Source organism: Phyllostomus discolor, chromosome 6 (genome assembly GCF_004126475.2).
Source record: "Phyllostomus discolor isolate MPI-MPIP mPhyDis1 chromosome 6, mPhyDis1.pri.v3, whole genome shotgun sequence".
NCBI classification, from domain to species: Eukaryota; Metazoa; Chordata; class Mammalia; order Chiroptera; family Phyllostomidae; genus Phyllostomus; species Phyllostomus discolor.
The window spans coordinates 36426111-36714468 of NC_040908.2; the positions used below are offsets into that span (position 1 = coordinate 36426111).

At 39.6% G+C, this 288358-nt stretch overlaps 1 protein-coding gene and 2 pseudogenes across 6 annotated transcripts; 2 read left to right on the plus strand and 1 right to left on the minus strand.

Moving 5' to 3' along the window:
• The first annotated feature begins 25114 nt into the window (after positions 1-25114).
• LOC114498705 lies at positions 25115-50640 on the plus strand (annotated as a pseudogene).
• LOC114501062 lies at positions 30481-30654 on the minus strand (annotated as a pseudogene).
• Positions 50160-217322, plus strand: CCDC85A (coiled-coil domain containing 85A). Of its 6 annotated transcripts, XM_028517644.2 has the most exons (7): positions 50160-51174; positions 60819-61776; positions 177642-177718; positions 204304-204438; positions 207471-207590; positions 211110-211208; positions 215534-217322. In XM_028517644.2, exons 1-7 carry the CDS (start codon positions 50920-50922, stop codon positions 215621-215623), a joined length of 1734 nt encoding a protein of 577 aa, XP_028373445.1. In that variant the 5' UTR covers positions 50160-50919; the 3' UTR covers positions 215624-217322. The 6 variants fall into 6 exon arrangements, with proteins under 6 accessions (XP_028373445.1, XP_028373446.1, XP_028373448.1 ...); XM_028517645.2 differs by lacking the exon at positions 211110-211208; XM_028517647.2 differs by lacking the exon at positions 204304-204438.
• The last annotated feature ends 71036 nt before the right edge of the window (positions 217323-288358 follow it).

Consider the following 288358-nt stretch of genomic DNA (forward strand, 5'->3'; position numbering starts at 1 on the left):
GGTCCTTGAGCATCGAGGAAGAACTCAGTACACATTTTTTTTGGCTGGTTGGTTTCACAATGTGCTTTAGGTATTCCTTCTTTTGGGTCTAGGTGACATAAGAAGAAAGAAAGTTTTTATTCTACTTAAAGTTCGTATATCTTCTATTAGAATGTAGAAAAGGCATTGATTAAAAATACTTGTAGTTCATTTTGCCTCATGTTTTATTACTTGCGAAGAGTGTATTGAAGCATTGAAGAACATGTGTTTAGGAGTGAGATCTAGGCTGGATCAGGCCTTATTTAGTAAAATGGGCAATAACACCTGCCTTAGAAGATAAACACTTACTTGCACACTGTTGCTACTCCAAGTAGCCATCAATAATAGTAATAATAATGATTAATATTGTATAACTTGTTATGCAACATGTATTATGCTGGGGTGTATGTGGGTAAGTGTGATTATTGAGATAGAAAGAAGACCGTGGAAAGTGTATTTTAGAACAGCAGTTCTCACACAGTGGTCCTAAGACCACCCGCAGCAGCACCATCTTGGACTTGTCAGAAAAGCACATTCTGGGCTCCACCCAGCTCTACTGAAATAGCCCTCCAGGTGATTCTGACACACGCTCGATTTTGGGAACCCTGCTTTAAGATCAATCATACATGCCCACCCACCCCCACCTCTCTTTGCGGAGAAGCAATCCCTTACCATAACAGATGAAAGGACCAGGGTAGCCAATAACTAGAGAATTCCTGCTGGGGGCAAGTCAATGGGGGCCTGGTCATTCGAATTTGGGAAACAGACCCACTTCTTGGTTTCTGCATCAAACCCATTCAGCGGACTAGCTTTCTGACAGGCCTTTGAAAAATGAGGTGCCCAGTCACAGCCCTCTCTCCCACATGTTTTCTTGGCCTGCAGCAATTAAACTACTGAGCAGGAAACTGGACCTGATGTCCTGTTAACCCTTTGGTAGCCAAGGCACAGATGCAGTTTGTCTTGCTGGAGAGATTTTCTTCTCAACTCCTCTCCCTTCCACCACACTGCGAAGAAAAACTGTCTCCTCAAACATCTTGCTGAGCTTTTGAGCTTCAGAGTCTGTGTGATCGTAACAGCCCGGTCAGAGATCAACAGAGGTGAAAAGTCACTGCAAACTAAATGCAGCCGCTGAATCTCCTTGTGCTTCTCCTTGGTGTCATGAAGACAAATAGCATTAAAAAAATTTTTCCCCAATGAAGCAGTTCTCATTTTCTCCTTTCTCATCACCCTGCAAATGTCTTGCAGAGCTTAATGTCTTAATGAACTACAGCTCCATCATCTATGGCCTGATGGTTTAAAATCCAAGCGTAGCCTGGCTAGGAACAATCAGAACTGAGTCAATGAAGCCAGCTTTCTGAGTGCTTTTGTCCTTGTGTTATTAAGTTTGGGCTTTTCCCACAGTCCAGGTTGTCACTGGTACTCGCCATTGATGACAGCGTCAAACAAGCACAGTGATGTCCAGCCAGCCCTTCAGTGCTAGGCAGGACAGTGGCGCTGGGCAACCACTTCTTGGTTATCAATAATTGTGGAGCCATTTTCTTTGTTTTCTATATATATATTCAGTGCTTTTATTGTCCATATGTGCTTTATGGATTTTCTCTGTGAATCTGGAATTGGAGACAGTATCTCCCACTGTCTTCTCAGGGATTTCCCAGCAAACCCAAGAGAATTTGAATGTGAGCATAAGCAAAAGGCAATTGGGGCCATAATCTTATTTAAGCTACATCTGTTAGAACCAGTAATTTTTTATTAAGGAAAGACAATCCTGCCTTCCTAGTGTCTCAGTTTCTAAACTTGGTAAGAATTTTGAATTTTGCAAACAGAATAGGCACCAAACAAAAATATCCAAATGATTACCTCTTTAATGATGAGAACCCCTGTATTCAAACCGAGCTTGTTTTTAATGAGGTGTTTATGGTGCTGTGCTCAGCAGAGTTTTGTTCACAGGAGATGCCCAGCACCTTTCTGTGGTTCATTATCATTTGCAAGTATGAGTTTTAGCCACATAAAGCATAAAAACTAGAATGGACATATAAGAGATGGAGGTATTTGATTTTATAGTAAAGTAAGAATTTGTTATTCAAATTTGTGTTTCTCCTCTGTTGGTGCAGATAATGGAAGAAGGAATTGGACTTTTCCTTTTAAATGAAAATATGTGTGTAAAGCTGCCAACATGGATCCACTTCTGTCACCATAAGTCCCAGATGGGTGTGACTTTTCTTCTCCCCTCCCACTCAGGTGAGTGATAGCCTATCTACATGCCAGGTGACAACTGTCCTAAAGAGGAAGCAGGGATCAAAACTGTAGTCGGTGGTTGCCCGCCTTGGCCTGTGGGCCTTGTTTGGCACATGGGCAGGCATGATTGCCAGGTGGGGGGTGGATGAAAGGATTGCAGAGCTTTCTGTCAAAGACTTTAAATCTCTATGGACACTGAGCACCGCACATGGATGAATTAAACATTATCTCTTACACAGAGTTCCTCCCCATTTTCAACTACTTATGTACACATTATTGTGGTAAAGAAAACACATTTATCTATATTCACTACAAAATAAATTACAGGTTTGTTGTTGTTGTCATCCTGCATTTTCTCAACTGCCATTGAGTGGTGTCTGAGAAATAATTTGAGTAGAAATGGTTTCCTTACGTTGAAAAAACAGGGAACTGCTGTTCCATAGCAGTGCTTCAGGCAGGGCTTCCGGTACGGTCCTTAGGCCTCGTGGTACCTGTTTAAAGTGCGGATTGCCCGACTCCAAACCCGGCAATCTGGATAAGGCAGGGAACTGGAAATCTACTTCTTAAACAAACTTCCTCGTGTCAATTTTCCCATGCATTGATGGTTTGAGAACCATGGGCTTAAGGGAAGTGGAAAATACCCTCACACAATCAGGAGTCACCTTCAGAAAGTGAAAGCTTTTTTCCCAAGTTTTACCTGAAGATGGAGTATCTCTCTCCTCTTTAAACCCTTGTGTACTATCCAGACACTTGCTAGAGTATCTATCAATCATGTCAGATAGTCTATTGACAATTTTAAAGCACTGTATCCCTGCTGGAACTCTAAAAGCATCTAGTGATGTGGCTTAGTCACACAAGTATTTGCCTTCATTGGTGTGTACTGAAATACCATTCGAATTAAATTGTAGTGAGCAAGGGAACTGGACTACAGATCTGAAATCATTAGCAGCTCCTGGGAGCCTCATCTGATTTGTGTGTATTTAAATATAATCTTCAATAAAATTGGGAAAGCTTTACCACCATCTGTGTTGTCATAGCAAAGTACAGGGGCAGCAGATATCGGACCTAGGTTTTGACATGCCCTCCCTCTCTAGCATGCATGGCAGCTGGACATTTCTAACCAATTCCAGCAGTCCTTCTTCTTGAGTCAGGATAGTTGTGCCTCAAAATCGTGTGCCCTAGGCAGCTGTTAGCACATGGGATGAATGGATGATGAAATTTTGCTATTTGCTATACCTGGGGTGGCGAAGGGCACAGGCTCTGCAGACAGATAGGCTTATGAGGTTCAAACCCAGTTTTTCCACTTAGCGCTTGCAAGATGTAAGGCAAGACATTTAAGATATCTAGGTTCTCTTGCAGCCTCATTCACCTTACCTACAAAAGCGGGATGATAGTCCTGTCATACAGGATTGTTGTGAAGGTGGCAGGAATGAGGCATGGTAAACGCTTCATATTCTTAGCACATAGTGGGTACCCAATAACTTTTAGGTATTATTTGTAATACAGCTTGAAAGGATGTGTTGATGAGAGCACGGAGGAGAAAAGAACCCATTTGCAGAGACCACCCGAGTTCTATGAAGGAAGTGTGGACATTTTTATAGCATGAATAGCAGAGAGTATCCTTATTGCAGGCCACTCTCTGGATTATGGCTTATTCTGCCCACATTTATTGAGGACTTAATAAATTCCAGAAAGTGTTCCAAGCATTTTATGAGGAGTAGCTAATTTAATCCTCACAAGAAGCCTATCAAGTAGGTTTTCTTATTCCCAACTGACAGATGAGGCACCTGAGGCACAGAGAGGTTAGTGCCACGTAAGGGGATGAAGTTAAGCAGATGCTATTCAAAATGAGGACGCAGCAGCCCGGCCACTGGAAATCTGTGACACATGCAAATTCTCAGGCTCCACTCCGACCCCTGAAACAGAAACTCTGTGGGTGGACCCAGAAATCGCTGTTTTAACAAGCCCTCCAGGTGATTCTGAGGTGGTTTAAACTTTCAGAACCACAAGCCAGGAGGCAAAGGAGAGGGGCAGGACGAGGAGGAGCGCCAGAGGGAGACTGGGACCCAGTGGAGAGCAGACCTGCGGAAACAAGAGGAGGCGTGTCCCCTTTAAGGAAGTGTGCGTGTTCGGAGCCTTGTTTTGATTCCTTAGCTGTATTTCTTAACAGTATTCATCCCTTAATTCTGTATGTATTTGTCCTGTTTATTAGGAAAATTGGTGGATTTCTAATATTCTTTGTTTTTACTCTGTGTTACAGGTTCCAATAGAACAAATAAGAAACTCCTTCTCTCTGTGAATTGTGTATAAACTAGTGTGAAAGGCGTTCAAGTTTCTTGTAAACCCATGCTCTTCTTAACCTGCCCTGCAAATGTGAGTTCCTCCCACAGGCTCTTCCTCTTCTTGCAGTCCTTCAGTTCAGGAACGGCCGACCGTCTAGGAGGCCTGGGAGCTCTATCTGCTACATGAGTTTGAATGGGTCTTGCTGGAGGCCTGCAGCATGTAACAAAAATTACAGGAAAAATCTAAATCACATGAAGCTCAGTGTTCAGGCCTGCTCAGTCATTTCTTCATTGGATCTCTGTAACGATCTGGCTGCAGCAGGCACTGTCATCATTATCCCCCATACAAATGGAAACACTTGTAAACCCTTAGTGTTAAAAGGGACCTAACGGGCCCAGTGTGTGAGCAGCGGGGCCAGGATTCAGGCCCAGGTCTGTCGGACACCACAGCCCCCTCTCTTAGCCACGTGCTTTATGTGACAGAGGAGGGAGGAGTGACAGGGTTCCATCCAACTGCTGTTTAGCTTTGAAGGAGAAACTCCATTTCCTTTTAAGATGCTCTGCTGTTTCAAGTGCTACGGGAGGAGACAGTGCTCGCAGACTTGGGAAGCAGCCTGCAGGTCCTCGAGGGTGCTCCCGTGTGGTGTTCCGAGCGCTGTCCTCCTCCTGAGCCTGTAGCGCAGCTTGAGGATGAGGGAGGAACTATCCCAAAGTATCCCAACTTGAATACTTTTCCAGTGACCTGCGGTGTGACTTGTATTTTGGAGGTGGGGGGAAAGGAGAAAGCAATTCTTTCTACCTGTGTCTGTTGCTATCCTCTCATCTCTCCAGCAGGTTCCCTCTGCTCCTGCAAACATAAGTTGGTCATACATAAATACCCTGTTGGAGCAGGTTAAAACAGACAAAACAAAACCTGGCCCGGCATTGCCCTGCATCTCTGGAATTCAGCCAGACTTTTTCTAGTTTGGGCCACAAAGCCCTTTCATAGCTTGCTTTTTGCTTCTTCAGCTCCAACCTCCTTTATGACAGCACTTTGGCTTCCTATATTCATTCCAGACTTCTCTTTTCTAACAACCGACTTTAAACCTGCATCTGTAGGCCTCGCTCTCGGTGTCCTCTGGGCATGTGTATGATATTCGCCCCCGCCCATGCACCACATAGGTGGTAGGGAGGCCACTGAGTCCTCACACTGAGCCAGGGGAGGGAGGGGACAAAGTGCCTAGTGTGGTGGCCCTTTCCTAGCCCTGAGATCCGGGCAGGGGACCTGAAACTTCTGAGTTCCTGAGAGTCACCCAGGGCCTTTGTTAAAATGGAGACTCTCAGGTCCCACTGTCCCCCAGTTCGGATTCAATAGGTCTGAGCTGGAGCCCAGGAGTCTGCATCTGAACAAGCACCTGGGCCGTCCATGCAGCTCCCTTTGAGAAGTAGGAATTTGTTGGTGGTGATGTTGGGGGTCAGACAATGTCACATCCTGCCTTTGGGTGGCAGGGAAGTTGGGGGGCACTAAACTAATGCCCAGCCTGGGAGTCAGACAGCAGCGCCTGAGTTGGGGGAACAAGACAACACTCTACATTCCCACACTCTTCCTAATGTCTTCTATCCACCCAGCCTCGGTAAAGCGTCCAAGGATGATGTTTGGTTAAGCTAGGCCAATCAGAGCCCACCTAGGATTTTTATTGAAATTATTGGGACCATTAGGTGTAAGGGTAGGGTAAATCTAAAGCTATTGGTGGTTCCCTCGGCCAAAGGAAGGAAGCACCTTAAAATGAAGCCCAGACCAATGGTGCAAAGCTTGGAGATAGCAATAGATTTCAGAAGCGATTGTCTGAATCCCTGAATCCATCTCTTCTTGCAGTTAGCTGGCCCTTGAACTTCCCATCTCTGTAAATTCCCTCCTTCATGGTTTAAGTGTAGGTTGAGTTTCTACCTCTTGTAGCTGAGGGCCCCAGCTGGATCACTGAACGACTCTTGAAGATGGATGTTCTGAGCACAGTAGTTGGGGAAGGAGAAAAGAAGGGGGTCTTTTTCACAGGGAAACAAGCAGTGTTGGGAGGAGCTGCAGAGCTGCGGAGGCAGCTGGAAGGCATGGACATCTGATGGGGGACAGGGTGGTGGAGCCTAAATAGGAGGAAGGCGAGATGAAAACTATATTTCCCTCTCTTGCCCTGAGAAGCAAATACCTGTCCTTTGAATCCCCCACTCCTAGGTATTTAAACCCTTGGAGGCCTTTTGCTTCTATTTCCATGTACATCTCCAAAGACCCAGCTAACATGCTATCAGAAAACCGTGTAGGAGCCAGTGTTTGCAGCTCTGAGCAACATCTGTGGTGAGTAGGTGGAGGTATGTCCTCAGGACCCATCTGAGGAGCTGAGGGGTGGTCCGGCGAGAGGGTGCTCTGTCAGTGCTGCCTGGACAGGATTGGTGGCGGAAGAGCAATAGAGCTTGGAGGAGATTGCAGATGGGAAGACAGTGATACTAATCCTGTGTCTATGGGAGAAAACTCCCAGGGGCGGCAGAAGATCCAATGAAGCAATGTTGCAAAAAGTCAGGAGTCTCTTAGCATTGTGATCCATGTCAGTCTTTCAGATCCAGCGAGGTGATGAAATTATCACTGTGATAAAACAGGCAAGTATATTGTCACCAGAATTTAGCCTTTAAATGTTATCAGTATTTCTAAAGCTTACAGGCTGATGTGTTTTGTTCGGACCGTGCACCCTGTGCATATTAAAACAGTTAAAAATCATTTCCATCTCCCCTCTCCACTAACCCTCCCCCCTTTTTCCCACGAGGGCAGTGTTATAAAACCAGTTTACAGTCCCACGTGGGAGAATGGTAATCAGATTACAGGCAGGAAATGAGTTTCCTCTGTGGGTGACCGGAAAATTTCTGAGTTGCCGTTTCTGAGAGAGGGGCCAGGATGGAGCAGCTGGTCCTTTACTGAGGCTATCGCTTATCTCCATGGTTCCCAGTGGCAGCTTCAATAAGATCTCAGGGAGGGATAACTGGGGATGGGATAAATGTTGCAGCTGAAATAAATGCAAATAAAAATCTGCAGGATCATCTACCCAGTAGCAGAGGGTGAAAGCAAAGATGGATACATTCAGTTAATAGTTGTAGGAGGGCAGCTCCATTGTTACACGGTGCCGACTGTCACAATCTTGATACAGTAATGACTTCTTTTATTCCCTCTGAGGCTGGATATATCAGAGATCAAAAACATCTTTAGCATAAATCATTCCTTTTCCAGCATTTGACAGTCACTGTCTCAAACTCAGTTAGTCATCGGGCACAAGGAGAACTGAGATCATCACAGATTCGCACGTGTTAAATGGATAAAGCAACAGTGGGGAGAGATTTCTCCTGTTTAACCTCTGCTGTTCAGCATTGGTGGATCACATGGCTATTAAAAGAAATAGGGTAGTGGAAGTTTCTTTGGGGCAGGGTTAAGCAGATGTATTTTATTTTAAAAAGATTGAGTGAATTTTGTCCCAGACAGATAGATATAGGGAGGCAGAACAAATGTCAAGGCACCAGAGGATGTAAAGCACGTTTAATCAGAAAGCTTGTTTTATTGCATGCATGAGGACACTTCCCACCAAGAAGCATATGTGTGTCTGAACCTGGGAATCACGAGAAGGAGTGCAGAACAGGCCCCCAGGGTACCAAAGGGCTGACTCAGGTCCTCTGGAGAAAGTGCTGAGCAGAGGCCTGGCTTCATTGATGCTAGAAATCTGGATTGCCTGGATCATTTTTATTAATCCTGTTTAGCGATTTTCTGGAGGCAGTGATGTTTAGACTGTGTGCGTCTTCTGTCTCAGAGTAACAATGACGATCACCATTTTATTACATCTCATGGGGTTCATTGGATGCTTCCCAATGCTGTGCTGCTAACTGGTTCTAGGCTAGAGACGTGAATACAACAAATTGAGTCTGAGAATCAGTTCTAGAGAGCACCTTTCTTTTTAACAGTTCGAAGTATTTACTGTATTTTTCAGACCATAAGACACACCTCGGTTTTAGAGGAGGAAGGAAGATAGGAAAAAAAATTTGAAGCAAAAAATGTGGTAAAATATTTAATAACATAAATAACATAATATTTCACCATTGTAAATATAAACACAACTCAACAGCAGCATTGACAACCATTATTCCTCCCAGATTTGGTCGGGGGGGCGGGGAGTACGTTTTATAGTCTAAAAAACACGGTACTTACATCCTTCCAATTGCTTTGCTTGTCTGGCTCAGCACTGTCTTTTTTTTTTTAAGTTGGAAATCTGGGGCCTATTTTTAAACACAGTCAAGGGCAATGTTGTGTAAAAAGAAGCTCTTAGGATCATAACAGCCTTCCTCAAGCGTTTATGAATTTGTTCTAAGAAGTCCAAATACCCTTAGAGGCAATATTCTAGAGATATTGGAAATATTGAGGCCTGTGGGTTGCACAGTGACCAGATTCTAGGTCACCTGAATTTCAGGCCTGGCTCTGTAGGAGAGGTGGATATTACCCAGCTAAGTAACCAGGTAGTGGATCAGGTTTTGGGGGGGTCAAGGCTAAGGCTGTGGTTTCCTATCAGATCCCATGGAAGACCCCAGGAACCCAAAGGACAAGCAAAACAAAGTGTGTAGCTAAACTCTTGATGATTGAAGGTGTTTGAACATAACGTCTACAGGGCCTAAAGGCAGAGATTGAATTGAGAGTTCAGAAGCAAAAGTCAAGAGTTAAGAAAAGATGGATTTAGGCATGGCAAGCTGGAAATGCTCCGGGTTCAGGACGATGCACTGAAGCTGTAGCTAGCTGGGTGGGACTTGGTGGCAGGGCTTACTAAACAGCCAGGGATGGCTCCCCAGGAAGCACGTCCTTGGCAGGTCCCATGTTCAACAGGATTTTCTGTGCCCACCCACTCAGGAAGCCTTGTCCTCTGAAGTGTAACAAGTGAAAGTAGAAGGAGATTAGAAATTAGAGACTGGCAATTATCTTCTTGATTCTTCTGAGTGTTTTATATTTGGCAAAATGGAAGAAAGGGTAAATAAAATCACTTTCCTCTATCAAGCTGGTTTGCTTTTTAAACAATTCTTTCCACTATATATTTATTTTGGTCACGGTTATGTGTTCACAGCTCCTGCGACGGACCTGCCTGGGCCACTGCCGTAGCCTGATGCCTCTTTCTGCACTCGGCAGCTCATCTGAATCACAGACGTGTGGGGGTGGGTCTGAGAGATGCATATATGTTGTTCTCTCTGGCTTGTGGCACAGAAGATGGTGTTCAGTAATCTCTTCTCAGAAATGAAGATAACAATCATACCAACCTTGCAGGGTTGATTTAAAGATTCAGTAAATTAATATAAGAAAAGTGCTTTGAACAGAGACCAGCACATACTGATACTCAAAAAAAATTAGGAAAAATAAAAACTTCGATAGTATTATAGAATTATAGACTGTTGATAAAAGTGTTGTCACCCTTATTTGCAAATTCCCATGGCAGGAGATTTTCAGGCTCTGGAGAAAGCATATTGAAGGTTAAAATGAAAGTTATTCAGAGTCAGTGAGGGTTTTCCCAAGGGACTCTACACTGACAGACAGCCAGATGGCATCGTTTCTCCACCACTTAACTGAAACCTGTGTCATCATGTCTCTAGGATGCCCCCGAACTGACGGTAAACCATCAAAGCTTCAGAGCTGCTAATTTGTGCGGTGAGGTGTGTGTGAAGCTTTGACCACCAGAGGGAGCTCCTTAGCAAGTCATAGAAAATCCTATTCAAACGATTAAGCAACTAGAAAACTTAACGATTATGTAACTAGAAGTCTACAAGATCATGCAACTAATCTCCGGGACTAACTCAGCTCCATGGTTTTAGAACTCGGCTCTCTTCCGACAAGAGACGAAGAATGTATGCAGGTAAGGATTGGAAGTGCTTCTAGCTCCAAGGGTACCAGGTGCCAGTCCTGTCGCAGGCTGCGTCTGGGACTAAGGGCAGCAAGACCAATCCTGGTAAGATCTATATGGGTAGGACTGGGGTTCCTAGTCCATTTCCAGGCTTGAAACAGGGCTGGTTCTTCATGAGCTGAGGCTGATGAGATCTTTGCTCACCTCGCCTTTCTCAGAAGGTAAATTCAAACTTGTAAAGGCTCGAGTTTCCCAATACTGGAGGCCTTTCCTATCTTATTTGTTACCGGCCCCTTTGCTTGCCAGTGTACCAGAATAAGGTTCCCTACAATATGGGCCATGCTCTACCCACCACAGCAACAGCAGCCATTTGGGAGACAGAACATATGGGCTGAAAATATGTGTAATGCATCACTTGGAGCTCTGTTCTTTCCAAAATAATTAAAAGTAGATGGTCAAATTTAATTGAGTGTGGTATATTTGGAAATAACCTTTCCAAATGCAAAAAGAAACAAACAAACAACCCCCCCAAAACCCCCATACAACTCTTGAATGTGAGGATTATCCGGGAAGATGCTGCTATCGGGGAGGGATTGTCTAAGAGGAAGCTCTGAAATAGTTGTTCCCTTGTAGGCAAGAAATCAATCCTGGGAGTATTTTCCAGAAAATGATTTTCCAGTGTTTTTAAGACAGCAGTATGGCAGCTGTTTTAAATCCCCGATAATCTCAAATTTTCATCATTTTGAAGGTTAGCGCTCAATTCTAACATACATGTCTATATCAAAACATTCCAATTACTTTATGACACTTTATATGTAGAATCTCATTGTTTAAAATTTAGAAAAATTAATGAATTTGAGGTGTATAATGAACACGGTTTCTCTTATTTGTCTATATTTGCTAAACAAATGTTTCCACACTGTTTTTGTATTTTCTGGGTTGTATTTTGTAGGCAGATGGTAGTAATGGAAAGTTGTGATGGAGCGCCACCTACTGGGGAAATGAGAATAACAGATAAAAAAATATTTCATGGGAGTCTCACTACAAAGGAATGAATGCTTAGAAAAAGAGAACTTGAAGAATACGTAAGAGATAAAAACATGAAGAAAGATAAAAAGTTTATATTTTGTGTAATACTTGAAAAATATAGTTCAGTTCTAATATGTTCTTTGATATAATACTTAGTTTTGATGTTAGTTCAAACATTAGATACCTGGAGAAACCCTCACTCTATACTAAAAATCCCAGAAATGTTCGTACATATGAGACCTTTGAAATCACCCTCACATTGCAGGTATTCATTTTGTGTGCAACGAGGGAGGAGGCAGGCATACACACAACAGAGATAAGCTGTGGCCTCACCCCTTTTCCGTTTTGGAGAGGGATGGCTTTGCTATCTCTTTTAATAAATGGGATGACCTTCACCCAACAGGCAACAGGCACTGGAACAGACTCGTTTATGCATATGATATGTTTTGTTAGTATGAACTAAACATGGTCTTAGGAGACGGTTACTGTATCCCAGGTGTGGCACTTCCTGATGGTCGACATGAGGGTAGACTCTCCTGTCACTGAATTATCCCTGACCGTGAGTTGGCTGTCTTCAGAGGCATGGTCTTAGGCTCCTCCGGTTTCACACAAAGTCATCAATCCCATCGCCGGTTCCATGTAACTGAAATACAGAGTGAGGGTAATTGTCAGTACTCATTTGTACTCAGTTACTTTCAAAACTGCAACTGAGAGAAAGAATGTTAATGGAAAACAACAAACAACCCGACTGCTGTGTGGTCCATCCACCTGTCCACACTCCAACATCTGTCTCTGAACTAAGCCTTCCAGAGAATGAGACTGGGAATGCATCATAGCCTGGCTCACATAGAATTGCTTTCATTGTGTTGTAATTTGGTATGAGGGTATCACACTATATAAAAGTTTGTTTTAGGAAACATTCTTATGAAGTGTATCCTTGGTTTTTACATTATTCAAACTTTTTCATTATAACACAGTTTCCTAGAATAATTGTGTGAATTAAGTCTGGAAGAGAAAGGTTTTCCTAGGGAAAAAATAATAGAGGACGTAGTGTTAGGGAGAGATAAGAAAGTACTAGAAGTGAAAAAGTGCAGTGTGCATACCGGAAATGATGATTACCTCAGTTTACCTGCAATGAGGCATATGGCCAGGACTGGACAATAGAATAGAGCCAGATTGGACCGGAGTGGACCTGGAGCAGAAGTGCTTGGCACGTGAAGGAAATGAGGAGAGCCGGTGCGGCTGGAGTGTGGCGAACAAGGAGGAGGAGGCAGTGAAAGGAGATGGACAGGTAAGTCATGCCCAATCAAAGAATTCTGTGGTTTGGATTTTATGGGCGGGTTTGGCAAATTGGGGGCAATTGTCCTGTGTTTGTCACTGCAGCCTTAGGACTATAAAACTGGAGTTGAGCAGAAGAAGGATGTGGTTCGGCTAACGTCAGGCCTCTTGCACAGCTTGGGGATCTCCTGGCACAGTGAGAACTGGCACAGGAGCTCCGTTCACAAACTCTCCATCCTCTTGTCCTCAATAGTCTCTCATGAGTGCTCCTTGTGCTGTACATTCTGATTGGGGGGTGGGGGGCTGGCCACAACAATTTCCTGTAGTGGCCACATTTGGGCCAAGTCACATTTTCCTCTTTTTGCCCCTTTCTTTTGGGGGAACTGCTTTTCTTCCCCTAGCCCTAGTCACGAGGTCTAAATGTCATCATTTTAGATGCCCCCAGTTCCCTGGCTGTGGTGATGGGTCCAAAGATGGCTCATGAGTTATTAAATGGGAGCTGCTTCTTCTGGTGACAGAAGCATGAGGGGGGCGAGTTTGCAGCTGTGGTACCGTGTCCACAGCTGCATGACCGAGCTTGTCTGCAGAAAGGTGATGAAGAGCCCTCCAAGGAGATGAGCACAAAAAGGGGGAGGTGGTGGTGAGGAGAGCCCCGATGAGATTAAAGATCTTTGATGCTGCCTTGCCTTCCCGGTCCTGCTCGTAGGTTAGGAGGTAGCTTTCTCTTTGATTCTGAGCTATCCCAGGCTGCTACTAACAAATCCCCTGTTTGCTTCAGCTATTTAGAGTCGGGGTTCTTCCATGTACCATTTTATAAGGTTTTGGCCTAGGGATCCAGACAGGGCCTCATGAAGGACTGCTCTTCGGAAATCACACCATCGACCAGCAGCCTACTGCTCTTCCCTTTGAGAAGAGGCGTGGAGATACCACCTTCATGTCGTTCATTGGAATTAGCCTCAAGGCCTACAGACCTGTAGACAGGGGCTGATTCTGAGGGCACAGATCATTAAACATTTGGGGAGGGTCTTGTGATGAGAAATCACTTTTTATAGCTTTAACAGTAGCTAGCTAAAGAGGAATAAGTGGGGAAAAGACCCGAAGTTCGTCTCCCCAGAAAGAGTCTTCAGCTGTGACTTTGTGCAAGGAGGGAGACCCGCTTGACCCTCCTGGTTCTTCTTCATGTGGCCCAGCCCATCGGTCCAACTTCATTGTGCACTACAGAGACAGCCTGACTGATGAACCTCCCCTGAACACGGCCTCTGCTTTCTCGCCTCTCTCAGGACCGAGCACCTCTCCCGACCTTGTTTTTTCACCTGCCGAAAACCTTCATATACTTCAAGACATTTTGAAGGAAGATGCCACATGCTCCATGAAGCCTACCATATTGGCCTCAGCTAAAAAATTAATCTCTGTCCCTTTCATTTACAATAGGGGTTTTATAGTTCCCTTCACATTTACACATTACTTCTCCCAGTAGTCATAGGTACACTCATCTTATTTTTGTGCTAGCTTTTAAAAACAATATTAGCTCAAGAGGTTTGTCTATATCATTTCTAAACTCTCTTATATTCTTTAATTCTATGACTTCTATAATTCTATAACTAATATGAACTGTCCACAAACTTCGGATAAATAAAGTATTTATTTTTTATGTATATATATATTTTTACATGTATTTATTTTATATATTATTTATATTTATTTTTACATATATTTATTTTTAAATGACTGTATCGATATCTCTTATCCCTGATTTTTTCCAGCTTTTTTGAGACCTAACTGACATATAAGGTTGTGTCGGTTTGAGCTGTGGAACCTGTTGATTTGATACACTTACATGTTACAAAATGACTGCCCCCCCCCCCCCCGTGTTATCTAATACCTGCAGCACCTCACATAATGACCATGCTTTTCTAGTGGTGAGAACATTGTTACCCTCTTAGCAGCCTTCCAGTATAGAACACCACATTGTTAACTATAATCATGATGCTGCACACCAGATCCCTTATAGTCAAGAGTTCATTTAGTATGTCTTTCTTCCTTGAGACGTCCCGTCTTCCCGAGCTGCCCTGTGACTCTGCAGAGGCATCGTCCGATAGAACTTGCTGCCATGATCTATGTATTATGTGCTTATTGAGCACTTGACATGAGGCTAGGGTAATGAAGAACTAAACTTTAATTTTATTTAATTCTAATTAATTTAGATTGAGATTTAACAGCCACGTGTAGCTAGTGGGTACTGTACTGGATAGCACAGCTCTGGGGGCTTCCACGGTCCAGAAAGTTCCTTGCTACAACTTCTGTACCCAAGTAGAATGCCACTAGGGCCCAAAGCCCCAGTAGCTGATGCTTCCCATCACCAAATAATGTTGCTTATCAAAGTTCATTGCAGTGCTGCCTGTCACAGTTGCTGGTCCCTTGCTGTTGCAAATCTTGGGGGGTATGACCCCACTTCTCTGGGCTAACTTTGGCCACACTGCCCATGGTTGGGCTCCAAGGCCAGAAGTCTTTTCATTCAGGTTTCCATGCAAAACTACCACCCAGGACTTCTGCCGCAACCAAGAGTAAGAATCAGAGGTGGTTTTGTTGTTCGTCATCTCACGGACCCAGAGTCACTGACCCTTTCTCTGTGTAGGCGACCATCACTAGGAGTCAGATGGTTTTTTCTTTTGAATTGTCAAAAACACAAAGGATTGCCTTTGGATTCCTCAAAAAATAGAGTCTTAGACAAGGATTCAACTGTAGTTTATGTAAGAGGTGATTTAGGAATATCAAAGGGAGTTGAGACATAAAATGGAAGGAATAGAAAAAGCAAAATAAACAATCAAATGAAACAGAAACAGATTCATTCAGAGAACAAACTGATGGTTGCCAGGTGGGAGGGGCATCAGGGGTGGGGGCTAGGTGAAAAGGTGAAGGGATTAAGAAGTACGAATTGGCAGTTACAAAACAGTCACAGGGATGTGAACTACAGTGTAGGGAATGCAGTCAGTAATATTGTGATCACTGTGTACAGTGCCAGGTGGGTGCTAAACTTGCTGGGCAGATCACTTCATAAATTATATGCATGTCTAACCACGTGAAACTAATATAATATTGAATGTTAACTGTAACTGATATAGTTTTAAAAAAGAAAAACATGTCAAACAGTTACCACTGGTCAACCAAAGCTCAGTCCTCCTGGGAAGACCTAGGAGGTGGTGTAGAACATGCTTCAGGGTATCCCAGCTGAGAGGCAGGAGAGATGGCATCTACCCGCCAAACCCCCACCGAGCATGGGTCGAGGGCTTCTCCTGGAGGCATTAGCTCCCCAGCACTCTCAGAGTGCTCTGACAGAGGCCAGGTGTGCTCCCATGAGTCACTGCCATTTGTCATAAGAAGTCATTGGAGTGTAGAGGTGACAATGCCTATTCGAGGTTCCCGAACAGCTGGGCACTCACACTTATAATACTGGCTGCTTTAACTGGTTCTGGGGTGCTCACACCTCCCCTTCTCAGGTTAGTGCCCCAGAAGCTTCTCACTAGAGAAGACGACTCTGCTAGGATTGCAAAATCTGGGGCAGGGAGCATCATCTCTGATAACCTGCCCACCTCAAGTTGGTTTGTCTGTTAGGTAGTGTACTGACTATCCAATGCACTAAAAGCATCAAATAAAACTTTCATGTGGTCTGAAAAGCACAATAAACATTAAATTGAAACCACCTTCACAAGTTCTAACAGCACCAACCTTACGTAAAAGAAAGGGGTTTATAATTTGAAGATCTCTCAAAGTTGCAGGTATTAAATGTACACATTTTCATAACCTCTTGCCTTTCCCAGTTTCAGTAAGAGTGAGCAGCATTACATTGGCAGAATGGAATGGGATGTATGAGGTCCCATATGCACAAAGTGAAAACACAGTTTTCGAAAGGTAACAGAATTAAACTATGGAATCTATCCTTAAATACAGCCATGTGGGGCTTAGTGGTGTGGGAGTCACTCTGGAGATGAACTCAGTGTTCCTTCATGGTAAAAGCATTTGGCTTCATTTAAAAGAAAGCTCATTGGTCATGGGCCTGTGAACCAAAGGGTCGCTGGTTCAATTCCCAGTCAGGGCACATGCTTGGGTTGTGGGCCAGGTCCCTAGTATGGGGCACATGAGAGGCAACCACACATTGATGTTTCTCTCCTTCTCTTTCTCCTTCCCTCCTCTTCTCTCTAAAACTAAATAAATAAAATCTTTAAAAAAAATAAAAGAACGCTTATTGGTAACAATAGCTCCTCTCACTACTTTCTGAGGCCTGAAATACAAGGATTTTTTAAATTTTACATTTAATTGCAGACTTAATTGGGTTTAAATTTACAGTCTCTCCAGATATGTAGAATATGAATAATAGAGGAGCTACCAGCAGTCGCTGCTTCTCATTGAATATTCAGTGTGATATGAAGATTTATCTTGTAAATATCACTGGTCATAGTCTTGTAAAGTCAGAGATACATCATCTACAGTTTGGCTTTGAATATTAGGCAAATGGAGGAAGAATGGATTTTTAAAATGAAAATATCAAGAAGGATAATTAATATTTCATAGTCTTAATTAACTTTTTCACTGCACATTGATTTTCAGTGTTATTTGGGGCGTGAGGTATGATGATTGCTTTCATAGTCAAATCAGATGATCTGGTCACAAACTTAAATGTTAAAAGCTAATATGAACACATCTTGTTTGGCTTGAGAAATTAGTCATTAAGTTCCTCAATTAGCTCTGTGCTCATTATGTAGAAGTTCTATAAGTGACTCAGATTGTAAACTTTTAGATTATGAAGCAAGTGATTAAGCATGTTGGGTGGGGGCCCACTGGAGAGAGATGCATGAATTGCTGGATTTGCGGGGAGAAGAGGAACCCTGCACTGAAGGGCATGGAATAAGGAAAGCTCCCCAGCGTGTTTACAAGCATTACTGGATTTAACAGATCACCAAGCACAGTAGGTTGGTCAGTGCTTCTGTACTAATAGACACTTGATCCTTGAAGCCATCCAAAATGACCTCTGCAGACTCACCTGCTGACCCAGGAGAGGTGAGCCACGTACACCAAATGTGTAGAGGGAATAATTGCCAGGACCATCCAACCTTTGGTGATGACTCACTCTCCCTTTGGCCTCATCTTTTCATCTTGAAGCAGTTCATTCCGACACTGAACACTTTCCCCTGCTCTCTGGGATGCCAACTCCCCTTTTCTCACCTGCCTTGTTCCATTAGCTACCCCACTTTACAGATAGAAATACTGACTTTCAGAGATGTTAAAGTCATATAGCTAGTAAGTGGCAGAGTTGGAATTCAATTCTAGGTCTAAATCCAGGGTTTCATGTCTGATTACTAGAATTAAATAGAATATTGTCACAGACACCGGCCTATAGTGTCCACAGCGTTATGGGTCAGATATGAGACAAATTCACATGGGCTATGGAGTCCTGTGGAGGAATAGGATGGCATGGCTACCCTCTCAAGGGGAGGGTACCTCGGAGTGGCCTGTCCACTCTCTCAAAGGAGAGTGCCCCAACCCTTCCCTTCACAGGTTTTTATTGGCTTTTAAATTGCACAGGAATACAGGTAAAGCTCATTAATCATTGTCTGGCAGTAAGGATCAAACAATATATAGCATACAAAGAACTACAAAGCTTATTCTGAGTCAGGGTCTATCAGCTAAAAGGCTACAGAACTTTGGGAAACAAACTCATTTCCTGCTTGGACTTTTATCATTTAATTAAGAGCATTCTTAGCAAAGCAGGTTTCACAGAATTTTACATATCCTTTCTCAGGCCTGATCACCTGGGAAACCTGCCCTTTCCAACACAGGGCTGCACTGCCCTCTGTCATTGTTTCAGGATTAAGTCAGGCAGAGGAGGAAAGATAGCCAAGAAATTAGAAGACATTTTGCAAGCAGAATGAGGACTCAGGCTTTGTCAAAGCTGAAGGGTGAGGGTCCATCACCCCTTTTTGCTGTAGCCCCCAAATCCTTCCCTGAGGCCTCCACATGATCATGCCTGTCTTAGGTTGTTCCCCCCTTGGGGAATCTTACCCATCATTGGCTAACTGATCAAGCATTGGAGGCCAGTTATAGAAAAAGGAGCAGAAGTGGTGTTCCTGCCAGGAAGATAAGCTTTGTCTCCTTAGTGGCTTATGGTCCAAAGGTCGTTCACTCAGCCTTAGCCTTGGGGTGGGGCGGGAGTGGGGGGTTACAGCTCCTGAAACCAGGCAGGGTGGCACGCAACAGAATATAGCATGTCTGGCATTTACTAGGAGCTCAATAATGTTGATTTTCTTATTCTTCTTTCCTTTTCCTTCCTTCCTCTCATCCCTGGGACTCCAGCCAAATAACTCTTCACCTGCTGTGGGTTCCTTTAGAGATTTCTCTCTAGAGAAGAGCCAGAAAACCATGTACACAGTGATTTCTCCAACTGAGCAGGCGATGGGAGAGAGCTGGTGGTGTGGAGGCTGGAACACACTCTTGCCGCCCGCTGCTGCCCTTCTGCCCACTGTGGGGCTGGGAGGGTTCAGTGAAGGAGCAGACAAGAAAGGGTCCTGGGCTTATTTACCTGCTCAAAAATAAGATAAGAGGAGTGGCTCTTACCCTCTTTCTTCCCTTTTGCAATATTTCTGGCTTTAGTGCTGTTTTAGTAGTTTGTTTACACCTGGAGAAAGTGATTAACTTGGTAATATTAACATCTCTCCTCTTTAAGCCTGAAAAGCTCTACCAATTCCCAGCTCTTCTCAAAAATAAAGTCATTTAAACACTAATTCTTAAAACTATGTGGCTTCATCAAGCAGACTCTGGTTTCCTCCTGTCCTGAGTGCCAGGTGTCCTGCCTGGGACAATGTGTGAAGGTGGGAGGATGTGGTTCTACATCTTGAAAATGACTGTGTTTTTTTTTAATTTAGAGGAAAATGGATGATGCCTCTTCATGGTACCCAGCATGGAGCCTGGGTAATTTCTCTTCTTTCATTTCATTCTATAAAATGACTGGATGATTGCCAGGGAAAAGTATTGTGGGACACAGTTCTCAGTGTCTACTGTATTGAACTACTCTGGCAAACCCAGATTGCCACTTGGTATGAGTTTTAGGTTCTTAAAGCACATTTTGAGTCTTCATGCGTGGGTAGCTTGATACTTTGTCTTCTTCATCTAGTTTCCACTTAAAAAATTTCTAGCAGACTCCCAGAATGATTTGGAAACTTTCTGTAATCAAATGCTAATAAATGTCTGCATCAGCTAAATGTCCTGCTGATTTTCTAATTGCTTATCATGTGATGGGTGATAGGTTATTTTCTTAGTAAATTTAAGGATCATGATTCACTACCATTAGCCCAGGAAGGCCAAATTCTTCTTTTTAGTTAAAAGTTTAAATTCTGCTCTCTTGACATAACTTGTTAAGTTAGGTATAACCTAATTAGTGCCTGTGTGAGGGTTGGAAGGCAATTGATTTGTTAGTTTTTAGGATTTCGGCCTTAAAGGCAGTTGTGGAGCCTCACGTCTTTTCTGTTGCTGTGAAATGCTGTTGGGGTTGAGAGCGTCTTGAATCCGGAAGGCCAGACTTTGACCATGGGCAGCTGAGTCACCAAAGGGAGACATGTTGCATCCCCCAGGGAGCTCAGGCATTTAGGAAATATTTCTCCTCTGCCTGCTTTGCATATGATGAGGCAGCATCGTGTAGAGAGCTTGCAGCTCTTTGGGAATGTGCAGCTGTCCTGAGCAGCTAATCTGATCAACCAACACCAGGCCTACAGGGAGCTTGTCGTGAGAAAATAGAGGAGGAATAATTGGACTCCATAGGAATTGCTTCACCTATGTCATTTTCTTTTAACTTTAAAGAAAATTGTTTCCCTCCTTTCTCTGAACACTTCTACTCCTACTGTCAAAACCATTTACTTGGCAGGGGCACTTGTCACATTCTGTTCCTCTTGTGAGTGAAATGATCATGTTTAGGAGTCTCATATCTCAAGAAGATAGGGAGTTCCTCAAGACAAAGGGCTGAGTGTCTACACTCCTTTCTGTCCTTCATACATAGTGATGCATAATACACCATTCATTATTGTGAATTATGCACTACTGTATTGAATTATTATTTTGATCATTATGATTCATTATTCATACTTGATGAACATTCTGTCAACGTTAAAGTACACATGATACTGTCTTCCCAATGCATTTGTGTAGAGTCAGGACAAGTTTATCTTGACTCAAGACTCAAAGCTTTTGTGTAGGGAACTTACTTTATAGAAGGTTTATACTCAGAAGTTTATTTAATTCAGTGAATATTTGGATCCTCTATCATGGGAAAAGTTATAGGCTTTTAAAAAGAAAATAGTATCCAACCACTTGGTGAGTTTGTAATGTAATGCATGAATGATGAATAGATTTCAATTTAAATGGCTACTTCTGTTAATTGATGGTGGCATCTTAGATTGCTGATAAGGATTATGAAGCTTAATCTAGATCTAATAGGACAGAATGCTGTAACCAGTTAACGATGTATACCATTTATTTAAGGAATGGAGAATGGCAGCATGGGGGCCAGGTGTTCATGCAGCATAAATTCAAAGTCTAACAGTAGAAGGAGTTTCTATTTAGCAAAAATTCAATCAATACCTTAATCAAATTTGTTTGGTACAAAATATATACCAAATAGATAAATTATAAGAAATAATTATGTATTAGCCTGCTTGTGCTGCCATAACAAAATATCATAGACTGGGTGGCTTAAACAACAGACATTCATTTTCTTACACTGGAGGCTAGAAGTTCAAGATCAAGGTTCCAGCCAGTTCAGTTTTTGTGAAGGCTCTTTTTCTGGCTTATAGACAACTGCTTTTTGTATGCACCTGAACTCTTTTTGTGTATTCTCGATGAGAGAAAAGAGAGAATGCTAGGGCCTGATGGAATTAGGGTCCCAGCCTTATAACCTCCTTCAACCTTTATTACTCCCTTGGAGGCCCCATCTCCAAATACAGCCACATTGGTGGTTAGGGCTTCAACATACAAATTCCAGGAGGTTGCATTCAGCCCATACATAGCAATATGTGGTATAGAGTGCTGGTTTATGTTTTCTTTTTGGAGGAGGGCATATCATGGGAGTTATAGTTCTAGACAGGTTTATCATTTTAAAAAGAACAAAATATCAAAATCAATTTCTTTTTAAAAAAGATTTTATTTATTTATTTTTAGAGAGAGGGGGAGGGAGGGAGAAAGAAAGGGAGAAAAACATTCATGAGAGATATATCAACTGGTTGCCTTTTGTGTGCCCCCAACCAGGGACCCGGCCCACAACCCAGGCATGTGCCCTGACTGGGAATCAAACTAGTGATCTTTTGGTTCACAGGCCAGTGCTCAATCTACTGAGCCACAGCAGCCAGGGCTCAAAATCAGTTTCTTAATTAATTATTTTTTACATTAGCTGCATTTATTAGTGTTGAAGACATTTGATCTTGTAGATTATTCATTGTAAGTCAAGTAATCTACATGATTCATTTTTTACATAATTCATGTTTTTACATAATTCAGTTTTAAAAATTATATCAAGCCAATATAGTTCAAAGTAACAGATGGTAGATAGGTTTATAAATGCACATTTAACAAAAAATTATGTACTTTTCTAAATCTTAGTGACACCTTAAAATAATAACTAACCATCAAAAAGTGCTATCTTCCAAATGATGTTAACTGCAAACTTTTGCCTTGGAATATGCCTCCACTCCTCTACTGACCAACAGGCCTTATTTTCATATTGGTGTGTACTTAATAGACTAAAAACATCACATTTGTTTTTATGACTAGATCCATTACACTGAAATTTTAAATGTGATTTCTTAAGGTAACACTTTCTATCAGTAAAATTTAAATCTGGATCCAGGTTTGTTTTTGTTGTGGTGTTTTTGTGTGGAGGTTTTTATTTTTCTTCCAAGAAGATTTGATTATTGAAGTAATAAGATACTAGAAATAGCTATTATTACCCATAGAAAAACAGAAACTATATCAGTGTTTTGAGTTCAACCCCATCCAGTTCTTGCTTATCTCACTACCCCTCCAGGGGTTTATATTTCAGAATAAAAGATATTTAAATAACATTTGTTCTTTATTATTAAAGTAAAAGCTGAGTTTTCCTGTAACTCTTAGCTTCAAATGGATCGCCTTGCCTTGTTACCTCTCACTTGTCCTGACGTGACTGAACTGTGGGACACCCACATGGATGACACAGTGGATTCTCTTGATTTTAATTGCAAACAGAACCTTCATAAAATGTTTGATGAGTTATTGGTTCAGGTCTAGAAAATTATAGAGGAAATTTTGTTTATTCACATTTCTACCTCAAAATGACTTTCTTTTTAATTATTATTAACATGGGAATGATACAGCCGCTCAAGGTGACGGTGAAGTACAATGGAGTGATGACTGAAAGGAGAAAAGTATCTGAGGATTCGGTAAACAAGGAAGCATATCGTTTGGAGAATTTAGCATGTGAATAATCTTCTTTTCATGCCTTCAGGATATGATGCAGTGTAGTAGGTGCAATTATAATCTAATACAGTTACCGATGTTTGTCATTACAGTAGTTTTCCAGTTACCATACATATCCATTATTATTAGAAAAAAGAAAATAAAAATTATACATAATTCTACCACACAGTAAGTATTCACTGAACTCCTATATTAATACAGATAACTACTATTAACATTTTAATGTACAGCCTTCTTGTTTTTAAAATTGGAATTACTAACATATTTTGGAATGCTATATTTGCTTAATAATTATTATAAACATTTTCTTATATCATTAAACATTAATTAAATATAATTCTATCATATAGATATATCACAATTTATTTAATCAACCTGCTATTGCTAAATATTATTTACAATTTTCTGTTATTTGAAGTCATACTGCCTGAAACATCATATTATATAAATATGGTTATACATAAATTATTTTTGTTATGATAAATTTCTAAAAGTGAATATTAGGTTAAAAGTGAGTCTTGGGTTAAAGGCTGTGAATATTTTTATGGATCTCAGTAAGTATTGCTTTTTGGGAAGAGATATCATTTTATGTTCCTATCAATAATTTGAAAGTGCCCCTTGCTCCATATCTTTGGCAATACAGAGTGTTATGATTTTTTTATGCTTATCAATTTAGTAGACAAGAAATAAGATATAACGTAGTTACTCACTTGTAGACTTGACTCTGGGCTTAGATCAGAACATAGAAATGTAGAAGGAAGCCGAAGCCTTGTCAGTCTCTCTTACTGCTCTAAAGACTAATTTTAGATCAAAACCTCTTTGTTAACTCATTCTACAAATGTTTTCTGAGTGCCTCTTCAGAAAGGAAAAAAAATTAGAATATAAATTTAATATTCGGTAAGTTAACAATACTGCTTAGTTGATGGCACATTAGCACTGTCACACCAGGGTGCTCTCCTGTTTTATCCTATTATTTCCTCTCCCTTTAGCCTGATGCCCACTCCTTTTCCCTTTTCGTCCATAAACAGCCTTTCTAGTGTGTTTATCGTGTATTGGATATGCATGCTTCCTTGAAGAACATATAGTGTTGTGTGGTTATGAGTTTTTGTTTTTAAGTTACATAAATTTTATTCACAAATCTTTCATTATGTTACATTACTACTAAACACTACATTAAAAAAATTAAACTCTATCCTTAAAGTGAACAAGTTTAGATTTTTGCCTCTAATTGCTGCAAAAATTCCACAGTGTACACTTGAGGTCCAAATAAGGGGGAAAATGTTTGTGCTCAATTCATGGCACGATTAAGTGAACATTTATGTATTGCTTTTTGAATAAAGGAGATTATGATTAGTTATATGGTTACATATGTCTACAATGAGTTTATAAATTTCTGAAAGGGTTGCAAGAACTTTAGGAATGCCAAATTAGTAGCACCTTTTTAGAGCTTTGGTAATCCTGAGGCGGGGGTAAGACTGTCATTCCATCCTGCATGTACGTCCAGTGGGGCATGTGCACCACACCATTGACTTTGGGTAGGGGCGCTGGTGTCGGGTACTGTGCTGTGCCTCTCCCATCCTGCCATGCGGTACTGCAGCCAGGAATACAATACTACCTTGTGCCTGGTATCTTGAGTTTCATTCACGATGTCTGACATCTAGGAGCCACTCAAAAAATATGTTGAATAGCCCAATGAAAAGGAATCAAAGATTACCCTTACAGCAATAGAATAGGGAGACAAGGATCCCTAGTGCCTAAGCAGTGAGGGATTTCAAAACAAACAAACAAACAAACAAACAGATAAACAAACTTGTAATTCCACATGAAGAATTCCCACATGTATTTTTGCCCTTTGTGAGTTTTACAGAATATACTTCCAGGGCAGAGCATCCAGGTCAGTGCACCACAGCCTCCAACTCTTTGCTTTTGGAGCAATGGAAAGATGTGGTTCTCTCTCTGTGCCTAGCGCTGCATTGGCTTGTGGTACCAAGAAGATCTGAAGTGTGTAGGAGCTCCAAAGCATTGGGTGCTGGATAAACTGACCAGTGTGTTTGCTCCTCGGCCGTCCATGGTCCCCACAAGCTGGAAGACTTCAACATTCCCTAACAGGAGATGAAGTAAAGAAGATCTGTAGGCAGCGCTTTATTAAGACTGATGGCAAGGTCCCAAAGGAGGTAACCTACCCCGCTGGTTTTATGGATGTCATCAGCATTGACAGGACCGAAGAGAATTTCAGTCAGATCTGTGACACCAATGGTCACTTTGCTGTTCATCATATCACACCTGAGGAGGCCAAGTACAAATTGTGCAAAGTGAGGAAGATCTTGGTGAGCACCAAAGGAATCTCTCATCTGAAACCCATGGTGCATGCACCACCTGCTCCCTGGTCCTGTTGTCAAGGTGAACACCACCATTCAGACTGATTTGGAGGCTGGCTAAATTACTGCTTTCATCAAGTTTGACACTGGTAACCTGTGTAAGGTGATCAGAGGTGCTAACCTGGGGTCACCAACAGTGGGAAACTCTGGTTCTTTTGATGTAGTTCATGTGAAAGATGCCCATGGCAACAGCTTTGCCACCCAGCTCCAACATGTTCGTTATTGGCCAAGGCAGAAACCATGGATTTGCCTTCCCCATGGAAAGGGAATCCACTTCCCCATTGCTGAAGAGAGAGACAGGGTGATGAGTGAACTGAGTTCTAGGTGACATCATGGGAAGAGCCATTGTGCTTAAAGATAATACAGCATAAAAAAAAAAAAGAATCCTACTCTCCCTAGTCCCTTTTCAATGAGGTGAAACTGACAAGTTGAAGCTAATGAAATATGCATGAAGTTGATACATACCATTTATATGTCCAGACATGTAAGGCCAGTGTGCCACCTCCAAGCTCTCCTTTCCCTTCCCTGGCAACCCAGGTCATATGTTCCAGATTGTGCAGCCACATGATGGCAAAGCATTAGATAATCTTGGGACTGTTTGGAGAGACACCCCCTCCCACTCCTGCCAGTCCACACTGGGAGGAAGTTTGGAAGTGTTGGAGAGGGGAGTACATGTTCAGTAACGTGGCCAGGACCTTATGAGATGTTTCAGTTGAGAGCGGAAAGCCTGAGGAAAGTGAGGGAATTCAGACACTCAGGATAGGTGTATTTTCAAGAGACAGAGCAGCAAGTGCAAAGGCCCTAAGGTGGGACTGAGTTTGGTGTGTTAAAGGAAGCAGGGCAAAGTGAGGGTGGTTGAAGCAGAGTGAACGAATGAGACAGTGATAGAGATAAGGCCACACCAATGTCTGGAGGTGGGGGAGAAAAAGTTGTGTCAGTGTGAAGACTTTGGCTTTTACTTTGAGTGACCTGGGGGACATGGGAGAGTGTTTCATATTGGAGTGACATGATCTCATTTATACTTAACCAACACTGAGAATAGACCAAGGCTAGCAAAGGGAAGAGGCAGGGTGTGCCGTCAGAAGGCGACAGCCATAATCCAGGCAGGGGATGGCGGTGGCCTGGATTAGGATGATAACAGTAGAAATGGTACGAGGCAGTCAAATTCTGGGTGTATTTTGAAGGCAGAGCCAATAGAATTATGGATCGTTAGATGAGGGGTATGAGAGAAGAAGTACAGGATGACTCCATGGTTTTTGACCTGTGTAACTGGGAGAGTGGAGTTGCTGTTTGTTGAGATGGGGAAGACTGTAGGAGGAGCAAGTTTGGGAGGCTGTCAGGAATTCAGGTTTGGGTGGGTTTGGTTCCAGATGCCTATGCAACATGCAAGTTCTGATAAAGGGAGATGTCGCCAGGGTGCATTGGCAAGGAGACTAGTCTGGTGAGAAGGACAGAGATGATGCCACTCTTTACCTGGGACATGGAGGTCCAGGTTCTCTAAGAAAAGACTCAAATATTTAGCGCATTGGGGAGGCTGTTCTGTGGTTTTCACTGGGCAGGCTGGCCTGGAATTCGGTTTCCCAATTAACTCTGATTAAGCTGAGTTTCTCTAAAACTAGCTGTTGTTCTGGCAGCGAATATATTTCCACATGAGCACCATCTATTGGGCAATGAAAATGTCAGAATTTCATAGTGTTTGTGTGAAAAATCATCTAAAACCACCATTCTCAAAGCTTCTGCCTCCTTGAGTTTGGGATTCAGATCTCAGGGATGAATACCAAAAGTAATTTTAAGGCAAGACACTTTATATTTATTCCTCCAGCATAAAAAATTGCATTTCCACATCAGAGTTATGTTTCATTTCTAAATCTGTTACCATAGCAAGAGCTATATTCCCCAGCTTTCCCTGGTTGCATTGTTTATGCTTCTTAGCCAATAATGTCTAAACCTTTTTTTTATCTCACTCGGAACTTCTGCCTATTTCAACCCTTAGCTTCATGAAACATTTATACATGGTGTGCATGAACTTTATATGGGGGAATCTTAGATGCCACCTGTCTTCTTTTTGAAGTGACTAATGTCAGCCCTACACCAGGTGCCACACATTCCACTCCTAATTGTCACACATGTGTTGAACTTGACAGCACCCTGTCCATGGCTGGTAAACAATGATTCATTCCGTATGCTCCAGTTTTGCACAAGTGTTATTTTTGAGACTCAGAACTCACTGATTTTTTTTTTTTGCTTTGTCAGTTGTTATTCCTGTTTATCTCCCTGTTTGTCTACATGAGTCCTTATTTTGTGGACTAATTTTTGTAAAGATTTTTAAAATTAATTAATCAATTAATTAATTTTACAGAACAGAAGGGAGGGAGAATGAGACAGAAACATCATTGTGTGGTTGCCTCTTGAGCACCTGCACTGGGGACCTGGCCTGCAACCCAGGCCTGTGCCCTGAGTGGGAATCAAACCAGCAACTCTTTGGTTCGCAGTCCGGCGTTCAATCCACTGAGCCACATCAGCCAAGGCTCATTTTGGTTTTTGACTTCTTCCTGGTCTCCTGTTTTTGATTTCCTCTATTCTCTCATTCTCTCATTCGTCAGCGAGGGGAAGTTGAATGAACTGCACAGGCCTGCCACGCTAGCTCTTGGGAACCGCTCTGTCTGGTTTCAGAAGCTGTAACCCCCACCAAGGCTAAGGCTGAGGGAGTGACCTTGGACCATAAGCCACCAAGGAGACAAAAGCTTATCTCCCTGGCAGGAGCACCGCTTCTGCTCCTTTTACTTCACCCTGCCTGGCCCCCAATACTTGGTCGGTTAGCCAATGACGGGTAAGATTCCCTAAGGGGGTAATGATCTAAGACAGGCATGATCACGTGGGAGGCCCCCAAGGGAGGACTTTGGGGGCTACAGCAAAAGGGGGTGATGGACCCTTGCCCCTTGGCTTTGACAAAGCCTGAGACCTCATTGTCTGCGAGAAATCTCCTAACCTCTTGGCTGCCTTACTTCCCTTGCTCCACCAAGGCCTGAAACAATGACACAGGGTGGTGCAGCCCTGTGCTGGAAATGGCGGGTTCCCCAGGCGATCAGGCCTAAGAAAGAATATGTAAACTCCTGTGAAACCTTTGTTTAGAATGCTCTCAATTAAATGATAAGGGTCCAAGCAAGAAGTAAGTTTGTTCCTCAAAGTTTTATAGCTCTTTAGCTATCTGACCCTGACTCAAAATGGGCCCTCAGAGTTCTTTGTTATCTATTGTTTGATCCTTACCACCTGGCAATGATCAATGAGCTTTATCTGTATTCCTGTGCAAATGAACCCAATAGAAGGCCATTGAGGAAAAGGCTCTTGGCCCTCCTCCTTTGAGAGATTGGCCGCCTTTCCTCCCCAAGCAGATCATGTTCTGGTAGACTTATTCTCATCTGTGGTGGCCAGGGGGGCCCTGCGGGTGGAGCCCCCCCCCCCCCCCTCAGCCAGTTCAGCTCCTTTCTTCCACTGAAAGGAAGGGCTCCGAATTTCTCCCTTGGTCTCTGCAAGTCACACAACACGGGGGCTTGTCTGGGTGGCCCCAGGTAAAAAAATTAGGAGGAGGCTTCATTTGAACAAACTGTGAAATACTCTGTGTTGTAGTAGTACATGGAGTGCAAAACCACAATCAGTCCAGAATTGACAATGAAATCGAGGGAGCCAAACACAAGTCTCCAAGGTCCTTGATTCTAGAGGAGAGAAGGGGCTGTTTCTTAGATCAGCATTAACTGATCTAAGTGGTGGGTTGGGCCACTGTGTGTGCTGTGTGTACCATATTCTGCGCTGGGGCACCCAGCTAAGGGGCAGACAGGAGCTGGAATGCAGCTGGTGGGCTACCATGTACCTACTTTTGATGGTTAATTTCATGTGTCCACTTGACTGGGCCATGGGGTGCCCAGATATTTGGCCACACATTATTTTGTGAGGGAGTTTCTGGATGAAATTAACATTTGAATCATTAGAGTGAGGAAAGCCGATTGCCCTCCCAAATGTGGGTGGGCTTCACCTAATCAATCGAAGACCTGAATAAACAAAAAAACCAAGTAATGGAGAATTTGCTCTCCGCCTGACCAGCCCCCAGTGGGGACATTAGTCTTCTCCTGCCTCTGGAGTTAGACTGGAACTTACATCACCAGCTGCCCTGGTTCTCAGCCCAGGGACTCAGTCTGGAGTATACCATTGGCTCTTCTGGGTCTCCAGCTTCTGGACTACAGAACTTGGGACTGCTCAGCCTCCCTAACAATGTGAGCTAATTCCTCCTAAAGGGATACATTAATACATTACTCGAGACACTGCCCAAGGAAGGGGTGCCTTCTGCTAATTCACACAGAGTTTCCCCCTGGAATAAGCAAGGCTCTGGCAATGGGTGTAGAGTTGAGTGTGAAGAGGTAGGGAAGGGGCTGATATATGTAATTTGAAAAATTATAAGGGGGGACCTCAAAAAACTGGAATTATCTTCTGGAAGGCGGGCCTCTTATAGCACATACAGGTTTCCTTCACTCGGTGAGTGTTCTAGGGACCCATCTGTGTCAGTGTACCAGCTGGCATTGCTGTGAGAAGCTGCGTTTGGCTTCTGTGAATTTATTTTGAAGACTCTTTCAATGTGTTTGTCCATTTCATGATGGGTGACTTATGAGTTCACCTGCCTACACCATGCTGAGTGTTTACCAGTTTTTGACCAAAAATGGCATAACTCCCATGCTCCATGCCCCCACCCCATTCACCCAATATCACCCTGAGCAATTTTCTTTTTGTTTCCCTGGTTGAAAAAAGTTCTCAGAGGGAAATGTATTGCCCATATGGAAGAGGTGAAACAAAAAACAGCAGAAGCACTAAAAGGCATCAAAATTGATGTGTTCACAAACCGTTTTGTGCAGTGGAAAAAAATGTCTCAATAGGTGTATTAAATCAAATGGAGAGCACTTTGAAGGTGACTGAAGTTTTAACATGTAAGAATAAATACACAATTTTTTCAGTTAGCAATAATCGCACCTCAGATAAACCTCATTGGCTATGATACTGCCACTGAGCAAAGCTAAAATAAATACACATTTTTTTAATAAATAAATTTCAGGTTTATTTGGGTCCCCCCTCATATGTCCTCCTCCACTCCCATGTAGCTTAGAGTTTGGTGGTTGTTTACAGCTCCTATCTCAGCATGAATCATAATACTGGTGATTTTGCAACTCCAGAGGGATGGGAACAATTAAGGGTGTTACGGTTTCTCTGCTACATTCCTGATGTAGTTGAGAATACCTTTACTAGTCAGAGAGAGAGACAGTAAAATAGCAATGAGTGATATCCAGGAAAAATACTCACACTTTGTGTTTGGGTGGAGCAATGTGTGCATTTTAAAACATGTTTCCTTCACTGTTTTGCTCTGTTTACTCGGTTTCACAAAGAGGTGTGGCTGATGCTTATCATTCTTATTACAAAGGCCCAGACACAGAGCTACAGAGGGAGGGACACTGGGATAGCCCTGCGGCTGGGTGGTGGCTGGACGTGCTTGTTCTCTAGCTGAGCTTTGGTCTGGGCTCCGGGGCTCTTTCCAGCCGTCCTCACAGGCCTGGCAGAACACTTAGAACATGAGTACCTTCTCTGTAAACATTTCATTTCTTAGAAAAAGTAGAATAGTATAATCAAGAGCATGATTTTCTTAAAGAATGGACACTGGAGAGCCTGGCTGGTACAGATTTCTTTATTTTATTTTTATTTTAATCATTGTTCAAGTACAGTTTTCTCCCCCTACTCCCATTCCAGCCCACCCACCCATCCCTCCCCCTTCCCCCCATTACCCCCCACCCCTAGTTTTTGTCCATGTGTCCTCCAAATTTGTTCCTGTAATCCCTACCCATTCCCCCCTGAAATTCCCTCTTCTCTCCCCTCTGGCCACTGTCAGACTATCCCCTATTTCAGTGTCTTTGGTTATATTTTGCTAGTTTTTTGTTTTGTTTTGTTTTGTTGTTTAGATTCCTGTTAAAGGTGATATCATGTGGTATTTGTCTTTCACTGCCTGGCTTGTTTCACTTAGCATAATGCTTTCCAGCTCCATCCATGCTGTTGCAAAGGGTATGAGCTCCTTCTTTCTTTCTGCTGCATAGAATTCCATTGTGTAAATGTACCATAGTTTTTTGATCCATTCATTTACTGATGGGCATCTAGGTTGCTTCCAGCACCTAGCTATTGTAAATTGTGCTGCTATGAACATCGGGGTGCAAAGGTTCTTTTGTATTGGTGTTTTAGTGTTCTTAGGATAGAGTCCCAGCAATGGAATTGCTGGGTCAAAAGGCAGATCCATTTTTAGTTTTCTGAGGAAGTTCCAAACTGCTTTCCATAGTGGTTGTACCAGTCTGCAGTCCCATCAACAGTGCACTAGGGACCCCCTTTCTCCACATCCTCTCCAACACTTGTTGTTTGTTGCTTTGTTTATGATGGCCATTCTGACTGGTGTGAAGTGGTATCTCATTGTGGTTTTAATCTGCATCTCTCTGATGGCTAGCGATATTGAGCATTGCTTCACGTGTCTTTGGATTTTCTGTATGTCCTCCTTGGAGAAGTGTCTGTTCAAGTCCTTTGCCCATTTTTTAATTGGGTTACTTGTCTTCTTAGAGTGGAGTCGTGTAAGTTCTTTATATATTTTGGAGATTAAACCCTTGTCTGAGGTATCATTGGCAAATATGTTTTCCCATACAGTTGGTTCTCTTTTTATTTTGATACTGTTTTCCTTAGCTGTGCAAAAGCTTTTAATTTTGATGAGGTCCCATTTGTTTATTCTTTCCTTTATGTCCCTTGCTCTAGGAGACAAGTCGGTAAAAAAGTTTCTGCGTGAAATATCTGAGATTTTCCTACCTACGTTCTCTTCTAGGACTTTAATGGTGTCACGCTTTATATTTAAGTCTTTTATCCACCTTGAATCTATTTTTGTATAAGGTGTAAGTTGGTGCTCGAGTTTCATTTTTTTGCACGTAGCTGTCCAGTTCTCCCAACACCATTTGTTGAAGAGGCTATTTTTATTCCATTTTATGTTGCTGCTTCCTTTGTCAAATATTAATTGACCATAGAGGCTTGAGTTTATTTCTGGGCTCTCTGTTCTGTTCCATTGGTCTATGTGCCTGTTTTTATGCCAGTACCAGGCTGTTTTGATTACAGTGGCCTTGTAGTATAGTTTAGTGTCAGGTATTGTGATCCCTCCTACTTTACTCTTCTTTCTCAAAATTGCAGCAGCTATTCGGGGTCATTTATGGTTCCATATAAATTGTTGAAGTGTTTGTTCTATGTCTGTGAAATATGCCATTGGTACTTTAATAGGTATTGCATTGTATGTGTAAATTGCTTTTGGTAGTATGCTTTTTAATGATATTAATTCTTCCAATCCATGAACACGGTATATGTTTCCATTTGTTTGTGTCTTCCTTGATTTCTCTCCTCAGTGTTATGTAGTTTTCTGAATACAGGTCTTTTACCTCTTTGGTTAGGTTTATTCCTAGGTATTTTATTTTCCTTTTTGCTATTTCAAATGGGATTTTTTTCTTGATTTCTGCTTCTGCTGTTTCATTGTTGGTGTACAGAAATGCCTTTGATTTCTGGATATTGACTTTGTATCCCGCTGTTTTACCAAATTCATTTATTAGGTCAAGCAGTTTTTTGGTGAAGTCTATAGGATTTTCTATGTACACTATCATGTCATCTGCAAACAGTGACAGTTTTGTTTCCTCCTTTCCGATTTGGATTCCTTTTATTTCTTTTTCTTGTCTGATTGCTGTGGCTAGAACTTCCAGTACTATATTGAATAGAAGTGGTGAAAGTGGACATCCTTGTCTTGTTCCTGTTCTTAGTGGAAAAGATTTTAATTTTTGCCCATTGAGTATAATGTTGGCTGTAGGTTTCTCATATATGGCCTTTATTATGTTGAGGAATGCTCCCTCTATTCCCACTTTACTGAGTGTTTTTATCATAAATGGGTGCTGTACCTTATCAAATGCTTTTTCTGCATCTATTGATATGATCATGTGGTTTTTGTCTTTGCTTTTGTTTATGTGATGTATTACATTTACTGATTTGTGAATATTGTACCATCCTTGCATACCTGGAATGAATCCCACTTGGTCATGGTGTATGATCTTCTTAATGTACTGTTGGATGCGGTTTGCCAGTATCTTGTTGAGGATTTTAGCGTCAATGTTCATCAGTGATATTGGCCTGTAGTTTTCTTTCTTTGTTGTGTCTTTATCTGGTTTTGGGATTAAGATGATGTTGGCCTCATAAAAAGAGTTTGGGAGTCTTCCATCTTTTTGGATTTTTTGAAATAGTCTGTGAAGGATAGGTGTTAGTTCTTCCTTAAATGCTTTGTAGAATTCTCCTGTGAAACCATCTGGTCCAGGGCTTTTGTGTGTTGGGAGTTTTTTGATTACTGCTTCAATTTCTTTTGCTGTTATTGGTTTGTTCAGGCTTTCTGCTTCCATTTTATTGAGTTTTGGAAGGTTATATTTTTTAGAAATTTGTCCATTTCATCTAGGTTTTCAAATTTCTTGGCATACAGCTCTTTGTAGTAATTTCTTACAATCCTTTGTATTTCTGTGGTATCTGTTGTAATCTCTCCTCTTTCATTTCTGATTGTGTTTATTTGGGTTTTCTCTCTTTTTTTCTTGATGAGTCTGCTTAAAGGCTTGTCGATTTTGTTTATCTTTTCAAAGAACCAACTCTTGGATTCATTGATCTTTAGAATTGTGCTTTTAGTCTCTATGTCATTTAATTCTGCTCTGATCTTGGTTATTTCCTTCCTTCTGCTTGCTCTGGGCTGTCTTTGTTGTTGTTCAAGTTCTTGTAGACGTAGGGTTAGGTTGTTTGTTTGAAATGTTTCTAACTTTTTTAGGTGGGCCTGTATCGCTATGATCTTCCCTCACAGGACTGCCTTGGCTGTGTCCCATAAGTTTTGGGTTGTTGTGAGTTCATTTTCATTTGTTTCAAAAACCGTTTGATTTCTTCCCTAATATCATTCTTGACCCATTCATTGTTTAATAGCATGCTGTTTAATCTCCATGAATTTGAGTGTTTTGGGTTTTTTTCCTTGGGGTTGGTTTCTAGTTTCAGTCCCTTGTGATCCGAGAAATTGCTTGGTATGATTTCAATTTTTTTGAAATTGTTGAGGCTTGTTTTGTGTCCTATCATGTGGTCAATCTTTGAAAATGTTCCATGTACATTTGAAAAAAATGTGTATTTAGCTTCTTTGGGATGGAGGGTTCTGTAAATATCAGTAAAGCCCAGTTCATCTAGTGTATTGTTCAATGCCTCAATATCTTTGTTGATATTTTGTTTGGAAGATCTGTCCATTTTTGATAGAGGGGTGTTAAAATCCCCCACAATAATTGTGTTGCTGTCCATATCTTTCTTGAAGTCCTCTAAGATTTTCTTTATGTATTTGGGTGCTCCTATGTTGGGTGCATATATATTTACAATATTTATGTCTTCTTGGTGAATTCTTCCCTTGAGTATTATGAAATGACCTTCTGGGTCTCTCTTTATGGACCTTCTTTGGAAGTCTATTTTGTCAGATATGAGTATTGTTACCCCGGCTTTTTTTTCCTGTCCATTTGCTTGGAAAATTTGTTTCCAGCCCTTCACTTTCAACCTGTGCAGATCTTTTATCCTGAGGTGGGTCTCTTGTAGACAGCATATGTGTGGGTCATGTTTTCTTATCCAATCAGCTATTCTATGTCTTTTGATTGGAGCGTTTAATCCATTTATGTTTAAGGTTATTATTGATAGGTACTTATTCATTGCCTTTTATGTACGTGTGATCCTCTCTCACTCTCTCTTTTCCTTTCTTTCCTTAAAGCAGTCCCTTCAGCATCTCTTGCAGAGCTGGTTTAGTGGAGGTGTATTCTTTTAGACTTCTTTTGTCTGAGAAGCTTCTTAGTTGGCCTTCTATCTTAATTGAGAGCCTTGCTGGGTAAAGTAGTCGTGGTTGCAGGCCTCTGGTTCTCATTACTTGGATTATTTCTTGCCATTCTCTTCTGGCTTGGAGTGTTTCCATTGAGAAGTCAGCTGTTAGCCTTATTGGGGCCCCCTTGTATGTTACTTCCTTTTTCTCCCTTGCTGCCTTTAAGATTCTCTCTTTGTCTTGAAATTTTGCCATTTTAATTATGATGTGTCTTGAGGTGGGCCTCTTTGGGTTCCTCTTGATTGGGACTCTCTGTGTTTCCTGTATTTGTGTGACTTTTTGTCTCATCAAATTAGGGAAGTTTTCCATCGTCACTTGTTCAACTAGGTTTTCTATCCCTTGTTCTTCTTCTTCTTCTGGTATCCCTATCATGCGGATATTATTACGTTTCATATTGTCTTGCATTACTCTTAATCCCTCTTCATTTTTTCTGAGCCTCTTTTCCTTTTCTTGCTCTTTCTGGGTGTTTTCTTCTATTTTGTCCTCTAGCTCGCTGATCCGATCTTCTGCTTCATCGATCCTGCTTTTCATTCCTTCTACTGTGTTCTTCAGTTCAGATATTGTATTCTTCATTTCCTCTTGGCCCTTGTTGAGAGTTTCTATTTCCTTTTTTATGCTGATGTAGTTTTCAGTGAGTTCATTGTAGCTTCCCTGTAGATTCTCATAGCTCATTGTGAGCTCATTGAGCTTCCTGACAATCACTGCTTTGAATTCAATATCTGATAGTTGAATTGCCTCTGTTTCATTTAGCATTCTTTTTGAGGCTTCCTCCTTTCCTTTCATTTGGGGAGTATTTCTTTGTCTTCCCATTGTTTGTGAGACTCTTCTTGTTCGCCTCAGCTTCTTATATTGATCTGTTCTGGCTCCCTGGGTTTATGATGTGAACTTCTTTAGTAGAGTAGCAGTGAGTTTCAGTGGTGCTGTTTCCTTGACCCCCCAAGCTCGCTGGTCTTGGGCTGTCGTTTAAGTTGGCTTTATGTTTGCCTTTGGGTTTTGATTGTTGTTGAGTCTTTCTTTGGTGGTTCCCGCCAGCTGGTTAAATGTGGGTCACTCTGTCCACCCCCTTCTGTATTTTGCTGTGCTGGTGAGGGCAGGTTGTGTTGAAGCTGGTTCTTCTGTGTGTACAAGGTTTAAAGAAATCTTGTTCAGTTGTTTGTATTGGGTACTGTCTCTACTGTTTAGTTGTATTCCCAGATAAATCCTGGATTGAGGTTTGTGTGGTTACTACTCCCTCCTTCACCTTCTTCTGCTGTTATCTGTTAGTGGTTCCTTTGTTGTTGGGTTTCTCTTCCAGTGGGTATCCTGGTGTTCACCTCCTCCACCTATTCTTTTTTGTCATCAGTTGGAGGGGAAGGCAAAATGGTTTAAGACAGCAACAGAGAATTCTATGCTATTTACAGTAGTAGCAAGTAGGGAAGATATAGGAGATCCTTTCACTATGTATAGTGTTAACTGTGGTCTTCCACCCAGCTAGCTGATTTTTAGAAAGGATGGAAAGAAGATAAGACTCTTGTTGGGGGAGGAAGGATTGTGAGTTGGATCTATAAAGCAGAGAGGTTGTGGGCGATCAGATTCTGGGGTAAGGTGAGAGTAAAGGATAGTAAATAGGTGTAGTGTGTGAGAGAATAGAGTTAACCACTACAGTAATAGAGTTCAGGAAACTTTGAAATGGGCTAAGATCTGGGGGGAGGGTGTTGTGAAGTAAGTACAATTGCATGGAACAGCAGTTATTTACAATAATATTATGGCAACATTCATATGGCAGAGTCTATGAGATCTAGGTAACAAGGATAGGGAGTACAGAACATCGAGTAATGTGCTAATGGGACACAGGTGAGTTAATGGACAGTAGATTAGTAATACAGTATAGAAAGAGATATCAGGGGAAAGCTGTCAGGTCATACAATAAAACCAGCCTAGCAAAGCAGGCTATACAAAAATAAGAGGGATATAAAAATACTGTTAAAAAAAAGATGTAGGAACACTGGAAAAATAATAATAATACAAATATGCAATAACTTGCAGGTTCTCTGTAATAGCAGAGTGACATTTATCTCACTGTCCCAGCTGTTGTGATGCCCCTTCTTTGGGTTCAACTTTGGTCTTTTCACCGATCCAGGATTTTGTCTCACTTGTAGGTATTTAGGAAAAAATTTAAAAAAGTAAAAAAATAGAAAAGGCAGGTGAAGGCAGGAAGAAGAGATAAAATTGGAGGACAGGAAGGAGGAAGGAATAAAACAAGAAATCAGGTAAGAGAGGAAAAAGAAATCAAAAGAGAATAAAAACAATAAAACTTAAAAAATTAAAAATTGTTAAAAAAATAGAATCAAATTAAAAAGTCTCTTGATTTCAAAGTGGCCAAACCAGTTTTTCTGCTCTTGCTGGTGAGGCAGGCTGAAGGATGATTTGTTTGGTTTTTCTTCCTTGGCCCGTGGAGTTCGCACTGGCTCCTCAGCTTTGGGCCCTGGGTGTGGGAATCAGGTCTTTCCCCAGGGTTACTGCTGTGGGTTGGTGTGTGGGGATGCTCTCCTTGCAGGCACCTCCCCTACGCTGGTGCTCCCGCGAGTGGGCGCGGCCCGTCCGCCGCCTGCGCTCTCACAGCTGGGGAGCAGACAGGCTAGAGCCACTAATCACTTTAGGAGAATTCCCCAAACAGTGTCTGTGTCTATTCACTCCTTCCTCTTGAGAAATTCCTCCCGATTGAGCCCGCCGCTCCCCACAGTGGCCCGGCTTCTCTCACCGCCAAAGCTCCAGCCAGAACGGTGACCGCGGGAGTCCAGGTCCACTGTGTGACTCGGCTCTGGTGTCCACCGCCTCCAAGGCTGCTCACCACCCCGGTGTGTTTGCCAGCACCTGGATTCCTCCCAGAGCCACTCAGACCTTGCTTGGCTGGGGAGGGAGCAGTTGATCTGGCTCTTTCCCACTAACCCTATGGTAAACCCAGCGGCGGCCCCCGGGCCTGGGGCTGCAGCCCCAGGACCACACGCTTGTCCTGGGACCCTACCTTGTTGCAGCACTCCCCTTAGGATCCGTTCTTTGTTCTTTCGGTTCTGCCACAATCCTTGGTCCTCTGTTTTCAAAAATGCTGAAATATGTTGGTTGCTTGCCTTTCTACTCCATAGATCGGTCAGGATTTTCTCCCCTGAGCAGAGGAAAGCCAAATCTGCTCCTTCCTACTCCGACGCCATCTTACTGCCGATCATCAGATTTCTCTTTTTTCCCCTGAGAAAACGACCGTGTTTATTTAGGTTGTAATTATATGTTTTAATTCAGCTCTCTGCTCACTGTCCAAAGTCTCTTCTCACCGATGTGAAGGCAGGAGTCCTTCGCAAATGCACATGCGCGCACGTGCACACACGTGCGCATGTCAGGACCACCTTGTTCATAGTTTTTCTGAAACAGTACTCAGACCACACCTACTCCGGACACCATCGTATTACACAGGTCACTGTAGTAGAGGGTAACTGAGAGATAATATTTGCCTGACATGTTGTCCTCAAAATACGAATTACTGTTGCTGCTCATTCACCGCAGGGTAGTGAACGAGGAGCAGTGATGTTATGATGCACTTGCGAGTTCTTTGTGCCCCAGGGAGGAGATGAAAGCCAATGAGCCAGAGAACCAAGGTTTTGTTGTCTTGTTTTCAGCTGCTACCCAAACCGGTTTCACAATTTCTTTTACTTTTATGTAATCTTTCCCCGGGGTCATTTAATGCAGCTTACGGCAACAGCATCATCCTCAGCTCCAGCTCTGGAAAGACCACCTCGGAGGAAGGCTGTGTGTGTGATTATTCCTAACAGATTCCTCAACCATTTTCTAAAGTTTTGTGATATCCACACATCCTCCCAGGAGGGTGGGTTGAAGTTCTAGGCCAAGAATGTTTAGGAGAAAACCGTAGAAGCAGGTCATCAGTTAACCCTTCAGAGTTTTCTTTACCTGGCATCATTGCTTACCTAAAATCCAGTTCTAGGTCTCAAGGCTGCACCCTGTGAGGAACAGAAAGGAGAGTAAGACTCTTGGACTCCAGTGACCTTGCATCCTCCTTAAGGAGACGAGACATTCAGGAATAAAGGAGTGGTGAGCGCTGTTTACCTAGTCACACTCTCCCTTGGTACGATTGAGGCTTGACAAAGTCCACAGTGGAATTCTCTGCAAGCTGAGGAATTCCTGAATTTTAAGGAATTTCCTCTCTTGACCAGACCCCTATTTGCCTTTGGTTTAGGTCAGTGCTTTTCAAACTTGGATGTTTGTATTAATCACCTGGATATCTTGCCAAAAGGTAGATTCCCATTCAGTAGTTCTGGAGTGGGGACAGAGATCCTGAATTTCCAACGAGTCTTTGGTGAAGCTCAGGCCACTGGTCCACAAACCATGCTATAAATAGTAAATGCCCAGAGCAAAGTTAATCTCTCAGGACCTCAACTTCTTTCCTGTCCTTTCTCTTGATGCCACCACTGTGTGACTGTGGCCTGTTCTTACTCCCCATTGCTACCATTTCCAGTCTCATTTCCCATGTATTCCTGAAAGTGTATGTAAGATTGGTCTTCTATCACTCAAACCTGCTTTGAGTTTATTTGGCCAACTTTAAGTGGCCTAGCTTCTGGTTCTTTATCAAGTCCCCCAAAGATGTCACTTTCAGGTTCCAAGGAACTTGGAATGAGTGTCCTAAAAAGTAGAATTCCTCAGCTATGCTGAATATTTCTCCAAAGACTGTGGTGGTCTTGTAACAGGGTGCAGCCAAGAGGAGGGCCCCAAATAGGGATTTATAATGGGGTCCAGAACTCAAGGTGTCCAGCAAATATTAGAAAAATATATAGGATGTCTTCAACCCCCTCCCACCCCACCCCCAACAGGTTTGAGCTGGGGGAAGGGACACAGGAAGCAGGACCATGCAAAGCTATTTTGTACAGCAACAGCTTTGTGGCTAACCTCTGGCATGGTCATTTAACATATCTATAACCTTTAATTGGTTTCATAGATATGCTAAATAGCTGTGGTCATGCTTTGAGCCAGGGGGATGGGAGTGACTTCCACCCAAGATGTAACTGGGAGGCAGCTCCCCCTGGTTACAGTGCCTGCCTGCGTGAGAGCTTGGAGAAGATTGGCTCCATGCCATGGGGCCACACCTGCCCAGACTTACGATGACAGCCCAAGTAAAGCTAGAAGAATGCAGGAATGCTGGCAGGTGTAACTGATTATAGGAGGGGTCAGAAATGGGGCTGCAGAGGAAGATTGGCTGGAGGATTTAAACCCAGATGCGGCAGCCATGGGGGTGAAGAACCACATAGCTTTGGCAGAGTGGGGACCCCGTGGCTTTGGGGTGCTTCCTTTTGCCATGTGACTTAGGAAGCAGAGAGACTTTGCCTGGGAGAAAAGGGGTGATAGGACTCTTGCTGGTGGGCCATGAGAAGGTGCCACATGGCTTTGGATTAACTGGAGATCATGGCGGTGACACAGCTGATGGTGCTGGGAGCCCGAATCACGGACTTCTACTTCTCCTGAGATATGGTACCCCACACTAGGGCAGAGGGAGAAGGAAGGACTGTGTGTGTCTGTGGGTATCCTAAAGGACTTTAATATTTTAATGAAGACATTAAGTCACTACTCTAAGTCTGTATAGCTTTAAGTGAATAATTCCTTTCCTTTTCACAAATCTGGCATTGAGAGACGTCTTTCCTCTGGTGGCAGGCATAGCGAACCTAGTGGGGGGTCCTTTTGGTAATAGTATATCGTACAACCTCCCCTTGGATCTGTTCTGTAACAGTCTTTGTCTCTCCTTCTTCTTGCTGGGGAATGTCACCTCAGTATATCAGAGGTAGCATTAGCCCTAGAATCTTATTCATGGTTCCTCATGGCTAGGCAAATAGGATTCATGTTATACTCTCAGGCTTTCCAAAGACCCAGAAATTAATGCATAACTAAGGTTGTTGCCATGACTTTCACTGCAAAGAGAACAAATAAAAATTATGTGAGGCAGGCAGGCAGGCACAGAAATCCTGTATGATGTTCTACTGACCGATTACATCAGAATCAGCTGAGAAGCAGCCTTCAAATACACATTTCCAGGGGCCTCACCCCAAGCCAATTGGATCAGCATTCCTGGTGTTTGTGTGGGGGGGGATGTGCAGGATTTGTGTTGTTATAAAGCACAGAGTGCCTAGGGGCATGCTATGCTAATGAGCAAATATGAACACCTTCTATTTATCCAGGCACTGAAAGAGTGACTGAGTACCTACTATGGGTCAGACATAACACAAACACAGCTCTTCCCTTCTCACCTTTCCCAGCTGCAAGTGGAAAGTAAACAAAATAGAAAAAAATTGCAAATGATGAGTGTTAGGAAAGAAAAAAAACAAGATGATGAACTCTCAGTGAAGCAGTCGGGCCTTTAGATGACCTGATTAGTGGCGTTGAGCCAGTGACCTGGAGGGGTGGGGACTACCCAGCAGCACAGTGGTGCTGAGGCCGAGACTGTCACATGTGACTTTCCCTGGGGGGAGAGCATGCTCTAGCAACTTCTGTAGATGTTACCAGAAAAACCAAAGGAACAGTTTACAGCTCCCTTCCCTGCAAATTAATCGGAAATTATAGATTCTTTTCCAGGTGGCAAAGGCAAAAGATTCCCTTTCTGTCATCTTCAGAGCCTGTTTGCTCTACTGCTAAAGCCAAAAGCTGGGGTGTCACTGAGTGCACTACTGAAGACCCCTATGCTACTCCTTGAAGGCTGTCTGGATGGCTGGGGGCCTGAGAGCCGCCTGCAGAAGCCCCACACTCCACCTGTTTCTTCTGGTGAAGGCGATCGTCAGGATGGCAGCCCGTGTTCACTGTGTGACCCTGGCCTGAGCCTTGGACTCCTTGTCTGCACAATGGCTGAGAACGCCTGTCCCATAGTTGGTTCAGTAAGACCACGTGCCTCATCCGTGGCAGTTCCTGTCCAGTCACATGTGACTGTGGTACTTTGAAAGGGTCCATTCTGAAAGACAATGATTGTACCTCAACTTTTGCTCTGTCACTTATCATTTTTAATTATATGGTGGCTTATTATAACCCCAAATCCCAGGTGATATTAATGCTGCTAGGAGATTGTTTGTTGCAGAGAAGTCTTCCTAATCAAACTGGCACACCCTCGGGGCAGCTGATTTCTGTGTTAGGCAAAAAGCAATCTTAATGAACAAATGTGTGAAGAGGCATTTTCACTTGTGAGATTCTTAACCGTGTCTGTGTCAGACGGCCTAGCAAGGGGACTGAACACTCCCAGCTGCTGTTGGGGCGGGTCTGCAGAGGGAGGAGGGTAGGGGGTTGTGGAGGCGCCTGCCCCTGGAGTTGCCTGGCAGTTCAGTCCTGTCAGGTGGTTCCATTTTCAGCACTTCCTCTCTTTTCTTACTTAACTCCTGGGGTTACAGCTTCTCAAAGACACTTCCAGGGACCAGGGCAGGCAGGCAAGACAGTAGACTTCCGGGATGTTTGTGATCTGTCGCTTTCCCATTTAACCATCTCTGCAGGAGGTGGCTTTCACGCTTTTCCTGAGTTCACACCAGAATCTGGGCACCCCAGAGTCTGAGCTCCAGAGGCACCCACACAACCTTTGCTGCGCTCCCACAACACTTGCCAGGTGTGGGGGAGGGTTCATGGGTGAATAAGACAGGTCCCTGCCCTCCAGAAAGAAAACTCAATCGGTATCCAACTGGCTATAATAAAAGAAAGACTATGATAACGACGACAATACAGATGAAAAAGAAGCACTTTGTTATGAATTGTGCTGTAGTAGTTTCCTATTGTGGCCACAAATTGAGTGGTTTAAAACAAAAGAAATTTATTATCTCACAGGAGGCTGGAAACCTGACACGGGTCCTATGGGACTAAAATCAAGGTGCTGGAAGCGCTGTGTTTCCTGCAAATGTTCTAAGGGCTGTCTGTTCCTCCACTCTTCCAGTTGCTGGTGGCTGCCAGCATTCCTGTACTCGTGGCCTCATCGCTCCAGTCCCTGCCTCTGTGGTTGCAGTGCCTTCTCCTCAGCCTGTGAAACCTCCCTGTGCCTCTCCTGGAAGAATCAATGTGATGGCACTTGGTGCTCACTGGGATAAGGTGGGGTGATTGTTCTGTCTCATGATCCTTCAGGTGACCACATCTGCAAAGCCCCTCTTTGTCATTTGAGGTAACACTCACAGATTGCAGGTGTTAGCACACGGATATCTTCTGGGAGGTCCTTCTTCAGGTGCTACCATCATTCTTCCTCTCCCTTCCCCGATCACATAGAGCCGTGACGTCCAGTGTGGTAGCCACTAGTCACATGTGGCCACTGAGCACTTAAAATGTGACTTCTCTGAACCGAGATGTGCTGTAAGTGTAACATACATGCTAGATTTTGAAATCTTACTACCAAAAAATGGAAAGCATCTCATTAATTTTTTTATATTGATTACCTATTGACATAACATTTTCAACATATTAGGTTATATAAAATATATGATTAAAATTAGCCCTGGCTGGTGTGGTTCAGTGGCTTGAGCATGGGCCTGTGAACTAAAGTGTTGCTGGTCCGATTTCCAGTCAGGGCACATGCCTGGGTTGCAGGTCGGGTCCCCATAGGGAGCATGCGAGAGGCAACCACACATGAATGTTTCTCTCCCTCTTCCTCCCTCCATTCCCCTCTTTCTAAAAATGAATAAATAAAATCTTAAAATTAGTTCCACCTGTTTCTTTTTACTTTTTAAATGCAACTCCTGGAAAAATTCTAACTACCCCCATGCCTTACATTTGTGGCTTGTGCTGCATTTCTATTGGACAGTGCTCTACACCATCTACAACAGTAATACTCAAACTACTGCACGACAGAATTGCAAGGGGAGTTTTTACCAGCCCTGATGAGCATGATGCACTCCAGACTTGTTAAATCCAAACCTCTAGGGAGAGGCCCAGGCATCAGCGTGTTTCAAACCCTGCAAGTGATTCCAATATGCAGCCAAAGTTGAGAATCCAGGGAGTAGAGACCTGAAGGATGGTTAATAGTCAAAACAGTACTGCCTACACAGTCATGGGTACTGCTGTTTCCACAGCAGCTGCCGCCATGAGCCAGAAAACATCTGGGATCTCAACATTCTGAGGGGCAGTCTGGCAGTTAGCTCAACCCTTCCCTGGCAATTTCTGTCATAGTACTTGGCAGGACAAAATACAACAAAAGCCAGCAAGCTCTTAAATGGTCCATCTGGGGGGGCTGGATCAAGGCAAAGTACTTCTACAGCGGCTTACAGCGGAAGTGTGTTTTAGAGGCTTCCCACGGGGAGACGTACCCCCACCAGGGGTTCCTGCTACTCTAGGAATTCCCGGCTATTCTCAGCTCCACACCATGGCTGTGTTCTCTGGATTTGGACTCAGCATTAGGCAACAAAGCTAAAGTCCAATGTGCTTCTGCTGAGTTTTGAAGTATTGCCCAGAAAATTGGTCCTTGGTGGGCAAGATAGGGTGTTTCAGTCACTGCTTGTGCTACTTGCCACAATACAGATATTACAATGAGATGAACCTCAGCCTTTTCCCTGCAGTATGATTGCTTATGTCTGGCTTCATCAGTGAATAAATCCATCACTTGAGTGTATTTTGAGCTGAGCTCATTAAAACACCATATTACCTTCCTTTTAAACAGTTTTGAAAATTTTTCTAAATTATGCAGCACTCCTCTTACTTCCAAACTAGCAGATACTAAACGTTAATTAATATTTTCAAAAGAAAGAGGTCTTGAATATGTGTCGTGGGTGGTGAGACATTCCAAACAAGGAGGATAAAAACATCTCAACAAAAGCCTCTAGCAGGCTTGCTCCCTGCCCCTTCCCCCCTTTCTTTACTGAGTGTTAACTCGAGGTTAGGAAGTGGTCACTGCCTTCAGGGAGTTTAGGGGCCAGCGGAGGGAGGAAACATTACAGGGTTTATGATCGGCCTCAAGACCTTCCTCCCCCTTTGGCCCCTTCCCTTCTTCTTTTGTCTTGTGCTGTGTGTGTGTGTGTGTGTGTGTGTGTGTGTGCTACATACATATGCACTGTTGGTCCCTGCACACCGTAGGCTTGGATGTGTGGGCCTGCTTTTATGTGGATCTTTTCCCAATAAACATGTCCAGTACCATAAATGTATCTTCTCTTCCTTATGATTTTCTTAATAACATTTTCTTTTCTCTAGCTTGCTTTATGGTAAGAGTACAGTATATAATACATACAACATGCAAAGTATGTGCTAATTGACTGTTCATGTCATCAGTAAGGCTTCCAGGCAGCAGTAGGCTCTTAGTCAAGTTTGTGAGGAGTCAGAAGTTACACAGGACTTTTGACTGTGTTGGGGTGGAGGAGGGTTGGGAGCTCTAACCTCCATATTGTTCCAAGGGTCAATTGTGTATACATACATATGCATACATATATGTATATGTATGTATGTATTAGGTAACTTACAAAGATACATACAGAACAAGGTAAAAAAAGAAATTTGGAGGGAGAAATTTGAAAGTAAGAAAATTATGGAAGTCAGATTAGTCAACAAATTATATTCCTTAAGTCTTATCTAAGTAGCTGAGTGTGGCCACACGTTTGGATCTGACTTCCCAGCAGCCAGTGCAGAGAGAATACGAAACCAATTGCATAATTCATAATATCCGTAAAATTAAAACCTGAGTTGCCAAGAAACCCCATGGATTAGGCTGCAGTATCATAATAAGGCATTGTGGGATAAACTCAGTAATGTCCTCAATAGCATCTCTTATTGCACCAAAAAGTTCAGTATGGCACGACAGAGATCTCTTGAGTTGGAGAAAATACAAAAGGAAGAATACTACTTTCTAGCTGGAGCTAAAGTTTCTGCTGGGATTGGGCTGGTTAGTCTGAGCTTCCACCTATAATTTTGTTTCAACATTCTGTTTTAAGTGCCAAGCTAGAGGTATGCCTGGGAGGTCGTGGGAGTGGAGAAGGATGCTCACTGTTGCCTGCATGGGAGAAGTGCGGGCTGATGCCAGGGACCCAGAGGAGAGGGTGCCCGTGGGCAGATCCAGTGGAAAAGACAGGGAAGGCATTCTGTGCATGAGACAATAGCATCAACGGGGCACAGAGGTGTGGAGAGTGCCAACAGGGAGCTATGGGCAGTTTGGCAGTGGAAAAATATGTAAGGCAAGGTGGAGCTGGAGAAGCAGGCAAGGGCCAGACTATGCTCACATTATATGCTTCACTAAGGACATCTGCAGAAAGATACTGACATGTCACTGACGGGTTATACAGGGGAGCTGTGTATGCTGACGTCTGCATTAATGGACAATAAATCTCCCCCAAGCTCAGTGGCTTAAACAACAATCACATATTCTCAAATACAGATCTGTGAGTCTGAGAGAATGTGGTTGCACTTCAGGGTGCAGGTCTTCAGGTTGCCTGGGGTGACCCTGTGTGGGGCCCAGGCTGAAGGAACCACAGCTACTCAAAGTTAGCTCTTCTCCCAGGGAAGTGTGGAAGGACAGGAGGGTGAGGAGACGAACAGAGGTCTCTGGAGGCCTTATCAGAGAAGGGATACACCCTGAGATACACCCACACTCCTAGGGGAGCAAGTCCTGTGGGCAAGCACAATGTCTTCAGGGAAGGGAGATGCACACTGCCCCTCACTGGGAGCTGCTGCAAAGGCATGAGCCAGAGTGGTAGGAATCACACAGGGAGGGGTGTGAAGAATTATGAGCAATGTTTCTACCTTACGGGTGAAGCAGCTGGACTTGACTTTTTAGATAGTTCACTTGGGTAGTTGCATGGAAAGCAGATTTGAAAGAGGTGATGCTGAAGTAGAAGGCCCTCTGCTAAGTGACTGTTTATTTTTTGTCTGATTTTAATAGCCAAGTGAAGTTCCGGGCACCACATGTGACCTTAGCAACATAAAGAAACATTATTCATTTAATAATTATCCCGATCAATGACCAAAATTAGAAACTCTGGAGACTAAAATAAATTAATATTTTTTCTCCCACCTTCTAAGTTCTTCTAGCTGAACTAATAATTAACAGACAGATTAACAGGAGAAAATAAAATTTTAATATATGCTCATTGGAAATTAACATGTGCATAAAAATTCCAAAGGCAGTGAGGCAACACTGAGTATACATGGCATTTTGGACAAGGGAGAAAAGGAGGAAATGGGTTTTTAGAAGTGTGGATGGGTGACTCACAGGTAGATGAGAAAGATGCGAACACACATGCCAGACAAATTTTTGCCTGGTGACTCAGAAACAATAGGACGTGAGGGTATCTAGCTAACAAGAATTATCAGCCTCCTGTAATTCAAATTAGGCTAAGAGAACATCCTCATTTTTCTATGTAAGTTTCTTGGGCAGGAAAAGAGGGTCAAAGGTTATTGAAGTGGTTTTCTTCCCCCAATGAGTCTTTTGTTTCTTAATGATAGCTTAAAATCAATATCCCGAAAAGGCAAAACTTTTGGTCCCTTCCAAAACATTAAATCCTCATCAGGGTGATGTAGACCAGCAGTGAGCGGCTGCTAGTGTACGTACATTTGTGGAGAAATTTGCCTTGGGGTTTTTTCTCCCTTGTCCTCCCCACACAAGTCCAATTCCTCCTGTCAGCCATCCATCTACCGTATAATATCTACTTAGGTGTTAACTCAACCAAGAGAGTTAGCAGAGAAGGGAGCGGATTGTTTTGTTTTAGAATAGGACTCTTGAAGAACAAACCTGTGATGGAGAAAAAAAAAAGATGTAGAGATTGCTATTTCCAAATAAGAGGCTGCCCAACTGTAGTATCAGTAACGATAAAGTTGCATTTCTGCAGGTAATTTGATAAAGCACTCCATGTGCATTATCTCATTAGCTGCTGGAGGTTAGATGATTTGTTCAAAGAGAAGAACTACCAAGTGGCAGAGATGGGACTCAGATTTTCCTGACTTGTATTTTCCCTTCCTGTGCCAAAAGTGGTCTTAGGAATTGTACTGAGGAGAACCTTCTGTGTGCATGAGATGGGAGGTGTCAAAGGAATACTGCACTGGACATGGTTAAACAGGGACGGAAGACTTTATTCAACACTATTGCAATGGGAGGGAGGGAGGGAGGGAGGGAGGGAAGGGGAGAGGAAAAGGGAAAGAGAGAGACTGAATTTAACTCCAATGACATAAAAAGGCAGGAGGGTGCTGAAGCCCTGAGATGAGCTATTGGGAAAGTATAGGAGGACTTTGGGAGTGGGAGGAGGAGTTGGTCAGTGTGTTCAGGCGCCCAGTGTCTGCTAATCAGCACACATTGTGGTTAGGCTTCTACCCTCCCCGACTGGGATAGAGTGGCCCTGTCTTCCTTGATGGTTCCATCTCCAAGGGATGGCTTCCCCATCCTTAAGAAACATGCCTGGGTGGTAAAACTGGTGAAAAGCTGGGAGATTTACATCTGAAGTGCAGAGAAATAATTTACAATGGAAAGTTTTCTAAAGTAAATGCTCTAAGTAAAGGGCGGTCAAGGACCTATAGGCACCAAGAAACCTGTCTCAAGTTTAGTCAAGCTGAGGGGAACTTTAAGGTCAGAGGGCAGCACCACTTTTCCTTGCTCTGCAGGAAGCCAGGTCTCAGAGGTTTCCAACTGACCATCTCTGACCAGGGGGCAGTTTAATCAGCGGACACACAGGGAGGAGCCGGTGGATGATTGCTGCTGCACCCTGGTTTCATGAAGCTCCACAGGGGTAAATCCTTGCAGTTTTCTGACTCTGTCTCCATCCTGGAGAGGACAGCACTCACCTAAATGACATGCCCAGGACCAAATGCATCCAGTTCTTCAGGATTCCATGCGACTTCACAAGAGGGTGAAATGGGGAGGGTGGAAGGGACTATTGCAGCCCAAAGATAGAACCCAGAGGCACAGGACAGCTCCCTTCCCTTCAGAAATTACCATCATAAAAAGCAGGACCAGTAAGTCCAGCAGCCTGCAGCACAGAGAAAAATGGAAATCTTGGCTGGCATTTCAGCTTGCCTGAGGGGCAGCGCTGTGCTCGGAGGGGAGGTGACCTGACCTTAAAATCCAAGCCTCAGGAAGTAGAAGGTATTCTGTTTTTCCTTTAAGGCTTTGATGGTTTTCATCTAAAAATTTAAAAGATCCAGTTCCTCCCCCTGAAGCTTCTTAGCAAAGTAGTGGATTTTTAGAAAAGACAAAGATGGGGGGAGGGGGACTGGTCCCCAAAGATCAGTGCCTTGAAGCCTCCCTCCCCCCTTTGCAGAGCATTAGAATTTTTTCAACATTCTTTCCCTAACATCACCCCACACCCTTTTTCCCCCACCGACCTTTTCTTTCATTCTCCAAAGTACAAACTGACGGTTACTCTCAGGTCCTGCTACCCATCTCTCCTGAATCCCAATGCCTCCAAATACCAAGCTTCTCTCATTTTGGTCGGCAGTTGTTTCCCCTGCCTGGTGAGCAACCTGGTGTGCGGAGGAGGGAGCTTCTTTGGCCACACGGTGGCGCACTCGAGCCTCCCAAAGCCCGACACGCTTCTCCCGCAACTCGCCCCACCCGCGTCCCAGCGCCAGAGCTAGCCGCGCCCCCGACCTTCCCCGGCGGGATAGCGGGGAGCGCGCCTCCGGAGCTCGGGAGGCGGTAGAGCGGCTGCCTCGTCCAGCCGGCGCGGGAGGTACGGCTGGCTGCCGGCGGCCCGGCTCCAGGCTCCTCCTCTTGCCGGTCCAGCCTCTACCTTCCCCCTCCCCGCCCATTTTCCCCTGGCTGGGCTCTGAAAATCCAAGGCTTCCCCAAGCCCCTTAAGGAGCGGCAGCGGGCGCAGCGAAGGACAGAGGAGGAGCGCAGCCTGACCCCCGGCGGCGCCAAGCCTTCGGGCAGCAGCTGCGGCGTTGCTAGAGCAGCCCCGGAGGCGCCGCGGCGCGCCCTAGCTCGACTAAGAGAGGGGAGAAGCCGCGGGCTGAAACTGGGCAGGGGGGAGGAAAGCGCGCGCGCGTGTGTGCCAGAGTGTAGAGGACGGCAGTCTCGAAAAAGGGCAGAGGAGAGAGCAAAGGAACCGGGGTGCGGCCCCTTCAGCACTCCCCTCTGCGTCTCCGCCTGTCTCCGAGCTTCTCCCGTCGCGGCGCCAGCTTCTTAGCGCCCCTCGCCATGGACTTGCGGGGAGTTGAGATGCGCCTCGGCTGCAGCGCGCGGGTGGCTACCCGGCCTGGGGGGTACGCGGGCGCGCGCGCCGGGATGGCGAGGTAGGATGGCCGCCCAGCGCGACCCTTGTCGCCCTAACCCAGAGGCCCCCGGGCGGTGCCGCTGACTCGCCGGAGCGCACGGGGGTGTGGGCGGAGGCGGCCCCGCCGAGCCCGCGCCTTTGGGTGTCGCTTTGCCTCTTCCACCCACTTGCACCTGCCACCCCACGGATATCATGTCGAAGGCTGCCGGAAGCGGAGCGGCGGCAGCGGAAAGTTGTCCCCCAGCCCCTGCCGGCGCGTCCGCGGCCGTGGAGGACCTGTCCAAAGTGTCGGATGAGGAACTGCTGCAGTGGAGCAAGGAGGAGCTGATCCGTAGCCTGCGGCGCGCGGAGGCCGAGAAGGTGAGCGCGATGCTGGACCACAGCAACCTCATCCGCGAGGTGAACCGCCGCCTGCAGCTACACCTCGGCGAGATCCGTGGGCTCAAGGTGAGCGCGGGGCGGGTCGGGGACTGGAGGCTGGGCTCCACTGGTCGGGAGCCGGGTGCCCCAGGGAGGTGGGGCCAGGCTAACTTTCCCTTCCTCCATCAACAGGTGATCCTCCCCATTTTCCAGGTCAGCACCCCCTGTTCCCCATCCCCTGCCCTTTGGAAACTTTTCCAAACTTTGGAGGCTTTTGCTTCCCTTCTCTTTCCCTTGAAGGACGCCCAGCGTCGAACACTCTCGCGGAGTCCTCTGTGGCGCGGGGAACGGACGCCTAGGATGCTGAAAGGCTGGGAGGAGGTGATGGGTACGCAGAAGCTTTAATTTCTCAGGAATCCAGGGAAATCTGTGTTTGGGGTTACAGTGCTGGGATACATGTCAGCAGGGAAAGGGCAAGCGAGGGAGGGAGTCCAGGGCATCTCCAGAGCCAGTCCAGAGCGAGTCGGGGATCGGGGATCCGAAAAGGCTGCTCTGGCTCCACAACTTCTTCGGCGGGCTGGGCAGATGCGAGGACAGGTGCCAGTTCCCGAGAGAGGGGCAGTCGGGGCGGCCAGGGAGACGCCACGGGCGCCACCTGCAGAGTTGGCATATATCACCCGGTGCAGAAGAGCTTCAGCTCTGTTACATTTTCTACTTTCTCTTGTGCTTTCCTTCTCCTTGAATTCGGATGGCGTAATCTGGGTTACCTGCCCCCCCTCCCCCCAGCAGTAACCCCCGGTTTGATTTTAATTTCATCTAGAAAAGGGGGGTAACTAAAGGACTCAGTATGGGGAGCACAGGGTTTTGAAGGGTACCCCAAGTGTCAGTTCCTAGTGCTTGTTTTTTGAGCCAGCCCTCCTGCTTTGCTACTAGGAAAAAGAAAAGAAAATACCTTCTCTTCCCCAGCCCCCCCCCCCAACTTTCTTTCCCCCCTGGAGAGCTGTGCGGGTGCCTGCAGCGTGTCTGCCCAGCCGGCTGCTCTGCTACTCTCACCGGTGGCGGGGAACCGCCCTGCGGGCGTGCACCACAAACTTCCTCTCCTCACTGCGCGCGCTGGTGCCTCCTGGTATTCCTTCCTCTCATTGTTCTGCTTTTGTTTATAGGAAGCCAGACACAAACGAAATCACTACAGGGACCTTAGGGAGCAAATTCCTACAGGCACATGGTGTTCTTGTCCCCTTTCCACTCCCACCCACTTCGCCGCTGTGGACTCTTTCTTCATTGCCTCAGCTCTCCAGCTCTGTTGTTCTGGGGCTGAGAGGAGTGGGCGGAGCAGAATGTCAGATGCTCACCTGGGTGGAGATGGCAGCAATGGACTGTCATATAGCCCCTAGAGTGGGTGCAATTAGGGAGATCGCACGTCGGAAAAATCCCAAGGCTTACTCTTTCCTTTGGCTTAATTCATTGCTAATAGAAAATTTATTAAGGACCAGACTCTTGTGGGATTAGACAGATTGCTGAAGTGGGAAGATCATCTCAGAGGTGAGTTTGTATCTAGAATACTCATTTGCCAGGAGGATGAGCTTGGGTAATTAATTTCTCAGAGCCTCATTTTACTTATCAGTACAATGCAATGATAATAACCATCTCCAGACATCAAAAATACAACTAAACTACAGAACAACTGTAATTCAGAGCAGCCTGAATTCTAGCTGAATGGAAGTCCTACAACTAAGGATATGAAAGACAAGTCACATTGGGACAGGTAGAAGGGATATAGACTAGGAACCGGCTGGTCCCATACCTACACATGAAGGAGGAAAATCGGGAATGATATCTCCACTGCAGATGTCCACCCTGAGGAGCAAGGGTTCCCAGTTTCCCACACCAGGCTCCTGAGCCTAGGGTTCCAGTGTCAGAAAGAGAAGCCCCTGTAACTTCTGACTGCAAAACCCAGCAGGGATTGTGGCTGAGTGATACTGAATGCCAGGCATTCCTGTTAAAGGGCCTGCACATGGACTACGATTCACTCCCTCTGAGTTCCAGCGCTGCGACAGCAGCTTGCAAGGCACCAGAGGCATATGGGGAGGAACAGAAATGTTTGGCATCAGGGTGAGGAACACCCAGGTTAGAGGAACAGCTTTTTCCCAGACAGAAGTGATGGCAGAGGCCATTGTTCCTTTTCTGAGCCCTTCTACCACAGAATTGGCAGGCTGGTGCCATATCTGAGTCTCCCTCAACCTGTTTATCACTGTTCGCTGCCTTTTTGATTCCTGGAGACCCTGCTCCAACAACTTTTGGTTCCACCCAAGCTTTTTCCAATGACTTTTGCAAAATAATGGCCTGTCTTCTCTCATCCTTCATACTTTCCTGAGATTTTGCAAACAAGCAGCATTTGGCTTTGGTGTGTCCTTTACTACTTGCTAAGTGGCTTTAGGCTTGGCCCTAGTGGCAGCTGGCATTGATTCACAGCTTGGCCTCTCCTGGGCACCACCAAATCTAGCACAAATGTCAGCCATCTGTGGATCACTCTGTAGTTCATGCCTGTGGCTCCAGGAAGAACACAGGCAGAGACCTTGGCCTGCACTTCCTTGGGGGCCTCAGAGTCAGTGCACCCAGTGGGCAGCTTCAAACCATATCAAAGCACCACCCAACCACCTCCACAAGCAACACACTCAGGGGGCAGACTCAGTGGGCACCAGAGCCCCACTGAAGTCCTGCTCTGTGGGATGGGTCCCTACACAGCTAACTGTGGTCACAGCCAGTCCTTGTAGCCAAATGGCCTGAAGGTAAATCCCTCCCATTGAAGTGCCAATAGCAATCAAGGTTCTACAACTGGAGGGGAGTGCACCTGGAATGCTCAGCTGGGATGAATGGGGGGGCTGTGCCACTGGACCCTATTGGATACCTGCTACATTACGCTACTTTACCAAGCCTTGGAGACATAGAAGCTCTACCTAATACATAGAAACAAATACAGGGAGGCTGCCAAAATGAGGGGGCAAAGAAACATGGCCCAAATTAAAGAATAAAACAGAACTCCAGGAAAAAAAACAAACAAACCCTAAACAAAATGGAAACAAGCAATCTACTAGATGCAGAGTTCAAAACACTGATTATAAGGATGCTTACTGAACTTAGGGGAAGAGTAGATGAAGTTAGAGAGGACTTCAACAGCATAAAATAGGACGTGGAAACCATAAAAAAGAACCAGTTTGAAATGAAGAATACACTAACTGAAATGAACAATAATATACAGGGAACCAACAGCAGAATAGATGAAGATGAGAATCAAATCAGTAGTTTGGAATATAAGGAAGCAAAAAACCCCAAAACAAAACAAAACACCTAAGCAGAACAGCAAAAATAAAAAAGAATCTAAAAAAATGAGCATTGTGCAAAAAAACCTCAGGGACGACTGACTTCAAGTGCACCAACATTCACATCATGGGATTGCCCAAAGGAGAAGAGAAAAAGCAAGAAGTTGAAATTCTTTTTTAAAAAATTATGATGGGAAACTTTCCTAACCTGATGAAGGAAATAGATATACTAGTCCAGGAAGTGCAGAGAGTCCCAAACAAGATGAATCCAAAGAGGCCCACACCAAGACACATAACTAAAAATGCAAAAGGTTAAAGGCAGAGAGAGAATCTTAAAAGCAGCAAGAGAAAAGCAGTTAGTTACCTACAAGGGAGCTCCCACAAGATTGTCAGTTGATTTCTCAACAGAAACTTTGTAGGCCAGAAGGGATTGGCAAGAAATATTCAAAGTGATGAAAAGCAAGGACCTACAACCAAGATTATCCAGCAAAACTATCATTGAGAATTAAAGAACATATACAGATCTTCCCAGACAAGAAAAAGCTAAAGGAGGTCATCACCACCAAACCCTTTAACCTACAATATTAAAGGGTCTTCTTTAAGAAGAAGACTATAAAAAAAGATAAAAAATATGAACAATAAAGTGGCAATAAGTACATATTTATCAACAATTCAATCTAAAAAACAAAATAAATGAATAAGCAGAAGAGAAAGACTCAGATACAGAGAATGTTTTGATGGTTGCCAGATGGGAGGGGGGTGTGGAGGATGGGTGAAAAAGGTGAAGGGATTAATAACTACAAATTGGTCATTACAGAATAGTCATGGGGATGTAGGGTACAACATAGGGAATATAGTCATAAATATTCTAATACCTATGTATGGTGTCAAATGGGTGTGAGGTTTAGCGGGATGATCACTTAGTAAATTATATAATGTCTAATCACTGGGCTGTACCCTGAAACTAATATAATATTGTATGTCAAGTGTAACTGGAAAATCAAAAATGATTTTAAAAAATAACTGTCTCTCTGGGGGTTGTGAAAATAAGTTATGATAATGTAGGGGAAGGTTTAACATTGAACTTGATTTCAAAAAATGGTAATTTTTCTCACCAGGAGGGGACACATCTCCAGGATCTGGGTTTAATAGGCAAAGTTGAAATAAAAGTATAGTTTGTAACCCTCCCATTTAATCTTCTATGTTTTGAACTGTAAGGTGGCTTGGAAGAGTTCAATCAATTACTTAATAGTACGGAGCATTGATATAATAGTTCAGAAATACTTGGAAGTACTTTTAGCTTTTTGGATTGGCTGTGTGTGTGAGTCAGGTTGTGAGCAGTGGGGGCCTGGTCTTCATTCCACTAGCCTCATTTAGAGAAATACCTATTAGGCCAGTTAAATAAAGGTGGTCACACCCCAAGCAGGGGAGTCTCCTGGTGGTCTAGCTTTGTGATCTGGCATAAAAAGACTTTGCAGCCCACCTCCTTATCAAGTTCAGAAATGATGGGGTCTGATTATTTTCTGAAACAGCCTCTACTTTTCCTTCGTATCATCCCTGGACAGCTGCAAGGTGGTATCTCCAAGACCTCTAACCCACCTCCCAGGGGGCTGTACCAAGTCCCTGCTGAGAGGCCAATCTTCTCCCTCCTCTTCAGCATCCCCACTCAGAGCCCCCTGGACACCACAGTGATCTGTAGATCTGTAAATGTGGCTGGCTGAATAATTCTGGAAGGAAGGGATTCTTCTTTTTCCTGATGATTTGGGATTCTCAGTTGAGGACTGTAAATTTAGGGTAATTAAGGCCATAACACTTTTTTCTCTTTTATGCCCTTTGTCTTTGAAATTGGACCTAAATATTTTCAAGATTACTGGGTGGTACTGTAGCCATAGACGTGGGGAGATGGGAGCATCAGTTCTTTTCCTTTGAGGGGTCTGTGGCTCTGTGCAGCCACTGGCTGATTTGTGTTTAAACATTTAGGAGGTAGTGCATTGTGGGGCGGTGGAAAGACAAAGGATTGGGCAAACTGTTAACCTCTTTGAACCTCAGTTTTCTCATCTGCTAACTGGGAACATTAATTCCACATGAAGATTGATGAGGATTAAATGATATGTAGCTGAAGTAACGTCACTGCGCTTAAATGGCTCTCTGAAGGTCATACAGATGTAAACGGTCAAAACAGGCTGACTTTCCTCCCCTTTGGCTAGCTCACATTTTCTGGATGGAATGTCGTTCTGAAAGGGATGGAGAAAGGAGATTAGACTTTTGATGTTGTAAGGAACTGGATTCCTGAGAGCCACGTCAGTGCATTGCTGACCACATACCAATGCTCCGGCTTCTCTGACCTGGATTTTTAGGAGGTGGGGGTAGGTTTGGGGCAACTGGGTCTCTGCCGCATGTTAATTTTCCTCCTTCTCCCCAACACACCAATTTCCCATCCTGCAATGATGAAAAAGGACAAAACAATTCTTCTTTAACCACAGATGCAGTACTTGAGAGTCTTATGAAAATAAAACTTTGGGTTGTGTGCTATGAGATGATTTAATCTTTTACAGGTCCACTTTAAGCAGCAGGATAACATCTGATGGCTTGCAGCAATGTTAGAAGGGCACTTAGTGTTTTGAGGAAGAAAGCCCAAGTTCTGATGTGACAGATTTAAAGAAGCTGGCTCACAAGTTTATTATCATCAGGCTGGTTGCTTAGCTGCTCATCAGGAGGCAAAAGAAATAGCTCAAAATTGGAAAGTAAATAATATTGCCAAGAAAACTAATAGTGGGAAGGAGGAAGCTGGGATAAAGGAAAGTGAATGGGCCCATACCCATCCTTTTCTCCCCCAAGTGGAATGCTGAGAAGTGCTTGTTTCATTCACTCCATTTGGAAAGGGCATTAACTCCTTGAAGCCCACAGTAGCACAAGTCCTGCTTACTTCCCATTTTGGAGAAACCAGGGACAGTTGTTGGATCGTCAGAGGGAAGTAATTTCAGATGGACGTTTAATTAGATGAAGAAGAACATATTTATTTGAACTCTCTATGAAATGCTGGGATTGAACTAAGTGTAGAATAAATTTTGAAGCTTAGAAAGATTAATTATGTTTAGTATTATTTTCTCAGAATATCCATGGCTTCTGATTTCCCCTAAAGTATCAGTGTCAAGGCATAATTTATTCTGTTATTATTGTACACTGCAACATAGCAGGACTTGCTGCAAATAATAATAAGAAATCTTTTCTCGGTAGCTGGAGCTGTATTCTGTTTTGACCACAAGCCTAGGGCTTTAAAGGGTTGGTCAGTCTGTAAACACATATTAGGTGTTTGCCCTATACAAAGCACCATGCCAGGTGTGTCCGATATGCAAGAAGGACATTGGGATGTACTCTGCCCTTCACAAGCTATCTACATTAGAAAAGAAAAAAATGATGCCCAATGAGTGCCCTAGCTAGTGTCTTACAGGCAATTATCAGAGAGTGAAAATATTACTTATTTCTTTCATTCATTCATTCATTCATTCACTCATGCCTGGTGCTGCTGTAATCCACGTGCCGTTCAAGGGTTGGGGCAATCTTCTCAGGGGACTTTCTCTAATAAATTCATGTAAGGGAAAAGATAGTATTTTTTAGCTGGAAAACTAGACCAAATCAGGGTTCAAAGTTAGCTGACATAGAGGAAGCTAAAGGTGGAAAGGCAGGAGGAAGCCTTTCTGGCCTGGCCATGCGTTTATTCATTTTTCTCTGCCAAAGGGGAGGTGCTGTGTGTTGCTATGCAGGAGAGATGTATCCTGCAGGGAGTGTTTGTGATCAGTCTGGCCCAGAGAGCTTGGATTGGAGTGGGTGAGGGGCAGACCGAGGGGTGGGGGCAGACCAGTCCAGGGAGGCCAGGTGAGAGGCTTTTGGAAATGCCAGGCCTGAGGTCAGAAAGTGGCAAGGGGAAACAAAAGAAATAGGTGGGCGTTAGAGACAAGGAAACAGGCGTTGGTAATGGCAAGAGTGAGCACTGGAGTTGAACACTGGGCTGCACAGATGCCCTTCTCCCTCAGGCCTTGGGAATCACGCTCCTCTTTGGTCTCGTGACTGTTGCGAGGTGTGGGGCGTGGTTGGCAGATGTTTTCTAGTTCATTTTTCTAGTCAGTAGCAGGGGAGGTATTGGAATCAATCTGAATTTAAGAGAATTACGTCCCCTCTCTGGGCACCACTAGTTCTGGATTGGATAAGAGTCACAGCTGGAGGTTTTCAGGGTTTGTAAAGCAGGGAAATCTTCGGTAGCAGCCTCTGTTTCACCCCCACCAAGCCATGGTGCTTCAAGAAACAAGTTACCTTTCTACTATATGTGTGAATGGAGACTAAATGGGGACTGCTCAATTTAATTGTGAAATTCATTGGTTTCGGGTATCAACGGTGGGGGTGCCTTGTTTTGGATACACAGCGGGGAAAGAATAGATAGTGGGGGGGGTTTCCACCCTCATGACTTGTCTGATGAGGATGGAGACAGGACTAATTGCCACACTCAAATGTGTCACTTGATCATATGTGACTACAAACTGTAGTAAGTGCAACAGTTTGCTGAAGTCTAAGGGGTAATGGTAGAGCACAGAAGGGGACTTCCTACAGATTGGCAGTGGTGGTCAGGGACGGCTTCTGTGGTGGAGCAACAAAGGAAGACCTGGAAGTTGTGTGGAAGGTTGGGGGAAGGCATTCCAAGTGAGAGAGGGGAAGGGCTTATCTCACGAGGCCTCGAAACAAGGCCAGTGTTGGGGTGCAGAGCATGTTGGGAAGGGCATATTCTCACCTTCTCAACTGCCTCCATGTGTCCAGACCACCATCACTGCCCTCTACCTGAACCAGCCCAGTAGCCTCCTAGCTGGTCTCTGGGCTTCTATACTTTCCTGTCTGCACTCCTCTAGCCATCAAGCCAGTCTCTTTTCCACACAAAACTGTGGTGATTCTTTACAAAAGGAATGATAGCATGTCGCTCCTCTGTCCTCTGCTTGCTAGCAACCCAAAGTCCTTCCTGTGGCTGACAAGGCCCCGTGTTGTCTGGCCCCTGACACCTCTCTGACCTCTTTCCCAGCTCTGCCTCCTTGCTCACCTCACTTTCTACAAGCGGATCTCACTGCATCTTGAGCCACATTTGTCCTAGGGCTTTTATACTTGACCTTCTCTCTGCCTGGTATCATCTCTCAAATACCTGTTTGCTCCTTTGCTGAAATGTTTTTCCTCTTGGTAGAGTTGCCATCTGTAAAATAAATAGATACATAAATAAATTGGTATTCTTTAATCTGCTTTAGTGTCTTCCCAGCACTTTTTACTACATGACATTATGTTCTATATTTGCTCTTTGCCAGTCTTTCCTACCAGAATGAAAGCTGTAGGATGTCGAGGTCTTTGCTGCATCCATTGGTATATTGCAAGCATGTGGACTGGTACCTGGGACATAAGAGGTGCTTACTAAATATTTGTGAATGAACCAATGACTCACCATTCATGTTGGAGAAGTAGGCCAGGCCAGGGCATTGACAGCCTTGTGAGCCTTGAAGGATTTTGCACTTTATCCTAAGGGCAATGAGAAGCTATTAAAGGTTTTAAGCATGGACATGATGAGATGAGATAAATTTTGGAGTTGTATTTCAGAAGATTCAGTTGGCTCAGAAGTAGAAAGCAAGAGAGAAGGTTCTTAATAAAGAGCAACAGGACAGGTGAGGTGGCATTTGCTGTTGAGAGGTGCAATTTGGGGAGGGGACTTTGAATATGACCCAAGAGCTCAGCATTGCTGTGTTTCATGTGAGCCACCTGGGAGAGGTGCAGGGGGTGTGGCGAGTGGGGGCTGCATGTGCAGGGCTGAAAGGGCACTAGAGGGCAACTATGCTGTTCTCTGAGTGGGGGAATCGGGGCTGTTTACCTGTGTCATGGGCTGGAAACAGAGGCAGTGCTCGTTGGAGCTGATGGAAAGCCTGTTAGCTCCAAGCTTCTGCGCATTTTGCAAGTCACAAACAGCCACCTTTCTTCCTTGAAGGTGGGACTGGGGAGCGTTTTTTGTTTATTTTTTCCTGATTTCCTGTTAATTAACAGGCTGCTCCCTGAATACTAAAATACTGAATGAATGACCTTGAACAAGACAAAATTTGCAAGTTCCAGTTTTTTCTTCCGTAAAAGAACCATAATAATCATTATTCCCTAAGTGGTTTGGTGAAAATTAGATGGGATAATACACGTAGAGCATTAGGCAGGGAGCATAACTAAGACCCGTTGTTTTTATTTTTGTGGGCAGCTGCATACCTGAAGCTTCCTCTCAGCTCCTCGACTCCTCCCCAAACAGTACAGAGAATTCACCAATTCTTAGCTCCTTCGCTCCAAGGAGTCAGCCTATGGAAGCCTCATATGTGCACCTGTCATGAATGGCTGTTTCTCTCTTTTCAGGATATTAACCAGAAACTCCAGGAGGACAACCAGGAGCTGAGGGACCTCTGCTGTTTCTTGGATGACGACAGGCAGAAAGGCAAGAGGGTGTCCCGGGAGTGGCAGAGACTGGGTCGCTTCACCGCGGGGGTGATGCACAAGGAAGTGGCCTTGTACCTGCAGAAGCTGAAGGAGCTGGAGGTGAAGCAGGAGGAGGTGGTGAAGGAGAACATGGAGCTCAAGGAGCTGTGCGTGCTGCTGGATGAGGAGAAGGGCGCGGGCTGCGCGGGCAGTCGCTGCTCCATCGACAGCCAAGCCAGCCTGTGCCAGCTCACCGCCTCCTCGGCGCCCTGCGTGCGCGATGTGGGCGATGGTAGCAGCACCTCCAGCACGGGCAGCACCGACAGCCCCGACCACCACAAGCACCATGCGAGCAGTGGCAGCCCCGAGCACCTGCAGAAGCCCCGGGCCGAGGGTAGCCCTGAGCACGCCAAGCACAGGAGCACTAGCCCAGAGCATCTACAGAAACCCAGGGCCTCTGGGACCCCCGATCACCCCAAAGCACTCAAAGGACCCAGCCCTGAGCACCACAAGCCCATGTGCAAGGGCAGCCCTGAACAGCAAAGGCACCCGCACCCAGGGAGCAGCCCTGAAACACTGCCCAAGCACGTGCTGAGCGGGAGCCCAGAACACTTCCAGAAGCACAGACCTGGGGGCAGCCCTGAGCACGCCAGGCACAGTGGAGGGAGCCCTGAGCATCTTCAGAAACATGCCCTCAGTGGGAGCCTGGAGCATCTACCCAGAACCAGGGGCACCAGCCCAGAGCACCTCAAACAGCATTTTGGGGGCAGCCCTGATCACAAACACGTGGGCGGAGGCGGTGGAGGCAGCGGAGGAGGCAGCAGGGAAGGTACCTTGCGGAGGCAGGCGCAAGAGGAAGTGTCACCCCATCACCGGAATGTCTACAGTGGCATGAACGGTGGGTCAGTACGTGCCGGGGAAACGCTTTGGCTGGGCCAGCTTGGTAGAGAGTTCTGAGTGATAAAGGGAGTTCCAGCCACTTGAGAAAGTGGGGGGTGGGGTGGAAGGCAAACTAATATTTGTCCCCAAATCATGATGTAGGTTTCTACCCACCCTCCCATTGGTTTTAGTTCACACAATTATCAGTCCAAGAAGCTTGGAGAGGACTAGGAGGCGTTAGGGGAGGGAGAGGAACAATAATTCCATGGGACCCTGAGTAATCAGGGTGAGATTTAGGGGTACTGAAGATAAAACCAGAACGAGTCTAAGATTCTTCCATCTTGAACTTGAACGTTTTCCTAGTTGTGTGCAGTTTCCTGCTGGGGCTTGCTTGTGGAGCGGGTGACCAACAGGGTTTTGAATCCAGTCAATAGTTTGTGTGCAGGAAGAAATGAATATTTGTTATGAAAGCAATAGCATCATTAAAAGCAAATATAGTGTTCCTAAACAGACTTGATGCTGGGTTGCCTGAGTGCTTTAAAATATGCCTTAACTTGACCTTGGGAATTTTCATTGTGTTGCGAGCCTTAACATGACTCTGTAACTTTACTTTCCATCTAAAATGCATCAAGTATATCCCTTCCCCACTCACTCAAAACCCACCCAGTCCTCCTACCAAACTCCCTGTAATGTATTCTGAATAGTGCACTCCGTACCTTACAAAAGAAATCTTCTTCCGTTGCTTAAATGTTCCTTTTTAAAAATGTGCAGATGTGTTTGGACACTCCTTTGGTTTCCAAAGCATAATATCCACTGCATTTGCTGAAGTGGCTCTAAACCCAAGTTTTTAAACCTTTTAGAAGAGATTTAATTTTCTGCATCTTGGTTCTGAAACCACTTTGAACTCAAGAGGGAAAAAAATCGTTTCTTTAAAAAACAAACAAAAATCCTCACAGTCCTTTTATGTTACTTATGGTTGAGTTGGAACTAAAATGATTGGTTTTATAAACCATGGGCTTTTTTCAAACTCAAAATATCTGAGCTTTTTCACTTTGCTTGAAAGCTGCTCTGGAGTCAACAGTCAGCTTTGAGCAGTGGTGGCTTCCAATTTTAGCAGTGACACAATGGGGTAAATTTTCAGTATTGTCCTTGGGGATTTACCTGTTGGGTTCCATTTCATCCCAGCCCTTTCCTTGTAGTGCTGAAAACTGACTCCTGGAGCTGGGCTTGTAGTGCATCCAATGTTCTCTTCAGCACAAATGGAACTAGAAAGGGGCCGGGCGGGGGGGGGGGGGTGGTAGATAGGATGATCGGTTGCTTGTGTTGGGAGATGGAGGGAGCAAGAGGCCAGTTCACCTGTTGTGCGGAGGCCTCCTGGCTGGCTGGGGCTTCGCAGTTCATATTGCTCCTTCACTCACTCTTTCCAGGAGAGGGGAGATGCTGCCTGGCGCCTGTGGGCAGCCTGGGCTGTGCAGTTCTCCCAGGGATTTAATTCACAAGAAAAGATTTTAGGTGCAATCTTTAAACAATGCCTGTCACAAAGTAACGCATGCCTTTCAATAAGGGGACCCTGCATCATGACTTCTCACCTGGATTCAGATAAACTCATGGTTCCAGCCAATGTGTTTTAAAATTTAACAATTTTATTTAGTTAAAAATTTGATGCATCATGTAGAACGCTACTATATTTCATTTTTTGTTTACTTTTCTCATTCTAAAGTGACAGATCTTCTTTTGACAGTTGATATCCTCACCAAGGAATATTTATAGTACATTGGCATTATGTTTTTATTTCAGTAATTAATTGGGAAATGAAGTGGCACAATGTTCATGGATCATCAGCCTGTAAACTTAGGCATTGGTAGCTTGTATTTATCGGGACGTTACAAATTAGTTTTTGATATGGGTGGTAAGACATGATCTTTCATTACAAATCACCACACACTTTGGTTGAGTCATTGACTTGTAAACAGACAGGAACCAGTAGCAAGGGTCTTCTCAAATTGGAGATTTGCCGAGTCATGTGCAGAGTCATTCTGTTTGGTGTTGGTGTGAGACACGAGCATTTTGATGAGTACTTGCATGTTTTTATATGAACAAAAAGCAGGTGAAACCAAGTGGAAGTGTGTCTGCATTGTGGCAGAATGAAACAGAGGTGGTGGGATACCGTCCTCCTTGTAAGGACAGACATTCCCGCCAAGAAGACACACATGTACACACTGAAGGAACGTCAGTGAAAACAATTGCTGTTTCAGTTGACTCTGCCTTGAGCATCTTTAAATCTTGTGCCTTCAGTTGCATTAAGTAGTTGAGGAAATAGACCTCCAAGAGTTTCCTTGGATTAAAACAGTTGGCTTAATTTTCAACTGGATGCAAAGAGGAATTTTAGGTGTTTTTCCTCCCTTAAAACTCTCTAACACTGTGTAGCCATTTTTAAATTAGTAGCCAGTTAAAAAACAACACAGGCAAAGACAAGACAAACAAAAAAATCCCTGTAAATTGGGGAAAATGCTCATGAATGCATTTACTTGTTTAAAAGTTTTTATTCAACTATTTCTTCTCAATTTGTAGAGAGTTCCATTTGCAAAGAGGAAGTAGATTCAACACTTATCACATCTAGACATTAAGGCATTTGTCTATTCATTCAAGTTACTTGCTGTATTCCAGATTTGTAAATTAAGTAATTGAATAGCCACTTTTAGCTGTAAATACAAACTGATAGTCTCCTTGAGAATGGGGAATTCATTTACTTGACTCCATTGAAATCCGAGGTTGGACTGAACTTTGTTAAGTGAAAGTGTTCCCTTGCACGGTGAGTCCAAGGGGTTTTGCTTCCAGATGTCAGCTGGCAGATCTTTGCTTTTTAACAGAGAACTCTGCAGCCCAGGTCGTGGGTGTCGTGGATGACCCAGGTTCTTTGAGCAATAACAGCTCTGCGACATTGTTAGCCTTCCAGACAGAGATGGCTCTGATCATCAGGCCCTTCTTTACAAGTAGTCCACCCAGGGGACACTAGGAATCCAGTCGAAGAGTAATAGAGTTTTAATAATAGAGGCACATATTCTTGGTTATCAGCAACTGAACAAAATTCATAGAAGAAACATTACTCTTTATTTTACTTTTTATCGTCTTTCTTCTAAAAACATTGTTCAGTTATCCTTAATTTGACATTGTTGAGCATGTTCCAGGGCATAGTAGCTTCATGTTCCCCTTCAGCATCATCTAGCCAGTGAGAGCACACATGGGGACGTTCTTCCCTCTTATTGGACAAGGTCCATTTAGAACTACATTTGGCCTTGCGGGGTGCGGTGTCAGGGTGGCAAGTCTCCTGCCTGAAAGCTTCTTATTGTCTCTTGTTTTTTGTGAGAGTATCTCTTGAGATAGAAAGAGTGGGCTCTTTCTCCCACTGGTTCTTTCGCTGGAGCAGGATTTCTCAGCAGCAGCACTGTCCACATTAGAGACCACATAATTCTTTGTTGTGAAGGGGTTGTCTTATGTGCTTTAGGAGGTTTAGCAGCATCCTGGGCTCTACCCACCAGCTACACCCAATGGTGACTAATTAAAAATGTCCTCGGCTCCTGCCGGATGTTGTTCCCAGGGAATGGGCAGAATTGCCCCAGATTCAGAACCACTGTTTTGGAGCAGTGTTTTCCAGCGTAGCTGCAGATTAAAATCACTGTGGTAGCTTCAAAAAAATACTAGTGCCTGGGCCCACACTCCGATGCAGATTGAACTGGTCTGGCACTGGGACTTGGCATGTTGCAAAACATTGTTCCTCAGGTGATTCTAATGAGCAGAGCCGGTGAATCCCATTGCTTTAGGTGACTGATGGTTGTATAAGACGGGCTGGTATGAGTGAAGCTCTCAAATACCCAGGCTTCCTGGGAAGAGGAAAGTTAACTTTTCCTTTGCTGAAATGAGCTCTGGGACTAAGAAGGCCTGACCCAAGCAGGTACTATAAAACTTCACCCCTCTCAACCCAGAACAAGGCTATCTGCTAATGCACTTAGGGGGCGTAGGCTTTGAAAATTTGAGTTTTTGCAGGGTGTAATTTTTAGGTCAATTTGTGGAAACTGTGGCATATGAATAGTTTAAGATTACTTTTTTAAGCCTTCACAGCCAGATGGAAAAAAGAACAGGAGTTTCTAACCCATTTACAGTAGATGCCAGTGGTGTGTGTAGATCATGTGACATATGCAATGCTAATGCATTTTCCCCACAAGAGAATCCTGCATTTCAAGTCACGCAGTTTGTAGGCTTCACCCTGGGTTTTAAGACTGCTCCTTATTCTCTGTTGAGGTTATTAATGAGTGAACAAAAACTCTGACAGCACAAAATGGCCTTGTGTGTGGAGGGGTAAGAACCCATGTGTGGAGAAGCCCAGCAGGATTTTTCTGAAACGAGGGTGTCTAAATTAAGTAGTAGTGCAGTATAGTATGATTAATTACTCTCATAAATCTCATATTTAGAAAACATCATAACATCACTTGTGAATGAATCTGGACAATAGAAATTGAATGTCTCTCAGGAGAAAAATTTCAGTGGTGACTATGCCAGAGCTGGTTTTAACTGAGGACCTCTGAGTATAATTTCTGTTGTGTGAACAGACACGGAGATGGTTAAAGAACTAGGTACCATATTTTTCAGACCATAAGATACACCTAGGTTTTAGAGGAGGAAAATAGGAAAATTTTGAAGCAAAAAAATGTGGTAAAATGTTTAATAACATAAACAACATAATATTTCACCAATGTAAATGTAAACAGAACTCAACAGCAGCATTAATAACCATTGTTCTTCCCAAATTTGGGGCAGGGAGTGCGTCTTATAGTCTGAAAAATACGGTAATGGGGGGGATTTTGCTCTTCAAACTTCAATATGGTAATTTGGTAGCACTTTGATAGGACATCAATTTAAGAAGCCTTGAAAATTGGATCAATTATTGTACCATACTTGTGTGTGCACATTGCATGTACCATAAGAATATATTAGTATATATTTTTATTTAATGACAGAAACTTACCATTGAGAATATTTTGCAATTTCTTAAACTATATCTGAGAGGCAAAGTATTATTAGAAAACTTAGATGCCTTAGAAAGGTATTTTCTAGGAGAATGTAAGGTTTTCGACTCTACTGGAAATAATAGCACAAAGCTGTAAACATTTTTTAAATCTAGGGGATTCTTTTCCTCATTCTCCAAAGGAGATTTCCTTTATGTATATTATATATAGGTGTGTATGTACCTGTAAAGTTAGTATATATTTACTAACTTTAATATTGCATCTGAACAATGTCAACCATTCAGCTGGCTGACTGTTGAGTCAAACAAATGTGAGGTGCGTCCAGGCACAGAAGCTAGTTGCTGCTGTGAAGTCAACCAAGAATCCCTTTCAGCTGACAATGGCTGTGTCATTTAGATCCAGTTGAAATCAATTAGATGTTTGTGTTTTTGGCTTTATTGCAACTTTCCAGAAGATGTAGTAGAAAAAATATGATTATTGAATTAGTGATGCATTTATGTTTTTGATGAAGTAATTTAGAACAAAGCATTGGGGAAATGAAAAGTTATGGCGAGTATTCTATTTCACTTGATAACTTCACAAGTGTCAAATGAGTGCAAATACAGTGATTTGCTATATATAGAGCTATACATTTACTTATAGTAATGATAGATTATTCTGGACGCATTGGTGTAGGGATCTCCATCAAGCTCCATTGGTTAGAAGTGAGAGTGTGAAGCCTGAGTTTGCCGAAGGTTTTTTTAAAAATAATCACAATAAGATATACTTGTGTAGCACCACTGGACCAGTGTATTCTTGATGGCATTTGTCAGACCGAAATTTATGACCTTAGGCTCGAAAACTTCTCAAATTTTACCCACTTCTGATGCTTAGAGACTCCAGGGATTCTTATGCTAGATAGGACTGAGTTCCTTCATTAAATGGCCCCAGGTGGCTATGTTTACCACCCCTCCCCCATGCCTACTTTTAAAATAATAGATTTTCGGTCACTTCAGGTACCAGCCTCCTGCTAGCAGTATTCCTTACTGCCCTCAGCTGGCCTGACTTTAACTCATTCTCTCATTGCTATTTCTAAATTCTGTTCTGCTGTTGCTAATGGCTGGTCATACCTTGAGAGAGTAAATACAGATCAGAACTGTTTAAAATAAGAGTCAAGGGCCTTGAAGTATGGTTACATGAATAAAATGTGTGAGCTTTAGTGCATGGTCCATGTACCATACATCTGTAAATATTTTGGCTTTCTAAGCTTCATTTTTGCTTATTTTTTGGGTCTCAACTCTAAGAGAACTGTTGTTTCTAGAAGAACCCAGAAATATTGCTTCTTGGTGCTTTGGCACAACCAGGTTGCCCTTAATAGTGCTTTCATGCATAATGTTTAGGACAAGCATTGTGCACATTTGAGAAAAACATTTTTATTTTTAATTTGACTCTGGGAAATACTAAGAATAGTTTCAAGTTCTGAAATGGGCTGATTTTCAAGAATTCTAGGAAATTTGAGATTAAATATCAAGACTAGACCATGGGACACTTGAGAACACAGAATTGAAACCTCGGGTCTAAGTTATAAGAGTTTCTATCTAATCTGCAAAAGAGTGAGGTTCAAGTTACTGCTGTGCCTGGCATAAATTGCCTCCTTTTTAGAGTGCCATTCAAGAGTTCCCAGTAGAAAGAGTGGCTGCTCTCTCTGAGACAGAGGATCCTTAAGCCACAAAGAGGCAGGAGGGGTATTGAGAAAAGGGAAAATGGCAGAGAAACAGCAGGTCACATTATTGTCCTTATAAAGGCATCACTGGTTTGTCCTCCCTAGGACAGAAGGCAGTAACTGGGTTATTCACCCCTGGTTGAGTTATTTACAATTTTCACATAACAGAGTTATGTAGTATACTGTACTTGAATCATTATGAAAGGGTAGATCAAGTTTTGGGACTTAGTCGTGGGCCTGGACTGAAACTCGGCACACACTCAGTTACCAGGTAAAAATTTCAGAAATAATACTGATTAGTTTCTTTTTTTTTCATAGCCTCAATTATTGGGTTGGCCAAAAAGTCCATTATGTTTTTTCAGTAACATGGCTCTAGTAGTGCTTAGTCTGACTTCATCTGACACAATTTTGTTAGATTGTATTGTGACAGCTGTCATATCAGCATGCATTTAAAAAGTAACATCAAAATTAGTGAATTTTTGTGCAGCCATTTTATTATTGAACATGGAAGCATATACACACTTTCTGCATATTATGCTTTATTATTTCAAGAAAGGTAAAAACGCAACTGAAATGCAGAAAATGATTTGTGCAGTGTGTGAACAAGGTGCCGTTACTGATCGAACATGTCAAGAGTGGTTTGTGAAATTTCTTGGTACTATTGACATTCTGGCCAAGGAATGCTTTGCTGTGGGGCTGTCTCATGCATGGGAAGCTATTTAGCAGCTTCCTTGGCCTCCAGCTACTGGCAGCCAATAGCAGGAGATAGCTGACATACTCAAAATATCCAGTTCAGTAAAGTTGGTGAAAATGAAAATGCCTTTTATTTTATGGAAAAAACTAAACGGACTTTTTGGCTAAGCCAATATTTAGGCCAGGGGTGTCAAACTCATTTTCACTGGGGGCCACATCAGCCTGGTGGTTGCCTTCAAAGGGCTGAATGTAATTTTAGGACTGTATAAATGTAACTGCTCCTTAACAGTTAAGCAAGAGCTTGGTGCTGCTGCCGGGTAGAAACAAGGTGCTGGGCCATATAAAACAAGGTGGAGGGCCACCTTGATTTGTAAAGGAAAGTGAAAGGTTTTCTCATCTTTCTCCCAGTATTGAGGGGTCTTTTCCATTTCAGGGGAAATCCCTGATCTGGATTATGTATAACTACAGCTTTCTGAGCACCCATGATTGATAATTGGTTCAAAAATGATGAGAAACATGAATTGTATTTGGAACATGGTATGTGTTTTTATATCATTAGGGGAAAAAAAACAATTGGTGTTGAATAATTGTGTATGTATACATGTGTGCATGTATATTTTATTAGTTCAGTTAATTGAGATGGATTTTAATGCTAAAGAATAGAAAGAGGACACTGTAGTGGTTTTTAGTTCAGGAAGTCACAGACTCAGAACTTAGATCGGTAAAGTACTCTACTTTTTATCCAGTTCAACTTTCTCTCATTTTTTTCAAATATATTTTATTGATCATGTTATTATAGTTGTCCCATTTTTTTCTCACCTTTATTCCCCTCTGCCCTATACCTCCCACCATCATTCCCCCACCTTAGTTCATGTCCATGCATCGTACATACAATTTCTTTAGCTTCTCTATTTCCCACACTATTCTTAACCTTCCTCTGTCTATCTTGTACCTACCAATTATGGTAGGCACCATTCCCTGTACTGTTTCCCCCATTTTCTGAATGAGAAAATCGACTTCCTAAGAAAATCGGTGAATTGCCTAGGACCAATTGCTGTATTAGTAAAGGACTAGAATCAATCTGACTCCTGGGGCATGGAATAAGTCTTATAAGGAAGACATTTAATCTTCTAGACCTTGAGACCACTTGAAGTAGGGGTAATGTTTAAATAATAAAGACTCTAAATGGACTAGAGAGCCATTCTCCCCCTTTCCTGTTGGAAATTCCAGAAAACCAGAGACCTGTAACTACGAGAGTGGGACAAGAAGAATGGCAATAGAGGATGACTTAGAGAACTAGTGACAGGAGGTGAGCTTAGATCTAGGAACCTCAGATCAGGCCAGCTGGTGTGCAGAGTTCACAGCTGATGGACAGTCTCTCAAATGCATTGTTAGAAGTATTCTCTCTTGCCCCTAGCCTGAGGAGCCAACAACTTTACTACTCATTTCCCCCCACGCAGACTCCCCCCCCCCCCCCAAGGCCATGTTTCTTCCAGGTAAACATTCTTGTGCAGGTGGACTGACCTTAGTCCCGTCCTCACACACCTACTTGTATGAACAACCAAAATGCTGTGTGTCTGGAGAAGTGTCAGCTTCCGGGCTGCAAGAAACGGAAGGGAAAGAGAATGGGAGCGAAGGGACGGGCCAGATGGCCATACCAACTGCTCAAGGAGCTGTGTTTTTTAATAACTCAGCTTACTGCAAACAAAACTAATTAAGCCAGTTATTCTGATTTATGCTACTATAGGCAGAAGTAAAGTATACTTACATTACACTTTTGATGGCATTTAAAAGGTCAGAATATCTGAGTTGCAGATTTCTGTTCAAAGCAGCCTGGTCTGTTGAGCCACTCTTGAGAATTCAAATTAACCATGCTCATTAATTCAGCGTCTCTTCTGTTTCCCTAGAGAGCAAGTGCCAATTCACCATTCACCCAAACAGAATAATAAGACCCTGAAAGGCAAGTCATTAGTCATATCTGCAGATGATGGATTAGTTGCAACTGACAGGAAGGTGAGCCAAGAGTTAATGAAGAGTGAGAAAGGGAGAATGAAAATAGCAGACAGAGGCGGTGTGAGGGGCAGTGTTGTGAAGAACTTCACAGGGTCTGTTTTGCAGTGCGAGTCGTCGGTGGGCACCTGTCTTATGTTGATTGGCAGGACAGGCCCGAGATCGTTGTTCCAGGAGCCAACCAGAGCTGTCTGGCTGTGGAACTGGGAGGGTGGGGAGACTGGCCGAATTTAGCTGCTTATTTTACATGTGAGGGTACTTTGGTAGAGAGTATATTTACAATGATGATCAATTAGAGGTCTAGAAATAAACATCATCCAGGTTGTTTGCCACGAATAGCTCCCCCAGTATGGTGACTTTCAGGAGAAAATGTTTGGAATCAAGTTTCACAAAATCTGTGGAAGAACAGGCTTGAATATTGCTTATTTTTAGAGTATCCCCTTGGCACTAGAATGGAGACAGCTACCTAAGTCCTTCTTGTTCTAAGACCATGTGTCACATGACTTTCACCCTTAATTTCTTTGGCATTTTCCTGTTGCAAGCTCTAAATTGCCCCTGTTGCAGGTTATTGGCCTACCACATAAATCTGTCTTTGATGGAAACATTTTTCTTGCCAGAGTCCACACAGCCAAGTTATACAATAGGCATTCATTTAACAAAGAGCTAAGCTGGTGCTGTGAGATCTATTCACAGAGCATATCTAGTTATTTTGTAGGTAATCTGTGGAATTTCACCCATATGTTAAAGTAATATGTAGATACTTGTCTTTAAATTGGCATATGGCATCCAAGCTTTATTTATGGCTCTAAAGCAATGAAACAATTTTATGAATCTCCTTCAGCCAAATTCTATTTTCATTGTGAATAAGTAATATGTATTTAAAATGTATCTTCCAATAGTTTAAAGTAATTTAAGTTTTTCATGGAGTTAATAAAAATAGTATGATGAACTAACTTTATTTTTATTTATTCAGGTAACACTGGTTGATGACAAATTTCAGGGGGCACCTTTATAACAATACCTGTATAGGACATTGCGTGCTTACCACCTGAAGTCTGGTCTCCTCCTATCACTGTGTGTTGGACCCCCTCTGCCCTCTTTGTTCTCTCCCCAGCCCCTACCCCTCTGGTAACCATCCTTTTGTTGTCTGTATCTGAGTTTTTTTTTTATTTGTTGTTTTTTGTTTTTTAATCCCACATATGAGTGAAATTATCTGGTTCCTGTCCTCTTCCATCTGACTTGTTCACTTAGCATAATACTGTTAATATCCATCCATGTTGTTACAAATGGAAATAGTTCATCTTTTTTTATGAGTAAATATTATAATATTCCACTATATACATGTGTACTATATCTTCCTTATCCCATCACCCATCAAAGGACACTTGGGTTGTTTCCATGTCTTGGCTGTTGTAAATAATGCTACAGTGAGCATAGGGGCACATATAGTTCTATGAGTAAAGGTTTTCAAATAATTGGGGTTGATAGCCACAGGAGGGAATGCTGGGTCATATGGTAGTTCTATTCTTAATTTTTTGAAAAACATTTATGCTGTTTTCCATAGTGGCTGCACCAATTTAAATTATCACCAGCAATGTCCAAGGGGTTCCCTTTTCTTCATATCCTTTCCAATACTTATTTCTTTTTTAAAAAATTTAAAAAAGATTTTATTTATTTTTAGAGAGAGGGGAAGGGAAGAAGAGGGAGAGAATCACCAATGTGTGGTTGCCTCTCATGCGCCCCCTGCTGGGGACCTGGTCCGAAACCTAGGCCTGTGCCCTGACTGGGAATCAGACTGGCAACCCTTTGGTTCACAGGCTGGCACTCAGTCCATTGAGCCACACCAGCCAGGGCCCAACACTTACTTGTCTTATTGAAAATAACCATTCTAACAGGTGTGAGGTGGTATCATACTGTGGTTTTGGTTTGCATTTCCCTTATAACTATTGATGTTGAGTATTTTTTCATGTGTGTTTTGGCCATTTGTATGTCTTCATTGGGAAAGTTCCTATTCAGGTCATCTGCTTATTTTTTAATTAGCTCTGTATTGCTATTGTTGAATTGTATGAATTCTTTATGTATTTTGGATATTAGCCTCCAGTTGGAGGTACTGTTTATAAATATCTTCTCCCATTTGATTGGTTTTCTCTTTGTTGATCGTTTCTTTTGCCATTATAAAACTTTTTAGTTTGATGCAGTCCCCTTCATTTATGTTTACTTTTATTTCCCTTGCCTTTGGGGTCAAGTTTGCACTTACTTCTTAAAAGGTGTCATGGCACACTGCCCAGTTGGAGATTTGGATATAGGATTGGCTTTGCCTCTGGCCTTGAACACACCACCAACTTCTGTGGGGAAAATAATGTATCCCTTAAGTAGGAGGTTTGGGATAGAGATCTCAGTCAATTGTCCCAAAATTTAGATTTTACATACATATATATAAAACCTGAGGGTAAACATGGAATTTGCCAACTTTTTACCTTTGTGAAGTATGGATAGTAAAATAATAAAAATATGCTTTATCTGCTAACACCATCATTTCATAAAAGACCATTTGAACATTTAAATACATATTATATATTTAATATTTATATCTATGTATATTTATATATTTAAATACACATTTAAGTATATTGATAAATAGATATATTCATATATATTTATATAAATAGAAATATAAAAGTATATATAATTTACTTAAGGGCAGCCTTTCTCCCCAAAGAAACAGCTGGCAACATTGTATTATATCTCCATAAACAGTTTTTTGGAATAATAATGCTAACGTATAGCCCAGGGTTCAGATTCAACAGTGACACACAAAATGCATTTCTAGTGTCCGACCTGTTTTGAGACCTTATTTTTACCTCAGCCATCGTGCTGATGGAAGCCAGGAATCACAGCCCATGTTATGCTACCAGCTTCTTACCAGGACAGGGACAAAGGTGATTCATCAGCTTTGGGAATCTGACCAGTTTAGACTCGGGTTCTTCTCTTTACTTGCCACCCACCCAATTTCCTCCAGAGGTTGTGCAGCTGGGCCTGGGCTCCTAACAGGGTACAGTGAAGATAATCTCCGAGAGGGACTCTGAGCTTAGGTGTAAAGTTCATTGTGAATGGCTCCGCCTGTGGACCACTGGGCGAAATCCTCTCTCTGCACCGCGTGCCTTGTGTGGAGCTTGTCTGGGTTGCAACAGTTCTCTGAGCAATGTCAGAATGGACTCAATGACACAGTCACAGTGATGAGTCTGACACCTCATGGGTGAACAAAAAGCTAATAAGGCCACTGTGGAGGTGACTTGGGATTTGCAGAGTTATAAAGCCGGTCTGATGGTCGATTTCTTCTGCCTGGGCAGGCCTCAGAAGGAAGACTGCAGATGGGCTGGCCTGGTGCGAAATGTGCATTCTGTGTGAAGACTCTTACTTATTTTCCCACGTCACTTAGTGGGGTAGTGCTCTGAAAAATCAGGGAGGATTTCACTTCTTACTCTACTGTAGACTAGAAATTTTCAAGTCTCTTTCCCATCTGTGGACTAGATGAGAGAGTAGGGCTGTCAACGAAGTTTGGAATAAGAGTAAGCCAATCACAAGGCAGTGGTGGCACCAGGCTCTCCTGTGCTTTTGTCAGGTCCCATCTAACCAGATTTTGGTGGTCTTTTCCTAGAACCTTTGGGAAGTTTCTTTGGCACTTTAACCCTATTACTTTACAGCTATTGTTTGAACTGGTTTGGAGTAACGTTCTTAAATGGAGTTGGGAGGCTAACATTAAGTGAAGGGAAGGGCAAAATCTATTGCAATTTCATTGTAAATCATTTCCTTGACTCATCAGGCAGCCACGTGTTCTAAACAATGTCAGGGATAGTAGAGATTTATTACAACAAATTAAAGGCTAATCAGAGTGTGTTCTGAGATAAACAACATAGCAAAACACATATGAATGTCTAAGAGGTTAGTAAAAGAGTCATGGGTGTGGGTGGTAGTAGTAAACAAAATTCCACTTGTATTTCATTTAGTTTATATAGACTTCTGCACTGTTCCATGTATGCATGAGAGATTATTGAGAATAATACGTATGCAGACACAATCATTCAACAAATACCAATTGTGTATTCCATGTGGGTGCAGCATGGTGATAGATGCTGCATGAGATAGGGAAGAATGAGTCTCAGGCCCTTCATATGAGGAGTTCATGGTCTGATATTTCCATGGGAGAAGATATGTAACAGTGAAGGTATACAATGAAGAACCAAATGGACAGAAGGAGCTACTGGTACCACGGGCCTCAGTGGGCCCAGGAGATGGGTCACAGGATGCTGTGTCAGGGATGGCTGCTCAAAGGAGGTGTGTTGTGAGGGTGAGTCCTGGGGCTTGGTTGTATTTGGATAGTCTGGCAAGAGGGTGAGGGTGTCTTGGAGAGATGGCCCAGAGGTGCACATGAGCCAGTGGTGTTAAAGGAACAATGAGGACCTGAATAGGTCTGAGATCTTTGTTAGGTTGTGGCGGATAATTTCGCAAAGTGGATAGAGGCTAGATTATTTAGGGTGTGAAGTGTTATTTACAGGTGTTTTCCTAATAGCAACACTAGTTTCTCACATGGGGAGGAATGTAAAATATTCTTCATTCTTTAGATCTTGTGGTTAAACTAAGTGGACCAGGAAAACTAGTTTCTTAGTGTTGGAAGAAAAAAAAATTCTTGTTGGGATTTTATAACTCAATTTAATTCTAATAGTTTGTTTTGTGTTCCTTTTCTTAAGCCTTTCTAAACTAAGAGGTTTTACAATGATCTTGTCTGCAGATCATTGAAGTCTGCATGGACCTAGATTTATGCCATCATTTACTCATCTTCCATTATTTTATCTTTCTACCAGAGGTTATGCTGAGGTCCTGTTCTTCTTTAGTGGGGGACTTTTACAATGAGAGTCATAAGTTAAAATCCATCTTCTGACTAATATCTCCTGAGTCAGTAATGAAGATGTCATAAGGTTTTAGGGAAAATACAGTCTAGTTGCCTGGAAGGCAGAAAAATACTGCTAAGTGCAAATCAATGACCTAATTCTGTTAAAACAGTAAAGGGAGAAAAATAATCTCAGAACCTGTTGACTCGTCAGATGGTTTAGTGTAGTAAAATGAACCTCATTTAGCCTTTACATTTCATTCATTGTGATGTTTTTCCCCATTAGTATTTTGACATCATTTTACCTGTGGTGTTGTGTATTAAGTCTCAGTTTTGAAATTGTACTCCATTGAGCCCTAGAGGTTCTATGGAGTCTCCTCCATTTGGGGGCTGTGGGGGGTGAAGAGGGGAAGCAGGCAGGCTCTGCCACCCCCTGCACCCCAACCACATGTCCCCTTTCACTAGGCAACTCTACATTCCACCCATTTGTTCACACTTCTGCTGAAGCTTTTACCTGAACAAAAGTGATGCTTTTCAGAGTTTGAAAACATCTGGTCTGACCCAGAGGCATCAAAAGAAGCAAACATTTTGGGTATCTGAGCTGGCTTTCTGGAGCCGTGAATGGATGGTCCCGGGTGACACCATTTCTTGATTCTTGTCACTAAGCATGTATACTTGGTCTCCACCGTATTGATAGGCATGTTATGGAAACATACAATCAACTTAATATATAGGCACGGGATTTTATTTTTCAGAGGTAGACATTTAAATTGGTGCATTGAAAACTTTGACCTTCCATTTCTCCTCTTTAGTTTCCACCATCTGTTCTTTATTTTGTGTTGTCTTCTGGGGCTGGAGAGGAAACAAAATATAAATTCTTTAAAGGAAACCAAAGCTTTTTGCTAACTTCTACATACAGCTGTTGAGGTACTGGCAATTTTTAATAATTTTTATAGGAAGTAGCAAAGCTTTTCTAGAGAAATATTACTACAATGTTGACCCTTGAATTCACCAACCTGGAGCTCTTTTCCTGTTTGAACCTCCCCTTTTCCTTTTTTTTTTTTATTATGGAACTATTTAGGCAGAATTTGTGTTCTAGTAGCTTAATTAAATAATTACACTAACATCAGTGGGTTGCCATTCCAAAAGGTTAAGTTTGAATTTTAGGTTTCTTTAATGGCCTGTTTGCCCCAATTCTCAGTTGGTATAGGAAGCTTTATTTATTTATTTAAGAGCTAATTTTTAAATAGTATTCAGGATACACCATTTCTTAGCTCTGAAAAACCTAAGCTAAATTGCTAATTTTTTAAAGTAAAAGGATGTTTTCTTCTAGGTCTTTTTTCTTTCTCTTTGTCACATACTCTTACGCACTCGGACACTCACAAAATGCCTGCTCTTTTACCAGTACCACGCTAACGCCCTGAAATCAGAGTGTCCCTGTAGTTGAGTGTGTTGAAGCAGCTGTAAATGTCACAGTGACACAAGAGCCTCTTCTTCCCTGAAGCCATGGCTCCCGGAGTCCTGGGTTAATGTACGTGGAGAGCCTGGTTTGACGAGTGGAATCTTAGAATTTATTGGGCACATGATGAACCACTCGCCCAGCTTAACTTCAAGAGAGAAACTCTCACAGTGACTTTTATAGACTTCAGAATCGTAATGTTTTCAAGCTTCCACCTCGTTCTCCCCCATCAGGCTCACCCTGTGCTTGTGATACAGGGAAGGTGGGAGGGAAGGGCACATTATGAGGAGAACTGGAGCCTTGGCTCTTAGTCTCAGGATAGTCCCTCCCATTTTGTTGTAAACTCTTGGCACCTCCTGGTCTTAAATATCCACTTAGGAATGCTGAAGAAACCAAAATTTCCTTTGGTATCCCGTATCAAATCTCAGAATCCCCCATTTATAATCCAGACAAGAGGCAGCAGGCACTCTTTAAAGTCCTGCCTCGAGGACTTTCTGGTGCTCACGGGCCTGTGGTCTGTCTAATTTGAACCAAAAGGAAGGAGGAATCTTCTGGCTTTTCTGAGCCATCCTTCTCTGAAGGTCTCGATCAGACTGCAGAATGGCAGTAGATTAGAACTTGCTGTGTGAGTCCATTCTAGGTCATCTTCAGTGTTCAGTTTGATCTGCCAATTTATACTGGAGCTCATTACTGCAGTGGGCTATGGTGCAGTGACTTCACAGAAAGTAAATAGAAAGCTCATTTGTTGAATGCAACTTATTTGAAAGTAAACATTCTTGTGTAGTCTCATGTGGCTTTTCTCTCTGTTCCTTATAAAGAAAATTAAAACAAGCAGACAAACAAAACCCTAGTCACTTCCAAAAAGATTAATTTAGGCCTGGGTTATATTTGGTAAAAATTACAGAGATGCAAATAGAACTGTTTTTTTTTTTCCCTGAAATTTCAGAACTTAATGTTGTATACAAACAGATCTACCTGTTTAGTATTTTAAATAAGAATGGTCTTTTTGGGTTGTTGCTTGTTTAAGGCTTTCGTTTTTGGCAAAAATTCTGTGGTGTGGTATAAAGAATTAGCTATACTTGTTGGTCTGTATCAGGTATAGAAACTTAGGAGAATTTGTCATTTCTGTTTTAGAGACTTAACAACTCACATTAGTTTAAGACCTAAATGAACCTAGATTAGGGTGTGTGTGTAAAGATGCCAAAGTACAATGTAAAGGAAGATCAGACAAATCATCTGCTGATATGGTTGTTTATCCATCCGTCCATCCATTTTTCCTTTACTGATCAATTGTATACTAGGCTCTGTGTTCAGTTTTTTATCCCACAGCTGAGTTCCTGCTCTGCTTCATGGGTCGTGGATTGCAGGCATGCCGTTTGAGGTCATGTTTGTGACTTCCAAACTTACTGGCTCTTAATTTCTACTCTCATCACCATGGCTTTGAAGTATTGGAGTAGGGCCCTTAAAATCCACTGGAGGTTTAAAATGAGAGGAAATCCTGAAGTACTGTTAGGAATACTTTGGGGGGAACTTCTAAGCCTTAGCTAGAGCTGACTCTTGTCTGCTGTGGTCTACGGAAAAGGAAGAGCCGAGCTGGTGTGGTGCGCAGTGGCGCCGGTGCAGTGGCCTGAACCACTAACTGTGTGCTTTCTGAACGTGCCCACTGTCAGGGCCCCAGCTCTCTGCTCCAAGGAACCGATATTCCACATGAGCAGTCACAAACTGGTGGTCACAATCACATTTTATTTGGCCCACAGTGTTCTAACAATTGGAAAAGTCACATACAAATCTTAATTTACTGGCTTCTTTGATAAGTGGGAGGGTCCTCTGACACTGGCTGTGCACCCCCCTCCCCCCACAGCAACAGTCAGCGGGACGATGGTGCAGTGGCCGCCTCATCAGTGAAGGAAGGACTTCTAGTTTTATTGCTGTGTAAAAGGTCATCTTGGCACTTAGTGTTGGAAAACAGCAGCCTTTCCATTATGCTCATGGATTCTGTGGGCCACAAATTTGGACTAGGCAGAGTGGGGGTGGTTTATTTTTACTCCACAGTGTCTGGGGCTTCAATGAGAAAGACTGGTTTTGGAGGCTGGAATCATCTGGAGGTGTCATTATCCACACATCATGAGTGACTCGGGGCTCCTCGGGCATAACCTGAATCTAGCTGTCTGTGGCTTTGGTCTCTCCACGTGGCCTTCCCGTGTGTCTTTTGCAAAGTGACAGCCTCAGGATCCTTCCTGCGTGGCAACTCAGTGATCAAGAGCAAACGTGCCAGCAGAGTAAGGCAAAATCCACCTGGCCATTAAGAATGTTAAAAAACAAAATTCAGCAGAGTAGATTTGAAGAACTAATTGGCTCTATTAAGTGGTTGATTCGGGCAACATCCCATGTAAGAACTAGAAGGGCCTCCAGGAGCTAGTACAAAATGGAAGGTTTTTATAGGAAGAAAGGTGGGACAAGGGAGATAATAACAAAAGAAGAGAGATGATTATTTTTAGACCAGGGCATCTTTTGAGGGGAAGGGAATGGTGAGGGTTTTTCAGGCAGATTGCCTTGGCTTCCTGGGGGTGGGTGGGGTGGGGATGGAAAAGGCCCATGTGACAGATTCCTCTACTGGTGCTTGACCAGAAAATGGCAGATGGGTTAATTAAGATAATTTTTCTAGGAGAGGTTGAAACTGCAGTTAGATTAGCTATTAAATTTGGTATCATGGACTGTTAGCACGACGGTTGCCATTTTGGGCCTGTGGTTTTATTTTTAACACATTGTTTGCAGGTAGTTTTTATCACGCACTCTACTACCAGTCAACGTAAAACATATAAATACGTTTCCCGCATACAATGTGTTAACAAGGACCTATTGGCGGTAGTAATGTCACCGTGTTGGATGAAGCGGTCTCAAGACCATCAAGATGTAAGGAGAAGGGCTATAGACCTCACTTTTCAATGGCTGAGGGTCAAGGAATTTGCAACCATGTTTTAAAGAACGCGATGGGGGCCAACATGTTTCCATTTGCTGCAATCTGCACCACTCCCTGTTATAGTACATCCAGGCTGCTTTACTGATTGCTATTATCCAACTGCCCACCAGGGCATTTGAGTTAGGGGTTACTGTCCTTCCTTGGTATTCTGAATTTTAGATGAACCCTACGTTCTTGAGTTTACCTTTTGTTAACATTTACGGTGATAAATCTAAGTGTTCCTTTTGGGGAAAAGAGTAAGAGGCAGTGTGGACCCACACTGCAAACTCCTTTAGGGAGACTGTGTGCAATTTTTGGCCGAGGGAGGTAATCCATGGGAGTTTGACTCGTGGTTATGTTGGCCGTGTCCCCCAGGGGCGCTTGCAGGAATGTGTTATCTTGTCCATGTATTCATTTCCTTATTTCTAGTTCTTAGGTTTGTGCATTTCCTCATGTATTTCCTTATTCTGGGGAATATGGGCCAAGCTACTTGTTAGAGTATTTTTAAGAGGTCCTGTGGGTGTTATTCCTATCATTAGATAATGAAATTTTATTTAGTGGTGCCATACTACTAGGAATGTTACAAATAAAGCAATCACAGTTATAAAAAACCATTAAAAAAGTATCTAAACAGATATTATCAGCTTTTCATTTTCGCCAAACTCTCTTCTTCCAATGATGGTAGTCATAGTTGCCCAAGTAGGAATACTGGGTGTTACTTGACCATCATTCCAGGCTGTCAATATTTATTCTCCTAAATCTTCCTTTTATCTGTCCCCGCTGTCACTTTCTTAGCTCAGACTATCATAATTATGACTTCTGGTAGTAGGCCACCTACCTGGATATCCCCCTTATTTCTAATATCCCCCCATTTCAAACTGTCCTCTGTTTTAGAGTGATCTTTCTAAAACCTCCATCATCTTGTTAATTCTCTGATAACAAGCTAACAATGGCGTATCTATGCCCCTGGATAAAACTCAGTCTTCTTTTGTAAATGGCACCAGCAGGTTCTGCAGGGTCTGGACCCAGCTTCGCTCTCGGAACTCATACCAAGTTGTCCCTATTCCATTCAGTACGTTCATGCCCTGGGTTGCTCTGGTCATCACTGGCTTCTGAGTGCTTTGCCAGGTGTTTGTGGCTGAACCCTACACTGGAAGCCTCCCCTGGTGCTTTCTCCTTCCCTTCTATGCCAAATGCCTTATTTTTGGCTTTCTGTAACATCTGAGAGCATTTATCCAGGATAATAATTTGTTTGCCACCTATCTTCCCAATTCTGACTCAAAGTTTTTGAGAGAAGGAGGCCTTTTGTCTAGGTATGTCAATGCTTGACATACAAGTAGGGCTCTTGGTAAATATTTACAGGCTGGCTCACCAGCGATTCCTCTGCAGAAGTGCTCTTGCTGAGCAGCAGTGTGCAGAGGTTGCTCGCAGTGGGCTGGAGGACCCTATTCCAGGTGTGTGCTCGAGAGGGGGAGGCGTCGTTCTCTGTGCTCTCCACACTGACAGGGAAAATATAGATATACATTTGGAGAAAAACAACAAAAGATCTCTTTCTGAAATCTGTATATCCTGATTATATATTTGTATATATTGCAAAGTAGTAACTATGAAATCCAGCTGTCTCTGGTAAATGTCAAGAAAAAGAACTTGCTTTGTATGCGTCTGTGCTTGTGGCACCTTCCCGGCTGCCTTAGAGAGCAGCCCGGATTTTCATGTAAATCCCGTCAGAAGCATCCTGGTGTAGTGGATGGGTTGCGAGCTTGGAACCAAGCATGTCTGTACATTCTGGTCCCAGTTTCTTCCTTAGCTTCAATGTCCTTGGGTACAGTTTATGTCACTCCTCGGAGCCCCACCTTATTTAGAAAATGTAGCTAGCAGATAATAGTGGCAGCTGATACATGTGAGATCCCTTCCTTCCTCCAGGGGAGAAATCATAGTACACCTAATTTTGTATTTGTTTGACAGTCAGATAGCCACCTCCTTCATCACTTAGCTCCTGATTTTTCCATTTTAAGCTCAGCAATTTAGAAGCTAGTAAACCTTGTATTGTAAACTAATTGTCACTAACTGTATAAAGAGAATATAATATAATTGAATCAAGGGAATGAGAGGGGAAGAGCTCTCTGCTGTCTTAGGTTAGGGCTCTACACTTTCATCAGCTGACAGCTTTCCAGTGAATCACCTTGGACATTATTGTTTATAAAAGAAGAAATAAGCACTTCCTATGTGCTGAGTGTGTCCAGAATTTCACGCTATTAAGCTTACTGCTTAGCCCTGGTCCTCTGGTGCCTGCTATTAGGGTATTAGGTAAGTCTCATATTTACCTGTGTTTCATTCCCACCTTGTTCAATAGATACAAGCTCAGACGGCTTGGGTGGCAAGGCAGTACGGTAGCAGTCAGGATCCGCAGAATTAGATTTTGCTGTAATTGGCAGCAGATTCTTTGTGTTGCCAAGAGCTGCAGCTAAAATTACCTGCGTGTCAAACAAAAGGAGTTCTTCTAGGAATCGCCTTGTACTAGGAGGTTGAAGGAAGAGCAGAGAGAGACAACTTTTGTCTGAATACCCACACTCTAGGATCTAGGCCAAACAGGGATTGAGCTGCCTCTTAAAATTTTTATTATTATGCACTCTAGGAACCTCTTGAAAAGAGACTAATGCACTTTTAATGACTGGATATTAAAGGGTATTTATTTCAAGTATAAAAAAGTTGCTGTCAAAGTGATTTTCTTTTCTGCCTGAAAGGAACAAAATCTAATAACGGAAAGTATAGCCACCAAAAATAGTCTCTTCTCATACATGCACCCTGATCATGGATGACTGGTTTGGGTGGGGTGATTGGAATGGGTAGTGAGTTGGAATTTTGGGGGGAGGGCACCCAGTCAGCAGCAGGATATGGCAGGTGGATGGAAGGCTGAGAGGCAGCACCACGTGTCCAGTAAGGCTTGATTGGCACTGGGGACTGAGTTTGACTGATAGCAGGTGGTGATCTCGAACAGTCTGCTGAGATAAGACTATGCAACTGAGCACAGTGTCCTAGGGAGAAGGCTGATGTTACTATACATGATGTGCAAAGAGTGTGTTCTCTGGGGCCAGACCGGGTTTTATGTCTTAGCTTCTCCACTTGCTACATGAATGGCCTTTAACACAAGTTATATAAGCTCTGGGCCTCAGCTTCTTATTTGTAGGCAGAGGATGATAAACATTTTACCTTATAGGGATTTTGTGAACAATGAGAGAGGCAATGTATATAAAGCACATAGATTGATATCTACCCCTACTAAGTGCTGCATAGATGTCTGAGATGAATTATTAGGATTTTCCACCAATTGCCACACTCTTTGGAAACTATAGGTGAGGATCAATAGTTACGTAGGTGAAAACCTTTACCTGGGTGTTAATTACCCAGTGGGTGAATTTTCTTTCACCTTGCTGGCCAAATTACTCTTATTTTCTAGATGGATGCTGGTATCCAAGATAAGCCGAAGATGATACAATTAAAGAAAAAAAATGGAAAAAGAAAAGCATGTGTAAATAAGTTCTTGTTAACTGCTGTATTGATTTACTGGTCAAGGCAGACCTGGATTTATACTTGGGTAGTCTGAGCCCAGAGTCTGAACTTTCAACTTCATCAGAGTGAAAATTGATCTGTTTCTCTCTCTCTCCCACCTCCTAAAAATAATGAATTTATTATTTTTGTAAAAATGGCACATGATCATAATAAAAAATGTAAGCAGCCCAGAATTAGAAAGAATAAAGTCAAAACAAAAACAAAAACAGAAACAGAAGCAAACCAAAAGTCCAAATCCTATCATCTAGAAATAAACACCACTCAGGTTTCTGAAACCCCTACACATATCCTCGTGTGTAACAGAGATGAAGATGGGTTGAAATCATTTTACAAATGGAGATTATTTTGAGGGTTGCTATGGAGAAATAGAGACCAGTCTGACTTTTTCCTCCCCATAAATGTGACTTGCTTTTTCTGCCTAGAAAATTTTCCCACGAACATCCCCCAAATTTGTCTTGATGTTGATGTGCTTCAGAGTTGTTTTTCTGGGATGGCGTTGGCCCTGTTGATAGGGTCACTTTTTAATTCAAGGAAATTGTCTTCTATTACATTTACAATATTTAACAGTCTTTGTAACATAACATAGAGAAAATGGAAATAAACTGAATTGTGCAGTTCTAAGAATTGTTTATGAAGCATGCAAGTCCTGACTGCCTTCCCCTAAACTCCCTGTTATCTCTTCCCAGTCCACACCTCCCCTTTTTTTGGTGGTATCATTATTCTGGCTTTGAGAGACACTGCTTCCTTGCCTTTTTTTTTTTTTTTTTAAATAGTCTTTCCACCAGTATCCTGAACTGATGTAGTTTAGTTTCCTTGAACTCATATTGTGTATATTTTGTAATTACAAGTGATGTTGAACATCTTTGATGTGTCTGTTTGCCCTTTGTGTGTCTTCTTCGGTCAGATGTCTGTTCAGATCTTTCATGGATTTTGAAATTGGGTAATTTTGAAATTGGTTAAATTTTTAAGAGTTCTTTGTATATTTATTAGTTACAAGTCCTGTATCAAATACATGTGTTGCAAATATTTCTCCCAGTCTGTCTTGTGTTTTCATTCTCAGCAGTGTCTTTTGCAGAGCAGAATGTTCTAGTTTTAGTGAATTTTGACTTAACCACTTTTTTCTTTGATAGATTGTTTTTGGCAGTGTATCTAAAACATTATGGTCAAATTCAAGGTCACCTACATTTTCTCTTATGTATCTTCTAGATTTTTACTCTTATGTTTGACGTTCAGGCCTTTCGAAAGGTGTAAGATCAATGTCTGTGTGAGTTTTCCTCGGCATATGGGCCCCACCATTTGTGGGAAGCACTGTTCTTTCTCTATTTGCCTTTGCTTCTTCATCAAAGATCAGTTGACTGTATTTACGTGGGTCTATTTCTGAACTCTTTATTCTGTTCCACTAATGCATGCCTTTTTTTTTTGTTTTCTATTCTGTACTGTCTTGATTGCTGTAACTTTGTGATTACAGAACTTGGGTGATATGAGTTCTTAAAATTTGTTCTTCAGTATTATGTTGGCTACTCTGGATCATTATTTTTCTACATAAACTTTAGAATCAGTTTCTTTATATCCACAAAATAGTTTTCTGGAACTTTGGGATTCCACTGAATCTGTAGATCAGGTTGGGAAGAATTGATGACTTAACAATACTAAATCTTCCAGTCCACAAACACAGAATACCTCTCCATTTATTGTAAATGGTATTTTTCTAAATTTCAAATTCAAATTCATTTCTGCTGCATAGGAAAGCTTTTTATGTATTAGCCTTGTATCCCATAGCCTTCACTAGACCGGCTTATCAGTTTCAGGACATGTTGCCTGCTCCCTTTGGTATTTTCTACATAAGGCAATCATGTCATCTGCAAGCCAAGATAGTATTATTTCTTCCTTTCCAGTTGTATACTTTTTAATCCCTTTTCTTATCCTATCTAGAACTTCTGTTATAATGTTAACTGGGAATGGTGAGAGAGGACATTCTTGCCTTATTCTGGATCTTGGGGGTAAAGGATCCAATATGAGTTAGCTGTCAGCTTTTTGTAGATGTTCTTTTTTAAGGCAAGGAAATTCCCTCTATTCCTAGTTTATTATGAGTTTTATTAAGAGTCGGTATTGGATTTGGTTAAATGCTTTTTCTATATCATTATGATGATATGATTTTTTTTCTTTAGTATATGTTCTTTCTGAACTTGGCTCAGTTTTTTTCAAAAACTCAGTTTTACATTCGAAGATTCACTAGTCCAGGACAGGTGGCTGTGCTTCATGCATTTTTATCATTGTGAAGCAGGGATTTGTGAACTCTGGCCTGTGTGCCGTGTCTAGCCTGCCACCTGCTTTTATAACTTTCCAGCTGAAAATGATTTTTGTGTTGAAATGATTGAAAAGATCTAAGGAAAACTATTTTGTAATATGAAAATTATGATGTTCGGATTTCATTGTCCATAAGGAAAGTTCAATTGGATCACAGCCACCCACGCTCGTCGGTGTAGGGTCTGTGGCAGGGCAGAGTGGAGTCCTTGCAGCAGAGATCGTAAGGTTCTCACGGTGGGAAATATTTACTACCTGACACTTCACGGGAAGATTTTGCTGACTCCTGCTGTGCAGTTGTCCGCTGCATGAGTAGTTTACCGAGTATGTATCCATTCTACTACTGATGGGTTTAGGGTGTTACTGGGTTTTGGCAACTATGGAAAAGGCTGCCGTGAACATGGTTGGTTGTATATGCGTACGGGTCCATGTAAGCATGCGTGCCATTGCTGGGGTGTGTTTTGGAGTGGCCTTGCGGAGTCATGGAGGGTGTCTGGGTTCCAGGGTGGGTATTTCCGGTCACGTTCTCACTGGCAGAGGAAACTCCTCATTGCTCCCTATGCTCACTAGCAATTGCTGTTTGTATGACTGGTCAATTTGATAGGTGGAACCTTGTGTTTAATTTACGTGTTAATTTCTTCCTTCCTGACCACCAATGAGGCCCAACATATTTTTAGCGTTTTTCTGCTTTAATTCTTTTCTTCTAAAAACACCACTTGTATGTGTTGTCTTTTATTCCCCCCATTCCCCTTTGATAGTGACTCAGGTCTCTGCCGCGTTTTTGATTGTGAGTTTTGGATTTAGTCATCCCATTTGTTTTTCCTCCTGATGTTTCCATCTCCGTAATATTTTCATTTTTCTCTTCCATTTTTTATCTGGACTCTACTCTTTTATGTTTGTGACTATTTGCTTGAAAATTTCCTCTGTCTTTTTTTTTTTTCTTTGTTTTTCATCTTTTGTTTACCGGGCAAGGGGAATGTGAACTGGGACAGTCTGAAGTTTCAGTTTGGTTTCTGTTTTAAAAGTCCTCTCACCAAATGTATCATTTTCTTTGCTCTGTGTTGTCTTCCCTCAGAGTTGAGCCTTTAACAGGTGATAGGACTCACAGCAAAGTCCCTGAAGTCAGAGACTGTTCCCTTGGCCTGGGTGCTTTGCCTCTGGTAGTGTCCTTCCTCCAAGGTTAGGTCAGAGGTGATAGGAATGCAGTGTTTAAAAAGGGCTTCTCTTTTAGCTACATCTCCCATGACATTCTGTGTCTTGTCCTGTATCTTCATGGCTCCCATGACCTCTAACCACGCTGTGCATGCCTCCCCGGCATGCACCTCTCCATATGGCTGCTGCGGTCTTTACATGGGCCTTCCTTCCTCTGGAGGCCTGGTCTGACCTGAGCAAACATTTAGGGGAACATCTCCCCACTAATGTGTGAGGAGGCATGGGGAGTAAACACACCCTGTTGTTTAGGTGTGCTTCAGAGTTTGCATTTTGGAGTTGTCACCGTGCCCTTGTTCCCAAGACTATTATTCAATATTTAATTTTTGGGTTGTTTTAGAAGGAGAAGGGTTCTTTTGCTTAGCCATAGCCATTTTTAACTGGAAGTCATGGCATATCCTTTTGGTGCTGTGAAGTACCTGAATGTTTGGTGTTAGAAAGATAAGTAAGTAGATAGTTAGTTCACTTTTTTATGCACATGTGTTCACATGAGGAGAGCCAGCATTTATAGTGTTTTCTTCTCAAGGGCATAAACATCTAGACTGGAAGGGGAAATTTTTTTTCTATATCAAAATAAAAGCTACAAACACAAAATAATGATGTTCTTCCTAAAAGCTTAATTATCCAAGGATTAAAGCATACGATATACAGTTATTATATTAATTGTACATGGAAATCATGGCAGATACCCAAATATACATCTCTGAATGTGATTTGCCAACACTTTTTGATAGTCATAATTTTCTCTCTCCTAATTAGGTTTGCCTGATTATTGGTTTCTTAAAATATGTGCATATTTTAAGGATCATCGGGAAGTCAGTTTATGGAAAAGCATCATTAAATTTGTTCTACAGACTCCAAGTTGTTCCTGCTGAGGTTTGCGGCCATATGGCGTCTTGTCTGATACAACATCTTGTGTGAGAAACCAAAACAAAAGCAACAAAAAATAAGAAGTTTCAGCAATGTGAAACTTCCCTAGTCAAAATGCTTTTTAAATAATTTCAGCAAATATATTGTGTATGTGACTGTGGATATAGTGTTAGATATCTTCTATTTGTGAGAAAGAAGAGCTTAAAAACAAATTTGAAAATGGGAACTATAGTTCTAATGTAGTTATCTATACTCTTTTAAAGCAAAACTATACTTGTTAAACAAGCAGTTAAGTAACTCCCTATTTTATTAAATTAAAAATAACTGTATTATTATAATAGCAGTAGGTATCTATTGGAGAAAACTAGACAATATAATAATGAAAATATCATCTTCCCACCACCAGAGACATCATTAACACTGTACATTTTTTATATCCATTTCTGTGTACCTGTATCTTTTTAAAACAAAAAATGCATACTCTACATTCTATTTTGTCATCTGCTCCCTGCCCCTCCAAGTTTAATTATCACCAGCTTTCCATGTAAATTTACATCATGTATATTAACCTGATTCATATTTAAAATCTAACAATTGTCTCCAGAGTATCCTTTAGAATTTTTGTCCAGTTGGGATTCTACCCCAGTCCACTCTTTGCCTCTAGTCATTATGTGCCTTAATATTTCTAGCACAGCCCCTCCTCCTTTTTTCTTTCTATGACATTGACTTGTTGAAGAGGCTGGGCAAGAAGAAATGGGCAGTGTCTTGTGGTCATAGAATCTATGTCCTGTGGTCATAGATTTTTGAATATTGTTTGGAGACAGTGTTTAACTTCTTAAATCATTAAAAATTCACTTTTTACGAGGTTTAGAAGGATCAGAAGCAAGAGTGGAAGTAAAGTAGACCTAAATATATTACTGAACTGAGAAAATCCTTTTATCTGCAAGGGTAGGCTGGTTATTCATTATTTACATGTTTATTCTATGAAATGTTGCCTCCTAAGCTGTGAAGCTCTGGATTCACCAAGCCCTTCCTCCATTTCTTATTATATTAACGTGGCTGGTCATGGGCATCAGTATGCCAAAGAAGTTGTCAGTAATGCAGGGGTACCTTTGTTGAATTTTGTTTAGACCGTTGTTTGCCTTTGCACTGACTGTATGTGCACGTATGTGCCTATATGTATACATGCATGTGCACACACACAGATGTTTATTTTTCTGAGCCATGAGGCCTGCTGCTGAAAACAGTAAGAGAGTACCTACATTGTACTATGCCGTGTTAGATGTTATGGGAGGTAAAAATGGGTAACACAGCTTCAGAGGTCTCCGTAGAGTAACCGGAGGACAGATCTATCAGAAATATAAAAACATAAATCAGTACAATGTTACAGGACACTCTTGGGACAGTAGACAAGATAGCATTAAAAATACTCCATGGTCTTGCATTTTAAAATCATCTTATTGAGGTATCAATTTATAGACAATAAAATGCACCCATTTAAACTGTCTACCCTCATATTTTTTTTCCACCCCCTGCCTCATCCTGCTTCAAAAACAAGCTGTTCATAAAGTCTTTCCCAAGTGTGTCCTTCTTGCTTTTCCAACTATTCAGTACCTGGGGGGCGAGATGTTGCTGCTTTCCTGTCTGAACGCCCTTTATCCCACTTTCTTAGCATGATTTGCTCCCCAACCCTTAGCTTCACAACTGGCAGTTTACTGCTTCACTGTGCTCTCAGATGCTTGTGTATAACACCATTTACCAAAGAAAGTGTCTGCAAAATATGATCCACTCTATTGAAATACTATCTTAACTTGACATTTTCCCCCTATTAGCAAACCCTTTCCCTTTTCCTACTTCATCCATTTTGTAAGTATGTTTTAAATATCCATAATATGTCAGGCTTAATGCCAGATCCTGGGATAGATAAAGCTTAGAATAAGACTTTAGCTGTTTCTTCGTGGGGTGAAATATAGTTGGGGTGATGGTCAGAAACAAGCCACAGTGTGACTGATGTCATAGGAGTGCGATGACCTATGGGAGCAAGGAGTAGGAGCCATCAGTCATGTGGAGAAGAAGGAGTGCTTAGTGGAGGTTAAATCTGAAGATTTAAAGTTCCTGGGATTTGCTGGACAGAGAACAGGAAGGCCAGAAGAGTATAGGAAGAGCATTATAAAAGCATGCTGTTCCAAAGTCAAGACATTCAGGGAATGCTGGGGCGTTAGTGTTCTTGGAAGATCCTTTCTTGCATATGAATCTGTTTGTCAGTAAAAACACAAATATTCTCTTCTACAACCCCTTTTTATTCCACCTCCATTTAATCTTAAACTCCATTGGCCACCATTATTATTTCCCTAAAAGGCTGGTAAATCAGGTACTCTCAACATGCTGAATAAATATTTTAGGGATTAAAAAAATAAAGGTAAACTTGTATAATATGAAGACAAAGTACTGACCTCTTGACATATCAGAGAATAAGATGTGATTATTTATAGCTGGTCAGTAAGCCATCACCAAGATTTTGAAAGCAACTTGCCTTTATAATAATGGTTCTGAAGAAAAGACAAATTCTGTTTGAAGAATAAGCCAGGACACTAAATGCACACACAGACACACACACAAGGAGTGATGCTTTGTTTTTCAGAAACTCTATCACTTAATATTCTTTTCATTGCAGACAGTTTAGCAGGTCAGACATTTCTGAGAAGGCAGCTTATATTTCATCAGTTTTTTCTCAGTAGGTAAGTGGCATTCTGGAAGATCACTCTTCAGAATGTCAGTGTGCTTAATGATAGGACAAACCACAAATGGATTGTCTAAAAGCTAAGTAAGGCTGGCTTTACCTAACAAAATAGCAATAAAAGTTGATCTCCATTCATAACCTCTTCTGTTGTTTCCTGGCTACCAAAAATAGCATGTAATAACTTTTTCCATGAATCTAGAAGGAAAGAAATATACAGGTGGCCAAGGGGGTAGGTTTTCTTGTTTGGCTCTTTATGTGACCTCTCCTTTCCCCCACTGTCTCTGGCATTGGGCCTGCTGGGTTGGACTACCTCTTCCTCTCCTTTCAAGAAAAGTCCCCATTTTATAAAAGTATCTATATTTAATTTCCTAATTCTGTTGATGTTTTCTGTGGTTCTTTGCTTTTCTGACTCCATTTCCTGCTATACCAGTAACAAGCACTAGCTTATGAATAAGAGATGAGCCATAGATTGTTTCATAGAAATGTCTTAGATGGGTTTGGGTTCGTGAATGGCCACTCAAGAATAGAATCAGCTTGTGTGCAAGGTTTCTCTTGGCATTTTAAACTATCAGCTGCCGAAGCATTTATGTCTCACTGAGAAGTCAGGCATCACATATATACTTACTGTGTAGCCCATGTGCACGTAAGCAACTTCACTTAACCTTCTTACAGACTAACTGATGTTTTCTGGTTCTCTCTAAAATATACCAAGTGATGCCATAGCACTTGCAGCTGGAAGGATACTCGTGCTAAGCTGGTGTACTTCTCTCACTGGTTGAATTGTTCACTTACCAGGAGTTAGCTGTGTGTATTCCCATACCCATTTATGTCAGTTGCACTTGTTATTGTAATCTTGAAGTTTAATGAAATAATGCATAGATTGATGAACTATGACTGTAAAATGAGAGTTGTTTTTCTGTGAAAAGTAAATAAAATGTTATAGAAAGATAAAGCTAAGTTGCTTGATGAAAATTGCTATCAAATTAAAGATGGGCAAGAGAATGATAAACTATTTGAAAATAGAATCAAACCTTTTAGAAAGATTTTGCTAGATTACAGATTTCTCACTCCTAAATGTTTATTTTATTTTATTTTATTTTAATTGTTGTTCACGTACAGTTTTCTGTCCTTTACTCCCATCCCAGCCCACCCACCCATCCCTCCCCACCTCCGTCCCATTTCCACTCCCACCCCTAGTTTTTGTCCATGTGTCCTTTATACTTGTTCCTGTAAACCCTTCCCCTTTCCCCCTGAAATTCCCTCCCTTCGCCCCTCTGGTTACTGTCAGCCTGTTCTCTATTTCAGTGTCTTTGGTTATATGTTGCTTGCTTGTTTTATTGTTTAGGTTCCTGTTAAAGGTGAGATCATATGGTATTTGTTTTTCACCACCTGGCTTATTTTGTTTAGCATAATGCTTTCCAGTTCCATCCATGAATGTGGTTAATTTATGACTATACTGTAAAGAAGAAGGCAATATTAGAAAACCTAGGTAATACACTTTGCATTGGCTTTTGTGTAGACTCTGAGAAAAGGTCTTTCTGTATGTTATTTAAAAATGATTTCTAACTTTTGAAATTGATGAAATAACCCCAGTTATGCTGTCTCCTAGGCAGAACACTTGGGAAACAACTGAAATAGAGACCCTCTCCCCCTTTTTATGTGCAGCCATGCAAAGTGACTGTTAGATCCTCTGGGCTGGAGCACTTCTCCTTCATAGGAGAATGAATTTCTTGACCTGGTTGGGGAAGGAGATGTGCAGCCCTTCAGCTATTGGGGAGCCCATCAAGGATAATTGAACCATGGAGAGTTAATGTCTTTGATAAATCTGTTTTCCTGGCACCTAATATTCAGGGGCCTATCAGACACATTTTCCTACCTGTTGATAATAAATGTATCCTAAGTCCCCGGAATGAGGTGTGACTGGGAAGTAAAGAGAGAAATTTAACCAGTATACCAGAATTTATACATCCAAATGAGCTTTCTTTTTCAAGATAATGACAGCAGGAGGTTCAACAATTATCCCAAAGATGCTGTCTCTACTCAAAAATCATTTTTGGAACTCAGTAGAAATTGCTTTCAAAGGTAATTTATAAGCTTCATGGTAATTTCAGCTGAATTGTTCAGAGTCACACCTGATTTTAAACCAATGATAGGTTTATCCATCTTGGGTCCCAATAGCTGCCTACCTACTTTTAAGTGCCAAGGTTTTTCATTGCTAGGGTATTAAAAAGCTTGCATTTCAGGTCTTAAAGATAGCCCCAAAGGGGAGTTTCAAAAAAGCTTTGAGCAATGGTGATATCACTGAAATAAACACAAACAATCTAATGAGGTGAATGCTTTGAAGAGGATAGTGTTCATTTGAATGTATAAATTATTTGTTTAAAAAGTTGAATTAGTCATACCTGCTCTACAGCAGAATTCAAACATTTTCCATATCTAGTCCATAGAGGACTAGATAGTAAACAGTTTAGTCTTTGCGGGTTATAGATCTGTCATAACTATTCTGCTGTGCTTGGCAAAGTCACAGGCATGGCTCTGTTCCAATAATTTTTTTTTTTTTTTTTTTTTACAAATACAGGCAGTGGGTTGAATTTGGCCCATGGGCCATAGTTGGTCAACCATTGCTCTAGACAGAGTCCTGAAAAACTGATGACCCTCGGTAGTTCTGTCTCAATCTCATCCACTGAAAATATAGATTGGAGTCATTGTTTTCATCTTAGATGCAATAATCACCATTCTAAAGGGCAGCTACTTATATTAAAGAATGAAAAAAATTTTGACCATACTAACATAATTACAATCTGATATTCTTAGCCATAGCCTGAGAAAGAAGTCTAAAGGGGACTTCTGTATCTAATCAGCTACAAGTGCTCATTCTTACTGTATTATCTGACTACCACTGTTGCCCCAAAATGTGACCATGCAAATGTCTGGTATGGCTATATCAGGGACTTAAGGAAGATGTGAGGAGACGGGTCTTCCTGTTTCCCTAAATAATCCCTGAGTCCACTTCAGCTGTCTAGTTGTCTCTCTTGTCATTTTTTTCCTCTCCTACTCTCCCTTGCTCTCTTCATCTGTTCCCTTCCATTTCCTCCTAATATCTTTCTTCTCCCTTCTGTCCATGTCTTTAAGATGTTATATAAATCACATAACATAAAATTCACCCTACTATAGTATACAGTTCAGTAGTTTTTAGTCTATTCACAGTTGTACAACCATCATTACAATTTTAGAACATTATAATCAACCCCAAAAGAGTTTACATTTAACCCATTAGTAGACAGTCCCCATCCTAGTGGGTGTGAAGTAGTGTCTCATTGCGGTTTTGACTTTTTTCCTTGATGTCTAATGATGTTGAACAGTTTTTATGTGCTTATTAACTATTTGAATATCTTCTTTGGAGACATGTCTGTTCAAAGCTTTTTTCCTTTTTAAAATTTGGTTTGTCTTCATTATTGAGTTGTAAAGGGTCTATATATGTTTTACAATTTTTCCCAATTGTGTAGGTCATTTTTATTTCCTTCATAGTGTCCTCTGAAGCACAAAGAGTAATTTCAGTGAAGTTGAATTTATATTTTGTTGCTTATGCTTTTAATTTCATATCTAAGAAACCACTGCTTTAACCCAAGATCATGAAGGTTCACATTTATATTTTGTTGCAAGAGTTTAGTAGTCTTAGCTTTTACATTGAAATCTATGATCCATTTTGTGTTTGTTTTGTATATGGTGTGAAATAGGGGGCCAAATTCATTGCTTTGCATCTGGGCATCCAGTTTCTCAGCGCCATTTGTTAAAAAGACTATTCCTTGTTGAATGAGTTTGGGAAGGGTTTATTTCTGACTCTGGCTTCTCTTCCATTGGTCTATGTATATATGTCCTTATGCCAGAACCATATTGCCTTGGTTATTGTAGCTGTGCAATAAGTTCTGAAATCACAGAAATGTGAATCCTTCAAGTATATTCTTTTTCAAGATTATTTTGGTTATTCTGGATCCTTGAATTTCTATACATAGTTTAGTATCAGTTTATCAGTTTCATCAAGAAAGGCAGCTGAGATTACAATAGGGATTATATTTAATCTATACATCAATTTGGGGCATATTGCCAGTTTAACAGTATCAAGTTTCCAATTCATTAATATGGAATGTCTTTCCATTTATTTAGATCTTCTTTAATTCCTTGTTTTAAAACTGAATTTATTGGGGTGATGTTGATTGACAGAAGTATATAGGTTTCAAGCGTACAGTTTTATAATGCATCATATGTACATTGCATTATGTGCTCACCACCTGAAGTCAGATCTCCTTTTGTCACCGCACACCTGCCCTGATCTACCCTTCACTACTCCCCCACCCCGCCTTTTCCTCTGGTGCCCATCATACTTTTTCAGTAATGTTTTGTAGTTTTCAGTGCACAAATCTTATACTTCCATTGTTTAATTTCTTTATACATTTTGTTTTTTTATGGCTTTATAAATGGAATAATTTTTTCAATTTCATTTTTGGATTGTTTATTACTGGTGTATAGAAATAGAATTGATTTTTGTTGTATTGATTTCATATTCTGTAACCTTATTGAATTCACTTATATATTTTAATATTTTAATGAATTCCTTAGAATTTTTTACACATGAGATCATATCATCTACAAACTAAATTTTTTAAAGAATTTATTGTATGGGTACTTGGTTGGACTCCTTTTTCATTCCCTCCTGTGGCTGTTTCAGACTTTCATCACCAGAGTTGACTCCTGCCCAGCAGCTGTGCCCTCTGCTCTCAGAAGACATCTCCTCCTAGGGTGATGAAAGGGGAAACCTCAAGCAATTTTTCATTAATAGGACCTTAACTGCAAGTCAAGGAATGGCTAAAAGATTAAAATTTCATCTTTTGTAGCTGGTTTGTAAAAATATCCAAGGTCAGAATGATAATGAAAACTGAAAAATGAATTATTACTGCTTTTATTATTGGTGAGCTTTTTTAAAAAAAACTTTTGTGGGTTTTTTGTTTTGTTCATAGCTAGACAAGGTGCTTGCTTAGGTTATTTACTTGCAGTGGGGCCAGTGAGATCAGGACCATTAATTTGATCACCGTGTTAGCTAGATGGTACTCACCATCATCTGTCATGAGATGGTGATGACAGGGTAAATTGAGCTGATGAGGCCTTGGGCACCAGTGGAAATGGAACTCAGTGTGTCCATTCTAACTGGAAGAGGGTCAGTTATGTTCTCTTGGTCCGTGAAGGCCAGGCAGGGTGAGGACATATGGCCTGGCACCTTGTGCATTGAATGATGCCAGTGAGTGCAGTGCACATAGATTAAATGCACAGTTGTGCTCTGTTGGTCCTGAGCTAGGGTTAAATACATGTCAGAGTTGGAAGCCTTTCAGGTTTGCTGGTAGAGAATTCAGAGATTTGAATATTCATTTATATTCATCAACTCATCTTAGATTCCCAGTGCTTGGGTTGGCTTCAGCCCACTCCTGCCATATCCTAGCGATTTTGTTTTGGGTTTTTTAGCAAGTGTTAAAGGAGGTTGTTAAAAATAGATGGGCACCTAATTGAGTGAGCTTTTTTCATGTATGTAGTTAACATAATTTAAAAAGAAATTTAAAAATAAAAGTAGAGCTTTTTCCTTTCTATATACAGAAATATGTCTAGTTACTTTAATTTTGTATGTTTTGTCAGAAAATAAAGTATATGAATTTCTTCTGGAATGATGGGTTATTAAAGTGGATGGAATTTTAGAAAGGATTTGATCCAACCTCCAGATCAGCACACATACCATCCATATTGCAATCGGGTTTATAGGCCATTCTCCACTCCAGGACCCTAGTTCCTGGGATCTTCATTTGTTTGAAAGGTACCTGTATCAATTTGGGACAGACTTTTCTGTCCCAAATCTCCTCTCTTTGTTGAACTGAAATTAGCTCTCTTGCTGCCTCATTATATTCTCACTTTTGTTCTACTCTTGTCTTAAGGCTTTATAGAGTATATCTGATTCTTTTGTACATAAAAATCCTTTTGTTATACAAAGATGCTTATCACATGTACACATAAATCTTCTCTCCTGCTTAAACAATCTGGAGAATATTTCTGATATATTTTCCAGATAATCCATTACCCTGACTGACAAACTGGCATTTACCTAGAGGAACTCAGTGCCTCTCTTACAATGAATCACAAAGAATCAAAAACAGATTTACAGGTGTAATATCATTGCAAAATGCAATAGAATTATCATCTCCCAAGTCAGGGTATGTGCAATGAACTGTGGTTAAGAGTCAAACAGACTTGAGTTAAAATTCCAGGCCTGCCACTTGTTCGCTTGGTGGGGAAGTTACTTAATTGTACCTTAATTCCTTTACCCATGAAATAAAGATGATAAGCTTGGGAGCTCTTCTATGCTGTGGATTTTATGAAGGCAGGAACTGTATCTGTTTTGCTTTGCTTATTATCTGTTACCCAGTATGTGCTCATTAAGCATCAGGTGAATGGATGAGTGAATAGATGCCTGTCACGTGGATTGAAAGCACTTAGCACTCTGCCTAGAACTCAGCAAGCATTCTGCCACTTTAAAAATGCCTTTTAAGCAACTGTCACACTTTATCTGATATTAAACCTCCATTCAGCTAAAAGTCCATGATCTTTCATTCATGAACTCTTTTAAATCATGTTTTCCTAATTTACTCTTTTTTAACCTCAATACACTTCCTTGTGTTTGGTGTTTGTTAACTTTGGTATTATGAATTTTATCTCTTCTGTTTTGTTGAACTCTTGCATCTTCATTGTATTTCCCAAGTCTGTTAGTGGAAGCCATTCCCCAGTCTTCCCTCTCTCCTTGTTGGCGATATAGTGTTAAACAACCATGTAGAATTCAACGATCATGGTAGTCACATTTTTAAAATCTCTGTCTAAAATTTCTGTCCACAGTTTTGATATCTGCCTTCCTAGCTCAAGTAGAAGGCTATTAAGATGGGTTGGGTGTGCAGATTTGGACTTTTGAACCTAACTACTGGTAACTTTTTCTTGGTTGTATGAATACTCATGGGGTTGCATTCTGAGTAATTTCAACTGGCAAAATCTAGCACTTAAAGGTGCAAAAGCTAACAAAAACTATTCAGTAACTAAAAAGCATAATGATAGCTAATGTGGTATGAGTGGCATTGCTATGATTTCACATGGTTGCAGCAATTTGAGTAGCTCTGTACACTGAGTTTTCTCAAATTGAGGAATCCACAGCTTGCTTTTTCCAGTATAGAAATCAAATGATTTCACATGAGTCCTATTCCTTTTTTCTTTTCTTTATTTCTGAAAACTTTATTCTATAATTAAGATATCCCATTTCTATATCCTTTCTATACAACCAAGAATCTTGATCAAGGTCTTGGATTATGTCATAGCAAAAGTTTGTTGCTTGGCAACAGAAGGAAAGATATAATGTTTTCAGATTTAAAAAAAATCATTCAGGGTTTTATTCATTTTTTTAATTGAAAATTTTTTTTTAAGTGGAAAAATAGCCTAGAAAGAGAAGAAGACAGACCATGCCATCGATATCTTTCTTCTATTTATTTTTTGGGAAATGTTTTAAGCAGGAATTGGTGTTTTCCCTTTGAGCTGTATAGATGCTCTGGCTGGAACTTGAGCTCATGGTTTGAAGATTTGCCTGTCTCCCCATTCATACATGTGGAAGAATATAGAAAATTATAGCCCACACATCTTCTTTCTCCAGGATACCTTCCTGGAGTTAACTATACCCATTGTCTGACACATCAGGACCCGCCCACCTTCTCGGTGTATTTTATTGGTTGTGTGTTTATGGTGACTGCATATTAGCCTGACCTTTTCTCTCCTGTCATAGTTCAGGGGCCTTGAAGCCTTTTTCAGTGCTCCACCCCTGCCCGTGGGCTTGTTATGAGATTTGTTGATGGTTTGATTGCCCTTTTATTCCACTTATGCTCACCTTGATTTCAAGAATTGCGAAAGACTCAGTACTGTGGAACCTGTGCTTTTTGCACAGTACTTATTCCTCTGTTGTGAGCTTTCTCTGTGACTTTCAGGGTAGATCTGTCCTGTTTCAGCATCCTAGAAATGCGTGCATTGCTAAGAGATTGAGATGATTTTTTCTCAAAGACTTTGCACAAAATTCAGTTGAAGACCAAAGTTCCCCCATTGAGCATCAACTGAGACCTTTCTTTGCAAAGCCAGCCAGTTTAATATTACTTGTTGGCTTTGCTACTTACAAGCTCTGTGATATGAACCAAATTTTTAACTTTTCTGCCCTTATTTCCTTATCTGTAAACTGAGGGTAATAATAGTACCCACCTTATAAGTTGTTCTCAGAATTAAATGAGACAACACATTACCTGGCACAAAGTAAGGTACAATATGTTTGCTTTTATTATTGATATTAGTGGTTAAAGGCAGTAACATAGTTCACCTATTATCTTCTCCCTCCTTTTATTTCTTTAATTCCACTGTTTGATCATATTACAATTCAAAATCAAGTCGAGAGAAGCTTTTACCTACTTCCATTGGACTAATGTGTTTAAATGAGAAAACTGGATACCTGTGATGATAGAAGAAGCTTCTGAAAACCCCAAACTTCTTCCTGTTTAGGGGTCCTGTTTTATGCAAAACCAAGCCAAGGACAGGATTTTCTTGCCGTAGTCTAGGGTTACTGTGACACTGATACTTTTATCAGCAGAGTTAGGACCTGTCCCATCTGTTTGCAAATTTCGGGTTTTTTGGGGGAAGTGGATGTATCTGAAGTTGCACTTGTCATTTCATGTCCAGTGCTTTTATAATTCTTCCAGTATTGATTTATTAGGAGCTTAATCCTACATGATCAAGACAAAGATTTATGTCTGTGAATGTATATCTATATTTTATATCCATTTTATTTCCTCCTTCTGATTGGCTGAGTTTTTTGGACATGAGTAATGTTTTTGCTGGTTTTAAGAGGATCTTAAAGAAGCATTTTTAAAGGCAAGATTAATAACATTGTAGCTAGTAATAGTGGCAAAAGCTATGGATCTGTGAGTGCCAGTCATTTTAGACTTCAGTTCTACAAAATTTGATAAGACTTGGGTGCTGGTAACAACCCTGAAGCACAGAGAGGAGGAGAGAAAAAGCTAAAGGAAAAGGAGAGGAGGGTACGGGAAAGAGAAAAAGGAACAGCACATTTTCTAATATCAGACCTCTGATTTTTGCTGTGTGTGACCATCAACTTCTTTTGTTTATCTGTATTTTTTTAAAGCTAGAAGGACCATGTTGAGGAATAGTTACAGCCCAATCTGTAAGTCCAGATTTTTTTCTAGGTCAAATATGAAAAGTGATCAATTTTTCAAAAACGATATATGGTACAAAGTAGGCTTAAGGGCCTACCTACCTGCCTACACAATCTTTGTCTTTTATCTGATGCAAAGATGAATCAGTCCCAACAAATGGGTTTTCACCTGGGAATCAATATGACTTTCACCTTGAGCTAACTTCGCTTTGCCAGCAAGATGTATCTGAGTTTTGACTCTGAGATCACACTAGGAGAATTTTTGTCTTGTTTTGTCAGAATTTTGGTGAGGTTTATAAAGATGTTAATGTCATCAGTGAAATTATGCTTAAATATTGCTGGGCCATTTAAAAAATATTGTACAGTATCATTATCACAATCAGCTAGTGAAATTTAGCAAGGTTATTTGACAATATCGAGCCCAGCATATTCAACATCCTACCTTCTGTAGCTCATGTTTAGTGTCATTTTTTGTATTTCGAACATTTTATTGAGGCTAGATAAAATTTTCAGAATTACTTAGACTAAGTGAACTAAACCCTCCTTTGCTTGCTGATGATACAAGTAGCTCATGACTGGTAGTTTAGGAACATAGACTCCCTTTAAGAAGAGATAGCTAGGGCAGATGATGTAATTCCTGGACACAGGCAGTAGAAGTATAGCAGTTGTTACACTGCTCTCTGCTTTCATAATTAGTCATTGAAAACATCGTAAAAGAAGTAATGACTCATTCCTTTTTATAGGCAATCCCAGAAGTTCATATTTTCTTTCCTGCTATCAGAAATGCTGCTACTGAACTGCAGAAGCTAGATTATTTTCCAGTGGCTTGAAGTTAGGGGTTGGCAATGAGAGTTTTGGAGCATAAATGAAGACTCTTGCTTAGCTGTCGTATGGCCGGCGCCTTCTTGTCATTCAGGTCTCAGCTCATGTATTAATATTATTCTTCTGAAAGGGCAATGTTAATTACCCCTCACCCCTTGTAGACAAGCTTCTCTGCTTTTGACTCTTGTTAATTTTTTCAAAGCAATAATCACCCTTTGAAAATTTCTTTATATTTGTTTTTACTTGTTTATTGTCTTCTTCAGTCTGCTAAATTGTGAGCCCCATGAATAGAGGCACCTTGGCTGCCACTCAGCACATGGTTCTTGGCCCTAGCCATGGTACTGGCCTTCTGAAAAGGACATAGTGAGTACCCGGAGGGATGCTGGAGGAAATAAGGAGAAGAGAGAACTCTTTCCGGTTCAGAGACTCCTTTTGTCATATATACGAGTATTTATTTTGCTGCTGAACATCTGTCTAGGTGTTGAAGTGAGTTGCAAAGCATGATCTGGACAAGCCCTGCTTATCTGTTTATTGCATCTCAGGATTTCTGTAAGAAATTCAGTAGACATGCCATACACAATCTGGTCTCTTTCTCTTATGTGAAAAGGCAACGTGTCAGCCGAAACAAAGATTTAGGAGCAAAGGAGAGATTTAAAAAATTAGGTCTTGAACACTACTTTATCTTTTTCAACCTCTGACTCTGTAGGATCTGATGGTGGGATACCCCAACTGCTCATTCAGTTAGCACAACACAAGAGTGTCGTCTGGCAGAATTTGGAAAAAAGAACATCTCACCTTGCAAAAACACCGTAAGCTAAACATGATCTTCCCAGCCTGAGATGGGAGGAGAAGTAAGTTAGGTAACAGGATAAGGTATCTGAGCTCCTTGGCTCCTGCCTGGCCCCTCAGTCTACTGTGTCTGTTGGAGAAGTCAGTGAAACAGCTGGAGTCAGTCCGACTGCTACCTGTAATTCAGCCTGTTGTTCTTTCTGAATCAGAGTGACTCCATTTGAGCAAAAAGAAACATTGTAAAGGAAAAGAGCTTCAGCGCTCCTGAATAATTGGAGTTTTCTGTGGACACATGATTCTTGGTGTCAGTTGGGTGAAAGAAGTTAGCCTTGGTGGTATATTGTCACTGGAGACTGAGGCTTCTTTGTGGGTGCTGAGGATCTGAGGGACTTTGTGGCTTTGGAGAAGTCTGTCATGTAACCCCCCATAGCTGATGCATCTGTGTTGGTGTGCATTTCTTTGGTCTGGGACAGAAGTTCTTCCCTTCATCAGCGATACTTAATCACGGTCTCTACTTCCTCACTTCACATTCTTGTCTTAGCCCACCCAGGAGTTACTCCGTTTCCCTGACTTCACTGCAAGGGCCCTTTGGGGTCCCCATTCACATCCATGCTGGTGATTCCAGAGGGCACTACTCTGTGACCACACAGCAGCAGTGGCCAGCGATGTCTGTGTTCTCCTTTCAATGTTTTATCTCCTGGCTTTCCTGACATCACGTTCCCCTTGCCTACTTCTTCAGCTGTTCTTTCTCCTAGACCTGGTCTCACTCCTCTGTGTGACCTCTCAGTGTTTGAGGGCCCGGGGGCATCCTCTGTTCCTCCTCTATCTTTTGGTCCCAAGACTTGAAATGCTAACTTAATACAGATGATTCCCAAATCTGTACTGTTGCCATGGCTTCACTACAAGACTTCATACTCTGGTATCTAAATACCTATTTGGCATTATCACTACGATGTCTAAGTGGTATCTGATACTTGCCCCAAACTGGATTTCTCCCCTATACCTGCCTCTCCCATGGAGTTGCTGATGTTAGAAAAGGATTCCAGTTGCTAAGCCAAACATCTACTATTTGCCTTTGATGTCTTGTATTTCCTCACCTTCCACATCCAGTCCATTGATTCTGACTCCATGTCTGTCTGTCTATCTATCTATCTATCTATCTAGATATAAAACATATATATGAGAAATATATGTAGTTGAGAGACATGTATGAATATATAAGGATACACATTTGCATTAGCTGTCTGTTTCCCTCACAGAAGGTTGTTGAATGCTCTATCCCCTTCATGCGTACAATGTGCCCCACACATCATGAGAGCTAAAGTGTTTGTTGAATGAATGAAAACATGATTAGATGCAAAGGTATCTGTGATTATGAAACGTATTAAAAATGATGGATGTTAGCAAAACTGTTGATTTGTGGTTCAGGATTTGTCTTGTGCCATTGTATGAACAATGCCTTTTGTGTTGTTCAGATTTGACTTCCCAGAAATGTACATGTGAAAGAAGGACTTGCATGTGAGCTAGGTAGGCAAGGCCAAAAACACACCAGCCAGTCTAGTTCCTGGTAGATCTAGGCCGCGGATTGGTTGATGTGGATTGTGGTGCTCTTCTGGACAGGCGAAGAAACTGAGGCTGTTACTGGTGAAATCACTTGGCCAATTACATTGCTGAGGTCTGAGGGACCAGGATGGGAACCCCGTCTTTCTGATTACAGGGTTCTATAACAAGGAGCTTGCACAGTTTTTTTGTCTCATGCTTTGAAAAACAGCAGAGGGGATTCATGCTCAACATTTGTGTTGAGGAATCCTGGCACTCTAAAGCAGGAGTCAGCCAACGTTTTCTGTAAAAAAAAAAAACTAGACGGTAAATATTTAGGCTGAGTTTCTGGGCCAAAAAGGTCTCTGTCATAACTACTCAACTCTGCTGTCGCAGTGCCAAAGAGACCACATAGGCAGTATGCAGAGAAAAGGGTCTGACTGTGTTCCAGTAAAACTTTACGGACACTGAAACATGAATTGTATATAATTCTCACATCACAAAATATGTTTAAAAAACTTTTTTAACCATTTAAGAATGTAAAGCTCATCCTTAGCTGTGGGCTGTGCAGAAAGAGGCAGCGGGCTGGGTTTAGCCCAGGTTTAACCATAGTTTGCCGATCCCTGCTCTCAGGGCTGCTGTTGGAGTTCTCATGTGTTGTATTTGGGCATCTGAGGATGGTCTTTGTGACTGAGACCGCAATTACAGCTCTTGTAACCTCCTTGAGAAAAGCCCTTTGTGATGTGTTTCTTACTACACTCTTTTACAGATGCTTGCTTCGGTGGATCCCATTTTGTTGAGTCCTGGTTTGCAGTGTGTATGGAAAAAAGATCCTGCCTACCTTTTACGTTTTAAAAAATGGGAAAAATTGGCTGATGTGTAAATCATATTGGGAATGCACCATGAGCTGAGCTGTTTTTCAAGTATTTTCAAATGTCTAAGCTGAGATTTGGAAGATTAATTTTACAGTAAAGGGTCAGTAGCATAGTGCCTGAAAAATGGGCTCTCCAGTAAGACTCTAGTGAGGACATCTTTCATTTCATGATAATACTCATCAGCATTTAAAACAGAATATCTGTTTTAAACAGATAGTGCTTGTTCACATCTTCTTTTTTTATTTTCCCTAAATTCGTTCTTTCTAGCCTAACCCTATTAAAATGAGAACGTTTAGCTCTTGCTTATTTGTACAAGTTTTTTGTGCGTGTGTGTGGTTAGGAAACTCCTTTTCTCTATGAATGAGAATAGCACGCATGTAAATGATGAGTCACTGCTTTCACCAGGGAAGCTTCTCCTTTTCCTCATTCTCTCTCCTGACTGTCATCTCAATCTATGGGCTGCCCCGGGGTTCAGTATAGTGTTAGCTTTTTGTTTCTTCATTTCACTGGGCATCTTGAAGGGCAAGGTCTTCCCTTTGTCTTTGTGGTCCCAGCAGCTCGTAGCATAGTAGCTTGTCCTTAGTGGGTGGGGCCTCAGTAAATGGCTGTTGAGTTGAACCTGGGCTCACTCTGAGCTTGCTTAGCCTTTTATTTCTAGCTACTGGTCTGATCATTTAAAAATGCCTTGGCTACAGGTATTTTTATGATATTAAAAAAATTAAACCTCCATGGATTTTCATTTTCTTCCTCTCATATTTCATGCTTATTTATATCTGGGTTCATCTTGTAACTCCTCAGTCTGTTCATATTAGTCAATTATTTATCATTTACCTTTTCCTCTTCTCTGGGTTTTCATTTCCCCTTCAAATATGCATGTTCTCCAGAGCCAGTTTAGACCTGTCTTAAAGATATTCAGAATCGATCTAATCTTCCTAACCCCTTGATTACGTATTCATCTTCCTTCACTGAGTGTTTACACATCCTTTTCTTGTTCTCTCGTCCTGCCTGTTTGCAGACTTAGGGAAGACACGATGTTTTAATTATTTGAATAGTAATTACCACGTTATGAAAGGTTGAACAATTTTTATCATCTCTGCTGATAAAAATAGCTTAGTGCATGTTCCTGTATACCTATAAGCCTGAGCATAAATGAATTGATTTCAGGTTGTGAGAAAACAGTTTACTAACTACTGGAATAAATCAAAACAGATGTAAGGTTTGGGGATCATTAATTTCCATTAAAACTCCATGGAGACCTATGAACAAGCTAAAAATACCTTCAGCGAGTTATATGAAACACCATCTTCTAGGGTGTGCAATGTGATTGGGGGGAAGGATGAAGCTAAGTACTAATTTATTGCTCCTCATCTGCAAGCTTGTCTAAATGGAAATGTGGATAATCTCATTACCTAGAATAGTTAAAGTGTAGGCACAGGAAGTTTTATGCATAAATTCCACCTCCTCTTAATTTCTTGTCAAGTTCTACTTACTATAATGCCAACCAACTAGAGCCTTGATTAAATGACCATCATTAGATGTATTTTGAAAAATAATATAGTATAGGAGGCTTATTTTAATATTGGTTTTTACACATGCATAGAAAAGGCAGATTAGGGAAAAGACAAAAACAATCCATGTGACAAGCAGAATGTATAAGACACAAAAAGAGATTAGAATTATTTTCTCTAAGTTGTTGTTTACCAGTAAGACCCTCCTTGAGCAGCCTTGTTGTGCACTGAATGCCACACTCAGGCCCTGATGGCATGATGTTCAGTTTCTTGAAAAAATGGACCCTCCAGCAGAGCACAGAGAGGTGACAAAACCAAGAGGAACTTTCATAAAGGTGGCACAAAAAATACCTATGGTATATAAGAGAAAATATTATTTCTGGCTAAGAAGCACAAGAAGGCCATGTGGAGGAGGTGCATTTGAGATCAGCTTTAAAAAAGGAGCGCATGGGAAATAAGAGAGACTGGCGGAGAGGCAGCTGTAAGGAAGAACTGAAGGGGAAGAACTAAAAGGCATGAATAGGAAACAGTGAGAAGTTCGGTTTGGTTGGGGTTCAAAGAAGGATGCTGAAAATACAGATCTGGTCAAATATAGAGTTTGAATAATATTGGGGACAATAATAATAACAGAATAATAAGGCATCATGTATGCATTGGAAATAACGAAGAAAGCATCCTTGGGCTGTACCTGGCCCTGAGTATGCACCCCAAGTTAGTCTGACTGGAATTAGGGGCTTCAGGACACTGTTCAGCCTGTGGTTGAGCAGAGAAGTGATGTGATTGTATGTTTGATGGAACGGTGTGTGAGAGACTTGGGGGAGCAGGGACACCAGGGGAGATAATAAGGCGTGATCCGAATCTGACTTCTGTAATCATGTGTGGGTTTGGCCTCTCCCTTGAGTTGGAACTGAGGTTCAGATGATCGTGAGGGAGGAGGTGAGAAGGCTTTTACTGTACAAGAAAGGGGAAGAGCAACTCATGGAGGGTGGAGGTGTGAGATCTCACACTTCTTGACCTTTTATGAGGAAGTTATTTTAATTTATTGACTCTCCCCCCACATTTTACACATTCCATTTCAGAATCTAAAAATGGCCTGTGCAGTGTTGGGACAAGGGGTGGAGACTCAGGGCAGATGAGATAAAATAAGCACCCTGCTTACCTAGTGGTGGGACGAAAAGAACCCAGGTCTCCCGGATGAGTCCTTTTCTCTGTTTAAATGGCTGCTTCAGCATTTCGGCATCACATTTGTGCACATTCATTCATTAGGCCTTTTGTGTCCGCATCATTCTTATTCCTGGTTTCATGCCTGAAAGATTGAAATATGTGGATACCCAAAAGGTGCTAGATTGTCGTTCAGGGACCTCACATATAGAGCTTCTCCCCTGCAAGAATGTTGATACTATCATATTTTTCTGTCTTGTCCAGATTTCCTATTTGCATGGATCATCAATTTTTTTTTTCAGTTGTTTGCTAATCCATGCAAAATTCTGCTTTGATGCAAAGGGACATTTCTAAATGGTGCTTATTTCAGCATTTCTGTTATGTTGGCTCTTTCACTGGAGGTAGACCTGGAATCTGATTCTCAGACTGAGAGGGCTCAGACCTTGTTGGTGTGGAGAACCTCTCCCTCAGATGTGGCTGTGCACTTTGCCAAAGCTGGATGTCCTCTGCAGATCCTGACATGGCTTAGAGAGTGTACATAATCTACAACGAGTTCTTCAAGCTTATTCTTGTTACAGTTCTAATTCAAATAACAGGCAAGTCTAGCTCATCTGGCTGGGAAGGTCGGGTGCTAGAGGCAGAAAGCAGGTGGTCTGCAGGTGTTTCTCTCATGGTGTTGCTTTTGTGTAACATCATGGAGATTCAGCAGATTTGTACCTAAAGGAATTCAGTAGAAAAAAAATCCAGCAGAATCTTGATAAGCAATAACAATAATCATTAAATGTATATCGAGCACTTTGTTAAGCAGTTGACATGAATGTCTCATCTGTATTTTATTTTATTTATTTTTTTAAAGATTTTATTTATCTATTTTTAGAGAGGGAAGGGAGGGAAGGAGAGAGAGAGAGAGAGAGAGAGAGAGAGAGAGAGAGAGAAACATCAATGTGCAGTTAGAGAGAGAGAGAGAGAGAGAGAGAGAGAGAGAGAGAGAGAGAGAGAGAAACATCAATGTGCAGTTGCTGGGGGTCGTGGCCTGCAACCCAGGCGTGTGCCCTGACAGGGAATCGAACCTGCGATGCTTTGGTTCGCAGCCTGCGCTCAATCCACTAAGCTACTCCAACCAGGGCTCATCTGTATTTTAAAGACAGGGAAACTGATTTTGAGAAGTTAAGAAACTTAGTCCAAATCCTACTCACCAGTATGCAGTACAGCTAAGATTCCAACTCAAGTCTTCTCATTGATTTGTCAGAATTCCTCACTGTGATGTTTGACTTCCTGTAACTATTGAGTAATCATAAAGAAAAAACAAGTTTTGTTGTGGTAGAATGCTTAATAAAGTATCATTTCTTTGTAAACAAAAAGAATGTTGGTTAGGGCTCTATTGTGGGTGTTCTAATTAGGATCGGTGGTTTGTTCTTTAGTGCCACGTGCTGTGTTATGCATGACATATGTATCTTTTTGTATCCTCATGAAAAAATGTAGGGTGGTATCTCCACTTTAGAGTTGAAAGCTGAGGTATGAAGAGGTAAAGTAACTTTTTCAAGTTTACCCACAGGCAGTTCTTGGCAGAGTGGGGCTTTGAACTCAGGTCTGCCTGTCAAATTCATCTCTATTCTTTCCACGGCACCATGCTGCCATGAGGTAGCAGCTTCATATAAAAGCAGCACTAACTATTCAACTTTTTCATTACAAATTTACAAACATAATGGATGATCTATTCTATTGTTAAAAATAAGGCTCATTAATTGTGACTCATTTCTGGCCTAGCCTGGGTAGCCCATATTTTGGTTTGTTGAACATTATAAACATAAATACATTTAGAATATTAAAAAATCTTTGAAAATTATTTAGGGTCTTTGTCTGCATGAGACTGCTTGCTTAACTGCAGTGACCAAATTGTGCAATTTGTTCCCATAATCCAAGATTTGTTTTCTCCTCAGAGTTGATTGTTTTTCTTATGCTAGACCACTTAATAAGGAACTAGGCAAGAGGGATAAAGTTGTATAGAGTGAGCCCATGATTCAAAGTAGTACAAAACCAGCCCTTTACATGGAGCATTGGCTTATTTGATAGGCATTGTGTACACATGTGACCTTGTTTGGCTCCGAAATGGGTGCTTGCTTAAGGTTATTTAACTACTTTAATCTTGCTTTTTATTTTGTGTTACCCATGAGGTGGAACATCATACTCAAATGGATCTTACCAAAGAGCAAAGTGGATCATCTTTGTACTTAAGAATTTTCTTGGCAGCTGAAAATAAATGCAGAGAAGTTCGAAGACAGACAGGTTTCCTTAACAAAGTGCACTGAAATTTAAAGTGTTGAAGAGAGAAGAGGGTGCTTTTTGAGGTTCCCTTTTTAACTGTCTTTTTATTGAGCAGGTGTCAAGGTCACTATATGACCATGGAGTCTGTGCAGACAGCCAGACAGTCTTGTTGGAGTCAGAAAAAGAGATAAATGTCCTCATCCTTGGGTGCATGTGATAGTATTTTCTCTGTTTAAAAATGGGCAGCAGAGAGAAATCTCTGGGTGATGAAGCCCAAAAGAGAAATGGCATAAAGTGATAGGCTCATGAAGCCAGACTGACTAATGCCTTGTGTTGGCTGACAAATTACTCTCTGTAGGTTTTATCTAGCTTGTTCCTGTTTCCTCTTCCAAATAACTTGGTAGGAAACTAACTACATGTTGCTGGAAGGTAGCCAAGAGCATTTCATTTCAAATTACTTGGTAGGTTAGTTTCTGGAGCCTTGAAAATCAGCTCTGAAGTACACTGAGGGACATACCTCACCTGAGGAATAAACGGAAAGCACTCATTTTTATGCTGAAGATTAAACACAGTTTTGGTGTGATTTTTTTTTTTCCTTTACTAAGGGTGTTCATCAACAGTAGTGACTTTGAGTCTTTAGACCAAGCTAAAGGTTATTGCCAGGTTTGGGACTTTGGAAAGGGCATGGTCTGGCCTCATTCAGCGAGCATATTGTCCTCACCATTCTGTGTCAGCTGCTGGCAAAGTGGTGTCCTAATTTATTGGAGAATCCCCTTGGGAGGTTTCTGGAATCACACTTATAAGAATCATCGTAACTTGATCTTTTTATCAACTTGCCATTTAGTATATGTATTTCTGTTCCCTGGTAAGTTTTTAATGGAATTACTTGATTATTTTTTACCAAAATTTGCATACTCTTAAAAGTATGCATACCAATATAGTTCAAATTAAAAAAATTGATATAGAATTTGCATACCATAAAACTCACTCTTTTAAAACGTACTATTTGATAGTTTTAAGTAAATTTACAAAATTGTACATCAACACAATCTAATCCCAGAACATTTTCATCACTTCCAAAAGAAACACCATACCCATTAGCAGTTTCTCCTCATTTCCTCCTGTTATAGTCTCCAGCCACCACCCCTTTACTTGGTCTCTATGAATTTGCCTGTTCTGGATAATTTTACATGAATGGAATCATATGTGACATTTTGTGTCTGCTTCTTTTACTTACTGTAATGTTTTCAAGGTTCACTCATGTTGTAGCATGTGTCAGCACTTCAGTCCTTCTTTACATCTCAGTAATAGTTCCTTGTGTGGATGTACCACATTTTATTTACACATTCATCAACAATGGAGATTTGTGTTGTTTCCATTTTTCTGGATTATGAATAATACCATTGTGAATATTTGTACAAGTGTTTGTGCAGACATAATGTTTTGTATTCTCTTGGGAGCGGAGTTACTGCACCATATGGTGACTCTATGTTTAACTTTTGAAGAACTGCCAGACTGTTCTCCAAAGTGGCTGCACCGTTTCACATCCCCGCTAGCAGTCTGTGGGTGTTCCAATTCCTCCACATCCTTGCTAGCACTTACTATTGCTTGTCTTCTGGATCACTGCCAACTTAGTAGGTGTAAATGATACCTCTGACAGTTTTGATTTGCATTTCTCTAATGACTAATAAACATCTTTTCATATCTCATTAATTTGGACATATTAGGATAAATTCAATAAATTCCTATTGAAGCCTGTTACCAATTTTTTATTCGGTTGTCTTTTTATTGAGTCGTGTTCTTTACATAATTTAGATACAGATTGCTTATCAGATAAACCTGGTTTGCAAGTACTTTTTCTCATTCTATGGGTTGTCTTTTCTCTTTCTTGAGAGTGTCCTTGGAAGCATAACATAATTTTACTTTTGATGAAATCAAGCTAATTTTTTTATTTTACTTTGATTGCTTGTGCTTTCGGTGTCATAGCCAAGAAATTGTGGTCTAACCTGAAGTCATGCGGGTTTATGCCTGGTTTCTTCTTCGAGATTAGTTGCTCTGCCTCTCTTGCTTCAGGCCTTTGATTAGTTCTGAGTTGATATTTGTATGTGGTGTGAGGCAGAGTTGCGAACTTGTCTTTTGCATGTAGATATCCAGTTGTCCCCACACTGTTTGTCCGAAAGACTGCTCTTTCTCCATTGAATTGTCTTGAACCCTGTTATTTATCAAAAATAATTTGACCAGCCCTGGCTGGTGTAGCTCAGTGGATTGAGCATGGGCTGTGAACCAAAGTGTTGCAGGTTTGATTCCTAGCCAGGGTACATGCTTGGGCTGCAGGCTATAACCTCCAGCAACCACACATTGATGTTTTTCTCTCTCTCTCTCTTTCTCTCTCTCTCTCTCTTCCTCTCTCTCTCTCTCTCCCCCCCTCCCTCCCTCCCTTCCCTCTCTAAAAGTGAATAAATTAAAAAAAAATAATAATTTGACCATAAATGTGAGAGTTTATTTCTGGACTCTTAGTTATATATGTCTGATCTTATGCCAACACCACACAGTCTTGATTTTTGCAGCTTCATAGTAAGTCTTGAAGTTGGTAAGTGTGACTGTTTTTTTTTTCAAGATTCTTTTGTCATTTTGGGTCCCTTGAATTTATATATAAATATAAATAAATATATATATTTTTCAATATTAATTTACCAATTCCTTCAAAAAAGCCACCTGGATTTTTAAAAAGGATTGGTTGAAACTGTAAGTTAGTTAGTTTATGAAGTCTTCTGATTGATGAACATGCGGTAACTTTCCATTTGTTGAAAGAAATTAAAAAAAAAAGACCTAAATAATATTTTGTATTTTTTCAGTGTACATGTTTTGCACTTATTTTGTTAAAATTATTCTTAAGTATTTTATTCTTTTGATGCCTTTGTAAATGAAATTGCTTTCTTAACTGTGTTTTTGGGTTGTTCTTTGCTAGTGTATGTAGAAATACAGTTGATTTTTGTGTCCTGAAAACTTGCTGAATTTATTAGCCCTAATAGTTTATTTCTGCATTCCTTGGGATTTTCAATATGCAAAATCATGTTATCTGTCAAGAGAAATATTTTTACTTCTTTTTTTTTCAATCTGTATGCTTTTTATTTTCTTGCCCAGTTTCCCTCGCTAAAATTTTCAGTACAGTGTTGAGTGGCAGTAATGACAGTGGATATCTTTATTTTTTCCTAATTTTAGATGGAAAACGTCTGACTTCAATGACTAAGTATAATGTTAGCTATGGATTTTTCATAGATGCCCTCCATCAAACTGAAGAAATTTCCTTTGACTTTTAGTTTGTGCTTTTATTATGGAAGGGTGTTGGATTTTATAAGATGTGCTTTTGTTCTTTATTAATATGGTTCATTAACCTGGTTTTTCAAATGTTGAATCAACCTTGTATTCCTGAAATAAATCCCATTTGTTCATGGTGTATAATCCTTTTTATATTTAAATTCAACTTGATGTTCAGGCTGTCTTGAAAGGAAAATGTTGTACATTGAGATGCATTCTATAATTTTTTTAAGATTTTATTTATTTATTTATAGAGAGGGAAGGGAGGGAGAAAGAGAGAGAGAGAGAGAGAGAGAGAGAGAGAGAGAGAGAGAGAGAGAAACATCAATGTGCGGTTGCTGGGGGCCGTGGCCTGCAACCCAGGCATGTGCCCTGACTGGGAATTGAACCTGCGATGCTTTGGTTTGCAGCCCGCACTCAAGCCACTGAGCTACGCCAGCTCAGGGGCGCATTCTATAATTTTTAAACCAACTTAGTGAACACTGGGCTGTGAGGAGAGATGATGGAGGTCCGTGATGTGACTTGGCATTTGAAAGCAGATCACAGCCTCAACACTGGGTAGCCATTGGAAAGTCATTGCTTCATTTGGTTTAGGCATTCCAGGTGAGTTACAGGAAAGCCAGGCTCCCCAAACATAGAAAGAAACTGCTGTTACCCAGAAATGTTTCCCTATTGTATATGTTTCCTCTTTTAATCTACACTCACCTTTGAAATCTTGATTGGTGACACTTGGAGAAAGAAGGGAGGAAGTCTTTTGTGTTCATTTTAGAAACTTCCTAGAAAGACCAGTGTAAGTTACAAAGGAAGGCGAACAGGCAAGAAGAGAGGGGGCTCAGGACGTGGTAGAGTTTCTTAGGTTTGAACCTTGTACTAGCTAGTGCACGCGCAGACTTCTTTCACTGAGACTTAAAAAAATCCCTAAGACTTGTTGGATTTATTTCTGTCATGCTCTCTTTTTTTGAAGGTTGTGGCTGTAAGACTTCTCATTTCTAACTTCATGGTTTTAAAATATATTTATTTTGAGAAAAAACTATTCGTTCCAGTCATCTTGCAGCCCAAGTATATATGAAGGACTTGGGGTTGTGGTTATGATAATCTTCAACAACACTTTCTATAAAAATTCAATGAAATTCCACTCTGTTTTTATTATGAGTCATCAGGTGTTCTGTGTGCTAATGGTACCTTCTCAAGACATGGTTGTGCCATCGTCCATGCCCTTCCCAGAAACAACACCTGGCCTGGGCATGGGAAGAGGGTGACTTTCCAATGTGGGATAATTTGAAGACGACCAGAACAGTGGGTTTCCAGGTCTTTTCCTGTGTTGCGATCACTTCTTTGGGTCGGCACTGGGGTTCTCTTGACGTTCTATTGCAATGAGATATGTTGCTTGGGAAGAGTAACCATAACCCACTGGCATCCAGTGATAACAAGTATTGAGAAATTTAAAATTTATTTTAATACTTATCGGGGAATAGCAGACATAGAATATGAAAGGCATGTTTTTTGTTCCTGGAAGGAAGTGGAAGGGCATTTGGAAGACACATTGCACTTCTGCACTCCTGCTTGACGGAGATCACACCCAGTGCTAGTGAAACGGTGCTTCTCTAAATCTTAAACAGTTGGGAGCGTTGTCCCACTTTTCTCCCCATTGAGAATATTTAGGCTTTTAATGCAGCAGGCTCACAGAGAGAAATAGGGTCCTTGAAGCCACCTTGTTTAAAATTAAAGTGTTTTGTTTGAGTATTTCCAAACTGTGTCTTGTTTTGATGGCTACTGATAAGTGTCTCCTTTTGTGCTTTGATAAAAAATTTGAAATGGAAAAGATTAGACCATTAAAATGTAAACAAAAAGATGTGGAGGTTATGAAGGACACTGCAGATAGGAGATGCATTTTCCTTTCTAATACAGTTTTGTAAAATACTGTTTAATTCTCTCCTTTGGATCACAGGAGAAAGGAAGAAATGCATTGATTGAGTAAGTAAGTGGAACATCTGGAGATACTGGAATTGGAACCAATGTTTGCTGATAACAGAGGCTAATTTAGAGAGGTACAAGCCACTTAGAGAGGAAAGAGGGAGTTCTTCAGAAACTTTCCACTCATTCGCTGGGGAGCGGGGAGACCTGTCAGGTGTACTCATGCTTTACCTCCTTGGCAGAAAGTTACAGCAACTTTATCTTTTTCTCTCACTGGATCATTTCAGAGAGTGACAGGGGACATGAGTGATATTACTCAGACGGCTGTTTCTAGATGTCTCAATTTCTGGAAGTCAGGATACATCACTGTGATAAATGCTTCTGCTCTCCAAATAGTCCACAGAAACATAGGCTCTGGAGGGAGAATGCCTGCCACCTGGTGGAAAGGATGATGGATTTAGGGCGAGGAGCCTCTTCTGGGCATGGCTGGCCCTGGAAGGGACCCCGTTGCTCAGGTCTCCAGCCTCAGTGACTTCTGTCTTGGGACAGCCCTGGCCTCCTGACCAGGTGCTGGGATGGGCAGTGAACTGAGGAGAAGCACATGCTCGTTGGACCAATATGACTTGCCCTCAAGAAAGTGGGGAGGCAGGTGACATAGGTCCTTGGTGCTGTAGGGGAGGAAAATTTTTCTTTAACCCTTCTATGTTCCTTTTGAGGGGTCTGAAAGTTAAATTGACATGAGACAGATCAACAAGAAAAAAAAACAGTAAAATTTAATATTGTATGTATGGGGACCCTGAATATACAAGGCTCAAAACAGAGCCAGGCAGGCAGCTTTTATACATTTTAGACAAAGAAACAATTATTTGTGATTTGACAAAAAAAGGGGGTTTTACTTGGGATTACAACTTAATGAGGAAGTTTGTTGATAGAGTTTTTCCTGCCTTGAATTCCCCAAATGTGGCAATAGGGATGCTTTCTCTCCTCCTGGAATAGGGAGGATACCTTCACATGGGAGACTTATTTCCTGCTTTCTTGGGAACAAAGGGGAGTCAGAGTGTTCTTTTTGCACTAGCTGTTTCTCAAGTAACTTATTCAGAATAACCAATGCAGCATGTTTGGGGGCAGTGCGCCCTGAGCCCCATCAGTGCCCACCCCCTCCCTTCCAGTACCCGCTTCTCTGCCTTGTGGCCAGCGTGTGTCTCAAGGCCTCAGTTTCCACTTAGAAGCTCTGGTACCCCAAGGCCCCCACTGGTGATCTGGCGGGCCCCCCTTCTCCAGGTCCGTGTGGTGGGCGCGGTGGGGTGGATTCTTGCTTGGCGTGATAGGTGATCATCGATGCTGAATGTGTTATGTCTACCCTAGGTATTTGTTTTTTTTTTTAAATAGACAATCTTTTAGAGCCATTTTATATTCACAGCAAAACTGAACAGAAAGTAGAGACTTCCCATATACTTCTAAGGTGTTTCTGTTTTAATAAGTTTCTTCTAGTCATGCCGAGCCTCATCACAAAGTGGGGATTCCAGGCACTGGGATCAGTCAGTGAGGGAAGAGCTAGGGAGTGATTGTAAATAATAGCAATGGTAATAATAATAATAATAATAATAATATTTATCCAATGCTTTTACATACAGGGTCTGAGCTAAATGACATGTACATGACTTAACTGTCATGACAACACTCTGAGGTGGGTACTATTAGGATCCCCTTGGTGGGGAAGCTTGAAGAGGGCGGATCACTAATCCAGGGTCATATAGATAATGACTGGCCAATTCAAAATTCCTATCAGGGAGCCAGACTCTTGGTTAGCAGCCGTCCTGAACATTGTATCAGGTGGGTGGTGGTATTACTCAGGGCCCCGTAAGAACAGGTGGGACTCTTTGCAAAGCTCAGGGCAGGGGCTGTAACCAGTCAGGGGAGTGACTGAGCAGCCCAAGGTGACACTGGAGGGAGGAGTCAGGAGAGTAAAAAGCAGGACCTCTCTCTCTTCCCTGTCAGTACCCTGCAGACGCTGCTCCGTGACCCAGCCCAGGGGGACACCAGAGGCTGGGAGAACCCACTGCTGTAGTTAGTCCATGTAGATCAGACCTGCAGGAACAAGGGGAAGAGGTGGCTCTCCCCGTGGGTGAGGAGCCAGCAGACATGACTTCTGCCTTAGGTAGAGGGCTGCACATACTGCCAAACCACAGTGTGGCCGTGAGAGAACCCCTTTCTTCCTTTACTCCCATCTCTTGCCAGGGCCTCTTAATGGCCGAGCTCAGGCCGAGGTCACAGCCTTCTGGGGCACAGAACAGGGCGGACGGAGGAGGGCAGAGTGAACCTGGGTTTGGGGGCGCAGGAAAAATCTTGCTCATGGTGTATTTGGGAATCTGTCCCTGAAGAGCAGGCTCAGAAGATATGCTGTGGCAGCTTTGAGGTCACTGGGTCACTGGTCAGCAGCTGTATTTAGGTCACTTACCTTTTTTTTTTTTGTACAGTATCTTTCACTTGACCTTGTTACTTGTCAGTTTTCTCTGAGCCTTCTGGTGGAAGCCTGCATGAGCTTGCTTTGCTTTCTCAGTAAAAGCCAGTGTGTTTGTAGAGGGCTGATCTCTGCATCTGACTGTCCGTGAGTTTGCAAATTTGTGACCTTGAGTGGCCCTGGCCTGTAGTTATATCTCTGAGTCTACACCTGGGCCTGCAGGCATTTGTCCTTCAAATGCCCCTTCCTCTGATAAACTTTCTGAAGGTTCAGCATTTTCCTTGTCTCATTAAAATATAATTTTCAGTAACATTGCCAAGCCCAGCCATAGCTACATTTAAATGGCTTTATTGCCTCGTTTTTTGCTTTGTCTCTGCCTCAAAGGATCTCCTCAAAGGATCTCGAGGCGGTAAATGTCTTCAGTGGACCAGCAGCCACGAAGGCAGGGAGGGCTTTGTGGAGGAGATCTGGGTGTTCCCAGACTTTGCTTCTCTGCAGTGTGCGGCGAGGACGCTGGGGCTACTGTGAGGGCGAGGTGATGGGAAGGGCTTTGTGGGACAGCAGGAAGCCTCTAGAAGCAAGTGTTAATTCACGTAAGGGCTTGATACTTGTTTGATTTTTGGGAAGCCCACTTAAACCTTAGTAAGATTTTAAGTTCGAATGCTTTTCTGAGCATCAGTATAGAAATGTCTCCTGGACCCTGTTTTCTAATTGTCATAGAGACTGCAGTGGGTTTTTATAATTATTTCCCTGTACCCAGGCTGGTATATGTGCAACCTTTGGAAAATATTCTTATTTTGAAGCTACTGGGTTGGCCAAAAAGTTCATTTGTTTTTTTCCGTAAGATGAATCTAGTAGTGCTTAGTTGTCTTTAAATTCACTTCAAACAATTTTATTAGATTGTATTGAGACAACTGTCATAGCAGTGTGCATTAAAAAAAATCAAAATTGGTGAATGTTTTGTGTAGCGGTTTTAATATTGAAGATTGAATAAAATACGCAACATTTTTGGCATATTATGATTTATCTCAAGAGGCAAAAATGAAACTGAAATGCAAAGATTTATGCAGTGTATGGAGAAGGTGCAGTGACTGATTGAACAAAGGTGGTTTGCAAAGTTTCGGGCTGGAGATTTTTTTGCCGGACAGTGTTCCACCATCATGCAGACCAGATGAAATTGAGACAAAATCAAATTGAGACATTAATTGAGAACAATCAACATTATACCACATGGGAGATAACCAACATATATCAAAATATCTGAATCGATAAAGTTATTGGTGAAAATGAAAAATGTATCTTATTTTATGGAAGAAACATATGGACTTTTTGACCGACTTGGTAGAAACAGAGGAAACTTTCTGTTGGGAATGTAGTTGCAAAGGACATCGTGGTACATCTCAGGAATGAGATGATACAGAACTGACTGGCAAAAAAGTAAGGACAAGCCTCCCCGGCGTCTGGCTTGGCAGTTGACATTGCAGCCCCCTGCTCCAGAGGAGAGCAGCAGGGGTGGGGACTAGGTCGGGAAGGTAGGAGGGGCTGGAGCAGGACATTCAGGCTGAGGACTGAGGATTCCTGGTCTTCTGAGAAGCAGTGAATATAGATGTAGAGATTTTTTTTCCCTTGGTTTTCAGAAGTGAATTATTAGGGGAAGATTATAATGTGATTCAAGTTTCTAATGTATGTTTCTTTTAAAAAGTCCAGGAAAATTGAAGCATTTTGTTAGTAATCAGTTAGGTCATCAACTGTTTGTCATTGCTAGGGATAGCCTACTGACCCAGTACAGGAATTAGACATGTATTTGAAGGGTTTTAGATGCAGAGTCTCTTACTGCAAATGTCACTCACTCCCTCCCTCCCTTCCTTTCACATTTTCCCAATGTATCCACCTGACTTCCTTCTCTTCCATTTTGTTTTTCACTCTAATTTTTTTTGTATTTGTTGACTTTCTACTTTAATCATCTTCCTTCTGTATTTTTTTCTTTTTGGATGGTTTGTGTCCAACACTCTTCCTCATCTGATGTTACCTGTGCCCAGTGTCTCATCAGGTTCTCCCCCAGGCATATTCCCTGGAAGCTGTGAGTGATGCTGCAACGTGTTGGTGGACTCAGGGAGACAAAAGACACAGGTATTTGAGACCTTCCCTAAGCCACCTCACCTGCCTTGAGAGGGTGCTGCTTCCTTCTGGTAGGAGGCAAATGCATTGTGAGCCCTGGTCTGTCCACTGTGCAGCACATAATAGATGCTTAGTGATCTCACTCACTCACTACTCCTGTGTAGCTAGCACCAGATCAAGAAACAGACTTTTCAGCACCCAAAAGCACTGCCTCATGCCGGCCTCTACCCCCTCTAGTTCCTGCCTGCTGTCCTATTGAAGGATGAACTATGATCGCAACTTCTAACACTGCCAGTTGGTTTGGAGACTGGATGTGATGCAAAGGTAGGGAAGGCTTCCTGAGGAAGTGTTGTTTGAGTTGAAAACTAAAGGATGAGTGGGACAGGAGTTAAGGGGAAAGCTGAGAGGAAATGTCTAGGTAAGGGGCTCTGTGCCAGGAGAGAGCAGGGAGCATGTGCCAGGAGAGAGCAGGGAAGCTGGAGGGGAAGGCGAGGCTAGACCATGCTGGGTCTCCTGGACCATTGGACGGAGCTTTGTCTTATTCTGAAAGCTGTGGAGGTGGAGAGGGGGGGTCACATGTGCTTCACAGAGATCACACGTGTTTCACAAAGAGATCATGCTGGATGAAGGGTAAAGAGTGGGTTGAAGAGCGGGCAGTGAATAAAGGGAGACCAGTTAGGAGGTTATATTCTAACTGGGAGAGGAGGGGGCCAGGGGCGGTGGTGGCAATGCAGAGAAGTGAGTGGGTCTGCAAGATGCTTTGGAGCAAAGCCTGCCAGCACTTGTTGCTGGGTTGGCCACGGAGGCCAGAAGAGGAAGCTATCAAGGGCGACTTAGTTTCCCGGCTTGGAGAGAGTGATGATGCCAGTTGCTGAGATCACTTGCCATGTCAATTATAACGGCTCCGCAGATTGTGTTTTGGGACAAAATTGGCAGAACAAAGGACAAATGTGATTAGTTGTGTGCCTCTCCAAACAAATGTGGGCTGTGAAAGCTCTAAGTCACAGATTGATACATTTGGGCATTAAAAAATGTGCCACATTTACTCCTAACTTGTTCCCCTAAGTCCATTCGAGGAGGAGATGCACACGCGCATATACACACCTATACATATACGCCCATGCACAGATATATGCATTTGCCAGTGTATCAGTGTGTAGTTTGGGTGTATTTCTCCTTTTAGCAGGCAGGAGTCAGCTGGAGGAGTTAGGTGTTCCAGTATTTGAATGAGGAGGGCTGCTGAATTTGATGAATATGAAAGGATTAATACCTTGCTCCTGTTCACAGCTTACAAAGCACCCTTAGTAAACCAAGAGGGGCCCCCCGCAGTCCCTGTGGTGATGCTGTGCAGCTTTTATTGTATGTTTACTCTGGGGTATTAGGAGATGTCCAATGGGCAGTTGGAACTACTGAACTGGAGCTTGCAGGAGAAGTGAGGTTTTGAGATGGCGTTTTGAGAGAAATATAAATCGGAGTGGTAGGTAAAATGAAAGAGAGATTGGTGCTACCTGTCTGCATGTGGAGGTGGTGGTGGGAGCAGTGGTGTCAAAGAAAAAAATATATCCTGCCTGGAAACAACTGCATAGAGGTGACCGGACATTTATGCCAATGTCTACTGTGTACGAGAGTACCATAGTGATGAATTCCTTCATATAAAAGCCAAGTATTATACCTAGCAGTGTGTTAGACACTGGAGATACAAAGATAAGCAGCACTGACTCAGTTCGCAAGTGCTTATTAATTTCTTTGTGCTGTGCTGGGCATTGGGTTTCGGTGAACTAAAACAGGCATGGTGGGTGTCCCTGCTCTCCTGGAGCTCCCAGGCTAGTAGAAGAGGCATACATTAATTAATCAACAAGTAACAGTGATGTGTACTATAAGGGAGGGATATACAATATTACAAGAACATATAAATAGGCATTGGAGCTAGCTAGGGACATCAGAAGAGATCTTCCTGGGGATATGCTAATTAAGATGCAAGAAGAACAGTATCGCTGGGACTAGAGGGTGTGAGAGAAGCACTGCTCGGCAAGAAAGTCTGAGGGGATGAGAGAGAAAGCAAGCTAGGCTATGTGTGAAGAACTCAGCATTACACTGGCTTGTTTCTTCTTTTGTTGAGGTAGCCTGGTGAGGAGATTCTGTCCTTCCCGGGTACTGAGGGATGCCGGCTGATGAGGCCGCCCCTTCTGGAGCACTGCAGGTCACTGCAGCATGAGAAGAGAACACGTAGGGCTCTCATGCCTCAATTTTTCTCTGTTCTCATCTAGAAGTAACATAGTTCTGCTCACAGCCTGTTAGCCAGACTGAGTGCATGACCCTACCTAACTGCAAGGGACCAGAAGGTCTGGTTCTCTATGGTAATAGTGTTCACCATAGCAATGATTATGGTATGTCAGAGAAGTAAAGCATATCAGTATCCTTTCCCTGGATGTCTCAGAATGACTCGGTGGCTGACAGTGTGTGGGGTGGTAAAGGGGTCAAAGAGAAAGAGGTGGCCTTTAGCATCTGCATGAATGTACAATTAAGGTACCATTCATTCACAAGGTTAAGTAACTGAAAAAGGCTTTTATGGGGAAAGGAGAGGAGTCTGGTTGAAGTTATGTTTAGTCTGGGGTGTTAGGAGATGTCCGTTAGGCAGTTGGAAATACAGAACTAGAGCTTTCAGGAGAAGCGAGGGTTGGAGATGGTGTTTTGAAAGAAGTACAAATAGGAGTGATAGGTGAAACCGGAGCAGAGAGAAATGATGGTAGGAACTGTACACATCCATGTAGCTGGTACCAGGAGGAGAAACAGTCGTCCAAAGAGACAGAAGAAGGTCAGTGAAAGGAATGCACCTGGAGTTACAGTGGCCTGGATAGGGAGCATTTCAGGAGGAAGCAGTGGCCAGCACTGTCAAATGCTCCGGGCTTTAAAGAACATGGAGCACTGAGACCAGGTCCTTGGGTCAGGGAATGGAGGAGGTCATTGCTCTAGGAAGAAGGAAGAAATGATGGAATCTTGGGAAATTACTAAGGTCATGGGTCAGGGTTTTGAGGGAGGAGGGAGAGAGGGAGTAAATCCTGAATGTGATAGACGTAGAATGGGGATTGTGTGGAGAAAGAGAAAATGAAAATACAGGAAGAATAGGTTTAGAGGAGACAAGAGCAGACTGAATACAGAGTTAGCTGAGACTGAGTTAGCCTCGGTAACAAGGAGTCGGCATTTCCTTCTTGGAGATTAGGTGCGAGAGATGGCAGGAGAATTTGAAAATATAGAGAAATAGTTGAGGTGGTGAAAGGATTTATAGGAGAAGTGAAAAGATGTGCATAGCCTACAGAGAATCAAGATTCTTAAAGTTTTCCTATTCAGAGTCCTGAAATTCCAATAAATTACACAATAGGACTAAATATTCAGGTTAGCTCATAAAGATCAGAATTCAAATGTGTCTTGATTAGGGGTCACCTACTGAGGACCTATAAAAGGGCTATTAGTGGGAAATTAAATACAATAGTTAATGTTGCATTTTGAATAATTGTGCGTTTATTGTTTTTGCTGTTTCTGTGGGAACATAGAACCAACCTGCTGGGTGGATGTGACTACAGATCTTTTAAAACAGCATCAAGGTACCTATAGGACTATGTATGAGAATTAATTAATGAGAGTATCTTTCAGATGTCAGGCACCTGCTTATTATTGCTATTTATTAAGTGGGAATGATTGTCCTTGGTGGCCTATTGATCATTGTAATCAGGTTAAAACCTGTCAGTCAGCCTAGCTGTGAATTGCCTAAAGAAAATTCAATTACATAGTGGTTGACTAAAATAACTCATGCATAAGGAGGGAATGAATTATACCCATCAGAATTCATTTGCAGTATTAAATAAGATTTTTTTAAAGAGGATTAGGTCTTTACTGCTCACTTTGAAAATTCAAAGTTGGGCAGGCCATTTCTATCCTGATTTAAGAGCCACACTGGTGACTTATGTATTGTTTGGCTGGAATGGCTCTCTTGCCAGTCCCGATAAGTATAGACCTTCTGGCCCAATGCCTAAGCAGTATGAATGATGGCCATGTACATTTGGTAAGCTCCCTGTGACTTCAGAAGTTGCTGAAAGAGTGAACATCTCTTCAGGCTCATCTGAATAGTTTTAAAAAAGTCAGACACCAGTTGTTTAAAAAAAAAACCAGGCACTTGTAACGTGTTGCTGGATGAATGCCATTTATTTTCCATTTTGTGCTCAAGAGTTTTAAAAATAACTGCTAGTAATCTCAAACAGATTCAACATGTCAGAAACGTTTGATAAGGAAAAGGAGAGTTCGCTCATAGGCAGAACATTAGCTGAAGTCCACATCGTACCAGACTTCCAATACTATAAATGCAGAATAACTCATATCACCCATGCCCTGAGAAGTTAGCATATGATAGACCTCAGTTTGCTTGTATTCAATTTGCAGAACACTTAATGAATGCTTTCCATGGGTGAGGTGTTATGGTACATTCTAGAAGTATAAACTTAAGGCTCAAGTCTTAAAAGAGCTTATAGTATATTATCATAGATGTATATATAGGAGAGATGGTGACAAGACATAAATAATAATAAAGCAACCCAGAATATAATGGTTGACAATACAAAAATGAGACCCAAAGTACTGCAGGAGTCTAGGATAAGAAGGTAATGTTTTCAGTTAGGGGATTAGGAAAGTTTTTATATGAAGGAGGCACTATTAAAGTGACCCAAAATCCTAAGATGAACCCACGTGATGGTAAGACAGTGCGAGAGGGTGTGGGGGTGAGGGTACACGAAGGGCGGGGGCTGTGGGGGAAACGTGAGGCGGGAAAGGGCGAGTGCATGTAGTCATGCATTCCAGCTGAGACCAGGGGGCAGGTGGGGGAAGCGAACCCACAGGAAGAGGCAACTGTATTATTAATGGTAGGTTGAGGTATAATTTGGTATAATCTGAGATTCCTGAGTGAGGAATTGGTACTTTTTTTGAGTGGAGGAGTAAGATAGACGTATTTAAGAAGTTTAGTCAGGTGTGTAGAAGATGGAGTGGAGAGGTACTGGAGGCAGGCAGATGCATTAGGAAGCTAATGTGAGGATCTAAATGAGAAAGGCCTGAACAAGGAGAGTTGCTTTCTGAATTGACATGAAGGAGAAGATACAAAAGATGCTGTAGATGCCACATTTTTGTATATTAGCTACTGATGGGGGGCAGGAATTGAAGGTGCTGATAAGATGCTGACATCTTTTCCATCAACAGAAATAGGCAAGCCAGGACCCTGACCATCCTGAGCAGGCAGAGGATGTACACCTGAAAGCTTCCAGGCCACTGGTGGGTGGAGGTGGGATTAGTTCTGCTCTGTACCCGTGACTGATGTGGACATGGTGAATCCTGGCCCTTGAATGCATATGGAGCTGTAGCCTTTGCTCAATCCCCTCAGCATTTGCAGATTCCTTCTGGGAATGAGCTTCAATTTCTGTATAGCTTTCCTCCGAACTTGGGATCCTGTGAACTTGTACCTGTGTGACTGACCCTTTTGTCATCCTCCCAGGTCTTCCTAGAGCCTATTCTCCAGGGTCTGGAAACCTAGCCATTGGTTGAAGTCCTGCCCTTAATGGACTAAAAACCACGAAGCTTCTTTGTCCTTCTTGCCAAAATGGGTGTCTTTAGATACTGATGACGGCACTGGTCAGATCTGGTGTCTCCTTGTCTTTTTGGACATGGAATGCTGAACTTCCCATTGCTCACTGTGAGGGCCAGTTCGCTAGCTGGGTCATCTGGGCCAACCCCAAGTGGATCTGCTTCCTTACAAATCCATGTTGCTGAGACCTTAATACTCTCTTGGCCAAACCTACTCAAATATTCATATTGAGGTGGGGAATTTACAGAAGCGGGCTAGCAACCAAACCAGCGTTTAAGATAAGTATGATGTGAAGGAAACCAGAGGGTCAAAAATAACAGGAAGACTGATAGGAAGCAGAGAAATGTTAGTGTGAACATCAGCCTGCATCATGAAATTTGGAAAGATAGTATGGAACCAAAAAAAAAAAATAGGTGAGAATGGACAGAGCAACAGACAAAAGATGATCAGTAACTCATGCTGTTGCCAAAACACCATGTGGCCTCCTGCTGGAGAAGAGATTTGCTGGTGCGAGCTTGGCTTTCCAAAGGATTCCAGCTAGAATCCAGGATCTGGGTGGGGGCAGGGTTACAAAAGGAAAGGTAAATGCTGACATGGAATCACAAGAATCTTTCCTTTGATCAGTGTTCTTTTTTAAGAGCATGTTTGCCACTGCCCATGATGTGAGAAGTCATGCTTGAAACAGAACTTCAGTGGAACCAATTGATTCAATCCTGGGCGGACACAGACATGATAAATTTGTCCCTTTTTTTGTGAGCTGCTCTGATGTGCCGTGGGTCTGAGGTTCAGCCCGATGAGCAGGACAGGGCTATGTCAGAAATCTTGTTATGTTTATGACCCTAGTAGTCTCTTCACTAAGTGCTACTGCCTATTGGGGGTGAGGCTACCTGGGGTTGGCCTAAACCCCACTAGCTCTGAAAGTACCATACCTGTCCAGGTTATTACTGAGTCAAATGAAAAGGCCAATGGAACAAAAGAATGTCATTTAAAAAACACTTCTACTGATTCAGTTTGTTGGTTACATGTCTTCTTTAGCCTGAGTAGTCTCAGTATTGTTATGCTAGGCATTTAACCTTTGATTATTGGACCTGCCTTTCATAGGTCTTCCTTTCACAAAAACTAACATAATTTTTGAAATGTATGTTGGTATCACAAAACCATATTGTCCAAATTTAGTTTAGTTTTGTTGTTTGTTTATTTATTTATTTTTAGGAGATGAAAACCATCTGATTTAGTGATGAGGTTGACACAGCCCTGAAGAGGCATCAGGATGGTGGGTTTGCATCCCAGATCAGTCTTGTCTTGGGTGATCTGGGGAAATTTGCCAAGCCCCTTAGAAATGGGATTTTCTCATCTCTTAAATGAAAAGAAGGAAACCTCCTTCCTCAGGGAGATTGTGAAGAAAGCTGTGATAGCCCTTTGAACATTGTAGCACTGTGTAAACGTGTGGTGCTGTTCTTGGGCTGGCACAGAAACCCTAAGCCTTACACAGATAAATGAGGCAGCAAGACTGGGCGTTTGTAAGCTCGGGTATTTTCATCCCCTTGCCTTCCTCTATGGACATTGTGCGTACATCTTACTGCACACAGAGTGACTCCAGCACAGCCTTGCTGCCATTTTGAACATTTATGCATCAGTTAACCTAAGACTTGACTCATCTAAGCCAGTTGGAAACTGTGCAAGCATTGCACTCCAGTGGGATCATGTTAGTTATGTTCATGCCATCTGTGCCTCATTTTAGTCCAATTTACCCAATGTTTACTGAGTGAGCATCAAATATGTGTAAGGTATGGTGTATGGCATGGATCCTGTTTTCAAGGACTTCCTATATGGTTAAATGTGAATCAGCTAGCTCTAAATTTGCTATTTGAAAAGTAGAAACAGAACTAGTGACTTGAAGCAACTTGGGTTGTAGGGAAATGAATTTTTGGAGCACTCTTCACATGCCCTCCTACGATGCTCTTTACTCCTGTTCTTTAGCTCTCACCTTCCCAGAGGCCCAGCCCAAGCCCTTCTGGCCCTTCACCCCCTTTTAGCATCTACTGTCCTAGCTCCCCTGGCAACTAGGAAAGAGCTAATGAAATCAATTAACCATATTTACTATGTACTTAATGAACATCTGCCATGTGATGCGTTATAGGGTTTTGAATCTAGTTTTATGCTAACAGTGAAATTTCGTATGTCAGGACTAGGATTGTAGAGGAAATTGGAGAGGGTCGGAGGAGGTGTGGGCTAATCTTCTATAGCTGTGCAATTACCCCTCTTATATGTTAAACTGATTCTTTTCCTAAGTCTTTTTTTTGGTTGTCATTATTGAACTTTGCTGATTTATTCTAAATTTAGTGAGCTGTGACTTAAAGTCATAGTATAACTTTAGTTGTAATATTTTTGTCACCTTTTGAAAAATTCTTTCCATTTTTAAAAATTCATTATTAAGATGTAATTAACATAAAATAATATTAGTTTCAGTTATAAAACATAATTATTTGGTATGTGTACATATTGTTAAATATTCACCACAGTAAGTATAGTTAGTATCATGATGCATACTTATAGAACTTCTTTTTGTGATGAGAAATTTTAAAGTCTACTTTCTTAGCAACTTTCAAATATGCAATCCAGTATAATTAACTATAGTCACCATGCTGTACAGTACATTCCTATGACTTGTTTTATAATGGGAAGTTTGTACCATTTGTCAACCAATCTGTTCTGTGTATCCATGAGCTTGTTTTTGTTTGTGTGTTTTTAGATTGCACATATAAGTGAGATCATACGGTATTTCTCTTTTTCTGTCTGACTTATTAATGCCGTCAAGTCTGTGTCTTCACAAATAAGACAAGATTTCATTCTTTTTTACTTCAGTCTTGATTGAGTTTCAGATGACTGAAGGGTGGGTTAGGCATTCCTAACTTAACATTCATTTTGGACTTTTAAGAAAATTTATGAGCAGGAGTGTATCAGATATTCTGGGGATTTATTTCAAACAATATATATAGTAAGGTTTGCTCGTAAAGACTTGGTTCACTCTTTTCTATAACTAATTGCAGGAAATCTCACTTTAATACAAAACTGGCTTTTACTCAGTTTTCTTGGTTTTTAAGGGGTTTTCTGCCTGAGAAGGCTAGGATGGGGCAATTAGGTGCTCCTGGATCAACTGCTGTAACTCACGTGCCCAAGGTAATCAAGTCCTTTCTTCACCTCACTGGGAGATGCTGGTCTCCAATGGTGGGGCCATCAATAAACAATCTACACTTTGCTAAGGGTTCATTAAGTTCTCTGTGGTGTGTGGTAACGTGTGCCAGTTGCCTGTGAGAGATGACAGCAGGTCAGACATCATGTTCTCGGTAAGGTTAGGGCAGGGCATTGTTGTCTCCTGCTCTCAGTGTTATATTTTCTGATGGAGTCGTCACAGGCAAGCTCCAGGCACAGAGACTGTCCTTATGATGCCGGCCGAACTGCTCACACATAGGAAACTTAAGTACTAGAAAATTTAAGTGCTCAGCCATGTGCCTCTCAGCAGGGCATTTGGTATGCCCACTTCTCCCCTGACTGGATGTTCTGTGCCTTTGGCAGAGTATGACCACAGCTTCAGTTACATTGCTTGGAAATAAGAGGCGCCTCAGAACATTTTTTTTTCCAAACCACTTAAAGCATTGATTAACAAAGAGACTGGCGGGGACCAAATGAATACTTAGTTCAGAAAAGCACCAGAAATACTGGAAGCAGCACAAAGCAAGTGAAAGTACTTAATTAGAGTGTGTAAAACTTGGCCTTTCCTGGGCACTATGACATTTGCAGAAGCGCGATGCAGTAGAATCCGGAGGCGCAGAGTTCCCAGGGAGAGCCCGGCACCCTCAGGGTGGCTGAAATCTGTTGTAGAAGGGAAGCTGACATCCCGGAGCTCTTTGTCTTACACTCCCACACACATGCAAAAGAGAGCTTCCAGATAGTGTTAGTTTCTGTAAGTGCTAAAGCCTGATTAACAAATACATTCTTTAAAACTTGAATAAATGTTTGGAGACAAGTAGAATAATTTACTTTTTTGGATGTTTTCCCCTTTGGGAAAACATTCTGTGTAATGGAATCAGAACAGGACTTGAAATTCACAGTGAGTTTCCCATTCCCTGCCTGGGCTCTGCCCGCCTTCTAAGTGAGGGGAGTGATGCGCGGAGATAGCTCTCGACTCCATGGAGCTCTGGCCTGTGTTATCCCACGTGTGTTCTCCTAAATTTGCACTCTAGCTGTGTATTGGGCTGGTCCTTGGATGTGCAACCTGAGTGTGAGGGTATGTTCTTGAGAATGTGAGAGTGTGTGTTTGTGTGTATAGGAGGGAAGTGTGTCAGAATGAGAGACACGTGGGCCATGTGGACACTTCAGCAGCCTTGTTCCTGCAGAGGAGAGCGTGGTTCTTGGGAACCGAGAAATTGATTCATTCTCCTTTTACAATGGGCAAAGAGCACAACTTATGAGGGACTTCGTCTCAGCTCCTTTTCCTGATTTCTTTTCATCTTTCCCAGCTTACAAACTAAAATATTGGACTGTCCAGAGCTTCCATACTTGCCCCTCTTCCCTTTTCTATTTCTCGTTCTTCTGTAGGTGATTTCATCCAATCTCACGGTGTCCATATTGTCCTTTTATCATCTCTACGCTTTCACCTCCCTCCAGAACTCCAGAGTCTTTATCTAACTGCCCATTTAATATTTCGTCTTGAATATCTAATAGGTTTTGAAACTTAACATGTCCAAACCAAACATTTACTATCCCTTTCCCCCGAAAACCTGCTTCTCTGGCTACCTGACCAGTCTTCATAGATAGTGAAGCTGCCTTTTCTGTTTCCTGACCAGGAACCTAGGAGTCACCCTTGACTCTCATACCATATCTTCCTTTGAAATTTCACATCCAAACTACCACTGAATCCTGTTGGCACTGCTTTCAAAACATCCAGAATCCATGCATCTTCCCCACCTGCCCTATGAGCACTCTGGTCTGAATTGCCATCCTTTCTCTCCTGGGTTACTGCATGGCTTCCAACACCATCTCCCCGCATGTATTCTTGCTCCTGAGTATCCTTCACGCAGCAAATAGATGATCCTATTAGTGCCACACACCTGTTCCTCTATTCACAACCCTCCTACTTGCTTCCCCTCTTAGAGTCCGAAAGCAACAGTTCTTATAGGACTGAAAAGGCAGGCCCTCTGATCTCACCACCCAGCACATTCGGCCTCTCTTATACCCCTCTAGGCCGTCCTTGCATTCCATCTCTTTAGTCACACCAAGTATGCTATTGTCTCAGGGCCTTTGAATCTGCTATTCCCTGTCTTTCATCTTCAGGTACTTGGCATGGTGTGGGCCCTAATTCAGATCTCTGGTGAAATGTCAGCTCTTTAAGGAGGACTTCCTGCACTTGCCTACACAAAATAACACAGTAACAGCCTCCTGATCCTAGGATTACCTTTGCCCCTTACCTTTTTTTCCTTCATGATAGCACAAAGCACTTAGACTTAATGAACCAGAGTGGGGAGTGAAGGGAGGAGCAGGCATTGCTCTTGGATACTCCTGGCACTCCCATGCCTTAAGAAGTAGGAATAAGGAAAAGGAGAAAAGAAGCACAGGAAGAAAGGGAGAAAGGGAGAGAGAGAGAGATAGAGGAGAGAGAGAGGGAGAGGAGAGAGAGAAAGAAGCGTTTTCCTTCTGATGCCTTTCTGCTAGAGGTGTCAGAGTTGCCTGTACTTGAACTAATTTACTAGAGTGATCTCATCTGTGGAGAGCAATTCTATTAACACAGCTACCAGTAAAGATTAACCATAATTTATACAGAATGAAGAAAGCCTTGAAATTTACAATTTAGTGTTCACGGCTTTGAGTTTTTACTGAGAGTCTTAAATGGGTTGAATAGCTTTCTGATTTCTGTTGCTATTCAAGCTTCTCTGTCCCTTTGCCTCTCTGGCTGCTATTATCACCTACCTGTGGCCTGACCCTGAGTTCTGTCCTCTTCATTAAGAAAGACTATTAGCAAGTTGTACAAATAAGGATGTTTAAGGCACATTAGCAGTTAATTAAGAATTCTCTGCTGTAGTTACATGAAGAACAGGACAAAGACCCTTAATGTTAAGGGAGGTGGGGCTAGATTATTGTTTGTTTTAAATAAAAAATGAGTAGCCAAGAACAAGATCTTTGAAAATTTTTCTATTTGTGCATCCCCATGTGCCTGCACATATGAGGACAGCCATATTATTTTTTTAAATATGCAATGTAGAGATGGTGTAGTATGCAATTATGGACAATGAAATATGCTCGTAGGCTTGGTTTGTGGTATTTCCAACTGAGAAGTAGAAGCTGTTCTAAAATGGAACAATTTTCGCCAGGCCTAAAAATAGAGATTAACTCCTCCTCCTCCATCCCCCCAGACCCCATTTTCCTGCCAGTTCTTACCAGCCCTAGCCAAGGCTACAGAACAGAAACCAAGCCAGCTCCCTGGGCAGATCTCTTTAACCACCAGCACTGCTATTTCTGATCTTTTTTTTTTTTAAAGAAAAAATCCAGATCTGTAAAAAGATTAATTAAACCTATTGGGAACAATAGTGTTTCAAGCGCTACTTACCTTTTCACATACGGTGCACACCTAGATTGTTTTAACTATTTATTTTTCCTTGGAGTTTTTGATTCTCCTTCAAAAAGGTAGTTGGTGTATTCATTACAGTGTGCAGATCCTTGTGTTCATTCTGAATGGGACCAGATGGGACGAGTGTGAGAGGCCAACATGGCTTGGGCATGCTGGCACCTAGGGTGAGCCGAGGGGGCTTTGGAGCAGGGTTATTGAGTGTTCACAGCCCCTGTGGAGCATAAAAATGGCTATGTTTTACACAGTTACCCTTGGAAGACAACCAAATGAACCCACATTTCACTAGGAATACTAGAGGGTGGGATTCAGTGTAATTCAGGACTATTTGAAGCCCCCCACCCCCCACCAGAATGTCAGTGACAATACAAGCTTTACTACCTAAAATCTAACTACCCCCAGGGTTTAGAAATATCAGCAATTTCTCCATGAGCATAATTTAGAGAAACAGGCTAAATGGGTAGTAGTGTTAGAGCTACTGATGCTGGTGTGAAGTTTGGTAGGCTCAGAAAGCCTGCATCATCAATTTCCTTAAAAATCACTCTCAAGGATAAATCTCATTCTATTTTGACTCTTCTGTGTATGATGGTTAAATGTTGCCCTTGACATATTATATACAAATTAAAAGAAATTGTACATCGTAAGTTTTCTGCATACCAGGTTAATGTTGTCTGTATTTTTGGAAGATTTACAGGAGCTATTCAGGTTAACACTAAGTTAAGTTTCTGAGTTCCCGAGGCTTTTGCATATATATCAGGAAGGATAATTATCCTGTGGAATGTTGAAGGCAAAGATCTAATATGCAGAGGCAGATCTAGGTTGTGTGTGGCCTGAAACATAAAATTTTAGAGGACCTCTTCAAGGAAAATAAAAGATTAAGTGCAGATGGAGTATTGAGAATGAGAAAAGAAATCATAACAAATTATAGATTTAAAAAACCTGACAAATAGTCTATTATTATATAATATCCAGAAAAATTGTGTAACATTTGGATGCATTGCCTCCATTGTTTGTTTTTTTAAAAACATTTTTGGCCCTAGAGTCTTCTGTTACTTCATACAACAATAATTTTTGTAATATTTTTCTACAGAGAGCTGAGAAAGATAATTGTCTTCCCTCAGTTGAGGTTAATTGGCCTTTGTTTTTTTATTGCTAGTTTAGACACATTTTAGAGTTTGTTAGTAATGTCATATATATTTTTCAGCATTGCTGTCAGATTAGGGAAATTCAGTCAAGTTTCTTTCACTGTAAATATCTTTTCTGTAAGATTTGGAAGGTTTTTTTTCCATAGACTGATTTCTGGTTCTGAACATTTATTTTAAGCCTTGTTTTCTCCTTCCCCAGCCCATTCCTGTTTGGTGTTGGGCAATATAGGCCACATTTATTTTGCAATCTCTGGCCCTGTATCTCTGGGAGTTGGGACAGTGTATGGCAGGAGTGTTTCTGGGAGACATTTCTCTACTAGGACCCCTAAATGTGCACTGTGAAATCCCAGCTCTCGACTCAGACACTCCTTAGCTGGATCCCCAGATGCCATAGATGTTATCACACCCCCCGGCAGGTATCTGTTTGACAGGGTATTAAAAGGAGGAAAGATTGGAGTAGAAGGAAGCAATCTTTTGTTTTGTTTTGTTTTTTTAGAGTTTGTTTATTTTTGGGGGGGGGAGAAAGAGAGGGAGAAAAACATCAGTGTGTGGCTGCCCCTCTTGTGCCCCCTACTGGGGACCTGGCCCACAACCCAGGCATGTGCCCTGTCTGGGAATTGAACTGCTGACCCATTGGTTCACAGGCTGGTGCTCAATCCACTGAGCCACACCAGCCAGGGCAGAAGGAAGCAATCTTAATGATAGTGGTAACAGATGTCACTTTTGCAGAATTGACACAAACGTAAGTCAGTGTGAACACATTGCTAGGGCCACTCCCAAGTCATTGGAAGACGCCTGTGCAAGTGACAGCCCTAAAGCTTAAGCTTCATTATTGCCTCAGTAAATCTGCCTTTGCTAATGCTTATTAAAGATTCATTGAATTCATCACGTAGAGTGCTCTCTAGAGTCAGAGTATGGCACTTTCCCTCGCCAGCAACTCCAACCCCCAAGGTTACATTCAGTTCTCATAATTTAAGCATGCCGTTTAAAATCTCCTTGTGTTTAATGATGCTGTCTCACTCCTCCCATTAGCACCACCCTTCTCACTGAAGAAGTACTGGGAAGGAAAGTCCTTTTTATTTCAAATGAGGATATGCAAATGTTAGGCTGGCTCTAGGCCTAGGATGGGGTGAACACCCATTCATTCCCTTGGGTTAGTTCTGAGGATCCGATGATCCATGATCCATTACCATAAACAGCACTATTGTGTTTTCCTTCCACATTAGCTCTGCTGGTGACTCTTATTTTACGCTCTAGACGGGATATGCATATCTGTTGGTGGGACTGTTTGTTAGGCATCTTGTCTGCTAAAATGCTCTCTCACAGTAATGGCATTGTCAGGCTCAGTGAGTGTCAGATTTCATTCTGTGCGGAAATAACTTGTCAAGTATGCCTCACTGTTTTTATTCCACTGAAGGAATTACTAAAACCTTGGCAGGTAAATGTATACATGTGTTTATGTCAATCCAGATTGGTGGATTTGACCTGTTTGTTACACTAATTATGGTAGGATCCAGAAAGATTTGATGACTTATCTCAGTGATTGGAAATTGACAACATTTAAGGAATTGTGTACCATTAGCATCATTTTCTTAAGTGTTCACGTAACTCCCTAATAGCAAAGAACAATACTGAAATAATTAGTTTACTCTCTTATTAAGTCATTAGATAGCTTTGAAGGCTGATTTTTTAAGAGCCCTGGAAAATTGGGTAGAATGTCGCTACTATTCAGATTTCCAAAGAAAATGTGATTGTAAAATACCAAAGAGGAAGCAAAGCTTTGATTGGAATAAATTCCTACCATTTCTACTTAAACACCTGAGATTAAAAGTAATAGATGCTTAGTAGATACCTGCAATATATGTTATTGTGTAAGCCTGAACAATTGATTTCCCATTTATACCAAGAGCTGTTAAAACTTTGCAGTTATTTTTACATGTTTAAATTAACTTACTAACACTCGGATGAAAAGATTACCAGATCCTTGAGTCTCCAAGGCAACATAGCCAGCCCATACATCCCAGCCTTTCATAGAGCCTTCACTTGCAAATGCCAATATGCAGGCAAAGATCATAAGGCATTAGAGAAAAGCTTTCAATGTGTAAGAAATACTGAAATGAACAAATTGAAAAAAAGGAAAATGGAGACAAGAAAATGTCAAAAATAACCACATTCAATATTCTTAAAGAGGTTTGGGATGGTATTATATTGATGAATTAAGAATAGGATGTGATAATAAAGGAAAAATTAAGAAAAGACAAGAAGTCTTGTAAATAAAAACCTACTTAGCCAAAATTTAAAAACTCAGGAAGATTTGGAAGATAACTCCTAAACAGTAAATAAAAGCAAATGTGGAACTTAGGAGATGAAAGATAAGAAAACTAGGAGGTCAGTCTATGAGGTTCATATCCAATAAGAATACTAGAAAGAGATCACCAAAAAAAGGGACAGGGAATTAACATAAAAATATTAAAAAATTCAAGGTATGTGTGTTTTTGAACACAGTGAAATTCAGAAAGATGTGTTTCTAAGGGTACATTGAGTGCCTTAGTATATGGGGTAAAACCTAGACCATAGAAAGCCATTGTAGAATTCCACCACTTGGGGAGGGGGAAAGAAAGAAACAGAAGAGAATTGGGGTTGGACTTTACAATAACATTGTATTCTAGAAAACAAAGAAACAAGGCCTTTAAAACAGGGGGAGACACCTTCAACTTTACATTTCATACCTAAGCAAATAATCAAATGTGAAATAAAGGAATGGTATTTTCAGAAATAAAGGCATTGAACAAGATCAGATAGAAGGAACAGTTCTTGGAAGGTTACTTGATGATGTGCTTCAACACAAAGAGTGAGTAAACCAAGAGAGAGGAGGACGTGGGTACCACAGAAGATCGTGCAATGCTAGAGAAAGAAAAGGTGGGGTCCCAGGATGATGGCTGAGTGGCAGAGCTGGGTCTAGGAGGTTAACTATGAGGAAGGATGCTAGAAAAAAAATGGAATTGATGGAATAATCATTTTCTGAGGAAAAACATCTTTTGTTAGGCATATGGAAAGCATTAAGGATGAATAAGCTGAAAACTATGTGAGAAAATTGGACCATGTTATCTTAAGGAAAACACAAAGTTAAAGGAAATAAGATCAGAGTAGACAACACTAAAGGTTTTAACTATATTTGGTTAGACTTATCACCCAAATCCATTCTGATAAGATTTCTTTTGATGGGTCTGAAACAGTTATCCTGTACTTTACTTGCTCCGTAAATTACTCCAACCCTACAGATAACTTGGGGAAGATCTCTGAGGTGTTTTTCTTGTCTTCCCCCCACCACATTGATTATTTATCCCATGTTTGTGTTATGCTGTTCTGCTTAACTCATGTTTTAGGCAGAGAAATATGTTCTCATGTTCTACAGAGAAATAGGACCATATAGTGGTCATCAAGTCTAAAGTTTGCAGGGCTGGCCAGCAGGTCAGAAGTTTAAGTCAGAGCTAATGTTGCAGTTTTGGGCTCAAAATCTGGAAGGCTAGAAATTCAGGAGGTTTCTGTGTTGTTGCTGTAAAGCAGAATTTCTTGTTTTTCAGGAAACCACACTCTTTGTTGTTAGGGCCTTCAACTGGACCCACATCATGGAGAGTAATCTGCTTTCCTTAAAGTCTACTGATGGTAAATATTAGTCACATCCACAAATACCTTCACAGAAACATTTAGGCTAGTGTTTGACCAAATATCTGGGTGCCATAACCTAGCCACGTTGACATGAAGTTGACAACCTGTTAAGCATAACCTGTGTATTAGTCAGCATGGGCTGCCATAACAAAATACCATAGCCTTGGTGGTTAAACAACAGGGATTTATTTCTTACAGTTTTGGAGTGTGGAAGTCCAAGAGCAGGGCATCAGCAGGGTCAGGTGTCTGGTGATTAGCCTTTCCTGGGATTGGAGACAGCTGCCTTCCCTCTGTGTCCTCACGTGGCCTCTCCTTGGTGCATGTGTGCATGTCTGTGCGGTGGGGGAGGGAGGTGAAGCAAGCTCTCTGGTGTCCACGAAGACCCACCTTCATCTAAACTTATTGTCTTCCAAAGGCCCCATCTCCAAACACCATCTCATTAGGGGTTAGGGCTTCAATATAGGAGTTTGAGGGGACACAGTTTAGTCTGTAGCAAACCATGTAAATCAGTTCTCATTTCTGGGAAACAGGAGGCAGAAGTTCACTGTGAACCTTCTGCATAAATGTTCACTTTTGTTTCAGTGTCTTCTATAGCTCTAATTTTGCTAATTAGAAGAAAAAGATATCTCAGACAATGAGTTGGAAAAATTAATATCCTACGGGCTAGTCTCATGATGTTTTCTCATCCTTTGTAATTATCTTGTTTCAATTTGGTTCGAATTGAAAGCTTTGAGAGAATTTTACACTATATGAAACAGACATGTACAGGACATTTCCCCTTGTATTCCTACTATTAGGTAAATTTAGAAAGTCATTAATTTTTTTTATGTATTGGAAATTGTGGGTTTAAATGTAGAATCATTTCCAGGTACATGCCCAGATTGGGTAACAAGGTATGGATCTAGGAACATTTTTCCCCTTTCTATAGTGCTTTTTATTTTGCTTACTGTCTCTTGGTACACTGCTTTCTTAGGATGCCTGGTTGGAATGGCATGGGGTGGTTTTTAAGTCTTAGTGATCACTTTGGCAAGCATCGTCTGCTTTATGTTCAGCTTGTCTTCAGTGCTGAGGACCCTGGGGTCTCAGAATGATGACATAGCCCAAGGAGTGGAGAACTCAGTCTCCAGACCTTGCAAGAGCAGGTAAGTTCTCAGAGGCTTTGAGTCAGAAGGTCTTTCTACGACCTGCATCCTCTCATGTTGGCATGTCATTCTGTGTTCAGCGACTCTGGATGGTTTTGCAATAGGCCAGCAGCTTAAATGAGGACACTGGGTCTTCCGCCAGGCTGGCAGTTCAGTTCTTTGGTAGACTGTGCCTCGTCTTCCCCCTGGGGGAATTTCTACTGGTGTCTTTGGTACCTGTATTCTGATCATTAGAAAGTAGGAAAGCAGGTACAACTTAAAAATCATCTTGCATGGCCTCTTATTTTGGGAGTACAATTAAAACATTTAAGGCAGATGGCTCTTTCTCCTGAAAACTCCAGGAACACAAACCCAAAATGTCTCTAATTTTCTTTTTTGTTAAGAGGTTCTTTCTTATGACCCACTAGGTCCTCCCTGCTTTAAATTAAGCACATTTTCTTCTTGGTGCTTCATTAACATAGAATCATAGCACCAACAAACTTTAGAGCTGAAAATAATACTTTAGAGATTATTTAACCAATATCTCCATTTGACACCGAAAACAGTTCTTTAGAGATATTCAGTCAGTTTCTCCATCTGACACAGGAGACAAGCATAAAAAATTTACCAGACTTATTTACAGTCATAGGGTAGTATTCAAAATTTGACTTGCTGCGTGATGATTGCTTCATGTACTATATTACATTTTAGAATTTTCTGGAAGGAATCCTTGACAGAATTCCTAACTTCATTGGTTCACTCATTTATTTATTCTTTCAGCTAACTTTTAAAATAAACCCTCTGTGCAAGGCACTCTGCTCAGCATAGGACTGTGGGAGCGTCTCCCAAGGAGCTGGCCCTGAGCATTTTTTTCTTAGGAAACACCATAATGAGTGAGAGTAGCACTTCCTCTGCTCGGTTTCTAGGAGGCGGTGACTCCTGCTCTCGTTCAGGAAGATGAGCTGGAGTAACTCACACAAAGATGTTAGAAAAGGACATACTGGACAGAGTAGCATGCAGGGAAGGTAACTCAGGAGAGGTCATGGGGTTCCAACAGCTTGGCAGGGCTGGGATTAGGAAAGCACGTGAGGACAAGTAGGAGGTAAGCAGGGTCCATGTCTTCAAGGACCCTGGGTGCTGAAGAAGGCACCAGGACACTTTTGGAGGCCTGTAGGTGAGGAATGGCGTGGAATCACCTTTGCTTCTCAGAAGGATCAGTGTGACAACCCTATGGAGAATGACTCTGAGAGCGGAAACTGGGGGCAGGGGTATGGACAAGCAGCGGGGCAGGCGGGAGCTGACGCAGGTTAGTGAGGGCACTGGTGCTGCACGGTTGGTTTCTTTAGAAAGGGTCACATTTTGTCCTGACTAGAGTGGCTCAGTGGGTTGAGTGTCATCCTGCAAACTGAAAGGTCACTGGTTCAGTTCCTATTCAGGGCATGTTCCTGGATCATGGGTCAGGTCTCTGGTTGGGGGGCTATGAAAGGGGCAAACACATTGGTGTTTCTCTCACACATCGATATTTCTCTTACCCTCTCCCTTCCTTTCCCCCTAAAAATACATACATACATACATATGTACAAACGTACATATAATCTTTAAAAAAAGAAATGACCACATTTTGCATGTGGGTTGGGACAGAAGGGCAAGTCTGCTGAATAGCACCCTCTGTGTGATGCAGAAACTCAGCCTGCTCATGGGCAACGGAGAGGAGGCTGAGCACTTCCTGAGAGGAGGTTGCTGGAGTCCACCTGAAGGGCGGGCAGTAGGTGTGGGTGGCAAGTGCCTGGCTTCAGTAAAGAGAGATGACCCCTCTCTCTGGGAGTGTGGGATTCTGCTGCCACTCACTCTTGTTCCAGATCATTTCTGTCCAAATTAATGTGGAGGTGTCTGTGAAGTGACTTCTTCCCATGAGCTTTAGCCTTGTTATCTAATGTCAGGAAAGTCTTTGGGCCACAGAATAAGAAGAGTAAGGAGGACTGCCTGCAGGAATCCCTCTCCCTCCCGCACCACACCAGCTTTTGGCTTCAGGCAAAGGCCTGGTGAGAGGGAGAGGTGCAGAGCCACCAGTGCCACTGCCCAGGTGCTGCGGGCCTGAGGACGTCTGTGTCAGGATTCTGCAGATCTGGTTGATGGGGCTATTACCTTCCAATTAAGTCTGTACAGTATTGACATCTTTCTTACATACACAGTAAGGAGAAGGGGAGGCAGGCAGCCCTGAAAATGAAAAAAGAAAAAGAAAGATTAGTTTTTTAAATGTGAAATCTACAGGCAGTAATTTCCCCTATCTCTATGTGACAGCAACCCCAGGGACTTGAGCACACCAGTGGGCTCTCCCGGGTGTAGCTTCCACAGCCTCTCCACCTTCCCCTCCTCAGTATTTCCCACTTTATAGATGCTTCCAGGTGTGTGCCTCATGGCCACAGGTGGCTCTCTGGCTACCACTACCGCACCTCCATAAAAGGCTTATCCCAAAGATCATTACTTGTTCAGAAAAGGATTTCTGTTTGCTGAACTCTGTCGGGATGTCATGAAATAACTTAAAACCTGTTAATATCATGTCCACTGAAGAGTCCCTGGAATGCTGTAGTTTCCATTAACAGCAAATGAAAACGAGAAAAGGAGGCCACTGAATCTCACCAAGGCCTGTCAGAGGACAAGGCAGCATTGCTGCCACCAGACTCTGTCCTTATGGGATGGAGGTATTCAACCGGTGCCCATCAGTGATTTTTCCGAAAGCAAAGTGCTGGTTTCCAAAGAAGAGATGGGAGTTTTGGTGGGTTTTGACATTGAATGTGCATTAAGCAGGCCTCATACTAAGTGCTTCTCATCAAGGTGTTGTGGCATGTTTTGTAAATGAATCAGAGGAGGAGGAACACCTGGTTGTGTATCTCACACTTGAGGGAGGGAGAAGTTTACTTTTGAGGGAAATTTCACATTTTCTTTGAGAAGGAATGAACCATCTCTAATTATGGAAAGAGGAAAGAGTTAGCAATTTAAACAATTTACATAGCAAATTAATAGCACAATAAGTATCCATTTGCTAGTTTAAAATGGGCCAGAAATGCCCCTTTTTTTCATGGGAGATTATTTCATTGCATGTACCAAAATGGAATAATGCCAAACAGAAAAGCAGTGAAAATGAAATAAGACTTTTGAAAACATATTATTGTATAAAATATTTATTACAGAAGCTTGGTAGTGTGTGCATTTAATCATTTTTATTGTATATCAGGGGTTAGTCACTTCATTCTGAATTCTGAAAAATGAACATGAGATGTTTTGCAAGCACTGCTTTTTTCTCGAGTGCACTCTCTGGGATTTCCTGAGGAAATACTTATTTGTTGACAGGTGGGGCATATATCTGTAAGCACATTACAAATGCTTTCCACATTGGCACTGAAATGATCAGGGGAAATGAGAAGCAAGCCCAGTGAGGTTGCTTCATTCAAATGGATTCTTGCTGGTGTATTAAGGGAAGTACATATGAGTTCGGAAGACTTAGGACAACAGAGAGGTGGTGCCTCTCTTCTAGTTCTGTGTTTAGAAAACCACATGCTATTCTTAGGGGTTTTATACATTAGCTGTTGTACTAGCCTCTTTTCTATTGTGTGACCTTTGTGTGATGGACGTACATGTTTCTGTTTCCAAAGCATGTATAAATGACTATTCATGTTTTAGGGCTAAGAGTTGGGGCATGTGTGATGCAGCTACTTAATAAGCATGTGTTACTTGACTGAATGGTGATATGTTTCTAGTGGAATCACAGTACGGGGCCATGGAAAGTGGCTCCTCACTGGTAGGTTTCCTGTGTATTCTCAGTGAGTTCCAAAAGCACTGGGCAGTGGGGGGAAAATACTTGCTCACTAAATCCAGGTGAGTGTCAGAGCTTGCTGCTTGAGAGGACTTGGGGACTTTGGATGCTGGTACATGGAACTGGGTCCAGAGCTTCATTCTCCTTTAACCACTTGGCTAAACTGGATGGCATTTGGCAGATGGTTAGCTGGAGCTTGGCACCAACCACTGGCAGTGTTTAGGGCTGTAAAAAAGGGCTATGAAATGGTAATACCTTCCAACCTGTTCCATGTTTGAGACACTCTGATCTGCTATCAGCGATATATCCATGTCTGGGAGAAGTTTCAGCAGTGACCCCCAGGCGGTGCCATCCCACACAGATGGCAGAAGGGATTTACAAGGTCATGCCTTGGGTACCAGAGCCATCCTGCAAAGCCACGGAACCTTCCTGGGGTTGATGTTATGTCCAGAAATGGTGATTCCTTGTTTGTAAATGCACTAGGCGAATGGCAATTTGTGCCAAGGAGGTGTTTTGGGGTAATTTGAAGCTGACTAAGTAGTACTGGCCGAGGAAAGGAAGTAGGAGAGGGAATAAACGAGACTGAAATACTCAGTGCTCTGAGTTTGCTACAGAGGTAATTGCTGAAGTGAGGGTCCTGGTGTGTGATAAATTCTAGGCAAACACCTGCATTGCCGAGGAGGTGTGAAAGCTAAAAAATATTAATACTTTTCTTCCTTCCTTCTAAGTTCATCTGGGCTGGGCTAATCAAATTAATAGAGACAGATTAATAGGAGAAAATCAAGTGTTAATAGACACACATGGGGAATTCACATAACGCAACAATTCCAAAGATGGTGAGGTAACATTGGGTATTTAAGACGTTTTGGGCAAGGGAGGAAAGTGGTTATAAGGTAGATTGCAGAATGAGAATGAGCTATTTACAGGTGGTTGAGGAAGAGCCTAACACACGTGGCAGGCAGATTCTCTCCTGGCCACTCAGAAACAGTGGGATGTAGGGGGGATCTAGGTCACAGGTCACTGCCTGAAGCCCTCTATTTATCATGCTTAATTCAAAGTAGGCTAAGGTGAACATGCTAGCATCTCCTTCCCAAAGCAGGTTTCTCTGTCTGAATCTCTTGGGCAGGAAAAGGAGGGGTGCCAAAGGCTCCCTCTGAGTCTTAAAATCAACATTCCATAAAGCAGCTTCAGGGTGGCAAAACTTTGGTTCCCTTCAGAAGCATTATGGGCTTTTATTTATTTATTTATTAAAGATTTTTATTTATTTATTTTTAGAGAGGAGAGGAGAGAGGGAGAAAGAGAGGGAGAGAAACAGCAATGTGTGGTTGCCTCTCACACACCTCCAACTGGGGACCTGGCCTGCAACCCAGGCATGTGCCCTAACTGGGAATTGAACCGGTGACCTTTTGTTTCGTAGTCCAGTGCTCAATCCACTGAGCTACACTAGCCAGGGTGCGTCATAGACTTTTAGGTCTTAGGGGGACCTAAATGGAGAAAGCCCTCATTTCCACCACATGACAGCCCACTTTATGGAGAAACGATGGCCTTATTCCACATTTGGTTCAGGAACAAGCTAATACTTTCAGTCAGTATTTACATCCTGAATTCTGATTCTGGGCTCAGCTGAACTTTTAATTCAGCAATTCTTAAGAAAAAAAAGTCTTTCTTTTATATGGTGTCATGCATTCCCTGAGGATGTGATGAGTTTAGGGAATCTTTTAAAACTACTTTCCCTAATCTAGTTTCAAGTTTTATTCAACTCTTTTGAGGACAGCTGGAGTCCAGGAGGTCACCTGCATGGCTTATGGTGACATCACTAATCTAAAGAGAGAACAGTTGGAAATTAGGAGAGGCATCCAATTTAATTGCAAATAAGCTTTGCAAGGTTGGACATTTGGGGGTCTCACTAAGAGAGCAAGTATTTAACCACACACATCGGTTCTGTTTGTCTTTTGTGGCCTTTAAAATGCTGTGATTTTATTAGCCACATTTTAAAGGTCCAAACAGGAGAGACCCGAGAGGGGGTTGCAATGCAGAGTGGACAGAATAGCTCAGGAGAGAGAGGCTAAGGACTGGATCAAAGGTACAGGTTCTTCCTCAACTCTGCCATTCTCATTACCATTTCGGACACATGAGTAGCAAATCCAGTTACATCGTAGCCAGTGCCAGCCCTTGGTGTGCATTAGCACAACAGGGCTGAAGAAAGCTTTCCGCACCTGTGGTTCTCATGCATTATTTATTGCCTTGTACCTCCGCTCTTAACGTTCTTATAACTGCACTCAGTCTGGTAGAGTAAAGGGTGCACAGGAAATCCTCAGCTCTTGGCCTTGTGCACTTAGAGAATTTTGCCTGCCAATTTGCTAACTGTGATAACTGCAGCAATATCCTTGGGTAGCTTGTTTCCAGGGCATCTTTAATGGGAGGAGAGGATATAAGGAGGCCATTAGCTTTGGCTGTGCTAAGTTTAGAGTGCTGTCACTGAGCCACTGCACCGATGCCCCCTGCTGATTCCTTCCTTGATTAGTCTTTTCTAATGTTCTTGCCTGGGAGCATCTGTGTTGCAATTGAGAATTAAAATTCATAATCTCTCTTTGGGATCCCAAGTCTGTACTCTGTTCTGGAGCCTAGACGTCTTTTGTTTCCTAGCTTTGCCCCTGGAAACAAATTTCCTGGCAAGTTGGCTGATCATTAGATGAGCAACATGAACATGAAAAAGAAAATGCTAGGCATGGAGGATGGTCAGTTACAGTCTGTCTGACTCCGAAGAGGATAATCTACGTGGCTGCATAGATTAGAAAGGGCAGTAGCCAGTCAGTGCTTACTGTGAATCAAGAAACTAGGTAAGGTGAGAAACAGCAAAAAGAGAGATGAACTTAAATCCCTGAAGTAGTGTTAGCTGTGATTCCCTGCCATTGTCTCAGTGAAATCAGCTGATGCTTCTACCCTTCATCCCCATTGCTTTTTACAGCTGTATTGGTCCATCTGACATGGGGCTGGGGAGTGAGTTTTTACTAACTAAAGATCTGCAGTGATTCATTTCAAACACAGGTACAAAGAGGACACATTTCTTAGAGGTCTCAGGTGCATGACTGAAATGATATTACGAGGACTGGAAGAATCAGCCAGGTTGGGAAAAACTGAAAAAGGTGATCAGCTGGATAAGAGACTTGACTTTTGTCACATTCAGTAGGCCCTGTTCCAGGGAAGAAAATAGTACAATGTCTGGAGAGAATGGTGGCAGGTAAGAGGTTCCGGGTTACGTAAAGCTGAATCCTAGTGGTGGCCTGAGGGAGAGACCAGTATTTTGAAACAGGGTCCATGTAGGTTTGGGCAGACCATGCCCCAGGTGACTGTGATTCAGAGTAAGGACCCCATAGGTCCTGGACCTAGAGGAACTGGCCTGCTGGACAAGTTGTCAAGACATAGCTTCAGATGCCAGGGGAATAAGATAGGGTATGCTTCTCCTACGGGCAAGTGAAGGCTGGAGTTGGACTTGGGTATTCTAGATCATAAGACCCTTGAGAGGTAAAAATCATACCTTATACAAGCAAGTTCTAAATAAATATTTGTTGAATAGGTAAATGAACATGGAAGAAATATTTCTTGATGCTGAAAATAGATTCACGGTCTACTTATAGAGAAACTATTTACAGAGAAATTTACTGCTGACTAACTAGTGAGTCCACTTTGAAATTCCCAGAAATCCCCTGCACTCCCTTCCCCTGCCATAAGGGCAGCCTTAGTCCCCTGGGGGCAGGGCTGAACCTGGCTGGGGGAAGGGAACCTACTATGGTCTGATCTAGTGGTCCTAGGTGGGTGGAGGAAAAGTGTAAGGGGCAGTGTAATCTGGCATACTGCTGCCTGATTTTCAGTGTGTAAACTCAATAAATGTGTACTCTTTTTCCCAGAGAATTTATGGAAACTGTCCAAAGTACATCCAACATAACTGGCTGTGATAAAAATAGGGGATGGTACTGGGGGCATACAGTCAGTGTGGGTGGGCTGGCCCACCCTTGTCAGCTCCCAATTGGGGACGGTGTTCTTTGGAGTGTGAGTGCATCTGTGATGTTTACTCCAGATGGGTAGTGAATCTTCCTTTACAACTTTAAGATTTGAACCACATTAAATCACATTAATTTTTCCTACAACCACAAACTGTGAACTCAGTCTAGAACACTAGCTAAGTAATCTGGATTTGGAAGCCCTGGTTTTATTTTATAAGCAGCACTGAATGGAAAGAGTAATATTCAATTTCCACCTTTTAAAAAAAATCTGTCCAAGCTTCAGATGAAATAATTCTTTGCACCAGAAATTTTATAAAAGAACTTAATCTTTAGACTTTAGATGCTTTTACTGAAATAATAAAAAGGACTACTCTAGAATTTTTTCCCACTCAATGCAGTATTTGTTTGTGTTATACAAAGTATACAGGCGGCAAATCAAATTACTCAGTGGTCACTAAATGTGTGCTGTGTGTTTGTGTGTTTGTACAGGTGTCTGTTGTGTACTGTGTGTGTTGTGTGTGCTGTGTGAATGTGTGTTGTGGTATGTTTGTGTGAGTATACACATGTGAGTGTGTAGAGTCCTGTCATGGGATGAATTTACAGTAGGACACTTTCTCTGAGGATGACCTTCTTACCACCTGAGATAGAATCACCTAGTGTGCTGGTTCAAATGTAGTTTCTTTGGCCACACTTTCCAATTGGAACTTAGCATATGGGAATCTCTATTTTAAACAAATACACCTTTGCCACCTTTGATTCTGATATATAGGGGATATCAGGCTGAAGTTTTTGAACACTATGTGATTAGCACCAAAAGAACAGGAAGTGAAAAAGGAGAAGACAGCGTTTGGGGTGTTGAACAAAACTTAGACAATGTGGAATCTGAACTTCCCTGATGCTGAGGCAGGAGATAGAAATTTTATGCATAAAGAGGTGGAGTTTAAAAGAAAGTAAATAGATCTGTTCATCAGACAGAAGGCTTGTTTCACCCAGGGCACTGGAAGATACTTGGAGAGGGAAGATGAGGCAAAATATAATGAGGGGCTTTGGAGAGAAAGTGACTGGCATTGAGCTTGGAGCAATGAGACTGGGTCGTAAAGCACTCAGAATAGCATGCGGTGCTTTGGCCCACACAGGTTTCCTTCCTGTGTCCCACCAGTCAGAAAGTGAAATAGGCATGGCTGCTGGAGTTTTGGGCCAGAAAAACTAACCACATGGTTGCAGGAGGAAAACTACTTAGGAGAAATATAATTGGATTTGTACTATTTGCTTAGTACAAAGAGATCTGGACAGAGATCAGTGTATCCAGATGCCATCTTTCCAATACAATGCCATCTTTGTTTCTGATCTTTTCTGGCGTGAACCTACTCTTAGACTAACATAATCATTTCAATATAAAGCTCATTTTACAAGCATCTAAGTCAGAGATACTGCATGCCTGTGCACTATTTTGCTTATTTGTGGATATTAGGTTGGCTGTCTGAGCCTTTCATTTCCTCTGCTACCAACCTAGTATGAGAATTGAGAAGGTCTTAGGAAATTGCATTTCTTTTTTCCTCTCATATAATGTGCAGACAGAATCTTGTGAGCAGATGAAATCAACAGGTTTTGTTTTTCCTTTTACCTTTGTACAGACCACTTTTAATTCAAGTTATTGGGGTAACATTGGTTAATCAAATTATTTAGGTTTCAGGTGTACAAGCCTGTAATACATCATCTGTATACTGTATTGTGTTCAGAGAAAGACACGTACCATATAATTTCACTCATACATGGAATCTAATGAACAAAATAAACTATCAAAATAGAAATAGACTCATAGAGAACAGACTGACAGTGGCTTAAGGGGAGGGGCTTGGGGGAGTCAGATGAGAAGGTGGCAGGCTTTATTCAGAGCATTTAAACTGCAAACCTGAGTCTGGGAGAAGCTTGGTCACGTGCTCTGCAGAAGTTGGGCTGGGCTTTCTGATTCGCAGGCCGGTGCTTGTCCTCGCCACACACCATGCCTCCATTGAGTGGACCTGCTCATTTCTTTTCTGGAACTCCAGGGCTGTTCTGTCCCTGATACCTGTGTACAGCCCGTAGGCTGCTGGTGATTTGGTTTCCAGTTAAGAGATTTCTCACAAAATACAGAGACTTAGAACATTCTTTGTTCTTTGTCACAGGATTAGGTTCATCATTAAAAATAATAAATATTGAACACTTCCAGTGGTTTTCTAAACCCTTTATACAGGGTCTGGTAGACGTAACACCTGCTTGAGTGTGGTTAATAGGGTAATAAATAAAATGGGTGTAATAATTTATAGTCTTACTTTGAACATTTCACCTAAAATGTCATATGGTGTGCTTGAGCATGATATTGTTATGTTACAGAGTTACCTGCTTATGATTTTGTAATAAAATATTTTGTCATAAAAAATATACCTATTTGTGCCAGACCCTGTACATATTGACTTAATCCTTATATTAACCCTATGAAGAAAGAACTATTTCTATCCCCACATTAGAGAGAAAGAAAACGGAGGCCCAGAATTGATGAGTAGCTTGCTTAAGATAGCAGAGGGGCAAGGAAGGACCAGAAGAGCAAGTAAGTTTGTTTGGGGTTGTCTGGGCTGGAATAAAATGGTGTTTACGTGAGCGCTCACTGGGCCTTCATTTGTCTTGTGTGACGTTCTCTCGGGTACTGTCTCCTGAGATGTTGATTATAGTACTGAACTTGCACGACATGCTGACAAGTGCAACGTGGATGAACCTAGGGGGTTTAGAGATTTCTAATTGAATTTTAGAAATGTCTAATTGCAGTGTCACAGAAATCTTTCCTTTTTTACTTAGCAACTTCCATGTCATGGCATTTGGAATGTATATAGGATCATATATTACAGGTCCCCAAAAGCTTACCGTATCATTTTTTAATGTATATGTTCTGGTGCTGAAAATAAGGAATGAGGTTTGCATTTTCTAGGGAACAGTTTGTTTTCCATTGAAAACAAAACTTCAACCATTTGGAAGTGGTATTATTCAATGTCTTATCAGTTGACTTGACTTGCCTCATTTGTATGTCACTATATCTTAGTTCTTTTGTTTTTCTATGGACGTAGCTCAAAACAGGTAAGAGAAATGTTTTGCTGTTTTTCTAAAGTGCGTAGCTGGCTGCATGTTATCGAAGCCGACTCCTGTGTGCTGTGTGTATATACTGCAGCAGGCGCTCTGTGCGGTTCAGAGGAAGTTTGGAACAGGGTGCCTGCCCACCATGAAGGAATGTGATGTCACGGAGTATAGGCCTCTCTCCAGCACCATCTTCCTCCTGTTCCTCTCATCTGGACTCTGTCCTGATTTCTGTTAATTCTCTGAATATTTCTTTATTTTTTTCTTCCTCTCCATCAGCTACTTCTAGTATTATACCGTCTTTTATTGTACTAGTTTCTTAACTTGTGTATCCCTGTTCTCACACAGTGCAAATCTGGTCCAGTCTTCACCCATGCATTACCTTTCAGTGGCTCTCCACTGCCTTGGCCACGGGACTTGGGGAAGGTGGGCAGAGGTTTCTCATCACCTGGCCTCTGCCCACCTGCCTGCCCTCTCTGCCACCTCCCTGGCACCGCTTTTGCTCCCCTGTGTTTCCAACTCCCCACTCTCACATTAAGATACAGTGCTCCTCTCCTTGTCCCTGTGCTTCCGCTGTGAAGACACCTCCAGCCACCTCCTCAACTCGGAAAGAATCCTTCTTCCCATGATCTCTTACATGCCTCTCACTGCATCCTAGTTCTTTGTTTACATGTTTGTGTATCCCCTGTGCTAGAGTTAGCAACTTAAGGCTTAAGGTTATGTCTCTTCTATCCTTTATGTCCCCCAAGCCCTGGTACATGATAAGTAATCATTACATGTTTACATGAAAAAATATGCATGATTTCATGGTTCAAACTAGAAATAGTCCAAAAGATATAATATTGGCTTCTAGGAACCCAGGAAGGTTCCAACTGTTACTTTCCTCTGTGCTGCACCCTCAGTTTCTGGCTCAAGACCTGGCACAGAGCATGTGCTCAATCAGTATTTGTTGGATGAAGAAATGGAGGAAGATCAGTAAGGACAGTCACAAGTAGGAGAGAACTTTAACATTGAACCTGTTAAAGGAGAAGCAGCTGAAGGGCACCAAGCAGGAAAGGCGTTCTAAGAATGGTAGTTGCTCTGAGCCAAAGACTTGGGCGAATGAGAAGTTTGTTTTTATGGGAGTCCAGTCATTATTTTTCCTCCCTGAAGAATGATTGCTGTATTTATAGTGCAGATGAGAAATGACTAGGCTTTTTTTTTTTTAATCAAGGGAAGAAAATTACTATATTCATGAAAGTTTTGACTCTTTGTTGCATGCAAGGAGCAATTATTTGATAAGTATAAAGTATGGTTTAGACTGTTATGTTCTGACATCATTAACGGACAAGCAATGTGTAGGTGGACATATCTCCTAATGAAGGTTGCTTAGAAACTCAGTCTGCAAGGACATTTTGGGAACTGATGCTATTTGAGGAAGTTTATCCAATCAAGTAAAGCTAGGAGAAGCTGTGAGAGAGATAAAGACCGCAACAAAAAGAGGAAAGAGTGAATGTTACATCTCTATGTCCTGGTGATTTTCATCACATGAACGCAGTTACCTAAGTCATTTCAACTAGGTAACAATTGTGATGGTTCCTTGCATTGCTGTGAACCGGGCTGTCATAAGTGCTTTCTCACTAGGAAATATGACACGTTATCTGAAATACTGTCCCATTCCCTGACTAACGCAGTTGACAATGAAGTCCACCATTGCTTCTGTGGTTCTAATCAAATATAGCACATATTGTCTGTGCTTTCTGGACTTAAGGAAAATTCACAGAACCGATGTTTCAAGTACATAAATTGTTTTTGAAATACTCTCATGCCCATGCTAAGCTATGGCACTGAAGATGGTTTCTGAGTAGGATTTTAAATCTGAGGAATAGGATAGGCATGCAGGTTTGACTTTTGAGCCCTGGCTTCAATAATTTCCTCCAGGACAGGTGCATTCATAAGAGAGTTTATTGGGCCAAGTAGACTTAATTATGAAGTGAAATAGCACTGTGATTTTATTTGCCTCTGTGCTGGTGGCAGAATAGGAAATTAAAATTATGGAAAGAAAGGTTGGGCCACCAAATTAATGTTGTGATGAAAGTGAAACTCAGAAATGTCGAATAGCAAACACTTCTCAAATACTTTTAAAGAAACATTCTGACTTCAGTAAACTTCCTTAAAATACACTTATTTTAAAAATATTTTAAAGTACTATGTCGAATAAGAGAGGTGAAAGTGGGCATCCTTGTCTCGTTCTTGCTCTTAAGAGGAACGAACAATTGTAGTTTCTGCCCATTGAGTATGATGCTGGCTGTGGGCTTGTCATATCTGGCCTTTATTATATTTAGGTGTATTCCCTCTATTCCCACTTTACTGAGCGTTTTTATCATAAATAGATGCTGGATTTTAGCTAATGCTTTTTTGGCATCTCTTGATATGATCATGTGGTTTTTATCCTTCATTTTGTTTATGTGGTGAATCCACATTTATTAATTTGCAAATGTTGTACCAACCTTTCATTTCCAGAATAAGTCCCACTTGATCGTGGCGTATGATCTTTTTGATGCATTGCTGTATTTGGTTTGCTAATGTTTTGTTGAGAATTTTAGCATCTAATGTCATCAGGGATATTGGCCTTTAATTTTATTTTTTTGTAGTGTCTTTATCTGGTTTTGGAATTAGGATAATGCTGGCCTCATGAGTTTGGGAGGCTTCCCTCCTCTTGAATTTCTTGAAATAGTTTGAGAAGGAGATGTGTTAGTTCTTCTCTCGGAATGTTTGGTAAAATTCACCTGTGAAGCCATCTGGCCCAGGGCTTTTGTTTGTTCAGAGTATTTTGATTACTGCTTCAATTTCATTTGGTGTAATCTGTCTATTCAGATTCTCTGATTCTTCCTGATTTACTTTTGGAAGATTGTAAGTTTCTAGGAATTTATCCATTTCATCCAGGTTGTCTAGTTTGTTGGCATATAGTTCATATTTTTTTTACAAACTTTTGTATTTCTTTGGTGTCATTTGTTATTTCTCTTTCATTTCTGATTTGATCTATTTGGGTCCTTTCTCTTTTTCTCTTGATGAGTCTGGTTAAAGGTTTGTCAATCTTGTTTATCTTTTCAAAGAACCAGCTCTTGGATAGACTGTCCTCAGGATTATTAGGAAAATAAAAAATAAAGAGTAATGTTTGTCATGAGTATATTTAGGACCTAATACAATGGATGCATTATCACTTTAAGGAATGGAAGTGAATACATATATTTATTAGTAATGGCTAACATTTACCAAACAGTTACAATTTAACAGATACTGTTTTAAGTGTTTCTTAGGTATTAACTTACTTTGATCTCCCAACAAGTATCTAAGATAGGTATTATTATTATTCACATTTTACTGAAGCACAGAGAAGTCAGGTAACCTACCCCAGGTCACACAGCTGGTAAGTAGTGGAGTTGGGATTTGAACTTGGACAGCCTCTAGTTCCTGTGTTTTTAAACACTAATGTATACTGCTCTGTGTTTATAGCCAGGGGAGTACTCTTTGTAGTGTACAACATTTACTACATGATTTATTAGAAAGGCGAGGGCACAGCCAGTAGACAACTATTCCAAGAGAATCTAGCATATGTGTTTCTGCCTCAAAAGTAGCAAGATCAGGCTTGTTGAAGTATTTAAACAAGGATGCCATTAGACTCTGGTGGCTCTCATACCTTTGCCTTGGTTGCCTGTGTAAGCACACTAAAATCTAAGCCAGAGTCTATACTCTCTAATCCAAGAAAGTGGGACTAAAATATAAAATAGCCAATCACAAATAGCCAACTAGACTTTCCCAAAGAAGGCAAATGCTTAAGGTATAAGCAAGGAAATAATTTCTTTGCTTTGCTTCCACATCTTCACTCTAAAAACCTTGCTTCTGTTAGTGCAGTGGTCCCCAAACCTCAGGTCTTAGACCAGTTTCAGTCCATGGCCTACTAAGAACTGGGCTATAAGCAAAGCTTGCCTGAGCTCTGCCAACTGTCTCCCACCCCACCCTACCCCACCATCCACTGCAAGCCAGTGAGCCAAGCTTACCTGAGCTCTGCCCCCTGCCCTCCTTCCCCACCCCGGTTCTTCCACAAAACCTGTCTGTGGTGCCAGAAAGGCTGGGGACCTGTGTGTTAGTGGAATGCTCCTCACTGCTTTCAGTTTGGCACTACCCAGTTCCAGCCGACATTTGCTCAGCTCAACTTTTCAAAAGAAAGTTGTACTGTGCCTCAGTTTACTTTTTATCAGGCTTCACCAATTATTTCACCAATGAAACAAGTAAGTTTCATACTTGTAGAATTCAGCAAATTGTATCTCAACACTCACTGATTAAAGTCATGTTCTCAGCTTTAACTGATTGGCTAGTTCATATGCTTAAAATTCAATATTGATATTTATAAGTGGGCACACTGGCTTTGATTAATTGCTGAATTTAATTCAGCACGAAGTACTTCTGGTTCTCTAATCAGCATCGCTGATTTAATAATCAAGTACTCCCTTTTCCAAGATAATGACATTAGGTGCCAAAAATGGCAATCTGAAGATTGACACATTTGTTTTCAATTGAACGATAAACTTGTTCCAAGAAGAGATTTCTTCCTGTCTTGTGCTGTCCCCCTGCTTCAATCCCTTTGTGAAAGACTGCATTTAAATATTGCCAAGTGCCAGAGCTGTGCTAAAAGATCTGCCTGCAGTGATGACTGTGAATAGGAAGACGGTGGCCTCCACCCCGTGCGACAAGTTCTGGGAGACGGACAGACAACAGGAACTCATATCTTTCTAAACAGCCATATTTGAGCTTGATTGAAAATGTTTCATGGAAAAATCCAAATTTTAACTTATTACATAACCACCTACACAATCATATATCCCATTTAATTCACGGAAGTTGTTGGGGTATAAGTTTACGTTAGTGAAATATATGAATTAGAATGCTTTGTTTACTGTATGTTTCTTGCATATTGGAGCCCCATATTGTGGTCTGTCTTACCTCAGGATCCTCAAACAAAAATGTCAGAAACTGACTGGCTTAACAACAGAACTTCACTTTTCACTCTTCTTGGGACTTGAAGTCTAAGGTCAGGGTGACACCATGACCAGATTCTGGTGAGGGCCCTCTTCCTGGTTTCCGGAACCTTGCGTGATGGAGAGGGGGAGAGAGAAAGGAAGAGGGAGGTCATCTCTCTTATATTTTTTCTTATAAGGGCACTAACCGCATTCATGAGGGCCCCACCCGCATGACCTAATTACCTCCCAAGGCCCCACCTCCAGATACTGTCCGTCATTTTGGGGAGTTAAGCTTCACCTTAGGGATTTGAGGGAACACAGGCATTCAGTCCACGTGCAGCCCATAATGTTCCTAGCTCTAGCTGGAGATCTGCTAGGTATTTCCATTTCAAGCAAGCACATTTGCCACTTGGTTAGGCACTAGGTATTTATTGAGCACATACTGTGGGCAGGGCCGGGGTGGGTGCTGACTGACAGCAGCGAGCAAGATGCAGCACCCGTCCTTCTGGACAACACGGTCTAGCAGGGTACTGGCCAGACTCAGTGAGGTTATGGTCTGAGGTGAGCTATGTTTTTCCTTTCCCAGCTGTTACTATGTTAGGAAGACATTTTGTATAGTTCAGGTGGATGGACTGAAAATTCAGAATGAGTGGTTTTGTGAGATTCAAAATTTACGTGGCTCTCTTAATAATTTAGATATTTTTAAGCTGGCAATAAGGTTAAGCATTTAAAAATTTCCAGAATTGCTGCCCAAACCCCAGAGTCAGTGATCTGGAGCAGCCTCCCTCTCCAACTGCTGCCTGTGTGCCCCTACCCTGGTTCGCCTGCATGATTCCAGTGCTCCTCGGCTCTTACTGCCTTTCTGTGTTGGACCACTTTCATCAGTGCTTAAACATAGGGTTTGGCTTTTGCTGGCTTTTAGCTGTTCCGGCAAGAGTCCTTTTGAGACTGCTTATAAAAGCTCAAGCTGATGATCTGTTAATCATGGTTGTGGTTGTTTTCAATGACTTTGTGATAAAGTGAAGGTAACTAACATTTTAGGAGAATCTTAACTATGTGCCAGGCATTGTGCTAAGAGCTTTTTATGTGAGGTCAGTTTACCTTTGTAGTACCGGTAATTCCAAAAATGTAGCAATAGAATTTCCATTATGCAGAGTAAACCAGCTCAGAGGACTGTGTGAGTTGCTCGGGGCCACAGCTGGGACGGGGCAGTGCAGGGGCTCCAGCACTCACAGTGCTCTGACACCTTCCTCTGGAAGGGCAGCCTGGCTTAGTTAGACCTACGAAACCCAAATCTACAGTTTAAAGCTATCTGTAGGTGATGTGGATACACATAAATTAATGTCTGAGTGGCCCAGCTTTACTCAGAAGTTCAGACACACTGGAGACTGCAGTGGTTGAGGAGGGCCAAGGACACTTGCTCCCTGGTGGCACTGTTTGGGCGTGATGTTGAACATCTCTGCTTCTACCTTTGACAGAGCAGGAGGAAGGAGAAAATTAGGAAGAGAAGCATTGTATTGATGGTGACCTGCAGGCTAATTTTTGGAGTGGACAGCATGGTCTAGCAGGATGCCGCCAGACTCAATGAAGCTATTGTAGAAACACCAATGTCGCTGTGATTATCAATAGTCAACATCTACCAAGCACCTTTTTTCTCGAACTGGTGGCTGTCAATTGATGAAATGATTTGGAATGCCTCTGTTTGTTATGGAATGTTTATTAGCAGAAAGTGGGAGTCTAAGTCAGAATTTCTTGGACTACGTTTGAACACCTGGACACAGTGCTTAAAAAGCAAGAAAATCATTGTTAATCAAATATTTAATATTATAGTTACCACAGAAGTCTGTGCTTGAGTTTATAATGTAATAAGGTGGTATTTTGTGAGGTACGTACAATGTGTGGGGTGCATTAGGGCCCTTAGTATAGTCAGTGTGTACTCTGCGTAATGCCCTGTTGTGGGATTTGAAGAATAACTTTAGCATCTTATGAGATTATAAAGATTTATGATTATTTTTGCCTTTGTGACATTGTAGATCATGTTTGTGATGACTGTAATACCAAATCCTTGGTCACAAACACCCACTTCACTCGACAAAAAGGGACTGCTATCTGTACAGAATTTTCATTTTAACATTCATTATTTGACATCCATGGAGTGCCTACTATGTACTAATTACATTCATCTCTAATTTTGTGACAATATTCACAAGTCCTGAAACTGATTGGACGTCATATTTCTGAGGTTTTATATAAAAAGGATAGTGTTGTTAGTCTGTGTTTTAATCCTAAAATACAAAAGCATCACATTGATAACTAAGTTTTAGAGCCCTTTATGCTTCCAAAATACTTGATATATACCACCTCATTTAGTCCTCACATTGGTTAGGTCTTAACATGCCCATTTTATGGAAGGATGAATGAGTCAGATGATCTCATTACCCTTTGCAGCCTAGAGGTGTTTTATTATGCTCCTAGATGAGGAATCACCATATTATTACTCTGAAATTCTGTTCCACACAATCCAGTTGGCAATAATCATGTTGCTATTTGTGATAGCTCTTTGTCTTCTATTTTTATCTTAATAGTCATTAAATAATATTTATCTTTCATACACTTCACCTTTGTTTTCCCAAGCAGCCTGTACGAATCTCATGTGTTATATTTCCTATATTACCTGGCACATTGTAGGCCCTCAGTCACCTCGGTTGAGTCTGAGGTGGGAATCAGGAGGACTGACATCCTTGCCTACGTCCTGCCTCATTCATGTCATTTCCTACGCAGCATTTTCCCTCTGGTCCGGTCAGGCTGGGACTGTTGCCTCTCCTTTCCAGGCTCTCACTTTAAGCCACGTCACTGCCCAGCAGACCGTAGTACAACAAAGAGGATTTGGAGCCCAGTATACTCAGTTTTGCCAAATGTTCACTGCTCTGATAAATCATCTATTGGCTAAGCTAACTTTGGGGAATTATCTGTGGACTTTAATTCTATTTGCTGGCCCCATCTGGTTGCCATGGATACTTGCTGTGGCAGAAGGTTGCCCTACCCGCAGTGGTACAAGATGTTGCCTGTGGCAACAGACAGCTTGGTGGGCGGCAGAAGAACAGGTTTGGGACTCGAGTACCAGGTACTCACAAGGAGGGCAGGGACTTTGGCTCAGCCCAGCAGAGGCTATGGGGGCATTCTAGTGGGGTAGCTAGGGCGGGGCCTGTGGAGGGAGCCTGGGGTGTCAGGAGATGGTGTTGCTGTAAGCAGTAATTAGCACTGAAGGGGCCGATTAAGAGCAGCAGGTGTGTTTTGGCTGGTGATCAGCCATGTGATGGAGATTCCGGTGGCAGGTGATCTGCAGAGATCCTGGTGAGCTGGCAGTCGAAATTGAATTTTGTATTAAGTAGAGCAGATTAGGGACAGGAGTCAAGGGTAGTTTTGAATGAGCCTGGGCGCTTAGCCATGGAGGGAGGGGGAAGGCAGAACCTCAGGATCCTGAGGCATGAACATGGGGCCAGGGCACAGCCGTCTAATGGAATTGAACCTGTGGTCAGAGCTAGAGTTGGGAGCTGTGTGGTACTACAGAAGAAAGAATACTGAGCTGGAGTAGGAAAACTCTGAGTTCTAGCCCCTTTTCTTTTACATCTTAACCCTCTATCTCAAGGAATTATTTTACTCTTTTAGGCCTCAGTTTCCTCACCTGTAAAATTCAAAGGATGGGTTGATGTACATTTTCCAACCTATGACTTGGATAGTGTTGTCCTTTGCAAAAATCATTCTGTTTTAAAACAGTTTTGGAACTGTTGCAGAGTGGATCTTTCCCCAACATTGCCAAGGTTTACAATGTTCTTTATTATCTTAAAGGCCAGTGGTGACCTGTGACTGAGTTTATTGTAGCCTGGTGGCTGGTGAGCCAATTGATTGATCATGGTATGTCTTTTTCTCAGAGCAGCTTTTGACTTGGTGAGGGAATCCAGAGTTTGGAAGTACACACGATGAGAAGGACTGGGCTCAGTGATTTCTTAGATGCTGCTGTTTGCACGTACCCTCAAGTACATCTGCCATTCATTGATGAGGCTGTTAATGCACAAATGGCCTGTCCAGTTGAGTAGCCACAAGCTGTACCTTGCTTTCACATTTAGCTTGGTATTCCCTCCCTCTCTTTCCTCTTGAACATTATTGTGGAGACTCTACTGCTGTGTGGGAGTTCTTGTTCCCCAGCACTAGAGTACTGGACCCTGATTCCCAGATCACAACACAGGAGGGGTGTGGAGAGTGCCCGTCATTGTTCTCTCCCTCACGGCCCCCTTTTCTTCCTCTCCTGCAGGCTTCTGGAAAGCCAGCCCCCACAAAGAGCATTATTTCTGTCACTGGGAGAGTGTTTCCTCTTTCCAAACAACTGATTTACAAATAAACCTTTGGAATTCTGCCCACCCTCCCCACCTCCCATGGGATTGGCTGAGGTAGTTCCTTAAATACAATCTGTTTAAACATTTTGTAATCAAGAGTAGGAAAAAAATACTAATTGTTTTATCAGACTGCATTTTGCATAACTTAAGAACAGCTTGACTTCCCCGCCCCACCGTCCCCATCAGCCTTTTGGGAATGGTAAAATTTCATAAAATAAACTTGATGGAAGTAAATGTGACTGTTTTTTAGTGATTGAATCTAGTTATGGTAATGACTTTAAGATGAAAAATATTTACTCAAGTAGCAAATACTTATGTACTTTATACCACATGTCTAATGTTGTGCCAGACACTGTGGAACATCAACTAAGCTCCTGCCCTCAAAAAACATATGCAGCTGGGGAGGGGAGACCACCATACCAGATATATTAGAATGGAATCCAGTGTTACTCTACATAGCATTTCACTGAGTTAAGGGAAAGTACAGGATGAGTTCAGAGATGGGAGAGGATATTACGAGCTGTAACTTAGTCAGAGGAGGGTCTACTGAGATGAAAGGACTTGAGGACATAGTTGGGATTTGTAGATTTTGCAAAGAAAATGGACAATGTTTAGATGGGCAAAAGCAAAGCAAGTCAAACCTCCTCAAATAAAATGCTTTGGAACCCTGATGTGTGGTAGGCAGTGCATTTTGTACCAGGGATGATAATGAGAACTCTCCCTTTAAGGTGGCACATGGATGTGTAGGACCTGGGAGAATGGTTGTGTGTAAATAGAGTGACACAGACTGAAAGAAGGAGGAATCCCAGAATCCCAGTGTCCCTGATGAGTTTTAAGTTGGAATTTTCCCAGCATGGTGGAAATGCACACACCAGCTAGGAGACCGCCCTGTGGTGGGTTTGGTGTTGGGGCACCTGGGACCAGATGGAGTGCTGACAAGGGAATGTAAAGTTAATAGCAATAATAATAATAGTTATAATAATAATGCTGTAATACATCTGAGATATGTCTGTTAACAGAACTTAGAGATTTGAATTAGTTGACAGCTAATAAAATTATAAATTTCAAATAGAATGTTGGTAGCTTCTATTTGGAATCATCCTAAGAACTGCCTCAGTGCCAAATTTGGTTTGGATCGTGTTCAACCATTATCTTTTCCCAGGACACTTTTATCGTTATGCAGACACTTATGTGGTTCTCTTATGACCTATTTTTGAATGTCAGGTGCAAAATTGATATGTTCCCAGCTTGGATTTTTCTCTCTCGTATATTTAGACAAAACCTCAGAATTTTAGTTCTGCTTTTGACTTTGGTCCACTAAGTCACAGAGGACCTTTGTCCCATTGAGTCAATGGAAAGGTCAGTCCAGTGATTCACCAGAATTTTGGTTTTGCCTTTGTTATCTACAAAAATCAGCAGGCTATTAATGAAGCTAATTGGAGAATTCTTTTGAAGTCTTGAACTGGTTTGCAGTTATAGACACAATCTTAGTACTGGGCTTTGGAAAAGTCACTAACCTTTTGCTAGATCCTTTCCACCCTATCTGATGGCTAGTGATGATACTACTGTGGGAATAGAAATGTCCAGAAAGCACATGGTAAGGGAACGTTCTATTAAATATTCTCTATTAAGATTTTTTTCAGTACAGACACATGGTTGATTGCCCATGAATTTTGTTGAATAAATGCATGATTAAAGATTCCCGCTTCTGTTTCAGGCAGTTATTCACAAAATGGCAAACTGTCCCTTTTCTATGGTAAATAGATGTCATTGACATTCACTAAATTGAAAGTATTAATGATAGTTATCAAAGGTTTTTAAAAGTGTTCATATGTGTGTGTCTTATCAAGGTTGGGGAAAACATTCCTAAATCGTCATAGTTTTTCTTCTGTTTTGTGTTTAAGTGGACTTTCTATTCACAGAATGAATTTTAGCTTCATATACTGGAAAATTAACTCAGACTATCTCACATTGTAAGAGATGCATATAGTAAGTGGAAGATGGTAAAGTGGAAGATTTTTCTTTTCCTGTTATTAAAAGGCTGTATTTCCCATAGCTAAGCCAATTCAGCGAAGACTTGTAGGCACCAGTTAGTTAAGATTTTCCTGCTAAGAAGCAAATTTTAATTAAAATATATAGTTGCTATGGTTTCCAAGCCATCCATTTGAGCAGTTTATCTCTAAAGATATTTTCACAAAGTAAATTCTGTGTTCATTGGAGATTTACCTTTTGTATTAAGGAGCATGGCTGTACCAGCCTGTATGCATCAGTCCCAAACAGCTAGGTTGGCACTGCTAGATGTAGAGTTTCCCTCAAATCTTCCTCCCAAATGAAAAACTGTACCATTTTCCATAAATATTAATGTGTGATCTAAGGCTGTCTGTCTTGACTTGCAAGGCTAAGTGGGAAATTGAATACTCAGCAAGGCAACCCAGTTCTGTCCTCAGACTCTCTCATTCCTCATTAAGAGGAAATTCTACCTGAAATATTGGAGTTGTGTTCATAATTGGAAATGAGTTTTTCAGAAGGGACTTGAAAAGAGTGTTTGTTTCAAAGTCCCCTGCAGAGTAGTGTGACTGGTGCTCTTGAACAGCTTTGGAATGAACATTAAAATCTCCATCTCAATTTAAAAAAGAAATTAAAGTAATATTTTAAGCTCCAGGTTGTTCATGGATTTGCTTGCCTGTTGCTGTGTAATCTCTAGTTCCCACGTTGTCCACCCCACGTCCACCCTCAAGTCCTACAGTCCTTTCCATGTGAAGACGAGGCATTATCCACGAATACTTTACTCTTTCTTTAATCAGATGACCCCATGGATTCTAAAACTCAATCCATCTTCTTTATGCTTTTGTTAAAAAAGATTTTATTTATTTATTTTAGAGAGAGGGGAAGGTAGGGAGAAAGTGAGGGAAAGAAACGTCCTCATGGTACTGGTTGCATTTTGCACACCCCCAGCTGGGGACCAGGCCCATAACCCAGTGATCCTGCAGTCCGCTGGACATCACCCAGCCAAATGAGCTGCGCATGTCAGGTCCCATCTTCTTTAGTCTCGTAATGAAGGCGGATGAGTGCTGTATGCATGTCACCTACTGAAATTCCTTCTTCTGACATTAGTCCAAAGTGCTAGAGCCAACAAAATCTGCCTTATCTGTGCCTATCAATATATCACTTCCTATAGAGAGTCATAGAATTTTAGAGCTGGAAGGGATCACATGATCCTGCTCACCAAACTGGTTTGAGGCAGATACAGACTTGATGCTTAAGAGTTTTTTAAAAAATTGTACTCTGCATGGGAAGGGAAGGGAAGGGAGGAAGGAAGGAAGGAAGAAAGAAAGAAGGAAAGAAGGAAAGAGAAGGAAAGAAGGAAAGGAAAGGAAAGGAAAGGAAAGGAAGGGAAGGAAGAAAGGAAGGGAGGAGAGAAGGAAGGAAGGAAGGGAAGGAAGGAAGGAAGGGAAGGAAGGAAGGGAAGGAAGGAAGGAAGGAAGGAAGGAAGGAAGGAAGGAAAAAAAATAAATACTGTGCTCATCTCCATCACAGGGCTTTCTGTCTGGAAGGCTCATCTTCTAACCAGGCTGGTACCTATTCATTTAATATTTATCAATGTAAATGCCAGTTCCCCAGAGACGCCTTTCCTGACCATCCAGTCTTTCCTGACCATTCAATCATTCCTTCATTCCCCTAAATACCTTTGAAATGATTTTATTTGTGTATGTTCTCATTTCTTTTCTATTGTTTATTCTCCATTATATGCCAGTATCTGGGACAGTCAATTCTTTGTTGAATAAACAAATATACTGTTTATATGTGACCTTGGGTTTGGCCTACTCAGTCTTTATTAGTGGCCAGAGTGTAAGTAGTCAAGTTTGTTAACATCAGTCAAACAAATTTGGGGCACATGTAGTCATTTAGTCGGTGCTGCTCCAAAACACAGGCACTAACTTTTGTCTAAATCTTATTCATTAGTATTCAACTGGTTTTCACTCCCATGTCACAGATTCGGCCTGTGAGGGTCAGTGCTTGTGCAGTATTCAGGGCGTACTCACCGAGAGCTGCTGTACTTGCCAGTGTTAGTGTGGACGGCTGAGCCCAGACAGCTGTGACTCTCCACAACAGGCAGTCATGCTAAGCCACATGGACTGTAGTGGGGAGAAGGTTACATGAACGCTGAGCATAGCCTGTCTGCTGTCATGGGTATCAAAACCACACGTAGCACTAGAAAGAGGCAGGTAATAATAATAGGCAGGGCTTACCATGTGTAGGTGTTGTCCCTTATTCCTTACACATAGTAACCTACTTAACCCTCCACTTGTGAGCTAGGCACTGTTAGTAATCATCTGCCAGTTGAGGAAGCCGATATCCAGGAGTTTAATAACTAGCTCAAGGCCACAGAGTAGGGGTTAGAGCCAGGAGTCAAACTCAGGCAGTCTGGCTCCGGCATCCCTGCTGGTAGCTACTGGTCTGTACCAGATCTCAGTAAAGTGCTTTCAGAAAGTGACTGCACAGATACAGCAGGGTCAGATAAATTTGGAACTCTCTGGAAGATTTCTAGTTACAGTTAATAGAAGCAAATGAACAGGAAAGATGCCTGGTCCGAGATTGTTGGAGCAAATTCAAAGCATGTGCGGTGTGCAGTTTTTCAGTGGCACAGCAGGTTGGGAGGAGTTAGGTGCTCTTCTCGCCATAGACCATAATGCTGCGTCCATCCTAAGACTGGATTAGATATGCTCTGTATTTTACTATAAAAACAATACATAAAACATATAATGCAGTAGCATAAATTCATAGATTTTTAAAAGTTAGAAAGCTTTTATTTAAGAACAACTTTAAGGAGACCAAATTTTTAAAGGAATAGGTTCTCAATAAGTGTTTTGAAATAAATATTATATGTACTTTTCAAGTGATAAAAGTGGAAAAAGGTATACAGAAAAGGCAACAGAATAAATGGGCACAGGAAACAGTGGGCACAGGAAACAGTGGGCACAGGAAACAGTGGGCAAAGCCAATACCATTATGATGCTGATGTCATACAGAAGACCCAAGTGCCCTGTGAAATGTCCTGGAAATTGGCTAGGGGCTCCACTGGACCCCACACATGAAGTGATTGGACAGTGAGCTTGATGTCAGGTGCTGAGACCTTGAACAGCAAGACAAGACTTAGCTTCTGAGAGTGTAAGAGGTGGAGGCCAGATCCGACCACTGTCAAGGAGGCAGGGCTAGATATCTAGATTTTGTGCTGAAGTTAACTTTAGAGCTACTGCAACATCTGCTTAATGTGTAGATCTGAGTGAGCAGAAGACTGTACCAGGCAGTTCGTCATGCTGTGGGTTTGAGAAAGTTCTGATACTCCCGTCCTGGAATAGAGCCTACTCTGAGTTGATGTGGAGCATTTGACTGAACTTCTAACTTTTTTCCCCTTTCTACAAATGTATCAAATGTGCAATGGTGGTGGTGATCACACAGCAAGTTCTCTTCTAGGCCTTTAAAAAAAGGCTGATTTAATCTTATTTATACAGAATTGAGGGACACTATATTCATAATTGTTATATGTACTCCCTCCAAGTAATTCATTTTTCTCCATGGACATTCAAGTTAAATTCTTAGCTTAATAGAAGTGATGGGATAAGAGAAGTTGGTGTCTCTTGAAGGTTGACCTCTAAGTAACCCTCACAGAGACAATAGGAAAATAAATTTCAAGTGAGTTGTATTTTAGACTAAGAAGATTCATCTATAGATCAGTTTGTTAAAATGGTCATTATTGAAAGATAATACACATTTGTAAACATAGGAAGGGTCCTTCATTTTCCATGAATTTGAATTTACATGGGCCCAAGGGCTTATTGTTGTGTTCCAACTTAACATTCCTGGGTACTTCTTAAGGACAGACACTCATCTTGTCCCATTGCTGGGTCTAATACGGTGATTTGAGAAGCCCTTTCTCAGTAAGTCTGCTAGGCCAGTAGCCTCAGACAGAAGCCCTGGTGGAGTCCCTGATGCCAACGCAGAACGCTGAGCTGTCCACACAGGGAGGAATGTTGTAGGTGTAAGCAATTCTGTTAGCAGATCCTCCACTTACTTTCACTGTTTTAGTTCTTATGTAACTCGGTGTATTCTCAAGGGAGAGAATAGACTCATGATTCTCTTTAAGCAGTGATGGTGCCCCCATAAGCATGTACTCCCAGAGGAGCCAGGATAAAATCACGTTAATTGTTCACTGAAGGAATACACAGGCAGGAACTACCTCTTTGACAACCTCCCTCAACAACCCATCATGCCTGGAGATATCTTACTAGAATGTGATTTTCCCAAATGTGTAAAAACACTGTTTAATTATCATTTAATTAGTATGCTTCACTCAAGCCATTTGAGACCAGGTAAACTACTTTTTAAATCGTAATTTGTCCTAAAGAGGAATGCTTTCTTTGTGATCTTTGTACTTCTACTTCCTTTACTCAGTTACATTTCTTCCTTACAGTCAACTGCTTGCATTCTTTCAGCTCTCATGGACTTGAACTTTACAGAGACATTTTCAACTCTTAAAATACTCAGTGGTAGCTATTTTCCTGCTGAAGAGGCATGCACCTTAGTTTAACACCTATTTGGGATTTAATATTGGGGCCAGGCCTAGGGTTATAAATATAGTTTCTTCTTTAAGGAACATGGAATTAGGTCTATTTTAGGATTGCACAGTCTTTTTTTATCCCTCCTTTTACTTTTTTATGTATACAATTCTTTTTTTTTTTTTTTTTGACTTTTTTTTTGACTTTTTTTACATTTCTTATTTATAATATAAGGTTTTCCCTAAACAGTTAGAATGACTATGCACTGACAAGAGGTAACTCAAGTGAAAAAAAAAAGATTTTCAATTCCATCTGATATGAAAGTTTAAAAAAACATTCTTATACTTTGTGAGGGTGAATAAAAACCATTGATTTAAGAATGCTCTCTTAAAACAGTATTTCTAGGGTAATATATAATCAATCTGCAGTTATTGTTAGCAGGACAGAATTTAATAGGTTCATTAAATTCTGGCCATTGTATGGGTTTGGCCATGGTATGGCAAAATGATTTTAAAATATTCTTTCACTGTCGTGTGTATACTTTCAGGCTGTGTGGAGCTTGAGAAACCATTATTTGGAGATTACCATTGTTTCAGGTATAGAAGTTCATTGTATCAACTCCAGTTTCTCTTGTATTAGAAGTACTAACAGATACTTTCAGAGTCCATAGTATTTTGTGGGCAAGGGTAATTACTTTAAATACAGTACATTGAGATATTTGAGGTATTTAATATTTATTACCAACTTCTCTCCAAATGCCTGTGATTATTTCTGTTGGATTATATGTATCCAGTTCTCTTTTGTTGTTGCCAGGAAGAATGCGGATAGTATTAATAGCCATGGCATTAAATTAAGCAGAGTGAACATTTAACTTGGCTCCCCAGCTGTCCAGAAGAGAATTCAGGAGAGGTTCAGGAAAGCAGCTGCTTTGAAAACTAGAATTAGACATTTATAAACCAGAAGAAACTGTCTTTTGTTTTTGTCTATCGTATTTTTCTAAACCTGTAGATTTCTGAGACTTGGGTTATAACAAGTTTGTGAAATTTTCCAAGAGTTGCACTGTGAATGGCCATCTGCATTGATTAAGCCCTCAGTCATCCTCGCTCATCCATGCACACAGCCTGGGATGGTGTGGTTGCTGGTGACTGGGAAGCTTGTTCTTTTCTCTCTTTGGCTGACTCTTGTATTCTTGAAGTCACCAGCATGTGAACTGGAGAAATGGTGTAGTTATTTGTATCTTAGGAAAAATACAGGTTCATTCTTTAAACAAATAACACCAACCGGGTGATGGCATAGTGCTCAAGTATGAAAGGAAGAGAGTTTAAATCAATCAGGCTATTGGTGCCGATCAAATTCTTTGATGATTGCTTAGTGTGGCCTTCACTCTGTGTCTTCACAGGCTCTGTGTTCTCTAGCAGTGGGAAGTATTCATAATGCTGCAGATGGTGGCAGCATTATGGTTGAGTTCCAGACTTCTGCTAGCCTAGTGACTTTGAGAAGCTATTCAACATTTCTAAGCCTTCAGTCTTTCATCTCTAAGATGGGGATGATAATATCTGCTTCTTAGTTTTTCAGTGAGGATTAAATGCATTATTAGTGCCTGTGAAAAATGCATATGCCTTTTTAGCAAAGGGCTTGATACATGATAAGTCAAGTTAAAATCATTAGCCATTATTTGTGTCATCTGATTTACTTACTTGACCAAATTGATTAGTCTGTTGTTGCCTCGTAACTGTTTTTGTGAAGACAAAAATGGTCAAATACCTGTGACGCTAGAAGAGTCCAGATGAACTTCAAAGTCAGCAGGAATTTTCCTGGCCAGAACGTGTTCTTCCTGCTACCCTGCTGTAAAATATCTGTAAAATCAAAGGGCATGAGAAGCGGGGTAAACCCGCAATGTTTGTGTTGCTCTGGGTTGGCTGTGTGTAATGGGCCTTTGGAGATTTCTATATCGATTTTACTGATGATGGGGAAAAATACCTGATATCTTAAGTTTAGTTAGAATACCATCATCAAATAAAATGCTTTAAGTAGTGCTTTTATAGTTTTTTGACTCCTTAGTTTTTTGCAAGCAATCAGTAATTTGTTTTCAGCAATAGCATCAACTAGTATTCCTTTATACTGAGATTAAGATTTTTTTTTCATAACCTGATAACCTTCTTTGCTGGAAGGAGTTTTTAAATATACAGAGTTTAGGAGAGGAATCTGTAAAGAAGTATTCTTAAAGAGTAGTATTGGGAACGTAACAAGCCTCAGATAAGCTGCTGCAATCAGAACGGGGCTGCATCTTTCACATGGCTATGCTTTGTTGCCTTTCTCAGAGCATTATAGCTTTCTCTTAAATATTCTGTTTAGCCAGAGCCTTGTACATGGTAGATATCCGTTAAATGTTTGCTTAGTGAAAAATGAAAAAAATAGGAACATAACATACATATACTGTTGCAAATTCTATCATCTTAGCTGCCTTTAGCAGTTAAAGCATTAATAAAGATTATTGTAAAATGCATGATAAATTAAGGAATTACGAATCTCAAAAGAGTTTTCACAATCATCTACTTCAGTATCATGTTCAAAGAGTGAAAATGAAGCCCTGCAGAGCCAGCACTCTTGGTCACTGAACTTTACTTCACTTTTCCCACAGTCATTGTGGGAGGCAAGGGGTCCTGAAAAAAGGAGAATGGAAGAGGTATGCTGAAAGGGAGCAGCAAGCAATAATACAATGGGAGCAGTAGGTGTAAGAATGCTGCAGAGGTGAGTGTAAAGAGAGAGAGTGGTCTCATTAAAATGGATCCAAAGGAAAGACCAAGTACCGATCAGTGCCGATGTCTACAAGGGAAGCTAGGGAGAGGGGGATTGTCCAAGTGTTTCTGCCACGTGGCTGCTCTGCTCCTGGCTTCTGTCCTCAGACCCTTCACTGCCCCCTAAGCTTCCTGTTGACAACAGTTCTCTGCCATTGACTTTCACCTTTAAACCAAAACCCCCATCTCTTCTCTGAGCTCCAGACTTGCGTATTTACTTGCCTATTCTATATCTTACGTTAGATATCTAGCAGAAATGTTAAGCTTAACACAAATGAAGTTGAATTCTTGATTTCAAATCCCAATCCTGCTCTGTCTCCAAGTCATCTTAAAGTCGCCACCCCCGCCCCCTGTTGTTTTGTGCAGAATATGTAGCCATTCTCTCGGATCCTTTTTGCATGACACTGCACATCTACTCTATGTGCCTGCTTGGTTGTCTTTCCCTCTAGGAGATGTGCTGAATGGGGCCACTTGTCCGCATTGCTTCTGTGGCTCACTTAGAACCCACCGCCAGCCCTCAGCCAGTCTCCTACAGATGCTCCCTTAGTGATCACCCGAACTTCACTCTCATTCTTTTTTTTCTCTGTCCCTTACAGCAGCCAGGATGGTCATTGTAACATATAAATCAGATGATGTCACTATGAAGTACTACTGGTCTCCCTTTCTAAATCTCTCTCTACTCCAGACTGTACAAAAATCCTAGCTCCTTACATTTGTCCACTGACACTGTGGGTCTTGTCTCCTTCCTCCTGCCCCAGCTTGCTCTTCTCCCTTCTCCCCTCACTCTCTACACCCGCCTTTGGCCACTGCAACCTTCTTTCTGTTCTTTGAGTGTCTCAGGCTCAGTTCCATCTCAGGGACTTTGCAAATTCTGTTCTTGCTTGGAAAGCTCATTCCAGATCTTTGCATTCAGGTTTGAGCTTGGATGCCCAGATCTTCTCTAAGACCATCTACATCTAAGCTAAATCCATAGGGGGTGTACTGGGAACAGTGTGCTTATGTGTCTGTGTCTGCTTGTCTGTCTGTATGTCTTCCTTACTAGAATTTTCCTCGAGTGGGGGAGTCCATTTCATTTGTTTTCAGTGGAGTGTCTGTGGCACTTGAAGAGTGTCTAGCACATACTAAACGCTCAATGTCAATAAATATATGTTGAGTGACTGTGATTTCAAAGTACTTGTTGATAAATATACCAAAACCATGAACATACAGAAAAAATGTTCTGAAGTATATGGTCTTTCCCATTTTGTTCATCTCAGCTAACTAGAGTCAGCCATTATCTATCCACATTACTTCGTGTACAGATAGGTAATGCTAAAACATTGTGAAAATTTTGTCTTTCTTATGACAGGGAACTGTTTCTTAATTGTTTCACCGAGTTTGTTTTGTCAACTCTTGTTTCAGTGCAGACTGCATCTATAAGCACTCAGGGACACAAGGAAAATACATTTCCAGTAAGTGGTTATTTAGACTAAGAGGACTCATCGATAGATCAGTTAAAATGGTCATTATTGAAAGATATACACATTTGTAAATGTAAGAGTTATCCTTTTATAAATTCCCAATTGATGGAGTCTAAACTAATGATGTTCTATTGTGTAATTTGATAAAACTTATTTTTATTGGGCTGAAAAGTACAATAGCACTTTTTAAAAAAGCAACAATATATTGGGTTTTAAAAACCTCTAAATATATGTAATGATTCAAAATAACTATCCTAAGAGAAAATACATTTTTATAGGTTTACTGTCTTCTAAAAATTTGTTTTTACAGATTTACTTCCTTGTGTGTTCACCGACAGTATGGACAGATGCTCTTACACAGGGCCAAGTACATTTAAGGAAATTGTTACATATTAAGATGACATAAAGTTTTATCCTCTGGCATTGGAAAAGGAAGTTATTTTCTCTGGGAAAAGACAACAGCAGTGACATAACAGTGGAAAGACACATTTTAACTCTAAATAACTGTTGAAGTGGTATTCATGCTAAATAGCTCCTTAGAGTTTGAAATATCTTCCATGTAGTTCCCAGTCCTTTAGTTCAGTTTATTGCTACTTACCATATTTTGCTGTGTATAATGCACACTTTTCAACTCAAGTTTTTTGAGGGAGAAATAAGGGTGTGCATTGTACAAGGGCAGTACTAAAACGTGGGTGTGCATTATACCTGGCAAAATATGGTGCCTGCTATCTCCTTTGCAGGGCTGATGCTTTCAAAAGAAATAGTAAAAATGAGGGCAATTGTAGGGCACAAAAAGTCCTGTAAGCCAGACTTCAGCTTAGATTGCTTGTTGTTGTGTGTTTTTTGGGTAGAAATCTGACAGCATTTTGACTTAACTGCTTCTGACTGTCCTGGGAGCACAGAACTTTGAGAGCAGCCAAAGCCGTTGGGGACAGAATGACGAGGACATTCGTTCATTCATCCCTTTGACACTAAGTTATTGAACACCGTCCAGCACATAGCACTCTGCTGGTCATAAAGAAGCTCAGAAAAGAGTTATAAGGCAAGGCCTTGCCACATGGAGTCTCTAACTCAGACAGAGAGAAATGGGACCAGTTAGTTCCCAAAGAATAGGTACAAGTGGGTAATAGCAAACCCAACAAAATCCCATTTTTCCCCATATTAAAAACACTTTCATCTGGGAAGAGGAGAGACTCAAACAAAGTTAATGAGATTATTTTCTGATACAAAAATTAGGACACAGATGCTGATTTTCTTCCCCCTGATTTTTTAATGGATTTTTATGCAAATCATCAGATTTCCATGTCCATTTAACTGTTTACTGTTTTCTAGAAAATAATAAATGAAACAAAATCTGGACTGTTTCAAAAAATGTAGCACTTGCATGGCTAAGAGAATAGCACTCATAATTTTTTGTTTTCCTGTCAAAGGCTTCTTGAACAGTGATTCACTATTGCCAGCCCTTTGTTCCACTTTTAATTAGGTTGTTAGATTTAATTTTAATAAACAGGACAGCACATTGCTCTGTTTTTCTTTTCCTTTGAAATGACGGATTTTTTTTCTCCTCACGAGGAAACATAACCTGTTTTGTTGTGGAGTGCTGCCCACCGCCCTCCTCAGGCAGTCCTCTGGTGGTTCAGGGCCCCTCGAGCAGGGCCCAGCCCTCCGCAGCTGTGCTTTCTCCCAGCCCTCGGTCCACCCCTCACAGGGGAGGCTGGGAAGGGGACATCCAGGTGAAACTAATATTTCTTCTGGTGGGTTTATGTAATCAAAAGGAAACCTTATTAAGCAGATATCCAGTTAAAGGGCCTTTATATTATATTCCAAGACATTAGCGGTAGGAACAGCCTATATTTTGTACATCTCTCACAATTGTTTTTGTCTCATTTTTTTGTTTTTCCCCACCCCTCCTATTCTCCTTCTCCCTCTTCTTCCCTTCCAACGCCCCCCATACTCACATGCTTTTGGAGCCTGGTGAACGCACATTTCAGATTTCTTACTGAAATTACCTACTAGTGATTAGATCTGACCATAATTTGAAGACTTCCCTAAAGATTCCATCCAAAGTTTAATGTTCCAAAGAATGTTTTTCAAATGCCAAAACATAATTGATATTAGTTTCCATTTAAATACAAATCTGTCTTACCTGGAGTGATTGAAAAGATCTATACTATGAGATAATTTCATTTCAGGGCACTATCTACATAACTGATTTATTGGTTGTTTCATTCAATAATTTTTTTATTGTGCCAGGCACTATTTTAGGCATCTGGAATACATCACTCAACACAATGGACAAAGATGCCTGCCTTGTGGAGGTTACATTCTGATGGGGGGAGACATCTTGTATAATAAATATAACAGATGAGCAAGTTAATATGTGATATATGGTGACAGAGTATTTTGAAGAAGTAAGTAAAACAGGCTAAAGGAGAATTGTGAGTGTGGGTAGAGGTGGGGGCAGGTTGCAGGATTAAATGAGGTGAATCTCATTGAGAAGCAGAGATTTGAATGAGGATTTGTAGGAGATGAAGAAGTTAGCCACACAGCTATTTGGGGGAAGAGCATTGCAGGAAGCGAGAGCATATCTGGGTGTTCAGGAACGGAAACTAGGCTGCGTGGCTGGAGCGGGAGAGGTACCGGGTGGCCAGATGTGGAATCTGTGGGGCTTTTTAAGGACTTTAGCTCTTATGTGGTGCAAAATGGTGAGCTACTGCAGGGTTTTGCATGGAGAATGATGTTCAGATTTAGTGTTTAGAAAGAAAACCCTTGCTAATTTGGGTTTGAAATAGACTGAATGAAAACAGACTTGGGGCAGAGGGAAGGACAGAAGCAGGGACACCTGTCAGGAGACTACTGTGAGGTTGGAGTCTTGTGATATTTTGGAAGTAGGGTCAACAGAATTTCTCAATGGATAGGAAGGCGGGTGTTTGAGGGAATGCAGCCAAACAGGGGCTGAGTGTAGGTCCAAGTGTAAACAGCCGAAAGAGAAACACAGTTTAAAATAATTAAGCAATGGAGGAAGGTGACAAGACAAACATCCCCGTCTCCAGCTTTTGTCACTTGCCCCTTCTTGACTGGATTCCAGGATGTGAGTCTCCCCAGCCAGTGTCTGTGAACTCACCTTTCCTTCTGCCTGGAACTCTCTTCTCCAATATCTTTGCATAGTTGGCCTATTTCCAAATCTATGTCTTCAGAGAGCTCTTCCTAGGCCATGCTCCCCGATGTACCCGTACTTCTCCAAATCTCTCTAGGCTGGTACTCCGTTTTGTTGCCTTTATTTTGTACCTATCGCCTCCACAAAATATCCCATTTGCTTTTCATTGTCTTCCCCACTAGAATTTGAACTCCCTCAATGCACAGCCCTTGCCTGCTGCTGCATCTGCAGTATTGAGAGCAGCATCTAGCACACAGCAGGCTATCACTGTTGAGTGAAGAAGTCTCGATATCAAAGTAAAACAAGGATGTGTTATAAAATGAAGACATGAACATAAGTAAGTAAAGAGAAATTATGAGTCACTCAATATATGATTTATTGGCAAATGAGTTTAGAAGAAAAAAACTGAAAGAAATCCATTGAGTGGGAAGAACTGAAAATTGTAGAATTATTGAACCTCAGAGTTAATAAGGGACCAGCCCAACAGCATACAAAGGTAGAAATCTTGGCAGAATCTCATTGATCTTTCTCTGAACAACTCCATTAACATGAAGTACATTACTGTATTTTTCAATCTTTGGATATTCTAATTATTAGAAAGCTATTTTTCAAGCCATGCATAGAAGGATAAAGAGTACTGGACTGGGCAGAGTGGACTGAGTATTTGGCCAGGGGAAAGGGTGGGCAGAGAGCCAGAGCAGAGAGACATTGAAGCCAGCGAATAGCCATGAACAGGTTCCTAGATGGGAGGAATTGAATAGGAAATAACTGCCTCCTATTTCTTTTAGATATGCACAGAAAGAAGGGTTTGAGAAGACTGGTATGAGCTTCATAAGTGATAGACTGGCGCAGTACCTGACTCATTCTCTGTCGATAAAGCAGTCAGAGTTAAATATCCAGGCCAATCTGAAAATGCTGATCCGAGCAAGATTTTTTAAAAAATAAGTATCAAATTATAGTGAGAAATGTAATCACTTATACTTCTGCAGCTCATATAAATTTGAAGCAGGAGGCTAAACTTTGCTTGCCTGAGGAAGGAAGAGAAATACTTTTCGTCAGAACAGTAATAATGTTTGACATATAATTCTCAAGTAATTTCCTTAGGAATGTGTTAAAGCCTGTGGATGGTGGGATTAATCTGGGACTAACACAATCAGTGTCTTCAGAGTTTGGGGTTTATGGAAGAGATTGCCTCTGGGTTTGCAGTCAGTGCCATGGGACGGACTCTGGATGGGGGGACTAACACTTAGCCACAGAAAAGCTGACATCTGTAAACCCCTGGCTGCTATGGTCTCCAAATGATTTTCCTCCTGTATACCCTTCCAAATGCTACACTTCATCTTGGAACGGACCATTACTGGGTTTTATTTTCTGCCCTGAAATTTTGGCGACCAGACAGCACTTCATCTCATCAAAACCACTCAGCAGTTTGATAAACTGTAGACAGTTGCAACTACCAATGATAAACCTTTTATGTACAACAATCAAGAGCCCTTCATGGGTGATTTTAAGGATGGGTGTTTGCCTACAGAGAGAAACAGTGCTTTAAAAACTAATGGGAAATAAGGGAGTTTGATATTTTGATCGGAGTATTTTCAAACTAGTAGAGGAAAACCTTGAGCTACCTTGTGTAATCAAATGCATTTCAGGTAAATTGAAGTGAAATCAAATCCAGGATATTTGTGTAAGGAAAGAATCAAGATATTGAAAAGATAAATACCCATCCAGAATATCTAAAATCAGGGAGAAGAAGGGAGAACTTAGAATTTAACTGCATATGTAAGAAGCTTGACATATTAATGATCAGAAGATCCACAATGGGAATCACTGTGATGCCCTAGCAATGAAACAGCCTCTTGAATATATTTGATCCTAAGTGTTAGGCCAAGTCCACTAACTTCTGGGTTTCATTGTCTCATTTGCCAAATGAGTCAGGGGATTGAGGACAGGTTCACTAGGCAATCTCTGAGGTACATTCCAGTTCTAAAATTGGAATAATTTATAATATGTGAATTTAGTGGAATTCGTATGACTATTTCTTACATTTGTTTTGTTGCAAGAGGTGCTGTGGACTTTTACATGTAAGTTCAAAGAAAAGCGAGACACCTGGAGAGAAATGGTTTCTGCTATGAAAACACACACAAGATTTTCCAAAGAATATCTTGAGAATGTAGTTGGATTTTTGCATTGGTACTATCTACTTAACCTTGCTTCTCTAATGTGTACATGTCCATAGGTTTCCCCTGGTGGAAAAGAGAAATAAAATAACTTTTGGGGAGATTAAAATCCTGCATAACTGTGTCTTGATGCTGGCTTTCCCGACTGTGATTGTGGGAAGCCACCTGGCCTTTCCTCCTTTTGCTCCTCAGCATTTTCCCCTTTTTTTTCCTCCCCTTCTTGTGCTTCCTTTCTCTTTCCCTATTTACAAGATTACTCCTGGCTTCCAGCCCTTGCCCACCTCTCTGGCTGTCAAACTGCTGTCGATCCATTCAGCTCAGGTTTCTCCTTCAAAAGAACTGTGGCCGACATTGCCCTCTTTCTATACACATGATTCAGCACTGAATTTCATAACACCTTATTGTTTTATTTTTTTGCTTTCTCTTCCCTCAACTGGTAATATAGTTCTTGAAGATAGCATCATTCTTTCATACACTATATCCATGTAGAGTGGAGCTTAGAATTTGGCTGTTTTTCCGGGGTGCCTTGATGCTCATTCTCAGCATTCTGAAAGCCAAAATGGCATTCTGAAATTCACTTTGAACAGCTGTCAGCCACTGGTATAAAATGTAGTAATCAATTCCACTCATAGGATATTCTAACGCAGTTGAGAATGTGTCAGTGTATCACTTTATAAGTAGAAAGAACACCAGTTTTTGTCAGATGCTTCTCTTAGGTCAATGCACAACGGTACTCCACATTGCCTGGGTGCAATGCAAGACCAGCTATTGCATAGTTGATACCACCCTGGAAGCCCCTTGAGGAACGAAGGAAAAGAAAGCAGCATGGGGAGGGGCTGTAGCAGACTTGGCTGAACAGGTTCGTTCCTCTGGCACAGAGGGGCTCCTTTTCTTCCTAACGCACAAAATTTTAACCAGTTTTCTTTTTTTAAGAATAATGATCACTTAGGACTGGGATGTGGCTTATGATGTGAATATTTTGAAAGTATGGAGTTTCTTACACGTTGTCTTATTATGTTCTATTTACAAAGGTTTACATATTTTCTTTCCCATTATTGCTTATGTACTAGTACTTAGGCTTGGCTAGCATATGGTGCAATAACAAATAAACCTTGAAATCCTAAGGGATTAACAAAATATTTGTTTTTCTCTAACTTCACAGTTAAAGTGTTCAGTGGTTCCCTCAGTGGCTCTTCATAAAGGGACATGGAGACTCAGTGATGATTTTACAGTATATTTTAGAAAAATGTTTGCTTACTCCACTCCCATTAAAGGATTATATAATCCATTTCTTGATGAATAAAACAACTAACAGCATGACTTCTCTTATTTATGCATGCAAATCAGCTCTTCTTCCTGTTTCCCTCACACCCCCAGAAGTTTTCTCATTTGTTCTATCCCTTCATTGTTAAGTAATAATTGCAACAGAGATTTAGGACTGAGCCTGGAACATCAGAACCTTCTGGAACATAGCATATTGTCATATAATCCTAAAATGGAATTTGTGCTCTGAGAAATCTGAGACTTGGCAAAACTGGTCATCTTTTCATCCCAAGTATAGAGCAGTGTCTCTCAAAAATCAGTGACACAGTATAGATCAGTTTAATGAATGAACTCAGAACTCTCCTTTTAACCAAAAGCTATTTTTTTCATTAGTTTACCTGTCTAAAATATGCCCTAGCTTTTCCTATATTTGCTTGTATTTGCAGTGAGTGCTTTGAAACAAAGCTTTGCATTTCATCTACTGTAATTTGACATTAAAAACTGGGGAAAGAAATGTTTTCCAAATTCAGGAATTCACCCTCCACCTTTTTTTGTGTGTGTGCTGACAAAACTTTTAAAATATAAGTAGAAATTTAGTGAAAGCATCACATCAAATATCTAAACCATAAAGATTTTAAAAAGAATTAGATTCATGACTGAAGTAGTTACTGTATTAAAATCCATTTAGTGGCATTTTTCAAATGTCACCCGAATCACTGCGTCGAGTCTTTTCTGCTGCTTTAAGTATTACAGCCTCAGGGAGAGTGGAGTTTAGGGACAGTAAAGATTGTGCACAAAGGAGGAAAGAAATGCGGTTGTTGGTGGTTTGAAAGGAATATTTCTGAACAACTTTTCACCTGGATGGCCCTTCTCAAGTGGCTGTTTTTCTAAAGTAGAAAGTGAGACTTGCAAAACTGTAAATCAGGCAATCTACATTCACATTTTGATGATCTGCAAATTACTTATTCATTCGCTAGAGTAAAGTAGATTCATGAAATCAATAACTTTGTTATTCATTTATGCCTTATACTTCTTTTTCCATTTGGAAGAATCCATTAAGCAAACTCTTAACATTTCACTGAGCTAGAAAAAAAAGAAGAGAGGAGAGAGCATATTTCGAGTCAGTGTCTTCAGTTTCCTTCACCTTTGTACCTTTGTGTTTTTCTCATCTGGGGCTTGCTCAAGACTGTTTTTCCATTGGTGTGATATCCGTGGGTGGTCATAGTAATGCCAGTGATAAGGACTTTCTGCAGACATTTGTGAAAATAGGCTGTTAATTGGCCAGGGATGAATTTACTTGCTACATTTGTGAATTAAGGACTGCAGGTTCTTATGTATTTTAAGAAAATAAAATGTTGATTTGGAGGTCACCAATATGGAATTGAGGTCATATAATCAATTTCCATATAAAATTAGAGTTTTCGTGATGAATTTCAGATCAAGCTGTTAATTTGCATCAATATTCGTACCAACTTCAGGTTGTTAGGGGCGCCAGACACTTGCCACTGAAATGCACTGAGGATGAATAGGCACTGAGGAGGACCTGCTGCTTTAATACTAACTGTGGGGACATGCTGTGGATTCTACTGTTATGTGCATTTTACTACTATACCTGAAATCAGTTTGTTCGTGGGTAATGAATTGCAGCTATGTTGCTGTAGGATGTGCTTGAACATTTTCACTTTAATGAGGAGTAATTACTGTCAGGTTGTTTCTCAAAACAAAACTCCTTTCCTGATGTAAAGGTATGGACTTTCAAATTTCATTAGGAACAGAAACTAAGCATGATGCTGACTGTGAGCTTTCAGCACACACCTGAGCTTGTGAAGAAATTAAAACGAGTCCATTTTAAGTCAGCCCCTGGTTAACCTGGAGGTTTGGAGAAATTGGGTCTCTGTCACACACAGCCAAAATGAAAGCCAGAATTCAGCCTACATGTTTTATTTAGCCCTTTCATAGCTATTCTCTGAATTATAGTCTCTTAATAGCTGTAGATTTGTGATGAGAATAAAACTGTTGGTCTTAAACACTTGAAATATTATTCATTGGGAAAATGAAGGGAGCTGGATATTTGAAATATTTTTTCTATTTTTAATATCAGCTTGTAATTTATTTTGGTTATAATTAACATTCCAAAAAAGTCTTATGCATGAAACAGCTCTTGAAAACTCGATATTCACAAAATAAGCAGAATAGAGGAAATACCTGTCTTCAACATGTCTGATGTTCTGAGCACAACGTGGTGCACAAAAGCCTATGATCTCACCACCTACGAACTTCTCTAATTTTTCTTGATATGGTACAAATTGTTCATACTGTGTGTAGTATCAATAGCTTCTGTTACTGTTTTTCTGGGGAGATATTTTTCTCTTTTTTAAAAAATAACAGCCTTAGTAATCACTACCTGATTTAAATAAATCAAGCCAGAAATATCCTGACAGTGCACCAAACAAGACCTGTGTGTATAATGTGAGTTCTTTCTTTTTAATTTTAGAATCAACCTTGTCCTATGTTAGGCAGCTGGAGGCAAGAGTAAGACAGCTGGAGGAAGAGAATCGCATGCTGCCCCAGGTGGGTGACTTCCAGAAGCTCATAGCTAGTCAGTGTCATTTGAGTTGTAGCATTTTATTTGTAATTTAAAGTCTCAATTACATTTGCTCCTCTAAATGATAGAAATCATTCTGTAAATAGCCATTCATCACTGTGGAGTGTGATTACTTTCCATAATGACCATCATATTATCCAGATTCTTAAGTATGATGATAAAAAAATGAAGATGTCTGAAATAAGAATGTAAAATAATTTTAGAAGGAAAAGGGAGAAAAATGAAGACATGTAGAAAGTACTTGGATAGTACTGCTCATATACATTATGCATGTAGTTGGTGACTGTAAAGAAAGGACTTGTATTTAAATAAAAATTTTGCTAATTTGTGAAGTAGGGAAAGCTGTAGGTGTTTGGGAAATTTCAATGTTTTAATTAAATTAGTACATTCTAAAGTTCTTTGTGATATATATAATTGAATTCTTCCAGTGCAACAATGTGATGACAGTAATTGACAGTTTTTACTTTGGGGCTTCATTTCTTTTCCCTGGTGAATGCAAAGCACACTATTTTCTGGAATTTAATGCCTTGCCATGTGTTTTACTTATTAAAGTGTTTGGTCGGCTGATGTCTTGGTGAAAAAGATGTTGGTCCTTTGAGGTGGTGGCTCTTGGGAAATGTTCTGTTGATGAGTTGAACAAATCTACTGAGTTGAGGTTGGTTTCCTTTACCGATGTGTAGACAGTAATGTATTTTAATATTTTATAAAAATGAGCTTTTTAAACATTTAGTTGCTAATGTTCTTTCCACATTTTGGTGATTATTTCTATTTCATAAGTGACTAAGGGAAAATTAAAACTTAATTAGCTAGTAAACAGTAGTTTAAAGGAATATACAAATACTGGTTATAATGCAGGAGCACACAGTTGTGAAAATGTGCTTTGGAAAGACATTTTATGTCTTTTGAAATCTTTTGTTTTTAAACTACTTTTGCTCATTAATGAGATTGGGGCTGTCAGGTACTCTAGATAAGGATGCCTTTCTCTTTCTGCCACTGGCCAACCATCTCACTACAAATCACAAGATTAAATGAAATAGGTCTACTTATCTCCCTTCTCAAACTATACACAAATTAAAACTCTTGACAGAGGGATTATTTGTATCGTGAAATAAAGCACTATGTGTAGAGTTTTTTTCTTTATTCCTCTATACTTTTCATTTTTCTTATTTCTTTTTTGCCATTTTTCCTTTTATATTGTATTCACAGTGTGACTATGCTAGGACCCTTGACTAAAAACTTCTTCTCTGTTCCAAAAACTAAAAAATATGATTACTTTATTGTGAACATTATACATGGTTATACCATCTCAGAGGCAACTGGGAATGTAAATGAAAGAGGAAATGAGATGTTTCTTGGTTTTCCTCTGAGCAGGAACTGAGGCTCACATCAACATTAACATACTAGCATGTATGTTGTCTTACTGAAGAGGAACTACAAATGTGAAAATGATTACAAGACTGATTTTTAAAAAATCAACAACTGTGTTAGAGGCCTCAAAGGGAAATCAGAAGTCTTCACCTGGTTTGTGTGTGTTTATTTAAAGATACAGTCCTTACATAGTTAAGATCAGAGATTAAAAAAGCTTTTCATGTGTAAAGTGTTCATACATATGTTGTTAAATGCATTGCTATTTTCTATCAAAGATTTTTTTTCCTCCACAAAAAATGTCTACGGAAGATCATATTTTATTGAATTGAAGGTGTTACTGATGTGGATTCCCCCTTATCATATGTACCATTAAGAAAGAAAAAGATTCTTGCTGATTTCAGAGATGCTAAAATGGAAAGATGTTTTAGAATTAAACAGCTATTTATGTGTCCATATTATTTTAATGCAAAGAAAGTCTGTTGTTTGAAATGCGATATTGGACATATGCAGAGAATACAATAGCTCTGAGACCTTAGTTCAAAAACAACATTTCTATTAAATTTCTGTATTTGACAGTGATGCCTTCATTTACAGCTAAAATAGATATGCTAGAACCACCAGTTGCAACTACTTGTGTAAACACAACGGAAATGAACATAGATGATGAGAATCATATGAAAGGATTCCTCAGTGGAAGTCCGAGACTTGGGCTGGAAGGCATAAAGGATATGTAATTCCTTCTTAGATATCAGTGGGACTATTACAAATAATTATGAGATTTCCCTGAAGAAACTATTTCTGATTGCATGATGTTAGCTGATTTGCAAGGTCAAGTCAATGCAAGAAGCTAACATTACTGCATAAATTAGTCTGAACACTTGATTTTCAGTTTTAAGAGGTTGTGCACTGTGCATTGATTAGAAGCTATTTTTTTTATTCCCATTTTAAAAAATATGTCCACTTGTCTTTGGATAAGTAGGAAAAGAATATACTTGGCAATTGGAATTTCAAGTGTATCAGAAATCTTTTGTGACTGTGTCCAGTTTCTTTGCTGATAATTTAGTGTTTACACTAATTATATAAAGCACATTCCCAGAGGAAGAAATCTCCTTAATGCACATTTTTATGTAAAATTGAATATAATGAACAGAAACTCCCAACTTTTCCCTAGTGATACATATTTTAAAATAAGCAAAGCGGATGTGATAAATGCTGTGGATTTCTCTCTGGTTAGGTGCAAAAGCTTTCATTTCTTAGTTTATAAGTGACAAGGTTCCTCCTAGCTCTTAAATTTTGTAGGCCTGGGCCTAAATTTTGTAAAGAAAGTTTGGGTCCAGTCTTATACCCATGCAAAGTTACCAAATCATAGAATGAAAGGGTTTTGTTCAAGAAGAGGTAGAAAAATGCAGTGAAGATTGAGCTGGTTCTACCTAGTGGTAAAGAGGAGCCCACAGGAAGTGCGGGTGGACTATCAGTATAGACACTGTGGCAGGCCGTTACTCAGCGAGCGCAGAACTCTTTGTTCCACCATGGTTTCCAGAACATCGTACAAGGACCATTGAGCTGTACTTTAAATCTGATGTGTGAACACAATAATCAAATGTGTCCTAAAGAATAGTCTCATTATTTTCATAAAGTTTTATTTTGATAAGACAATATGAGATCTACCCCTTTAAAAGATTTTTAAGTGTATAATACAGTATTATTTTCTATAGGTATGATGTACATTAGCTCTTGAGAAATTATTCAACTTGCATAACTGAAATTTTATACATGTTGATTATCAATTCCTTATCTCTTCCCCGCCCCTGGCAACCACTATTCTATTCTGTCATTTTATGAGTTTGATTATTTTAGATATCTCTTATAATTTTAATCATGTGGTATTTGTCCTTTTGTGAGAACTTATTTCACTTGGCATATTACCCTATGATCCAGCAATCTTACCTTTGGATATTTATCCAAAAGAATTGAAATCAGGATCTCAAAGAGACATTAGCTCTCCCATGTCTACTGCAGTACCACTCACAATAGCCATGATGTGGAAGCAACCTAAATGTTCATCAACAGATGGAGAAAGAAAATGTGGTATACACACACAGCGGGATATTCATCGTCCTTTAACAAGTAGGAGATCCTGCGTTATGTGACAACATGAATGAACCATGAACATGCTTTTTGAGAGTTGGTACAAATGATCACTAATAATCACCTGCACTTAGGGAACATGTGAGCTAATGTAAATGTTCGTTTTTTTTTTTTTACAGATTACATTTAAAAATATTTCAAAGGGTTGCATCTAACCTCTCATAATACACATAATGCTAAAAGTGTTCAGACCGATCTGTGAGCTCCATTTTGTGTATATTTAATGTGATGTAAACCCTAAATGAAGATTCTGTGTTGCTTAAATAAATGTAGCTGCTATCTATGAAATTTTACTAACTTTTAAATCCAGTGAGGTAGAGTCACCCAAGATGACATGAGTAGGAATTCATGAAATAAAAGACCCAATATGGTATAAAATTATTTTATGGAATTTTATATGAAATTTAAAAGGGACATACCTATTACATATATACATTTACACATAAACACAAATTTTCTGTGGGTAAAGAGATTTTCAAAGTTGGATAGAACTTGACATATCACATTGGAAAATTGCCTCTAAGTAAAGGCATGTAAGGTTCACAGAGGCTAGCAGTATAGTCGTGGTCAGACATGTGATTAAGGGTGGACTGAGACCAGCATGTAGACCTATTCAGTGTTCTTTCTAGCACACACACAGTGCCTCCTTTAATCACTTTGTGTCATTAATGTAACTCAGTGTAATTAATCTGTTGTTAAATCTATTTTTATTCCATTGTCAAATTCTTTTTTAAGCACTTATCTTAAAAATTAATAAGGTATCTGCTTAGCCATCTATGATTTCTTAGACATACATTCTATTTCTGCTTTAAGAGAAATACTCTATTTATTTATTTATTTATTTACTTATAGAGAAAGGGGGAGGGAGGGAGAAAGAGAGGTAGAGAAACATCAATGTGTGGTTGCCTCTCATGCACCCCCAGCTGGGGACCTGGCCCACAGTAACCATGTGCCCTGACTGGGAATCAAACCAGTGACCCTTTGGTTTGCAGGCCAGTGCTCGATCCACTGAGCCACACCAGCCAGGGCAGAAATACTCTATTTTTCTTAAAGTCATCCTATCCATCATAAATTTTTTAAAAATGCATTTATAGAGTCTTCTCTCTTCTCTGTCAAAATCATAAAGTTTTATTTTACAAACACATATACTCACATCTGCATGAAAAATTCATACTTAACAGACTGTGGTCAGAGAGGGCCTTTACTGGTCAGAGTGAGTTGGAGGTAGGTGGCTAGGGGAATAGATAGTTACAAGAGTAGTTTTCACAGTATGTACCCATGAAATTTGATATTTTAGCCCAAATCCCAAAACCTTGCTTAGGGCTCTCTACTCATTCCATTGTCCTTTTCTTGATCACCATGAGGATTTTAAATTCAGATCTAGTCAAGGTGTTCATGTACTGTATCAGCAATGAAGTCTATTCAACAAGAAAGTATCTTAAGAGTGGATGATACAGAGTATCTGTTTGATGGTTTTATTATGGATAAATACCACCCTTTGAAGACATTAGTCACTGTTCAAACCTAACAACAATACTACTTACTTTTTAAAAACCATTCTGCCCTAGTCTGTGTTGAGTTTGGATTTTGCATTATTAATAGGGCTGGAGACATGAAACAAACAGTTTGCTGAGTAGGCAAAGTCAATTAAGTGCATATGTTAAAAGTTCTACTGGGAAATCTCCTCTTCATCCAATGTTCTGGCGCCTACTTGAAAAGCCTAGATAGCCCCTCTGGGCCCCAGACACCCTCTCCAAACAACCACCTCTACTGGAGACCAACATTTTAGAGAGGTTTCTAGAGTCAGAAAAGGTGCCCTGACTTGCCTGCCTATAGTGTCCTCTGCCTGCTGGTTGCTGTGGGTCTGGCAAATGGGTTTGAGCCATGGCAACTTGGAGCATCACTGAGTGGCTGCTTTCAGCAAGTGTTCCTATTTCTGTTGTGCTGGCACTCAAATAAGGGTCTATTTTTAGGAATGGAATGAAAAATTCCTCTTGTGTAATTTGGTGACAGTGTGGCCTCACAATGCAGTTGTTCGATGCATTGGGGAAGGGGCGGGGCTTTTTCCAGAGCAGTTTCTGAACAAAGGAAAAGAACCCGTCACTGTTGCCATAAGTGCTGAGGAGGGTGCACAGGAGCTAAAGAGATTGAGCTTCTCACTTCCATGGTAACATGGGTCCAGATCGTGTCTCAGAAAAGCTCCCTCACCATGTGCTCATGCAGGTTCCCTGTGCGCTGGGCAGAGATGGGAGTCTTTTTGACACAGGGGTTTCCCTCCTGTGCTTTTTCTTTCTTGCTTTGGAGATATTTTATAGTTGTTTTTCTTTCTACTCTTTATATTTTTCTGACTTTTTTGCTTTGCAAGTCATTTTTGTCTAACAGGGCCATAAGTAGATGGCTCATACAGGGCTCTGAAAAAGAAAAAAGATCAGTAACTATTGCACAAAGATCAGGTACCACCAGATAATTCCTTCCAGGACCCTTAAAAGCAAGTGGTGGTGTTTTTTAATTGCTGTTTACATGGAAACTATCATTCTTCACCCCTGAGGGATAACGTGTAAAAAACTATTTTTTCATGGGTCAGAACTCTAGCCTGGGTAGAATTTGAATGCTACTGATAGGAGAAAAAAAGTTGAACCCATTAAGGGTAGGTGACTGCTAGAGTCATATGTGGGAAAAGATTGACTCTACCAGAGGGAGAGTGCTTGTGGATTACCATTTTCTCCAAATCACCATGATTTATAGAAAAGATAAGGGCTTTTGTGTATAGTCAATGGCGTTCTCAGAAGACAGATGGGAGCAACACAAGTGGTGTGAGTGTACTGGAATAAGAGACAAATAGATATGGAAAATAAATTTATGGGAGGGAAGTCATGCTGGAGAACCTAAATAAAGGGAGACTGAATTAAGGGAAGAGTTGAAGTCTATCAGAGAAAATGTCAAAGGGTAAAATTCATGGGAAAAATGTCTACGGCAACATGGAAGGCTCTCAAAGCGAGGAGATTGACAGTGTTCCTCTGTGATTTCCGTTGTGAGGGTTCTCGTTTGAGAACCTCTGATGCATGGTAAGAAATCCTCATTCTAATGAGAGAAAATAGGTGAAACAGAAATGCAATAGAAAATATAGCTATGTCACTTATTAGTCCTGTTAATACAATTATTGAATTTAAAATGTACTCGATTATTAGGGGCTATGGTATCAATACTTCATATTTAACATGCTGCTTTTTTATATCTACGCTGACATGTTAGTGATTTTCTATCACTAGGGCATATTAAAATCTTTTTTGGCTTGTAGTAGCCATAAAAGTAGCAGCATTTTTGTTACCTGCCCTTGCAGAAATTTATCATAAAAAAATTATGGTTCTCTCTCAGCATCAAGTTTTTCTGCATAGTAATATCAGCTAGAATCACAGATATATGAATAAGAAGCAATATGGGGCAATATTTGGGAAAAATTTGAGATGGAACTGTAGGAGAAATCAACATTGCCTTGTCCAGATGGTTTTCTACTCTCCTTTGCTTTTTAAAACAATCTGAAGTCAAGTCAAAAGTTAAAAAAGTTGAAAGATGAAACAGCCTTTCCTTTTCTAATAGGGTAAGGAAATAGCTTATATAAATGGAAAATATTGGGTAGTGTTTGATTTGGGAATTAAGTTAGTTAAATGTAAATTCTATTGAAATTTGATCAGAAAAGCAGGAAATGATGAAAACCGGGTATGGTGGAAGCTTGTAATGATGCTGAGGTCTCACCGCATCTCGGTTTCCTGCCAGAGGTCACTACCCCTGTGACTGATGCACCTGAAGAATCGTCTAAACCATGCTATCCTGCTTTTCACTCTGCCTCAGACCCTGCTGCAATGGCGTTTAGGAATCTTTCATTTAAAAGTACTTCTAGCTCTTTTCTTTGCTGTAGCTTGAGCAAAGTGAAGATGCTTATAACACATAAAAAACTCGAGTTGGTGCCTCTTGAAAATTGGAAGTTACCTATGTCCTCTAAATGTGAAGTAGACAGATATAAATGTATTATAGGTAGTGTTTACATTGCCTAAATACAAATATACTGTGGATAGTAAATGTAATATAGACAAGTAATGATATCCTTTGACAAAAAAAGACAGCTTAATAAATTTCTAAGTGATCTGAGACTTTACTGAATTACATTTCCAAAGCTATCATTGTGTGGAAAAGAAGCAAAATATAACTGTCATTTTAGAAAGCTGAGACATAGACATCAGTGGCCTTGGACTCTGTCACTAATCAAGTGATTGAAGGAGGCACTGTGCAAATGCTAGAACAGACACTGAGTGGCGATGACCAGACTTGGCCTAATCAGCTGCTGGACCAGGATGACAGCTCTCGCCTGGGTGCGGCTGGTTGTGCCGTGACTGAGAAGGGCGACATGGGAGTTCTCAGTTCTGTAAGCCTGTGACTCTTTAACCATAGAAAGTCTGTCTTTATTTGTAATGTCCACAAAATAGGTGTACCCCTTTTTATTTTGATATAAAATTCCTTAAAACTACAACTTTATACCTTAAATGAAAGACCCTGGGTCTTTTATTTACAGGTGCTGATTTATGTCATTGTGGGTTATTCTACCTCATTGGGTTCTAATGTTAAGAAAATTTCATCATATAGCTATTACATTTATTTAAATCGCATACAGTCATGGTATCTGTCTTTGAGACTCATGTCATATCAAATATGCATATAGTTGAGCTCATGTACTAGTCTAAGCAGCATTCGCCTTCGTGTATTTTGAGAGATAGTGTGCAATCCTCTAAATGTTTATTTTCATTCATTATACAAGGGGGGACAGAAAAAAGCCCGGAATTACCTTCTCAAGGGCGGGGCCCTTCTAGTATAGGTTTCCCCTGCTAGGTGAATGTTCTAGAAACCCATCTGTATCAGTGTACTAGCTGACATTGTTGTGAGAGACTGTGCTTGGCCTCAGAGAATTTTTTTTTGAAGACTTTCAACATGTTTGCCCATCTCATGATGGGTGCTTTACGAGTGTACTTGCCCACACCATTCAGCAGTTTTTGGCCAAAAATGGCATGTCCCCTGTGCCCCACCCTCCCTATTCACCCAATCTCTCCCCATGAGACACTGTTTCTCTGGATGATGAAAGTGTTCAAAGGGAAATGTTTTGCCAATGTGCAAGAGGTGAAACAAAAAATGGCAGAAGCAGTAAAAGGCATCTAAAATCGGCGAGTTCACAAAGTGTTTCAAGCAGTGGAAAAAATATCTTGACAGGTGTACTGCATCTAATGGAGAGTATCTGGAAGGTGACTGAAGTTTAAATATATAAGAATAAATACACAATTTTTTATAAATAAATTCTGGGCTTTTTTGTGTCTCCTCTTGTATAAAAAATTATGTGTAATGAACATGAAGGCACTAGTTTTCCCTAACAGTACACTTATTTAAAAATAATATGAGTGTGATAAATCCATATGGATTTCTCTTTGGTCTGGTGTCAAGTCCTCTGTTTCTTTATTGGGAAGTGTGGTGCTTTCCAGCTCTGATCATTCTGAGTCCAAGAGTAAATGAAAGCTTGGGTCTGTGTCTTCTACCCATGCAAAGTTACCAGGTCCTAGAATGTGAGGGTCTTTACTGGAGAACAGATATGTGGTGAGAAATGTGGTGAAGGTTGAGTTTGCTCTACACAGTGTTAGAGAGGAGCTCCCAGAGGAGAGGATGGAATATCACCACTGCCCAGGGAGCACAGCACTGTCCACTGTGCTGTGGTCTCTGCGGTATCCTACAAGCATCCTGGAGTTGAACTTTAAATCCAGTTCATAAATACAGTTCAAAAAGAGCCCAAAATTATGAAATCTTATTTAAAAAATAGAGTATTATTAGGTGTTATTATTTGATAAGGAAATACCTTTTCAAAGTTGGTTCCAATGATTTGGAAATGCCTTTTCAAATCATTGTTAAAGATCACCTGAACTTAGGATATTTTCTCCTGAGTACAGAGCCTAATGTAAAACTTAAAAAAATAAAATATAAATCACATGTAAAAATATTTCAAAGGATTTCATATAATAAATGGAGACATGAGATTTTAGAGATAAATGTTTTTAAGTATGAGAGAATAATATAGGAAATGTTAGAAAATTAACTTATTTAGCTCTAATTTTTACCAAAAGTATATTCTTTATTTTAAACTTAATATATTTTCAGTAATTCCTTCCAGGAATAAACCGAAATAAATTACTGTGGGGAAAAAGAAGGCATGAGGTAGCATGCATTAGCTTTGCATTGTGACCAGACTGAGAATAACAAGGCTACCTGCATATAAATCAAAGTCAAGTCCGCTTCACTTGTGATGCACAGAAGGAACATGTTCAGGAGAAGAAAGTATTTTTTTCAAAGGTATCTGATTTATTGGACTCATGCTGTAGAGTAAAGCATCTGAAATGACAGTCAGCTGGGCCTTTCTTTAGATGCCCTGGTTGACACAGAGGCTGAGAGAGGAGTAGGAAGAAGTAGACTGGGAGGCGATGATCAGTGTTGCTGTGACCGTTTATATGGAGCCTTTATCCGGTATCTTTCAGAGTGTGTGCCATCGAGCCCATATAACCTGGTAGCATCCTAACCTAAGAAGCTAATTAAAGTGGGTGTAGAGAGGCAGTATGAAGGAAGAACATGTGAAATAAATCATAGGCTTTGCCTTCATTGTTTTATGACTTAGGGACCTTTGGTGGGTAGGTAAGTCATTCTTAGTAAGAGAAGATTTAGGGTTTATTTATGAGTGTATTCTTATTCTAAGAATTCTACGAAGTAGTTTCTGTATCAGTAAGTTGGGGGTATTTTGATACGCAACCCACCCACATGTGTAAATGTGGCATTACTGAAAGTAATAGGTGAGTTTACTCAGACCACACCAGTGCAGATTGGTGAAACAGTTGGAGTCAGTTCTCTTCGCCCCATGGGCTTACCTTTGGGAGCTGCCACCTGGACTCCTAAGTCTGGGCCTGACTTGGGCTGTTACCTGGCTGCAGCAGTGATGTCTGGCCCAGTGGCTCCCAACATTCTCTGGACTGAGACAATCCCAACTCCTGCTTGGGTTCTACCTTGTCCAGGCCCAAAGCCTGTGGAGAACCTACTGCTTCCCACAACGTTCTAGTGTTTAGCCCAGAAATGGAGGTGGGAAGGAGTTACTATTAGCAAAGAGACAGTCGATTCAAAGATTGTTCCTCCTTCTTGAAAGTGCTCTATTATCCTTGATTTCAGTGTATTTACCATATTTTTGGACCATAAGATATACCTAGGTTTTAGAGGAGGAAAATAGGGAGCAAAAATTTTTGGAGCAAAAAATGTGGTAAAATATTTTTGTGGTAATAATAACATAAATAACATAATATTTCATCAATGTAAATGTAAACCGAACTCAATAACAGCATTAACAACCATTATTCCTCCCAAATTTGGGGGCTGGGGCGGAGTGCATCTTATAGTCTGAAAAAATACGTACCCGGTCAAATTCTTTCCTGTGGGAGAACTTCTTGTCCTCAAACTTCTCGGTACCTCAGGTATTTGCGATTTCAAGAGTGCTCAGCAGATGTATGCAAATAATAGCAAGCCCTCTTTTAGAATTTTTATCCTCTTTGAGATTTTTGGAACTTCCATAATAAAGGTTAATGGAATAGAAACAACTTTTGAACTATCATCTTTTATGAAGAGAAAAAGTAAAAGAATAAGGAGGCAGCAAACTTTAAACTCTTGGGCTAATTATTATTTTAGTAGTTTTATTCATCTGGGTGAGCGATTTTCAACTATGTCTGCATGAATTTCTAAAACATGCAATATCTGCCTATTTAGTGGGGGGCACTGACCTTTTTTCCCTTAGATTGTCAAGTAAAAAAAAAATGACAACAGCCAACACAACAATAGCCTTCCAGTGTTAATGCCCTGCCTTTAACCATAAATATTTAGGTCACATGTTAGAGTTGCATCTTATCGGTTACTTTTCATAGTATGGTTGTTTGTGATTGGTTAATTCTTGGTAGCAGAAATCCTTATATACAATATAAGCACCTGACTTTTTAGAAACTTACTTTGGAACAAAAGGGGTAGGCAATTACTATTATTTTTGTAAATCAATCAAAATTATACCTATTCTTTTTGTCAGATTGGCAAAAAATATTTTTTTTTGGTGTGCCACAGAATTTTAGTAACTAGTTTATGTGTGTCATGAGATGCAAAGTTGAAGGTCACTGCTCTGGCTATTGCTTTTAACAGTTATATTAGAAAAGAATTGAATACAGAAATGTAAGGATCGCAGAAGAAATGTAAATTTGACCCAAATGAGTAACAGCAAAGAAAGGGATTTGGTACTGTCTTTTCTTTACCTAAAATGCCTCTCACTTGCAACAGAACAACATATGAGGCAGAACTTCTGATGTTTGACAGATAACAAATAATAAGCCCAGGACCAGATGGGAACCATCCTGGACTTGCATGGAAGCTGGCTCTAAGAAAGGAGGCTGGTTAATAGCCAAGTTATATCAGCTGTTTTGACACCCAAGGCAGGTGTCATCATGCCAAAAGCAGGGAGTTTTTTAAATTTAAATATTTTCATGTTTTAGGAAATTTAATATCCATAGCTACAGAAATCTCATGAAAGAAAAGTGTAACATACACACTCAGAAACAAATCTTAATTCCAGTAAATTCAATCACAAATAATCGTGTGGGAATGATGTGTCTTTATCCTTTTGGGTGCCAAGCTTCTGTTGAGTGCCAAAAGCAGAAGCTACAGTTGGAATTTGGATACCAGCGTTCTGACCAAGTTTTAGACAAAGGGAGCTTAGGAACTTTGCATGTCGAATTTGGTTATTTTGTTTGGTATCAGCCTCATTCACTTTCCATTCCCTCTTCAATACATGATTCCTTAACCGGCAAAGCTCACATGCGTTTGTCAGTAAGTTCTGCAAATTGTATTTTCAATAAGATAGTTGGTGATGGCAGGTCAGTTTCTTTAACAACTTAAAAGGACTTTGGAGAGGTCTGTTTAAGGCTGATTCCTCTGGTAACTTGGGAAGAAGGTGGCTCATGTGGCTGTTCAGGCACTCAGTTTTGTGTTTTGTTTTTTGTTTTTTTGAAGAGCAATTTCTCCATTAGGGAAACCAGTTATACTGAGCCTTTGGCCCTTGAGAACCAGATCAAGGTGGGCATGAGAGCAGCTAAGAGCCGCTGCCCCTCCAATGTTTTTCACTTAAAAAAAGTGCCCTGCTTGGGATTTTGATATCGACAAAGTTCTTCAGAATCAGTCATGAGAATATGATAAAGCATCTGTCAACTCTGGCTGGCTTCTTCAGGCTATAAATTGATGCCATGGTAATTTCCATTAGGAATAATAAGGTCTTTAGGAATAAATAAGACTTTATTATCTTTTAAACCACTAGAAAATGTTTGATGTAATCCCATTGATTTTTAATAGTTTTTACCTTATGAAATTATGCCTTTTATTTTAGATATGTTATTTTGTTCATTTTGTTTGAAGGCATCAGTCCTACTGTTTTAAGTGTTCGGGTCTTAAGTCTTTAGGTTGCCAGGAGAGACACTGTAGGTCATGATAAAGATAGTGTCCAATTTTTTTTATTTTTACATGTTCTTTTTTCTTTCAAATGACAGGTTGGATGTTTGTTTTGGTTACAAGCACTAACTGCAACCTGTGTATCAGCTGAGGTGCAGACTATTGGGACACTGGGCCCTGTGATGGTCTCTGTTTTGTAGGCGAGGGAGTGTCCACTAATGGGCAGAGGCGAGGTCTGTGTCCAACTTTTGTTAACATTGGTCTAGCTTTCTGTTTTGTTTTGTTTTGTTTTGTTTTCCTGAAACCTGTTATGTGGCAAGTGTGTTTTCTGGAAGCAACATAAGTATGAAAACACTGCCACCATCTTCACCACTGTCATCCAAAACAAACTTATAGTGAGGTGTCTTCAGGGTCTGAATTGGAATTAGCCAAGAAACTCAGTGTAGTTTGTCATCCATCATCAATTTTGCTATTCACTGAGAGATTTCATCACTCTACCAATTTTCAGAGCATGGGAAGATCTCATCCTTTTATCAATCTTCAGGACATTTCTAGGCCCTCAATAAATTACATAGGAAAGAATATTTGTCTACTTATCACTTCCCTTTAAGCTGCTTGCCTCCTTCTCCGGAATCTGCCCAGACTACTGCAGTCTGCAGTGACCTTCTCATCCTCACGCCTGCTAGGCATGGGCACTTTTTTAGTAAAAGTCCAGATAGTATTTTCAAACTTGTGAACCATATGATGTGTTGCAACTTCTCAGGCCAGCAATTGTAGCATCAGAACAGCTGAAAACAGCCACAGAGTATATCGAAGTGAATGCGTATGGCTGTGTTCTCATAAAACTTTATTTACACAACTGGTGAAAGGGGCTGGATTCAACTCTGCAATTAGTTTGCTTACCCCTGCTCCACACTAAAATAATTTGTCAATTATTTGGGTTTTCTCTTAATATTGGTGTTTTTATTTCATTGAGATCTCTCGTATTACATAAATTTTCACTTGTACATGAATTTATTGCACACAAATACTTTTTTCCAATAAGTATTTTTTATTTCTTCAATAAGTATTTTTTATTTTTCCACTGGTTTAAGTTCCTTTGTCCTATCATCTATCTCCACACTGGCCCTAAAGTTATCAGAATCTGGATTTTGAAATGTGCTGTGATTAACCAGAGGAGCTGGTTGAGCAAGAGGCAAAGGTATTTTTTTCCTAACAAACCACTTAGCTTTGGGATGAAAATTTGTCAGCAATAAAGATTGCTTGCATTTGGCTTGAAAAGGCAAGTCCTCCCATACAGGAAGAACAGTCGTTGTGGAACATCAGCTGGGAAATTTGTGCTTTTCTGAAACAGCTGTGTATGGTTGCTCTAGTGAGAGAGTGGTTATATTGCTTTTGTGTCCTGGCTATTCTTGCATGTCTGAGGGAGATTGCTAGGGAGATAACATGAGGCAGGCTTGTTTTTAAAATAGACCCCACATGGCTGGTGGCTTGGAAAGAACATGCATTTCTATATAGTCCTTCAAAGGCAAGTTAAAGTCTAAATCCATGGTGATCAGTGAATGAGGAAAACTATTTCTGGCTTAGGCGGAGATCAGAAATCAATTAATCACCCTTTTCCCTTAAGTGGGGGCATTTCGTGAATGAATGATAAATCAGGAGGTTACTGGTAAGAATGAAGTGAATTCTGTGTTTTTCAGGTTCTTCATGTTAATATTCTCCTTTCCATGATTTCTGTCAAATATGTGGGTTTTAATTATGTTAAATGTGTGCATGGAAAGGAAAGAAAGGAAAAGGCTTGTCTGCAGGTGCTTTGGAAAGAACAGAGGGGAAAGAACTAAGGCTAGTTCGTGTGTCCAGCGTGTTTCTTGCGGATCAGAGTAAGACCTACAGAAGAGTGAGAAGGAGCCCCACTTGTCTTTTGTTTTTGTCACTAGGAATCATTGACATCAGAAGAGCCAAGGGGTGGAAGAAAGATTTAAAAAGAGCCAAATGCATTGGCTCTTGCTTAGATGGTGACTAATAGCAACCTGGCAATTATCAAGCTTCTCTATAGCAATTAATGTTTTCAGAGTGCCTTGCAATTGGGTTTATTAGTCACCCGTCACAGCCGCCACATGAAGCTAATTGAGAGACCTCTCCATTTTAGCACTGAGGACAAGTGACTTGCTGAGGGTCAGGCAGTGGGTAGCTGATGGAGCTCGTTAGTCCCTGGGTCATTCTTCTCTTGAGTAGGCAAAACAATTTCTACTTAAAAAAAATATCTCTAGCCAGCCTTGAAAAATTGATTATTACTGGCTAGTCTGGTGGTTTCCTAAAATGATACTACTGCAAATATTCTAATTTTAAAATTTTTTCTCTTTAAAATTTGCCTCTCCTAAAGCTTTGTGATGTCACTTTTCAGAATTTCACAGTCAACTTTTCAGAAAATGTTAGCTGTGCATTTTGAAGTTCTGCCAGGTCCTTTACTCAGGTCATGCTCTCACAATGTTGGCCCTTAAGACCTTCACCCAGAAACTTCAGGAAAATAAACATTTTTAACCAGGCAAACTTGGTTTGTGGCATTAGCCTTGGTCAAAGTTTATATGGAGGGTTTAGGGAAAGGTATTTTAAATTTTAGTTACTCATACTATCCTTTATCCTCAGAATCCAGGCTAGACGAAAGTAATGACCTTGCTATTTGAAATGAAAAAATTTACATTTCTCATGAGATTGGTAGAGGGATATTCATTCAATGGGAAGTGATCAGTGAGCTTCTACTGCTTTTCTTAGTAGAACCAAAACAAACCTTAATAAGTGTGGAATGGGATTTCTTTAGATCATGGGAAGATGACATCTTGGCCATCCATTCAATATTTTATTCCTTAAGTAGTTCTTATGTCTGTTATGTACGGATACTGTTTTAGACAATGAGTATGCAGCCTTGTGTAAGTAATTTATGTAGCTTACATTTCAAATGGTGGATCGTTATTAAAAATATGTACTAGGGAATGATGATCTGTATAAAAAAGCAAAAGCAGGTTACAGATTGGAGAGTGACTGGAGTGACAGGGTATTTTACATGGAATTAGAAAGACCCACTGAGGAGGTGACATTTGGAGGGACCTGAAGGAAGGAAAGAACATGGCTGGAAAGGAGTATTACAGAAGGCAAGAACAGCAAGGACAAAGCTTCATGTAGGAATGAACTAGTCACATTTGAGGAAACAGGAGCAAGGCAGCTAGTGTGGCTGCAACAGTGAGTGGATGGAGAGTAACAGGAGATGAAGTCAGAGAGACAGGCAGGGAACAGAGCCTGTAGGCTTTGTTGACAAGGTCAAGTGTTTGGATTTGGGTCTGAATTGATGGATAGCCATTGGAGGAATTGAGCAAGGTTGCCATCGTGTCTATTAAACTTTTTTAAAAGGTCACTGTCAATGCTAGGTAGAGGAGATAGAGGCAGGGAGAGAGTACAGACATAGGGACACTCAGGGAGCTAGCCTGGTGTAGTGTAAGAGGGCAGATGGTTGCTTGAACATTGTGGTGGGGTGGAGATGGGGAGGAGAGGGATTGGATTCACAATATATTTTGAAACAGAGCTGAGAGAGCTCTATGACAGAGTGGATGTGAATAGAAAGGAAAGAGACCCCGTATCACTTCACAGGTTGCGCACTACAGGAACTGTTCACACGGACTGTGCGATGGGTGGCATCCCAGCGTGGTTCAGTGTGGTGCCCCTAGAAAGACTTAAGGATGACTCCTTGGATTTTGATTTAAGCTATTATATGATCGGTGTTGCTGTTCACTAAAATGAGGAAGACTGAGAGGAGCAGATTAGGAGGTGTGGTGGAATCAAGCCATGTTTTGGGCATGGGAAATTTGAGATATTGGACACCTCCAAGGAGCTGTCACATACAGGGTTAGGTGTATGCATCTGGAACTCAGGGCAGAGGTTGGGGTTGGAGATAAAAATTTGGAAGGATAAATTTCTATGGGGCCGAACTAGGACTTCCTGTAGTGTGTTGAGGAAAAGAAGAGCTTCGTGGGCTGTGCCCTGCGACACTCTAAAACAGGGAAGGAGAAAGGAGTGAGGTGCAGAGAGGGAGAAGGAGGCCCATTTTACATTTGTATCTCAGTCTCCCAGATTTTATGGATGATCTTTGAACGTATTTTCTGTATTAATTATGCAACGTTGCTTTATGTGTTACTGTTTTAACTCTCTGATGGATCTCAGACTTACCTTTATGAACATTATTTACCTAAGTGAGCATATATAAGTTTGAATCCAAAAATCTTGTTTTCCATCATAAATCATTTATGTTAGGGGGCAGGGCACAAATAGATATATTTTTAAATCACTTGTTTTCTTTCTTCCCAGTAAGAGTCATTTGTGAAAGTGAGCTCATGCTTTCACGATGCTTTCTTGTGTGCTCTGACAGTGTTCTCACTAATGCAGACTTCGTTTCTCCCTCTGGTAATTGTCTTGCGACTACGTGTGCAGAAGCTACACTGCCCGGATCATTTTGGTCACTCTTGCTTTTGTAAAGCTTTAAGTGCAACGTTGTAGTGAATGCTCCAAGATAGAGCTTCCAACAAATGACCTAGGTAGAAGTGCACTCTAACAAGCAGCTGTACTTACCTTGTATTATTAACGAGTCTCCTAGAGAGGTAGCTACCCTTGTATGAAGCTGACTCTGTCTCTCTTACCTTGACCTTCCTCTTTTGTGCCGGAGCTTCACGTACTGGAAGACTGCTTGATGAAACTGAAGACCCTTCCTTTCACTAAAGCCATGGCAGCAAACACCACCTCACCATGCAGCATTTCTTAGTCAACTTGACAAGTATTTATCTTAAATAGGTGCTTAGTCCCTAGGGTTCTGGCTAGGTACATGTCTCCCTCTGGGCTCTGAGGGAGTGCTGTGGTATTTAACACAAGCATTAATCAGCTCTGCTCTGCCATCTGAATGCAATGCTGATCAGCACGGCTTCTTTGCTTTTTTGCATCAACACCAGCAATTCAGTTCTGTGTCCTGACTCTCAGTCTTACTCATGTCCCATCATCCCCATTTTTTAAAATAAGCCCAAGACCTAATGTATTCAGATACGTGGTCAACTTTTACTACTGAATGTAAACTTGATTGTTATCATTTTTTTCCCTTACAAATTTTAGTGTTTCTCACTGGGAGTTGTATGGTTAATAAAAGACAAGAATTAAGCACATAAACTTACTACCTGGAAGCAGAGTGTGCGTAAATCGAATTGTCCACATTTCCTACCTTTTGTTGCACAGCTGTTTGGTACCAGGCCTTCATTGTTCTTCTTTGTCTGCTGTCACTCTGGCTACAGAGACATACAGGGTATTTGCTGTCTTAGTCCTTTCAGGATATTCTTTCCTTCCTAGGATTCACCCTCTCTCATTCTTGTAAAAAAGCTAATCTCTATAATTACTTTCACGTATTTTTTGGGGGGAGGGGGACTGTATATATCTTCAAGTTTTACATGCAGTCACAGATATTTCAAAATTACTTTCCTTCCAAGAATGTTATATTGTTTCATCAGATATTTTCTTCATGGCATGAAGTTAAAATCATTACAATTTTTGCAAACTCTTTTATTTCACATGTCAGAAGAGACCCATTTGTATGGGTATCTGAGAAAGAGGATGTGGGGCTTCATGAATTGTTAATTACTTCTTTGTTCTTGATTTTAAAATCTGATGAAAGAGTTAGATAGATGTATTACTTTTCTGGCACTTCCTGTCCTGGTGAATGGCCTGACCATTTAGCTGGTACCTAGCCAGAAAGCTGGGAGCCCTTCTGGGTTCCTCTTCAACCTCACTACCTACATTCACATAAACATTAGGGCTCGTAGGGCTGTGTATTTTAACCCTTCAATATCCTTTTCATTCCTTCTGCTGTTGTCCTGTGTAGGCAATGAGTAATCAGTTTTCACTTGAACTTCTCTGTTAATATCCTAACTAGACTTCCTCCCAGCTAATCTTGTCCCACCCAAATTATTTTCCACATTACCGGAGAGATCTATAAAACACAAATCAGGTCTTGTCACAGCTCACACTTCAGTATAGAGTGAATTTCAAAGCCTTCCTATGGCGTAGAAGGGTCTCTGTTCTGACTCCCGCCTTTCCTGTCAGCGGCCGCTTGGCTACTCACCTCCCTCACATTCTGGGCACATGTCCGTTTGAACTACTTCTGTTTCCCTAACAAGACAACTGTTTAAACCCAGGTTCTCCGGATTTAAGCTCCTTACCTCCTCTACTGTGACCCCATAGACCTACTATGACCCCATAGACCTACTATGACCCCATAGACCTCAATCTTAGGCCTTATTCAGCATAATGAACGAGGGGTGAGGAAATAAATATAAATACTGCCTTCCAGTTTCTTTAGCTGGGAGCACCAACATATTCATAGATTGGCCTACGCTCAATGCTAAGGATAATATCTCTTTTGATGATAGTTTATTTTTTTATTTTCACCACTTGATGTTTGCCGTTACATAATGATTTTGATGGGAATCAGCATATATTTTAGATGCCCCATTGTTAAATTCTATTTGTACTTTTGGTCTGCTATAATCCCTAGTATTCATTTCAGTTACTGTTTTAATATACTGGAGCTTCACTGTAGTGTTAGAAATAGATGGAAATGATTCAAGATTTCCCAGATAGACTTATTTTGCTAGAATAATAGTAATTAGTGAGAGAAAATAGTGGTGGGAGTTTAGTCTATGTTTACATTATATAGACTTGCCAAATACGGATCAACTCAAAAATGTTGGTTTCACTTATTTCGGGCCGTTTTAGCACTCTAGAAGTGTTCTTTAGTTACTGGACAAATAGTTGAGTACCTGCTAATTACTAAGTACACAGGCACACAAGTAAAGCATTTATACAACTATTTTTGAGATGCTAGAGGAAAAGTCCCAGTCTCACACATTGATTATGATAATCCATTAATATATCAAGTTTATTGAGCAACTGTTGCTGGGACAGATAGGGTGCTAGTGTTAATGGTTACAGAGATAATAAAAGTCAAGTGCAATGAGTTTGAGGAGCCCCACAATATATATTTAATAGTACTATAAAATGTGATAGGACTTAACATGGAGCTATGAGAAAATGTTGTCAGCTCATGTAAAGTAAATGGTCAAGATAATTAAACCCACCTGTTAAATAATGAAAAGTAAAGTTCACACGATCACAACTTATTCATCTGCAAAGTCATGAGGGAAGCAAGTTTTCTAGATGCCTATTTCAGGAGGAGAAAGAGAGAATGTGAGTAGGAATTAATAAGGAACCAGAATTGAAAGAGTGACATCATGGATCACACTAGTATGGGACAAAAAAGCATGGGATCCAGAAAAGTCTCACTGGAACCCAAACCCAGAGAGAAGAAAGAACAGGAAATAGACTGTTCTCTTGATGAAATAACTGTATTGACCTGGAGCCCTCCTGTATTTCATTTATAGCATGATTCATACAGCATTTCAAAGTGAGCTGTCACTAATTTTCAACAAATTCCTTAGGCTGTTGGGTACAAGTCTCAAGGTTCCTGGGACATTATTATAGATTCAGACTGTATGTAACTGTCACCGCCACAGTGATGTGCCTGGTGTGGAGAAAGGCAAAGGAGCACAGAGCTGATGGTGTGCCCCAGTTCTTCTGGATCAGTTATTAACACTAACACACTTCTGATCCTCCCGAGGATCATTCCAACCATCCTGATCTTGCCCAGGATCCCCTGGGTCTTCTTGTAGCCCCAGGGGCTGCATGATGAGTAGACAGGGCAGAAGAAGACCTTCAGGGCCCAAACAAACAGAAAATCATTATGTAGTTCAAATAGCACCAGGCTAACTCTTAGCCTGGATAGATATTAACATGTAGGGGGAGTTCATATTAGCTAGTCTTAATAATCATTTAATTGACAGCGCTTAGGAGAGTCCTCACATGTATGAGGAGCTCAGTAATTGAGAGCTGTATGACTAAGGCATCCTCTCAGGAGTCCTCTACCTACTGAGGAGACAAACATGTAAACAGACCACACAACCCTGAGCCACATGTGGAGGAGACAATGGTCGCTGTTCAGATCCAGATTTCTGTCTTTTGATTTGCCTTTGCATGTCACACAATGCTCTCACCCACACTGGGCTGTTGCTTCATGTGCCAGGGCCCTCATTTCTCTCTCCTGGAAATTTTATTCTTTCCTAGTGTGTCTGCCTGAAGTTGAATGCAGACTCTTTACCTGTTGTGTTGCTAAGAAAGCTTTATTTTCTTCCGTAATTTCCACAAATCATCTTCTGCCAATCATATTCTCTGTGGGGGATGGGTGTCTCAATTTGCAAGGTGCTGCAGTGTCCTGTGTCTCTCCACTCGGAGAGCAATTTGTTCTTTGGACCACTGCCCCATACCGGTCCATTTTGTATTCTGATTCTGTTAGTATTGTTGCAGTAGACTGCTTTGGATATTTTTAATTCTTTTCCTTTTGTTAGAAAGAGTAATTTCCTATTCAGGGGTGGAAATATGGAAGTCTTTATACTTAGACCACTTGAGGAACGACGCTTAGAGAGTTTTCTTTAAAATGATTACAAGCTCCAAATCATGTAGGCGATTTGTCCTCATACGCAAAATCTGTGATGGAGCTGTCAACAAATGTGGCTCTTTGGTGTTCCAAAATAGCTCTCCCTTTAAATCAGGCTTTCTCTATTCCAGCGCTGTCGACATTTGGGGCTGGATAACTCTTTGCGGTGTGGGCTGTCCTGTGCGCCGTCCATCGTGCAGCAGCATCCTTAGCCTCTACCCACCGAATGCCCATAGAAACTGCACAGTGCTGACGGCTAAAAATATCTGCAGACATTTTTTGCCAAATGTCCCCCCTGGAGGGCCAAATCACCCCAAGTTAAGAACTGCTCTAAATAATAAACATCTGAAAAGAAATTGACAAACAAGCTATACAATGGATTGACAAGCAAAGCAAAAACATTTATGACTATAGCAAATACAGAGCAGTAATTTTCAACCAATGTGCTGCAAGAGACACACAGGTGTGCTGCAAGAATTTATAAAATATGCAATACCTGACTATTTAATTAAGGTGCTGACCTCTTTTCCCTTAAGCTGTCAAAATTAAAAACTGACAGCAGCCAACACAAAAATAGCCATCCAGTGTGAATGGATCAAAATTATACCTATTATTTTTTGTCAGAATGGCAAAAAATGCATTTTGGGGGTGTGCTGCAGAATTTTAGTAATTAGTTTTTGTGTGCCATGAGATGAAAAAGGTTGAAAATAGCTGTTATAGAGTGTTCTGTGTGGGCCAGGAACTATTTTAAGAGCTCTTTTCAAATAAGTAACCAAGCTCATAGAGTGAGGTATTATTGCCTCATTATTGCCCCCATGTTATAGATGAGGAAGCTGAGGTACAGAGAGGCCACACAGTTGCTAAGCATCAGATCAAGAATTTGAACCTAGGCACTGTGACTGTAGAGTCATGAGCTGGGCTTACTGTGCTTCTCTCTCAACAAACATTGGAATCGATACCTACTTCACAGAGCATGGGATATTCTCTCTGACAGGTGCTTAGCAAATATTTATGTGAATAATAAATGAATATCTATAAATTTAGGGAAGTAATGTTCTAAATCAGTATTGAATAGATTCTTCACTTTAGTTAAATAAAAAACAAACTTTTCTTTAAATACAATAAACTAAATATTCTCTGTTACAGCAAAGCAGAGTCTCTTAGCATCACTAAGCCCATTCATAGGAATCTTTTGGGAGAAGCTTGTTAAGGTGACCTTTAAAGTCACTTCTAATCTGAGCTTTGATTTGTGTGCTACCGCAGGTCTGCAAAATGTCAGAAGGCAGGCTGGTAAAATTGAACAAAATATTATTTTCCTGATGAGATTAAACAAACCATCTGCTCTTGACTTTTAATAAGGAAAGACTGAATTCATCCTCTCTCTTAAACTAGGTGTGTGTTCTGATGAGGTATGATAGTTTGACCTACCTTCAGGACTTATAAAAAATTAAACATCTTTAACTAACAGGAAACCACTTTAGCCGATCAATTTTCAGACTTCCATAGTTGGCTTCCTATAATAGATAAGAGGACTGAGCTCTAAAGTTTCTTACAAGTGCACTATGTCTGATCTATATCTAAACAGGAAGCCTGGCCCTGGCCAGGTAGCTCAGTGGGTTAGAGAATCATCCAGATATTCTAGGATTATGGGTTGGATCCCCCATCAGGGCATGTACAAGGATCAACCATAAATAATTGATAATAATAATTTTGAATGCATAAATAATTGGAACAACAAATCAGTGTTTCTCTCCTAAATCAATAAAAACATAAATAGGAAGCCTGTATTTCATGTAATAAAATATAAAAACAGTATTCTGTTATTCCTGATAAAGATTTTTTAATATGTATTTCTATAAGGCAAAAGAATGGAAACTTCCAAAATGTTAATTAAAATAATGTTACTAAAATAGCAATAAATACAATATAACCACAAATAGCAAGAAGACAGCTTATTTACAATAGCTTCATCCTGCCAGTTCTCTTAAAATTCATATTGTGAATTGTAAGTATTTTTTCTATGAGACTGTAAGTAAAATATTTTTTTTGTTTAGATGATCTCTTAAAAAATTGAATGGTTTCATTTTTTTCTTAACTCTTAAGAAATCAGTTGTTTTCAAAACACTACTATAAAATGTCCTAAATCTCACTTTTCAGGGAAGATTTTCCAGATATGATGTGACAAGGGGAATAGCAGGACCAATATATTTATTTTCTTCATTGATATGTAGGGACTTTGTTTCCTGATCTAGGCTGGTGTTTACAGCATTAGAATTCAGGATTCAGGACTTTTATGATTACTTCTCAGTAATCATAAAAATTACAGGTTACCTTCTGGTAAGTAATCTGCAATTTACCATCCACCATCCCCCCTGCCCCCGCTGCCACCAGTCTTGATGCAGAGCATTACTTTGTTCTTGGCATTTAGGAGGCACTGTCCTGATATCTACAATAATTTATGGGTTACATTATGTATCTGAGTACTTAATGAGTACTCAGATTTCTATTGGAATGAAAGAATTATTCAGGCATTCTTTTTCATAAACATCAAATTTTGAAAAATTGCAGAAAACAAATCTAAGCAAAATAGTATTACTCAGAAAATAGAAAGTGACTTTCCTAAGGTGGTTCGTAGGCATTTTCCCAACTGATGGCCAGAATCTGGGTTTCCACCGTTCTGAGCTTCAAAGTTGCCAGCAACAATTCCAAGCACTGAGTCACTGGAGGCTTAGTATGTTTTGTTTTGTTTTGTTTTTTTTCCTGCAGAAGCTGTCTACAGAAAATAGTGTGATTGACATTTTCAGAGCTAGCAAAGAGCTAACCCTTCATTGGTATATAAATACCATTTGGCTATAGTTTACTTGAAGGTCAAAAATGGTAGCTGCTCCAATATGCTTTTCCAAGACCAGGATTAAAAAACAAACAAACAAAACATATTGCCAACATAAGTAGAAGTCAACAAGCCTGATTCTAAAGGAGTACCTTTTCCTTTAAAATGTTTATATCATCAAGTAATTTATTCTTTCCCAAAAATCTGCTCTGTGTATATTGCCTCCTCTTATGAGATTAATACTATACAGTCTATATAAATGTTTAAAAAAAACCTTTTACAAGATCCTGAAAAGGCATACCTATTATTTCATATTTTATGTGTTTTTTGAAAGTGGGAAAATATACGCTGTCTACATAGTAACTAAATGGCTGCTCCTTCGAGCCTTTTCTAAATGGTTATAGGTATTACCTTAGATTTCATGGGTATGATGAATTTTGTTACAATGGAGAGGTATTGAGATTTAATCTCACTACACATTAAGGAAGAATGACAGTAGGGATTCTAATGTTTTGCCCAGTTGCTGAATCTGAAAAATGTAAGATCTGAGAGATGTGGAAGTCATGGAGAGAACCAAATCCTAAAGTTAGAACTCACTTGTAAAAAAAAAAAAAAAGGCACTACTCATAGATCGTCTCAGAAATTGAACTATGATGATTGGGGGAGAGGTGAATTTTACGCCATCGATCATATTATAAATTACTAGATATAACTCTTTTGATGATGGAAATAAATTAGACACTGACATATGAAATGATGGCAAAAAACAATGTTCAAATCAGTGTTACTTTGATAAAATGATCTTTATGGTCCAAGTGCAAATATATAATTTTCTCTGTTCTATGTGAGGAATATGTGATTATATTTCATAGATAACTGGTACTGATTTAGTAGATTCATAATGGAGTTTTGGGAGTGACAACTGCTGATCGTCACTGCTCCTCATTTTTACTTCACTTTAGACATTTTCTTTATTAATTCAGCCTCCAAAAGTCACAGAACAGTGAAAATTAGACTATTACTATTCGCAGTGGCGCACATATTTCTAGGGAAATGGGTCGATGAGAACTAAAATGTTGTGCTCTCATTTTTTGTCTCATAAAATTATGTAGACTGTATATAATATGTAAATATTGAGCCTGTTTTGTGTATTTTTCATATTTTTAAAATTCTTGGTATTCCTTAGGACATAGCATTCTTAGTTGAAGGTGGTAGTAAAAGTTGGCAGGAAGAGGAAATTATATGCAAATTAAGTTCATTTTGGTTCTGCTAATTTTAACAGAATTAGTTTTTCATGGGGAAAAAACTGAAATTTTAGGGAAAATTTTTTTTCAGTTTAATTTAGTTATGTGATATCTCTAGTTCCAGCTAGTTCAGAAATTGGTGGGGTTAACTTGATTAATAGACATTTTGATAACTGTGTATATATCCCATGTAAAACATTTATTATGACACATTAGCTCATACATACAGTGTGGGGCAAAAATAGGTTTACAGTTGTGAGAACATGAAACAATTTGTCCTTGTATTACTTATTATTATTTTCCATATGAACAACTGTAACCCCCCCCCCCGTATGTTTTAAATGTGCAGATATTTTGCTGAGAAATTGAATCAGCATCAGTTTTTGAGTGCCATTGAATGTATCTATCTATCCAACTTGTGTTTCTTACCAAAAGGGGATTGTGCTCCCAGATGCATTTGGAATAATCTCTGTTAAGTTCTGAAGTTATACGGCTTTAAATACTTGGAAGACTTATGGTACTTCTCTATTTCTCAGAAGTAAAACCCACAAAATAAAGTTGTCTAAGTTCTTTAACTTTAGCATTATCATCTACCATTTTGATAGTTTGAGAATTAGTTACAGCTTTGCCACAAACTTATTTTAAAAAATCAGTATTAGCTCCAATACACAGACTTCAGTTTGTTTTTATTTTATTTTTTCCCTAGTTGGGGTGCATGTTACAGCTTGCCATTGTGGTCATTGTGGTTCATTTCATTAAGCTTCTTGTTCTATCTGCTTTCTTGAGACTTGGGAAACAGTATTTTTCTGAGTGATTGTACTATATTGTTCCAAATATAAGGCCACCCAGAATAGAAGGCAACCTCCAACTAGAAACAGCTCAAATATGGAGAAAGGCTGGGGGCCCAGAGCCCGGCGGGTCTTGCAGTGGTGGCAAGGGTGCCGAGGAATAGGAAGATGCCTGCCCACTCTCCCGGTGAGTGAAGATGAGTCAGCTGCTGCGTTTGCTTGTGCGTAACCAGATGACTTCTGCTGCTAGAGGAAAAGTTATACTGGGGGGGTAGAAAACAAGTCTGTAGACCTGAAAAGAAAGTTGCTGTGTGTCTAAATCTGGGGAGGGAAATTGGAGTAGAGTCTTTCATCTCCTAAAGAGTCATCTCTAGTCTTTTTTCCCCCCCTGAACCTGAGGGTGAAAGCTGAGTTACCCCAAACACTGGAGAAGAACAAAGGTAGCCTGCACCTTTCATGAAAAGCAGATTAAGAGGTCAGTGGCCATGAAAATGAATTGTCAGATACCACCAGATGTCTCAGATCAGGCCAGAAAATTATTCCTTGCCCTTTCAAATTGACACTGACCCAAGAGATGGTGATGCACTGGATCACATGCAACTTGAAAACAAGCCACTCTGGACTTGGGAGTCACATTTCCAAATTCACTATGATTTTCCCCTTTTTAAATCCCTTGTCACCTGAAGCAGCCAAGTTACAATTTAAATAAATGGGCTTAATCTTATTGAAATAAACTTCTAGAGACTTTAAAATAATTTGTTTTACTTAGTAGTACATTTTTAAAAATACTTCAGTGAAAACATACTCATCAACAGAGAGTATGTATTGATTGAACCTAGATAATTCCCTGATTCTACTAAGCATGTAGAAATGGAAACCTGTATAGTAACTAATGAGATGTATTAGAATGAGGAGTGTCCCTCTTTTACAATCTGGAAACTGTTCAGCATCTGTTGGTGTACACCTTTACTGGGCAGTTGGCTACCTTTGTACCTTCACAAAAACCATACAAACCATCGGTCTTGATACTCCCTGTGATTATTAGTCCATGGCTCACAAAGTGAATTTGAAATAAACTTTAATCGCTCAATGATAAATTTCCCCCACTGTGTATTTCCTAGTGTCACCCTTATTATTTTCTATTATTATTATTCTAAGGGAACTTCTTTAACAAATGAATATTTTTTCTGAACAGATTAGGGTAGAACACGACTCCCCTTAAATTTAAACAATGGTAAATTGTCCAGAGGATTTGGTTCAGGGAAGCCACTCATCATTGATTTTAGAAATTTCCTTAAACCAAAACGCCCTGAAATATACAGACCCCATTCCCAAGCAGATGCAGACTGGGACTGATAATGTTTTCCATTTGCAAGGTCTGGGAGGGGCACCTTTGAAACAGAGGGCTGGGCTGGAAAGGGTCTGAGAAGGACCGGAAGGAGGGTAGTGCAAGTGGGAAGGGGGAGGGATTATTGCCTGCTGAGTTAGATGACCAGTCAGAAGGAGGACGAACCTGCACTGGTGGGTCCTAAATGAAAGGGTTGAAGTGAACTCTGCACAACCTCAGGGGCCTTTTCATATGAGTTCAGAAGGATGGTGATAGTAGGGCAAGAGAATCGCACAGGACTAGAGCCATGCAGGGAAGAACTTCCTTTGTAATCCCGTTGTTTTGGAAACATTTGCTCTCTACAGAGGAAGAGGACACCCAAAATTTGGTGGTAGGGTTGGAGGGAGGGTGTGCCCAGTCAACCAACTTCAGATAGTTCCCCTTTTATTGTTTGTCTTGTACTATTATGACTGATTTGTTCTGAATTACAAATACAGGGAAACAAATCTTACAAATCTTTTTCCCCTGGGGTGGGGGGAGGTTGGGGTTATTAATTTCATCTTTAGTAGCCATGGAGGACAGAAGCTGGAGAGGTCACCTAAATGTCATTTTCCATGGCTGCTAGTGAGGGTGGGACAGGGCCTGGTTTGTTTCCATAGCTCTTTGAGCAAAGATGTGAACGTGGCCTCCACTGGCTTGTGCTGTGGCACAGATACCATCAAGGACGTGGGAAATGACAGCAACAAGGGAAGAGAGAAGATATTCCAAATTGCTGCATAATAATTTTTGTAAGATTAATGGGAATTGTCAATTTGTTAAAAGTAGCATCATTTGCATAAAATCCCTACCTAAAACTGTTGCTGCCCCCAGCTTCTTCCCATCCCTAAAATGTACAACATCAAAGCTCTCCTACAGATGCTGGAAAATAAATCTCCAAAACCAGTTATTTCTTCCCTTTGTGAATCCACACATGATGATCCTTCTCAGGATCAGGATAAGCAGAACCGTTATTAGTCTGTTAGGCATGAAAAACATCTGTAGGTATGCTGATGGACAAAAATTAAAATCTCTCAGGCCCCCTGGATGTAACGATCACCATAAAAACAGGTGTGGAAATTCCCAGTGAACTGCTTTTTGTGGGAGGGTAGATCACTGCTGCTCTTTTTCTTTCCTGATCCCTTAGTCTTTCTCCAAGCAATCCCTAGAAAAGGTCATTTTTATTTTTACTTTTTTCCCATTTCCTGTTTGGGTGACTATGACTCTCACAGGTCAAGAGCAATCATGCCCGGTTCTGATTTCTCACTAGCTCAGGTGCAAAGTCACTAACTGCAAGAATGTAATTTTGGATCTGTTTTGTTTTTCATTTGAAAAAAAAAAACAAAATAAGATTTTTTTTCTTAAAGCAAATACTGATTAAACCTCTTTGGAATATGTTACACTCTAGGTCTCCCCTTAAAGAAGCATTTTGTAAGAGTTTCTCCAATGCAGGAATGTGATGTGCCTGCATTTTCTGAGACATATGGAATATGGCATTTGTCTTGCTGAATGAGCATGTTTAACTCAGCTGTGGAGTAACTCAGAAATTCCCTACTCTTATCTTTAAGTTTTAAAAATCATTCTTGAAGTGTTTAATGGCCATTCCTTAGGGGGCATTTCTCTCCTTGCTAAATCAGAAATGACATCTGGACATGCATAGAGATAGTTCTTGGTTAACTTTTCTTGCTGGTCAAGCAGCAAGTGTATTCCAATTAATAGGTTGACAGTGTTGTAGGACAGGCTTGGAAAAAATTTGACTAAATGGCTAATTCTCATTTGGCAGTGCAATTGAATGACATCTATACAGTTATAAACGACTTTTGTTTCAATAACAAAGTTGTTGATTTTCTACTAAGGGTTCTTTTAGGTTGTCATCAGGGGCTGATGGGAATAACAGTTCACCCAACTCTCCAGCTAGCTTCAGTGGACATACCACACCTTCTCAGCAGCCTGAACCCGTGGTACATTCTCTTAAGGTAACCAACTGTGTGCAACCATCTATCAAGAAATTCAGTTGTGTTGTGGTTTGTTTGCTGTAGTCTAGTAGTCCTCACAGTCTTGTTTTTTCCATATATACTTTATTTTTGACCCCTAATGGTGTAACTTTATCTTAATTTTTGAAGTATGATTTCAATTTTTTCAAATAACAATGGGTTGGAGGACTTATGGTTGAATCTCTACTGTTATCATTTTGTTTTGAGTAATGTGATTCATTATCTGCATCTAGTTGAAGTCTGGTGTGCATGTATATATTCATATGTGTAAAATATTGTTATAGGTATTGATGTGCAATGTCTGTGGCGTGGATGTCTTTTAATACAGGGAGTTAACAGCTGGCCAAAGTAAGGAAGGACACCATCTTTTTCTTTCTTCATGCAATTGAAATACTTTGTGCAACTTACGAAAAGAAAATATTGAAACAAAAACTTACTCCATTCCCCACTAAATAGAAATTAGGTCTTCAAACTCTAGGTGAAGTTCCTTTATAGAGTATTAGATGTATGGTCTTGCTCATAAAGCAATTTTATTTTTGGCTTTTACTTCCAATTCTGCAATGACTTCAAAACCAACTTGGCTAAAATTTATTTAATTTTCTTTACCAATGATGAGCTTTCTAATAAGTATTATTAATAATAAGTACCATAAGTAAAAATAATAAAGTAAATATTTAAGAGTAGAAATAGATGAAGGCAATAAAAATCATCTTAAAACTGAGACAGTTCCTTGAAGTTTTATCATTTTCCAAGTATGAAACACTGTCCTTCAACTTACCTATAATCCCTAACATGTAGCCTTGATGAAACTTTCTGAGCCATAAAGTAGGCAGAGTGCTTCAGTCCTGTGCCTGCCACATGGATTTCACAGTTTTTCTAATGTTGTTTTGAATTCAGAATGATTCATTAACAGACTGAAGATGCATTCTTTTGGAGTGGGCCACACTTTCCCTGCCATGCATAAAGCAAATAAGTAGATGAAAACTTCAAAATATTTATTTGATTTGGATGATTCAGTTTTAGCATATTTAGCTCCCTCATTTTGCTTTGCTGCCACTGAGATTAAATAAGTTTGCTTCTCCCAAGTCTAAACTGTGGGTGAGGGAAGGCAGCAGAATCATGCTGTGGCTGGTAGCAGTGTACTTGGTATGTCCTGTCTTGGTTGGGATAACTCACAAAGTAAGCAGCTGAGAGGATTTCATGGAGGTTACACTGGAATGCACAGTGCTGCCCTCCATCGGGTGGGTGCTGGTTTAGCCACTCAAAAACACTTGCTGTCTGCTATAGCCTTTGACTGCTGTTTATCATGAAAAGCATGTTAAATGTGCTGTTACTTTAGCATAAATCCAAAAAGCATTTTAGAAATGAAAAAAAAAATGAGAGAGTGGCTTCAATCCTGTAGTGTTAGTGTCTGCACATACTCCCAAAGCAACACACTGTCCCACATTTCAAATTGAACGCTGACTCCTCCTGTTGCCGTGTTAAATGGCAAGTGTAGTTTGAATCAGATCAGCATAGTGGGCCGCACTGCAGTCTTTCCTGAATTTTTCAGTTCAGCTGTGCTTGTCTGGCCTAAAAGGAAGGGGCAGGCAAGGAAGAGCTCTTCGGCTTTCTCTGCATTCATTCTCTAATCTTCATATAAAATTTTCTCTCCAGAGAGGAAGATATTATGTTATAATCAGAACACGTAAGTGTCCTCACTTGGCTCTTGGCTGTGGGTGATAGTGAGCAACTGAAGTACTTTTACTGGGTAACTGGAGGCTCTTAAATACAGAACGTGTTTACTTCCATAAGTTAACTGCGTCTGAAACAGAAGTGAACGCAGAGTCTGTGGGAAGTGCATCTTAAGGCTGCCTCAGTGTAAAAAACAGTGTAGTCACTCAAAACACTCTGTTTTTAAAAGCCACCAATCTAGAGCAGATTTGTAGCCTACAATTTTTTCCCTGTTCTGATAGAAATAATTGGAACAATGGCTCAGTTTCTTCTGATAGATTTCAAAAAAATCCTCTAGGATTTAATAACTCTGGTCATGGTTGGGGGAAGTGTTTGAAGTCAGTGTGAGAAATTAGCTCCCTTAAAATAACACCTCATTTTTCTTGTTTTAAAATTCATGATAACTATTAATTGGAGCTTCATTTCATTTAGTAGGAATTTACTGATTTGATATACACTTCTCTGAGGTGCATTCTAACTTGAATTTATAAGTAAATGAGCTTGTTCCAAGAGTTCTTTTAAGTTTCCTATGAAGAGTCACTGAGAATGTGAACTGACTCTAATCTGAGTTGAGGAAAAGGGTGAGACTTTCATTCACTGCTATTAATCCTACACTGATGAAGTATTACCTACACAGTAACAATGGCTAGAAGTTTTGAGTTCACCAGAGAGTAGTTTGTGAACTAGGGTATTTATAGCAGAATTGAACTCTGGTAAATATCAGTATACCCTTCATGTATATGAATTTGACATGAAGGTTCCACTTCATGCTTAAGTCATTTATTTTGGCTCAACTGTTCATTGGTGTTAGTTCTCAAGTGACACCTTTAGGTGTGGTGTCACTAACATTGACCATGAGGACAACAGAACAAGGAATTTAGCAATATTGGGGTGGAGTCTACAGAAACTTTTAGGAAAAGCATTTATTTTTTGATGCTACACTAATGCTTTAGTTTAGAAGCAGACAGGAAAATAACAAACAGCACTCAAAGCCTAAGCTTTGTACTATAAAAAGTACTGACATGAAAACTTTACATTTTAAAGGAATATTATTTTCAGTCTATTTAGCAATAATTTAGAGAAATGTTTAGAGATTTTAAACAATCTAAAATTGTTTTAAAAGCATGTCATCCCTATATACTTTGCTCTAATAAAAAATATTTAAAGTATTGCTCAAATATTCTCACTATAAGGAGTCAGTGTTTCTCATTGCTAATATCAAAGAACTGTCTCCGTATTCCTTTCCTAGCCCCTGAGAATGTCCAGGCAAGAACTGTGAGGTCAGTAGTGTTAATGTTAATAAAAGTTCTTATGTACATATTGCTGAATTCTGACCAGTTTCACCATCACTGTCATCTTTTTAGTCACCTCTTCTATAGGCCATGTCTACATATCATTTGGACTGTTTGGTATATAATTAATTATATTACTCATTTTCACAATGGAGCAAGAATTATCGACTCTCTAAATCATCGACACAGGTTATCTTAAAGACCCAATTAACGAAATGCATCTAATTACTTTAGACATTAATAAATTCAGTAGACTCTTAGTGATGCAAGAGATTGATGTTAATGACCATTTGAAATCAAGTGAATTGATTCCAGATCGGCTACACAACAATGAGCTCTCTTAAGTGATTTTGGCATATATGCATCCACCCTGATATGCAGACATGGAAAAAAACTAAAGGTTTTACGAAGTGGAGCTCCTTGATGGTTTTATTCTATAACTAACAAGTTTTTTTTTTTCCGTGTGAAATTTGCTTTTCTTTTTCAACAAATCCAGGTCTTGGATGTTCAGGAAACTATAGATCGTCAACAGGGTAAAGAGTATGAACATGACCTTAGTGAGACAGAAAAAGCTATAGTCAGAGAAATGTGCAATGTAAGTTTGATGTGCTTTGTTGTGTATTCTGTGTTGAAAGCCTCATCATAGCTTAGTGATTGCTTTATGAATACCTACTTTTAAAAATGCTGGTCAAGTGCCTTATTTACATGAAAATAAAATCAACTCCCCCTGCTTTTTTCCTTTAGTATTTTATAACATAGTTGTGTTAATAAAACTGCAATAAAAAATATTTCAGGTAAGCAATAATCAGGCAATATATTCCAGAATTATGGAAATTTCTAAATATTATTGTCTGAAATGTGTTACCAGTTTTGCTCTAATAAATGGGTTTCTGTTTCATACTTTTGAAAAGTTTCTTAAAAATTAGTGTTTAAAAACTTGCAATAAAGGACACAGACTTCCTTGGGTTCACTTGTAACTATACTTGGGGGGCAATCACCTTCTTAGCAGGTAATATTTGCTAGGTTCGTTATGCCTATGGTAAGTGTGCTTCATGTCATGTGAAGTAGTATCTTTACCTTTCAGTCATTGACACAAGCCCAGAATACAGTGACAGAAGATAGACACATAGACATGATCTATGAAGTCAGAGGAATGCGGTAGAAAAACTGACACGCTATTTTCATGATACATATCCTATGTGATCATTATGTAGTTTGAATTTTATTAATCCGACTAAATTTTAATTATTTCAGTAATATGCATGGATGCATAATTTAATCAAAAATATATTTGTGAATCTTATTAAAAGCTAAATGGGAATATTGTAGAGGAACATATTTATTAAGAGCAAAAATTGTGAAAGATTATATTAATCAGTTAATTGGCTATATATAGATTGTACTTTTATCCTTATATTCTTTGTCCATTAGGATATAAAAATTGCTTAGAAATACCCTTAAGCTTTAGACTATTAGGACCTGATATTCTCAGACATTTATCAATCTCTTTGAGGTCTTCTTGGAATCCAGTAAGTGTTACAAAGTCCCATGGGCATTTTATATGTGCTGGGGAAAGCATTTTTGTTTCCTGCTTCTTTGTGTTGTGGCTGTTTTTCCTTTGCAACCCTTTCCAAGTTATATTTTTTCTTTCTTGCATATGTTTTTGTCTGTTTTCAAAAGGCCATTAGTTTTAGATGGCATGCTTGCCTAAATGCATCACTGTTTACCTTTCTGTAGCTTCTCAGCCTGTCCTTGAGGTTTTCAATTTGAATTACTTCCCCCAGAGAAATTTAGGAATGCCTGTTGCTTCTCATCTTTTGACTGTGGAATGAGAAAGTTCAGACATTAGGAATTATAGAACTAGAGGCGGCTGTAGAGGTCATTCCCTGGGGTGTCTCCAAAGAGTAGTATGTGGAGCTCCTTTATAATTCAGATGTCTGGGTATCACCCCAGACCATGGGCAGTTTGGATAGGAACTACTGGCTAAGAGCCCCACACTCACATTTTATGTTTGAAGAAATGAAGATCCTGAAATCTGTTAATTACTCTAATTAGGTTATCGGGTTGACCAAAAAGCCCATTAGATTTTTTCCATATGATGGCTATAGTAGTGCTTAGTTGTCTTTAACTTCATTTGAAACAATTATTAGATCATTTTGTGACAGCTGTCATATCAACATGCATAGAAAAAAAAAACAAAATTGGTGAACTTTTGTGCAGCCATTTTAATATTGAAGATGGAAGAAAATATGCACCATTTTTAGCATATTATACTTTATTATTTCAAGAAAGGTAAAAATGCAACTGAAATGCAAAAAAAAATTTGTGCAGTGTGTGGAGAAGGTTCTGTGACTGATCAAATGTTTCAAAAATGGTTTACGAAGTTTCTTGGTACTATTAACATTTTGGCCAAATAATTCTTTGCTTTGGGGCTGTCTTATGCATGGAAGATATTTAGCAGCACCCCTGGCCCCTACCCACTAGAAGCCAATGGCGGGAGGGAGATAGCTGACATACTCAAAATATCCAAATTAATAAAGTTATTGGTGAAAATGAAAAGTGTCTTTTATTTTAAGGAAAAAACTAAATGGACTTTTTGGCCAACTCAACACTTGCTGTAATTATTCTCAAATGAGCAGAAGTATACCAGGTATCCTATGAGGACTAGCTCTCTCCACTTTCCCAAGTGTAGTAAATCTGGGGACTTCCGTTTTCTTTCCTCAAGAATGAAAAGCAATGCATCTTACATCTCCATTGTGCTTAATGCCATAAATTCTGTAAAAAAACTACACGATTGTCTCTTTTCTTGCACCTTTTTAAAATTTTAGATAAAAGATTTCTAGACATAGAAAATTTGCTTCTTAATCACAGAAGAGACCTATTAATGAATTCTATCTTGATTAGTTCATATTAATCTTTTTTATTTTCCTACATTTCCAAAAATGCTTCAAAAGGCCACATGCACTGGTATTGTTGTTGATTTTCCCTATAGAAGATATTTTCCTGAAGCCAAAAGCTTGCCCTCCCTGTTTGTCTGTAAACCTGCTCTAGGAAACCTTTTCTAACTGTCCATTTTTGTCTTTGGTCACCATCACTTAAAAAAAAAAAACAAAACACAAGCCGGCCCAAATTTGACAATTCACACTCATGTATTTGGAAACTACTTATAAGCCAAGAGAAAAAGTAATGATTTAAAATATTTGCATCACCATTACAAATTATATGAACATCGAAAACACAAATACTGGAGAATAAAGAAAAATAATTTCTTAGAAATAAATACACTCCCTTCTAAGAAACAGTAAAGTAAATCTGTCTTTTTGTATTAATAGTTTCATCTTAGATTCCTCTGTTTGACTCTCATAAATCCCCCGAGAACAGTTGAAATACTTGATGGGTCATCTAGGGGAATCTCAGACACCAACCTGTTGTTCTCCCTTAGTTAACAGGTCATTAGTCTGCCTTAGCATCACTGGCTTATTTCAGAGTTCTGCCCGCTCTGTGTTTCACCATACAGCTCATGGCAGTTAACGTTTGAGAACTTGAAGAGGGGTTGCATTTTGAGTTGTAACCATCTAATGCTTTGTGTCTGTGATTCTTTGTGGTCATGAGTTTATCCTCTGCTTCTAAACTAGTTTAAAGTATCCTGGATAGATATTATCATATTTACAATTTAAGGGCTAGAAAGGGGTGCTACCTTGGCTTCCTGATTAGATGTTTGTATCTCTTCACAGTCGGTTTATTAATTCCCTTGTGCACAGCTATGCCATTCCTTTCCAAATAGTTAAGGACCATAACTACAACTCTCCAAATAGGACAGGACATTTCTGCCACATAGTAATGTCTGCTAAAACATAGAGACTAATAGTTGCATTGGCTTACAAATGAAAGTAGACAGACCCCTGGATTATTCTTACTGGGTTCTCTGGAGTATCTGCTCTCTTGAAAAGAAAAACAAAACAAAGAAGCACAGTTTATGAATCACTGAAGAACCAACTTGTTTGTGTTCATGTTATAGCCATGTAAATTACTGTGGAATTAATCTGAACATAATTTTTATAGTGAACCTCTCTAGGAGGGTTATTGACTATTACCGTGTGTGTGTGTACACTCAGTAACAATGTTACTATATTGGTATATCATTAGTGAATTCAGTAGTTTTACTTTATTCTTAATCTCACCTTTCCTGTTGTCCCTCTAAAATGGCCCAAATTTCAACACATGGTAATTGTATCTAGTTCACTGATTCTTGAATTTATTCTTATTTTTTCCCTGCTTTCTGTTTGGTAATCTGAGAGATTATACTGTTTGGCTGCTAAAATTTATGATTGAAGCCCCACCTCTGCCAGAAAACGCAGGGAAATTTACCAGTGGCCCTAAAACGATCTGCTCAGGACTTAAATAGCTCAAGATCAAGGCTTCTTCATTTTCCTTAGTGGATTAAACACTTTGATATCCCATATTAGAGAAGTATAATATAGGAACCAGGATGATTTTGCTTAGGAGTTCTTAATTCTAGGTGCACATTGCAATCACCTTGGGAGCCTTTAAAAAAATACAAATGCCTGTGCCTCATCTCCACCAATGCAGTCAACCTCCGAGGGTGGGAGTTACTGTTCAGGGGTTCCCCGGGTGCACGGTGTGCAGAGAGAGTTCAGTATCACTCATACAACCCGAGTAAGTTGGCACATCATTCTTTAATTTGGACCCTGGTTTCCAGCAAAGCCTAGTGGTCCCATCAGCTGAGTAGTTCTTGCGCTTTAGAAGCTTGCTCCATGTTTTATTTCATTTGTGTTTGAGCTCATTCATGTGGGTATTTTGTCTCTTGTCTGCACATTCCTCTTTGCCCTCTCATAGATGCCCCTTAAACACTCCTCTGTTTGTGGAAGAGGACAATTAAGATGCTTTTCTTTTTTAAAGGTTGTGTGGAGGAAACTTGGAGATGCTGCAGGTTCGTGTCCTGGAATTAGGCAGCATTTGTCTGGAAACCAGTACAAAGGACCAATGTGAGAAACACTCTTTCAAACATGAGATCACCACTGCCAGAACGAGAGAAAAAACGAAGGAAAGAGTGGATTTCCACAAACCTGAACTCATGGAGTAACATGGAGTGATTGTACATTGCACATATTTGCCCTCTAAAAACCTTTAGTATAACTAAAGCTGTATTTTATGTCTCTCGCTTTGATGTCTACAGCAGTCAATTTCAAACAAGGTAGCTTTGAAAATCACCATTTTGGTACCAATATTTTCATGAGAACTGAAACGTTTTTGACTCCTGAGATCTAAGATTGTAGCGGAAACTCGCGTGATTGGAAGAGCACAGTAGAGCCTCCGTGGGTTTGATTGAGTTGACGCGTTACATTTAATGGTGAGAGTTTTCTTCCACATTGTACTGAAGAAGAGGTATCTTCCAGCTTCCCAAGTTTGAGAGTTGAGTACCTATTTCTTATATTTTAGTCAACAAAATAGGAGTTCCTGATGCATAATTTAGATGTAAGTTAAGATTAGGTTTCTGGGATTTTTTTTTTTTTTTTTTTTTTTAGTTTTGAGGTGCTAAATTACCACGTAAATTCTCCTTACCAGCTGTGGTAGCAAGACTTTGTAGAGTGCTTATCAGAGAGTACCTTTTATTTTAAATGATCAAAATAAATGTATTTTTTTCTTTTAATCTTGATGTATTTTTTCATGAAGACACATCTTGGGGACATGTCAACCTCCGTATTCACTCATGTTAATACCAACGATTGCAATTAAAGAATAAGCAAACATACTTTTTCTAAGTGTTTTCAGCTGTGAGACGTCAATTTCTACAATTTAGTTTCTAGACATGCTATTATATTTAATAAACTTCATGTAAACTTTAAAATACTGCACTGCATTTATGAAAAGCTTTCTTTGACTACAGCAGCTATCTAATGTTTTAAGACACTGACGCATGCCCTTCATTATTGAGGCTAAAAGCTTTGTTCAGATTGCTTGAGGTCTGAAAAAGAGGTGTGCTAGCTTTGCTTAGTTTATTTCTTATTTTTGGTATATATAAATATTAGACTGTGTGTACTGGAAATGCTATGATAGGTATTTTGTGTTTATTCAAATGCAGTGATAGTTTCCTGTATGAATGTGCAAGAGGCCTGTGACAGAATGCTGTTTTTACTGTAGTTTAAGTTATAAAAGTAGGAATGCAACAATTCCCGGTTTTCAGATTTCCTCTATATTACTCATATTTGTTTCATAGCAGATACTCTGTCTTTAAATGGACTCATTACAAAGTTTATTAATTGTCATTGGTGAGAAAATTTCATTATAGTTTTTAAAATGTTATTGTGATGGAAAATCAGTCTTCTGCTTTCAGAAAATATTTGAGTTAATTTACTATAGCATAACCTTATTATCATAATTGGGTTACCATTTAAGCCTTTTATTTTTTAAAAATATTGCTATCCTGTAAAAGAAAATTGCTTGCTATATTTATGCCTTCTCTTGTTAGAAATCTTTCATCCTTAAATTGTTGTATTCCTACACATCGAAGACATTTAAAATAAGTTTTTGTGCCTGCAGAAGCTAATACAAGGAACACTGGTCTTTTGACAAAATACTTGTGTAAATTTTGATACTGTATTAAAACTATTTTTTTAAAGTTCTGCATAAAATTGAGTATCAAGTATATGTGTTCATCTTAGCACTGGTAATAAATTATTTAATCTCACAGTGTTTTTTTTTCCCTTCAAAATGTTTTTCCTAAATAAGATTTCTAATAGTCACTAAATACTGTAATGCTCCTGTATGATGATAGTAATACAGATGACTTAAATATAAAACAAAGACATGTTTTTAAACATGCTTGCAGTGGGGGAATTCAGATATTCCTCAATTCACACATTATAATGTAGTAAAAATTTTAGAATGATATTTAAGAATATTTTAAAATTTGTTTTATAAAACCTTTATTCCTTCAATTCATATAGATTAAAGTTAAACCTAACTTGATTATTATTTAAAAATCATCAGGAAGAAATTTACTGGAGGGGAAATACTAAAGAAATTAAAAACTTAGCCTCTATATTTAAGAAGCTTACCATATATATTATTGGGGAAAAAGATTATATATACATGTAAGCGAGACAGAGATTAGAGAACACACTTAGATAGCACTAGTAAGATTGTGGAATAAGGTGCTTTCTACATTTAGCATTAGTTTCTGTTTTGAATGACAAAGATAGATAGCCCAGGGCCTGAATCTTGCCACTGCCCACTATGTTTATCAATAAAAATGAGTGGCATTGTTCCTCTTATGTGACCAGTTTATGATTGGATTTCATTTTCCCTAGAACAAAACTTAATTTACATATCTTGGCAGAATATGTTTTTTCTAGCTTTGAAGTTGACAGATAAAAAATTCATTTAAAAAGCTTAGATTCTGTTAAGTTTGTAGCACATGTTCAAGGTACTGTAGAAATTTAGATCATCTTACGTGACATCCAGTGAAATTCTAATTGGGCTGACTGTGCCATATAGTTCAATGGATTTTCTATGGATGCCTACCATATGAGTAAACAGCTTTGGTTCCAGACTTATGATCTTGAATGCTCTCAGGAAAAACCTGTAACAGAGTAGTATCTTGGATGTCAGTGGGATCTTCCTTTACATATAGACAAGATTGCCTCAAATTTCCATTTTCATGATCTGAGGAAGTGGTAAGTCTCCTAACAATGCCTACCAATTTCTAGAGTCTTTACTCTAATGAGCTTCCTGTTTACTCATTTCCCTCCACCTCAAAGGCAAAGTGATTCTCATCTGGGAATCTTGTTATCCATTCCTGGAAAGGACCTGCCTTCCTTAGGTAGCTTATCAAGGTAGATTACTGTCGAGCTTAAGGAACCTTCTACAAGAATTTCATATGCTAACTTCTAAAAAATAAAAGGTCCATCCCAGACATCAGTATCACAGGAGTAAGAGGACTCCTTTCTTTTCCTTTTAAATGTAGTAGTCAGACAACTCTAACTCTACAAAGGATCACCTGCTCAACACACAAATATGCCTGAATGATCCACATATTGGAACATCTGATGGTGGCCAGGTTGGAATGAGTAGAGGTGGTGGAGTAAGGAGTAGTTGCCACAGATGCAGTGTAGTGCCCACTGAAACTCCAGTAAGCTTAGTCTAAGCAAGGGGAAGAGTGGGGCTACAGCTTTCACACTACAGCCTGGATTGTAAGAGAGGAAGCAGCAGCAGTCCCTGAGAAAAAGTGTATTGCTCTCCCTTCTTCATTGCAACAGATCCTAGTAGAGGTAGGTAGCTGGGAACCTTAACATGGCACTGCCAACAGCCATTCCTAGAATGGGGATGGGGGTGGAGCCACAAAAGAAAACTTGCTTCCCTGGCCCCACCCATCCCAGAAGAGGTAGTAAAGAAAGCTGACAAGCCCCAGGCAGTAAGAGGTACCAACAGCCATTGTGGGGGGAAGGGGGGTTGCAAGATCACAAACTTGCCTTCCTTGCCCCACCCAACCCCATAGAGTCAGATTGAAAACCAGGGGTATCCAACCTTTTGGCATCTCTGGGCCACACTAGAAGAAGAGTTGTCTTGGGCCAGACATTAAATACACAAACACTAACAAAAACTGATGAGCCAAAAAAAGATTTTAAGTAAATTTACAGTTTTGTGTTGGGCCACATGTGGCCTGTGGGCACCCCTGACACAGTACAATGGTGCCAGGAAATTGTGAATTCCCCCTACCCCACCACCAAAACCCATCTTGGCAGGGCCTGGTGGAGGTCATGCAGACACCTCCTAAAACAGCAGGGCCAGGGACCATTACTAAAAGGGAGGTAGTGCTGGAAGCTCGCACGCCAGTTCTCCACCACCCACCATGTGCCCCTACCACAATGGTAGTGCCTTATAACTGAGGCAAACTGGTCACAGAGGGGGGACCCAACATCCCAGTGGGTATGTGACATTTCTCTTAACTGTAGTAATGCTTCTATACTGCATTCCCAGTGGTGAAAATGGTGTAGGTAAGAGAAAATAAAAATTTCTGCTATAACACAATATACTAGAAAATGAAAAAATGTGCCCTACCCATCAACCTGCTGAATTGTTGACATAAGAAAAGAGCTCATTACCCTCAATGAGAAGGCAGAAAAACCATCCATCAAATACCATGAACACACAAGGTAGTATGGAAGCACAGAAGAAATATGCAAAGTCTCTAGAAACCAAATTCAAAGTCATGGAAGATTGTGACTTAAATGACAGAGAATTTAATATTGCAGTTACGAAGCTCAGTGATATGAGAGTACTCAGAAAGGAAATTGAGTGAGCCCAGGAAGACAATTAATAAGCAAAAGGAGTACTTTACCAAAGAGATTAAAACTATGAAAAACCAAATTCTGGAGCTGAAGAACTCAATAAATGAGATGAGGACTGCATTAGCATCAGAAATAGAGCTAATGAGATGGAAGAAAAAATTAGCAAGCTCAAAGACAGAAATCTAGAAATGACCAAGGAGGAAGAAGAGAGAGAACCAACAGTTAAGAAAAAAAAAAAACTCTATGAGAACTGACTCAATTAGAAAAAGCAATATAAGTATAATGGGTAAGGTGAAAAGCAGGAAAACAGAACAGAGAGCATAGTCAAATAATTGATGAGAACTTCTCCAGCCTTTGGAAAGAAGTAGGCTTTGGAAAGAAATAGGGAATGATAATAGAACACAATTATATCAATGTTAAAAGAACTCAAAGACATTTTATTCAAACTATCAAAAGTTTATGACAAAAAGTATTTGTGTGTCAGCCAAGGGAAAATTAGATTGTAATCTGTAAAGAAAACTCCATTAGATTATAATCATGTTTTTCAGTAGAAACATTATAATCCAGGGAGAGTGGAAGAAAATAATCAGAGTACTGAATGAAAGGAAAAATGGGCTAAAGATAATATATCCGGCAAAGTTTACCTTTAGATGTGATGGAGAAGTAAAGGGTTTCCCAAGCAAATGGAAGCTGAGTGAATTTACCACTCTAAGACCTACATTTTAAAGAATGTTGAAAGGAGCTCTTCTATTGGGGATAAAAAGGCAAAAGTAGACAAAACTTTGAGAAATATGACTAGCAGACAGAAGAAGCAGCAGGAAATTGCAACTCTACTTCAGAGAAGAATAATTAAACATTTAAACATAACCATAAAGGTTATATGGGAAAAGGGGGCATTAAAAATAACTACTATGATTTGGTAATGAAAGCACAACATAAAAATAATTTGTACAAGAAAATCATAAAAAGGGAGAAGGAAAAGGACTGAACATACACAGATAAGTGAAGATAAGAGGCGTTTATTTCATCCCAGAGCACCAGGTTATACATCCTTCTCCAGTGCACATGGAACATTCTCAGAGTTAGACCATATGTTGGGTCACAAAACCAGCCTCAACAAATTCAAGGAGACTGAAATCATACGAAGTGTATTCTCTGATCACAGTGCTTTGAAATTAGAAATTGACTGCAAAAAGTAAAGAAACACAGAAATATGTGGAGATTAAACAACATGCTACTAAAAATGACTGGGTCAAAGTAGTAGTAAAAAGTGAGATCAAAAGATATAGAGCGTCAAATGAGAATGACAGCAGGACATTATCAAAACTTCTGGGATGCAGCAAAAGCAGTAAGAAGAGGGAAGTTTGTATCATTACAGGCCTATCACAAAACAAGAAAAATTTCAAATAAACCTAACATTACATCTTAAAGAACAAAAGCAACCTTAAGTCAGCAGAAGAAAGGAAAATAATAAAAAATTAAAGCAGAACTGAATAAAATAGAGAACAAAAGACTGTACAAAAATTAATGCAACAAACAGCTGGTTCTTTGAGAAGAGTAATAAAATTGACAACCCCCTGGCTAAACTACTATGGAAAAAAGAGAACATATTCATAAACAAAATCAGAAATGAAAGAGAAGTTACCATAGATATCACAGATATACAAAGGATCATACTAAAATATGAGAGATTATATGCCACATAACTCAATAACCTAGAAGAAATGGATAAGTTCCTAGAAATATATAGCCTTCCTAGAATGAGACTAGAATAACCTAGAAGAAATGGAAAATCTAAATAGATCAGTCTACAGTGAGGAAATTGAAACAGCCATCAGAAACCCCTCCCCGCACACACAAAAATGTGCAGGAGATTGCTTCACTAGTGAATTCTAGCAAACATTCAAAGATTTGATAGCTATCCTGCTCAAACTCTTCCAAAAACTGAAGAAGAGGCAATACTTCCAAAATGTTTTATGAGGCCAACATAACCCTACTACCAAAATCTGGCAAGAATAACACTAGAAAACCACAGACCAATATCTTCAATGAATACAGGTACAAAAATCCTAAACAAAATGCTAGCAAATTGAATACAAGAATACATTAAAGGAATAATACACCACAGTTAAGTGGGGTTCATTCCAGGGACACAAGGATGGTTCAACATATGCAAATTTATCAATGTAATACACCACATTAACAAACAAAAGATAAAAATCATGACATCAATAGATACAGAACAAGTAGTTGTCGAGATAGAACATATGATTTTAAGAAACCCTCAATAAAGTAAAATGGGTATAGAAGGAAAGAACCTCAACATAATAAAAGCCATATGTGACAAAACCTTCAGTTAACATCATACTCAATGGTGAAAAGCCTAAAGCTTTCCCTTTAAGATCAGGAACAACACAAGATGCTCACTCTCATCACTGCTATGGTAGTTAGTAGTGGAACTCCTAGCCAAGGCAATTAGTCAAAAGAAAGAAATAAAAGGCATTCAAATTGGGAGTGAAGAAATAAAACTGTCTATTTGCAGATGACATGATTCTATATATAAAAACACCTTAAAGACTTCACCCCCCCCCCCAAAAAGCTTCTAGAAATAATAAATACAGTAAAGCTGCAGGATACAAAATCAGTATAAAAGATCTGTTGTATTCCTGTATACTAACAACAAAATATACTTAGAATTGGAAAAAAAAAAACAACCAATAAAATCTCTAGGAATAAGCCCTGGCTGGCATAGCTCAGTGGATTGAGCATGGGCTGCGAACCAAAGTGTCACAGGTTCGATTCCCAGTCAGGGTACATGCCTGGATTGCAGGCCATGACCCCCCAGCAACCGCACACTGATGTTTCTCTCTCTCTCTCTCTCTCCCTTCTCTCTCTAAAAATAAATAAATAAAATCTTAAAAACAATCTCTAGGAATAAAACTTAACAAAAGAGGTGAAGGACCTGTACACTGAAAATTTCGGGATATTTGTTGAAAAAATTGAAGAAAAAATAATGAAAGGAAACCTATTCTGTGCTCATGGATTGGAAGAATTAACATGGTTAAAATGACCATATTATCTAATGGCATATCTAAATTGTGTATAATCCCTATCAAAATGCCAATGGTGTTTCTCATAGAAAGATAACAAAAAACCCTCAAATTTGTATGAAACCACAAAACACCCCAAAGAGCCAAAGCAATCCTGAGGAATAAGAACAAAGACGAAGATGCCACACACCCTGATGTCACAGTATGGTATCAGCAGAAAAAACAGACAGACCAGTAAAATAGAATTGAGATAAATAAACCCACAGATACATCAGCAACTAATTTTTGACAAAGGGACCAAGAATATGCAATAGAGAAATCAAAGCTTCTTCAGTAAATAGTGGTGGTAGAACTGGAAAGTACATGTGAAAGAATGAAACTACATTGCTGATACCATATACAAATATTAACTCAAAATGAATTAAAAGCTTGACTATAAGCCCAGAAACAGTAATATACATAGAAGAAAACTTATGGTTCTTGGTCTCAGTGAGGTCTTTGTCAACTTGACCACAAGGCAAAAGAAATACAGGCAAAAATAAATGAATAGGATTACATTAAACTATAAAGCTTTTGCACAATAACAACAAAAACCATCCACAAAAACAAAAAGGCAACCAACTGAATAGGAGAAGGTATTTGCATATTATAGCTCTGATAAGGAACTAATATCCAAAATATTAATATATAAAAAACTCATGAACTCAACAGTAACACAATCTGATTTTAAAAATGGGCAGAGGACCCAAATAGACATTTTTGCTAAGGAAGACATACAGACATACCAATGTCCAACAGATTTATGAGAAAATACGCAACATCAACAACATAGCTGTAAAAAAATGCAAATTAAAACTGAAATGAGATACTGCCTTATACCTGTTAGCATGGCTATTATCATTAAGACAAGAAATAAATTTTGGAGAAGATGTGGAGTAAAGGGAACCCTTATACACTGCTGTTGGCAATGTAAATTGGTACAACCACTATGGAAAACAGTATAGAATTTCTTCAAAATATTTAGAATAGAGCTACCAGCAATCCTAGAAAATTTGAAAACACTTATTCATGAAGGTATGCCTACCCCTATGTTCATTGCAGCTTTATTGACAATAGCTAAGACATGGCAACAAACCAAAAGTCCTTTGGCAAATAATTGGATAAAGATGATGTGGTACACGTATACAATGGGATGCTACTCAACCATAAAAACATGAAATATTGCCATTTGCAGCAACATGGATGTCTCTTGAGAGTACTATGCTAAATGAGATAAGTCCGTTGTAAAGGACAAGAACCACAGGATTTCACTCACATGTCAGATCTAAAACAAAAAAGTAACAATTGAACAAACAAAAGAAACAAAAACCCAACTAAAAAGACAACAGAATGGTGGCTACCAGAGTGGAAGGGGGTGGGGAGAAGATGAAGAGAGTAAAAGGGGCCAAATTCAACATGACAGGAGGCTGGCTTTGGGTGGTGAGCACATATAGAGAATACAGATGTACTGCACACTTGAAATTTATATAAAGTTATTAATGTATTTTACCTCAATAAATTAAACTAAAAATTATTCTATAGTGTTATACAATTAGACAATATATTAGATTGAGCTATATAAAATTGCCAGTATTTGACTATTTTTGGACCATAATAACAGCAATTTCATGTGGTGTAAGTTCATATGATGAACAGATTTTTTTTTTGGTGGGAATTAGAGAGTAAATACAGTAGAAGTTAGAGAAGAGAGTATCATCATGTTGAGCTGAAGCCAATGTAAAATTTGCTGTACTAAGTGCTGCACTGAATAAAGGCTCTGTGACTTAGGGAGGAAGACTCTGGGCCAGGGGGATCAACATTTGACTCTATAATTAACTCCATGAGTTTGAAAAACTTGACCTCACTGAGCCTCAGTTTCCTGTCTTGTCAAATGGGGTTAACATATATTTTGCTAAGTTGTTACAAGGTTCTTCATAGTCCCCTTACTTCCAAAGATCAATGGTCTCGATGGTTCACAAGGAAGTACAGCAAGTCATACAAGACATAAGAGCCTGGACCCATGGGCTATGGCAATTCAAACCATTAGTCTGGGGAGGAAACCACATGGATACTGAAGGGCCCACCAACCACAGAAAGAGATCTACAACACCTGCGTTATATACTTTCGAGCTCTGTTCTTTACACATCATCTAGCCTACCAAAAACCTTGTTATGGCCGATTGCATGTGGTGATTGTGGGAATGGAGAATAAAAGGAAATTTGTCTGATTCTCACATAGGAGTGATATGATTGAAAAGCAAAATTTTTCAAACTAATTCTGCATTTGTTTTTGTGTCACAGTGAAAACATTGGAAAATAAAGACTTTTCTTTCAAAATGGCAGAATGAGTACCTGCTGCAACTTCCCCCTCTTGCTTCAAACCCTAAAAATGACTGAAAGGATATTTTAGTAAATCTATAATCCCACTGGAACAGAAGATATCATGTGCTCTATGGACCAGTAATATGATGATACTTGAAAGAAGAGGCATCCTATTTGGTTAAAGAATAGATCCACAATTCAAGTACATGATGGAGAGCATTGTTGAAAAATAAGAACATCTGCAAGGGTGCTTGTACCCAACAAGCAATGATTTCTACCTGCATTGCATGGGATACTAAGGTAACTGACAATGGCCTGGCATTTTGACTCCTACAAAAACTTCTCACTCCTTGGATCAGACAGAGAACAAAGAGATAATTTTCTCAGAGCAGAGAGTAAGGATATTTGAATTGGAGACATGAGGAAAAGTTCCCAGGTTAATAATACCCAGAGGAAAAGGGACTCTGTGCTTAGATCATTAGATACTGACACAGGCTACCTAAAAGTCATTCCATTATCTCCTTTATACCTAATGTAGAAAGGCTGAAATGTCTCCCAAATCCATCACCCTGTCCTGCTTCTCATACAATCAAGTTGTAAAAAAAATACAGCAGGATAATAAGGAAAGTTCCATCTTAAAATGAGTTTACAACCAAATAACACCCAACATGGAAGGGAAGCCACAACTATGAATTAAAAGCACAAAACTCAACAAAGAAAAGAATATATACCAAGTAAAAGAATTAAAAGACTTCAGAAGTACAAAAAATATCCTCAGAAAGATCACAAATATTGCATTCATTAACAAAATTTTACATCTTGGGAATGAAATGTTAATATAAACAACTCAATACATTGGCTATACAGCAGAAAAGACACCGCTGAGAGCCATTTAGTGAGACTGAGGCCAAGAAACTTTGCCAGAATTTAGTGGGAGATTTTTTCAAGTCTGTAAATTAAGAAAATGGGGACTCTTTCCTAAAGATTCCACTATACTTTCTCTCTCACTTACTCTGTACCATTTCCTTTCATTCTTCCCTCCTTCTCTTCCCTAGTTGTTTAATTTCCCTATTTTATATGAGTTTCAATGTCAAAGGCTACCTTAGAACACTTTGGAAGTAAGGATAAATTGTAAGTGAAGTATAGTCTCATTCTGTTGAGATTTAATAATGTCCCTCTGAAACACAGATTCTCTCATTTTGCAATAGAGTTTCTCATAGTTTTGATGCCAAGGTTTTTATTCCATTTGTTCTTATTACCAAGAAGCCTTTTGTTTTCTATCCCAGGACCTATATTTTTCTAGATCCTGTTTTAAAGTGATAGCATACAATATATATCACAATTGCCATGGCAACAGATTCATATGCTAATCAGCAATGCAGTTTTATAGAAGCACAAAGGGTCTGAATTTGGCCTTTGATTCTAAGAACATTGTTGGGTGTGGGCCAAGCTGCATAAGCTTAATATAGCATTTAAGAAAGTTTTATAAAAATCTGTTTTCCCTCTGCAAGAATCTAGTTTGGTAAGAATGGGTTTCTCATAAGCCAGAAAAGATAAGTCACTAGGGTATTTTTTTTCCCTTCATCTAGCCCTTCCAGTCAGTAGTGAACATACTGATTGGCAAACTAGGATTTATCTTCCCCTTCCTCCTTTCTAAGAAACCTCATTTTTTACTTTAGAAACACACCCCTTTTCCACACTGTCCAAGAGGTTCAGGAGAAGCTGTTTCCAATTCCAGAGCTGAATCTTGATTAGTCTAAAGCCTAAACTCAAAACCTGACTTGGTATTCTCACCCTACTTACTAATAATTGGGTCAGGAAGCAAATAGTTAGTCAGTCAGGACATGGTACCCATTGACCAATGGTGGCAACATGACCTAATAAGAATAAGGCTCATTTAAGCTCTTTGGGAAGAAATTTTATGCTATGGGTTAGAGCAAGGTTTTCTTCTCGTTTGTTGTGCTAAGAAAGATTTGTGTGTTACTTGCATCCATTTTGGGTGTCATTAGGGAAGTCATCCTGAGGAGAAAGCATGCATACACGAAAGGGTAGAGAAAGCCAAGAGAATACTGAAGAAAGGAGCTAAAACACTGACTATACCTTGTTGAGATTCTATTCTGCTTCCAGACTCTCAAATAGGTAGCACTAAATATATTCTTATTGTTTTAAACTAATTTGATTTGGAATTTTGTTACTGATTGCACCAAATCCTACTCAGTAAACTTGTACACTTTAAATGTTATGAATTGGGTATATGTTTTCTTAATTTAGTACATTAGAGGATAAATATTCTATATGATGGTGGCTTAGTTTTAAGTGTTTTAGAGTGTGTTTAAACAACTGATTCATTTACTGTCACAAAAGAGAGATTCTATATTATCTTTATGTAATGGAATAAAAGAAAATTAGTAAATGAGGCTTCATGGTTCTCCTCATTCCTCTGCTTATTTATTTTTCACTTATTTTGCAACTCCTATCCTGACCCCTCCAGCCTCCAATCCATCTGGGAAAAGGTAAGAAACAATGCTGAGGCAGTCTCAATAGTAAAGAAAGATGCTTATGGCAATGCAGAAGGAAGACGGCAGTGGAGGGACCAGAGTGGTGAGCTCAGGCTGATGTACAGCAGCCATTGCCCCTGGGAGGAAACTCACGGCATCCTGGAATTTTAGGGTTTCCAAGAATAAAGCTGCCCCATAGATGTTAATAGGACCCTGGATTTGGAGTTTCCTGATTTTTCCAAATTATAATGTTTCAAAGTATAGTAAAAATAGAGAATATTTGAAGTAATGCTGGTATTTTGCTATATTTGATTTAATGTTAACAAAAATCCTGTAAGTCCTTTTTAAACCTTCTTCCTTATTCATCTCCTTCTTCCCAACCTAGAGACAAAATATGTTCAATGTTGGCCTATATCCTTTCCATTCATAGTTTTATAGTTTTGTAATGTAAATAAGTGCATGAAAACACAGAAAATTGTTCATGGGTAGGCATCTAAGATGGTGGCAGCACAGGAGGATAGTGAACTTGCCCCTCCCAGGAGCAAACTTAAATATGCATGTATATAGAGAACAGTTACTCCTGTGAAATAAATGAAAGCTGAATGAACAGCTTCTGAACAACAAACAAAAGGCAGACAGAATAGAGAAGGCTGGAGCCCTCCGGAGCTGCAGGAACTCTCCCTACAGGAGAAGGGGTGAGCACCACTGTTTATATCCCCTACTACTTCAATACGGTGGGTGTGAGCTCTATTCTGGTGCCTTGGCCTGCCTGGAAGATCATCCCAGCACTTCCCCAGTCACACTGTTGGAGCCTTTTGCCTTGGAACAAAGGGAGCAAGCAGGAACAGTGGGGCATCACCATTGACACCTGGCCCAATAGGACAGTGCCCCAGGCACTCTAAGTGCCTGCCTGGCTCCAATCAGCTTCCCCAAACTACCTGTTTGGGGAAGTTTACTCAGACATCACTTCATGATAAGACTACTTTCTGCACAACAAACAAGAGGAGGACTGTAGAGAAAAGACTGGGGAGTCATGGAAGCTCTCCAGGGGCTACAGGAATTGGTCAGGGTCAGAGGTATCAATGAGCACCACTATTTACATCCCCTTTGACCTTCATAGGGTGGGCAGGGGCTCTACCCAGAGGTTCTGGCCTACCTGCAAGGTCTCTGCAACACATTCTTGGACACATGTCCAAGCTCACTTCAGCCCTGAACAAAGGGAGAAAGCAGGATCAACAAGGCGTTACCACATGCACCTGGCCTCTGCACACAGAGTCACTCCAGCATGGTAGGCAGGTGCCCCAGAAGGCCTTAGTTACCTGCTTGGCTCCTAACAGCCTGCCAACACAACCCAGCACACAGTCTACACACAGAAGCTGCATCTACGCATGGCCTCTTTATAAAGACTGGAAGAAATACCTATTTTTTCTGATTCATATAAACAAACAAAATCAAACAAAATAAAAAGACAGAAGAATATCTCTAAAATAAAAGAAAAAAATCCAGAAAAAAACCCCTAAGGAAATGGATATAATTTGCTTAATTAAAAATTCAAAGAAAAACTCACAAGGATGCTCATAAAATTGAGAGTAGAGTAGAGGAACTTAGCTAATATAAAAGAATGGATTAGTGACCCAGAAGACAAAGTTGTAGAAGTCAACCAATCAGAACAGCACAAAGAAAAAAAATTAAAAGCAAGCATAGCTTAAGGGACTCAAGCGCTCAAACCTTCACATTATGTGGATCCCAGGAGAAGACAGAAAGGAACATAAACTGTATTTAAAGAAATAATGGATGAAAACTTTCCTAACCTGGAAATGGAAACAGACATCCAAGTCCAAGAAGCACAGGCAGTTCAAACCAAGATGAACCCAAAGAGAACCAGATCAAGATATATTGTAATTAAATTGGCAAAGGTTAAAGATAAAGAGACAATCTGGAATAAAGCAAGAAAGAAAATAATGAGTTACATGCAAAGGAAAGCCCATAAGGCTATTGGCTGATTTCTCAGCAGCAACTTGACAGGCTGGAAGGGAGCTGCAGGACACTTTTAGTGCTGAAAGGAAAAAAATCTACAACCTGAAATAATGTACCCAGCAAGATCATCATTCAGAATTCAAGGAGAGAGAGCTCCCTGGACAAGGAAAAACCAAAGGACCTCATCACCATTAAACCAGTTTTACAAGAAGTGTAAACGGGATCTTCTTTAAGTAAAAAAGAGAAAGTCTATAAATCTCATAGGTAAAGTCAAATATTTAATAAATATGGTGAACCAGACATTGAGAAAGCTGCTACAAGGGTCAAAAGAAAAAAGTATCAAACTCCACCCAAACTACAATAAGTAGTTAGGAGATAACATAACCCAGTGAGACTTAAAACATGACATTAATGACATAAAGCATGGAAAGGAGAGTGAAAATGTAATCATTATAGAATATATGCATACTTAAAACACCTATCAGCTTAAAATATAATAGATTGCTGTAGATATAGAATGATATAAATAAATCTCATAGTAATCAGAAACCAAAATCTACAAAAGATGTGCAAAGAATAAAGAGAAAGGACCCTCCCAAAACACTAGAGAAAACCTGCAAACTAGAATGGAAGAGATCAAAAGAAAGGAACTCAGGAGAATTGGAAAACAACCAAAAACCAATTAAAATGGCAAGAAGTACATACTTAATAATAATTACTATAAATGTAAATGAATTAAATGATCCAATAGGAAGACATAGGGTTGCTGAGTAGATTAAAAAACACGAACCATCTTTCCTTGACTGGTGTGGCTCAGTGGGTTGGGCATTGGTTTGATTCCAGGTCAGGGCACATGCCTGGGTTATGGGCCAGGTCCCCAATTGGGGACATGTGAGAGGTAACCAACTGATATATCTCTCACACATTGAAGTTTCTCTCCCTCTCTGCCCCCCTTCACCTCTCTCTAAAAATAAACAAATAAAATCTTTAAAAAACATGACCCATCTATATGCTGCTTAGAAAAGACTCACTTCAAATTAAAAAACACATACAGACTGAATGTGAAGGGATGGAAAAAGATATCTCATGCAAATAGAAACAAAAAAAGAAAAACCAAGGTAGCAATATTGTATCAGACAAAATAGATTTTAAACAAAAAAATGTAAAAAAAAAGACGAAGAAAAACATTACATAATTATAGAGGGGTCAAATCAAGAAGATGATGTAATAGTTATAAATATCTATGTACCCAATATAAAAGCACCTAAATATATAAAGCATTTATTAATGGGCATAAATGAAAAAATAATAGTAGGAGATTTTAATATCCACTCACAATGGATAGATCATCCAGGCAGAAAGTTAATAAGAAAATGGCCTAAATGTCACATTAGAACAAATTGACTTAATAGGTACTTATAGAACACATCATCCCCAAATTACAGAATACACATTTTTTTTTCAAGTGCACATGGGACATTTTCCAGGATAGGTCACATATGAGGCCACAAAATAAATTCAAGGTTGACATTACATCAAGCCTCTTTTCCAACTACAGTATCATGAAGTAGAAATTAACTGCAGGAAGAAAACTGGAAAGAACACAAATACTTGGAGACTAAGTAACATGCTACTAAAGAACCAATGGATCAAAGAAGAAATCAAACGTAATGAAAAACTATCTTGAAGCAAATGAAAATGAAAGCACAGTTTTTCACAACTTATGATAATCAGCAAAAGGAGTTCTAAGAGGAAGTTCATAGCTATATAGTCCTCCACAAGAAACAAGAAAAATCCCAAATAAACAACCTGACACTATAGCTAAAGGAACTAGAAAGACAACAAAGAAAACACAGTGCAAAACAATAGGAAGAAAATACTTAATTTGGAGGCAACAAATAAAAAAATAGAAATTTAAAGAACAATACGAAAGATAAATAAAAGAGCTGGTTTTTGCAAAGATAAATAAATTTGACAACTTTAACCAAACTCATCAAGTAAAAAAGTGAGCTCAAGTAGTCATAACTAATAAATAAGTTACAACCAACAACAAAGAAGTATTAAGAATCATTAAAGACTACTACAAACAATTATATGCCAACAAATATGTCAATCTAGAAGAAATGAATACATTTCTACTAGTATATACTCTTCCAAGGCTGAACCAGGAAGAAACAAAAAACCTAAACAGACCAATTACTTAGCAATGAAATTGAAGCAGTAATCAAAAAACTCCCAACAAATAAATGTCCAGGACCAGATGACTTCACAGGTAAATTCTACCAAACATTCAATGAAGAATTAATGCCTATTCTTCTTAATCTATTTCAAAAATTTAAGAGGAAGGAATGCTTCCAAACTCATCCTACAAAGCCAGCATTAACCTGATACCAAATCCAGACAAAGATGTTACAAAATAAGAAAATTACCAGCCAGTATGCTTGATGAAAATAGATGCAAAAATTTGCAACAAAATATTAATGACTCTGATTCAACAATGAATTAACAGGATTATATACCATGACCAAGTAGAATTCATTACTAGGATGAAAGGATAGTTCAACATCCTAAATCAATCAACATGATGCATCATATTAACAAAATAAAGGATAAAAACCATATGATCATCTCAAAATATGCAAAAAAACATTTGAAAAAATTCAACATTGTTATGATAAAGACTCCCCAAAAAATGGAGGCAGAAGGAACACATCTAAACATTTAAAAAGGTAGCCCTGGTTGGTGTGGCTCAGTAGATTGAGTGCTGGCCTGCAATCCAAAGAGTCGCTGATTCAATTCCTAGGCAGAGCACATGCTTGGGTTGCAGGCTAGGTCCCCAGTAGGAGGCATGTGAGAGGCAACCACACACTGATGTTTCCCTCTCTTCCTCTCTCTCTAAAAATAAATAAAATCTTTAAAAAAATAAAAATGTTATATATGACAAACCCAAAGCTAGTATCACATTCAATGATGAACAACTGAAAGCTTTTCCCCCAAGATGAGGGGCAAGACCAGAATGTCACTATCATCACTTCTATTCAATATATTATTGAAGTCCTTGCCATTGGATTCAGACAAGAAAAAGAAATCAAAGGCATTCAAATTGGAAAGGAAGATGTATAACTCTTATTATTTGCAGATGATGTGCTACTACATATAGAAACCTTAAAGACTCCATCAAAAATATATTAGAACTAATAAATGCATTTAGTGAAGTTGCAGTATACTGAATCAATATACAGGAACCTGTTGCATTTCTATACCCAGTGATGAGCAATCTAAAGGAGAAATTTAAAAAAATAATCCCATTTACAATTGCATAAACAATCCCATACAATTCCTATGCACAAAATCCATAGGAATAAATTTAATCAAATGGGTAAAAGACAAATACTTCTGAAAACTATAAGACTTTGAAGAAAGAAATTGAAGAAGATAAAAATAAATGGAAGTATATACCATGCTCATGGTTTGGGAAGATTAAATATTAAAATGTTCTGACTACATAAAACAATATGCAGATTCAATGCCATCTCTATTAAAATACCAATGACATTCTTCTCAAAACTAGAACCCTAACTTTTACACAAAACCACAAAACACCCCAAATAGCTAAAAAAAATGTTGAGAAAGAACAACATGGAAAGTATCATGCTCCCTATTTCAAAATATAATACAACAAAGCTATAATAACCAAAACAGTATGGTATTGACATGAAAACTTATCTAGATCAATTGAATAGAGAGCCAAGGAACAAATTCTCATTTATGTGGTCAATCTAAGCCAAAGGAAGCAAGAATATGCATTGGAGTAGACAGTCTCTTCAATAAATTGTGTTGGAAGAACTCAACAGATTGTTAAAAAAATGAAATTGGGCCATTTTTTACATCACATACAAAAGAAAACTAAAAATGGATTAAACTCTTAAAGGTAAGTCCTAAAACTATAAAAATCCTAGAAGAAAACAGAAGCAGCAATTTCTCTAGTATCAGTTTTAGTAATATCTTTTTGGATATGTCTCTTCAAGCAAGGTCAGCAAAAGAAAAATAAATGCAACTAAATTTTGCACAGCGAAGAAAATGATGAACATAACAAAAAGAGAACCTACTGAATGGGTGAAGATATTCTCAAATGATACAGCTGACAAGGGATTAATATTCAAAATATATAAGAAATTCCTACAACTGAACACCATAAAAACTACAATCCAATTTACAAAGGGTAGAGTACCTGACTAGATAGTTCTCCAAAAAGGACATACAGATGGCCAAGAGACACATGAAGAGATGTTCAAAATCACTAATCATCAGGGAAATTAAAATCAAAACCACAATGAGATGTCACCTCACACTTGTCAAAATGGCTATCATTAATAAATCAACAAACAAAGCTGTTATGGATGAGGAGATATGGGAACCCTTATGCACTATTGGTGGGATTGCAAATTGGTGCAGCTACTATGGAAAACAGCATGGAGTGTCCTTAAAAAAATTAAAACGAGAACTACCATATGACGCAGCAATTACACTTCTCTGTGCTTATCCAAAAAAATCCAAAGCACCAAGTATAAATATATATATGCACCCCATGTACATTACAGCATTATTTACAATAGCCAAGATATGAAAGCAACGAAATGTCTGTCAAATAGATAAAGATGTGATATGTAAATACAATGGTGTATTATTCAGCAATATAAAAGAATCAGAGCTTGCCATTTGCAACAAAATAAAGAGACCTAGATACTACTATGCCAAGAGAAAATAAAGTTAAACAAAGAAAGACAAATACCCTATGATTTACTTGTAAGTGGCATCTAAAAATACAAAACAAACGAATAAACAGAGCAAAATAGGAACACAACCATATCTAAAGACATCAAGCAGGTATTTGCCAAAGGGGAAGTGGTGTGCAGATGGGGAAAAAATACACTAATGTGGTAATACACACAAAAGAAAAAAAGTCCTTCAAAAAGTCAATGAATAAACAAACTATGGTACATTCACACAATGGAATATTACTTACTAATTTAAAAATATGTTATCAAGTCATGAGAAGACATAGAGGAACCTTAAATGCATATAGCTAAATGGAAGAAGTCAGTCTGAAAAGACGACAGTCTACACAATTCCAACTATATTACATTTCAGAAAATGTGAAATATAGACACAGCAAAAATGTCAGTGTTTGCCAGAGCTTTCACAGTGGGAGAGAAGGGAGGGAAGAAGGGAGGTAGAGGTAAGTAGAGAACAGAGGATTTTTTTTTTGGTAGGGAAGTGAAACTATTCCGTATGATACTAAAATGGTAGATACAGAATATTCTGCATTTGTCAAAAGTCATAGGATATGCAACCCAAAGAGTGAACCCTAATGCAAACTAAGTAGTGTAGTTAACAGTAATTATCAATATTGGCCAATCAATTGTTACAAATGCACCACATCAATACAAGATGTTAATAGTAGAAATGTGGGAGAGGGAAAGAGGGAGCATATAGGAACTTTGTATTTTCTTTTTTTTAATATATATTTTTTATTTTAATTGTTGTTGCAGTAAAATTTTCTTTTACTCCCATCCCAACCCACCCATCCAGACTTCCTCCCTCCCATTTCCACCCGCTCCTAGTTTTTATCCATGTGTTCTTTATACTTCTTCCTGTAAACCCTTCCCCTTTTCCCCTGAAATTCCCCTGAACTTCCCTCTTCTCTCCTCTCTGAACACTGTCAGAAACTTTGTATTTTCCACTCAACTTTTCTGTAAACCTAAAATGGGTCTAAAAAATAAAGTCAACTTATATAAAAAAAGTGTGATTAATATACTAAGAGAAATGATAAAATATATAAAATGTTTTGATAAAACCAGACAGAAAAGAATAAACAAACTATGGGAAGAAAAACAAATAATGAACAAAAGGTTGCACATGTAGTCAATAACTGCATAAGTAATCACTTTATGTGTGAATGGTCTAAACCAGAGGTGGCAAACTCAAGGCCCACAGGTCAAATCCGGCCCTCCACCTTGTTTTATATGGCCCAACACTTTGTTTCTACCCAGTGGCACCACCAAGCTCCTTGCCCCTAGTTAATTACATTCGGTTCTTTGAAGACAACCACAAGGCTCATGTGGCCCCCAGTGAAAATGAGTTTGACACCCCTGGTAAACACACCAATGAAAAGACTATTGTCAGAGTGGATTAAAGAAAAACACCCAACTTCATGCAGTTGATAAGAAATATACCTTAACTACAAAGATTCAGAAAGCTAGAAAATATAGACTAGAAAATATAGAAAAAAACTATACTACTATATTATGCTAACACTAATCAAAAGCAAGCTGGGTAATTACATTAATTTCAGATGAGGCAGGGATGAATATTAGTATTATATGATGGTGAAGGGGTGAATTCTCTAAGATAAAATAACCCTAAATGTGTATGTACTTTACAAAAGAGTGTCAAAATACATGAAGCAGAGACTGATAACAACTGTAAGGATAAATAGGTAAACTCACTATTAAGTTGGAGGCTTCCTCATATCTTTGTCAGATCTTCGATCTTTGTACATTAATATCAACTGAATTGATGTATTTCATATTTATAGAATACTCCATCCAAAATCAGAATATATCTTTATCAGCTCACATGAAATGTTTACCAAAATAGACCACATTCTGGGCCATAAAACCCACTTTAGCAGATTTGAAAGAATAAAAAAAGAAAAGTGAAATAAATAAGGAATAGAAATATTCAGTGAACATAGGGGTGCATATATTCTTGCAAATAAATGTTTTCAAGTTTTTTGGGTAGATACCCAGATGACAGATTGCTGGGTCATATGGTAACTCTTATTTTTAACTTTTTGATGAAACACAATACTGTTTTCCATAGTGGCTGTACCAGTTTACGTTCCCAGCAGCAGTGAGTGAGGGTTCCTTTTCCTCCACAACCTCTCCAGCACTTGTTATGTGGGATCTAAAACTGACACTCAGACACAGACAGCAGTGTGATGGTTACCAGAGGGAAGGAGTTGGGGAGGTAGTAAAGAGTAAAGAGGGCCAAGTACATGGGGATGGCAGACGATTTGATTTTGCATGGTGTATACACAGTGCAATATACAGATAATGCATCATAGAAATGCACACTTGAAACCTATGTGATCTTATTAACCAATGTCACCCCAATAAATTCAATTGAAAAAGAATAGAAACCATATGAAGTATATTCTCAGACCTTAGTAGAACTGAACATAAACAAAAAGATAGCTGGAAAAATATCATCACATATTTGGAAAGTAAACAACATACTTTATTTATATATTTATTTATTTAATCTTTATTGTTTTTTTTTTATTACCATTTAGTCCCCTTATACTCCCTCTCCTCCCAGCATTCACCACACTATTGTCCATGTCCATGAGTCCTTTTTCTTTTTAGCTCAATCCTTCCACCCTCTAACCGCCCTGACCCCCACTAGCTGTCATCCTACTCTACATCTGAGTCTGTTCCCATTTTCCTTATTAGTTCAGTTTATTCATGAGATTCCACATATGAGTGAAGTCATATGGTATTTATTATAGGGGACTGTTCCATGTGGCGTGGGGAATGTAGCCCAGCACCTGATTCAGAAAACTGATGGGGAGTGAGGTCAGCACACAGGACCCACACCCACGGATAGGTTCTCCCGTGGGGAATCAGGCCTGCATTGTACCTAGGCTGCTTTGAGTCTTGCTTTGCTAAAACTCCCTCACCCTGAATTGAGGCAGCAAATATTTACTGTGTATCTTTAAAGTAATTTCCTAAAATGTATGCTAAACTTCCCAAGGGTGAGTGTAACCAGTTCAATCACTTTCCCCTTTGCATTTGCAAATATCCTTCTTCTTTGATGTAATTAGCAACATCCTCTCTTTTGTTTTATATAAAAGGTAACTGCCTAAAGTGAACCTGTGCATAGTAAATGAGGACAATTCTTGATGTAATGTGCCCAGAAAAGCAATAAAATCTTGTCCAGGCAAGGGTTGGGCCCTCTCTCACTCAGAGTGGCCATGCCATCCCTTTTTCTCCACAGGACTTCTGCAATCTGTGTAAATTTATTCATTGCATCCACAACATGTGGACTCCACAGGCAGGGGTCTGTGTCAGTTTATCTTTCTCTACTGGCTCATTTCACATAGCTTAATGTTTTCCAGGTCCATCCATACTGTTGCATATGGTAAAATTTTATTCCTTTTCATAGTTGAGTAATATTTCATTATGTCCACCAAGAAACTACACAATTGATAAATGAATTTGGCAAAGTAGCAGGATACAAAATTAATATCCATAAATCAGTTGGATTTTTATATGTCAATAATGAATAAACTGAAAGAGAAATTAATAAAACAATCCCATTTATAAGTGCTTCAAAAGGAATACAATACCTAAGAATAAACCTAACCAACGATATTAAAGACCTGAAATCAGAAAATTATGACACTGAAGAAAGAAATTGAAGAAGATACAAATAAGTAGAAGCACATATCGTGTTCATGGATAGGAAGAATTAACATCATTAAAATGTCTATGCTACTCAAAGCAATCTATACAAGATCCAGCACAAATAACACCCCTTTTCTTATGAAATTTCTTATTATAAAATCATACGTATGTAATTCTATAACATAACAATATCACATTCAAGTATACCATACGACATTTTAGGTGAAATGTTTGAATTGCTCTTCATCTCATGTGAGACATTCACATACCCTACCAATCACACTCAAGCAGGTGTTACTACTGCCAGACCCTGCAGATTCAACATAATTCCTATCAAGATTCCAATGATGTATTTCACAGAACTAGAACGAATATTTCAAAAATTTATATGGAATCACAAAGGCCCTGGAGAACAATAGGGATCCTAACAAAGAAGAACAAATTTAGAGAAATCATGTTACCTAATATCAAACTATACTATAAGACCATAGTAATCAAGATAGTGTGGTACTGGCATAAAAACAGACACAATGATCAATGGAACAGAATAGAGAGCCCAGAAAGAAACTCATACCTTTATAGTCAATTAATATTAAACAGAGGAAGCAAGCACATACAATGGGCTAAATAATTTATCAATAAATGATGTTGGGAAAATTGGACAAATACATGCAGAAAAATGAAACTAGACCACCTTCTCATACCACAAACAAGAATAAATTCAAAATGGATCAAAGACTTAAATATTAGACCTGAAATCACAAAAATCCTAGAAGAAAACATAGGCAGTAAAATCTCAGACTTGCTTGTAGCTATATTTTTTCTCATATACCTCCTCAGCCAAGGGAAACAAAAGAAAAAATTAACAAATGGAACACTAAACTACAAAGTTTTTGTACAGAAAAGGAAATCATCAACAAAATAAAAAGGCAACCCACAGAATGGGAGAAATTATTTGCCAATATATCTGATAAGGGGTTAATATCCAAAATTTATGAAGTACTTATAAAACTCAACACCAAAAAAACACAAATACAATTAAAAAAATAGACAAAGGACCTGAATAGACACTTCTTCAAAGAAGATATACAAATGGCCATACACATATGAAAAGATGCTCAACACCACTAATCATCAGAGAAACACAAATTAAAATCACAATGAGATACCACCTCACACCTGTCAGAATGGCTACCATCAATAAATCAACAAACAACAAGTGCTGGTGAGGATGTGGAGAAAGGAAACCTTTTTGTACTGTTGGCAGACTGGTGTAGCCACTGTGGAAAGCAGTATGGAGACACCTCAAAAAATGAAAAATGGATCTGCCCTTTGACTCAGTATATATAATCCCACCTCTGGGATTATATCCAAAGAATCTCAAAACACTAATTTGAAAAAACATAAGCACCCTTATGTTTATTCCAGTGTTATTTATAATTGCTAAGATATGGAAGCAGCCCAAGTGTCCATCAATAGATGAGTGGATAAAACAACTATGGGGCATTTAAACAACACACTTTAAATAACCTATGGGTCAATGAAAAAGATTCAAGAGAAAATTCTAAATGTCTGAAACAGCATTCACAACAAGTGCATTAAACTCTAGTGTGACTTGCTGCATGGGAGTGACAGAAAGTAGGACTGGAAAATGGGCAGCATTTAGAATATAAAAGCCTTCCAGATTAGGGAAGTTTAGCCTTTATTCTGTAAGCGAAACTCTTCCATTGATGTCGCTGAGATCATATATGCATTTTAGAACAATCTCTACCAGAAGTGTAGACCAACTCATAGGCTATAACAATAGGGTAGGTCAAATATTCCAGGCTAATCTGAGGCTGCATACTTAGAAAGGAAGAATATCAAATGATACCCAGGAGATGAAAGGTGAAATCAACAGAACTTTCTGCTTTCCTACCACTGGAGGTAAAGAAAATGGAAGATGCCATTCAAGAATCTGGTTTAGACCACTAGACAGATGATGGTTCTAGTTACTGAGAGCATATGAAACATTTATTTGTAATATGTAGGTGTTAATTTTTTTTAAAGATTTTATTTATTTATTTTTAGAGGGGGATAGGAGGGAGAAAGAGAGAGAGAGGGAGAAACATCAATGTGCAGTTGCTGGGGGTCATGGCCTGCAACCCAGGCATGTACCCTGACTGGGAATCGAACCTGCGACACTTGGGTTCACAGCCTGCACTCAATCCACTGAGCTACGCCAGCTGGGGCTTGTAGGTGTTAATTTTTAACAATTTAAGTACAAATGGTTATTTATCAGGTGGTAATCAACTTATTTTCATAGTAAGGATTCTGAAAGCCTTATTCTGAAATTCTCATTTCAATTATTTGATGAACTGATAGAGAGTAAAACTATCAGTTTTATAAGTATGTTTTTCTTTTTATGAATAGCTTTATTGAGATTTAATTCACATACCATAAATATTATCCTACTAAAGTACACAATTCAATAGTTTTGAGCATATTCAGAGAGTTGTGCAACCATCACTTTCTAATTCTAGAACCTTTCCTTCACCTCAAAAGAAACTATATACCTTAGCAGTCAACCCCTATTCCTCTCTCCAGTTCCCTAGGCTACCACTAATCTACTTCCTGTCTCTATTAGATTTGCCTATTCTAGCCATTTCATATAAATGATATTTGGTCTGTTGTGATTGGCTTCTCTCTTAGTATGAAGAATATTCACTTAGTATGTTCACAGTTCACTCATGTTATTACATGCATCAGTACTTCATTGTATTGCCACATATTATTGATTGTATAAATATACCACAGTTGATCAATTCTTCAGTTGATGGCCTTTGGACAGTTTTCACTTTCAACTATTATGGATAATGTTGATATGAACATTTACATACCAAATTTTATGTGTACATATGTTTTCATTTCTCTTGGGTATATATCCAGGAGTGGAATAACCTAATTTAAAAATGGGCAAAGGGCCCTGGCTGGTGTGACTCAGTGGACTGAGCACTAGCCTGTGAACCAAAGAGTTGCCAGTTTGATTCCCAGTCAGGGCATATGCCTGGGTTGCAGGCCAGGTCCCCAGTTGGGGGCCTGTGAGAGGCAACCACACATTGGTGTTTCTCTCTCTCTTTCTCTTTCCCTTCCCCTCTGTCTAAAAACAAAATAAAATCTTTTAAAAAATGGGCAAAGGTTTTGAAGAGAAAATATGCAAATGACAAAAAAAAAAGCACCTGGAAAGATGCTCAATATTATTAGGTATCAGGGAAGTGCAAATCACAACCACAATGAGGTACTTCTCACATCCTATATACATATATTTATATATGTATGTATATATACAAATACATATTAAATCTGTAGATATATAGATCTCTACACTGTTACTAATGTTACTAACTTATGACAGAATTTTTCTCTATATGAATGCTCATTACAGCAAGTTTCTATCACTTGAAATTCTACTGAACATCTCTCATTACAATATTCCATTTGCAATACTGGCTTTATTATAGCAAGAAGATTTTTGTTCCTATCTGTAAAACCCTCTCCTCAACACATAAAACCACAAGTTTACTTTTTCATATTTTATGTTTATGTAAATCAACAATGCTAAAGCTTATCTTTTAAATATAAATCTCAAAAGGTGCACCTATAGATAAAAAGGAATCTGATTCAAAGAGAACACATAGATCATATAGTCCATGTGTGCACTTGTACTTGTGAAGTACAGAATCTCCAAGTGTCAGAGGCCATAGAATACCATGAATTATTAAAATAACCATTGAAAATTATTTTTTAAAAAATTGGGGCTGTCAATAGACTATTTTAGCCTCCTTTATCCTCAACTTCTAAATCATATAATCATATGACCAGAAAATATAATTCTGAAGTTCATATGGAAAGATTATATGTTGGAAAAGCAATAACACCAGTCCAGGAATGAGTAATTCTGTATTATTATGCCTATTTTGTCTCTTCCTATCTGAGGGACCTTGGGCAAGTCATTTAACTTGTCTGAATTTCAGCATCCATATATGAAAAATAAAGGCGTTGTGGTGAATTATCCATAAAATCACTATCTGTTCTAAATAATATGATTCCATCTATATTCTTATTTTTGAGTATTCATAGCATTCTAAACATTTATGCATCAAAATAAAGAGTAGCTCTTCTCTTTTTAAGGAGTATTTTCTATAAAATTCAGAGATGACTCTTTCTAAAATAGGTAGCAGGAGAAATGACCAGCAGAACGAAAAAGAGCCATGAAAATTTTTACCATGCATAAATACACTTGGATTTTATTACAATCCTATTATTCATTATTATCATTTTATTTTAAAAAATCTGAAAAATTAGCTAGTGACAGAAGCTTTCTAATGTACTTGATCGGACAATAAATTATTTCATGTCTGATAATTTTTAAGATCAGTACAGATGTGACAAGCTACAACCAGCTTGTTCCTGATAAGCAGAGTTGAATCTTCCTAATCTGTGCAAGCTGCAGGAAAGCTGAAAGATGCCAATTAAGGAATCATCTTGATCTAGCAGCTGCACAGTGTATTAAAATATATGGCATCAAATGAAAGCATCAGTGAATAATAAAGCCTTGGAAGATCCTACAATGGGAAAAATGTTTACTAAAATAGGACTATTCTTCATGAATTTAAGCAATGAACAACACAGGAAAATATAAGACAATATGACAAAAGAATAAAGTGACTTAAGCTAATAATTAACAATTAATCCTGTGTGTTATAAAGCAGAACATTCTGTAAATGCAAGTCATCAGCAATGCATCATGTCAAGTCACAGAAAAGCATTCAACTAATTCAAATCCCTGGCATTTGGCCTTCTTAACTGAACATTTAATTTATTCGTATGTCAATTAAGTGGCTTTAACTACCTCTCTGGGTATTATTCATCCTTTAATAATGACACAAGTATAGCAGAGTAAGGCAGATTCTGACAAATAGGAATGAATATAAACACATGTGGTGTCTTTCACTGATGAAAACCAGCAGTAATGTTTATTACTGATATAGGGTCCACAGATAGTACTGATGTATGTTCAGTTTCATTTTGGCCAAGGATTTACCAAAAGCCCCTGGAGTGCCTCTAGAGTAGAGATTGTTTTTCATTCCCACTAGTGTTTTCAGCGCCTGACATAGAAAAGTGAGCCATGTTGTGATGCTGCTGTCAGAGCTGGAACACAGAAGTAGCCCTGTGACAGAATGATGCTTCTATAAACAGAGGTTCCTGTCCACGAACTCCTAAAAATATGTCTGGCTGCAGGAAAATACCCAAGTATCAACAAGGTTACTGAATTACAGTCTTTTACCACTCTTTCCCCTTGGAGACCCATAAACATTATCTCTGGAGCAGTTGTTCTCAACTGGGAGCAATTTTGCCACAGGGGACACTTGGTAAGATTCAGAGACAGTGTTGGTTGTCACAACTGCTTGGGTGAGTACTAGCGGCATCTACCGAACTGAAGCCAGGAATGGTGCGAAACATCTTGCACTGAGCAAGACAGCCCTCAACAACTAAGAGTTCTCCAGCCCCACATCAACAGTGCTCATGTTGAGAAACTCTGCTCTGGAAGAACCAACTGTGTATTATAGGTGAAGGCAAGTGTAGGAGCCTGGCAGGTTATGAGACTGTGATTTTAGGAAGGACATTGGGAGAGGGCCAATAAATCACTGTCTGTGAAGCTGTACTTTTTCTAGGAGTGCAAGCAACCTTCAGAGTGCTTGAGTGTACCTGAGAGTATGTAAGATAGATAAAGACAGAGAAGATAAAATCAGGAGTCTTCAGTAATAAATGGAGCAGAAACAAATGATCTATAAGGCTCTTTCACAACCTTGGTAACCTAGGATCGAAGCCCTGGAATACTAACATCAACTTTTATTGAAGCTTCTCCTTTGCAGGCTAGGTACTATTGTGATTGCCGAGAATGCAAATCATAAAAACCACCTTTCCCATGAAATGTCCGATTAACTTTTTCCAAAAGTTCTTTATATGAAGTTTATGGAATGTATACTTTCTTACAAGGAAGGGATAGGCAGGCCTTTGAATCTTTCTCTCTCCTATCAAGGTCTCATTTTTGTTTTGTTCTGTTTGTCTCCAGCTTCCCACTGATGGATTCTTGGGACCTAATTAACAAAATGTAATCTGTGTTTGGTCTCAGTGACTTAAAACATATTAATAAAATTGTTATTCTTAACTAAAATGAACCCTCAAGTTATCAGGATGATCAATGTTCTCTATAAATGTTGCAAAACTGCTCAAAATAAATTATTTTATGTACTTTCATTTTAAAGATATACTCACCTGTTAGGATTCAGAATAAGGAACGTGGTCAGAAAGATCAATGTTGGGAAAGTGGCGCATCTCCGACAAGGATGGTATTTGTAAAGCCAGGATGGCTCATAAGCTGAGCCTCTGTTCTGAAGCAGTGTCATTGCCCACTTTATGAATACTTAGTGGTATCCACTAGCTCTTTTTGTACACTGTTATAGCAATTGGTATCAGCAATGTAAGATAAACCATCCACTTCTGCTACTTGCCAAGAATTTGATCAGGCAACAAAAAAACACCACTACTACCACTGACAGAAACCAGTCCAATGGCAAAATCTTAAATATAACTTTGGGTTATGAATGTGAAAAGGAGCTTCAGCTTTCCCACTATGACTGAAGAAATTTTAAAAATCCTACCTGCAGAAATAGTGCAGAAAAAAATGACATACAGTAACATGCAGCAAGTTATGATCAATTAGCAGCATCCACAGAGGTCATGCTGGGGTAAAAAGTGCCTGTAACACACATTTTTCACCTGAATTCTTATCAACAATGAAAGCCTTGCACATTGCCCTCTTCAGGGCCCTCTGCAGTGCACAACTCAGCACATCCTTCAACCTCCAGTGAGCATCTTGAGGCAACAATTCCACCCTAACAGATGAGCCTCAGCTGCAAGCACTGTTTCAGTCTAATCAGCATCTCTACAGTCCGAAGCCTACACTGTCGACAAGCAGGCCCAGGTAATGGATCTCTCCTAGACCACCGCATGACAACCAGTCACAGTATAAACTGTGAATATGCCATTTGAAGAAGTACACATCTTTTTTAAACAAACAAAAAATTAACTTGGACTTTTCAGAAGAAAAGTTTTTCTACTGGACTCCAGCAAAGGCTCCAGGATACACTTATTAGGATATACACATCAAGGAATCTTGCAAGAAATATAAATTGTGAATATTAAAACTTAGACAGACAGGGGCCATCTTGCCCCAGCTATCAACATCACCCTTTCCACATATATTTTCTAGTAACCAGAAGCCATTTTTTCCCACGCCCATGGAGGCTCATGGCAGAAACAAGAGAACCACCTTCGCACCAGCACTATCAAATAGTCTCTACAGACACCCATTCAAGTGCCTAACAGTTTCCAGATTCACTATTTTCTACTCACTGCTACTGCAACAAGACTCAATGGCATCTCACACCTCCTAACTCCTCCACCCATTACCCACACAGTAGTAACTATAACCTTTTAGGAAATTATATGCCTAAAATATTCAGCGAAGGAGAACAACATAAAACTTATAGATGATCCATTTTGCCATGCATGCTTCAGTTAGGTAGATGAAAGATAGATGATGATAGGTAGACCGATAGATGGTGGACAGAAAGACAGGAAGGATAGGATAGACAAATCATTGTGAAACATTTTAGACATACAAAATCATAGAAAATGCCATGTAAAAAACTCTCAGCTTAGGAAATAAAGTACTCCAAATAATTGAAATATCTTTGCATTTCTCACCCCATCTCCTCCTCCTGCTCCCCCTGCCAGAGGTAACATTGTCTTGAATCTGGTATTCATCATTCCCATGCACTTATTTGTTTAAATCTATGACTACTTATGTATGTATGAATATACAAAGGGGTTATTCCTGTTTTCAAACTTTACCTAAGTTGCATAACTTGCACAATATTAGGAACTTGATTTTTCTGCTCAGTGTTATGCCTTTGAAGTGTACATATTTCTAGTTCATCCATTTGAGCTTTCTGTAATGTAATTATTCTACCTTGAAGTCATGTATCATTTATCTGTACTCTTGTTAGTGAATATTTACGTCATTTTCAGTCTTCACTATGTCACACAAATGGCCATTACATCTTATTTGCTATCATGTGTTATCAAAATCTTCTATAGAAGTATAAATAGTGTAAGGGGCATGACCATCACTGACATTGCTTCATCATGCTAAATTCCATTCCAAAGCCAGCATTCCCACCAGCATAAATAAGAAACTCTTTGCTCCATATCTTCATCAACTGAATTGTAAAACTGGATTTTAATTTTGCAAATTTGATGAATGTGTAACATAATTTCAGTTTTTTATTTGTGGTCCCCAAATGATCAGTGAAATTGAGGTTATATTTGTGCACCTATGTGAGGCTTCCCTTTCTGTTCTCTTGTCCTTTACATACAAAGGTAATTGTTGCATGATTACCTTTTTTCTTGCATGTATGTAGGAATCCTTTATTAATTATAGATCTTTTTGTAAGAAATTTTTCAAATATTTTAAGGTCAGAGATTTTATCTCAGCCTATGGCTTACAGTTTTTTACAATGTCTCTTGTTTGACCAGAAACTTTTAATATGGTCAATTTAGTAACCTTTTCCTTTAAGATTTATGCTGTTTTGTAGCTTAATAAATCATTCCTTAAACCCAAGATCACAAAAATATTTTTTCATAATTTCTTTTTTTTTTGGTCAAAGGTCTGTCTTTCCTGTTTAAGCCATTCATCCACCTAATTGTTTATCTAGGAGAATAAAATAGGAATCCAAACTTTTTTACATGGATAACTAATTTTCCCAGAACCATATATATACTTGGTCACCTTTCCCTATAATTTTAGTGACATCTCTAGAATATATTAAGTTTCCACATAGGTATTTCCAGTTCCCTAAAATTCTGTTTTTATATTTGCCCAATCTCAAGCAATTATTATACTATATAAGCATAATTATTACACTGTTAAATAAGTTTGGTAAAGTCTACCTATCTTAGACTTCTTTTAAAAACCGTCTTAGCATCCTGGCTGGTGTAGCTCAGTGAATTGAGTGCCAGCCTGTGAACCGAAGGGTCTCTGGTTCGATTCCCAGTCAGGGCATGTGCTTGTGTTCCCAACCAGGTCCCCAGTAGGGGGCATATGAGAGGCAACCACACATTGACATTTCTCTTCCTTTCTTCATCCCTTCCCCTCTCTCTAAAAATAAATAGAATCTTTAAAAAACAAAAACAAAAACAAAAGGAACCAGTTTCAGCTATTCTTGGCAATTTGTAACTTCACATTAATTTTTTGAGGAACTGTTAATATCCCCCCAAAATCCTTTTATGTTTTGTGTAGACAATGCATAGAAAATATAGATAAATTTCAGGTAAATTGGCATCTCTTTAATATGAGTGTTTTTTTCCCAATTTTATTTTAATCGTTGTTCAAGTACAGTTTTCTGTCCTTTACTCCCATCCCAGCTCACACAACCCTCCCTCCCCACCTCCCTCCCATTTCCACCCCCCCTAGTTTTTGTCCATGTGTCCCTTATATTTGTTCCTGTAAACCCTTCCCATTCTCCCCTGAAATTCCCTCCCCTCTCCCTCTGGTCTCTGTCAGCCTGTCCTCTATTTCAGTATCTTTGGCTATATGTTGCTTGTTTGTTTGTTTTGTTGTTTAGGTTCCTGTTAAAGGTAAGATCATATGGTATTTGTCTTTTACCACCTGGCTTATTTCGCTTAGCATAATGCTTTCCAGCTCCATCCATGTTGTTGCAAAGGGAAGGAGCTCCTTCTTCTTTTCTGCTGCATAGTATTCCATTATGTAAATGTACCATAGTTTTTTGATCCATTCATTTACTGATGGGCACCTAGGTTGCTTCCAGCACTTGGCTATTATAAATTGTGCTGCTATGAACATTGGGGTGTATAGGCTCTTTTGGATTGGTGTTTCAGGGTTCTTAGGATATAATCCCAGCAGTGGAATTGCTGGGTCAAAAGGCAGATCCATTTTTAGTTTTCTGAAGAAGTTCCATACTGCTTTCCATAGTGGTTGTACCAGTCTGCAGCCCCACCAGCAGTGCACTAGGGTCCCCTTTTCTCCACAACCTCTCCAACACTTGTAGTTTCTTGCTTTGTTTATGATGGACATTCTGACTGGTGTGAAGTGGTATCTCATTGTGGTTTTAATTTGCATCTCTCTGATAGCTAGCGATATTGAGCATCTTTTCATGTGTCTCTGGATCCTCTGTATGTCCTCCTTGGAGAAGTGTCTATTCAAGTCCTTTTCCCATTTTTTAGTTGGGTTGCTTGTCTTAGAGTGGAGTCGTGTAAGTTCTTTATGTATTTTGGAGATTAAACCCTTGTCTGAGGTATCATTGGCAAATATGTTTTCCCATAATATGAGTGTCTTGGTTCCAAAACTTTGTCTACTTTTATTCAAGCCTTATGCACTCAAATAACATTTTGAAATTATTCTCTGTTTAAAAGTCTTACAAAACTGTAATAGAGCTATTCTTAGGTGTTTTATGATTATCATGTAATGACATTATATGTATTAATTTCTTTTGACTGATGAAGAGTGGCTATGTAATCTTTTTTTAGTTGATCTTGAATCCAGCCAACTTGCAAAATTCTATTACTCATTCTATAGTATGCTTTCTTTTTTTAAATTTTATTTTAATCATTGTCTGTATGCTTTCTAGTTTTATCTGAAAGCAACATATTATCGATAAATAAATTTTTTCTTCTCCATTCTAGTTTTTAAACTTTATTTCTCTATTTTACCACACTGACCAGGTTCTGCAGTATAACATTGAATAGAGGGAGTGAAAATTAGTGTCCTTTTTCTTTCCTGAACATAATGGGAGGCTTCTAACCTTTTATCAGTGAGCATGATATTTGCTCAAGAATTTTAATAGATACTGTTATCAGATAAATAAGTTTCCTTCTGCATCAATTAGAAATACTTTTGGCTGAAAGTAAAAATATCTAACATTGATGTTTGCAAAAAGATAGTTAATTATCTCATACAGCAATACATTAGAAGGTAGGTAGGTCCAAGTTTGAACAGTATATTGAATTAGAATCACTGACTTCCTCTTATGGCATAATTCTCAGCATAACATCCACATATAATTATAGTTATATGCAGGAAACAGGAAATATATAGGGTACCAAGAAAAAAGAATCACCTCTTTTTTATTAGGGAGGAAAGTCATTTCCCCAAGCTCTCTATCAGAATTCTGTTTATAACCTCCTTCTCTGGAACTGGGTCACATGGCCACCCTTACAAAAGGGAGGCTAGGAAATGAGTCCAATTGACCAGAAATAACATGGGTTTGAATGCATCAGTCCACTTATACACAGATTTTTTTTCAATAAATATTTTTGAAAAATTTTAGAATTATGCAATTTAAAAAAACTTGCAGGTGAACCATATAGTCTAAAATATCAAAAAATTAAGAAAAAACTATGCATGCCAAGAATGTATAAAATATATGTAGACACAAGTCTATTTTATTGTTTACTACCATAATATATTAACAAATCTATTATAAAATGTCAAAGTTTATCAAGGCTTACATACACAGAACCTATAGACCACACATTCACAGTGAAGAGAAACATCAAGATGCACTATTAAATGTCAACTGTAGTGCATACTGTACTACTGTAATAATTTTGTAGCCACCTCTTGTATCAAATACAATAGTCTACCATCAAGTAATCATATGGCTGCTTCTTCATAATCAATGCATAAATTGTTATACCTGAAAATAAAATGATTTTTCCACATTATCTTTTCATTTTTGATATCTAGTGTTAGTAATGCATTATAGCATCTACAGTGTTTTGTATCATATAAGACAATATTGATGCAGGTACTGAGAGATGATTCATCTTGTAAACAGGTGACATAAACTTATGGCATCAATAAATATATTATAGTATATAAATATATTTTATCTTCCTTATGATTTCTTAATCACATTTGTTTCTCTAGCTTACTTTATTGTAAGAATAGAGTATATAATACACATACCATTCAAAATATGTGTTAATTGTCTGTTTATCAGTAAAGCTCCCAGTCAACAATAGGCTATTAAGAGTTAAGTTTTGGGGGAATCAAAAGTTATATGAGGATTTTTGACTGTGAGGTGGTTGGTGGCTCTAATCCCCATGTTATTCCAGGGTCAATTGTAGGTGGAATTTTACTTTATTTTACTTTAATTTGTATTGTTGACAATATTACAGATGTCCGCATTTCTCGCCACTCTTTGCCCACCTCTACCCAGCCCCTCCCATCCCTCAGGCCATCACCACACTGTTGCCCATCTATGGGTTATGCATGTAAATTCTTCAGCTAACCCCTTCAGCTTCTTTCATCAGTCTCACCCCTCATTTTTAATCTTGACAGTGGAAAGTAAGGTAAGAAAAAGAAATCTAGGAGTAGACAAAAAACAGCAACTGCATATTTTATTTGATTTCTGTCTGCTAAGATATTTTATTTTTTTAATCTATGAACCAGTACTGAATTATATTTACTTTTGTTGCTTCTATAGAGATAACCATACCGATACTTTTGGTCTATTAATCACATGTTGTTTTAATAGCTTTTCAAATACTGAATTATTCTTGTTTTCCTAGGATCAAATATACTTGGTCATAATTTGTCTGTGTGTATGTACTGCTGAGTTAAAGGTATTAGTGATTTTTACATGCAAAGGCATAGGTGAGATTCATCTATAATTTTTCTTAAACATTTATTGCAGAGTTTTGATCTCAATATTAAACTAGACTCACTAAAATAGACTTGATGATTTCCCTCTTCCATTCCCTGGAGTAAAATTCATATAGAGATTGTTGATTTATTTGGAAGGCTAATTTGGCATTATATGCTTTCCCACGTTTGGGAATTTAATCAGTAAGATTGCCAGGGGAACTTACAAAAGCCTCAGGCAGTGACCAGGCTCTGGTTCCATGTCAGTTCACCACAGTTAATGCCATTGGTCTATAGGACCAATTACTTGTGCCACCACCGACAGTGTCCTGTGTCAGGTGCCAACTGCAGCTTCAGTCAGCTCTTTGTGTTTCTCTTCCTTTTTTGGTCTGTTTAAATAGTTAGATTGTTCTGGAGCCCAATTATATTATTTTTGGTTTTCTGGTACTGTTCTTATATTTTATGTATCATCACTATATGTTTTGAATTAAAGGACTGTACATAAAATGTGGTCTAGCATTGCCTTCAAGATTTAGTTCTTGCTTATGTCTCTATCCTAGGCTCCTACTTGTCTCCCCTCTTATTATTTATGCTTTGTACAAATGGACCCACATTCTGTTCCTAAGCTGGATGTTTTTCCAGCCTAAAGATTTTTTAATATTTTGCCCTGGTTGGTGTGGCTCAGAGGATTGAGCATCAGCCTTGAATGCCTTGAAAACACACCCTTGAACCAAAGGGTCGCTGGTTCGATTCCCAGTCAGGGTATGCCTGGGTTGCAGGCCAGGTCCTCGGTTGGGGGCACCTGAGGGGCAACCACACATTGATGTTTCTCTCCCTTTCTCCTTTCCTTCCCCTCACTCTAATAAATAAATAAATAAAATCTTTAAAAAAATATTTCTGAATATTTTTCTAACCTACCATAGAATCCACCCCTATCCATCCATTCAGTCGTATCTATCAATTCAACATATCGTATTACTAAACACATCAACTTCAGGTTTAATTTACATGTCACTTCTTAGGGAAGCCTTTTTCCCCACCTCATTTCTGCTTAATTCGAATCTCCATGACATGCCCTATAGCATCATGTGCTTTTCTTTAATGAAATTTATCACAATGGTAATCAAGTAACTATTTACTTAATTTGTTCATTGATGTCTCCTTCCAGAACTAGACAATAAGCCTGGCGAGGAGAGGAACACTTTCTGTCTTGCTCCTTTCATCTCCAGCACCTGGCACATTGTCTAAGTAGAAGTCCAACCTGTAGGACTGGTTGGATGCTGTAGCCTATGGGCTGCATGAGGCCCAGGATAGCTGTAAATGTGGCCCAATGCAAAATTGTAAGTTTACTTAAAACATTATGAATTTTTTTGTGATTATGTGTTGCAGTGTATTTAATGTGTGGCCCAAGAAAACTCTTCTTTCAGTGTGGCCCAGAGATGCCAAAACACACCTCTAGAATGAGAACTCAGTAAAACTTTAGCAAATTAGTGAATAGCTTGCTCTTAGTCCTACTCATAAACTTCATTATAAACTACAGATTCAATTGCTCAGATGGTTCTATAGAACTGAAGGTAAAATGGATTTGAGATGAAAAAAAAATCACATAGTAGGGTTGCTGTTCAAAACTGTAGAGTCAGTAAACCCTGTGCTCTCTTCCTCATATAACCAAACCAGAATTGCAACTAAATTATAGAAAAACCATTGAAAACCATTTGAGGACTAGCTAAACAGAAGTTCTATAGCTAAGGATATGAAGAAGAAATCACATCAAAATTGGTAGGAGGGGCAGAGATGCAGAATGGGCAGCTCCTCCATACACAACGTGGCAATTAAGACTCTAGAGGAATAACTTGGCTGCAGGGGTTTCCCCCTGAGGAGGCAGGGCATCCCAGCCCAGGGCATCAGTGCTAGGGTGAGAAGCCCCATAACATCCAGCTGTGAAAACCAGCAGGAATTGCATCTGAGTGAGACAGAAGGCTGCTGGAGACTAAGGTGCTCTTCTTGAAGGTCCTGCACACAGATTTACTTGCTCACAAACTCATTTGCTCTAAGCTCCAGCGAAGGACAGGAGCTCAAAAAGCACCAGGGACACTGAGGTCTTTCTGGAAAAAGTCCAGCCATTGTTAATATAATGAAAATGTTTGCGTGACATCGGTGTAACCTGGAAGCCAAAGAGACTGGACCAGAATGGGCATGTGTAAACAATGATGACTTCACTGTACTAGTCAGTGGGGGTTGGTAGATGCTATTGAGTGAGCATGTATATACTGGGTGGCCGTAGCATTAAAAATAATTGAGCAAGTAGAGCAATGAATCTGCATCAAATTTTGTATCAAGCTTGAACATTTCTCTGTGAAAACTGTTTGGATGATTCAGAAAGCCTCAGCTATAGGCAACTGGTGATGGGCAGCTTCATTAGACAATGTGTCCACTCATGAATCATGGCTTGTGCAGAATTTTTTGGTGAAACATCAAATCACCCAGGTGGCTCAGCCCCTCTATAGCCCAGATTTAGTGCACTGTGACTTCTAGCTTTTCCCCAAACTAAAATCACCTTTAAAAGGGAAGAGAGTTCAGACCATCAGTGAGATTCAGGAAAATACATTGGTGTAGCTGATGGAGATTGGGAGAACTGTGTGAGGTCCTAAGGTGCCTACTTGGAAGGGGACTGAGGCATCTTTGTGCTATGTACAATGTTTCTTGTATCTTATATCTTCTTCAATAAATGTCTCTATTTTTCATATTTTATGGCTGGAGACCTTGTGGACGGACCTCATACATGGAGGAACTGAACTGACTAACTTGAGGGAAAGGGCTAGAGAAGCAGGGGTTGGGGTAGCTCTATATGGGAATGAAAGCACTAGCAGGTACCAAATTTGTGTTCTCCATTAACCTGGATAATTAACACCATTCACACTACTGTGGTAATTCTGTGAACCCATCCCACCCAGCTCTCTGACCCACCTGAACCTCTTCTAGTGACTTTTCCACATATGCAGGCTACCGTGGCTCATGCTACAGACTCTCCCCAAATCTCTTCAAGGCCCACAACCCCAAACAAGCAGGGGCTGACTTTGGCATGCCCTGTACCTCTTGCTAAGTGGACCCAGCCCAGCACAAGTGGCAACAGGCTCAAGAAAACAAAAATCACAAATACATTACCTACAAGAGACCTGCTTTAGATCTAAAATCACACAGACTGAAAGTAAAAGGATGAAAAATTATTTTCATGCAAATGGAAATGGAAGAACAAAGGCTGGGGTAGCAATACTTATATCACACAAAATAGACTTCAAGACAAAGGCTACAAGAAACAAAGAAGGACATTTTATAATGATAAAAGGATCAATTCAATAAGAGGATATAAACTTTGTAACATGTATGCTCCCAACATAGGAACATGTAAATATATAAAGCAAATATTGATAAACATAAAGGCAGATAGACAGTAATACAGAGTAGGTAACACCCCATTGGCATCAATGGATAGATCTTCCAGACAGAAAAATCAACAAAGAAACAGTGGCCTTGAATGACACACTAGACCAGATGGATTTAATTGATATTTACAGAGTGTTTCACCCCAAAGCAGCAGAATATAAATATTTTCAAGTGCTCATGGAACATTTTCCAGGATAGACCATGTGTTAGGACCCAAGACAAGTCTCATACCAGGCATCTTCTATGAACACAATGGGATGAAACTAGAAATAAACTACAAGAAAAAAAACTGAAATACACAGAGGCTAAATAACATGCTACTAAACAATGAGTGGGTCAACAATGAGATTAAGGAAGAAATCAAAAGATACTTTGAAACAAATGAAAATGAAAACTACAATGACCTAAAATCCCAGGGATCTGCAGGTCTAAGAGAGAAATTCATACCTCAAGAAATAAGAAAAATCTCAAATGAACAATCTAACACTATACCTAAAGGAACTAGAAAAAGAAATATGCACAAAGCCCAACTTGAGTAGAAAAAAAAAATTAGAGCAGAAAAAGACAGAAAAAGAGTCTAAAACAGCAATAAAAATGGTAAATGAAACCAAGAGCTGGTTCTTCGAAAAGGTAAAGTTGATAAACCTTTAACCAGATTCAGTAAATAAAACTGACAGAAGACCCAAATAAATAAAATCAAAATGAAAAAGAAGTAACAACTGACATCACAGAATTACAAAAGAATTATAAGAAAATATTATGATCAACATAAACCAACAAATTGGACAATCAAGAGGAAATGGACAAATTCCCAGAATCATACAATCTTCTAGGACTGAATCAAGAGGAAACAAAAATCTGAACAACTGATTACTACGAATGAAATCGAATCAGTAACCAAGAAACTCCAACAAACAAAAGTCCTTGATGAAATTGCTTTAGAGGTGAAGTTTTACTAAACATTCAAAGAAGAATGAACACCTTTCCTTCTCAAACTATTCTGAAAATATTCAAGAGGAAGGAAGACCATTAAGTTCACTTCATGAGGCTACCATTATACCTAAGTAATCCTGATACCTAAGTTACCCTAAACAGAATGTAGGCAGAATATGGGCGATAAAGGCTGTTCTGATGAGGGTTTAGATGGAAATGAGGATCATATTATTGGAAACTGAAGGAAAGGCAATCTTTGCCATAAAATGGCAAAGAACTTGGGTGAATCATGTTTGTGTTTTAGTCCTATGTGGAAGGTAGAACTGGTGAGACATGAAATGGAATTTTTAGCTTCAGCTAAAAACTATTTCTAAACAGTGTTGAAGATGCAGCTTGGCTTCTTTTGACTACTTATAATAAAATGTGAGAAGTGAGAAAGGACAAAGATGAAATTGTTAAGCAAAAATGAAGCAGAATTTAAAGATTTGGAAAATTCTCAGCATATCCATATTACAAAAACTGAGAACACTAAAGATGTGACCCAGTGACCCTTTGATAATGAGACAAGTGTAAATCAGCCATCTCAACAGAATATATGAGCGATTCTTCAAGAAACCTGAAGAATGATCCCAAAGGTGAATCAAATTCCACCAAAGCTACCACCTCCATCACAGGCTCACTGTTCAAGGGCTGGAAGGGCAGAGTCATTTCAAATGTGGGGGGGCAGCTGGCCAGTCAGCCAGGCCAGGATGCCCCTGCTCAGGGTCTCAGGGTCTGCCTGGGTCCCTGCAGAGAGCTTAGCATGGGCTACACTCAGCAGAGCCGTGGGAGCATGGATACCTCTACCTAGATTTCAAAGAATGGAGCCATCCATCAGAACCACAGGCTGGGGACCCCAGATTAGGACAGCCACAGCCACAGGACCCAAACCTGGAAGCCACACAGACCAGGAAGAGAGGTGCTGTGGGAGTGAGGCCACTGCAGAAAGCCACTTATACAGCTGTTCCACTGAGCCATGAAGGTGACATCATCAAGCCAGAGGATTATTCTTGAGTCTTAAAGTACAACATTGTTTGCCCTGGTCTTCTGTGAGACCCATTACCCCTATTCCTTTCCTCTCCCCCCCTTTTGGAATGGGAATGTATACCTTATGTCACTACACCATTGTGACATAAGGTATGCTATTTTGGAGGCACATAACATGTTTTGGTTTCACAGGTTCACAGCTGAAGAGGAATTTGACTCAAGGATACCTGGAGTCTCACCTATACCTAATTTTGATGATATTTAGATGAGAGTTTGGACTTTAGACTTTAGAGTTGTTTCTGGAATGAGTTAAGGCTTTTGGAGTTGTTGAAATGGAATGAATGGATTCTGCATGTGAGAAGGAAATGAATTTTGGGTGTCAGGGATGGAATGTTATAGGCTGCATGTTTGCGTCCACCTGAAAGTGGGTGGACCACTCAGAACCTTTGAGAGGTAATTAGGATTAGATGAGGTTATGAGGGTGAAGCCAATGTGAAAAAATCCATACATAGAGAGAATCAGAGTCACATGCCAGGGTAATCCTAATGGCGTCTAAACCTGGATTCCAGCTATCCCAGGACCATTGCTAACCCTGTTTGTGAGACTTGGCTATGAGACTCAAACTCTTCCTTCCTTCCTTCCTTCCTTCCTTCCTTCCTTCCTTCCTTCCTTCCTTCCTTCCTTCCTTCCTTCCTTCCTTCCTTCCTTCCTCTCTCCCTCCCTTCCTCCCTTCCTCTCTCTCTCTCTCTCTTTCCTTTCGCTTTAGACTTCTACGTGTCATTTGAATCTATCACATCACCAGAATTAGAAGGAGAGCTAAGAATTACAATTTCTTCTCCCCCGACTAGTAACAGGGCTGGAAGTGTTGCCGTGAGGGTGGACAGTTTAAGAAAGGGCAAGCAGGGAGTCTCCTCCCAACAGCTGTATCTGATGTAGCACATTGCTACACTGCATTAATAATTATTAAAGTCATTAATGTGGGGCAATAACAATACTTCTGTCTATGGTTCAGTTTATAGTTTTAAAAACACCTTTCATACTTATTCTGACAGGATATTAAAAATAACCCTGCAAACAGTTAAAACATATTAGTAAACCAAGACAAAAGAGTCTGGCTTGAGATCCATTTTTTCCACCATCCACCCACCTAGACATGGTTTTCCTGAGAAGACCGTTTCTGATTACTGCTCTCATCAAGATTCAGAACACCGATTGCTTAGTAAATGTTCTTCATGTTCACAAACAGAGGTATTTCATTTCTTGTAAGACTCAAATAGCAATAGCTTACTTTTAAACCAAGCACATGTCTATTTTCTTTGTTTGTCTAGATTCCTTATTTATTTTGTTATCTCCAAACTCTGATACATATTAAAGATAATTCTTTGTATATGACCTTTGTTTCCCCTCAAGGTTGGAAATAATGATTTGAACAAATTTAACCCAATAGACATTTGAAATTTAGATAGTGAACCAACTTTTGAACTTCTCACAGACATTAATCCCTTAGTTGCATTTATATCATAGGCAATTAATTTGGCTGAAACAAGTATTCTTTGATGACCATCAAGCATAAAGTAAAGTAATTTTAATATGATAGAGTTATTATTGACTGGGGAATATTATGCAAAATTGGTATAAGCTAGATCAAAAAGGCTCTCTGATTATAAAACATCAAAGGTTTCAGGCAAGTTCTTCCTCAGAGACAAGTCTAAGGTACTGGAAAACCCATTTATACCATTACATTAAGGAATGACTTTAATGATAATAGACAGAGGTAGAATTTCAAAACTGCACTGAATCCGTTCCATGAACTGCTTAGTTAGACAAATGGTTCACACTAAGCATCTGGCACACAACCATGCATGCATTGTTTTTAAATGTATGGTTTTGGGGAAAATGTATGATTTGTAGTTAGTTCCAGTTTGGCCAGTTACTAGGCATTTGACTCCAGGTTATTTCAACATTCCTGAGCATTCTTCTCCTTTGTGAATATAGTTTTTTGAAAATTGAAAGGAAGTATATGGAGAAACCATACAAATATATAACTATAAATTTCTATATCAATCTTAAATACTATTAACTAGGCTGCTTTTTCTGAAGTTAATATAGGAACAACTTTCCCAAACCTCTTTCTGGAATTAAACAAGTTAAAACAGTATTCTGGAATTTTGTTTTTAAAAGAAATCAATAATTACTTTAGGTCTATAAACACACATAGAATATGCAAACTAAATTTAATGTTCAAATGAACTAGCAAAGTCCCTGTTTACCACTTTAGAAATTCCCCAAATAGCTGCAAAAAATATTTACCCAAAGTGATCTACAGATTCAATACCATCCCTATCATAATCCCAACATTTTTTATAGGAATAAAAGAATTTATCCTATATTCACAGAACATGATCTTATATATAAAACACCCTAGAGGATGCACAAAATAACTATTATAGCTAGCAAATGAGTCAGCAAAATTGTAGGACACCCAAGATCAACATAAAAATCAGTTGTATTTCTATGCTAGGGGTGAGCGATCCTAAAATGTAAACAAGAAAACAATTTCATTTATTAATATGTAAAAAGGAATAACTATCTAAAAATAAATTTAACCAAGCAGTGTAAGACTTGGGCACTGAAAACTACAAAACATTGTTGAAAGAATTTAAATAAATAAAAAGACATCTCTAGTCCATTAATTGGAAGACTTAATATTTTAAGATAGTCCCAAATTAATCCACAAATTCAATGCAATTCCTACTAAATGTCAAACTTCCTTTTTGATGGAAATAGACAAGCTGATCCTAAAAGTTCATATGGGATCACAAAGGACCCAGAATAGACCAAAACAACCTTGAAAAATAAAAACAAAGTTGGGGGGCTCACAATTCCAATTTCAGCACATTCTGCAGTAGAGAATCAAAACCGTGGTATTGGCCTAAGAAGAGACACAGAAATCAATGGAATATGTCCAGAATGAAATCCATAGAATTGATTTTCAGCAAGGGTGCTAAGATCATTCAATGCAGAAAGAAAAGTTTTTAAAAACTGGATTTGGGGTCACTGGATATCATCCTACATAAGGATGAACATTGATCCCTATATCACACAACTTACAAAAATCAACTCAAAGTAAGTGTCAGAGCTAAATGTAATAGCTAAAACTATAAAATCCTGAAAAGGAATGAGAGGTGTAAATCTCTGTGACCTTGGGTAGATAACATATGACACTAAATGCATAAGCAACCAAAGAAAAAGATAGATAAATTGAACATCACCAAACTTAAAAAAATTTTGTGCACTGAAGGATGGTTATTAAGTCAGTGAGAAGATAACCCACAAAATGGAATAAAATATTTGTAAATAATGTACCTAATAAGGTCTAGTTTCCAGAATATATAAGTAACTCTAGCAACTGAATAAGAAAAACAACCTGATTTAAAAATGGGCAGAATTTTTGAATAAACGTTTCTTTGAAGAATATGTTGAAATGGTCAATAAGTACTTGAAAAGATGCTCAACATCTTGAATCATTTGGTAAATGAAACAATCAAACCATGATAAGCTAACTACTTCACACCCACCAGGATGGCTAAAATTTCAAAAGGAACAAGAAATAAAAAATGTTGGCAATGATGTAGTTAAACTGAAACTCTCATACATCACTGGTTGGAAGATAAAATGGTGGGACTGCTATGAAAAACAAGTTGGCAGTTCCTCAAAGTGTTGAGTATAGAGTTAATGTATTGCCCAGAAATGCCATTTTTAGATACACACCTAAAAAAAATAAAAGCCTACATTTATGCAAAATTCTGTACATGAGTGATCATACTGGCATTATTCATAATAGTCACAATGTCAAAACAATCTAAGTGTCCATCAACCAGTGAATGAATAAATATGATGTGGTATATCCATACAACAAAATATTTTAAGCCCTAATAAGGACTGAAGTACTAATACATGCTACAACATGCATAAATCTTGAAAACAGTATGCTCAATGAAAGGATCCAGGCACAAACTACCATGTCTTGTATGATTTCATTTACTTGAAATATTCAGAATAAGCAAATCCATTAACACACAAAGTAGATTAGTGTTTACTAGTAGCTTGGGGGGAGGGAAGAGTGGGAGTGACTGCTAGGGAATCTAAGATTACTTTGGGAGTGATGAAAATATTTTAGAACTTGATAGTAGTGCTGGTTGCACAACTTAGTACATGTTCAAAAATCACTGATTTGTATGCTTCACCATTATTTAAATGATAAACTCTGTTATATATATCATCCCAATTTTAAAAAACCCTTAATAATTATTGTGTTTAAAATGTAAACATTAAAGTTAACTATAAATAGTTAAGTCTAACATTAATGAGAGGGAAGTGCATATGTTCCAAAATTTTTTTATGGTATGGTTACAAAGAAGCATGTTATGAGTATAGGTTTTACTAAATGCTTTTTTACATACCTTTCATGACAGTTGTTATAAAAATCATATATACATATCAATCAATTTTTATATTAGTTCTTTATTTTTTACTCATATTCCCAAGATTTAAGAAAGCTATGAAAAGTAATAGACCTTACTGTATTTGAATCAGTTATCTATCAGACACTCATTGGTAGAGGAGAGGTAGAATTGTAGTTTATAGTTAACCATACAGAAATGAGTCTAAGAATATTAGCATTACCCTATTCAAACATAATAATAGTATAATAGACAGCATCTAGTTAGATGGCTTCTGTATTTTTGTCACAAAATTTTATTATATGATGAAGTCACAGCATTTCTGGAAAAGGACCCATCCTTAGAATGTTAGAATTAATCTAAGGACAAATATTTGCTTAATTAAGTGTAATCACTCATATGAATTAAAATTTTCTACTTGTAATAATACCAAAGAACATCTTTTCAAAATGTTATTTCACAAGGTCATGATAATTCATACTATAGACATTGAATATCTTGGATTTTTATAAATGTCCTGAGAATATGTCTCCCCCCATCAAAAAAATAAAAAGGTTATGTGAGCAACTCCAACTATTACAAGATTCTTCTTTCTCCATAGTGAAAGTTATCTGAAGTATTGGCTTCATTTCAATTACTTCATACACACAAGCAGAAGCTAAAACAGATGCCACTGTACATATAATTAGCCTTTGTAGAAGATCTTGTGGCTTCTCTCTTTTGTCAGCCCTCTTGCTCATTGCCCAATTCCCCAAATACATCAGGTGACTGATTGCTAGGCAACCAAGCAGTACCATCCAGAGAATTCTCCTACCCACCTCAGCAGATGCCATCACATTTAGATACAAGGGGTTCAAAGCTTCAGAGTTTGTTTATGCGACCCAATAAGTTAATGTCTTTTGGTGATGAGTAAAATATAAAATGCTCATATTGAGACACTTTAATACCAACACTTCATGATTACATGGTACAAGTTAAAAATAAAAAATGGAAAATATAAATGAAATATAGCATTTTAAAAAATAATGCTTTATTGCTGACACAGAAGCTAAACCATGTAGATTTATGTTTTACTTATTTACAAAGGTTTTTGTTTTAGAATCAATTAATTGATAAATACTGTGTTCTGTTAACAGTTCCTGCAGTAAATAAAAGCATTTTTTAAAAAGAAAAGAGCATTTTAGAGATCTCAAAATGTTTTCACAAAATTGTGATTTTTCCAGACTGCTCCTAAATTTATCAAATTTAGCTGCTAGCTCTGGTTTTACTATTTATGTAATCTAGGATCACGTTCTGTGCCTCATCGACTCTTCGACATGTTTTTGACGTAGCAGGTCTCTTTATAGCCATCAACTGACATTCAGATTAAAAAGAATTCAGTAGAAATGTCTTTGGGTAGTATTCTTTTAGTAAGCTGTTGTAGAAATCCTTTACAAAAGATTTTTAGGATCTGTTAATGTACATTACATCAAATAAGCAACCATAAAATGTTACATGAAATGATGACATCCGAGTAAAAGATGGCAAGTTCAAACATTTAATTTTTCTCCCTTTAATATTCCTTTCCAAATCTGTAAGGAATGTGTGTTTGTAAAGCACTTGGTATCTCAAACACAGGTTTCAACTCAACCAGAGGTTTCCCAAATTAGATAAGTGACGTTTAGAATTTTTCAAAAGAGGAGATGAAGTCAGTAGTGCTCCACTGTGGAGAGCTGACTTTTAATCAAAAAGAATTAATTAAACAGATCTAGAAGCCTTGCTCAGGTACCAAACAAGAAAAAAAGTGCATATTAAAGTATAGAAATGAAGTTAATAATTGCATATTTATTATGAACAATGACTGTGATGACTAAGACTTGCTTAATCAGGATAACGGGCAATGCTATTTGACATTCATTTTCTATTGTTGTTCAATTACAGTTGTCCTCACTCCCCCCCCCCCCCCCCCCCCCCCGCCCCATTACTCTCTTTGACCAGAGGTTGGGGGGAGGGAAATAATGGGGGAAAGAAGGGGAAGGAATAAGCAAAGGAACATGAATAGAGGACTCATGGGCATGGACAATGAAGGGGGGCTGATGTGGGAGTTGAGGGGGCAGGGTAGGGGTGAGTAATGGGGAAAAAGACTGGACAACTGTAACTGAACAATAACTAAAAAAAACTTACTTGAAACAGCCATTTACATGGCCGTTTTTATGTTAATTGTGTTGTTAGGTATGTTTGCTATTCTAGGAAAGAAGAAAGGAAAGCTCAGAGAGGAAAAGACTCAGCATTAGAACCATGGCCATGTAACTCACAAATCAGTGGTGTTACATCTACACTTAAAACCTAATAGGCAAGACCATGCACTTCAGAAATGCTTATGAATGACTTTCTCCTTTTCAATTAAAAACTAAAATGCTGTGGCATTTTCAACATTACCTATAATATAGGTTCAAGAAAAAGTAAATTGCATATTACAGCAGATGACGGAGTCAATAAAAATACACTAAGATATTATGAACACTAACAAATCGCTCATATCAAGGGCTTCTTGCTTCTCTGTGAAAAGATTCACAAGGGTAAAATCAAGTAGGAGATAATCAAAATAAACTCCAACAGTCAAACAGTTTTATAAAATTGTAAACCCGACTGTGCACATTTTGCTTGTGGATCTGTGCTACCATATTCAAATTTTGTTTGCATTGTAAGCACGAGTTACTTTATGAGGTTGAGACTTACCCCTTTCTGACCATACTCCTATAAATATTACAGATTTTTGAAGTCTGTATATAAAACAATATCTGTTTCTTTGAGATAGATCTACCTTGAATTAAAAGTATTTGCAATAGCATAAATATTCATGGAATTAATATGTCTTCATTTGAAGGTTATCTATATTTTTAAATTGCTGATTCTTTGGGAAAGCTAGGGTTACAATTATTCCTCCTGAGGTTTTTCTTTCAGTAAATCAACCACTGAGAGCACTTCCAAACAAAGCTTTCTTTTTTTTTCTCTTTCTATACAAAACCTGATGTGAGCTGCAGCTAAAGTAGTGATGATCTACATTGAAATGGGGAGGAAAAATGCTCAACTGATTTTTCCAAAAAGCATTTTCTTACAATCAAAGAGAATCATCATCATGTGACTTCACTTATACACAGTCATATGGGCCCATCATAAATCTCCAAAATCCTATTCATTCAGACTGAATGCAGTGACTTCTGAATCTTGTGAACCTCCAAGGCAGCATGGAAAGAAGCTTTAAAATAAGGGAACAATTGAAGGTGTAGTGTAAGGACATATATAAAAAAGCTGTCCTTCATAGGTCACAGACAAACACTTGTTCTTATGATATGACATGTTGGCACACATGTGATGGATATTGAAAATATTTTAGTCTAATTAACTCAGCAGAACCTCAACAATAGCTAATATTTTAAGCCTGATTTATCTTGTATAATCCTTGGCACAGTGTTAGACACATAGTATTTATTATTGTGTTGATGGTCTCAAAATTAGGAGCAGTAATGATAGTGTTATCTTGACCTCAAACTATAGGCATATTAGAAGTAAGGATTCTTTTTAATCAATCCACCCTCAAATTTATTGCACATGGTAGGAACTAAAAAATAGTTGCCTGATTTATTGTGTCTGGTAATACTGGTATCATAACACTTTAAAGAAGCAGGAATTACAAGCCTAATCCACAAACTATGAGGGCAAAAAGATAATCTGCTTAAGTAATACAATTTAGATACAGCCAGTAGCAGTTCATTCTGGATCCAGTTTTGGAACTTGAATGACCACTCAAGAGGTCAAGTAGTCCCCATGAGAAACAAACAATTTTGGGGTATTTTAATGTATCTCATTTAGTTCAAGATTACTTACTTAAGAATTTTATCATTGACCATGTTTTTGGCACACATTCAAATAACTTATAGTAGATAAAATTTCAACACTCTGAAGTACAGAATTATATTTTATGCACAGATGTTTTTATGTAGTTAAAAATGATAGCTAGTTCAATTTCTACCATTATTTTGAAGTAAAACAATAAATTGTATATATATAAAATTCAGAACCATTAATTCCAAATACCTCTACAGATCATGTGTGATAACAAGGCTAGAACATACAAAAATTATAGATGAGGTTTAATTTTGGAAATGAAGAAAATATGCAATATTTGCTATGTTTTTACATATTTATTTGAAAAAAATTAAAGTTGATCCTTATCTTCAATTAACTTCAGTGCATTTAGGAATCATGGGAGATTACTAAATCTAACCTTCAACTCATTTTGTTTCATTCTATTTATGCACTCTTTCACTGAACCTTCCATGTGTCCAGGGTTTGGCAAGGGGTTAGAGAAACAGACTAATAAGATGCCAGCCATGTCTGAATTAAAGGAATTCAAAATCTAGTGGGGGAAATGGACATATGAATTTGAAAAATTAACACACTTGTTAAGTACCAAAAGGAATACCATGTAGAAGGGGATAGTGTGGTAACTATAGAAGGCAGAATGGCAGTGAGCTATCAGAGAAGGGTTTTAGGAGGTGGTAAAATTTAAATTGAGTTCATACCGACCAACTGGGGGTATGAGTACTTTCATATGGGAAAATTATGTGTGTATGCAAAAAACCAAATGATGTAAAAACTTTGGGAAAACTGCAAATAGTGCGACACTGATGAATGCACTCGAGGAAGAAACTCGAAATGAGGGTGGCTGCACAGAGGGAGGACACAATGAAGGGCGCCACGTGCTTCCCGATGAGAATGAGTGATGTGTTTTAAACATGGGATTAGATCTCCATCTTGAAAATAAACCTCTGGAATCATGGTAAGAGATGACTCAGAAAAAAACCTAGTTAGAAAAATGAGCCTAGCTAGAAAAGAGAAGCAATAGGATTAGAGAGGATGAGAAATGGTAGATGTGTGAGGTAGGTTCTACAGTAGTTAGTGACTGGAGGAAAACAGAGATAGTACAGAATTTGAAGACAACTCTAGTTTTATAATGAGTTACTTGTGGGAGGGTGGTCACATTTATCAAGAATAAACACAAACACCTTACAAGTGTTTCCCCAGTTTTGACCTTCCAACGACATTTTTACTAATGTCATATATTTTCCTTTTATATGCTCTCTGAGTATTCAATACACTGTTACAACTTTTGATTTAAATATTTAGGTATCATTTAGAGCAACTGAAAATTTTAAAAACTGTTTTTATGTTTTTACTTCCATTTATTTATTTTGAGAAATCTTCATTTCTTTGTGTAAATCCAAACTTCTGTCTGGTATCATATTCCTTCTGGCTGAAACACTCCCCTTAACATTTCTTTATACCAGGTCTTCCAGCAAGGAATTCTCCTAGTATTTTCAGTATGTTTTTGGTCTGGGAAAATCTTTATTACTTGTTCTTCTATGAAGTTACTTTCACTGAGTATAGAATTGTGAGTTGACAGGTTTTTATCCTTTTGATATTTTAATAATATAATTTCAATGTCCTCTGGTTGCATAGATTCTCACACAAAGTCTGTTTTGATTATCTTTATTCTTCTGCATGTATCTTTTTTCTCTTAATGCCTCTAGGTATTCTCTTTGTCTTTGTTATTCATTAGTTTTAATATTATATGCCAGGATGTGTGTTTGAGTGTTTTTGGTATTTATTCTGCTTGGTGTTTTTTGAACTTCTTGGTCTGTGGTTTGACATGTGCCAGTAATTCAGGAAAATTCTTCATAAATAATTGGACTAATTAATATTTATAAATTGAAAAAGGAAACGAGCAAAGAGGGACAGATCAACAACAAAGGAGAGAGACAATGATAATGGATGTAATAAGAAACTAAAGGCTACTAAAGGGATGGGGTAGGAGCACCAGAAAATGGATCAGCCCTGACCCTCTCCCTCTGTAACTGGAGTATATAGAAATAAATTTACGGGTAGTGGGGCACAAAATTGAGAGCATTTATGTCGGGTACTCTTATTTTCCTCCTGAGATGGGGTCATTTGCTGAGCAGGGTATGTGAGTGGTAAAGGGCAGGGTTTCCAAAGGACAACATCCAAAGGGCCAAGACCACCCTTGTGTTCTCTGAATTTCATAAGTTCTGCTTCATGAGAGGTAAGCACAAGCTTAAAGAATTATATTTGCAAGCACTATCCATAAAGTATTAAAAGTAAAGCTCTGGAATGATTGGTGATTTTATTTTCATGCTATCTATAGCCTGAAAAATAAAAGCAGTTGATTTTTGTGTTGTCTATCTTGTCTAAGTTAATGCTTCTCAAAGTTTTCAAGCTTAAACCCTGTTTTAAACACCAATTTACTTGCATTCTGTATACAAAGATTTGTCTAAGTTTATGAAATGCTTGCTTTGTATCACCTGTAAATCATTTTCAAACAGAAAACATAGTTTAGAAATAAAGGGGAGGGAGAATGATAAATTAACTTACTCCATGTTTGAGTTCTCCATTTTTCATTAAAGATTGGATTTAGTCAATGCTGGAACTGACATATCAGAATATCTCAAAAATCAATAATCATGATTTTTTCTTCTTCCAGGTAATATTGGAGCTGTCAGGTTGGTGCAGCTGCAGAATTTCTCTGCTCTTCTGTGCCCTCTCTGCAAGTCTCTGGCAGGTGGACACAACGATAACAGCACTTCCACTCTCCGGATCGTGTTATTAATATTCCCAACTATGAATGAATGACTTCATCTTTCAGCCATGTCTGATTCTGTCACAGATATGCAGGCCTTGCCCTTGTATAGAGTAAATCCATATGTGACTTAACGAGAAAAATAGTAGTAAATCTGTTATATCTGATGTCATTTCAAGAGGATATCAAGTAATCTGAGACCCCTGGTCTTTTGTGTATTAAATACATATAAAATGAAAGCATTTGCTGCAAAATGCTTTTATTTAAACAATAATGCTGCAAAATGACCTGTGTAAATATTGCCTCTCTTTAGCATACCTAATAACCAGAAAGTTGATAGCATTGATTTCATGACATTTAAAATGGATATATACCTATTCACAAACCCTAAATCAAGCAGGTATATAGGTTAAAACAAAGCACATGGTCTCAGCATAAGTAGGAATAAACTAATCAATAGGCAACAAAGGTATCTGGTGGTAGCAAAAATCACAGACCCAGACCATAGTACATTACATGAGAATAGAATTTGGTGTCTGATAATAGACAAACGGAGCAAGCCATTGGCTTTATCAGCCTCTAGCTATGTGACTTGTTACTAAACTAGGCTAAAACTCATTAACCTACTCAATGTGATGGCTATGAGGATTAAATGAGATAAATTTGTGTAATAATTGTCTGACATTTACCTCATGTATAGTATATATGCTCACTCAACAACTGTTGGTTGCCTTTTTTCATTTATCACACTTCAAAAACTTGGTTCAGAGAAAAATGACTTATTTTCTGAACAGATATTTTGCACTACAAATTGAACCAAGAATTCCCTAGATATTCTAATATCTAGGCAAAGGGGTTCTAGATAAAACTTAAAACAATATGGGACATATTATCTACAATTTACAGACGATGACACTAAGTTCAGAGAAGTCCAGTAATTCATAAAACTAAGATTCCTGACATCAAAATCAAAGAGTTAAGTTCATTATAATCTCAGCAATAGTTCACACACACATATTATCTACACACACACACACACACACATATTAGACACTATTAATTTATATATGGTACCCCTTGCCTATAAGAAAAAAAAAGTAAGAGCCCTGGCAGTGTGACTCAGTTGGTTGGGTGTCATCATGCCCACTAAAAGGTCATTGGTTCAATTCCTGGTGGGGCACATGCCTGGGTTGAAGGTTTAGTCCTTGATCAGGGAATGTGCAAGAGGCAGCTGATCCATGTTTCTGTCTCATCCATGTTTCTGTCCCTGTCTTTCTCCCCACCTTCCCCTCTCTGTAGAATCACAAATTTGACAAACATTAAAGAAAAGTGAGTAAGAAACATCAGGATCTGGCTCTTCAGCACACCAATCCTACCTGTGTCTTGCTTATATAAAATTCCTCAAAAAGTTAAGAATTGAGCTACCATATGATCCTGCAGTCCCTCTTCTGGATATCTACCCAGAAAATATGAAAACTTTTATTTGTAAATATGTATGTAACTCTGTGCTCATTGAAGTATTTTTCTTAATAGCCAAGACATGGAAACAACCTGTCTTTTGATGGATGATTGGATAAAAAAGATGTGACACACACACTCACACACACACACACACACTGGAATACTATTCAGCAATAAAAAGATGAAATATTGCCATTTGCAACAACTTGGCTAAATCTTGAGAGTATTATTCTAAATGAAATAAGTCACAGATAGAGAGCAGGAACACGGCTATTGGCAGGGGAGTTTAGGGGGTGCAGAGGTAGAGCCAAAAGGAAAAAAGACTTACAGACAAAGACAACAGTGTGTGATTTCAGGGGGAAGGAGGTATAAGGGGGTTAAATGGTAATGGAAAAAAATACAATAATTTTTTAAAATAAAAGAAATAAGTCAAATGGAAAAGGACAAGAACCGTAATTTCACTCATATGTGGGATGTAAAACAAAAAGCAACAAATGAACAAACAAAACAAACATGTAAAGAAACAAAAAAACAAACTCATAGATCCAGACAACAGAACAGTGTTTACCAGAGGGGAATGGGGTTGGGGGAGGACAAAGAGGTAAAGGGCGTCAAATACATGGTGACAGAAAGAGAGTAGTAGGCTTCAGGTGGTGAGCACACAGCAGAGTACTTAGATGTTGTGTTATGAAGTTATACATCTGGAATTTACATAATGTTATTAACCAATGTTACCTCAATACATTTAATAAAACTTTGAGAAGTTAACAAGGCAGTACAGTCTATAAGGTAAATCTGAATTTGTCCCAAGATGCATTCACCACCACTTCAGGGACCATTATATCAGTTCCCCTATCAACTACCATCATTATCCTCCTGAATACATGACCAGAATTTAGAAGGAATGACCATGATCCTACCACTAGTGCATTTAAAAATATTTCTATTGAAATACCCAATAAAAGTAAGACATAGCATGCAAATGCTTATGTCTCTAACCCTTAAGACTTCTGCTTTTTTAAACTAAGAAGAAAGAATATCTGGCTAATTGAGTAAAGAAGATCACAAAACAACGGCTTCACCCCAACAAAACATTGAGCCTTGCAATAACTAGAAATTCTCAACACAAATACTGATTGATAAACTGAATATTCCCAAATAACACCTTAGTTGTTTATTTGTTACTGACAATAACTATCATTTATTGTGGATCTATTACACATCAAACACCAAAAACTCACTTGCCCAAATACACACAATTACTAAGAGGGAGAACTGGAAATTGAAACTGATGCTGTATGACTCCAAAGCTGATACTCTAACTAGGAGGCAAGGTAACCTGCACTATTTAATCATCTAATAAACTAATAGGAAATCCTTCTCATTCACTCTTGACAATGCCACTATGAACATCTGCAAAGATGCGTGATTTTGTTTGTTTTCATTTATAAGTAATTCTATGATGACATTGCTATGATATATGATTTCTTCTGAAGTTCTCCCAGATTTTCTTTTTATGATAAAGCAACAAGATACTTCTCTCTGGATTCCACTCCACCAGATCAAAGCACAGTGCCATGAATTCCTTAACTTCCAGGAATTAAATGTAAAAAGCCATGTTATTCTTCTACTCTTGCACATGTATCACTTCCCATGTACCCAAATTATACTGTGTCTGTGATGAAGCATCACCAATATTCACCAGTTATCTGCCCCTAGAAGAAATCATAAAATTAAGCAAATGCACTCTAACTCAGGAAGGAAATTTACTAGAGTATAAAACAATTATCTAACGTGGCATTTGACCAGAATCCTCAGGTTAACTAGAAATCAATAAGGAATTTTACCCTTGCAAAATGACCTTGACTTTGTAATCATCTCCATCTATATTTAAGAGGTTCTGTGAAAATGTACTTGATTTATAAAACAAACAAATAAAAAACCACCCCTGAGGTTTCTAATGCTTTGCCATTGTATTAGAAATAAGAAAAGTAACAGTCATTGGCATATTTCAATCAAGGACTTGTCATCCAGAATATTCAATGATGTAGGAAATATTTTTCGAGGTCAGGGGAATCTTCAAAAATGAAGTAATGGAAAAGAAATAAAATAAACTAGCAATAAGAAAGTAAAGCTCCATAGTTAACATTTTGGTTGAAATATTAAGTCAAATGAACAGAAAGCCTTATAAATAATTGCCACTGAAACAATGTAAGTTACTTCATCATATTTGTAAATTTGATGCACATCAATTTATTTGATGAGCTATCACTGATTATTAAATCAAATTAAAATATTGAATTAATTATGCTGTGTTCCAGATATTTTGGAGATACATATTCAGTCAGTAAGCACCTACTTTATGCAAATACTGTTCTGCAGACACAGGGTGAAATATGTCATGCAGCCTGCCCTCAAAGAGCTCACAGCCCAGTAGGACACATGCATATGAATATAGCCCAGTCTTCACTCTTCTAACCCAACTAGCTGTATGTTCTAAGCACAAATAATGAAATAAAGCACATAAATTCTAAAGCTTACATTTATTACTATTCACTAAACAATATTCCTTTAGTCTGCGGATAACACATAGAAATGAAGCCATTCACATACTTTCATATGTACTTGCTTTGGTCTCAAGAGCTTAAGCAATATTTTAAAAAGTGTAAAGTAATATAAGCATGTTTTAGAGAGAGCACTCTAATTTCTATATCACAGACCAAACATTACATTCACATGCAGCCATCCTATTGACAACATGATGTGTGCCCTTTTTCTGGGGACAAAAGGCCCCTCACGAACACAGATGACCTATGCCTGGCATGTTTAATTATAGTGTCCAGTTGTAAAGATGTAAGGAAGTAAAACATATTGAAATTTTGTTTAAATAAATGAAGTTATAACTTTATGTTTGGATTCACATGAAATATGGAAAATGAAAGGATGATAACATTTTTATATGTTGCATTATATGTGTATATATATGTTTATGTAGATAGATAAATAAGTTGTCATAAACAGATTATGAGTTTCTGTGTGTGTTTTACATTTGGTGGAAAGTAGGTATAAAAATATGTTTGATACAGAACATATATTGTTTAAAAATTTTGCACTGCTTCTGAACTTACTCTTTTTCCTTTTCTTCCATCACATCTACCAGTCATTTAACCAAGAATGCCTAGATTGCTTCAAAACTGAGACTACTGGCCATGTTCTTTCCAAAAAATTAAGGAGGGGCAGCCAAAGACAAGACACAGGTTCTCTTGAATGGCCCAGGTACTTTCAAACAGGCAGAAAGATGACTATCCACTATGGTTTGCAAACACTGGCTGTAAGAATATCTAGAAGAGACAACTAGAATGCTTAACATGAAAACTCAGTTGCTATGAACTGAACTGTGTTCCCCCAATTCATCTGTTGAAACCCTAACCCCCAATGTGAGCATATTTGGAGATGGGACCTTTGGGATGTATCAGGTTTAAATGAGGTCATGAGTGTGGAATTTTAGTGACCCTGTAAGAAGAGACACCAGAAAGCTTGTTCTGTCTGCCGTGTGAAGACACGGAGAGAGACGATAATCTGCAAGACAGGAAGAAAGCCTGCTCTGGCATCTGACCATGCTAGCACTCTGATTGCAGACTACCATACTCCAAAACTGTGAGAAAATTAATTTTTTTTGTTTAAGACACCCAGTCTATGGTATTTTATTAAGGCAGCCCAAGTAGACAGATAGTTATTTATATTTATCACTTAATTTTGAAGGAAGTAACTATGTTATGAATTACTGAGCCATAAATCTTTGTTTTTGAATTGGGAGGTTAAAGTATAGTTTACAATTTATTCAACTACTTTCTGAATATTCAGCTTCATATGGCTATCAATAAAAATAAAATTTTCTATACATGAAAATAAAAATGTATATCATTACCCATACCCAAGAAAACAGAGAAATGAATTTGAGACATCACAAGGTATAAATATTATAGGGAGTTTCATTTATAGGGATATAATCATGATTGCTTCAAAAATAAATAACCTCTCTATACTCCTGAATGTTTAAGGAAGAACTGAATTTCCTATAGAAATTCTATAGAATCTTAACTTTCCTTCTAGTCATGATGCTGGAAATAGCCTAATATATGTGCTGACATCCATTTGTCTGATTCCCCAAGATCCATTCTTGTGTTAAACCATCAGACAGTAAAGTACATTTACCACATTATCTCAGCTCTTCAAAGAACTGCTTTCACTGAGGCACAACTTAATGTAATGTTCTTTGCCTGTATTGAAGGTCGATACAGGAACCATTAGTTTGGGCAATGTTTCCTTATGTTTGAAGATTTTATTCATGGGTGTTCTCTGTATAAAGAGCAAGGGAAGAAATTTTCTTTCTTCTTTTTTTTTTTTAAAGAAAAGTGTTGTCCTCACATCTTCCTAATGTCAAAAAATACAAATAAAAGTTGTTAAACTCTCTATTTCAGTTTTTTTCTTAACATCTGAAAACTAAAGCCAAATATCATTGCTGTTATCTTGTTTTTACTAAACCCAAGATATTCAATTTATTTAAATAGGGTGCATAAAATCCTCTATTCTTGAAACATATAACTCAATGTACCTCTTAATGATTAGAATTTTTTCAAGACATATGGTACAGTAGCTGAAATCATTTCTTTTTCTCAGGGATTAAACTTTTTATTTTACCATAGCTTTTCACTGATGCATTTGAAAGTAACCAAAAGTCAAATGCAACTATTTGGTCTCATAATGGCATTTCAAATATGGGCCACCTAAGAAGTGATTTGCCCTTAATGGGCAGATATTGTGCTAAGTTGCAGCAAAGTGCAAAATGCACTAGATTCAGTACAATCCAAATAATAAGTCCATTTCACTAAATTTATGACTAAAGTCATGTTGCACAGTGCTTCACAAGTCAGACAATGTAAATTCTAAAAATAACCAGGATAGAGGATCCTCCACCTTAGCCACATTCTAGAAAGTTAGAAATATGTTCTGACCATTGCAGATACATTCCTCCCTACTCCTCCTACTCCTGTGTCTTCCCATCAGTGCCATGCTGTGCTAGCGAAGGACAACCTGTTCATTTGGAACTTCACTTAAGGAGATATTTAGAAGACTACCAACAGTTTTTACTGCATTTCAACTCAAGATTAGGATTGAGGTAAGGTAACTCAAGTATTATTTCTTCATGATAGCTAATGTGAAGATTGGTTTGAAAGTGAAGGGTTTGAAGTGATACAAAAGAACATTAGCTCCAAATCACATTTTATCAGATAACCACATAAATGTCTTTCAAATCTGGTACATCTGACTTATTAATTTGGATACAGGTGGCAGGTATAGAGTTACCATGATAGGTGATCTAATGCAGGGATGAATATGTACAATCTCACTATGCTTCACTGGCCAAACAATTGATGGCACCAACTCAGTGTCCCATCATCTAAACCAGCCCCTGAAGTCAGCTTGGGATAACTAGTTCTTTCTCTTGTTATAACATGTGTCTCACACCTGTATATATGTATAATATATATAATAAATATAATATATGATATATGTATAATTTTTTAATCCTCACCTGAGGACATATCCATTGATTCCAGAGAGAGAGGAAGGGGCAATAGGTAGATAGATAGATACATACATACGTTTATGCGAGAGAAATATTGATCTATTGCCTCCTGAATGTGCTCTAACAGTGGACCAAACCCAGAATGTTCCAGAATCAAACCTGCAGCCTTTTGGTTTACAGGACGATGGTCCAACCAGCTGAGCCACACTGGCCAGCGCACTTACCTAGCTATATGAACATGCCCTTTTTCTTTGTACACTTGAGACCCTTTAAATATTACCTAGGGAAGTTATGACAAATTAATGGAAGCTCTGATAAACATGGCAGATTAAACATATTTATCCTCAGCCTCTAAGAATACCACCAAAATGAAAATAAATCAGTAAAAATGGATGAAACATGAGGGCAAAGTAAATGAAAGACAACTACAGCACATAAAATATATCAATAAAGATGTAGACAGTGAGAATAAATTCACAAATGGTAACTGTCCTAATAAATGGAGACAACTGAAACCAAATCCAGCCAGGGAGCCCCTAGAGACTCAGTAATTAAAGGTACAGGTAATTGTGTAGGCAGATATATAGGCAGAAGTAAAGGATGGGTCTGAAAAAGGGAGGACTTGTTGGAAGTCTTAATGGGAATTTTGACCCTCATATCTATTTTCTTACAGTAGAATAATTTGGAGTTAAATTTCTGAAAATGTTGAAATTAAGAACCTGTGGATTTGAGGCTGCACAGGTGGGGGCGGTGATATTGTGCAATTTTAAGAACAGGAAAATTAATTGAATTACACATTCTAAAAGGAGACTCACACTCTAGTTCTCATACTCCACTCCCAGAAGGCTAACAGTCAAGTTTACACATACCTTTTGGGCAGTGGGTTGGAGGAGTCAGCCATAGGAGACTGGTTTGAACTGGAAAACACAATACACATATATCTAGTCATTATGTTGCACACCTTAAAATTATACAATATTATATGTCAATGATATCTCAATAAAACAGGGGAAAACCCATATCTACAAATACTGATTTTGAACTTTTCCCAATGAAATGGCTAAGTCCTTAGGAAACAGTGCTATAGAAAGATTATAAACCTATGCAAAGAGAGCACTTCCAAATACCTTTCATGCACCTCACTCTTAAAGAGGTGCATTATAAGATATTTGGTAAACATCCTTTAGTGAAAAATAGAAAAGAAACAGAAAAAAAGCACCTTGGAGAAGGAGAGAAAATACTGAAACATTATCATTAGTGGTCTCAGAGAGAAAAGAAGTTACTGAAATCATGATGTAAAAGCAGTTTGCTATAAAATAGAAACAGAAACAAAATATAATTGGACAGAAGAAATAAAAAATTCAAAGGATGAGCTTGAAGTTAAAAGACAACTGTATGGGGGGAGGATTGGATGTGGAAGGTGGGGGGTAGGTAGGGCAGGGGAGAGTAATGGTCAAAAAATGGGATCAACTGTAATTGAACAATGATAAAAAAATAAAAATAAAAAAAGAGAAAAAACTCTCTTTACTTGGACTTCTGAACCAAAAGTTTGAATATTGATTGTGGTAAAATAATTTAAATGATTTTCATGACCAAGTAAAAGCAAGGAAATCATGTAAAGTGAAGTGAAATGAATTTCCAGTGTGAAAGTTACAAAAATAATTGAAGAAAATTATCAGAAACACAGAATAAAAAAAATAATTGAAAAACAGAGGGGAGAAATTATATCGTCAGTCCAGGTGTTTCAACATTGAACTAATTCACACGTGGCAAATACAAGGCCTGAAGGCCGAATGTGGCCCTCCACCTTGTTTTATCCAGACTGAATTGAAGGCACAGGTAATTGTGTAGGCAGATATATAGGCAGAAGTAAAGGATGGGTCTGAAAAAGGGAGGACTTGTTGGAAGTCTTAATGGGAATTTTGACCCTCATATCTATTTTCTTACAGTAGAATAATTTGGAGTTAATCTTCTGAAAATGTTGAAATTAAGAACCTTGTTTCTACTCAGCGCAGTGTGGAGCTACTTGCCCCTAGTTAAGGAGTAGTTACACTTACACAGCCCTAAAATTGCATTCGGCCCTTTAAAGGCAACCATGAAGCTGATGTGGCCCCTGGTGAAAGTGCGTTTGACACCCCCGAACTGATTAGAGCTCTACCACCAGAATCAAAGCATCAAAAAAAAAAAAAAAAAAAAAATAGAGGGAATAAATTATCAAAGAAAGATTAAAAGAAAATTGTGCAGAAATTTGGTTTCCAGAAAGGAAAGCTCCTCCCAGTGTCTAACGCGATGAAAAGATTCAAACCAAGGCAATTATCATGATGTTTAGAAACCTTAAACATAAGCATGCTTAAAGCATTAGAGGAAAAGAAAATGGATCACAAAGAATCAGGAATCAGAATGATATGAAACTTTATGACAGCAACACTGAAAGTCAAAAGACAACAAAAGAATGGTTTCAACATTTTAATCTAAGGGAACATGATTTCCCACATAGAATGTTATACAAATCACAGCAAATTTTACACAAGAACCTTCCTTGTCTTCTCCCTACCTCTTCCTCCTGTGCTGCCTACTCTGAGTACCTATGTAATGTGAGAGATCCAGCAGACATTTTTGACCATCAGATAGCAAGTCCTGCATGAGCGTAGTATCACAGAGAGAAGGCGCCATGATCTCTGATGACTTCTGTAGCTACCATAACTGCACAGAACCAGCTTCCACTACTTTCACATTAGCACAAAGTCATGTTATGGCTTGTTTAAGCCATTGTTGTTTTGGTGCCTCTTATAAGAGCCACATGCAATTTATACTGACACACGTGAATCCAGAAACAGGCTTTATCCGATTAGTGAGGCAAAGGAAATTCTTAGTATGAGAAGTTGCAAGATGAGAGCTGTATCTCACTGAGAGAGAACAACCAATCCTTATTGGAGCAGGAGGACAGAGGCACCCACAGGGAAAATTAAACTGGTGGATTAACTGATTATCTTAGACACATCAAGAGGCATTTTGTAACTCTGTCAGTGAATTTACATATAAAATAACCATATGCTCACACAATGCAACTATTAACTCAATGGGAACAAAATTTGGATGGAAAGTCTAAATAATTATATGGCATAATTTTGGTAGTAAACAATATTTAATGAGTCATCATTTATAAAATAAAATGAGTAGTTCTCAAATGCAGGCAATTTGGTCCTCCAGAAGATATTTGACACTTTCTGGAGATGTTTTTGGTCATGGCGACTGGAATGTGTTACTGTCGTCTAGTGGGTAGGTGCCAGGGGTGTGGCTGAACATCCCAGGGCACAGGACAGCCCATTACACATGCTGGTAGTAGTACCCAAGAGAAACCTTGCATAATGGTTATATATTAGAAACTCAGAACAATGACTTAAACAGAAATTTTAATTTTAGAAGATATAGAAATGTAGGTGTTTGGAGTATGTGTGGATGTCTGTATGCATAAAAAAGAGTTAAAGAGAGATAAAACCCGTTTTTATTATCATAAAATCAATTTTTAATATATACAATTTGAAGGTCAGAAAGAGATGTTTAAATACATTATTTAGAAATATGCAGGCAAACATCTGTTCCAATAACCAGAACCGATGACACTGGCTGCTCTGCACTGTGGGTAAGGCTGAGGGGAAACAGGGCAGGGTAATGCTGCTGCTTTCTGTTATAAGCTGCTTAGTACTGTTTGACTTTTAACACTATATTCAATAAATTTATACTTGTAATAATGGAATATTTAAAAATTAGAAAATATAAAAATATGAATTATGGAATTAGATTTCTTGCTTGAAAGCAATGTAAATTTAATCACTATTTTTCTTGGTTAAAGCAACTTTTCAGGTATGAAAAACAATCCTTTCTTTTCTTCTCCCTTCCTGGGATTGATCATTAAATGTGTTACATAGCTCAGCCATCATGCCTATGTTGTTCATCATGTCTATATTACTGCCCTTCCTGAGGCCTAAAGAAAGCACTAGTCAATGGTTTTCTAACTGTTGTTAAACTGAGATGAAGTTTTAATGTTTTTTGTAAAAGGTATATTCATTAAGTAAGAATAGGTGGAAGATATCAAACAACAGGAAAATTATATGAAAAAAACAATTGACAAATAAATGCACTTGTTTATAAAGAGATAAAAGATTATCTAAAATTGTAACCATATGCAGTAAAACAAAAATCATTATGGGTTGCCATTGAGATTGGTAAAGAGTATAAAAAAGAATGACAGTAACTTAGGGAATTAATTAAATCATATGCTGCAGGGTAAAACACAAACCCCTTGTGAGGAGTTTTTTCACAACATCTATCAAGAGCTTTAATGCTCATTTATTTAAAATCTGTAATTCCACTTTGCTAAACATACTGTAAAGTAATAAATGAACACAATTCTAAGGATTTATGTACAAAGATGTTTATCTTGAGATTTATGGAAGTAAAATGGCTTAGATATCTAAGAATGTGACATAAAATATAAATGAATATATTAAGGTATATACATATACAAAGGGAATGCAACCCTAGGTATATGAAGTGTGTCCAGGAGGTATCCAGCCATGTAATATGAAAAATAGAGACATTTATCAAAGAAACAAGAGACAAAATACAAGAAGCATTGTATATAGGACAATGACACCTCAGTCCCCTTTGAAGTAGGCACCTTGGGACCTCACAGAGTTCTTCCAATCACCATCAGCTGCCCCATTGTATTTTCTTGAATCTCATCAATGGTCTGAAATCTCTTCCCTTTCAAAGGTGATTTTAGTTTTGGGAAAATTCAGAAGTCTCAGGGCACCAAATCTAGGCTGTAGGGGAGCTGAGCCACCTGGGTGATTTGATGTTTTGCCAAAAGCTCTGAATAAGATGTGATACATGAGTGGGCGTGTTGTAAAGCTGGCAAGCACCAGTTGTCCATAGCTGCAGCCTTCTGAATTATCTGAATATTCTTCATAGAGGATTGTTCAAGCTTAACATAAAATTTGATGCAGGTTCATTGCTCTACTCACTCAGAATGTCACAGCCACACAGTATCCATGCTCACTCAACAGCATCTCCTGCCCCCACTGACTAGTACAGTGAAGTCCTCATTGTTCACTCATATGCATTCCAGTCCACTCTCCTTGGCTGCCAGGTTACATTGGTGTTGCACAAGCCATTCTCATTATATTAACAATGGCTGAACTTTCCAAACAGACCTTGTATACCAACATGGGTAACTGTTCACAGTATACTTAGTGGGGAATAATATTTAAAAGTATATTTATGCAAATATCACATATGTATATCTGAAAATATATATACAAAAGAACTATAGCAATTTTCTCGGGGTACAGGGTTGTAGGTGGATTATCATTTTCTCCATGTATTTGAGTATACTATTTTAAATTCTATTTGCTTTTGAAAAAATATTAAAACATATATTCCCCACCAAGCCCATCACCAAATTCCCAGGCTGTAGGACTCTTGTTTCTCAAGTAATTGCAACACAAAGACCACTGATAAACCTGAGCCCCAAGAAAGCCTCCTCCATCTGTCCTGCCCACTTCCCCAGGAGTCTTCTGATTTCCTTTTTGTTTTTCCAGGGTCTTCAGAATAGCTCTGCAGAATTTTGGAATACTATGATAACTTAACACATTCAAAAGCAAAATTAAGAGGGATGTTTTGGCACAAGGATAGTAAACAGTATTCAGTAAACAATATTTTCATTTGTTAAAGGGGCATTTGCCATGAAAGCATCACAGATCTAAATAATGCTCACAAGAAATGCTTTCTCTTTTTATCTTAAGAAACTATGTAAGTGAACAAAAATGTTCACGGGTATATTCACATTAAACCAACCCCTAAAATGTTCAAGACCCAAAGCAAGAAAACAGACAGATGAAGCCCACATACCATGTATCTAAATATTTATACATCATAAACCAAGCTAATGCACCACTAAATAAAAACGTTTTTCTTATTTTGACAAATCTGCCTTTATTATTAAAAAATTGAAAATAATAAAACTATGTTTTTATGCAATTGAAGTTAGGCAAAATATCAAAGATTATATTTAATCAATATTGCATATTCCTGGGCATTCTCTTGTTGAGCTGGCAATGTTTGGAGATGTAATTAATAGACAAAGAATGCCTAACTGACAAATTATATTCCAAAATATTTTTGCTTTTATTTCATGAAAATCACATTATTTTTATAATAATGTTATGTTATTTTTGTTCTGCTAACTGGAATGATCTAAGAATTAAAATATAAAATGGTAGTGTATTCAAAGCATCCAAATTTGGAATTATTTTCATCAAAAGTGTAAATTAAGTAAATAATTTAAGTAAATTAAAAATAATAATTTAATCACAGTGATGTGGTGGAACATTACATACTTTCTTGGCTGTCTTGCAAGTGCTGCAGATTTTGTGCTATTTTTTAAAGATTTTATTTATTTATTTTTAGAGAGGGAAGGGAGGGAGAAAGAGAGAGGGAGAGAAACATCAATGTGCAGTTGCTGGGGGTCATGGCCTGCAACCCAGGCATGTACCCTGACTGGGAATTGAACCTGCGACACTTTGGTTTGCAGCCTGCACTCAATCCACTGAGCTATGCCAGTGATGGCTTGATTTTGTGCTATTTTTAAGTGCCTCCAGAACCAGGAACTGGAACACAGAGGAACAGAGAATGGATGCTCAGAACTGCAGGGGCTGATACTTTGTCATGTAAGAATCTATGACATTTTTCTATGTGAGAGGGAGAATTTCGTGAGTTAGTATTTTTTCTCTTTACTAAAGCACTGTTGATGTTCAGACCATGAAGGCATATTCATCTATGATTTTGACAGTGACCTGACACACAATCTTCATGGCATTCAGACTTTGTCATTTTTGTTTTCAGAGATATGATGCAAGAGATAGAGAAGCATTTCCTTGGAAACTGAAGGGCATACCACAAAAGAGGTTGTTAAGTTCAATGCCTAGGCTATGAGAGCACAAAGTGCTAGATCCCTGATAACAGCACTTCCAACATGTCCTTTAACAAACTTGAGACTCTGTGCTCCAGGGAGTGATACGTGAGTCCTTTTATAATTGCGGGTCTTAGGGCAGGGGCTACTCTTTCCCAGTTATGAGGGTACTGATAAGGAAGCCCCATCTTCATCTCCTTATTTCTACCTCATCCCACTTACTTTCAGTTCAGGTGAATTTGGCTTGTATCTGATAAACCTACTGAAACTGTTGTCTTGAAATTCATCAGTACTGCATTCTAAAGCAATGAATCCTATAGAAAACTCCCAGGATATAATCTCTCTGTATCATCCCCACTAATTCTTCCCAACTCCTTGAAACTCTTCCTTTCCTAGGTTTTCAGGGCAATACTCTTCTATTTTTCTTACTCAGCCTGTGATAACTTTGTATGCTTCCTTGGCTAAAACAGATTGATAAAGCCAGTTTATATGTATACTGGTCAATAAACTATGTAATATGTATACATATAAGGATGGATTGATCAACAGATTGATGGATGGATAGGTAGGAGGGTGAAACAAGATAATGATTTGAACTAGGTTTTGTTCTCTGTTAGCTGACTGTTATGTGTGTGTTAATGAGTATACAGGCACGTGTTGTATTTAATTTTTTTTGATAATTCATTATTTTGGCTTACATATCCAGAAAATAGAGTGCAAAACTAGGGATTAAATCTCAGGACAAAAATAAATATAAAAGAGTAAATCTGTGACCCTTGACTATCTGATTAAATACTAAAACGATATACTTCCATCGTTCTTCTGTTATATAAGATGCTCGGTGAAATTTTGAGATGAATATTCATTTTTATAGTAAATATATGTGTATACATGTTTTATATATTATATATGTATATAAATACACACAATGTTTACACACTAAATATCACATTGCAATATTTTTAAACCATGAAAGCATTTCCTAATAGTCTACATATTCTGCAACATGGTTCATTAGCTATTCAAAGAGTATTTCATGGCCTATTATGAGTCCAGCACTATATTCAAAGCATTAGAAATTCAAAAGAGGAAAATATAATAGTCTTTTAGTTATTTCCTCTTTAAGGTTTTTAACTTGTTCATATGGTCATATATATTTTTATTGAGATTATTTCTAGAAATTTCATTATTTTACAACTTTGGCATGATTTTTTGTTCTTTTAGATATTTATTACTGATATCAAATGCTCTTAGTGATAATAGCTTTTATATAGCTTTTGTAGATATTGAAATCTTGCAGTCAAATATACTTAGGCTACTGAGAAACATGTTCCTTGTCTTGTCATTACTATCTAATAAATAAAACTATTTCTACTGCAATATTTAAAAACTGGAGATATTAGTTACTTCTATTCTCTCTCAGACATTTTAGATAGGAAAACAATACAAAACAACTTTTGTATCACTTTTTAGCATGCAATTTTTAAAATAAAATTGTCTATTTTCCTCTCTGTCCCTTCCTATGCACTACTTAATAGAGTGCATATGATGTATATTATTTTCTTATTCATAACAACTTAAGTGAGAAAAAACTTAAGAATTACCTTTTTCTTAGGCAAAGGAATGATCTAATTACATACTGAACTTATAATACTAAGTTAAGATAATTATTTAATTAAGATGCCAAATTACAGTACTACTTTAAACTACAGTGTTTCATTACTTGGATTTACATTTAGAATTTTTCTAGTGCTTATTAAAAGACTCTATTATTCTATTATAATCATCATTGGAATATAATTTATATTACTAAAATGCTATATTTATGATCCATTATAGAATTTCCTCTTATTAAGCCCAAGTTTTATGGGTTTATAGTAAAACATGCAAATAGATATACAATCTTTCTGATGACATTGAAATTCTGTGTTCTCTTCTACCTTCTTATTCTACCTCCAACTAACCAGATATTGTAGTTAAAAGAGAGAGAGAAATGATTAAAAACACTTTTTTTTCCTAGTTAAATCTGTTTTTCCTACCTTATCTCTGAGTTTGATCACTTCTCTTTCCAGATCCTTGGGTTTCTTATCTTCTTACAGGAATTGCATCCTGCACTCAAAGGCATCAGCAAAAATCTAAGGAATTTTTAGGAATAGTAGGAACTTCATTAGATCAAATGATCAAAGACACTTGGCTTTACCTCAACACTCCTCCCCACCCACCATTTCCACCCACCCCCATACAAGCACATCTGCTTTCAATTCTGGGTCCCAGGGATTTTATTAAGGCACCCAATGTAATAGGCTCTGTGCCTGTACAATAACACATGGCACGGTGCTGGACTATGAACTAGTAGCAAGGGAAACCCTGGTTTCATTAAGGTTTTATCTAGAACTTACAGGGATAACCAGTTAAAATATATATAAAATTAATTTAATCAATCACTCATTTCTTCTTCTATGACAATAAATAATTTATTGCCCTTTGTTTTCACTAAATTGATTGAATCAGTGTTTCCAGGACATTGAAATTTCAAATCATGAAAGAAAAAGAATTTAATTGGATGCAGTCAAAACTTCATGTTGAAGTTCAGGGCTAAGATAATTAAAAGGCTATGTACTCTTTGTTTTTTCTTCTTTGTGTTATTGTTACTGTGGGAGAAATATATCAGAGTAACATTTGCATTTTGTTATTTGGTGTACAGTTTGAGGAGCCCTGAAAATTTCAAAACGATATTCATCTAAGTCTGGTCACATTTGAGTTAATTCTTCAAAAACAACCAAAGTTCATTTAAAAAAATTTAATTTACTCTATTACAATCCATAAACCTATATTTAGCATTCTTTGCTATAGCTTTAACCCTGAATCAAGGGTTAAATACTTCTACATACAATCTAAGTATAAATATTTATACCTGATCGGTCTAATTCATTTTTTAAAAAGACTCATTCAGCAAATAAAACTAGGGGTTTCTATCCTAGATACATAAAAAACAGTAAATTGCATTCTCCATAATTATAATATGAATAATTAACATTAGTTGAGCTTATTACACTTCGCTCATCAAAGCAACACTAGGAGGTAGGCATATTATCTCCATTTTACAGTAAGGGAACTAAGGCACAGAGAACTAAGCAATTTCCCCGTATTAGTCTTCTTAGGATGCTATTAACAATAGCTATAGATTGCATGGCTTATGCAGCAGAAATTTATTTTCTCACAGTTCTGGAGCCTGCAAGTCCAAGATCAAGATTCCAGCTGATTCTGTTTCCGGTAGGACTCTTCCTGACTTGGAAAAGGCAGCTCTGGTGTCACTTCTCACGTGAACACCAGTCCCATTGAGGATCAGGGCCTCAACCTTATGACCGCATTTAAACTTACTTCCTTAGAGGTTTCACCTTCAAATAGAGCCACCCTGGGAGTTAGGGCTTCCACGTGTGAATTTTGAGGAGACGCATTACATCCATAACATTCCGCGAAGTTACGCAGTTAGTAAGTTTTAAAGCCACGATTGAAACCCTGGCAGTCAGACTCTGGAGCCTGAGCTCTTAACCACATTCAATTCACTGGACTTTTATTGAGCGCCTTACTACCAAGCTTTCACTGCACATTAAGTATATTAAGAATTAATTATGGTACCCCCCTACAAACACTCAAAACATTTTCATATTGGGTGGAGGGAAGTAGGAAAGAAAGCAGCCCCTATACTAGGCCCTACTCAGCGACTGCTTCTTGGTCCATAGGGTTAAGAAAGACTTTGAGAAAATAAAAGTTTGGAGAAACCCAGGTGCAGTGGCTTTGAGTGCTGTGGTGGGTAGAACAATCAAAGAAAGGGTGAAGACCCCCTCACATCTTCAGTTGGTCTCTTACCCATTGTCAGCCTCCGACTATGTCCTGGGGCAGAGAAAGCACCACCTTGCGTCCCGCTTCTAGGGAGCACTGACAGCCACTAAGTGACAGAGAATGACAACTCTGAGACAACGAAGAGCCCAGCAAGTTGGTGAAGATGGCGAGCGGAGCGGCTTTTCTGTGATCATGCTGATCAGCTGGGCCGGGCTGGGCTGGGCTGCGACTCAGTCAGCTCACCAGCTGCAGGTGGGAGACCAAGGCCTGAAGTTTCAGCGCAAGTCAGCGCCAGCACTTCCGGCCTTGCAACTAAACCAAAACGGTCTACTCTGTGGCTGCACTGTCCAGCTGGCTCCCCCAGCACAGTCCCACGTGAAAACTACCCGTGCAATCAATCACATCCTGTTAGATTCTTCTTTCTGGATTTTCCTGAGGGAGAGGCTATTCTATTACAATTTTGCCTAATTTCAAAACTATCCCACTTTTTTGTTCCATAAATTTGTAAATGCTCTACAGGAGTCTCATTAAATTAAACCTTTGCAGTGCATCACTGGGTATGTACCATAGATAATGCCCAACTGGATGTTTCGTTTTTCAACATGGTGACCATTGCATCATAGTTTTTCCACATTGACTGAAATTGTTATCATTAGCAACCTATATGCTTACCTATATGTCAATTCTAATTTCTGGGAAACATGTAAAAACATATAGATAACTGTAATTCTTGTACCGTATTGAAAAATCAACACATTCAGTGACCACTATTGTAAGGTTAAATCAAATCACCTCTCATGCTCTATAAAAGTTATTGGGTATCTTCATTTTCTTTGGTGACTTTGATGTTCAAAATTTTGAAGCATCTTTAATATAATTGGCATTGACATTTATTGTACAAAGAGAGCTAGCTCATGTAAAGCAGCTGAGATCTGAACATAATTTTGAGGTCACTTTATTATATCGTATAAAAGAACCATATGCTACTAGAGAAAGAAATTGATTATTTTCATCAAGAGGAATTTGGGGTGAATATATATCCTGATGGATGTTATTTTAAAATTTAAATTATAGAAGTTAGAAAGTATCCTATTATAAGAATGTTAAAACCTTTCCCCCCTTAATACATAACGATCTACATGGTGTGAATTGTGGGGTGTCAAAAGTAATAAAAAATGTACTATATTCCCAAAGCTGGCTGGCCTATAGCCAACCTTTGGATTCCACCATTATTTGTCTTTGTAGTAAATACATATTTGTTCTTTGATCCTAGTTCCTGGGACAGTTTCTAAAATCCTTGAAATTTCCTGAGTGATGTGGGTGGTTGAAATGTTTTGTTTTTGTTAATTCATAACAAGCCCTTTTCAACCATACTTGGCTTTATGTTAATGACACTTGGTAGTCCACTAGATAGCTTCAAGAGAGGGGATGGTTGCCAGAGAAACCAAAGCTGTGATTAGAAGATTGGAACTTCAGCTGTACCTTCAGACCTGTGGAGTGGGACAGAGGCTGAAATGGGGTTCAATAACCACTGGACAGTTATAATCATTCCTATAATAGAATCTCCATTAAAAGCTCCTAAATGAAAGGGTTCAGAGAACTTCCTTCCGGGTGGTGAACATATCCAGATGCTGGGATGTGGGGAGTAGGGGGTGTGCCTAGAGAAGGCATGGAAGTTTATGCCCATTTTCCTACACCTTGATTTATACATCTTTTCTGTTTGGCTGTTCCTGAGTTGAACCCTTTATAACAAACCAGTAATAGTGGATACACTGTTTTCCTAAGTTCTGTGCACCATTATAGCAAATTATTGAACCTAAGAGATGGTGGGGGAACCCCCAATCTGTGTCTAAGTTGGAAAGAGTGTGGGGACTCATTATTTGTTACTGGCGTACAAAGCGAGGGCAGGCTTGTATGACTGAGTCCTTAAACCTGTCAACTTGGATTCCAGCTCCAAACAGTGCCAGCATGGAATTAACTGTAGGATGTCTAGTTGGTGTCCAAAGAATCCCAGAATTGGTTGTTGGTGTTAGTAAATACCACAGAATCCTTTAAATATTTTTGAAGATCTATAGCATGTAAAAATGTTGAAGTCTCACTGTAGCCATTCAACAGTTACTGTTTTCCGACCTGTTTAGGCCACCATCGCCTCTCAACTCTCTGTTTTCTCAACAATCTCTTTTAATCAGGGCAGGCAGAGTGATGATTTAAAAACATAAATCACCTGCTCAAAATCATCTTCCCATAGTACTAAGAATACAAACACCTTACTATTGCATGAAAGATAGGATCTTCTCAACTTATTTAAACTGTCTCCTCTTCCTTCTTCTTTAGCCATAATGGACTTAAGTTCTTCCTGCAGAGAACAATCGACTAAAAAACCCAGCTGAGAGTGAGTGTGTGCTTGAGTGTGTATGCAGATGAGTGTGCGGGGCATGTGCACCAGTAGGCAACAGCTTGCTTGCCTGCAGGGCACTCGGGAGTAGATGGCCTGGGTTCTTCCAGCGGAGCAGCTGCCGCCCCCACTGCCTAAGCAGCACTTCTGGCTGCGCAGATTTGGGGATGGGACCATTTTGAGGAATTCAAAATATCTTCCTCAGGAAGAGGCCTTCGGAGTGCCCACACCTCAGCACCCAACTATGTCCTTGGGCCCTCTGCCCTGGGCAGGGCTGTGCACCCCACTGCTACCAGGAGCCAGGATTCAGGCACTGTAGTACTTACTGGGGATGGGACTATATCCCTAACCCTAGTTGCCACAGAACAGGTGGAGAGAACAGAATTTGACTGAGGAGGCTGCAGATTGGCTCAGGAGCTGTGAGCTCTGGGGGTGGAGAGAGACAGCCAGGGTGGTGCTGGCAGTAGAAACAATGTGGCAGGAACAGGCTGTCCAAGGCTGAGAATCACTGGAGGGAGCAGAGACAGCACCCTGCCACCA

What these genes read in the sequence shown, in the direction of transcription:
- CCDC85A (XM_028517644.2), top strand. Translation starts at nt 50,920, where the DNA reads ATGTCGAAGGCTGCCGGAAGCGGAGCGGCGGCAGCGGAAAGTTGTCCC. An exon ending in AGAATCGCATGCTGCCCCAG is followed by an intron (nt 177,719 to 204,303) that starts GTGGGTGACTTC and finishes TCCAAATATAAG; the next exon opens with GCCACCCAGAATAGAAGGCA. An exon ending in CCGTGGTACATTCTCTTAAG is followed by an intron (nt 207,591 to 211,109) that starts GTAACCAACTGT and finishes CAACAAATCCAG; the next exon opens with GTCTTGGATGTTCAGGAAAC.